The sequence below is a fragment of the Watersipora subatra genome, chromosome 3 (assembly GCF_963576615.1).
Source record: "Watersipora subatra chromosome 3, tzWatSuba1.1, whole genome shotgun sequence".
Classification (NCBI taxonomy): domain Eukaryota; kingdom Metazoa; phylum Bryozoa; class Gymnolaemata; order Cheilostomatida; family Watersiporidae; genus Watersipora; species Watersipora subatra.
In genome coordinates this window covers 14,352,386-14,640,743 of record NC_088710.1, presented here as the reverse complement: position 1 = coordinate 14,640,743, position 288,358 = coordinate 14,352,386, and the positions used below count along the sequence as shown (strand labels likewise).

Genomic DNA, 288,358 nt, shown 5'->3' with positions numbered 1-288,358 from the left:
TACCATACAATTTAACATACACTCTAACATACAATGTAACGTATACTCTAACATACAATGTAACATATACTCTAGCATACAATATAACATATACTCTAACATTCAATGTAACATATACTCTAACATACAATGTAAAAACTGAAATAAATATTTAACTAATTTCCAAGATATGATTTTCAAGGTTTCTTGAAACACTCGAGTTTTTTTAAGTGAAAGTGAAGAGGCGAGTAGAAACTAAAAATATAATGCAAAAATATAAAAATAATAAAAGGCATATAAACGATGTAAGTTTAAGTTTCATCTATTTTAAGTTAAATTAAGTTTAAATGAACTTGGACCTCTGTTCTCGTGTCTCTAAGGTAAAGTAAAATAAAAACCTCTGTTTCGCTGATAACTATTACTCTATTAATTTAGTTTTTACATAATTTATTATTTATATTAAATTTTTTATGTTATTTATAAGCACTTGCGGTATTCATTATTATCAAGAGAGACTGATGCAATAAAGATTGCCAAAGTAGCATACAAATGAGAAATAACCAGGAAAGAGTTACAAGTTTTAACTAGCCACAAGCTGTGCAATTAATACAAATTAATTTTGGCCCACTTCAAGGGTCCAGACCTGTTGTGTCATTCTCAAATAAAACAACCCATTAGCACCATGTTACTAAGCAGTTTTTTTATAAAGAATCACTAACTCTCAAGTAATTTGGAAGTATCAGTTTTTTGTATCGCTAAAATGTACTGTAATCACCCAAGTATAACATTCACTCAAGTATAATACTCCTACCTTAAATAATATAATACTTGTCTAACCCAGGCAGTAAAGATGAAGTTTTAAAGATATGTGGATGAGGAATGATCTGAAAAGAAAGTGACCTAACTGATTTTTTGTGTAGGTGTGTTACAGCTGCATAACGGTTTTGTATATTCGCATTAAAAGTATCCAAAAATATTGCTGAAAAAAGAAAATGGAGAGATGTTGTATTTTTGTGTTCCAACTGAACAATGGTTTTGTATTTTCTTGGTTAGCTTACAACTGAACACGCTTCAGAGTTACTGTTAATTAATTGAATTAACTTTGAATTATTCGACACAACTTTGGTTTAATTATTGCGCCTTATAATCCGAAGTGCATTGTACCGTAAAACCTCTATTTGACCACCACTTTGACATTCTCTGATCTTTATGAACCCATAATAAGAAGTGATTAGTAGAAAAGTGTCCACAAAATGCTAATAATGACTCGGTTACACCATTAACAATTAATGGTGTAACCGGTTTTCATGGTAGCTTTTCATATCGAAGTCTGTTTTCCAACTCCAAAACTTTAGTTATTTTTTTAAAACATTGAAAGCAACACCATAAAAACAATTAACAACTGTATCAGTAGTACCTTGTTTAATGCAATCTTAATACTTCCGCACGAATGAAAAATGGTTTAGCAATTACGATGGACTATGTACTACGATGGACTATGTACTACGATGAACTATGTACTACGATGGACTATGTACTACGATGAACTATGTACTACAATGGACTATGTACTACGATGGACTATGTACTACGATGGACTATGTACTACGATGGACTATGTACTACGATGAACTATGTACTACAATGGACTATGTACTACGATGGACTATGTACTACGATGGACTATGTACTACGATGGACTATGTACTACGATGAACTATGTACTATGATGGACTATGTACTACGATGAACTATGTACTACGATGGACTATGTACTACGATGAACTATGTACTACGATGGACTATGTACTACGATGAACTATGTACTACGATGAACTATGTACTACGATGAACTATGTACTACAATGGACTATGTACTACGATGGACTATGTACTACGATGGACTATGTACTACGATGGACTATGTACTACGATGAACTATGTACTACGATGGACTATGTACTACGATGAACTATGTACTACGATGGACTATGTACTACGATGGACTATGTACTACGATGAACTATGTACTACGATGGACTATGTACTACGATGGACTATGTACTACGATGGACTATGTACTACGATGGACTATGTACTACGATGGACTATGTACTATTATTTTGAGGCTAAAACTTGTGCCTAGCGCGTATAGCATGCAAGATCTACATTTGGCTGAGCGTTCTCATTATTTGCAAAAAAATTACTTCAAATGGTGACAAGCAAAAGTTTTGCTCTGCTAAAAAATAGTTTTGACTCTAATATCGAGTATTTCAGTCACACAGAAGAAAAGTTGAAGTCAGAAGACGCTGTGGAAGATATTGTTAGCTAAAGCGTAAAGCAGGTAAAAGCTAGAAGAATGAAATGAAATGGGTTCAAACGAATGCAACAGTCAGAATGCAACAGGCCTAGCAGATGATACAAATATTGTTGTTTCAAAATGTTAATTTTTGTTTATGCATGTATCAATAATATGGTTTATGTCACTTGTTTTAAAATATGCATTTGTAGCATTTGATAGATTATTATTATACAACTTATAAATTTACAGATTTATAGCGTATTATTTGATAGCATCCTTGCCGTTACCTAAACTCGGCTTTCGATGGATTGACACTTATAACCCCTCCTTTATTGCACATTAAAGACAGTTTGAGCTGCAAACTTTAGCAAACATACCAATAATTGCAATGAGCTTTTATGCAACATTATCAAATGTAGTTATAAAATAAAAATATGCCTTAAATTAAAATAATGAAATAAAAATTAAAGCTCCAACAAATTGCAAAGCGGGACACAGGTTATAACATCACCATAGGTCAATTGCAAGCAATAGATATCAACTGGTAGAGATATTTCTCAACATCATAATGCGTGTTTATTTAGAGATCTACAAAAGATTGGAGGCAAATTATAACAGATTTTACAAGCATTTACACTCGAGCATTTACAAACTGTTACGTGAGAACATTAGATATACCGTAATTGAACCATAAATTATAACCGCTAATTGAACGCCATGACACTATTTTTTAACCCTTCCTTTATAGTGGCGGTCAATTGGAGGTGGCATTCAAATAGAAGCTGGGGTTGTATTTTTCAAATGGCTCATCAGAATTTTGGAAAGAAAAATTTAGCCCTTCTAAGGATGAAGCGAATGTCGCCTATATTTTGGATATTATATATAGTATAATAACCAAAATAAACCATAATGTTTATAATAATATACAACTATAAATATAGGCAGTTATTATATATAATATTATTATATTATAGGCATCTGTTTATATAATATAAATTCTGAAATTCTTTTCAAAATTCTTCTATAAATCTTCCCGAAATTCTGATGAGCCATTTTTCGAATAGCTCATCAGAATTGTGGGAAGATAAATTTAGCCCTTTTATAGACGAAGTGAATGTTGCCTATATTTTGGTTATTATATATAATAACTAAAATATAGACAGTTATTATATATAATAATTGCCTATATTTATAATAATATATAAATATAAATATAGGCAGTTATTATACATGTATATAATATCATTATATTATAGGCGGTTGTTTACATGTATATACTATAAATTATAATAATATATAATATTATACATAATTATGTTATATACTATTATAATAATATAAAATAATCGAAATATGTTGGTTATTATATATAATAACCAAATAATAGTAACTTATATAATATATTTTGCCCTTTTGTTCCGAGAGGGCAAAATATATTAAACCTTTTGGGTGCAATAAATCTGCTAACTTAACTTCAACTTGTCAAAGATCTCTTAATAAATATGCATTGAAAAACTGAGAAGTATCTCTACCAGTTGATATTGTAAAAGTTTTGTGCCACCCTTACTTACTCCACCAGTATAAGACTCGATGCATAGGTTTATACGTGTATTTCTGCTTTGTTCATAAGAGTACAAGAGTAATCAAGCACATGCAATAAACAGGCCCAGAACAGCTCTGCTCTCGAACACAAATGTTCAAGCTTATATAACGGGTAGGCCCCCTTTTGGTCCACTTGATTGGACTTGACTGGATTGGACTCGGCTTGGCTCGGCTTAACTCTCTCCACCTCGGTATTCTGCATGACTGAGCACAGCCCGGCTTGGCTTAGTTCAGCCCTAGGCTCAGCTCTCGGTGGATCCCATTCCACAACAATATCTATTGCTTGCAATTAACCTACGATGATATTACATTATAGCCTGTGTCCTGCTTTGCAATTTGTTGGAGCTTTCAAAATTTATTTTATTCCAAACTTGAAGTCATATTTTTATTTCATATCTATAATTACCAATGTTGCATGTAAGCCTATTTATTGCACTCATTGATATGTTTGCAAAAGTTTGCAAGTAAAACCAGATTTTTATATGCTAGAGAAAAGGAGTTACGAGCGTCAATCAATTGTAAGGTCAGATTACCGCAAATTATATGCTATAAATCTGCAAATTTATAGGTTGTATAATAAGAATCTATCAAACGCTTCAAATATATATTCATAAACAAGTGAAATAAATGAACCATACTTATATTACAAGCAGAAACAAAAATTAACCTTTTTAAAACCAAAATGTTTGCACAGTTTGCTTGGATAACTGCATTCTGATTGTTGCTTTTAATAGAACAAACATCTTCTAGTTGTCCAATACCTTCCAAAATGTCTTCTGAGCTCAATTTTTCTTCTGTACTGCTGAACTAGTCAATATTAGCATCTAAACAACTTTTGGCAGAATCTTTACGCTTGGAATTTAGTACAAATGCAACGCGTAAAAGATTTGCTCGCTACACGTAACCTTTGGTCTAAAATTACTTGTTAATCTACCATTGTAACAGTAAACCGTTTTAATATGCATGTACATGTACTTCGAAGTATCAAAATCGCGTTAAACAAAGAACTACTATTAACCTGAGGCAGTTATCAATTATTTTTATGGTGTTGCTGTCAAATTTTTAACAAAAAAAAGCGAAAAGCTTTGGAGTTGGACAACAAGAGAATTTATTGTAATTGATGTAAATAATTCATAATTAATACGATTTTGTGGACAATTTCCTACTGATAATTTGATATTATGGGTTGATAAAGATCAAAGATAGTCAAAGTGGCGGTCAAATTGAGGTGGCGCTCAAATAGAGGGTAGCTCACTATTTTTAACCTTTCTCTCATAATGGCGGTCAAATAGAGGTGGTGGTCAAATAGAAGTGGTGTTCAAATAGAGGTGGCTATCAATTAGAGGTTTTATGGTAATTTGATTGTGCATTACAAGGCACTTGATTCTGCAAATGAAGATTTCTCATCAATTATAATGCTCCCCCAACTTTTGATGCTGAAATTTCTGATGAAAAAGGGAGTATTACATTTGGTTGATTGCGGTAAATTCATATATAGGTTTGAAAAATAGCTATGACCTCGTTTAGTCTTTTGACCTCATTTTGGAATAATTGCGTGTTATTGTTAAAAAAAATGTTAGCATGAGTTTGTAATGCTTCATTCAATTACTATCTATTGTTGGAGCAGAAATCCTTTACTCGCCATATGTACAGAATATTTCAGTGGCACAGTTGTACATGCACCGATAATGCTTAATCAAACTAATGCAAGACTTGACTTTGAACAACAAACTCTGAAAAACACATCACTAAAATATTTTATTCTTCAAAAAGTTTGCAAACTCTTTGAAGGAGTGATATTATTATAAATGATTTAAAAAGTAGCCCTTTAATGCAATGATCCAATGATTTAGCTTTATTCAACAGAATAAATGAGAAATTAAATTAAGAATTTTGTCACAATCATTCTAAATGAAAGGGTAAAATACTGTTAACTCATTGATCAACTGGCTGTTCAAGACGGGCTGTAGGTGTTTTTGAGCTATAGCTAAATATGAATGTACATTTTAGTTAGTCACAAGAAAATCTGTTCAATGGATGCTCCTATAATGTATATCTCCCATAACGTAAATTCCAGATGACGTAAAACAATTTTGCAAAGTTTTTGCTTTGTACCACGTAAAAAACTTTATATAACTTAAAGTATCAAGTTGGGCAGGTTTTTTAAGCCAATTTGAATGTTAATCTATCTCGCTGCACTTACGAGAGAAAAAATGATGTGCGTGTAGTGTTATATCTATTATATATACAACTTCCATAACATTCTAGTTCGTCATGATAGATCGTTAGATGTGTCGAATAAAAAGGGAATAGGTAGCTGCGCATTTGCTCATAAATCCTTAAAAACGATGAATTGACGCAGATGTTACAGCGTTGGTCTACCAATCTAAATGTCACGTGTTGGAGTATCATCGAAAGTTCCCTTTTATCATAACCTTGATCCCTGATTACAGATAGTCGATGAACAGGTAGTACCGCTTTTTTATAGCAACAATATTCTGTTGCTGTCTTTCTCAGATACGAACAAAAAATTTTTATCAGTTTTATTTTGCAGAAGACTTTGCTGTTTAAAAAAAAGCAAATTGTTGAAAATGAACGTCGAATATGTGAGCTCCCCTTCAACTGACAGTAAAATTATCGCAATCATGGTCTATAAAATCAGTGAGATTGATCAAAAAAAGGAGAAAAGTTGTCGATGCAAACTAATAATACTGCAGTTACGGTACAGCCAACCAATTAATAAATTCAAGTTAAGTTTTTCTTTTTGGTATGGCCAAAGGGGTGAGTTTAGAGAAATCTTGGAACGAACTAAGCAATTTGCATGTATTTTATTGTTCGTATAACCTAAAATTCTCTCTAACGTAAACGTTCCTAAAATGGATTATTTATGTTTTAGGAGCACCTACGGTATTTCAAATGACCTGAAACTTAGTATTTCAGCATAAAAGACTTTGTTTAACAACTTAGTGATAACAGGTTTTACCTGAACGGCCTAAAAGGACCTTTTATGAGTGAGTTTACCAAAAACTTTTAGGTATTTTATGACATTTAAATGAACATTAATTTGTCAGTAACAATGTTTTACAATTAGTCATCAATATTAAAACTGCTTTTTAATCAGTTGAGTTTCAGTAAACTATGAATTATTGAAAATTTTCAAATTTTTAAAATGTTTGTAAACTTTTATAGATATATTAAATAATATTTAAAACATTAAGAATTCAATTTAAACATACAAGAAAAAAATCCCACAAAAAAATCAATGTTCACAGGGAACAAATGAAGTGGAAATGTTTCATCAATTCAAACATTCGTGTTCACATCGTTCTTATAAACGATGCCAATGTACTCGCTCAATGCTTGTCTGTAATTTGGTTGAACTGCGTTCAGAGTAACCTAAACTTTAATGAGCCAACAAGTGATTGCTTTTAAAAGCAACATTCAAATAGATGGAGTGCGACACATACTTGTACTATTAATAAAGTTTTCATTTCTCTTGCCATTATTATCGATTATTATCTGTTTCCTTGCTCCTTCAATGAAACCAGCTCCTTTGATCTTTTCAACATGCTGACAGCTTTTAGCGAGTCTACAAAAAGAGCAATAGCCTATAGCATTAAACTTATTCACTTACACTTGTCGAGCCATTCTGGAAAAATACTAGATGATTGTCTGGCATGAAATGGGAAATAAAACAGTTTTTGCACAGCCAATTTAGCACTAGTTAATAAATTTACCCTACAGGATGAAAAAATTTGATGGATATAAAAATTCGCGATTTCGCGAACAGTCAATTCCGCGAAATATTAAATTCCGCGAAAAATTAGTTCTATTTTTAATCACAAGGGAGAATAACTACTGCCTCAAATTTAAAAACTAGTCGCTTGGCATAAATCATTGAACTTAAAACTCCTGGAATGGCAATCACGTGACTTTTACATTGATAGTGATACGTAATGCATGCGCCATATTGGAGAGCTAATCGTATACTAGTTCCGTTTGTAAACAAACAGTGAAAAATGACAGAAACATACCTGTTGAATAGTTATTTTCCAGCTGGGTGTTAATGAAAACTCCTACACAACGTTTAGCGTGCCCTGATAGAAATAAACCTATTTATAACATGGAGTGGGGTATAATAAATGATAAGTAGATGTATAATAGATTTTCGTGGACCATATTAGCCATACAAACTGTTGTATTACAGATGCATAAACCCAGCAAATGATATATTCAGGCAAAGAACAACTGTTCCATTATATTAAAATTTATATTACATAGCACATGAAGTATATCGATAAAAACAACACATATGCTGCCAAAACAGAAACCGTTTTCAAGATTTAAGTGCTAATAGCTCATGAATGTATGATATGTGTAATACAGTATCTGTAAAAGATGGAATTAACTACTGCAACAACTAAATGGAAATTAAAAACAGTTGTAATAGAGGATAATCAAAATAATGCAAACAAGGAAATGCAGGAATTAGTGTAATCAGATGATTAAACTTAAACATACGCGTTTCAGAAACTGTGTAAAAAGAGATTTGTATACCACTGGATATTGAGCCAAGGTGCATCAGAGTTTTTTAGAACTAAATCTGATTAGAAATAGCAGCACAACCACAGCTACAGATGAATATTACAGTAATTACTTTGTTACTGGCCTTTAAAAAGTACTGCTTTAGTATTTTATGCTGCAAAGATGCACCTTGCAGTTTGAATGTACGATTTTAGCATAATGATGCTGTCAGAGATCATAAAACAACTGAATAAGGTTTTTCATCAATGACGCAGTGTTTGGATATGCCATCTGCTGTGTCCGTAAGGTGTTTCCCAAGGCATAGCACATCACTAGATCCTACACTACTGATAACATACACCACACAATGGAGTGGATCTGGCTTTGCATTAATACGAAAGTATCGATCTGCAACTAGCAGGATCCTGATGAAACTGTCTGATGGACGCACCGATCCTCCATTGTTTTGTAGCCCAAGTAGAGTGTAGAGATGTTGGTACTGGATATTTGACTTATGGTAACCAGCGACTGACGGCCAATGTCACGTAACAGCACTTTAGTTAGCTTTTGCACAATGTAGCCAGCTATATAGACTATACTGTTACCTATAACAGAAATTTGACATCTGAAATCATTGTGAGATCCACAAACTGATCAACTTCTGGAGTAGCCTGTATGTTGAGAATCTCGTTTTGAGTAGTAGCATTACCTGTCTTACCAGCATCTGATTTTGCATCACATTTGCTGATAAGTTTGCGAAGGTAGCCTTAAACTGAGTAACAGTAGGATTATCATTCCAACCACCAAAACAAAAGCATCAATTATAACAAATACATAAAATCAACAAAAAATAATGTCTTATTCACATTAACATAGTACCCTTAAGATACAACAATACCACTAATGAAATAAGCAAAAATAAAACAGGTTAAAATCCTACCATATCGCTATGCAAAATAACTATATGGTTTGTAGTTCCTAAATATTATTATAATAAAAAATTCCAGACTTAAATAATAAAAAACCTTTGTTCTGAAAGAAGAAAAAGTTCACTCACTAGTTTATAAATTTATCTAATCACCGACAACATACAGTCAAACTCGTACACTCAGTAGTGACACCAATGATATACAGCCCCCCCAAGGGGGGCCTGTATGTGGGGGCTGTATATCATTGGTGACACTGATCAACTCTCACTCCCCCAGTGACTCGTGTAGTAGAACTAACTAGTGATGGTACTAACTAGTAGTAGCACAACTAGTAGTAGTCGTAGAATTTGGCAATAGTAATAGAACTAGTAGTAGAAGAGACTCACTTGTGAAATGTCATTCCCTTTCCTTTGAAAGTCCATCCTGTGGTTTTTGCAGTTTATGGAATAGCAATAGCAATGTGCACCTACAGCCTTCTGTCTCATACATAAATTATTAGTAGTAATCTCAGTAATATGTTCCTTTGATTTAGCGGTGTATTAGTGATCTTCCATAGCTGTTAAATCCTAAATTAGATTTCTTTCTCACATTGAACACAATGAAATTAACTCAAACGCTAACTGAACATGGCGTCGGCCAGATTTCCGTACTCGCGAAGAACCTCTGCCATTTCAGGGGTTTTGAGTTCAATGGCATAAATACCAAATGTAGCAGAGTTTCAAAACCTTTTTAAAATAGTCGCCGGGGCTTTAAGTTAACCCCATTGCTAATACATCACATTTCTTTACAAAATTATTCAAGGTGTCACAAGATATGCAGAATGGTGTCATCACAAAAATAGTGGCTAAGCAGTTGTACTAAACGTAGCCAAGTTCCACAACTTTTCAAAAATCATCGCCGGGGTTTTGAGTTAAGCCCATTGCCAATGCATCAAACTTCTTTACAAAATTATTCAAGGTTTTCACAAATTACTAAGCATGTTATCGTCATCGCAAAAATCTCTCCTACAGTCATTTTACATTGAAATCAACTCCATCAACCTCTAATACCAAAGTTGAGGACGATAATGATTCTGACCTGGACCTTATGGTATGTATTTGATTTGCAGTACAGATACGTTTTTCCATAATTAACTGCGTTAGTTAATTCTTTTGTTTAAAAACTGATCACGTTCAGTAAATACTTCAGCTATTGTTTTTGCACTTCTTTTACACATGTTAATATTTTTCTTTTGTGTTTACTGCAGATTGAAAATGAAACAGCACCTACCGGTATTCTGATTACGAAAACTATAGACAAGTAGTAATATTCACCGTGGCAGGAATAATGGCAGAGAAGCAACTAATCAACCTAAACCCCTTCTTCAACAACAACTTCTTGATATCGCTGTGGCAAACTTTATTATATTATATATTTTATTTCATGTATAGATATATTATAACTTATTACAAACTTGAGTGTACAAATAAAATATTTCAAATGCAAATAAAATTTTACAAACGTTGAATGGAGTAAATAAAAACAGTTTCGCCCATATGGCGGTTGTCTGACAATAAAATTAAACTGATACTCTTGGTAAGTAAATACTAGCGTGTAATTGTGCTTTCTGACTAGTTATTTTAGTAATAGCAGCTCTATATCGCTGTCACTGTCTTGAGTAGATGTTAAAGGCGATTCTCTCGCTACTACATGGCTGGTAAGGGAGTTATCATCATAACTCTCCTCGTGGCTTACTATTGGAAAGTTCTGCCGGTTGGCAAAAAATTTGTGCTCGTAAAAGCCCTTTTCTTCCTTTTAAAAACAGATATATTCTCCTCATTAGCAGCTACGGTCACTTCTACCTCAATTTCAAGACCTCCCTGAATGATTGGTGATCTTCTAGGAATGACATCTACCACCTTTGCAGTCATTGTGCCTCCGTGTATGATGAAAAATCTCTCACACTAAAACAAATATCGAATCGGTAGGATGGGAAAAATAAATATTGCGTTTTACCGAAGAACCAAAGTAAAATTCAACTAATTTAGTAAATGGTTTTGAAAAAACTCATTACTTACCACAAGTTGTTGGTTCATCAAAGGCCTCCAAATCGATGAATATTCGTGAAAACCTCTGAATGCAGCAAAAAATTTATAGCTTAGCATGATCGACTCGTAGTTGTAGGCTAAATAGAAACCGAAGCACGCGGTTTGCGCATGTGTAGGGTTAACTCTATTGCTAGCCGCAATAGAGTTAACTTTTCATAGAGAGTGACAGTGTTCTGTCGCAAATAAATTAATCCGCGAATAGCGTGAAAAAGGCAATTTTCGGGAAATTTAACTCCGCGAATAAATTCATCCTGTAGGGTAGTTGCCATTGGCTAAGTTTCTTTACTCAATGAACTTGAGCAACTTAAGATTGTAATTTAAGCTAACACTATAATTAAGAGCTATAATAAGAGCCAGTTATTATAACTAAGCCAGTTTTAGGAAAAGAATTGCATCATGATCTTTAATGCAATCATTATATTTGAGCTAAAGCGAGAAGTCATGAATGATTGGCAGGTGTAATAAATATGTAAACAATTATACCATAGGATGGCCAGTTGTCTGTGTAGTGTAACGGGTAGTATGCCTGTCTACAAAACTGGAGTTTCTGAGTTCAACTCAGTTTTGAGTTCTAAAACTTTATCGTTAACCCTCGACAGACAGACGAACAACGATTTATATATATATACATATAACATTTGATAGATTATATAATACACCATATAGGCCTATATATATATACAATTTATATGTATATATTAGAAGTCAACTTAGCATAATTTAAGTCTCAACTTTGTTTTACTCAAATATTTTTAAGGTTTCACATTGTTTTTTGCTCAAATGTCAGTTTTCAAGAAAAGGTCATTTTAATTTCAACAATAACTTTTGTGTACTTTATACACAGTCCTTCCAATTAAAAACAAAAATATGATGTTTGCATCATTATGGTTTACATTTTTGTTTGGTGTGATTGTAAAAATGTTTTGGTGCTTGCATAGCTGCCTTTAAATTTTAATAGTAGTCCACCATCATCACCACGCCCTATCTGGTTTGGAAGTGTGTTTCCATATCTCACAAGTCTTGGTAAAGGCGCTACTCATAGCTTAAAGAGACAAGAGCTACAAGAAGGCAGTTTATGTGTGGGTAGAAATAGGAACCCCTGGTGCCACGTATGAAATAAGTTTATCCAAACTCTACCATTCAACATGTTCTAATTTTCTAAAGGAGGTGCGAGAAATTCACAGAGCTTCATCTTCACTACTGCTGCCTCCACCAGTACACATATTTTGAACCAGATAGAAGAATTTTTTCACTATGAAGAGTAGGGTGTGTAGCTGAGAGCGAATTGGAATGCACCAGTGTTCTGCAATATTTTTTGTTAATAAGACATAAGCTTACGCAGCTGAGCTGCCATTAGACAGTTTGAACCACTTTTCACAGGATTAAATTTGGGCCAGGAGATATATAAGGCCGAGCGTTAGAAAAGGGAACTTGAAATTCATGAAGTCATGAAATTTCAGCTATATTATGTTCTTCACTTGCTCTGCACTTAGTTAGTTGGTTTTGGTTGTTCACCCATGGAAGCATTATCAACCTTGACTCACCAGAGCCTAAATACTGTAAGATCTTTATTTGAACGTCATGGCACTTTATTGTTCAACCCTTCCTTACAAGTGATGCGTTATTAGAGAAAACTTCAAATAAAAAGGGTGGTCGTCAGAATGTTGAGAAGGTCAACTTAACCCATTCACAGGTGAATCAAATGTCGCCTATATTTTGCAATCTCCTTCAGGTGATGTGACATAAACCCTTTTGGATGCAAAAATTGGCTAACCCACCTCCAACTTGTCATATATATTTAAATAAATATGCACAACAAAGCTGATATTTGTCTTTACCAGTTGATATCTATTGCTTATAGTTAGCCTATGATGATATTATGGACTGCGTTGCAATTTGTTGGGGCGTTAAAGTATTTTTACTTCATTTTAAATTTGAAGACATTTTCATTTTATAACTATATTTAACAAGGTTGCATGGAAGCTGATTGTTTTCACCAATATGTTTGCTACAGTTTGCAGCTAAAGATGGCTTTTTATATGCAATTGAACAACAGTTACGAGAATTGTTGATCTATTGTAAGCTGAGTTCAGTTACCCGCAATCATGCTATCAAACTATATGCTATATATCTGCAAATTTATAAGTTTTACTATAATAGTAGTCTATCCAATGTTAAAAATATATACTAGAAAACAAGTGACATAAACTATAATTATAACACACACAAAAACAAAAATTAACATATTAAAACAAATATTAACATTAAAACCAAAATTTTAGCATCATTTGCTCAGCTAGTTGTGTTATGGTTGTTGCTTCTGTTTAGAGCAATTTCATATTCTTCTGACTGTTCAATACCTTTCAAAATGTCTTCTGACCTCAACCTGTTCTCTGCACAGCTGAGCTAGTCGTTATTAGCGTCCAAACAATTTCTTGGCAGAGCAAAAGTTTTGCGAGATGCCATTTTGAATAGAAACATCTAGCGCAAATAAAGAGAAACCGCTTGTAATCAAAATACTCTCAAAATATTAGCCTCTAAATACGTGGTATCACATTTTCCATAAAAAATACAAAAAACTTTCCCACATTCATCGTAGTATCAAGACCTCGTTAAACAAGGAACTGCTATTAGCCTGATACAGTTACTAATTATTTCTATGGTGTTGCAATCAAAGTTTTTAACGAAAACACTTAAAGACGAGGAGTTGGAAAACGGACTTAGATACGAACAAAACAAAATAACGAATTAATTGTTATTGATGAAATTGAGTCGTTATTAGTATGGTTTTATGGACTCTTTTTTACTGATCACCCGCTATTATGGGTTTGTAAAGATTAAGAATGTATTTAATGTCTTCGATTAACGGGCGGCACTCTTTTTCTCAACTCATCTCCAATGGTGGCAATGAAATAGAGGTGGTGTTTAAATACAGGTTTTACAGTAGGTGGCGCCTGCAGGTCATCGTTTCTCACTAGTGGTCATCCCTAAAAAAGACTACTATCGAGCACAATCTTAATGGGCCCAAACCAGAAACGTGACACCAAGATGTCAACTTTATTTATATACTTGCAGAATTTTCGACATTGCACGGGTATTAAAAACCAACTTATAAACACTGAGAGACAATGTAGTTGCCAGCCACTTGCCATTAGCCTGGCACATTGCCAATTTGTAGCTTGAGTAAGCTTACTCATAAGAGTCGTGAGAGCAAGCATGAAATTACGCTGCGCCGAAACGGAGAGTAGTAGCATATTTTCACTCATATAGCTATATATATATCACTTGTTGCATCTATCCCGTGTGGCTGAATTGGTAAAGTATTTTCCTGGTGAACTGGAAGTTCCGAGATCAAATCTTCTGCAATATGAATTCTCCATTTCAAAACTTTAATATCTATAGCTGGATGTACCAAAGTACAAACAAACAAACTCTGAGGTTTATATACATATATATAGACTAGGTGAATGCCCAGCGTTGTCAAAAAAGTGTTTTGTGGAAATAATTTAGGAGGAAAAATAAAACTATAACGGTGTTTAAATGTAAATGTAAAATTATAGGCAATGAATATATAAGTATATAAGAATATAGTCGGTTTTGCTATGGTTACAATGAAAAATTATTTGGTATATGTTTATATGATTTTAGTTTGTTTCAATGTTGATATCATAAGGCAAAAATATCGTATAGACGCATAAAGTGGTATAGAAACCCATAGTAATTATCTAATGCAATCACTGCCTGTTGAAAATCATCAGAATCATCATTATTGAAAAACAGTAACAAAACAATATGTTAACCTTAGTAACTATAGTTAGCTACAACAACATTAGTGCATTTTGTGGTTATGATCTGCAAGATAATGTAACATTATAATGTACTATGTAGAGAGTTCTTACCTTCAAGACAGAGGTGTAACATAAATGCTGAATCTAACATATATAAATTTAGCTTACCAAAAATATATACTTGAAAGAAGTTTTAGTAGGCATTTTAATAAGCTTTTAAACAAAATTTCATAACTTATAGAGGTTTGTGAACCCGTTTTACCATAACGGATGATGCTGAACTGAAATATAGTCTCCAAATTTTAATTTCAAGTTAAATTATTGATGATATCATTTTGTGGAAAACAAATTAGCCCTAGTACATCGGAGACAAAAAAACATCAGGTTTCATAAAGTTCATAGAGTTCCAATTGATACATCATTTAGTGTGGGAAATCGAGAAAAGGTATACCGTATATCAGGGGTGGGCAAAGTTTTTTCTCAAAGATCCAAATTTCAAAGTTGCAAGATTTTTGGGAGCCGCATAACATGTGTATTACGGTATAACATTTCATACTGATAATACAAGCTTAGTAGATGTATTGTAATTAATTCTATTTATTAGATTACTTTTACAATAGCATTGAATAATGTTGAAGTGAGCCTAAACAGCTTTGTATAACTTAAAGTTTAGTGAGATTTATGGAATTGTTTATGGCTGCTCATTATCTCTTGGTAATCTGGCTCTTTACTGCAGCATGCTATTCTTAGGAGCTGACACAAGTGATCTTGGGTCAAAGTGGATCTCAACTTGCTCTTGATATTATTCATGTATGAAAATGCTGATTCACATATATATGTAGCAGCAAACACAGTGTACCACCATCTTCCTAGTTGAGCAAGCTGTGGATATTCAGCCTTTGTTGAAGCTTTCAAGTAAAAGCCCTCCTCAATTTCATCTATATCTGTACCTTTGAGGTTGCACAACTCTAGTTGCAGAGATGAGGCATTAACACTCTTCAATGGCAACTGAGTAACCCACTTTCCATTAGGCTTTGCCTTCTGAGGTGCTTTTATGAGTTGTATGATGTGTTTCAAAGAGTGAAACTGACTAAATTGATTGTTAAACTTTTGTTGAAGCTTTTCTATAAATTGAGTGTAATCAGCTGTACAAGAGGTCATTTGTTCATCCTCATCTAAAAATGCTTTTAGACTAGGAAAGTGAAGCATATCACCTTACACATCCACTAGGAAACAATTCCAACTTATGGGAGAAGGCTTAAACAGCTGGTAGTGTATCAATGATAGTCTTGTTCTTCCCTTGAAGCTTGAGGTTCAGATCATTCAAAAGGCCACAGATGTCAACAAGGAAGGCGAGGTCACTCATATCTTTAGAAGAGCTCATCATCTCTTGAAACTGTTTTGCAATCAGGCTTGTGCGTGTATTTAAAAATGAAGTTAGCTCCTGACGAATACTCAACAACCTTGACAGAACATTTCCCTTACTTAGCCATCTAATGTTATTTTATGTTAGCAAATCTTCACTAGCGGCATCGCTTATATAAGTTTATGTGTCTGAGAGCTGATCGACTTTTGAGGAAATTGATCATCTTCATAGCCTTACACATTAGTTGTTGAAAGTGATCATTTAGTTTTCCCGCATAAAACAGTTTGGTGGATGATGCATTGGAATGCTAGCATTGATGGCATATTTTTCTTCAATCTAGCTATGAAACCTTGATCTCTTCCAGCCATGGCTGGTGCGCCATCTGTTGTTATAGATATGCATTTGTAGATAGTTGTCTTCATATTATCAAGTCCCTTAACGAGGGCATCATAGATAGCCTGGCCATTGGTTTCTCCTTCTAATTCAACCAAATTAAGAAGCCCCTCCTTACTTTCTTTACAATCAAAGAATATGTAACACAATATGTAATGCACTTGTATGATTTCGGCTTGCAACTGCATGGTAGAATGACATAACCAGTTGTTAGTGTACACACTGTAGCCTACATACCTTACAGAAACTGCTAATTGAACTAAACCCATTATATCAGTAGATTCAACAATAGCGATTAGAAAGTAATCTGCCTGGTCTATGTATGGTTTAGCAAAGTCATACTGAGATAATCATAAACTTTTAATTCTACCAGTAGCAGTTTTCTTCGAAAGTGGTATTGCCTTGACTTTACCAATCACATCACGCTTATCTCGAAAAAGTAGTTCCATAGCCTCAACCATGCATTATTTACAATTTCAGCATGAAAATAGGGAAGTATTGCTTTTGCTGAACTCTTTGACACTCGTAGAGGAGCTTCTGTAGCACGTTTATCAGCAGCTGGGAAAGAAGCTAGCATATTTTCTAAAATTTTTAGTGATTTCTGAAGTTTTTCTAACTGTTGATGTCTAGCTACAGATTCCAGTAGAAATGTAGTAGTAAACTCTCTGTGTTTTGTCTCATGATGTTGTTTGATGTTCGTCTTCTTGTTAGCGGACACCGTTTCCTGGCACAATAGACATTGCAGGTTTGCCATGCCTAAAGATGAATGCATATTCCAGGGTCCACTCACCTTGGAATTATCTTGTAGATTTATTTCTATTTTGTTTACTATGTGAAGTTCTCATTGTAACTCTGGAAATGGTTCGTTTTGTTAAAGATCTCATTGCTACTCCCAGTGCATTAATTGGCTTAATTGCAAATGACATGTTCAACTAAGAGACAGCATCTTATATAAGCCAGCATTATGAAATCATGATGAAATGACTTCCTGATGAACATTTCTAGAATATTCTAATTTTGTTCTCATTAGGTCAGCAACAGACGTTATTACATCGGAAAAGCTACACGTGCATGATGCCATGAACTATGACTCATGATGCATGTGTAGGCTATATATAACGCAGTAATAGTGCACATTTAAATAAGCCTCATATGTCCCAATGCATGTAGTTTTGTACAGTATATTATAAGGATATTTTTATATGCATCAAAAAAATTTGAATTCTTCCAGAGTTGAAAGAGCCGCAACAAAATTTGCAAAGAGCCGCATGCGGCTTTAGAGCCGCACTTTGCCCAGCCCTGCCGTATATGATAAGATCGTAGAATGCTAAGGACTATATAGCTCAGTGGTTAAACATGTGGTTTGAACCTTGGGATTGTAATCTCTTCAAGTTCAAATCCAGCATGAAATGGAATTTAATTCCCAAATTTTAATAGCTATAGCTGGACATACTGAAGTACCGACATACATATACACAAACATACATTTAGACAAACTTTGAGATTTATATACAGTGCACCCTCAGGATACGATTACCCTGATATGCGACTTTTTCACCTTACGAAGTTGAACATGCTGAAATTTTCACCTCACTATACAAATTTTATTTCACCATACGAATTCAAGAAAATTTTTGCCGAGTTTAAATTTGGCAGTCGGTGTGCTTATTACGTACGTCGAAATAACTAAGACACTGAAATGAAGTTCGCCGAAAACATTTTTACAACGTTTAGAAAAGACACGATGACTGACTTCTCTCACGTCAGCTTTCCATGTTAGAAATTTTGTGAAAAGTGCGAAAGCAAGAGCAAATATTCATTTTTAGCGTTATACTCCCTTTTACTATAAACCTTTATTCAGCATACATATATAACTACAAGTATCTATATTTAACTTGTTTGCTTCGGAATCTGAGACCGATAAAAACGTTAGAAGACGAAGGAAAAATGATTTCTATGACAACAAAGTTGGAAGTCATAAATAAATAAGAAGAAGGCGCTCGTATTGTTAATATTGCCAAGGAATATTATTGCAATCAATTAACAATTGGGATTTTTATTATTAAAAATAGGAAATTCGTTGAAGCAAACACAAGAAGGAGCTTAGCACTGACGACTTAAGGAGTTTGTGGCCATGCACGAGATCAGCATTGAAGAGGGGCAACCATTTAGTAGTGGTAAGGAAGATGAAGAGACAGAAAAATCTACATCAGCAAAAAGATTTCAAGTGTATAATTTACTGGTGTGGACTGGTACATAAAAACAATACTGTACACTGCATGTATAATGTATATCATTATTTATCTTCTTTGTGTGGCATGGTTTTCATATTTTATTTATTTCATTTTATGTTTTATTTATTTCATTTTGACTTTGTGTTTTATTTTCTTGTTTAACTATGTCTTTGCAAGCGGGCGTAATTTTTACTACGTAAATACAAATCATATTATTTATGTAACTCATATATAACTAGCTACTCAAGATAGTTGACACATCCACATTACCTTCTAGAACTTGCTAAAGCCCTGCCTTCTAGGGTATAAATATGTACAGACTTCTGTATGTATGGTTACAATGATTCTTGTGTACATTTCATACAAAACAAATTACTGTACAAACTTCTCTGGATCATTTTATAAGCGCTAGCTAGCAATTTTCTGCATTGCACCAGCATTTACAGTGCGCCAGCAAGCATCATCTTCAATAAGTTGTACATTGTGCAAAGTTAGTTTGCTTTCTTAGAGCACTCTCTGCACCAGCAGGAAAGCTGCATCTTCCTGACCATTTTTGCTTTTTAGGACCCCAAAACTGGTAAACTTTTTTGAAAACCAGTAGAAAAATTGGACAGGATTAGACAACTGCTTTTAGCCTGCTAAAAAATTTCCATTTCATTACGTATCAAATTTATTTTCAAGCTTACAATAACATATATAGCATTGATACGTCTTTGCCTCCTTTCTGCTCTATTTGCTACATGTACCAGTTCAAGTCACGTTACTCCAAAGGTAGAGTAAATAAAATTTCATTTTTCTTTTTGATGACCATTAAATGGTCAAGTGTGCACGACGCCGCTTGCGAGAATGGCATGGCTAAGCCTTTCTTGTTGAATTAGGTTGAAAAAGGTTTTAACCAGACACACTAAGTGTCATATTGAAAGCGCAGACAGAGACTGATAAGTGATAACATTTTAGTGACACAAAGTTGAAATTCAGTAAAATAGTTAAAAATACATACTAAAACTTAGCTTTGAATGTGTGTTTAGTAAGCTAAGTTTAAGGTGAATTCAAAATTTATGTTGTACATACGTCTTGAAGGTAAGAACTTCTTACCGTACGTACTGCATCTGGTACGAACATTATAATGTTGCATTCTATTGCAGATCATCACCATTGAAATACACTAAATGCAATACTGTTGCTGTAGGTAACTATAATTACTAAAGTTAACATACTATTTTGTTAGTAATTCTCAATAAGTGCACTTTTTTTTATAAAATTTTGACAATTTTTACCAGGAGATGTTTGCATTGTACAATTACAACGGTCTGTATACCCCTATATACGAATTTTTCACCATACGATGCCAATCCTGGAACAGATCAACATCATATCCTTAGAATGCACTCCATATAAATTGAGAAAAAGATAGAGACACCAAGAAACATTTCTGAGAACATTTATTTATTCGTATTTACCAACTGGTCATCAGCCTGAAACACTGCGTTAGACACATTGATTTCAGCTACTTGCTAATTTGTACCTAAATTAAACCTTGCTATCAGTGATCACACTTGATATATATGTTTCCATATATACATATATGTATATATGGAAACATATATATATATGTTCCTATTATTATATTTCCATATATATATATATATGTTTTGATATATGTTTCCATCATTACCCTACAGGATGAAATTATTCGCGGAGTTAAATTTTGTGAGAATTGTTTTTTCATAAATTATTCGCTTATGAACACATTCAAAAATACATTAATCCGTAAAAGCAGCTAGCAATAGAGTATAACCTTCACATGCCATATACCACGTGTTTAGGTTTCTATTTAGCTAGAAAATTTGTGTCGATCATGCTAAGCTATAAATCTTTGACTGAATCCAGAGGTTTTCATCAATATTCACCGATTTAGAGGCCTTTGGTGAACCAACAACTTGTGATAAGTTATGAGTTTTTCCAACGCAAAAACTGTAGGAGGTATTTTTGCGATGATGACGCTGTGCCAAATTCCAAATAACTGGCGACAACCTTGAATAGTTTTTTAAAGTGTGATGCATTGGCAGTGGGCTTAACTCAAAGCCCCTGCAATGATTTTAAAAAAGTTTGGAACTCAGCTACGTTTACTAACTCTGCCTAGCGGCTAGATTTTAATTTGAGGTAGTAGCTATTCTTCCTTGTGTTAAAAATAAAACCAATTATTCATGGATTTTAACAATTCGCGGAACTGACAGTACGCGAATTCGCAAATTATTAAATCCACCGAATAATTTCATCCTGTAGGGTACTTGTTTTTCAGTCCATATATTAAGGCCCACAACAACGAAAATTCATGTTTGTTAGTGTTCGATGATTTAGTACAACACAGCAAAATGATATTGTTGTTTTTGCTAAGCTTCCGCAGTTGTTCAACAAACGGTAACCAAAAACAAGGATATGGTATAAAGGTAGTACAGCTGTTGGAGTAAATACACATTTTAAACTAGGCAACAATATTTGTGAAAAAATTTGATCATTTACTAATTCAGGATTAAACCTGAGCATTAGCCAGCCTAAAACGTGACAAACAAGCAATCATAATTCAGCTTTTGCAAAGTCATCAGTGACTACAGTCACTCCTTGATTTAGAACAGCCCAATGTGCAAGTTTTTTTTATTTACTCGCCATCACTCGCATCAAGTTTTTCTTTGTCATATGTGATGAAACTTGGAATATGAACAACTGTTTAAGGAAGCTGCCATTATGTTAATGGCATGCACTGCAAACAAGACCAGTGAAATGTCTTATGTTTATTCTGAATCAAGTGTTCTTCTTTACCTGCCGCCATAGTGTAGGTAAGTATTTATGTGCCCCATATTAAAACCAAATACAAAAGAAATGGTGAGAAGCAAAATGGATTCTGTTGACAGAAATGAGGTAAAACAAAGCTGAAAAACATGAGGGTGGTGTTCATGTAAGACAGGGTGTTGTGTTCTGCTTTTGTCAGACAGTACAATTGAAACACTTCCACCGTTAAACGAAAGAAAAAAATGTTAAGTTTATGTTAAAAGTTAGCAAAGCATTATTGTTTTTGGCAAATATGTAGATAATTTTGTTCATTAACATAACAAAGAACTCATTGCTATCATTGCTGTTTTCATTGTAGAAAATGATTAACTGGCACTTTATGTTAAAAAAATGCTTTTCCTAAGCAACATCCAGTCTCTATTAGCCACATTTATCTGACGGTAAGAAAGCTAAATAAATCTTTTTTACAAAATATAACATTTCCTTCCCTTATATCATGCGTTGTTAAAATAACGTATATCCCCGCATATAAGCTGATTCCAGAACATAAAAAGCAATAAAGTAAAACAGTAAAAAGCAAAACAACAATATTAATGGTTAATGGTTACATAACAGTAAGGATTACCACTATCATTAATTTTTTCGTTACCAAATAACTTTTTTATCGAGACAGTTAAGTATCCGGTAAAACCAAATATTTGATGTTATGACGTATAAACTATCATAACGTTTAACTAAATTAATTAGCGTGAAACTTTACATCAGCTGATGCCATAAAGTCCACAAATGGGTTGCAGAATGAGTTTGAAATGTTTTTTTCTGTCGTAATACCACGGTTAAAAAGCTGAACATGTTCCGAGTCAGACGAGTTACAGCTATTACTATATTCTACGGCATTATTATTACTGTCAAGAATAAATACTGTCACTACTACAACAGCTATTGCCCACTACATAATCATCGGAAGTCCATTGATCTACGATTTGTGAAACAACTGTAGCTGCAATGCATCAGAGCATTGCGAATAACAAATAGCTATCAAAAACGTGACTTTCCTATGCAAAACTAAGGAAGCGTGAGATGCAAACATGTTTATCATTGGCTTAATGCAAACAGATGATTATTGCCTCTTGATTAAGCAGAGACACGATTGCAACGATTGCATGGTAGGTTAATTATACAACTACTCGCCAATCAGAAACTTTTTGTACTTGGTCTACAAAACCACTCGACCTTTTGCTTTGATAGGTATTACAATTTATATGCAAATTCTTATTAATTCCCGGATTGCAGGGCTGTTTTTCTAGGGTCGGCTTTTATGCGGGGGCATACGATATTTGTATATAACAATTCATACTAATTTATGGTTTTAATGGAATGTTTTTTCAGGTCTAAAATGCATTAGGCTCTAATTTCATCTCAGTTGTTTTAAATGATAATAATCCGACTGCCACACAAATTGATTGATATATTAGCTCGATCAATTGTAAACTGAATTAAACTTGTACCCTAAGGTTCAACTGTATTTTAATGTGTTTTTAATGTTCAACACGTTTTAAACTTGTCACTTACAAAGTAACTCCGCTAACAGAGGCACCGTCAGAAATCTAATGCTGCAATTGGTCAAACAGTGCAAAGAAGTGTGATCAAGCCAAGCGCTTCCATTTATATCACGCACGCACCCATTACGCCAATTATACACATTTACACCATATCAGTGTGTCTTCAATACAGTTTGGAATAAGCTTTAAAGCATTGGTTCCTGAGACATATCAAGTTCAAGCAATAACATTGACTAGTCAAGATACAGTATGTAAGAGAAGCGTCATAAAAGATATAAAGAGATTGATACACAGAGAAAGTTAAGATGAGAAGGTTAGTGTGTGCCATGCAAGCTGAAATCTCTTGATAGAAGTATAAACATGACGAGATTGGTGAGTGTACCAGCAAGAATAACAAATACTCACTGGATATGAGTTACCCATGCAGATTTTGTGTACTTCTCAAATTCGTGTCTCTCAATTACTATCCCACAGCTGTAACACTTGAACTTATCCTCCACAGTCTGCATGAATCCTGCTTCGCACGCTTTCCAGTTCACCGGTGTTTTTTCAGTAAAAGTGTCATATCGTTCGTCAAAGTACTCCATTTTATCTAAATAAAAATACCAGCAAAAGATCTGAACAAAAACACTTTGGAATGTGCTCACACTACCAAACTTGGCTCCGATTTTAAAGGAGCCAGTATAAGATATTTGCTCTCAATCTGCATGATGAGTAAAGTTGTTAAATACAAGCGTGTGTCAAGGCTCATATGTTTACTATAGACGATACATGCACTGCTACGGAATACTATATACTATGGATGCATGAGCTGTTGTCAGGGTTGGCATTTTTTCCGCGAAAAACTGATTTTCCCAGGGCAGCGGGAAAGCTGGTAAAAACCTGGAACAACTGAGAAATACTGGGAAATATTATAACGCCAGAATTTTTTATCCAAATATTTTACTAAACAATGTTAAATTTGATAAGAATTGAAAATTGGACTATACAATTGGTTGTGTGGCTCTATATTTATGTCACTCAATTGCAATGAAAATCAAATAGTGTTTAAAAGTGGGAAAAATTGGAAAAAATCAACTTCCAAAATACTGGCGAACGTTAAATAATGATGAGCCTTTTACAGTCCAATAATAAAATTTTTTTGACATGTATTGGCTCTTTAAAATTGAAGAGAATGGGTGTTTATCAAATTCCTCTACTGAAAAACCTTTGAACAACGCAGTGTTTATTTAACTTGTTTTTGGACATCGAAGTGGTAAACTTGTAATCTCTTAATTGGAAATGATGAAACTTTTAGACAGTCCGGAGCAACGTTGGTTTTATTATTCTAGGTATCAAAGGCAAGTGAATAAAGTTGAGATAAGTGATGCCAAGTTATTTAACAATAAGTGAGTAAATCTTTATGGAAGTGCATGTAGACGAGTCTGGGTCTCGGAATGCAGAGCGTATGCATATTAATATAAGACCGATGTAATTGATTTATCATCATATAAGCTAAACTTCTTGTGTCGATAGCTACTAAAAATCTTACCAATCAGCATGTCAGGAGGGCGTCCTGTAAATCCTATATAGTGCGATTTTAAAAAACCTCACGAGAATAACAAAGTCTGTGGAGCTAAGTGTAAAATATGTGGTGATAAAGATAGTGCCAAGGCAGATAGACCACAGAGCCATATCAAAAAGCATAAGACTGGAGATGAAGCAAGCTCCACTGCTGCAATTAAACCTTCCAACAAAAACGCAAAGGTAAGTTTTTTCTAATATTATACGTTTTGTTTGAATAATTTTAGTTAAAAGGAAAAGTTTAACAGTGTCATTTACACATATCCTAGCTGTGCTACCCGGCATTGCCTGGGTAATAAAATCAGCTTTTAAACAATAGGAAGTAATGAGAGTTGCCTGTCACTTGCTATTAGTCTGGCACATTGCCAATTGATAATTTGGGTAGGCTTACTAATCCATCGTTATTTTTTTGACGTCATTAAGTTGTTTGCACATGCTCTCGTTCACGAAAAAGCCGCCATTTTTGTAGAAAACGATCATTTTTCTTTTATTTACTAGTATTTTTAGGTGTTGTTTTGATACTGTAATAAAAAAATTGCAAACAAAAGCATCGTTTTCAAATTATCATTACAAAAGCTTCGTGTTTTTGACGATAAAATTGTCTATAAAGATGGCCGACAACGATAAAATGACGTCATGAAAAAACAAAGGATAAGAACTACCAGCTTTTTGTAAAAGCTGTTGTGTATTTTCTCCCGTATAGCGTCATTTATCGTCTCAGTGTCTACCAAGTGTATGTGAAGAGGTGGCGAACTGGGAAAGCGGAGAGTCTGAGATCAAATCTTCTGCGGTACGGATTCTTTATTGCAAGATTTTAATTGCTATTAGTAGAATGACACACCAACACTGAGAAATATATATATATATAGATGTATAGATAAACCTGTTATGGTGGTTGGTAGTGAAATGTTTCTCTGATCTCATAATTTTAATTTTTAAAGCTATGAGTTGTGAGTCCAAGTGATTCTTACAAAATTTTTTAATGCGAACTGTGTGTGCAATTTTTGAAAACTAATATTTTTTACAAGAATTGTTTTTAAATAGTCCGGTGCAAACGTTAACAGCCAGATTTTGTTGTATCAATTATTTTGCTTAGGTTAATAATAATTATTCTTTTCACTAAAAGCGATTGCACATTGTAGTTCCATTAATTCTCAACAATGTGCTTTGCATGGTAAACTTGTTTTCATTTTTATTCAGTAATATAGGCCAGTAATACAGATAATAAGTATTTTTTGATTGCGCTAATTCAATTATTTTATTTATTATTTAGGCATCTACTTTTACTGGTAAGCTGGAGGATATTATTTGCATTTGGAGCAATAAACGAATGCGGCAAACATCACTTGATGATTATGTTGTAAAAACCAATGAAGGAAAAGCGACTGAATTGGACAAGCTCATGGCAAAGGTGTTCAATGGGTGCAATCTGCCATTTTCTGTAGCAGAAAATTCTTTGTGAAAAACATGATCGAGACCATCCGACCTGAATACGTGGTGCCATTTAAAAAAGCTTTGGCAGCTTGCTGCTCGACACTCTACACAAGGAAGTTGACTATAATATTAAAAGCCGTTTGTCAGGAAAAGAGGTAACCCTTTTTCAAGACAGGTGGAGCCATATTCACAACCCTCCAGTCATTGCTACTGCCGTTCACGATAGTGAGAGATCTCATGTTATTCCAAGTGTAGACACCGATAGTAACATTAAAACTGTAGAGTACTGTACTCAACTTGCAAATGACACTATCGCTAACCTGGAAAAGAATTACTCTGGCAAATCTTTTCTTGTCGGTAGCAGTGGCTACCGACAAGGAAAGCAAAATAAAAGCGATGAGGAAAAACTTAGAAAAGGACAAAGGTATCATTACGTATGGCTGTTATAGCCACTATTTAAATCTGCTTGGTCAAGACCTCACAGTTCCAGCAATCATGGCTAACGTGGCCGAAATCAAAAAGTACTTTAGAAATCACCATACACCAAACGCTCTGTTGAATTAGCAATTAGGCGCTATAAAATCGCAGCTGCCGTGTAAAACACGATGGAATAGTCAAATCACATGCCTCAAAATGTACATTCGTAACTGGCCATTTACACCGACAGTGTGCAAAGGAGATAATGATGTGGAAAAGAGAATAACCGACTTGGTGAACAAACAAAATCTGTATCAGCAAGCAAAAGATATGGTTGCCCGTCTAAAGCCAATTAATTAGGCTTTGGACAGGTGCCCTTCTGACAACTGAAATATAGCAGAATCATGGCAATTGTGGCTCAACGTTCTGAAAAACTGTAACAGCGCAGACCACATGACACAAGGAATAAAAAAATCAATGCAATCACGTTTTGCTGATGCTGTCACGCCAGCTCACTTCTCAGCAAACCTGTTAGACCCGCGATACCTCAGTTCTGATCTGGAACAAAGCCAGGAAAAAGAGGCTGAGAATTATCTGAGAGCGAGAATACCAAACGCTGTTCCTACGCTTTATCTGCAATGCAGCTCCATTCATAGAAACATTATTTGACGAAAATATGCGTAAGAGCTTTTCTTCCCTTGTGGTGGAATAGCATGATTCGAAAGTCTAAAAATGAATCTGTGCATGCGTTAGTTGAGTTGGGAAAACAGTTTTCTATATTGCCCGCATCTTCAGCTGCTATAGAGTGTTTAGCACTTTTTCTTTAGTGCAGACCAAGCTGCGCAACAGGCTTGGAGTGGAGAAAGCGTTTAAACTAGTAGCTTGATACCAAAACCTAAAAACTATTTCTTTAGAGTGTGATTCGGCAGAAGACGAGGATTAACTTTTCTTAGACAATCAATTCTTAATACCCTAATCCATTTGTTCAGTTCACCGGTCTCGAACTACTTAGCATTATCTTCTTGTGTTTTCATTTTTCAATTATTTTCTAATTGTTATATTATGCTTACTGCCATGTTTCACACGTATGAATATTGCTTTTTATTCAATATTACTATTTAATATATGTAAGTAAACGAATATTATTTTGTAATCTGGTCTTCTCATTCAATATTTAGTAAATAAACCAACTGTAAAGGTTATACGTATGTGCTTTCTTAGCCTGTGCACTGTTAAAGAGCCATAAAGAAGCTATATGACAGCTAATGCTATAAGTGTATTGTTATTCTTATTCTTTGGCTGGGAAACGACAAAATGTCGTTTATCGGTTTCGAGGGGAAACAAATTTTTTGTGGCTTTCGGTAGACGGTGGCTTTTTGTGGCTTTGTCGCTTTCGGTAGACATTTATAAAGCTGTTGCCTAGTAACAATAAACAAAGGATACAAATGCTAGTAAATTTTAAACATTATCGACAAGATGTTAGTCGATGAATTACAATATGAAACGATTATCTGATGGGTGTTTCTTTGTGCTAAAAGCTAAACAAATTGTGACTCTTTTGAAAAAATGGAAGTCAGAAAAACCAGTCACTATACGGCTCGATGTTCAAAACAACAAAATAAAATTTGTTTTGATTCTGCGATCATTTATGATTTTTTGTCTGATCCGTATGAAAATAATTCAGATGATGGAAGTGATATAAACTCTGCAAACTTTGAATATACAGATAAAAATGATGGTTATGATAGCTCGGACGATGACGATGCTACTGGCGTTGGCTACGCAAAAGGAATGCTTCCAAGCATTTCATACAAAGACAACTGTAAATAGTCATAGTTTTTTGTAGTAGTACATATGTAAATGAATGTTTATGTACAAAATATTTTGTTAATATAAATAAATTTCAATTTGAGCTATGCATGTTCATAGAATACTGATTTTATTGAACTTTCAAAAATAAATTACACGAGTTTCGAGTGTTTTTGCCGGGCTTAAACCCAGGCACAAAGGTTAAGCGTTAATCAACTTATGAAAAAGAGGCTTTTTAGTTTTTCCTGCCTTTTCCCACGTTTGGACAAAAATGAGTTTTTACCGAAGCGGTAAAATTTGGTGTAAACGGCCATGGAAATACTATGCCAACCCTGACTGTTATAGATTACTATAGAGAACACATGAGCTGATCTGGTTTACTACGGAGCACAAATAAGTTGATATGGTTTACTATAGAGAACACATGAACTTATATGGTTTACTATAAAGCACGCATGAGCTGATATGGTATGTTATAGAGCACACACATGTTGATATGGTTCACTATAGAAACCAGTGTGAGTTCACTGAGATTACCTTGTGTGGTCTCAGACTACACAAGGTGATATGGTGTACTATAGAGTATGCATGAGCAGATATGTTGATATGTTGCATATATGTCGTACCATGGAACATGCATGCAGATAATGTAATTTTGGTTGCGCTCTACCAATAAATAATGAAATAAGTTGAAGGTGCCCCAATACGGAGTCACTTGAGCTGCAATCAAAATTAAATAGTTTGTAAGCAAACATTACAGGATCTAATTCGAGGTCCTAAACCCTAACATTAAGCAAATGGTCCTATATGTTCAAGTCTTAGCAAGGGTTTGCTCTATCGATGTATTTTAAAACCAGTGAACTAAAATGTCTCTATAAGGGTAAAACTCTATCTCTCAAAATCACTAAAGACCTTTTCAACAAAAAAAATCAATATAGTTGTCATATAAATGTAAAATTATGCAAATACATCTGTGATTATATTGCCATAATTATATGCATAGACGGTTTGCTGCATGTTAGATAACTTCCTGCATACGCATGTACATATCCATATGCATGTAGTTGACCGCGTACTATTACTACTTAGTACAACTCTTTCAAGTAATCAATGTTAATGGTAAGCCAGTGATGGAGCCTACTTGGTAAACTTTGTATAATGCCATGCATATTTTCTGAGAGCAAAAAATAATTATGATTTTATTACCTCACTCAACATGCAACCGCTTATTGCACAGCAAAAATATGATTATGATTGACTTGACCCTCCTGAAACACTTGATAATGCTTTTTCCTTCCAAATATGAAAGCATGTTTAATTAATTAAGCATTTTAATAATTAAAATTAGTAACAACAAAAATAGCAATTATTAAAACAAACTACTAGAATAAAACTACAATGCTAAAAATATTAATTTCTGAGGATAGCTCATTTCAGTGAAATCTTACTAAGTAACACAGAATAACTTAAAATCATTGCGGACCAGGGTTGCTAGGACGGTAAATATGCTGAGGAAAATACAGTATTTACTGCCTCCCCTTAATAATACACGATAAATGGGGAAAAATATCTAAAGTTGAAATGAAGCAGTAAATTCAAACTATTATGCTTCTTGCAGTCTCTCAATGGTCCAATGCAGCTACGTATTTTCACTAAAACTTAGAGCACTGAATGTATTTTCGCAAGCTTAGATTTATAATTTTTATTATTTATGTTTATTTGCAATAATGGAGATTTTAGAACATTACCTCAAACACGGTGGGCGCCTACTATATGTCTTTAATTTGTTCTGGTGTTGGGATCATAAGGTGAAAATGTCCTATAGAGAGGCATAGGAACTTACAGTGAATATTTAGAGCAAATGATGTAAAAACAGAGAAGTAAGATCTAGCAGATAAGTTGTCAAAACATGAAACACTAGTTATTCTCAGCCTTCAATTACCTATTTTCGAAAAAGGTTTTTGAAGTTCCTTAAAGGGTTTTAAAATCAATCAAACAAAGTATACCTTTACTCGCTTTATCCTTCTCTAGTTGATTAACTGTGTCTGTAGCCTGTTGTAAGAATCCTCTTAAGTGTTGGATCTTCTTATCTACACTTCCAAGATTTTTAACAAGTGGCTTTGAGAATGATCCTACAAACGATTCTTGCGTTAAATTTTCAGAAATTGACTACTTCTACAAGGGCACTTGAACGTTCCTCAATTACACAAAATATCATTGACAAGTCAATGGAGAAATCCACACATGATTGTTAGTTATATTTATGTCAAAACTTATCTGTTGAAACAGAAAAGTAAATAGATGACGAAATGTCATTATTATATAGAGACATGGTAACTGAAGTGTGTTAGTCTGTGTAAGCAGCTGGTAACTCAAAACAACACAAAAGCTATGGCAGTGAATCCAACACGTACTTTTTCAGAAACTCTTCAAACTTATTTATATCAGTTAACTCTCTGAGGTAAACTAGAGAAGGGTTATATAATCGGCACACACTTTTTAGGGGGAAATTTGGAAAATGAGTCACAAATTGTTCATTGTAGTCCCCAAACCCTTCGTAACCAAACCCAAATGCATCAGTTCATAATAATTTAACCCTTTACACACTTTGAGGGTATATTTGTTAGCTTTCAAAAGAGAACAAAATGTGAAACACTTGCATCTGCTCCATAAAAAACTCTTTTTATCCATTAAAATTTTATTAAATTTAGTTTTACATACATATATATATATATATATATATATATATATATATATATATATATATATATATATATATATATATATATATATCTATATATATATATATATATATATATATATACAATTATACGGTTGTGTTCTATAGGTTGGAGACTATTTATTTTATATCATTAATAAAAGAACTTGTGCAATAACACAGTTGAATAAAAAAACTTAAGAGATATTATCTTCACTATAGATATAAACAAGCGCCAGTACCCTTTAACTATAATGCATCTGTGTTTTGCCAAATAAATAGCCGCTTTACGTCAAAGCCAAGAGCTTGCATACACAGTTTTTGTGTATCCAAAACTAGTTTTTTGTTTTACCAACAGCAAAATCTTTGATGAAAATTGAAATATCATGCCTATACTGTTATAGTTGCATGTAACTTTAAAACTGTGTCAGTTAACTGTTATCGCGAGATCAATACCAGTATGGTGGGAATTTTTCATTGCAAGATTTTAATTGCTGTAACTGGACATATCAGCGACAATAAAAAATAAAAAACTTTGAGATTTATATATATATATATATATAAATCTCAAAGTTTTTTATTTTTTATTGTCGCTGATATGTCCAGTTACAGCAATTAAAATCTTGCAATGAAAAATTCCCACCATACTGGTATTGATCTCGCGATAACAGTTAACTGACACAGTTTTAAAGTTACATGCAACTATAACAGTATAGGCATGATATTTCAATTTTCATCAAAGATTTTGCTGTTGGTAAAACAAAAAACTAGTTTTGGATACACAAAAACTGTGTATGCAAGCTCTTGGCTTTGACGTAAAGCGGCTATTTATTTGGCAAAACACAGATGCATTATAGTTAAAGGGTACTGGCGCTTGTTTATATCTATAGTGAAGATAATATCTCTTAAGTTTTTTTATTCAACTGTGTTATTGCACAAGTTCTTTTATTAATGATATAAAATAAATAGTCTCCAACCTATAGAACACAACCGTATAATTGTATATGTATGAGATCTTACATTTCTGAAGGACTCTACTACTGATTCTGCCCTACTCTGAAATTGCTGCTTTCTTATGCATCATAAAAACGACAGAGGCCAGCCAATACAGCTGTTTTGCCAGAAGTTAAGGTTTCTAAAATATGAGTCATAGCGTTTGCTAAACTTTAATTAACAAATAAAAAGCCCAAATAAAAGACTAAAAAGTGTGCCCAACTGAAATCCTGGACAGTAGTTATAAAGATTTGACAAACCAAAACAAGTGTTAGATACATAAATTTAGAAAAAATAGTTAGGCACCTAAATAGTTAGTAAACCCCTCGGCTAGCATACAATCAGTTCCTGCATTTTAATTGCAGACAAAAATAAAGAAAGCAACACAAAAACGGCTATAAAATGTTTATTTATTGTTAAAAATGTCTCTTTAACCCACTGATCCTCCGGATATCGTTTTGGTTCTGTTCCGGTGTCTGGAACTTCTTGTAAGTGTATCGGGTTGTTTTTCAATGTTACTAAGTAGTATATGTAGGCGGTTGCCTAAATTACCTTAATAGTAATATTATCGTCCGATATATAATTGTCATAATGTACCTTCGGCTTTATGATGACATTTGAATTATTTTTAGTTCCTTCTTCATCATGTCTCTTTTTTTGGGTATTGACAGTTGTTTTACTTTTTCCATTATGGTTTCTTGTTGAGGTCAATTCTCTCGACTAAGCCTGAACTACTTCACTCATTCCTAGTAATATCCTTGTGTTTCTTTTTAGTCTCATATCTGTTCAAAGATTGGTTAGGGTTTGTTCAATAGTTGTAGTATCTTCCTCTTCAATATACAAGTGTATATAAGCTTCACGTCGAATGGTGGTTTTGATGTGCCATTCTATCTTGTAAATGTGGTATGGCAAAATTTCAAAGATGGTTTAGGTTTTTAAACAGCGCGGTTCCAATCTAAGATTTTCTATTCCATTTCGGAGGAATGACTGTAATCACACTCAACCTCCTAGCATATATATATATATATATATATATATATATATATATATATATATATATATATATATATATATATATATATATATATATATATATATATATATATATATATATATATATATATAGATTAGGTTCTTCGGTTTTTTCTACGACTATATTCTGCTGATCTCTCTCTGCCTCTTTCATTTGGCCTTGTAGTTCCTGGACGTACTTATGTATTGTTCATTCTTTCTGCCTACTGCTTGGTAATTTGATATCATCTGGCAATCGTACTTCCCTTCCTAACATTAGATAATTGGACATTTATTTTTTAGCCGTATGTGGAGTAGCCCTCACTCCCCTCATGAAGTGAGATAACATCAATTCTGAATTTTTCGACTGTCTGCCAATAAGGAGAGCTCTTAATGCTGCTCCTAGAGCTCGATTCATTCTCTGGACAACCGAGTTTGCTTGAAATCAGTTGGGGTTGGTTCTCATTTTGTGTGTGTTTTACATCCTGCATAACTTCTTTAATACTCCTGCTTCAAATTTTCTCCCTTGATTGCTATGTATCTCCTCAGACATGCCCAAGTAGCCGAACACATTTTTTCTAGTGTCATAGCTACTGTTTTTGCTTCCTATCAACCAGAGATATTGTATCGTTTCATCTGGTGAAGTTGTCTGCCATCACTAGTATCCAGGTATTTTTTCTGGGTGTCTTTGGAAAGGGTCTACATAAATCAATCACCAACACTTGTCATGGTCGGCCAGCATATAAATGTGGTGTTTCTTCTGCAGAATGGTGTATTGCTTTCTTACTTTGCTAACATTTTTTGCAAACAGCCATTTTTCAGCGACTCTGATATCATTGTATATCCGCCTGCACTCTTGGCCAATACTAGCTGATCATTTTTCGTGCAACTGTTTTTCATTCTTAAATATACTTGTAGGTGTTTTCCCGCAATTATTTGTCTTCTGAATGTTCTGTTACCAACTAGTAGTCATACTGTCACGACAGCATTTCTTTTTCAGCTGAAAGTGCTCAATCACCTGCACCGATTTCTTAGTCTCTCCAAAGGCTTCTTTGATGCCAGATGGCTCTTTTAGCTGGTGTCTTTGTTACAACCAAGTGTAGAAAGCCTTGAGGTCGCTGTCCTCCTTCTGTGCTGCTACTAATGTCTGCTTGACTTCAATCGTTCTGATATCTGTTGAGTCCATTCAACAATCTCTACTGAATGCATCAGCATGTCTCTTTAGTAGCTGCTCTACTAACTCATTGTTCCTTTGGCCGACTGTTTACCATTTCCAATATGAGTCTAAATGTTGGCTGTCCATTACCTCATTTCCTTTGCCGATACTGTCCGTATTCTCCTCATCATAAAGTGCTTTTACTACACCTTCTTTTCGTAGCGTTTACATCAATCTGGTAGAGTTCCATGTCAGCTCTACCTCCAATTTTCTTTGAGAAGGTGCCTGTCTGTACGGCGGGCCACTGTGTATTTGCATCTTTAACTCCTTGCTCAGTATTCAACATTTCTACTTTGTCTGCAAGTAAATATCGTTTGAACACTGTTCCTACTTCTAGTTTTATTTCTGTCACCGAAGGATTCACCATTTTTTCATCGATTTCTTTCGGTCTATTTAGCATTGCTGCTACCATTGCTCCTTGCCCTCTTTCTGTTAATTTTACTAATCCTTCCTTGTAAATGGGTTTTGCTGTAAACTCCGCTTCTACAATCCTCTCCGCATAAGCAGGCAGTTCTGTCGGTTCAATAAGGCACACTCCAATCTGAATTTGGTGTCAATCCTGACCGCAGCAGAGTACTCTCTCCAATCACTGGTGTGGTACTTTTCTCTACAGTTGGTATACATTTGTGCTGTGTAAAAAAGTCTAGCCCTAGCAGGATATTCTCTCTCAATTCTGGAACTAGCTGGAACCGCTATGGTATGATCCAGTTTCCAATGGTATCTCCATGTCTCCTATTCAATGCATTGTTACTGTACCTCTCTCTGCAAGTCTTTTGCTATTCGCTGCAAGCCTCATTACATGGTTGCAACTCTCTGCAAGCTCTCCAAAGCATCCCCAATACATCACTGAATGCGACCATCCAGTATCTATTATCATCACACTTTCAGTTTTTCTAAATTTGCCTTTCACATAGAGTGTATTATTACCCACTGAAGCCATTTGTGCTATTACTATTATATTGATGTTGATATAAAACCTAGTAGCCTATTTGGTCAAAATTGTATGAAAAAATTATTAAAACCTAGCTTATAATGTTGCCGGAAACTGGAAGAACTGCTAATGCAAGAAAATTTGGAGCTCTCAGTTAACCTCTGACAAATTGTGATGAGTTATTGTTTCATCCTCAAAAGGATAGAAGAAAATGAATTTATAATCATCTCATGAGGGATGGATGGTATGGCATTTGTGGATAAAAATCGAAATTAAGAAACGTTTAACATATTAAAATATGCATATGCTAACAGTTGAAAGTGAAATAACTCTTAAGTTAATCCTTTCAAGAACAATTGTTTTCCCTTAAAGAATGCCTGTAGAGAGAATTAATGTACAAAAAACAATTCGCAATGCGGCATTCAAAACTCACTTCTACCATGAGTTGAATTCAAAGAAGCAGCATGGTAGTGAGCTTTAATGAACTCATCATAATTACATGTATTAATATTCTGAATTTATATGATTAAAAAAATGTTATATGTTACAACATTCTTATTAGCAGTATTATTACTGATTTTAGTAGTAAGAGTATCAGGATTAACCGCTAAGTCCTTGAGGAGTTCCTGATCAAATAACGATAAAAATACATTATCATGAGGAAGTCATCTTTCCACCGGGCAGACATTGCTAAAAGTGCAATCGCTGAAAGCTATCATTTGTTAGCAGCAGCAAGAATTCTCAAATTGTAAATATTAAAAAAGCTGTCATATATCACTGAGTACAGTATTAGTATAATTGAAAGAGTTGCTGAAGAGAAAGCATAAAAGAGAGCAAATATGTAAAACAACATTTAAAACAAACAGAAAAACTGGCTTTCTAACCAATGGTTTCGAAATAATATAACTTACCAGACTTCAAGGTACTTGGGTCACTTAGCAGATCATTTTTGTTACATTCAAGTAGATCATTGTCCAAGTCTAACAAAATAACACATCAAACGTAATCCAACAGGTTTAAAAGTGTATCAACAAACATAGATGTAAGCAAATATCTAATGTAATAGATTTAATATATATATATATAATAATATAACTGATAGGATATTATATATATCATATTTCAGTGTCTGTCAGCTGTTTGTCCAATTATAGTGATAAAGTTTGAGCAGCAAAAAATCCACATCACACTGGATTTGAACTTGGAACCTATAGGTCAACAGACAGGTGCACTAACCACTACACTAGGCTATCCTTTCTGTACTATAGGATTACTGTTCACATACTTATCCACAAACTGCACAATCACTATGTTTCCATGACGCACAGTGCTTCGGAGTTGCGGCCTCTCCGAATCATGGAAACGGCGTCTTCGCACTGAAATCACTGCGCACTGATCAGTGCGAAGCCAGTGCAAATTCGCAGCAAGGAAACGGCAGTTGCGCAGTGGCTGCGCATAGCTCTCTTGCTGTGTAGGCAGACTCATCGAGGGCCATAAACTAGTGCTAAAGTTATCCCGCTTATCTTGTTTTTTTCTATTCTTCCGATTTTCTTTCACTTAAATTTAATTATGGTCTGCACCCACGAGGATGATAAAGTGATTACATCCCTGGACTTTGTTATCGATGCCAAAACTTTTCGAAAAATAAATGGCAAGTCCTATAGTAACATTTAAATAATATAGTACTAAAAAATACCTATTGAAAATATATTACTTTGTAAAAATTGTGTTAAGGTTTGTAAAACCTTGTGAATGTGTATTGTAAATAAAAGTATTATAACGACAGAAGCATAAAAACACCGTTTCTGACGTTCGATATCCATGATGGATTCCGTGTATCAATCCAGCGATTCGATTAATACAATTTCTTTTCTCTGGCTAATTTGCTGAAAACCCCTGCGCAGCATGGAAACGTACAATCCCCTCAACTTCAGAGGGGGCTGCATCGAAGCACTGCGCATCATGGAAACATAGTAATACTCATGCAGCTCACAACACACTTAGCACACCTGATGGGTATAGCGCTTATTAATGATTATAAGGGAACTTATAATTATATAAACTTATGGCACAGCTCCTAATTACTGGGTTTTAGTGCTTTGAATGAATGGAACTTTGAATGGATTCAAAGTTTTTCTACTCCGAGCATGAAAGCAAACTCTGAACGGATTTGACCACATTTCACTTCGGAAAGTTTTTACAAAGGCATTCAAAGTGAGACTACCATTCGACGTCACAGAAACGCTCACTGATTCAAATCGATAATACCTAGTTAAGCTTTCTCTAGTAGGGGTAAACTGATTCATCATATTTCACACGAGTATATTCTAACTGCTATTGCCAACAGTAGGTTACTCATACAACAATGATGCAATAATTACCTTTTATTTATCTTATTACCTCATTCATAAAATAACTGAATCTACTGATTGTACAGATTCCAACTAAACTGGTGCCGACTTCTTTCTAGGCTCAACTCTTCTAGCATAAATGAAGTTTTTTATACTAGAAACGATAGTCCTTCATGCGACCTTCGAAGTAATAACTGTATAGCAAGTACTAAATTCTGTTGCTGCTTTGTAATATAGAGGAACTGGATGAATGCCCGGCGTTGCACGGGTAATAAAAAAGTCTTTGAGCAGAAATTTTGTTTTTATTTAACATAAACCACATTCACCATTCTAACTTTTTAACTTCATATCATGAGAAAAGTGTTTTAGATGCAGTTAAAATGAATTAAGAGAAAAAATAAAACAACTAAAGGTTTTCAAATCTTTTCAAACAACTTAAATGTTTCAATTTCATATCATGAAATAAGTGTTTTGTTAAAATAAGCTATGAGGAAAATGAAATTTTAAAGGTGTTTAAATGTAAATGTGAAATCATTAGCAAGTAATGGCTAAATATTGTCATTTTGCTACGATTACAATAAAAAAGTATCTGGGATACAACCACATGTGTATATGATTTTAGTTTGTTTCAGTGTTGTCATCATGAGGAGAAACAGTTGTTTAAAGTGGTATACATGTAATAACACATCGCAAATATTTAATGCAAAAACCTTCTGGTGAACCAAAAATCATCAAAATCATCATTATTGAAAAATAGTAACAAAAAAATATGTTAACCTTAGTAACTATAGTTACCTACAATAACTTTAGTGTATTTAGTAGTTATGATGTGAAAAAAGTCACATTACAATGTACTACATGCAAAACGTACTGTGGAGAGTTTTTATCTTCGAGACAAACGTGCAACGTAAATGATGAATCTAACTTAACGAAGTTAGCTTATGTTAACCTTATGTTAAAAAATATGTTAACCTTAGTAACTATGGTTATCTACCATAACTTTAGTGCATTTTGGGGTTATGATGTGGGAAAAAATGTAACATTACAATGTACTAGTAGTACGTACGTACCGTGGAAAGTTTTTATTTTCAAGACAGACGTGTAACATAAATACTGAATCTAACTTAGATGAAGTTAGCATACTAAACACATACTTAAAGGAAGATTCAGCATCTATTTTGGTAAACTTCAAACTTATAACTAAAATTTTACCCCAAATCTGTTTGCGAATCCATTTTTACCATAACGGGTAACGCTGAACTTTCCGGCGTTGTGGGAGGTACTTCGGCAAATAGCATATCAACATTTTTGTTATTTTGTTGTAATCAGTACAAAAATCGCCAAATTAAAATTTCGAGAAAAAGTTTTTGGTGATATCGTATGGAGGAAAACAAATTCGCTCTAATATAGAGAGGACGAAAAAGCATCGTGCTTTACAAAGTTAGGCAAAAATTGTTTTCTAACAGGGGCATCGTAACCAGTGGGCGCAATGTATCAATTAATACGTCATTTAGCATGTGCAATCGAGAAAAGGGTATGCGGTATAAAACAAGAGCAACAGAATTCTAAGGACTGTGTAGCTCAGGGGTTAAAGGCGTATATAAAAGTGTGCAATTGCAATCTCCGTTGTTCAAAACCAGCACGTAGTGAGCTTTTTATTCCAAGACTTCAATAGCTATAACTGGGCAGACAGACATCCGAAATGGTAATGACAAACTTTGTGACTTATATATACAAGATAATATAGATATTAATATCATTAATAATAAAGAAAAGTTTAATGAGGTATCCTGGTTGAGCTAGTGCAACAGGTGTACAAAGCGTGAATTGAAAGGTGATTGTGACCCGGAAGAGAGTCTACTTTACCAAGATTTTTTACGAGTACATCGCTAGTTTTAGAAATATCAATAACGTGCAATTCCAAATAGAGAAAACAGTAGGATGTGAATTCATTAGCAGAAGTTAAATCTGGATCCATTCAAAGCATGGAAACGCAGTGAGTATAGTAAATTATTAGCTTAAGTTACGAACAGAGTTATTCAAATCCATTGGGTAAAAAACTTAGCCAATTGCAACTAAATTTAGCAACTAGAGACACTCCTCAACTTACAAATGAGATATGTTCTGAATGGCCGTTGGTTAAGCGAATATGTTCAGAAGTTGTTTTAGTTCGATATTTCGTACAGAATACATGTTTAACCTTTTGACTGTCAGTATTCCAGCATCCACATGGCTCTGTTTCCAAAAGCTGTTTCCAAGTAACAGCGTAAACCAATAAAATTAATTTTTGCACAGAAGTTGGCCCGAAAATTTCACATACATTTTAATCATTTTCAAATATATTTTCATTATCTACTTCCTTCGTTCCAATAACAATTTTACTAGAATGACATCGCAAAAAAATTGATACGACTTGTTTGTTGGTGTGTCATGGATGATTGTGATACAGACGAAGAATTACATGTATATGATACTAATTACAGTTCTTTTGAGTTATTTTGAATCTTAAAACGATGAATGTGTGCTCGATGGATATGCTATTGCAAAGATTTTTAGAAGTTTTTAAAACTGTACGAATTTTTATGGTTTTAGCGTGAAGTACTGCGAAACAATTTTTTGTATTTGGTGACAATTGGTGTGTTGTTGGACTTTTTACCAGCGTTTTACCAAATATCATTGTATTATGGACATACTTAGACATGTTTAATAAAAGTTTTTAAACTTCATATCATTGAATAAGTTGCCCAGGGATATTGGCAGACATTGACAAGGACGGCCCATCTTTCAAAGGGCTAAGGATTATATAAGTATGTTTAAGGCTTGTGTAAGTAGCCTATATTTGTTTGTACTGCATTTAAAGCACATTAAATAATAATAAAACAATATGTTCTATAAAGATGTGCACAACTGGAGAGAACAACACTGTTTGTATCTACAATTGTTCATAACACGAATGTTTGTAAGTAGGGTAGTGTCTGTAATACTAGATTTTCTGCGCAATATATGTACAAATATATACACATATATCTTCAACTAGCGGAATGATCAGCGTTGCACGGGTATTAATAATCAGCTTGTAAACAGTGAGAAGTAATGCAGTTGCCTGCCACTTGCCTTTGCTTGGCGCATTGCCAATGGCTAATTTGAGTAAGCTTACTAATAAAAGCCATGAGAGCAAGCATAAAATCATGTTGCGTTGTAACGGAGAGCGGTAGCATATTTTCACACACATAGCGACATATATCGCCCAATGAATCTGTCGATCTCGTCTAGCTTAATTGGAATGGTATCTGCGTGGTTAATGGGAGGTTCTGATATTATATCTCAATATATTAATGTGATACCAACTCTTCATTGCAATATTTTAATAGCTATAGCTTGAAAAACCAAAATACACACACACACACAAAATTTGAGAAGATATAAAAATTTTTTAAAGATATATATAGATAATATATATATCTTTAATACATATATATGTATATATATATATTAAAGATATATGTATATATAGTTTTGATATACATATATATATATATATATATATATATATATATATATATATATATATATATATATATATATATATATATATGTATATATATATATATATATATATACAACCAAACATGAACAACTCGCCCTTGGATAGCTCGAACACATGGTTAACTCTAACAGTTTCTTTGGTCTGTTCTCACGTAATGATAAATTGCTTTAGATAACTTGACCTCAACTTTGTTAACTCCAACAGTTTTTGCCCAACGGCTACTGAAACGGTTGTTATCGCTTTAGAAAATCACTTTATTCCAAACCATAGAGGTAAACCTCAACTTTTCGTAATTCATAGGCGTCGTTATTACTACAATCGGCAAAATATTTTTGTCAACGACTTTTCTAAAGGTTTGGTGAAATTTGATTTTTAACCAAACATCCGCTTAGTGATTGCCCTTCGGAAGCAAGGAAAAGTGAGGTAACCTTCGCATAAACTTATAAAAAAATCGGCAAAATTGATTTTGGTTAAAATGCTCAAAAGAAAAAGATGTCTTTTCTTCTGAGCATTTCAGCAATGATCAAGTTTTGCTAATTTTAATCTAAAAAATGTCCTGGCAATAACATCACCTCAAACAACAAACCAATCTCAAGTGATAGAAAAATCTCTATACTTTTTGATAAAAAAGTTTTAAACTTTACATTCGAAGCATTTAATTTGAAACAAGCCATTTTTGCTTTTGATTTATATTATAGTTTGTATATGTACATGTATCTACTAATAACTAAGTAAATACATGGACTTGTGACAGTGCTCTGATAACTTGAACACTCTGATAACTCAAACACTTTCGCTCTGTCCCATGAAGTTCAAGTTATCTATGTTTGACTGTATAATTATTTGTATATATAAATATATATATACATATATAAATATGTATATATATCAAAACATCATTTGTCAGACACAACAAGAATCTATTTAAAGAAACATTTTAGCTCAGTCTAAGTAAATATCATGGGTTTTATTTGTCCTGCGCACATATTTTGAGCAGCTATTTATGAATTAAGGTCAGCGACCGCCAAAAGTCTTAAGATCATTTCTTATAAAAAGGTCACTGATGGTGCTGGAAAGATTATCTATTATTAATGAGCTGTTTAACAGTAGCATTCATATTTCTTTAAATGAGAAACAGGCAATTCGCTTTGACAGCTGCGATTGAGAGTAAAGATTGAGAGACCTTATAATAGCTGAGAGGCTAACTTTACTACTTCGTGAGCTAAATAGAAAGAAATATTTCAATTGAGGTAAAACTATATGAACTAACAACCAAAATGTGTTCAGCGTTTTAAAGGCAATAACATTAAAACTATAATGTCAGTACATGTTGATACAGTACAGTACAGGTGATTACCATTTAAACAATGAATAAGAAGAATAGGAATAAGAAGTTCATAATAAATGAATGAATATATAAGCAATATGTCTGCAATAAATTACAAAATGTGTAAAATGTGACATTGACAATAAAATAATTACCCAAGTCGTCATTTTGGTCACCACAACCCGCCGATCCTCCCTCAGCCATTATTGTCTAAAACAGTGTTTTGAAATATTCAATAAATGCTAAAAGTCAGTATGCATGTGAAATCTGTTGCATGAGCGTATGCTAGTGTGCAAGTCTAAAAGAGTACTGTGTGCATTTACACTTGTGTGTTGTTTTCTCAGTGTTGTGTTTCACGAAAGACCCAAGCTCTAGTACAATAGTTTTCTTTATGACAATATAATTGAACTAAAGATTTTTTGTTTGCCACCACGAGGCAAGCTCACTTGGAGTGACCTAAATTGCAGTGATTCAATAAGCAAACTATGCATAAAAAGCATTCTTTGAGCCACCATTTTACATACTCAATGCAAGCCAGCCTACTAGGCTATTCCATACAAAACAAGAGCAGTGGTGCACACCATTACTATACAGTTTATAAGGCAATTGCTGTTGACGATCATGTACCATCTTTATTAGTAACCTTGGTCAAAAGAAACAGGACAATAATCAGTTGCAGAAGAGGGTTTTACTTAAAAGGATGAAGATCTTGATACAAGTATTGAAACACCCAGATCTGTGGTGAGAGAATCTAGTGTCAGTACACATTTCACACTGAAAGGAAAGAGCAAGATAAAAATATTTTTCACTTTAAACATTTATAATTCTGCATTTTTGAGCCATCAAACCCAAAAAAAAGCTCAATATACTATGTATAGAGCTAGTTATAAAATAAGTAAAACAGATTTCATTAAAATAGGTATTTCTTGCTTGTGTAATTGTCAGGCATTAAGAAGTTTTTCCATGAGTCTGACAATTGTATAAACAAGAACAAAATCACACCACATCCAGTTTACTTATTTTACAAATGCACATAAATATATATAGATATATCTATATATATCTGCACTAAGACCATATTGTGCCCTAAGCTTGTGGCAAACTTCTTCATAGGTATCGCCGCTCATTCCTATGGTAGCAGGGCCTTTTAATGCCATTGTTAGTCGTAGCTATTTTCTTCTTCACCCCACTGATTGTGCTTTGAAACTGCTTAAAAAATGCAAATATTCTTCCACATCACTTGTTCCATTAAATGAAGGGGCCGGAAAAGACTGTCTAGCAACTGTCACAGGTACGTGCTTGATTTCTGCCGTACTAGCATCTAAATCACATTTCTTAGCATTACGCTTATTTCTACGCACCATGTTTAGAACAATGAAGGATTCGAAAGAATTGCTTCAATATTATCCCACCACTGCCACCAGTGAAAAAAACTTTCAGGAGTGGGGTGGAGACAACTCCTATTTCTAACGTAACTATGCTGAACCGAAAGCTACTGACGATACAGTGTAGAAAACTTTCATGAGTGGAGACAACTCTTACTTCTAACATATCTGCACTGAAACAAACGCTGCCGACGATACAGCCTGCTGAACTCAACAGAAAGAAGCTGAAACCAACTTACTTGTTATTTAATTATTGGTTGTAATATTCTCTGAGCTTGCTGATAAGTCTTCTAATAACCGTCAGAAGTGATATCTTGTCCGAGCTTGCTGTCTTTTAATAACGATAAAATAATGATATTGATCCAACGAATAAATGATTTTATTACAGTAATTATATTATAAATTATCTCTTATAATAGCAAAACACGAGCTGACTGTTTCAAACCAAAATCTCACAGTCTGTCTTATTAGCAGACCGGTTTGACATTACGCTCTTATTCAAACTCGCCAATCGCATCGATTGATGTGTAAACTAGTATTGATAGAAAACTAGTCATAGCAGTCCAATAATCTAAACTTTTATGAAATTCTGCATATGCTATGTAGAAAATAACATTACTTTCTTTCTAGTAGGACACATCTTAATAACGAAAAAGACTAAATACAAAATGTTATCACGAGAAAAAGTAACAGCAACAAAAACGGAAAAATATCACTTAAATGACTTTAACAACTAGTGCTTGATTGGAGCAGATAGATTATTCTGATAAACATTTATGAAGATAAATAAATCATTCGAACATGTGAACAGTAAAAGTTAAATTTGTTAAATGTTCATTGCGTACAAATTTTATATTATTCTTTGTTAATGACGTATATCGTCTTTTCTATAGTCTATTTTAAATAAGAGTTTACGGAGTTGCTCTCTCACGGCTCTTTGTAAGATCATCGCCCATTTTATAATTTGCTCACTAAAATAGTGAGCGATTCTTTTAGGTTTACTACAATGTACCATAGGGAGTTCTTACCTTCGAGACAGATGTATAACATAAACATTGAATTAAACTTAAATGATTTTACGGTAGCTTACTAAACATATACTTACAGCCAAGTTTTAGTAGGTATTCTACTAAATTAATTTTCAACTATGAAGTTGAAAATTGCCATTGGCTAAAATTTTATCACATATCTGTTTCTGGTCTCATTTTTGTCATAACTTATAACGAATAACACTAAACTGATATAGAGAGCAAGCAGCATATCTCTTTCAGGCGTTGTGAGAGGGATTTTGACAAAATATCATATTGACATCTTTATGATTTCGATCGCAAAAAGGATATACAGTATATGTTAAGAGAAACAGGTGTGATAAGAACAGCTTAATCTTGCGGGTACGTGCTCTGATTTGCAGCCTTGCGACTTAATTTTCGCGAGTTAAAATCCACTATGAAGGTGATTTTTTGATGCAAAAGCTATCGCTATAACTGAACAGATAAATAGAGATTTATATATAATTACATAGATGAATATTTAACCAAAAGATAGACTTTTCATAAAAGAATAGAAAAGAGTACATGGACAGTCATTGGCTTGAACGAGAATGACTGCTTTATTAAACTGTGGTGTAGGAAATTTCTTGCTATTATTTTTGTGTATGACTGGAAGTGCATATGCATTCCAGTACTAGAGTGTGACTGTATAGGTTACTGCTGTAATTCAAATGATCTCTGCATCTAAGTGTTGAAATTGGTAGAAACGTTCAGTTGCCAATATACTATAAATTCCACTGTCATACAGCCTACGACCAAAGTGGTATTGGAAAAAAGAAAGGGTACTGATAGTTGAGAAATTCAATATTAGCAGTCAAATGGCACTGCTGTGCAATAGGATAACTGCAATGGTAGCTGTAATGTACTGGGTGTGGGTGTTATTATATACAACAAACAGCAATAATGAAAGGAAAAGATTATATGTTTATATCTCTCCCCCTGCAATAGGAGAAATGCAATATTGGCCAATATTAGAAGTAAAATGCACTGATATTATTAGAATAATCAATATTATTAATATAGTAATAATATAAAACCAATGCACAATTTTGTTTACATTTAAAAATGTCATAGTTAGCGATATCAAGAAGTTGTGATATTTATATAGATTTTTAGAAAATCTGTACTACGTAGTCATTGTTCTGTAGTCATCCAAACTTATAATTAAATATCGTAATAATCTCATAAGAATCATTGAAAAAAATATCGTCATTTCCTTTACTTACACTACGTTGGACATCAGTTAGAATATTAAAGTACAGTGCACCCTCGAGATACGATGTTAATCCGTTCCAAGACTGGAATCGTATGGTGAAAAAATCGTATGTTGGGGTATAGAAACCATTGTAATTATACAATGGAAAAATACAAGGTAAAAATGGTCCAAAATTTTATAAAAATGCGGTACATATTGAAAATTAGTAACAAAATAGTATGTCAACTTATGTTTTAGTATTTATTTTGAATTAGTTTACTGAATTTCAACTTATTATCACAAAATTTTACCCTTCAAAAGTTTCTGTCTTCACTTTCATTATAAAATTTAGCGTTTCTGGTTGAAACCTTTTTCAACCAGAATTCAATAAGAAAGGCCGAGCGATGCAGTTATCGAAAGTGGCCTCGCACACACCTGACCATTTAATGGCTACCGAAAAGAAAAATAAAATTTTATTTACTATTATACAGGACGTACATACCTTTGGAGTAACATGACTTTAGCTGGTACATGTAGCGAATAAAGCAAAGAGAAGGTAAAACCGTATCAATGTTAATTATGTTGCTGTCCACTTGAAGGTTAATTTAATACGTAATGAAATGGAATTTTTAGTAGGCAAAAGAAAGCTGTCTAGTCCTGTCCAATTTTTCTTATGATTCAAAAGAAAAATGCTGGTGCAATGCAGAAAACTGCTAGCTAGCTAACGCTTGTAGAAGGATCTAGAGAAGGTGCTACAGTAGTTTTTCTTGTATGAAACGTGCACAAGAATCAATGTAACCATACGTACAAGGTTTGTACGTATTTATACACTAGAGGACAAGGCTTTAACAAGTTTCAGAAAGTAATGTTTAATGCATCAACTATCTTGAGTAGCTAGTTATATGAGTTACATACATACGATGAATTGTATTCATATATGTCATGCAAGTGTCAAGTATTATTGGTACTTTGCCAACAAACATTATGCTTATTAGCTAAAGCTTTATACAAGCTAATATTATATAGTACTGTAGCTATTAATAATGCTTGTAGCTTTTTACAAAGCTTTTCTATGACCAAACATATAAATACTTGGGTTTTCTGTTATCAAATCAGTTGTCTCTGGAGTGTGCAATAAACCACATGTCTCTAATTTAATACTCTATTTGATTGCTTCTGTGCAGAAACATAACAGAAGCTAATTGGCGACAAGGATTTCTCTTTTGAACAGTTACAAAGAGTTTTGTTCAGATTTTATCATTGATAAAATCGATACAAAGAGTTCTAGTTTATTACAAGAGTAACTGTTTAAAATTGCACCACTACAATGGCAGAAGTAGCAGACCTGATCAAGCTAATGCAGAAGCAGCAGGAGGACCAGAGACAGCAGCAAGAGGAATACAGACGTCAGCAAGATGAAAGAATGGAGGAGAATAAGAAACTGATGGAGCTACTACTACAAAACCTACAACGGAAACAAGAAACAGCTGCAACCGCTGTTCCAGCCTTCCCAGATTTTGACCCAACAGCAGAGCTACTAACAGATTACATAGACAGATTCAACACCTTCATTGCAGCAAATTCTATTCATCAAGACAAGATTGCTGGCACTTTTCTCACCAACCAACAGCCTACACTCTACAAGCAGCTTAGTAATATGGCAGCTCAGCTTTCAACACCCGAGCAGATCAACGACCTCAACATGGATGAAATACTGGAATTTCTCAAAGACCAGTATGACCCTAAGCGCTTCATTGTTAGAGAGCGTTACAAGTATTGGAGTGACATGCAGAGGAAACCTGGAGAAACTATTCAAGAGTTAGCTGCCAGAATTCGTCAAGATGCAACTACATGTGCCTTCATAGACATTACAGATCCATTAGATGAGGCTCTCAGAACAAGATTTATCTGCTCTGTAAACAATGAAGCAGTTCTCAAATCTCTCTTCAAGGTCAAGGACAATGAACTCAACTTCAACAAAGCTATACAGGTAGCACAGAAAACAGAAGAAGCAGCTAAAGTTGCCAAAGAGACAGTTTATGGAAACTCGTCTAAAGTCAACAAGGTTGCTCAACAGAAATCAAGATACAAACCACTCCAGAAAAACAACTCTACACCTGACAAGCAGAAGGAAGGAAAGCTATGCTACAGATGTGACCGAACTAACCATACAGCGGATGACTGCAGATTCAAAGCAGCCACCTGCAACTTTTGTTCTAAACAAGGTCACATAGAAAGAGCATGCAAGAAAAAGAAATCATCTGCAGCAGGAAAACCAGTAAAGATGATAGAATGCACATCAACCAAGATGGTGAAACTTGCTGAAAACATCAAACTGGAGGGAGACAACTTCACACTTGAACTGGACACTGGAGCTTGTGACAACTTCATCTGTAAATCAATATGGGAGAAGCTAGGAAAGCCAAACCTAAAACCTACTACAGTTAACTACAAATCAGCCTCAGGACATCTCATAGAGACACTTGGCAGATGTGAGCTAACTGCCCAATTGGATGCACAGAAAGAAGTCAGACTACCATTTGTGATTAGTGCTGTACAAGATCTCAACCTACTAGGAAGAACTGCTATACAGCAACTAGGCATCTCTAATGATGACAAGCTACAACAGAACCTTGTATCAACAATCACAGAGAACCAGCCAGATGGGAGGTTACAAATCAAGTGTAAGGAGATGTGCAAAGAATTTCCAGAAATATTCAAAGACGAGCTAGGATGTCTCAAGAACTTTGAACTAGAGATAAACTTCAAACCTTCAACAAAGCCAGTCTTCTGCCGACCCAGACCAGTTCCTATTGCCTTGACAGAAGAGCTCAACCAAGCATACGAAGCAGGTGTAGCTAAAGGCATATGGGAACCAACTCAATTCAACCAGTATGGAACACCAGTTGTACCTGTACGCAAATCTACAACAGGTCAAGCTGCAGGGAAGATCAGAGTATGTGGAGACTACTCCAAGACTATCAATAATCAGCTAGAAACACATAGGAAACCTATCCCACTACCAGAAGATCTAATCAGAAAACTAGGTGGAGGCTATTGCTACACAAAGATTGATTTAGCAGATGCCTACAATCAAATATTGTTGGCACCAGAAAGTCAACGACGACTAGCACTATCAACACACCGAGGAGTACTACTACAGAAGAGGTTGCCCTTTGGCATAAGCTCAGCACCAGGGTATTTTCAAGAAATCATGGAGCAACTGACACAAGACCTCCCAGGAGTAGCAGTATACCTAGATGATATACTAGTGAGTGGAGCCAATGCAGAGAGCCATCTACAAAACTTACGTCGACTTCTTCAAAGATTAGAAGAAAGAGGGCTCAGATGTAGAAAAGACAAGTGCTGTTTTGCTCAACCGACAGTAGAGTATCTGGGACACAAACTCACTTCAAAGGGAATCACTAAATGAAAGAAGGCAGATGCAGTACAACAGATGCCAGTCCCAACAGACTTAACTCAGCTAAGATCTTTCTTAGGAGCTACACAATTCTACAGCAAGTTCATACCCAATCTGTCACAACTCACAGGACCATTGCATAAACTGACACGCAAAGGAGAGACCTGGAAGTGGGGCACTGAACAAGAAAAGAGCTTCAACAAACTGAAAGATATGCTATCAACTGATAGTGTCTTAGCACACTTCAACCCAGATCTTGACATTGGAATCTCATGTGATGCTTCAGAAACTGGACTGGGAGCTGTACTATTTCATCGTTATCCTGATGGAAGTGAGAGACCAATAGCCAATGTTTCAAAAACACTGACCAGCACACAGAGGAAATATGGACAAATACAAAAAGAAGCTCTCTCAATCATATTTGCTCTAAAGAAGTATCACCAGTACCTGTATGGTCGACGGTTTATCTTGGTAACTGACCACAGACCTCTTTTCACACTTCTAGGACCTACCAAAGGAGTTCCAGCTCTAGCAGCCAACAGACTAGCAAGATGGGCACTGGTACTAAATCAGTATGACTACACCATAGAATACAGATCTACCCAGCATCATCAAAATGCAGATGTCCTCTCAAGACTGCCAGTTGGACCTGATAAAGAGTTTGATGCAAGAGAAGATGAGGATGATGTTGATACAGTATGCACTATTCACACTATTGGACAACAGCTCAACTCTACAGACTACAATGTTCTAGCAAAGGAGACAAAGAAAGACCCAACACGAGCCACAGTAATGCGCTACACAGCAGAAGGATGGCCTGGTAACAAAGAGATGAAGGAGACTCAGCTGTCACTCTTCCACAAGATCTCAGATTCACTTTCTATCACTGAAGGTTGTCTTCTATATGGCAACAGAGTAGTCATTCCTGTCAAGTTACAACAGGAAGTATTAAAGATCCTTCACCTTGGACACTTTGGAATGGAAAGAATGAAGAAGCTAGCTCGAACTGCTGTCTATTGGCCTCGCATTGACTCTGATATAGAGGAGACAAGCCGACAGTGCACTGCCTGTGCGGAACACCAGAAGCTTCCACAGAAGTATCCTATACATCCCTGGATGCTACCTGAGAAGCCATGGAGTCGTCTTCACTTAGATCATGCAGTGAACTTCATGGGCAGCCAATGGCTAGTGATGATAGATGCCTACTCAAAGTATCCATGCATACACAGGACTTCATCTACTTCTACCAGAGCTACCACAGACATCTTAGAGGAGATATTCGCACACTTTGGATACCCTCACGCCATAGTCACTGACAATGCTACCAGCTTCACCTCAGGAGAGTTTCAGCAGTGGTGTCAAGAGAGAAGCATTGTTCACCTCACTGGAGCACCCTACCATCCAGCTACAAATGGCGCAGCTGAAAGACTAGTACAATCCTTCAAACAAGCCATGAAGAAATCGTCACTCCCACCTAAATCTGCACTACAACAGTTCCTGATGCACTATAGAAGGACACCACATCCTACAGGATACTCTCCCAGTCAGCTGCTGAATGGAAGACAGATGAGATGCAAGATTGACACCCTATTGCCATCACCCGCACACATAGCACAGTTTCATCAATCCAGAGAAGTCAACCGATCTGCAGAAAAGACAGTTAGCAAGATACACAGCTACAATCTTGGAGCACCATGCTATGCCTTGTATCATGGACCTAGACGCAACAGACAACCTAGATGGGTTCCAGCCATTGTTACTAAGATATATGGAACTCGTAGTCTCAATGTCAAAGTGGTACCAAAGGGACCTACTTGGAGAAGACATGTTGAACAACTCAGACCAAGATACTCAACAGAAGAAGATCAAGACCCTGGAGATAAACCTGATATAACAGAGGAGACAAAACTGCAACTACCAGCCCCTACAACTGTAACAGAGCAACCTCCGTCTAGAAGAAGACCACGCAACCCTCGTCTACCTGATGGAGATGAGTATAGCAGAGACAAACCCCGAAGGTCTAAGAGAACCAGAAAGAACCTTTGGCTTAGTGAGGAGGTGTCATGCAAGTGCCAAGTATTATTGGTACTTTGCCAACAAACATTATGCTTATTAGCTAAAGCTTTATACAAGCTAATATTATATAGTACTGTAGCTATTAATAATGCTTGTAGCTTTTTACAAAGCTTTTCTATGACCAAACATATAAATACTTGGGTTTTCTGTTATCAAATCAGTTGTCTCTGGAGTGTGCAATAAACCACATGTCTCTAATTTAATACTCTATTTGATTGCTTCTGTGCAGAAACATAACAATATAGGAGATAACAAACCCATCTGCAAAGACACGGTTAAACAATAAAATAAAACATAAAATCAAAAGGAAACAAATAAAATGAATAAAATATGAAAAACATACCACACAAGAGATAAATAATATATATTATACATTTATTGTTTTAATGTACCATTCCACATCAGTAAATTAAACACTTGAAATATTTCTGCCAATGTGGGGGTTTTCTGTATCTTCTACCTCCTCGCCCTTACTATTTGGTTGCTCCTTTTGAATGCTGATCGCGTGCATGGCCTTCTAACTCCTTCAAATCTTCAGTCGTAAACTTCTTCTTGTGCTTGCTTTAATGGAGTTCTTGTTTTAATAATAATTGCAAATGCTGATTGGTTGCGATCATATTCCTTGACAATGTTAATAATACGGGTGCCTTCTTCTTATTTACGACATCCAACTTTGTTGACATAGAAATCCTTTTTCCTTCATTTTGTATCAGTCTCAGATTCCATAGCTAACGAATTAAATGTAGATACTCATAGTTATATACGTATGCTGACTAAAAGTTTATAGTAAAAGATATTATAACGCTACAAATGAATATTTCCTCTGCCTTGAGTATTTTACACGAAATTTTCCCCGTGGAATTCTGACATGAGAGAAGTCGATCATCGTGTCTCTTCTAAACGTTCTGAAAATGCTTTCGGCACACTATGTTTCGGTGTCTTTTTTTATTTCGACGTGCTTTATGAGCACACCGACCGCCAAATTTTAACTCGGGCGAAACTTTTCTCACAATCGTATGGTGAAATAAAATTCGTATAGCAAGGTGAAGATCTCACAATGTTTGACTTCGTAAGGTGAAAAAATCGTATATCAGGGTAATCGTATCTCGAGGGTACACTGTACTCAAGTGTCTAAATTGTCATTTTGAAATCGGCAAAAATGAAACGATTTCAGTACCCCTACATTAATTACAAAAACCGTCGACAATGCCATAGACTGGTGAAATGTACACGTTATTTTTTCGCGAAATGCGCACGATTTAATCGTTCTATTCTCTGTTGCCCGGCGTTTCAATTTCAGGTCTTAACTTTTATTAAACCAAGCTTTTCAAGCGTTTTGTGACGATTTTCGTCCAAATAAATCTGTCTATTTGTGTATAATCTGATCAGATGGGTAAGTTTTTAAATAATTTCGATAATTTACAAAGACTTGGTAACATATTTAAATAGGCCTAAATGTGTTTTGCATCGTTATTATACTTTAACTAATCTATAAAATGATGGTTAAATAATTATTTGTTGATGAAATTTTAATACAAGGGTTCGTCTCATTGTTGATGGATAATTTTCGTAAGTTGTGTGCACATGCATTTATCATAAAAACTCCCAAACTTCGCATTCGCTCGTTTGGTCATGGGATAACCATAAATCTGATCTATTCAATCTAGATAGGATAGTTCTATTGCTAAACACATTTATCAACACATACATAGTATCAATCAGAATTAGTTCATTCTTAAAAAAAGGTTAATAGTGCAAACTAGAGATATATTGTTGGAAGTTTTATATGATAAAGATCAGGTTTACACATTTGTATAAATATACAAAAAAGCAAAAGATCATACATTAATTAAAATGTAAAGAGCAAATCTCTTAAGTATGTTTGTATTTATTCTCATACCATAATTAGAACAAGGGTATATGTTAGCTGAAGAGAGATTTACTAATGAGGGTCTATATATATATGACATCAGAGCCAGTGATCGTATACTAATCCATCAATCAGGGTATGCTAGTGACTCAAAAAGGTGTCGCATTCAATGTTGCTAATAGGTTGGTACTTCTGTGTAATCATATCTAAGGTGGTAAGGAGTTCCAGGCTCTTTCCATCTGATAAGCAACCTGTCAGTCTTCACAAGCAGGTTTTTCACAAAAGGTGAAAAATGGTGTAGTTCCTGTAAACGCCCAAACCAGCTTGTGGGTGTGAAGAGTTGACAAACTAGCAAGATTTAAAATTGTGGATAAATATGAACAAACAAATAGTTGAACATTTAATGACGGATTAATCTCTGCAGCTTTTTTCGAATAATGGCTATCTTATTTAGTTAAATATTTGATACAAACTGTAATACATTATAAAAATCTACCGTGTATAAAATAATTATGTAATCAGATTAATGCAGATGTCAGCAGGTAAGAAGATGCCAAAAAATAAGACCTATGTTTTGAATAAAGCTGCCCTTAGATTGACTATCGGCTAAGGAGGTTCACCTCAGTGGCTTGAGGTTCATTATTACTTTAGAGCGGGTAAGTGCTCGTACCCTGAAAAATTGATATCATTTAGTAATATAAAGCATTAGAATAACTTTAAAAGCATTTTACTACATATCTAACTAAAAAGCAGGTAAAGTTGTAAAACATCAAACATCACACCCAGTCTATATGCGCTTAAACTCATCTGTTAATCTACACGCCGTCTTTCAGTTTGGAATTGTAGCTTTTCCGTCTGCCTTGTCGCCCTTCCGTCGGAAGTGGTTGCCTTTCGAACCAAAAATGCTGTCTAAGTGTCTGTCGCCCTAGCGACTGTTGCCTAACTGTCTATAAACCAAGCGCTTTTGATACCACAAAACAATATTTAAAAAAATATAGCAGACACGCTTACCGATAATGCAAGCCTCCAGCTCAGTCTTTTGTAACTGCGTATATACATATACATAGACTCTTATAATCACAAAAGAAAGAAAGCTAAAATAGATTTTGGTATAAATCATTGTGCGTGATATACAAGATAATACCCTACGGGGGTTGACTTGTCAGCAAAAGGGATTCCTATAATGCAAGCACAATATACAAACCTATACTTTTCCGCTAATTATTGAAACAGAAAAATTCAAACAAAACCTTTTCGGAAAATTCCAACTCAATAGTCTTTATTCATAGATTAAGATTTGATATAATTAGTTTGTTTTAAGGAGTCCGAGGCAATGCTCCATATATGAAAGTCAGAAGGTAATATAATTATACAAACTGGGTCGCAAGGATTAGTGTTACTCTTTAATGATTGGTATTGATTCCATGATATACTCTTTTTAGAAACAGCCATGATGCATAAATAATCATTAAGACTAAAATTGCTAAACAATAACTGAACAAATACACTGCAAAAGCTTAGTTGCGGCTATAGACATTATAACTAGGTTCATGTAATGTAAGATAAACCAAGAAACCAATAATATACATATCTATTAGCTCCTCAGATATGAGTTCATTAATTCATCTCTGTTTACTTGTGCTCAACAAAATAATAGGTAAGATGAGATGCCACTTGCTTGGGTATGCCTGTCTCTAAGCAACTAACAAAGCGCTATGCATAGAGCAATAACACAAGCAATGCTGTCAATAGTGTTGAATAGACACTCTTCAGCACTAGGCTACAGCTGTTTCTTAACAATGCACATACGATTTGATCCCTTTTTTAACGGCACACGCACATCGTAGTACAATACCTTATGAGAATTATTGCCAATGTTTGCTATCATTATCACAAATGTTTTCTATTTTCCTATAAACTATTTCACTCTGTTGTGTTGTTGCAGTAGCTAGGAGGGCACCTTTGCCTATTCTTTCAAATGTTTTATATAACTATAATATAATCTATCAAAACAAAAAATACATTGCATATTTTGTGGATGCATGGGCATGCGTATTTTGCAATATTTCACAATGCTATTGGAACCATGAGACTTTCAGACAACCAGACAAAAATATAAATTTAAACAGGTTTATTAAATATTGCATTAGGTTTTTATAATACTATCTACGTCCAAATTACAGTTCATATAAAAGGGAAAGTTTTTTATTGTATTTTTTAGATTAAACCTTTTGTTCAAGCCACTAGTAAAGTTCTAGCAAAGGAAGAAATGCAAAAAATAAAATATGATTCCATCTCAACATTCATTTAGTTCCAGCCACAGTTTCAGTTGTTATCCACTCAACCATACCAAGAGACATTCCGTCACATTTAAAACTGCAAAATGAGCTGCTTGAAGCATTTAATATATTTACTTCACCATATTTGTTTCAGCTACTCATGTGCCTAATTGCAACCAACTGTATTTTCAGCCTTATTATAGTAGCAAGGGTTGAGTGTGTTTTGTGATTCTAATGGATTTTTAGCTCGGTGAATTGAATGTCTGACAAAGTGTTATAAGATTTATTCATTTTATACAGTAGAGAGTCTGAAATTAGGAAATTTTCTAAATTAGCCAGCAATCAACAAGGTAAAGCTATCATTCTTCATACAGCTTTATTTAGTAATATAGAGCAATATTTGTTATCAAGAGTGGGTTTAAGGCTGCACTTCGAATACATGTGCTTGTAAAGACAGCATTTATATTTCAAATTGCAGAAGGAAGATCTTTGCATAATGAGATAATGTCTCAGACATACTGTTTGATCAAATCATTAAGTAAAGATTTAGTGGCAGCCATAAAAGAAACAACTGTTTAGAAATTGGAGTTGTCTTACTACTGAAAACTTATGATGTGGTTCACTGGATACAACTCCTTGTTTTGCAAATGGTTTATTGGTTGTAAAGCTAGAATATTTGCTTTGTTAACTAATGCAAGAAGTTTGCTGAAAGAACAAGCTGAATGCTTCAGATGATTGATAACAATTAAAGAGGGGAGATAAATCTAAATAGTACATCATATCTAGAACATGTTACAAGGTAATATGCAATTTCACAAATAAAAAAGATTTGTTAAAAAAAGCCAAATTGTTTAACTATTGTTTTAATTACTAGCTTCTTCTTAACACATCTTAGTCTGTATCGGAATGTTGCCTGTTTCGGTATTTGTCTTACATGTTTCTAAATCCTGTATAAACTATGATCAGAATACATGTATTTTCTTTTTACACATACGACAAACATTGTTTATTTTTTTCCGTGACATTATCATACTATATCCACCATCGTATGTTTCAGTTTATGAACTTTCTGTTACTACAACCTTCAATTTACTATCCCGACTTTTCCGCAATACTATTAGATTATCAACTTTTAAAACACTTGTTCAACCCACCGAATAATTCCAAATTTCTGTCTTCTCATTTTTAATTAAACATTTAATAAAAAAACACTTTGCTGATGATTACTAATGGCAATAAAAGTTGTGCATGTTTATTGATTACATTGATATTAATTCAGAGTGATTTCCAAAAATAGTAAATACATGTAGTTTCCAAGTTAAAATTATAGCGTAAAGTTCATGACTTTTACTTATCATTTGGAATTCAGATATCACAAAATCAACCACAATTAAAGTGAAAGTGAGAACTGTTCAGAAAAAAGCTACTCAATAAATACGTAATTTGCTGAAACTCAGATACAAAGCAAGGCAGAAATACCTTTAAAGAAATATTTGCAGTCAAGTATAATTTGATGCTTACATTAGGTGTGTCGTCCTCGTCATTGAGAGCAAAACTATCAATATTATAAATATTGAGTAAAATAAACCAGAGCAGAAAAATGTGATAAAGCGGAGAATGTCAAGAGTCAAGGCTCCAACCCTCGTAGCGGGCATATCAGAAAGTTTGGAGAAGGAAGTGCTACATCAGTCTCGTATCGTCAGCAGTAATTTTTCTCAGGGTTGACATGAATGATGCTAACAAAACCTTTGGTTTTTGGGGACAAATGATATCAGAATGACATCTTATACATCTTAGTTTGTATCTGTAATAAAATTGAACAGTAACCAGCTTTAGAGTGTCCAACTTTGTAAAATCAAATGCAAATGAAGCCTGCTGTTGACCGAATGTCAGCTCAAGCAGGTGATCCTATGTTTACTTATATCAATCATAGACTCAAGTCACATGACTGTAAGTAGCTAATGTATTTAATAGTTAGTATAAGTATTTCATACTGTAGTGTTGTGACAGAGTGCCGTGATCAGAGCAGTAGGGACCGGCTCTTTAGTGACCGTGGTCACCGAGCCTTTCTGCCATTGAAGAAGGCACAGTCACCGATGAGAAAACCTGAACGACCAAGTAAATAATTAAAAGGCTAAACGATAAATTAAGAGAAAATTGGGCGGAGCCTCACGAAAAGCTATTGTATAAAAAAGTTATCGTTCCAGCAGAACAAGCGCAGGCTATCTGCATGATCGGCAATTGTTGCACCGATTTTAATTAATGTATTTACATATATTTGTGCTGAAATATATATTTTCTGGTAACTAAAAATTTGGTGTGTTTATTTGTTGTTTGACTGTATTGTAGAGAGTAAAGGAGCAGGAAGTCTCCTTTACACTAGTGGCAGCAGTGAGATCGAGGATCAAATCTACAAGACTGAGCCTAGAAGCAGGAGCGTCACTGATCACTGGCGGGCCATGTGTTGGAGACAGCATCACCGTCACCTGGTGGTTGGCGAGCACTTGATTGAGTACGTTGTGGTATTCCTTGAGCTTGGTAGGTCAGGTTGCATGAGCAAAGTCACCCCAGTGCTTGGTGAGCTTTCTCCAGTGGGCAAACGAATTTCCCAAGCTCGGTAAGCCGTACTGCGCGAGAAGCGTTGCTCCTGAGCTTTGCAAGCTTTTCCCAGTAAACCCTGGATGGCTGAAACTCGAGAAGTGTAGACTTAGGGACAGACCGGTTGGCCAAGCAGACTGGCCAGACCAACTCGTCTTTGAATGGCTATTGATGCTACCCTGGATTCAGGGTCTGGTCTATCAGTTCAAGGCGTCTCAATACTCGGGATCATTGAATGTCAAGTATTTCATCAGCCCGTTCCAAGAAGTAGCCGGAGCTAATGCCTGAATGAAGCAGGTTGGTTGCCACATCTCCGAGAGGCTCTAAAAAAAGGCGGAGGATGGCGGACAAACCGATGGTGTAGGAGCCAATTTAGGCGTATTTTGAGCCGGGTTTAGCCTTTTATCTAGGCAGGTTCGCAACAAGCTGATCAACCTGAAGCAGGCCGCAGCAACCTTCTTCCAGGAGCATGCCTGCCATTTAGAAAGACTGGTTTGGGTGGCATATGGGGGTTTGCTAGTCCTTGATAGGGTCAACATGGCCGAGGAACTATTCTGCAGCTTGGTCAACCATGCCGGCCTGCAGAGACACCTTCTGGCTATGCCTATGGTTACTCTGAGGAAAAACGCTCGTGCTGGGATGGAGTTCTTGCAAATCAAACCTGCTGGCTAAGGAGCTACCAAAGTCCGGGCCATTAAGGAAGCTCTTGAAGAGTGGGTAGCTGTGATTTAGGGCCATACAGTCGACCAGCTAGCCTGGCACATACAGCAGCTGATGCAGCAGGTGCAGCAGCTGCAGCAGAAAAGGAGACGGACTTAAGAAAAAAAAGCAGAAGCCCCTGCATTGTTGAGGCTGTGGGTCTTTAGGCACATGCACTGGCATTGCCCCAAAAAACCAGCACACTAAAGAAATGGCCACGGGCGGCAATAGCAGTATTGACTACTGGTTGTGCTAAGGCCCCAACCCTTATTCTCTAAGCAGAAGGAAACCAGTCGGCTCAGATGCAAGCTGCCGGTCGCGGAAAGGTAGCCACCATGTACCATGCCGCTGAGCGGGCCGAAGAGCTGACTCGGGAACAGTTGAAGCTCGAAGGCCCAGAACTCCGCAAGCTGAATAAGTTTATCTGTTCTTCAGGCTACGATCTAACGGGGTACTGGAGACTCGGACTTCTCCTTATAGCCAGCTACGATGGTGCCCAGTCTGCCCACTCGCCATCAGAAAAATGACTGTCTGGCAGCCTCACACCTTTGTTTACTCTGAGGTGGGTAGAACGGTCAGCTGACTGCAACTGACCTTGCACTGGCCAGGGATGACAGCCACAGAAAAAAGACTGATCAAGAGCTGTGTGGTCTGTCAGGTGGCGAGACACGGTGGCACCAAAACAGCCGGCAGCAGGCATAGACTCCATGCCGGGTGTCTCTGGCAGATAGTGGCCGTGGACTTGATGGGACCGATGCCTGAAACTCCAAAAGGAAATAAGTAGATCCAGGTACTCACGGACCACTGTACGAAGTGGCAAGATGCCAGAGCCCTTCCGGAAGCCCCAGCTCCAGTGATGACGAGTGCGTTGAATGAACAGTTGTTTTGTCACATGGGTTTACCGAATCCGATATACACCGGCTAGAGAGCGCAGTTTGCGAGTTAACTGATGACAATACTGTGTCAACTCTGGTGAGTCGAAATAACTCACACTACCCCTTATCACTCATAAGCCAACGTTGTTGTCAAGCACAGTAATCGACAGCTGGGCGCCTTTCTGCGGGAACTGTTATTGACTCATGTTCAGAAGGAATGGAACAGGTTGCTCACTTAGCTGATGCGAGCGTATTACAGCATGCCACACTTATCCACTAAAGAAATGACTGACTTGCTGGTGCTCAAATGCAAGTAGCGGCTTCCTGATCAACTAAAGTTTAACTCACCACTCGTCGAAGCCCAGCTGTCACATAAGTACATGTTTGAAGCATTTTAAGAACTGGAGGAAGTACACACAACCCTCTAAGAGGAGAAAATGGCTATCTGATAGGAAGATCAAAAAGAGCCTTCACTGCATGCACTGAGAGATTGGGTCTGGCTTCTGACTTAGACAAGAAAACGAGGAGACAACCCTAAGCTAAAGCCTATCCTATGTTTGTGGGACTTTTTTCAGGTTATAGAAGTCTGGGCAAACTACACTTGTCTGATAGAGTGACAGGGCCAATCCTTGGTGCAGAGTGAGAGCTGGCTGCAGCCCTTCCACGCCTGGCTGGAAAAGCTCGTACAAACAGCAGTCACTATGAAACAACGAAAAGGGTCCAACATGAAGTGGGCAAAGGCCAAACCGAAGGAGGAACAAGCCGAGTTGGAGCTGGCCATGCAGAGAGCAGATGCTTACACCTCTTCTGCTTTCAGTAAGAAGCTGGAAGATTGGCTGCAAAAACTCCAAAGGAAGCAGGAGCACGAGAGGCAGCAGGAGCCAAACAAACATAAAATTCTGGGAGAGCCAGCCTTGCACGAGAGTCCCTAGCCAGTCCAGTTTCTTGCTCGGAGAAAAATGCTCTTGGTGCCGTCATAACCTCCGGCCAGCCTGGAGCACTTGGTCATTGGACCGGTACGAAGTGTGGGTGTGGCTAATAATGGTAATAGCAAATCAGGATGGCCACAGGCGTATTGATACAAGGGTCTTGGTGACCATGGGAGCTGGAGGATTAATGAAACAAGGTCTTTTGTTTCTGCACCTTCTAGTGAACCAATTCTCTCATGGAGGCACAGCAAATTTACTACAGATACCACTCTCCAGCCTATTTGAAACACTTTTGTCAATGCAACTATGGCAAATTCAGGTGAGACTTTCTACTCTTTAGTAGAGATGTTGCACTTGTTGGAGCCTATAAAAACAGGAGAAGAGAAGTTTCTGGCCAGCTGGCTGAGCTCAGAAGAGGAGAGACTGTGTTCATGTGTCACACCACGGGCCCAGCTGCATCAGAGGGCAAAGATGAGCCCCTTGGCAACTCAAAAAAATGCTCTGACTAAGCTGTTTTCTCGATCTAATCTGTTACTAGCAGCGAGGCTAGAGTTGAGACCTGGTTGACACTCTAGCCTCTATCGACCAGACGATAACGGCCCGCATCATGCTTTTTAAACAAATGCCAGTGAACTCACTGGCTGAGATGCCCTTGGAGCTCCACAAGCGCTTCAACTGAGTGGAGGAGATGGAGAAGGTTGAGTTGGCCTAGCCGACTAGAAATTTGTGCATGACTGAAATCGAGTTTGTTCAATCGCCGGCCTCTATGCAGCCACCTCTGCAAAGGCTCCATGTTAAGTTGGCCAAGCTACGGTCCGCGAGGGAACAACCAAGGCCAACAGCCTTACACCTAACTTGAGCTGCCGCAGCTCAACTAGGTCCATCAAAACCTGGAGCACTTGACCTACCTCTCAGGAAAAGACCAATGCAAGCTAGCGCAGTGACACGGCCAAAAGATCCAGGGTCTGCCACCTCGGCAGAGTTAGAGAATTGGACTAAGGGACTAACCTGCCTCCTCAGAGTGCCGTCAGCAGATGAAATCCTATCCAGCCATCAAAAGGAGAGGACTAGACAACTTTTGGAGAATAGCTGCTACTGGCAGCAAATGGCCATGCTAAACGGGAAATGCATCTTTTAAAAAATTATACAAACTATTTTGCTATTGCCAGCATTTATTGAATGGGGAGTTCTATATGCTTAAAACACTAATCATGGCTCACCAGTTCTTTGTCTATAACCTGTTTTGACATGGTATATACAAAGTGTGTAGCAGTAATGTGGTTGTGTTGATCAAATTTATTATCAATAAAATCTACTATATAAACTACATATATGGTCTTTCGTCTTTCCAACGTAAGGCATTACATCTGGAGCATTTTTGGACATTCATCCCATAAAAAATTCGGCCCTATACTGTGTTGCAGGACTGTAGTCAAGTGCTAAGTTTTCTGCTCATACACAGCGTCTGTTGGCAGCTGCTGTAGTTACTGCATCTTGCTTTTGTCGCCATTTCATCTGCTCTGAAAATTCAGCTCACCGAGCAGCCGTTGTGGCTAGTGCATCATGTTCTTGTCGCCGCTGCATCTGATCGGAGGTTTTTGCACGTCTGGCCGCTGTAGCGGCTGCTCTGAGCCATTTGAGTTGCTGCTAGGTCGACTCAGCAGTCTCTGCACTTCTAGCAGCAGTAGCATCTATTCTGGCCTGCTCTTGATGTACCTGTGTTTGTTCAGCGGTTTCTGCTTTTCTAGCAGCTGATATTCTGTTTAGTTGTAGGCGTAGTTGTGTTTGCTCTGCAGTTTCTGCACTTCTAACAGGTGCAGTAGTTATTCTGTTTCGTTGTATGTGTAGCATCTATTCTGGCCTGCTCTTGATGTACCTGTGTTTGTTCAGCGGTTTCTGCTCTTCTAGCAGCTGGTATTCTGTTTAGTTGTAGGCGTAGCTGTGTTTGTTCTGCAGTTTCTTCACTTCTAGCAGCTGCAGGAGCAGTTCTGCTTCATTGTGGGCATAGCTGTGTTTGCTCTGCAGTTTCTGCTTGTTTAGCCGCTGCTTTGCGAATTCGGTCTCTATCTCTACGGCAATCAATCTGTTCTTGCGTTTGGGCAGTAGGAATTTTGGGAGGCATTGTACTGCTTCAAGCGTTTCTAAAAGTGAATGAGATGGTGTGATTTTTGTAATATACGCTGCTCGCTTTTTCGCACCGTCGCTTATCGCAAAGCTCGGAGTGCCCATGCAAGTTCTGTAGTAGCTGTAGTTCTGTGGTACTCGTAGCTGGAAAAAATTAAAAGTAAGTCAGCTGTGGAAGGAAATGAACATGCTTATTATCACGAATGGTTGCAGATTTAATGTTGTAAGTAGTGGAGGTGTGGCAATTCATAGACAATAGAACATTGAATAAGAAGTACTAACCTTTTCGATGTAGACATTTAGTAAGTAAAACGCAGTAGCAGTACCCGAGCAAGTTCTGTCACAGCTTTAGTTCTGTAGTAAATCATAGCTGGAAAAAAAGTAAAAATAACTCGGCTGCAGAAGGAAATGAACATGTTTACTATCACAAACAGTGACAAATCCAACGTTTTCAACTCTTTCACGGGAATAGACTCATTTATGCGTTTTCTATGGTTGACCGCCATAGCCACATTTTTGTGACCTTCCCAGCAATTGCTAGTAACTGAATTTTATTATTCGTTGATAACATAACAAACTATCTTTGAGAATTTTATGGCAGTGAAAGTGTTGTCCTAAGAGTTCTCTATGAAATTAGCCTAAAGTTTAATTTTAAATTTTTGTTTGAGAATTTCCAACATAAAAACGAAGGTTTTTTGTGCATGTTCAATAAATGCGTCCGATTAGAAAACAAATAACCGCTTATGTTGATGACATTATCGCCGATTAAGATTTTTGTAATTGCACCGATAATTAAAATAGCAATAGCAGCACTGACTCTGATGGTGGTGAAAGTAATGGTTTTGTAAGAATAATGGACATTGTAGAGGATCGTTTTAGCTTTGTAGCTTCACATCGCTTTATTAATGCATAAAGTATAGATACAATGAATTTTTTGCATAGCAGTGTTTGTTAACGTGTTTGCAAAATAAAAGGTATAACCAAAACAACCGTTCTAGAATCTAGATGGAGTTTGAAATTAATAAAATATTGTATACATATCATGAAGCAATATCGGCAAAATGGTTGGCAGTAGGCCAATAGCTTAATTTGTACACGGACGCAAGTGAAAGGGTTATGTAGTGGAGGTGTGGCAATTCATAGACAATACAACATTGAACGAGAAGGACTCACCTCTTTGATGTATAAATTTAGTTGGTGAGAACAGCGTTTTTTCTAGTGACCCCAAAAAACAAATGTTCACATGACCTTGTCAGTACACGTTGGCAGTAAATATTAATTACATGTAAAGTATTACTCATTAATTTCTTTTATTTAATGAGTAATACATTTGTATAGCTGTATAGGCACCTTTGTGTAGGCCGCAGAACTCAGGACAATGTTTTTTAACACGACAGCAACTTTGCTGTTTAAAACGGCACAGTACCGTTGGGCACTGTAAAGAGGCGCGCTAACTGGAGATTTTGGTAAATGCGCCCTAGCAGTGAAAGAAAAGCCACAGAATTGCCGCTCCTTAATGTAAGCCGCTTGGCTCAAGTCGTCAGAAAAAAACAGTGGGTAATAGTCCGAAAATACGTTATTTACTACTTATATTAATTTATTTGGTTTCGTGCGACTGAATGGAAAAAGAAAGACCGCTCTATTATTTAATTACTGTTACTACTCATACGTATTAATTCAGTTCGCTTCGTACAACCGAAATTCATACGACAAAAAAAAAAAGCCAGGTCTATAAGGCGGACACACACCACACCACACACACACACGCACGCACGCACGCACACACACACACATACATACATACACACACATACACAGACAATGATTGCCGTTTATATAGTAGATCTTTGAGATTAAACAATTTGTTCAAGCAATTAGTAAAGTTCTAGCAAAGAAAGAAATGCAAAAGATAAAATATGATTCCATCTCAGCATTCACCTAGTTTCAACAACTGTTTCAGTTGTTATATACTATTGTTGACCATAACCGTGCATTTGAACCTGTACAATGAGCTGCTTGAAGTATTCACTATATTTGCTTCACCATATTTGTTTTAGATACTCGTGTACCTAACTGCAACTAACTGTATCTTCAGCCTTATAGTAGTAAGGTTTGAGTGTGTTTTTGTGATTCTAATGGATTTTTGGCTTGGTGAGTTGATTTTCTGACAAAATGTTACAAAATTTATTCATCCAACGACGGAACGAGCGGAGCGAAGTTTGAGAGTTTTTATGATAAATGCATGTGCACACAACTTACGAAAATTATTCATCAACAACGTCGCAAACCTTTGCATCGAAATCTCATCAACAAATTTAACCATTGTTTTGTAGAGTCGTTAAAGTATAATAACGATACAAAACACGTATAAAATATTTAAATACATTACCAAGTCTTTGAAAAGTGTCGACATATTCTTAAAACTTACCCATCTGAATGGATTATTTACAAATAGACAGAATAATTTGGCCGAAAATCATTATTAAAACTTGCTAAGCCTCACTTTTATCAAAATTAAGACCGGCAATTGAAACGCCGAGCGACAGAGAATAGAATCATTAAGTCGTGTGCATTTCACAAAAAAATAACGTGCACATTTCACCTGTTTATGGCATTGTCGAATTGCAGAAGGTTTCTGTAACTAACGTAGAAGTACAGAAATCGTTTCTTTTCTGCCGATTTCAAAGTAACTGACATTTTGGAAACTTTTTAGTACTTTGGTATTCTAACTGATGTCCAAAGCAGTGAAAGTAAAGGAGATGACGATATTTTATTCTAACGATTCTTATGAGATTATTACAATATTTAATTATAAGTTTAGATGACTACTGAATTCTTATAGTCACACTAACAACATCGATGATGGGCAGTATGTTTCTGGTATTATTTTTGCTAAATAGTTTTGTTAGATAGATTTTCTAAAAAAATATATAAATATCACAACTTCTTGATATTGTTAGCTATGACGTTTGGAATTGTAAACAAAATTGTGCATTGGTTTTCTAATATTACTATATTAATAATATTGGTTATTCTAATAATATCAGTGCATTTTACTTCTAATATTGGCCAATATTGTATTTCTCCTATTGCAGGGGAAGAGATATACATGTAAACATATAGTATTTTCCTTTCATTATTGCTGTTTGTTGTATATAATAACACCCAGTACATTACAGCTACCATTGCAGTTATTCTATTGCACTGCAGTGCCATTTGACTGCTAATATTGCATTTCTCAACCATCAGTGCCTTTACTTTTTTCCAATATCACTTTGGTCGTAGGCTGTATGACAGGGGAATTTTAGAGCTTTTTTAAACTAATATGCAATCAACAAGGTAAAGCTATCATCCTTCATACAGCTTTATTTAGTAATATAGAGCAATATTTGTTAACAAGAGTGGGTTTAAGGCTGCACTTCGAATACATGTGCTTGTAAAGACAGAATTTATATTTCAAATTGCAGAAGGAAGGTCTTGCATAATGAGATAATGTCTCAGACATGCTGTTTGATCGAATCATTAAGTAAAGATTTAGCAGCAGCCATAAACGAAAAAATTGTTTAAAAATAGGAGTTGTCTTACTACTGAAAACTTATGATGTGGTTCACTGGATACAACTCCTTGTTTTGCAAATGGTTTATTGGTTGTAAAGCTAGAATAATTACTTTGTTAACTGATGCAAGAAGTTTGTTGAAAAAACAAGCTGAATGCTTCAGATCATTGATAACAATTAAAGAAGGAAGATAAATTTGAATAGTACCTCATATCTAGAACATGTTACCAGGTAAATTGCAATTTTACAAATAAAAAAGATTTGTTAACAAAAAAGCCAAATTGTCTAACTGTTGTTTTAGTTACTAGCTTCTTCTTAACACATCTTAGTCTGTATCTGAATGTTACATGTTTCGGTATTTGTCTTACATGTTTCTAAATCCTGTGTAAACTATGATCAGAATACTTGTATTTGTCCTTCTACACATATGACAAACATTGTTTTTTTCTGTGACATTATCGTACTATATTCACCATCGTATGTTTTAGTTTATGAACTTTCTGTTACTACAACCTTCAATTTACTATCCAGACTTTTCTGCAATACCATTAGATTACCAACTTTTAAAACACGTGTTCAACCCACTGAATAATTCAAAATTTCTGTTTTCTCATTTTCAATTAAACATTTAATAAAAAACATTTTGCTGATGATTACTAATGGCAATAAAAGTTATGCATGTTTATTGATTACATTGATATTAATTCAGAGTGATTTCCACAAATAGTAAGTAGTTTCCAAGTGCTAGTTAAAAATATAGCGTAAAGTTCATGACTTTTACTTATCATTTGAAATTCAGATATCACAAAATCAATCACAATTAATGTGAAATTGTGAATTGTTCAGAGAGTAGCTACTCAATAAATACCTGATTTATTCAAACTCAGATACAAAACAAGGCAGAAATACCACTAAAGAAATATTTGCAGTCAAGTATAATTTGATGCTTACACGAGGTGTGCCGTCCTCATCATCGAGAGCAAAACTATCAGTATTATGAACATTGCCTGGGATAAACCAGAGCAGAAAAATGTGATAAGGCGGAAAGTGTCAAAAGTCAAGGCTCCCACCCTCGAAGCGGGCCATATCTGAAAGTTTGGAGAAGGAAATGCTGCATCAGTCTCGAAGTCGTCAGCAGGAATGTTTTTCATGGTCGACATGAATGATGTTAACAGAGCTTCTGGTTCTGAAAATGAATATTATCAGACAATATTATCTTATACATCTTAGTCTGCATATGTAATAAAATTGAACAGTAACCATCTTTAGAGTGTCCAACTTTGTAAAATCAAATGCAAACAAAGCCTGCTGTTGACGAAATGTCAGCTCAAGCAGGTGATCCTATGTTTACTTATATCAATCATAGACTCAAGTCACATGACTGTATAAGTAGCTAATGTATTTAATAGTAAGTATAAGTATTTAATACTGGAGTGTTGTGGCAGAGTGCCGTGATCAGAGGAGTAGGGACCGGTTCTTTAGTGACCGTGGCCACCGAGCCTCCCTGCCATTGGAGAAGGCTCAGTCACCAATGAGAAAACTCAAATGACCAAGTAAATAATTAAAAGGCTAAACGATAAATTAGGAGAAAAGTGGGCGGAGCCTCACGAAGCTATTGTATTGTATTGTAAAGCTATTGTATAAAAAAAGCGCCATTGTTCAAGCAGAGCAAGCGCAAGCTCTCTGTATGATTGTCAGTTGCTGCACAGACATTTGAATTAATGTACAGTATTTAAATTAATGTACTGTATTTACATATATCTGTGCTGAAATATATATTCTCTGGTAACTAAACACTTGAAGTGTTTATTTGTTGTTTGACTGTCTTGTAGAGAGTAAAGAAGCGGAAAGTTTTCTTTACACTAGTGGCAGCAGTGGGATCGAGAATCAAATCCACAAGACCGAGTCTAGACGCAGGAGCGTCCCTGATCGCTAGCGGGCCATGTGTTGGAAACAACATCACCGTCCCCTAGCGGTTGGTGAGCACTTGTTTGAGTGAGTTGTAGTGAAAGATTTCTTTGAGCTTGGTAGGTCGCGTTGCGCGAACAACGCTGCCCCAGTGTTTGGTGAGCTTTTTCCAGTAAGAAAATTTTTTTTTGCGCTTGATAAGCCGTACTACGTGAACAGAGTTGCTCCTGAATTTGGCAAACTTTCCCAGTGAACCTCGGATGGCTGAAGCTCGAGAAGCGCAGACCACCTTGGGACCGACCAGCTGGCCGAGGACCTTAAACGACTAGTGATGGTACCCAAGGTTCAGACCCTGGTCTATCAGTTCAAGGCGCCTCAATACTCGAGATCAGGGAATGTCGAGTATTTCATCAGCCGGTTCCAAGGAGTAGCTGGAGCTAGTACCTAAACAAAAGAAGCCGGCCTGCCACATCTTTCAGAGGCCCTAAAAAAGGCTGTAGATAGCGGACAAGCCGACAGCGTATGAGTCACTTTTGACGTGCTCTGAGCCAGGTTTGGCCTCTCATCCAGGCAGTTTCGCAAAAAGCTGTGCAACCTGAAGCAGGCCGCACCAACCTCTCTCCTGGAGCACGCTTGCCAAGTAGAGAGACATGGTTGGGTGGCGAGTAGGGGTTTGCTAGGCCATTATTGGGTCAACATAGCCAAAGAACCATTCTGCAGAATGGCCAAACATGACGGCCTGCAGAAACACCTTTTGGCTATTTCTATAGCTACTCTGACAAAAATGCGAGTGACAGGATGGAGTTTTTGCAGATCAAACCTGCTGGCCAAAGAGCTACCGACGTATCGGTCATTGAAGAGGCTTTTGAGGAGTGGGCAGCTGTATATCAGGACCATGCAGTCTGCCAGCTAGCCGGGCACATACAGCAGCTGATAAAGCAAGTGCAGCAGCTGCAACAGAAAAAGAGACGGACATAAGAAAAAAAAGAGCAGAAGCCCTTGCAGTGTTGGGGCTGTGAGGTCTTCGGACACATATGCTGGCATTGCCCCAAGAAACCAGCACACCGAGGAAACGGCTATGGGTAACAATAGTAGTATTGACTGCTAGTTACGCAAATGCCCCAACTCATGTTTTCCCAGCAAAAGCACACGAGTCGGCTTAGACACAAGTTATTGGTCGAAGAAAAGTGGCCACCATGTACCACGCTGCTGAGCAGGCCTTAGAGCTGACTCAGGATCAGCTGAAACTTGAAGGCTCGGACCTCCCCAAACTGCATTAAATGTGTTCATTCTTCAGGCTGCGATCTAACGGGTTATTAGAGGCTCAGACCTCTCCTTATGGCCAGCTACGACTTTGCTCCCTCTAAGGTGAGTAGGACGATCAGCCTACTGCAACTGACCTGGTACTGGCCAGGGATGACAGCTACAAAAAAAAGACTGATCAAGAGCTGTGTTGGCTGTCAGGTGGCAAAACACAGTGCCACCAAAACAGTCGGCAACAGGCATAGACTCCATACCGGGTACCCTGGCAAAAAGGTAGCTGTGGACCTGGTGGAACCGATGCCTGAAACTCCGAAAGAAAATAAGTGGATCCTGGTACTCACGAACCACTGTACGAAGTGGCAGAATTCCAGATACCATTTGGTGGTTCCAGCTCCAGTGATGGCGAGTGCATTGGATGAACAGGCGTTTTGCTACATGGGTTTACCAGAGCAGATGCACACCGACTAGAGAATTAACCGATGACTAAACCATGTCAACTCTGGCGAATCAAAGAAACTCACACTACCCCCTATCACCCGTAAGCCAATGATGTTGTTGAGCACAGTAACCGACAGCTAGGTGGCTTTCTGTAAAAACTGTTACTAGCTCATGTTCAGGAAGAGTGGGACAGAATGCTCCTTCAGCGTATCACATCGTATCACAGACGTATCACATCGTATCGATCGTATCACAACATGTCACACTTATTCACTAGAGGAATGACTGACTTGCTGATGCTCAGATGCGAGTTGTGGCTTCCTGACCAACCAAAGTTCTACCCAACACTTTTCGAAGCCCAGCCTTTACATGAGTACATGGTGAAAACATTGTAAAAGCTGAATGAAGTACACACAATCCTCTGAAAGGAGCAAATGGCTATATAGAAGGATGACCAAAGAGCCTCCACTGTAGACACCGAAAGACTGGATCTGACTTCTGACTTTGAGGAGAAGACGAGTAGACAACCTTAAGCTGAAGCCTAAGTTTGTGAGACCTTTTCAGGTTATAAAGGCCTGGCCAAACCACACTTGTCTGTTAGAGTGACATGGCCAATCCTCGATGCAGAGTGAAAGCTGGCTGCAGCCCTTCCATGCCTGCCCGCAAAAGCTTGGACAAACAGCAGTCACTATGAAGCAACAAAAAGGGCCCAACATAAAATGGGCAAGGGCCATGAGGCAGGAGGAACAAGCCGAGTTGGAGCTGGACAAGCAAAGAGCAGATGCTTTTACCTTTCCTGCTTTCAGTAAGAAGCTGGAAGACCGGCTGCAAAATCTTCAAAGGAAGCAAGAGCATGAGAGGCAGTAGGAGCGGTAAAAGCATGAAATTATGGGAGAACCAACCTTGCACGCAAGCTCTCGCCAGTCCTGTTTCTAGCCCGGAGAAAAAAGCTCCAGGTGCCACTCGGCATAACCTCCGGCTAGCCCAGAGCACTCAGCCATTGGATTGGTACAGAAAGTGGAAGCGGCTAATAATGGTAACAGCAAGTGATACAGGGGCCTTGGTGGGCAAGGGAGATTGGGGGATTAATGAAACAAGGTATTTTGTTTCTGTACCTTCTAGTGAACCAATTCTCTCATGGAAGCATAACCAAATCACTACAGATATCACTCGTCAGCCTATTTGAAACACACCTCTCAATGCAGATATGGCAAGTTCAGGTGGAACTCTCCACTATTTTGCAGAGATTTTGCAAGCCTGTGGAAACACGAGAAAAAGAGTTGCTGGCCGGCTTGCTGCGTTCAGAAGAGGAGACTGCATCCATGTGTCAGACTACGTGCTCAGCTTTATCAGAGGGCACAGCTGAGCTTCTTGGCAAATCAAAAAATGCTCTGACTAAGCTGTTTCCTCAGGCTAATCTGTTACCGGCGGAGAGGCTAAAGTTGAGACACATCTGGTTGACACTTTAGCCTCTATTGGCCAGACAATAACAGCCCGCATCATGCTTTTTAAAAAGATGCTAGTGAGCTCATCGGCTGAGTTGCTTTTGGAGCTCTACAAGTACTTCAACTGGGTAGAAGAGCTAAAGAAGGCTGAATCGGCTGAGTTGGCTAAGCCAGCTAGAATCTCATGCGTAACATAAATTGAGTTCGTTCGATCGCCGGTTTGCACGCAGCCACCTGTGCAGAGGCTATGTGTCAAGTTGGCCAAGCTACGATTCGTGAAAGAAGAACTAAGGCATAAAGCTTTACAGAAAACTCGAGCTGCCGCAGCACAACCAGGCCCGCCAAAACATGGAGCACTTGACTTATCTCCCAGGAAGAGACCAATGCCAGCCAGCACAATGACACTGCCAGAAGATTCTAGGTCTGTCACCTCAGCTTAGCCAGAGAATTGGACTGAGAGATCAACCTGCCTCCTCAGAATACGGTCAGCAGATGAAATCTTATTCAACCATCAAGAGCAAAGAGCCTGACAACTCTTGGAAGATAGCTGCTACTAGCTGTGAATGGCTATGCATACCAGCCAGCTTATACAGACCTGGCGCCACCAAAGAGCCAACAAAGCATTCGCGAAGACTATGGTGGCCAGATTAGATTTCAGTGCCTGACAGCAGCAGCTCTGGTCACAGCTGCTCTCATCTCCCAGCTCTGAGTGGACAGCCTTCTGGGCTTCTGCTGGTAGATTGCATTGCGAAAACGTGCCCTGATCAGAGCTGTAGGGAGTGATTTCTCGGTCATTGTAGTCACATGGTCACCAGACCGAGCCTTCCTGCCATTAGAAAAAGCTCAGGCAACAATGAGCAGATTCGGAAGACTGAGCAAATAATCAAAAGTCCGAGCAATAAATAATTAGAAAAGTGGGCAAAGCCTAACAAAAACGATTGTATAAAAGAAAGAAAAGGCCATCGTTCCAGCAGAACAAGTGCAGGCTCTCTGCATGATTGTCAATTGTTGCACACACACTTGAACTAATGTATTTGCATATATTTGTGCTGAAAAATATATTCTTTGATGATTAAACACGCGGTGTGTTTATTTGTTGCTTGACTGTCTATTGGAGAGTAAAGGAGCAGGCAATTTTTTTTACAGTAGGTGTCTAATAATTGTAAAATATAATTTAGTTTATTAGATAAAAAGAAACTATGTTCGCTTAACTAAACAAGAAGCGATACATATATCTAGGCAAGGTGGGATACTGGTTGCCAGGCAAGGTGATAAGCTGTGTGTCTGTCGCTAAGCAACTAACAAGATGTTAAGCTTAGAGCAATAAAACAAGCAATGCTGTCGATGATAATGAGGTTTAGCTCTCTATGTAAGAAATAAAAGGCATACTTCGAGATATTATCAAATTGGATTACAAAAAATGGGTGAACTTTGAGGAAAAGACACTAAAGAACCTCTCTTAAATTTAGCAGGCATATAAGTATTCACACTCATCCCGTATTGTAATCTCACTTGAAAATAGCTCAAAGAGAAAAGCAATGTGCTGGCGAATAAGATACAATTGTGGAGGTTTTATTGATTGGCTGAATGGTAGCAAGTAAGTATCCCCTATTTGCAGTGTGTGTGATAATAGCATAGGACCACAGCCGATCATTAATAGATTACTGTTTGGTTCGTCTAATGCATTGGGAGTGCTGAGAGATTCTGTTACCAGACTGTCAAAAGACTGTTATATTGAGTGTAGAAAAACTCTGATACTGATCATTGAGAATCTTAGGTACTAGTTTGTTGAGAGATTCTGACACCAGAATGATAATCAATTCTGATACTAGAGTGATGAGAAACTCTGATACTAGAGTGATGAGAAACTCTGATACTAGAGTATTGAGAGACTCTGATACTAGAGTGTTGAGAGACTCTTGTACTAGAGTATTGAGAGACTCTGATACTAGAGTATTGAGAGACTCTGATACTAAAGTGTTGAGAAAGTCTGATATGAGAGTATTGAGAGACTCTGATACTAGAGTGTTGAGAGACTGATACTAGAGTATTGAGAGACTCTGATACTAGAGTATAGAGAAACTCTGATACTAGAGTATTGAGAGACTCTGATACTAGAGGTAGTGAGAGACTCTGATACTAGAGTGTTGAGAGACTCTAATACTAAAGTGTAATTGAGAGACTCTGATACTAGAGTATTGAGAGACTCTGATACTAGAGTGCTGAGGATTGTGCGGGAGCTTAGAGTGTTGAGAAACTTTTATTTTAGAGTGATGAGAGACGTTGATGCTAGAGTGTTTAAAACCCGGATACTAGAATGTTCAGAGACTCCGATAGTAGAGTATTGAGAGACTTTGATACTAGAGTGTTGAAAGACTCTGATACCTGAGAGATATATATAAAGAACAATATTTTTTTCAATAAATAAAACTGGAAGATATAAGCACATTATTTTGGAGCTAATAAATTACATGCAGAACAGTCTCTTTAAATTTTAAAAATTCCTAGCTACTACTATAATGTCATTTTTTGTCTTTGTTTACAGAGACAAGTTTTGTAGAATTCATTTCAAGGAATTAGAACTATTAGCTGAGCATTTTAAGAAGGGAAACCAAAACTACAACAGCAAACAAAAGTTCAAGGCTTAGTTGCGAGGAAAGCGAAGCAATCTCTTAAGTCGGCGTACAACACAATAAACAATTGTAATTCCATCAGAGTGACAGATCTGGGCAATTAAAAATGGAGCAACTAAAGGATGATTATGCTAATAGAGGAGACAACAAACAGTAGCAACAATTTTCTTCATCAAACAACAGTTATACCTAAGTATTGAGTCACATTCAACTGAATATTGTTATTAAATTATTCAGCTGCTAAAACTTCTAGTGGTTTAACTTACCATTTAGTAATCCATAGATGTTAGTGTGTGCCATTTGACATTCATAGATGTTTATAGATGTTTTCGAGGTACATCACTGATTCTGAAAGCTGCAGTAGTAGCTAATTAGCAATGTGTGAATAGATTATATTGTGTGGAATTGTCATAAAATATATACACAGGTGTTGACCTAAAGTTCCAATGAACAATGCTTGAGTCTTGAAGTATTCCTGAAGTAGTTGACAAACGAATGAGTGTTTTTAAACTGAATGCATTTCAGGCACAAAAAGTTTTGAAAGTGACAGCAAATGTTTATATTGCATAGAGGGGTTGTATATGGCTATTTGGTGTCCTTACAACAGTTGAAGGTTCCTGCTCACAAAAAATGGAAACTGCCCTGAAACCAATAACATTAGTAAAGCAAAGGAAAAACAAAAACTGCTTGATGATCCAGCGAACATGACATGGCCAGTTCAAAAAAGAGAAGATCATGATATAATATAGCTTAATATTGACATAATCATTGTAAGTGCTAAACAAATAAGACGAGTGAGTTAACACCAGTGGTAAGGTCCACCAAAGTCAGTCATGGGAAAATAAATCTAAATTTACTTCAACAAATTTAACCAGCGCTGCAGTCATAATACTCATCAACATTAGTGACAGCATTGCTGACCTGAGCGTGGTTTGCGCTTTTTTCTAAAAAGAGCATTTTAAAGGAGCTTTGTGGAATTTCTAAAAAAATAACTTAACAGAAATAATTCAATAGTAAAGATTGAATTTTGTATACATGTAATTGTGTTATGCAGAGTGCTTTGACCAAAACAGTAGCAATATACTTTTTGATCACCACAGTCATAGGGCTAAGGAGCACCAAAGAAGGCCTAGTCACCTTTAGGGGACTAGGGCTACCAAGAAGAAACCGCGAGGAAACCAAGAAGACCGTAAAAGAGAAACCGAGCATAGAACAAAGGAAAAGGGCGGATCCTAATATGAAAGTAAAAGTATAAAAGGAAGTCTGGCTTCTGAATGAAAGAAAAAAGATGAGAAGACAACCCCAAACCACAGGCAAAATTCATAAGGTTTTTCCAAGTGAAAAAGGTTTGGCCAAACAATACATACATAGTAGAACGACAGGGCCAGTCCTTGGTGCAAAATGAAACCAGGCTAAAGCCAATCCATGCCTGTTCTAAAAAGCTTGGACAGGCACCGGCCACCATAGGAGTAAAGAAGAAGGCCCAACATGAATGGAGCAAAAGTTGAAGACAAGAGAAGAAGCCGAGTTGGAGCTGGCAAAGCCAAGGACAGAGGCTTACACTTTCCCTGCATTCAGCAAAGAGCGGGAAGGCTATCTGTAGGAGTTCCGATGGAGCCAAGAACTAGAGAAACGACCGAAACATCAAAAAAGGGAAATTACAGAAGAGCCAGTTAGGTCAGCAAGCCCAGCACTAGTCCGGCTTCCTAGCCCAGAAAAAAGACACTTGGGGTTATTAGGTACAACTCCAGGCCAGCTCAGAACACTCGACCACCTGAGCATTATGGGGAGTATGAGTGGCTAACCATGGTAAAAGCCAATCAGGAGTGCAGCAGGTGTATTGCTGCCAGAGCCCAAGTGAACAGGAATGCTGAAATCACTGATAACATAACACCTTTTGTTTCTGTACTGTCAGAGGAGCCAGTCAGGCACAGCTTTGTTCTTGCAAATAAAACTAGTCAAATTTTTGGAGAGTCTACTATGGAAAGCTCAAGAAAGAGTTTCCCCTCTTTGGCTGAGATGTTGAAGACGTTGGACTCTACCAAAAAGAAGGAGTTGCTGGCAGGTCTGCTAGACTCAGAGGAGGAGCCTGCGCCTGTGTGTCAGAGCACAAGCTCGGCTACCTCCGTGAGAATAGCAGAACTGCCTGGCAACTCAGAGAAGCGCTCTGACCAGACATTTTTCAAGGGCCAGTCTGTTATTGACAGAGAAGCTCGAGTTGAGACACATCTTGTCGACATTTTAGCTAGAGTACAACAGAAGGTTCCGGCATACATCTTGCCATTCAAGAAGAAGCCGGTAAGTCTACCTACCAAAGTGCCGCTGAAATTCCATGAAGGACTTGACCTGGTGGAATAAGTAGAGAGGGCTGAGTTGGTAACTGAGCTGGTTCAGGTCTCATGTGTTACTGAGACTAAGCCCGTTCGGTCACCAATCCCAATGCATCCACCGCTGTGGAAGCTCAGAAATAAGCTGGCAGCGATCCAGATGAAAAAGAAAAAGACAGTGCAAACGGAACGTTGCTGTGGTATCTGGGATTTAGTCGAAGATACACTGAGAGAGCCAGGTACCAGGAGCAGACAACACGTGGTGTAACACTTTTTTGTGTATACCTGTCCCTGCCGCTATCAGCATGTATTGAGAGACCAGCTGATGGCTTACAGGAAGACCCACCAAACTGCCGAGAGTGGCAACTCCGTATACCTGGTTGACCGGGCCCGCTGGCAATCCTTTTTGCATTCCCGAGAAAGGCCGGTCGACCTAGTTGTCATCAGCCCTCACAGTCTACTTTCCTCATTTTGTTGATTGTCGCCATGTTAGAAAATTGGAAGACTCATTCAGTCAATTACTCATATACTAATTTGTTGTCCTAATTGAGACTCTAGATCAGTGTTTCCCAACCTTTTTCTGACCGCAAACCGGTCAACGCTTGACAGTTTTATGGTGGACTGGGTGGTAAAATAATAATAATAATAGTAACAGTAAATGTAGAAACAGAATCAGAATGGGGTTTTCTCACTAAGATCTACATGTATATCAATATGAGGCAAAAAGCGTGAGAACTTGTTTATTAATATGTCATAACTTTTTTTTGTTTTTTTTTGTATACATATTCATGTATATTTACTAATTATTCTATAACAAAAATACAAAAGCTACAACTATATACATTTATTCAGTGCAACCTATGACCTCCCTCGAATATCCTATATAGTATAAGACCAAAAAGAATTAACAAATGTGTTGGTTTTAATTGTTGGTACAAAAAGACCCGAAGGTTGACGGGTATCATATGAGTGTTTTGGTGCGTTATTGTATGTATCTCGTATAACCTCACTAGACTTTACTCAAAAAAACAAAGACACTCTTTTTTCCCTCCTCCCTGCTAATGAAACAATGTCTGTGTCTTCCCGTAGCTTTGAAAAACTAACCTGACTTCTCAATCTAAATATGAATCGCAGTGCTTTGTTTTGCATTTTCTCCAATTTATTTATATCTCCTTTTAGGTATGAATCTCAAACTTGGCATTCATATTCTAGTTCAGGTATTATCAAAGTCTCATAGGCAACCGTTCTTGTTTTTTGTGTCTGCAGTTTTTAACACAGCGCAACATGCCTAATAATTTAGAGCAGGGGTTCCCAACCTTTTTCATTCAGCTCTACCCTTTACACCTTTTCATAAATTTGATTCCCCCGCACTTTTAACTCACATGACTAAAAACAATTGATACAAATAATAATGCCATTTTATTGTACATATCTAAACATATAACAACATACTATTAATTTTTATACAGCGCCCCTACAACACACAACAATTACACATGACCTTAGGCATAGCCATGAATTGGTTTATGACTAGGTTAACTTACTATCCAACCAAAATCTGGATGGATGTGTTCAAATATATCTAGGTTCTGACTAGTAGCTCATTATTAGCAACTAGTGTTATAGATAAAACCAAAATGTTAAATGATGAAACCCATACTCACACGGCAATGCAGGACATAAATTAAAAATTTGACAAATCAGCCATCTCTATGTTCCCCCCTTGTATATTCAAAATTCCCACTAGAGGGGAATTCTTCCCTGGTTGGAAACCCTTGGTCTAGAGGCTTTGTCCACTATGTTATTTATGTGTCTATCCTATTTAAGGTTACAACTAAGTTCAATGCCAAGATATGGAAGTGAATTTACATTTTTAAGCCTCACATTATGTAAGTAAAATTCCTGATGAGAATTTGTTTCTCCCACAGAGAGCACTGGAAATTTTGGAGGAGTTGAAAGACAACTGCCAATCACAGGCCCAAGATTGCAGTTTATTGAGGTCATTTTGTAAAACTAACGAATTTGCTCTAGTATAATTGTACAGCAAAGCTTCATCAGCGAACAATTGACATTCAGTTGTAATTTGCGAAAGCAGGTCATTGATATATAACAAAAAGAGAAGTGAACCCAAGACTGAACATTGAGGCACACCAGACAAAATATCACACCAAGAAGACTCTTCTCAATCGATCACGACTACCTGCACGCGATTTGTGAGAAAGTTCTCAACCCAGTGGACAATCTGTGAATTTATGCCTAGTTTATATAGTTTAAGTATCATCTTTCTATGGTTGACAGAATCAAACGCTTTAGAAAAATCTAAAATGATGACATCTGTCACTAGGTTTTGTTCTCAATTTAAAGCCAAATCATTAAATGTATCTATTAACTGAGTTTCGCATGATCGATCACTTCGAAAGCCATGCTGAGTGTCAACCAGTATGTTTTTAGAGTCAAGATGTAAGTGAAAATGCTTTGCAATGATATGCTCTAGTAATTTGCATGTAATACATGTAAGGGAAAGGGATACAGGCCTGTAATTATTTGGTAACTGTCTATTTCCCTTTTTATAGATCGGCTTTACATGGGCCATCTTCCACACTTTAGGCAAGATCCCAATAGAAAGGGAGTATTTAAAGATTTCTGTTAGGCTATTAGCAATGATATGCGCAAAAGTCATCAGGACAATCCCTGCCAAGTTGTCTGCACCACACGACTTAGAAGGATTGATACCTAGCAGTAATGCAAACACTCCAGTCTGCACCATAATGTTATTTTCATCAGCCTGAAAAGGAGTCAAAGTTATTTGATGGCTCAGCATTATCATCAATAACAAAACCAAACTTGAAAAAAGTATTAAACATGTTAGCTTTTTCAGTTGAAAGCTTTGCTGTGGTGCCATTAGATGTTAGGTCATATATAATATTACAACCACTTTCTCTGTTTTGTCTCATGTATTTATAAAATAATTTGCTGTCTCCCAATAACAAAAGCTTATAAAGTCTTTAGAAAGGTAGGCCTGTGACCTTTTTGCTATAGATTAATCGCTCGCTTGTTCTGTTTTCTTACCATTTTATATTTTTTTGCATTTTAACAAGTTGAATAATTTCTCATTTTTGTATACAAATTCCTTTGCTTTTTCAAAGCCTTTCAAAGTTTATTTGTAAACCAACTTGGCTGGCAGCTAGCTGCTCTTATTTTGGTTGGAACACACTTATCTTTCAATTCTTCTGTACCCCGCAAAAATAAATCATATGTTTTATTGATATCTTCCTTTGCATCAATGCTAGCCCTTACCTCGCCCCAGACATAAAAAACCATTGCTGCCTTGTCCATCCCTACCTTATCATAACAATAAATACAAACATCCCTCAATGCCTCAGCTTGAAAATGCTCAATGTTCAGCTGAATACCCTAGAACGCTTATGTATTCGCCTCATCTAACTTTCGGGTTTTCGCGGAGTCATCCTTTTGCGAAAATTTCATGAGCAAAATTAAACTATCATAACGAACAAGCGAAAACGCGGAATTAAATAGCTTTGTTTATTGATACTGTAGAATGGAGTTTTATAACGACATTTATTTTAACGTTTTTAACGACCACTATAGCATCGTTAAAATATAAACCAACAAAATAATTTGACTGTCAAAATTTATTACGCTATTATTTTGCAAATAATTATGATTATTTTCCCATTAATAATGATTTATAATGATAGGAATTTGATGTCAATGCACACGCATTAGTAGCACATTAGTATCATTATTGTTTGTTGGGACATCAATCAATGCAGTGAGCACCGGACACCTCTTCAATGACTTGTAATGATTCAGAAAATGAGGCAATAGAGAAAGAGTTAGCTCTGATAAATAACACTAATAAAAAAGGAAGAGAAGAAGTTACAATAACTACACACTGTGCTAGTAGCAGTAGTATTACTAGCAGCTGTATTATGTATGTATTTGTATACAACTTGTAATTACTGTAATAAAGATGTTCAACAATTATTAGCAGCAGTTGAGTGTTTGGGAAAATGTGAAAATTAATTCCTATACACAACACCGTTGATCGTTAAAATTAAAACACGTTAATATAAAAACAAGCTAAATTGTGACAAAAACTTAAAAGTTTTAAGTGTAATTAAATTCCATTCTACAGTAGTCCAAGAAACAAATGGCAGCAAACGATCAAATTGTGCAATTGGGGAAAAGAGTATACAACATATGGTAAGAGCGATAGAATTTTAAGAACTGTGTAGTGCAGAGATTAAGAGGGATTAGCAACTTGTGGTTGTAATCTCTGTGAGTTCAAATCCAGCCTGTAGCGAGCTTCTCATTTGAAGATTTTAATAGCTACAACTGAATAAACAGACATCTGACCAGATAACGACAAACTTTTGAGATTTATATAGATAGATTTTTGTCGTAAAATATTTTTCGAAATAGGAAATACCACTGTTCACTTTTGCCTTCAGGTAGCTTGTAATAATACCCATAACTTTTTGATTTTTCTCTGTGTAGACAGATATAACCTGTTAAATGGATAAACTTTAAAAAACAGAAGTTTTTGCTTACCTGTAAAAGTTAGGTGTGGAGTGAAGTGATCGTATAACATTACATGTAGTTTCTATTGAACTAAAAAACTTGTTTTCAAAGGTTAGTTCTCTTGCCTGATTGTACAGAGTTTTATACATCTGCATAGAGCAATAAATCCTCTAGTTTAAAGATGAACACACAACATTTTTCTATCATTTGCGACTGTTTATGATGTTTGAGGTGATTCGAATGCCTGGATGTTTCAAGATTAAAATCGATAAAACCTGATCACGGTAAATACATTCACATGAAAAATACGTGCTACATGTAGTTGCTATCCTTGATATCGGCTATCACGCTAAGTTGCAGTGTTATGAGTCTCCATTCTGTCAGTCTCTTTGCAACTAGAGACATCATAATCACACTTTCGCTTGATCTGAGCATTTTAACCATGATAAAGTTTTGTCGATTTTAATCTTGAAACCTCCTGACAGTCACATCAACTAAACATCAAAAACAATCACAAATGGTGAAAAAATACCAATAATTTTAAATAAAATCTACTAAAATTTTGTACAGGTTTATGTTTAATGGTATTTTATTTCATTGTTACTGCAAAACTTTATGTAATATTGCAGAGACCCAAAACACTTATTGTGTAAATACGGTGTGCTGGTTGCCTTTATCATCTAACAGCCAGCTGTTCTGTGATAAGCTGACCTCAATATAAGATTTTAACTGCTAGAGGCATAAAATCAAGTACTTGTACATTGCATATCATCAACTCAAGTTTGAAGTTTCTCAAACATCATAGTGAAACAGCCGTAGGTAAAAATTAAATATTTAATGTGTGAAGTATTAAAATAAAGAAAAATACATTAAATCAGCTAGTTTACACTTGACATTTCAAATAAGAATAGAAATATTAGCTCACATATCTATGACTACCTTTATCTCACTATCTATCTATCGTCAAGTCTCTACTTCCATTTGAATTTCTCTCAGGTTAAGTAACAATAAAAACCTAATTTTGCTGCCAATTGATTTAGTAAGTTGTTACAGTTAACTATTTACCTTTATTTTTACATAGTTTTATGTAATGCATTTGTTTTTGTTTTATATAGATTTATTAAGGAACTATAATATGTTATTTTGGGCTGTGGAATAACTTGAACTAATTATGGTGTATTTCTAACATAATATTTGCTCCAGCATATGTGTGTATAAAGTAGAATGACAAACGGAAGTGAAGACGATCGTTCTATCATCAGCAGGCGATCATCACAATGGATGAAATCTTCCGACCACCCCGTAATAATGGTGTAACCCCGGAAGAACCCGTTTCCGGATACATACCTGATGACGCATCCTCTCGTTCAGATATCACCCTACTGACCTCCCTCGGGTAGAAGGCGGGTTCGAGTCAGACCAGTACAGCATTCACTCAGCTGGTGAAAATGAAGAGGAGACGACTCGAACATCCCAGGTTACTCGACGCTGTGCCGAGAAAAATGGGAGCACACGGGACAGATGGAGAGATTACGCACATTGAATACACACATTGCTCCAGCATATGTGTGTATAAAGTAGAATGACAAACGGAAGTGAAGGCAATCACTGTCGAGTCCGCCGCAAACACTCGACTAAATTACTATGTACGCAGTGCACCAAAAGTTTACAAACTGAAAACATGAATTAAAGCGCGAGTAACTTTAACTATGCACATCCAACGCTATTTACCGAGACGCATACACTTACCAGCAATATCGGTGTTTATGTTGATTTTACCTAGATAAGTGTTCCTAGACTGACACAGATGAAAGTTGTTGTTGAAAGTTTCTTCTAAATCACGATAAAATATGATATGAATATTAACATTGTTTGTTGCTGTTTAATATCGAGTTTATTATATATTATCATGAACTATCACAATTTATTTTGCTATGTATGAGTAAGGACTCATTCCGCTGTTGAAATAATAATATAATTGTCCCATTAGTCTACCAATCACTGACTACGCCTGATCGCTAATGTTTGTGCCAGTTGCTATTAACGTATGTGACCTGACAGGGGTTAGGTCACAGACGTTTTCCAGGCACTTCTCAAGTCCTTTCATATATGCATAACTTTTTATTGGTATCATGAATCATCAACAAAATAATGTCTTTTGTTACACATCAAAAGAAAAAAAAATTAGAATTATTGAGTGAGTTGAACAAATATGTTTTAAAAGTTTGAAAGTATATAAGAATTTAATCATATAAAACAGTCTCAGAACAAATTTATTTTGCATGTGGAGGTCTGACTGTATTGAGAAAAAATTGTTTGTTTTGACAAACCTGTTCTCATTCATCTTTTAGCCATTATTTTACAGAAAAAATTGCTAAGCATGATGATGAACTTCAAATTACTAAAAGTGCAACAGAAGCTGTTTGATCACAGGCTGCTTTTGTGGAAACGATTGCTCGTCGAGCCGAAGGCACTGCAAACACTGCTGTCAGGTCTGCTTGTAAGGCGGAAAATAATGCTGATTTGGCAAGAAAGATGGCCTGCACAGGTGTGTCTGCAAGCTCAGTTCCTACATTCTATAAATATGTATCACTAGGGGAATGCCCGACGTTGCCCAGGCAATAAAAATCTTTGAACAGAAAATTTATTTGTATCTAACGTATAACAACACTTGCCATTATAATGTTCAATCATACTTCATATCATGAGAAAAGTGTTTGGTATAATTGAAATAAATTAAGAGAGAAAATACAAACAACTGAAAAGGTTTTTAAACTTTGTCAAACAAATGCAACTTTCGAACTTCATGTCATGAGGAAAATGTTTTGCCCAAGCAAAATAAAAAAAGAAAAACAACTATAAAAAGGTGTAAATCAAAATGTGAAATAATTAGCAAGTAATAGCTAAATTACATGTAAGTCTGTATTGCTATGAGTATAATAAAAGATGATTCAGTAATGATACAAATAACACGAATCGAGAAAACAAAATAAAAATCCTGAATATGTTGAATTAATAATAACAATTCTTGCATAGAAGTTTGTGTGAATAAAAAAGGTTACTGTTCCACCAGAAGCTCTCTATCAAAACTTTGAATACGCCGATACTGGTTCCTCTCAACCCCGGTACGAATGTAAAAATGAAATATTGTACTGTCTTTGTCTGACCGAACAGAGGGAGAATGTAGAGGCTTTTCCTATGGAGATAATACAGTTGTCGGCGTGAAAAGAATCGGCCTTGACCGCAATTTAGCAATTGGATCTTACGAAAAACTGAAAATAGAAGATCAAGAAAACACGAGAAAGCATCCTGTTTGATTGAGTAAAACTAATAGAATTCATAGTTTCAAATAATATGTCATTTAATGTGTGCATACGGTATACGGTATACGATAGCGTCTCGGCTGAATATGCCTTGTATAGTGAATTGGTAGAGCGCGTGGACTTGAATCTTGCAGTTGCAATCTCTTTGAGTTCAAATCCGTCAGAATGTGAATTTTTAATTCAAAGATTTTAATAGCTATAGCCGGACATACACACACAAACTTTGGGTCTTTTATATATCGATAATCTCTCCTACTTTGCAGTTTTACTGTATCCTGCGTTTTGTGGCTGTTTGAGTTTCTTCATTTTAATTTAATAATGATAACTTATGTTCATTATTTGGTAGTCATCTTATGTTTGAAAAAGTATAATTAAAAATTCAGTACCATGTACAGCAGTACAGTACATGTATATAATGAGTCAGTACAGTGTACAGCAGTACGGTGCATGTATATAATGAGTCAGTACAGTGTACAGCAGTACTGTGTAACAGTACATGTATATAATGAGTCAGTACAGTGTACAGCAGTACGGTGCATGTATATAATGAGTCAGTACAGTGTACAGCAGTACTGTGTAACAGTACATGTATATAATGAGTCAGTACAGTGTACAGCAGTACGGTGCATGTATATAATGAGTCAGTACAGTGTACAGCAGTACTGTGTAACAGTACATGTATATAATGAGTCAGTACAGTGTACAGCAGTACGGTACATGTATATAATGAGTCAGTACAGTGTACAGCAGTACGGTACATGTATATAATGAGTCAGTACAGTGTACAGCAGTACAGTAGAGGTATATAATGAGTCAGTACAGTGTACATCAGTACGGTACATGTATATAATGAGTTAGAACTGTGTACAGCAGTACAGTACATGTATATAGTGAGTCAGTACAGTGTACAGCAGTGCAGTACATGTATATAATGAGTCAGTACAGTGTACAGCAGTACAGTACATGTATATAATGAGTCAGTACAGTGTACAGCTAGGCCCTAATGATCAGTATGAGGAACCTGTTAAAATGGTTCAGTTAAGACCACTACGCCTACTGTAACACATGTCCATTGTTTTTTGTAAACACACCTGCTACTTTACAAGGTTACAGATAACATTGACACACTTTTGGCGTCAAAATATGAGCCTTTATTTATTTTGTATTATGTACTGTATTCCTTCTTATCGCTCTAGTCTCAGCATGATTGGTTGTATGAAAGAATACCAGCATTGGTGACACACTAATTGAGCACCGTATGAAACATATATACAAAATGGTGCAGTGTTCTATGTAAACATAGCCTGCTGGTGGTGTCGTATTACATACTAGTACGCTAGCAGCCATGTGTGCCTAAGGAAACCGTGAAGTGTAGGCCTACCAATAAAACACATCTGACAGTCGCCTACTATTATTCAGAAGCACCAACAGTTCATGCCGAAAATCATGAGTTTGAATCCCATATGAATCTATTTTCCAAAGTTCCAACCATCAGGAAAAAGGATTCGGGCAGATGGTCACGGCTCTTGTTGCAGTAAAGAATATTTACTGAACGAGCCAGTTATCTGGTTTAAAATTCAAAGTTGAAACTGATTGGTTTAAAATAATTGTCAGTTCGGTATTTTATCTCTGATCAAACGTTGGAAGAATTTTTCAAGAATATTACATTTTATTTCTGGATTTTAGTTTCCATGCATGTTGAGAGAGTTCATCATTGCTTCAATATTGTACTCAACTGGTGATCCAAGTTACAAGCAGCATTTCACTTCATGGCTAGAGACCGGTATGTGTACACTACTCACACCACCTCATTATGGCTAGATACCGGTATGTGTACACTACTCACATCACCTCATTATGGCTAGATACTGGTATGTGTACACTACTCACACCACCTCATTATGGCTAGATACCGGTATATGTACACTACTCACATCACCTCATTATGGCTAGATAGTGGTATATGTACACTTTACTCACACTTTCTCATCATTGTGGCTAGTTTATATGTAATGATAATCTTTTATCACCTAACGAGGTGTTGTTAGAAACATAGGAATGCATAAAAATTGTTCAATTTATTCTCTCAAATTTCAAGCCTTTATTTCATACTAACACTGGCTTGGAGAGCAATTTGACTCAAATTCCATTGATTTTATTCTTTGACAAAAAAGTGACAGTTTTCTTAGTTTCTATTCATTTTTATGTGATTGTTATCACTTAATTCTTTGACGCACATTAGTTTAAGGAAATTTTTTTTTACAATTTCGCATAAAAGAAAACAACTTTGTCCTAGAGATTTACTATCGCAAATTTTTATTGCTGGCATATTCAGTTCAATTCTTTTTAGATATATGGCAGTCACTAACTCCGTGTTTTCTTATATACCAGTAACACCATAGAATGATAACGGTCAAGTTATGAAATTGCTAATGATGAAGTTGTTGCACTTTATATTCTGCTACTCAGTTGAGAATGAGTGCTGTACACGATCCAAGTTTTTTTTTACGAAAAGACAATATTAAATTGCATTTTCTGCAATTTTTTTTTAAAGTACATTAAATAGAGGATATTCCAATCTTCTGGTTGTCAAATTCTTTCAAAAAATTTGTTCCATAATTCTGTGCAATTGTTTAAGCAACTTTATGTGAAGGCTCATAACCATAGGTTAGGAAAATTAATATTACGCTCGCCTTTATTAGCTGTTCTATATCTCTATTACAGACTGGTATGGTAGTACTACGGAGTGTGATGTGCAAATGTGGAAGACTGGTTGGTCTAACGAGATCATAAAACAAAGGAGTAACTTACCTTCATCAGGAGACACTGACACTATATACTAGTACAAATACAGTTTTAGTTAGCTATTGATAAGGTTATAAAACAAAGGAGTAACTTACCTTCATCAGGAGACACTGACACTATATACTAGTACAAATACAGTTTTGGTTAGCTATTGATAAGGTTATAAAACAAAGGAGTAACTTATCTTCATCAGTAGACCCTGACACTATATACTAGTACAAATACAGTTTTTGGATAGCTATTTATAAGGTTAGGTTATTCAAATTTCCAACAGCACCATTACAACACTAAACCTTCTCAATGTTGCTCTCGGGTGTTTTATTAGGAGAATACCTAAACATAGAGTATTAGACTTTTGATGTTCAACTATTCTGTTCATTAAATCAGCCGGTATTTGACCTAACTTCTTACTGCTAATAGAACAGTGCTATGACATCACAATTACTAACCATTCAAAATGAGCTGTTAACCACTTGGACAACTTATCATTGATCAGGATAGATATTCTATGATGCCATCGGGTGAATTATTTATTTTTAAATAATTTTTTTTATATCATTTTGTTATTTAGATGGGTAACAGCTTATGACAACATGAATTATGTTATATTTTAACTGTGAACCAAAGCGTGGAGAGATTTATTCCTTATGTCAATTGGTGCTTACTCGGTTAAAGGCACTATTTGTGCCTATTATCACAAGCCAAATATTTGTGGAAGTTGTCTTCTCTGTTGCTAGTTTTCATTGTAGTGTATCAAATCAACTGTTTGTTATTATGTAATAGGCTTTGTTAATCTAATGAATTCATTGTGTGTTGTTTCTATTGTATAGCATATTTAACCATTTGATGTATGGTAATGTAATATCATACATGTACCAGCTACGATTCATTTGCATTTAGAATATGACTAAATGTCATGTTTCATACGCCTACTTTTATTGCATCAGTCACTGAAAACCAACTTTTTTGCTGTTATGCAATATATGTTTGCAAGAATATCTTTATATTTTTGTGACATACATAATTTTTTAGTGTCATTGTATATATTATGCATTACGTAACGAAGAATAAACTAATAACACACTCTCAAAATCATCCCATTACTGGAGGTCATTAGGTGCTAGGACTGCAAGCCTGTTAGGCTAGCTAGTGCAATAAGTGATGTACAGTTCACAGGCTTCTCAGAAAACTTGTTCAGCCTGTAGAAGCCATGGGATAAAGTCGATAAGAATTCAAGAGTTTAGCAAGTGTTTGTTCATATGCAGACCATCATCAGACTTGATCCTGGCAACTAAAACTACTACAAATTCTGGGTCTTTTGTATTGCATGTGTTGTCTTGCATGTTTTTCAATTATTTAGCATATAGCTATAACAGTTTTATAGGTTGGGATTGTGAAACAAAAATTTATTATTGAATATTACAAAAAAAATATTTGTTGCATCCCTTATTGGTTATTGTGATACGTTGAAAGAAAAATTTTCTTTTCAAATTTTCGTAAATGCCATCATATATGTATTAATAATATAGGCAGCAGAAGTATATCAGCAGCAGAAGTATATAGATAAGCAAAGTAAAAATATATAATCAGCAAGAGTTGTTCTAGAAACTAGTAGTGATAATTATGGTATGTAAGTGTGAAAATGTATAACTATTACTAATACTTACTGTCTCACTTAGTCCTGTCACTTGTACATTTCTATTTAACATGCATAGAAAAACATTGACCAGTAACAAAAATCTGTATAGGAATGAACAAAAGAACAAATTATGATTATGAACAAATGTTCATAATCACAGTGCTTCCGCACTTCTGTTCCACACTTCATTCTTCTTTGATGATGTAATAGCTTGCGCAATTTTATACGGTCATAGAGATACTATAAAACAACTATCTTCGAAGCAGAAAAATAAATGGGCACTGTAGAATGATTGTTAGTCAAGGTTAAAGTATGTTTGTGAAGGTCGATGTAGACGATCCATTGCCTGTTTACAGCGTACTTAGTAGTTGTCTTCGGCTAAAAGAAATGAGAAGTACGTGCAATTTGATTAAAGAACTTACTATGAATATATATATACTAGGTGAATACCCGGCGTTGCCTGGGTAACAAAAATCTTTGCACAGAAAAGTTATTTTTATTTAACATATAAAACAATTACCACTCTAACTTTCAAACTTCATATTATGAGGAAAATGAAATAAAAAATAAAACAACTATAAAAGTGTTTAAATGTAAATGTGAAATAATTAACAAGTAATAGCTAAATTAAGTCTGTTTTGCTACGATTACAATAAAAGATGATTCGGTAATGATACAATTAATACGAAGTGAGAAAACAAAATAAAAAGTCCTGAATATGTTGAATTTTATAATACCAATACATTGCATAGGTGTGTGTGTGTGTGTGCGTGCGTGCGTGCGTGTGTGTGTGTGTGTATAAAAACATTTACTGTTCCAGCAGAAGCTATCCATCAAAACGTTGAATACAATGATAATGGTACCTCTCGATACTGGTAGAAATGTAAAAATGATATACCGTCCTGTCTTTGACTGACCAAACGGAGAGAGAATATAGAGGCTCTTCCTACTCGAGATAATACAATTGTCCGGGTAACAAATATTGACCTTTACCGATTTAACAATCGAACCTTACGAAAAACCAGAAATAGAAGTTCATGGAAAGATAAAAAAGCATCACGTTTCATAAAGTTAATAAAGTTTCAATTATTATGTCATTTAGCGTGTGAAATTGGGAAAAGGTGTATAACATATATGGTAAACTCTTTGAATTGTATGAGCCTTTGTAGACTGGTGATTAGACAATAGGAATACTAACCTGCGGTTGCAATAATTGTGAGTTTAAATCCAGCAAGATGTGAGATTTCAATTTTAAGATTTTAATAGCTATAGCCAAACAGACTACAAGCTTTGAGATTTATTTAGAACTATATATAAATCTCATTGTTTGTCGTTCATTTATCAAACTATAATGATAAAACTTTAGCAATGAAAAATCACCTTTATACTGGATTTGAACTCGTGACATTCAAACTGCAAGTCTACTAACAGCAGTCTACAAAGCTAAACCATTTTTATCATTCCCATTACTCTTACCATATACTGCATGTGAATCTTTTTTGTGATTGCACATCCTGAATGAGCATTTTTATTATTAATTAATATTACCTTTTGCATTTGTCTTTTTTAAAAATAATTTTAAAAGCCATTTCTTTTTACTTTAGCATATTTTTTAAATTTGATTTTCAAATGTGTCATTTCAATTTCAAATGTGTTGCTACAGTCATATTTCCGGTTTTGGTAAATCTGTAAAAAGTACATGCTTTTCACAAGAAAAATTGTATTATCTGGAGTGGAAATCGCCTCTACATTCTCTCTCCGTTCGGCCAGGCAAAATTTCGGACAAAAAAGCCGACATCTCATTTTTACATTTATACCAGTATCGAGAGTTACCAGTATCGTCCATCAAAACATTGATTACAAAGAGTTTCTGCTGCAACAGTAACCTTTTATACACACACTTCCATATACTCATTGTTCATTTTTTCTCTTAATTTATTTCAACTGCACAAAAACACTTTTCTCGTGCTATAAAGTTTAAAATGATAAATGTTGTATTTAATGAATAAAAATAAGTTTTCCGCACGGAGACTTTATTATTCAAATAATGCCAAGCATTCATCTAGTGTATGTATATAGCAGAACATGATACTAATCGAGGACTTATAGAACTTTGTGAATTTGTATAGCCCTTGTGACTGACTGTTATCAGCTGCACTTAGTGTAATAAAGTTTGCTAATATGAGTTAATGCACTTTCATTTCCTTTTACATAGTTATGTAAATAAATACATTGACAAGCAAACCTTCAAACTAAATTCTGCAGATACTAGCAAAACATGAAATGAAAGAAGCAAACCAGCTAGAATGTCTCTACCCTAAAATCATATTTGAAACTAGCAACTTAAAGGTTGACTTGCAACAAAATTCACATTATAGTTATTTGGTATCAAAAGATTCACCGTGTTTTACTCTGCTGTGTTGTAAGTGCAAAATATGTGGAAATGTGATTACAAGCTCTTAAAAGCTCAAAAACAAACAGTTAATCGTGGTCATCACGAAACCGCCATAGATTGGAATCCCTTTCCAAAACGGCTCAAATGGGACGTTGAAGTTGATAACACAGGAAGTGAGATTTAAGAGTAAGCCAAAAGGGTTGAAAAATGAAGAAAGATGGTAGAAGCAACGGTGGCGATGCTTAGTAGAGGTCAAAAGTGTGCATCCGACACACACTTCCTATTGTCAACTATTGTTGTTGATGTTTATAGTACAGTATATGGACCTATCCATAAAATATGGGCTCCGGAGGTTATTTTGGAAACAGAGGATTTGTGCTGAAACGTTTGTATGCTAATCATACACATATTCAAGCATGCATGTTTACAATTTCACAGCATTTGGATCAACGGTTCTCAAACTATAAGCACTTGTTCAAGCAATAATGCGAAGACATGTCAAACTTTCATGATTCTATAAGAGCTTTTTAATAAAGTCTAACTTATATTACATTAATTAAATATTTGTTTAGGGATTATTGTAATATTGAGGTTGGGTAAAATCAGGACAGAAAAGTATTACGGCATCGAAAACTTATGTCTCTGGTTAAATTGATTTATATATAAGATATATTTGTCACGTGATACATGAAAAATATATAGAAGTTGATACAAAGTGAATAAATTATATTATAAAATTCATTATTCATTAATTAAATAAATCTATATACAAGAGAGCTTTTTTATTGCCCTTAATTGAATTGCAATACATAAATACTTAGTCTTACCATGTCATATATACGTTATGACATGATACCCGTAATTTAATGAGTTATATTGATTTAAATCATTTATGACTCTGAATTATGGGATTGCGTCTGTTTCTCATAATTGGTGATGGGATTATCTTAAGGACTCTAATATTGTTAAACTGTGAGAAATAAAATGTTTGATGGATTCTGTCTTCATAAATATAAAAGAGCTAACACTATCATAGGCAGCGTTTATAATGAATTCACACCTTACCTACACTAACAGTTTGACTTATGAGTCAACATGGGCTAGTCAAAGGTTGAGAGCGTTTTTATTTATTACACCATAAGCTGTAAATAGTATTTTGCGTAATATCCGATCTTCGTCACTTTTGGAAAGCCTCTATATTCAAATTCATGAGTGTTATATTTGAGGAAATCAAAAGTTGTGTCTAGAAGTAGAGGAAGTAAAAGCTTGCGGATAGAGAGCTCAGCAGTTAAAAAATCGCTACCCTTTTTCAAACATAAGATAGTTTGAAAGTGAGTTTGAATTTAAGTTAGAGTGGAACTTCTTTCCTGCTTGCCTTAAAAAAGGACCGGTAGATGGGCTGAGAGAGAGCTTGAAAAGAATGGTAAGACGAAAGAAGGCGGTAAAAAATGCAGATTCATTCAATGCTCAATGTTCATTATCCAACACAATCATTATTCTCACCATGCCTGAAGCAATTCGTAATAATAAAACTTCTCTAAACCAAAGATAGAAGAGTGTCTTAGGAGTAAAGGGAAATCAACAAAGTAATCGTGTGCAAAGTAGTGCCTGTCAAGAAAAGCTGCGTGTTAGCTATGTCAGGGTCCTGAGGACAAAACAAATCATAAAATCTACAGATGTGATTTAAATCGAATAAAAATTCAAGTATGGCGATGATGTTGTAGTCATATACCAGACAAAGTGTAATCACTATGTGGGCATCACTATGCGGCCATCATTAAAGCCTGTGACGTGGAAATCAGAGAGTTTGAAATAGTTTCCAAAGAGAGTTAGGAGGCCTACGAGTTTAATTTGTTATAATGAAAAAACACCAGTTCTGGGTAGAGGAGAAACAAATACAGTAGACGTTCCTATAATGCTCTTATAAGGTTAATTCGAGATAGCGTAAAAAATTTATATGAAGTTTTTGCTTCCTACTACATGTACATAAAATTCCATATGATGTAAAGTGCTAAGTCGGGCGAGTTCTAAAATTTGATTTGAACATTAATCTATCTTGCAGCACTTGCAAAAGAAAAAGCGTTACAGCGTATAAGCGTTATACCTACATATTATATACGTATACAACTTTTGCAACTAACTAGTTTGTCGTGAAAGATCATCAGATGTGTCGACAAAATAGAATATAATAGGGTAGCTGCGCATTGTTTATAAATACAAAGGTGATCAATTGGTGCAGGTGTTACAGCGTCGGTCCACCAATTCAAATGTCACGAGTTGGAGTAGAGTCGAAAGTTTTCTTTTACGCTAACCTTGACCCCTGGATACAGATAGACGACGAACCGGTTGTACCACTTTTTTGTAAAATATTTTTTTGTTGCTTTCCAGTAAACGTATAAAATATTTGTTATTTGTTTCACTGAAAAGTACACACAGCTGTTTAGATAAATAAGCAAATCATTGTACATGTAAATGAACATCGAAGTTACGGTACAGCCTATCAAATTCAAAAAGTTAAGTCAAGTTTTTCCGTTTTGTATGGCCAAAGGAGTGAGTTTGGAAAAATCTTGGAACGGATTAGTCAATTTACATGTATTTTACTGTTCGTGTAACAAAAAATCCTTATAACGTGAACGTTTTTGGAACGGATTATTTATGTTGTAGGAGTGCGGTACTGTACTTACTATCCTCCCACAAGTAAAATAAAATTACAGTATGTGTTGTCTGAGTTTGATAAAACTGCAAATCTTTGGACAAATTTTTAGATATGAGTGATTGAGTTGTTCAGAGCTTTTGCAGTTACATTGTACATGTATTTGCATTCTTGTAGAGATATTTTACCAAATAACTTGTTATTTTGTATTACTGTTTCAAATCTTAACTAGCGTTATGTACTTATGCTTGTTGTTATGTATAACAATTAATTTTATAGAATATTATTATGTTATATTTATTCCATATGAATATGCAATTATGCTAAATTAAAACTTTAATTAATAGTGCGATGTGTTTTATAAATTTCAATACGTAAGTCTAATAACCTTATCAAAATCACAGCTTCACATCTTACACACTCTGCTAGTCATATCATACACACAGCCTCAACCATGGACACGTGCTACTCATTTAATAAACCATTAATTTTTTTCATAAAATGCATCTTTGACACCTTGCCTATCTCACGTGTTAAAGTCTAACGGGTAGTACTAGTCACTTCAGAAAGTTTGCACACAAAAAATATGTACAAAAACCAGTCTTTTTGTGAGGCCACACATGTCCTAAATGGGCCTTCACGACCTCAAGATCTGGTCAAATTAAGCAAAAGTGGAACTTTTTGCTCAGCATTTCATGATCTTCTAGGTGGGACAATTCAGAGGTGTATATTTTTAAAATGCAGAAAGTGAATTTAGTAACAATATGTCCAACTGTCGTGTCATAAATTATGGATATGCCCAAATGCAGAGGTAGAAAATGGACACTGATGGGCACTCAGTATCACACTTACATCTTTGCTGTTTGACATGAACACAAATGCGCTTCTGAAGCTTCCTATAGGATGAGTGAATCATTCTTTGCAGTGGTAACACTGAACTTATGTGGAACCTTTACTGACACCTGACCATTTCGTGTAACAACAGCAACATCAGTGCCACAATATCAAGTAAATGCTAGCAAACAATTATCTACCTTTCACTTAGCACTAAAAACTTACCTTGGTGAAGTCCACCGTCACCAGATATGGTCAAATCATTGAGTCCTGCAAAAACAAAATACCCGTTGCACAAAAGATACAAAAACATTAGGTAGGTTTTTATGATTAATTCATGAGCATTGGAACAATATTGACATGCTGTTGCAAGCTGGTAGTGAAGTTGCTTTTTATTGCTAATTACTAGTTGACTTATTTATATAAAATAATATTGAAAAGAACAAATTCAACTAAACTAAATAAAAATTAATTAATTGGAGAGTATAAAAAAGTAGACACTTTCAAGAAAAAAATCTTCAGAATCGAATCCTTATAAACAATATTTTTTGATCTCCTGATCTTTCAAGTGAATAACCTGCAATTCTTATTGTCTCTGTAAAAAGTGAAATTATTTATATACAAGTAGGTTAAATTTCATCACATATGAATATTTCATCACAATGATTAGCTGTGCTTCCCGGCATTGCCCGGGTATTAAAATCAGCTTATAAACAATGAGAAGTAATGAGAGTTGCCTGCCACTTGCTATTAGCCTGGCACAATGCCAATGGAAAGTTTCAGTAAGCTCGCTAATAAGTGTTATGCTTCTAATGACAGTACGCCATTATGTTGCGTCATGGTATTTGCTACCATATAGCGACATATAAAGATTAGCTAACAAATCAATCTCTGTGGCCAAATAGGTATGGTGTGGGACTGGTGAATGGGAGGGTCTGAGATCTAACCTCCTTCGGTACAGATTCTTGATTATAATGATATCTCTAGCTGGACAATCCGAAAACAGACTTGGATAAATAATTTAGAGCTGCACAATGATCGCGTTAATTAAACGATTGACGCGACTAATACAAATGAACGATTAACTGAGTTGGGCCAATTAATCTTCAATTAAAATGCAACCGAGGTGATGATCTTGATGTGGTTCCTTTCCTTTGTACTGTTTAGTCAGACCTGCCAACCCAAGAGTGGGGCAATGCGTGAGATTTGGTTTTGGGGCAATTGATGTATCAATGATAGTATATATAAAATTGTGGAAATTGGGGCAAAAATCTCACGCATTTTCATTTTTTTTGGGTGATTGCGTGAGTCTCACGCTTAATGCGTGAGAGTTGGCAGGTATGTGTTTAGTACCATACGTTAGTAATACTAGCGTAGCAGGTTACTACCATTTAATTTACTAGCAAATAAATATTATGACAAGCAACACTTTCTTGCCAATAAATTAAACCACAATTATTTTGCACTCAACTATGAAAACAAAGTGAGTCGCAAACATAAAACTTGTTTATACAATGCACAAGCGCCGTGCCGATCTAGCTGTAAGCAGCCATGTTGTTAGTTGTTTGAACATGTTTCTAGGTAATAGCAACAAAAGTGATTTCAGTATTATTTAATATCTTACAGTTTATTTTTGTTTATTTTAAAAAAAATTTCAAGTAAATTATACATGGATTTTCTTCTTTTTTTTAAAAATCACAATCATATGTCAGCTTCAGAATATTAGTAATATAAGATTGAGACTTTATTGGAACATGAAATCGGAAAAATTTCTTCCACCCTAGGTAGCGCATTTCTGTAAGTTGTTGGAAGCGTAAACAAGAAAGTGAAGTGCAGTATATGCCAGAAAGAATTTGCTTACCACCACAGCACATCATCATTAAGATATATTTTAACTAATTCTCATCCTACCGCGCAGAAATCATCACCAGCTGTCGCAGACAAGAACTAATACTACTGACTACCGGCACTACTGCCCCCTGTGAGCGGCTATTCTCTAAAGCTGGCAATATTGTATGTAGGAAGAAGGCATCTCTTTATTCAGATAATGTGAATAAACTGTGCTGCCTCAACTCTTGGCTGGCTTAATTATAGACTTTCATAGACAGTTTTCATACTCATAATAATTATTACATTGTAACTTATGTACATTGTACATAACATGTACTACTGCTAACAATTGTTTAAAATATAATTAATCCATATGTAGCTGTATTATTTGTTTTTGAACATGCAGGTTTTAGCTAGATTAATTCTAAGATTAATCGAAGATTAACTGGTTCAGACCAGTTATTAATCGCGATCAATTTTTGTAATCGTTGTGCAGCTCTAAGAAATATATATAGACTATTTGGCCTATGTAAAGTTGAAAGAACTGATGAGTATTAAGGATGAACCCGTAAGCAATTAAGATGAACTTTTGAGTAATTAAGATAAAGCTTTACAATATGTGAGAAAGCAACTCTAATATTTTGAAACTGGTTTTTCCTTAAATAGGCTGTACCAGCTGAGCTATCCGACATTGCTCTGGCAATAAAAAAATCTTTGAATAGAAAATTGATTTGTGGTTAACATATATAACAACATTTGCCATTCTAACTTTTAAACTACATATCATGAGAGAAGAGTTTTGTGTAGTTGAAATAAATTAAGAGAAAATAAAAACAACTGTAAAGGTTTCCAAACTTTATCAAACAACTGTACGTTTCAAACTTCCTATCATGAGGAAATGATTTTGTGCGGGACATGCTCTTTTTTTTGAGGCATTAAACAGTGTGTAACTTCTGAGAATACATGTATTTAACAGATTAATAAAAAAATATGACAGAATATGGTAGTATTTTGTAGTTGGAATTATATGAAAACAATGTTTGCCAAAAATGGCTGAATGAAAAAAAGATATTAATAATAAAGGTTAGAAACTAAATAAGTAATAATAACAGTGTTGGAAAATAAATAGTGTTTAAACTTCAAACACGGTACTCAATTTATGTTTAAAAAAATTCAAGTTGAAATAATAATAAAACAAACTTCAAAAACTTATACTATAAACTTCAAAAGTTATAATATTAATAATAAAGATTGGAAACTAATTAAGTAATAATAACAGTGCTGGAAAATGAATAATGTTTAAACTTCAAACACAATACCTAACTTATGTTTAAAAAAATGCAAGTTGAAATAATAACGATAATGAAACAAACTTTAAAAATGTCACGGTTATAACCTGCAGGCACCACGCTAAAATAATTTGCATGCGCATGAGGTATACGGTATATGAAAGCATCTCTGATCAATGTGCCATTCTAGCTCAGTGGTAAAGTGTCTGGAAAAAAAACTTGTCAATGCATTCGTTGTGAGTTTATATCCATGAAAATGCGGAATTTTAATATCAAGATTTTAATAGCAACAGCCGGAATGATAGACATACAGAAAAACAAACCTGCCTGCATTTGCATTATTTGAAAAAATACTATGTAAGGCATTTGGTAGAAACCTGCTCACAAATGTAAATGCAGTGTGACTAGGCAGTGTATGATATAAAACTCACCTTCTACTACACTGTTAACTGTGGTGGCAGTGTTAAGACCCAGTTCCATTCCTTCATCAGCAGTCTTCCGAACAGCTATTATGTCCCCCTGAGCAGTCGCTATGTTATTTTGATTGGTTTCAATCTCCCGATCATGTCTGTTGACCACACCTTCGAACAAATATGAAATTTTGTTATTAAGAACCACAACAACAGCTTGGAAAATGAATGAGCTGGTCTTACAAAACAGTCTGCAGCTTTCATGTTTATGAGTTAAAACACTTGATGTTTACATTATATGGAATTGCCTATATAATATGATGCAAAAAATTTACATAAATTCTCTACATTAAGTAGAATTTACGTAAAAGCAGGTTTGCGTCATAGCGACCTTGACTGTATTTGTGTTTAGTGGTTGAATTACTTTTGAACATAAAGGTAGAATAGCCAACTACTTATACTTATCATGCTCTACAACATGTAGCACTCTGTGAATATTTAAAGTTAAATGAAAAAGTTCAATTTCTGATATTGAGCTAAAAACATCCCTATATTAAAACCATCAAACTTCCAAAAAAGATTAGTAGAAATGACCTAGAAGCGAGTTCAGCATATGAGCTGAAGGGCATTGTTTTATTAAACCAAGACAAAATACCAAAAGAAAGTAACGTTGGGATTAAAACACAGAAACCAGACATCAAATGTAAAATAACTTAACAATTTTAAGCTTGAAATGACTAAATAAACCCAACAAAATTGAAAAATAGGAAAAGTTAGCTAGACATGTACTAAAAATGTAAAGAACAAGCTAATAGAAATACACAAACCCACTTATGGTTATCACAAAAGAAGTAATACAATGGTTTAAAAACATTCACAACAAGCTACAACAGTCCTTACAAACGAAGAGTAAATTTCTTAGATGTGACATTCGACCAGCAAAATGATAAGTTGGAAGAAAATAGTACATGCAAAGCCTTACAACAACAGAATGATATCTTCCTGTGAGCCTCATTGAAAAATGCAACATAATAGACCTTCTTTGTTTAATGCGGTCTTGATACTTTGGTGCATATGAAAAATGGTTCAGCAATTACTATAAAATCTGTACTATTATTTTCAGTCTAAAACTTGTGCTTAACACACATGAGCAAGAGTGCATGTTGCTAAACGTTATTCTAAATGGCCACACGTATAGGTTTTGCTTTGCTAAAAAACTGTTTATATCCTAATATCGACAAGTTCAGAAGTGCAGAAAAAGAGTTGATGTCAGAAGACACTGGAAAGTATTGAACAGCCAAAAGAAAATATAATGGGACCAAATAAAAGCAACAACCAGAACACAACTGGCCGAGCAAACGAAATAAATATTTTTGTTTCAAAAATGCTAATTTTTGCTGCTGCATGTCTTATAGATATAGCTTTTTTACGTCATGTGTTTTTGAATATATATTGGTAGCATTTGATAGATTATCATTATATAACTTATAAATTTACAGATTTATAACATATTATTTAATAGCATCCTTATGGTTATCTTAACTTGGCTTACAATGGATCGACCCAAATAACTCCTTCTATTGCACATAAAAAGCCAGTTTTGCTGCAGACTGTAGCAAACATATCAATGAGTGCAATGAGCTTTTATTTTACCTTGTTAAATACAGTTATGAAATAAAAACCCACTTTCAAATTTAGAATGAAATAAAAAATTGAAAGCTCCAACAGATTGCACTGAAGGATATAACATCATCGAAGGTTAATTACAAGCAATATAGCTATGAACTGGTAGAGATGTTACTCAACTTTCCAATGCATATTTATTTAGAGATCTACAAGTTGGAGGTAAGTTATAGCAGATTTCTTGCACTCAAAAGAATCGAGGTTGCTTCGTTCGAAAAAGAGTGCAAAATATAATTGTTTTCTCATTTGTAGTAATTGTATCAGTGTTGAACCATTTGTCGTTGTAATCATTGTAATAAATCTGACTTTATCTAGCCATTACTTGCTAATTATTTCACATTTACATACCTTTACAGTTGTTTTAGTTTTTCTCTAAGTTTATTTGAATTGCACCTAACACTTTCACATGATATGAAGTTTGACAGGATTTGTATTTTCATTTTCATATAATGAACTTTGTGTACAACATTCAAATTCTTTGGATATTACACATTGCATAACACTTTGTTGGTTGATATATCTACCGGGGAGCCCCCTTCTAAAGATGGGCAAAGTATATAATTTTTATTATATTTCTAATAATATAATTTATAAATCAATTATATAAATAAAAACTACCAATGAAAAGCACTTGATTGTATATATTTAGACTAACTTAAGTTGCTCAAATTAATTGGGTAAAGAAACTTAGCCAATGGCAACTACACTTACCTGCCACTGTTTATAAGCTGTTTTAAATTTTGAGCAAATGTATAGCACAAGAAGTAAGAAATATTTTTCAACAATTGGTTTTTGCCATGCCTTAAGCTTTCTAATATTTGAATTAGGCATTGGCCCGATATCCATAGAAACAATCAATCACCTTCATTTAAAATGGTAAATGTTGTATATGTTAAATAAAAATAAATCTTTTGTCGAAAAACCTTTTTATAACCCGGACAATGTCATGCATTCGGATAGTACAGTATATCTTTATACACATATATACCTCTTGATGACACTTACTGGTAATTGCGTCATTCCTCTCTTTTTCTTGATTTATGGCTAAACGATTGGCCTGAACACGACGACTCTGATCTAAAATAAATCAAGTAAAAATTTAAACCAAGATTATTTCATTTTGTCTGTCATTCAAAGCAACTACACACTATTACAGAGTACAACCGCAGCTTTCAATAGAAAGCAGAGGAACAATACAAATAAATGCATGATGTCAAAAATATTATACCATTTAATGAGCAGCAACATAAAATGCTAAAGTACATCTCTGGTCAGACACACCGCAATAGGACTGTCTTGTGCAAACTATTTAAATCATTAGATATTTGCACTGCTTTTTTGTCATCATAAAATTGGATTTGTTCTCTACTTTGCTATCAAGGACGTCTACTGACAGTTATTTCAAAGCAGCTGTATTTTTCAGCCTTTCTGTAACTGATCCCTTCCTTATTTCTTACACTGAACAAATTACAATTGCAAATTTATATTCCAGGCTCTTTAAAGTACATAAATTATATCAGTACTGTTCCCGCTTATTCAAGTTCTTCAATATCTTGGCTTTCAAATGAGCCATTTTTTGACATGGTGAGACAGACATTGGTTGGTGTTTATAGGATTTCCCCAGAGCTCTACCACAGAAATGTTCAATGGTATGGGCTTGAAAATTATGACGTCACAATTTACATATTCCGTGTTGTGTGTTCTTACCGCATATTTATCGACTACATGTACGATAATAAGGCTAGTGGCAGGCAAAAGTAGGACAACTCCAGAGAACCAATGAAGATGGCAAAGGAATCAGTGTCATTAGCTCTTCATGGACAGGCTATTTCTAAGATAAATAGCTCAGATTCCAAGCACCATACTTTATTTTCCCGATGATATTATGCACTAGCTCTTTTTTTATTGTGATGTTGAAAGGCACAACTGAGGCTAATTAATTTCAAGCATTGCGTGATCTCGCGAGAGTGCAATTTACATATAGTCCTAGGGCCACACCACTGCTGGTCACAATTTAATCGATGCGATTTCATTACCTTTATCAATGACAGTATATTTATTGAAGCATAATCATATTTAGAAAACAACATGGAAAGCGATACGACTTCTTCAGATAATAATACTACTACTCACCCAAAATCTATTTCCCCAGAGCATTAGTTTGTATTGGCCGGGCGTTAGCACGATCCCCGGGCATTGTTGATTATTTAGAATCCTAGTTTATTATTAGCGCTCTCTGGGTTTATAAGCACCGATTGTCACAGACAAGCGTAGCCTCAATGGCAGCAAAAGGAATCGATGACCTAAGGCTAAATGCTAATGAACCACAACCAAGTGTTTTTTTATTGCAGGACATACTTGTGACACCCTGTTTTTCATAGTTCTATTACTCTTTGTGTATTGAATATAGGCTAATTCGAAAGCCAAGACTCTGAAGTACTGAAATATAATTATGATAAAATTACTGATATAATTGATGTGCAAATGCTGCTAATCATCCAGTTAATATAAAGTGGTGAGGGCCAGCCGGCCTAGGCCAACTCTCAGCTCCACTCTTTCCCATATTGTCGGACTTAAAGCAAGGAAACAAGGGGATCCAGTGTGGAGGGTGTGGGCAGATCCTAATTGCGACATTCAGATATTTGGAGATCAATGCAGAAAACCATACAGAGCATTCAGAGAGAGCAACTAGACAGAGCAATCAGACAGAGCAATCAGACAGAACAATCAGACAGAGCAATCAGACAGAGCAATCAGACAGAGCAATCAGACAGAGAAATCAGGCAGAGAAATCAGACAGAGCAATCAGGCAGAGCAATCAGACAGAGAAATCAGACAGAGCAATCAGACAGAGAAATCAGACAGAGCAATCAGACAGAGAAATCAGACAGAGCAATCAGACAGAGAAATCAGACAGAGAAATCAGACAGAGAAATCAGGCAGAGCAATCAGACAGAGCAATCAGACAGAGAAATCAGACAGAGCAATCAGACAGAGCAATCAGACAGAGCAATCAGACAGAGAAATCAGACAGAGAAATCAGGCAGAGAAATCAGACAGAGCAATCAGACAGAGAAATCAGACAGAGAAATCAGACAGAGCAATCAGGCAGAGAAATCAGACAGAGCAATCAGACAGAGCAATCAGACAGAGAAATCAGACAGAGCAATCAGACAGAGCAATCAGACAGAGCAATCAGACAGAGAAATCAGACAGAGAAATCAGGCAGAGAAATCAGACAGAGCAATCAGACAGAGAAATCAGACAGAGCAATCAGACAGAGCAATCAGACAGAGCAATCAGACAGAGCAACCAGACAGAGCAATCAGACAGAGAAATCAGACAAAGCAATCAGACAGAGCAATCAGACAGAGCAATCAGGCAGAGAAATCAGACAGAGCAATCAGACAGAGCAATCAGACAGAGAAATCAGACAGAGAAATCAGGCAGAGAAATCAGACAGAGAAATCAGACAGAGCAATCAGACAGAGCAATCAGACAGAGCAATCAGACAGAGAAATCAGGCAGAGAAATCAGACAGAGCAATCAGGCAGAGCAATCAGACAGAGAAATCAGACAGAGCAATCAGACAGAGAAATCAGACAGAGCAATCAGACAGAGAAATCAGACAGAGAAATCAGACAGAGCAATCAGACAGAGAAATCAGACAGAGAAATCAGACAGAGAAATCAGGCAGAGCAATCAGACAGAGCAATCAGACAGAGCAATCAGACAGAGCAATCAGACAGAGCAATCAGACAGAGCAATCAGACAGAGCAAACAGACAGAGAAATCAGACAGAGAAATCAGACAGAGAAATCAGACAGAGCAATCAGGCAGAGAAATCAGACAGAGCAATCAGACAGAGCAATCAGACAGAGAAATCAGACAGAGCAATCAGACAGAGCAATCAGACAGAGAAATCAGACAGAGAAATCAGACAGAGAAATCAGGCAGAGAAATCAGACAGAGCAATCAGACAGAGAAATCAGACAGAGCAATCAGACAGAGCAATCAGACAGAGAAATCAGACAGAGCAATCAGACAGAGCAATCAGACAGAGAAATCAGGCAGAGAAATCAGACAGAGCAATCAGACAGAGAAATCAGACAGAGAAATCAGACAGAGCAATCAGACAGAGCAATCAGACAGAGAAATCAGACAGAGAAATCAGGCAGAGAAATCAGACAGAGCAATCAGACAGAGAAATCAGACGGAGCAATCAGACGGAGAAATCAGACAGAGCAATCAGACAGAGAAATCAGACAGAGCAATCAGAGAGAGCAATCAGAGAGAGAAATCAGACAGAGAAATCAGACAGAGCAATCAGACAGAGCAATCAGACAGAGCAATCAGACAGAGCAATCAGACAGAGCAATCAGACAGAGAAATCAGACAGAGAAATCAGACAGAGAAATCAGACAGAGCAATCAGACAGAGAAATCAGGCAGAGAAATCAGACAGAGCAATCAGACAGAGCAATCAGACAGAGCAATCAGACAGAGAAATCAGACAGAGCAATCAGACAGAGAAATCAGACAGAGCAATCAGACAGAGAAATCAGACAGAGCAATCAGACAGAGCAATCAGACAGAGAAATCAGACAGAGCAATCAGACAGAGCAATCAGACAGAGAAATCAGACAGAGAAATCAGGCAGAGAAATCAGACAGAGCAATCAGACAGAGAAATCAGACAGAGCAATCAGACAGAGAAATCAGACAGAGCAATCAGACAGAGAAATCAGACAGAGAAATCAGACAGAGAAATCAGACAGAGAAATCAGACAGAGCAATCAGGCAGAGAAATCAGACAGAGCAATCAGACAGAGCAATCAGACAGAGAAATCAGACAGAGCAATCAGACAGAGCAATCAGACAGAGAAATCAGACAGAGAAATCAGGCAGAGAAATCAGGCAGAGAAATCAGACAGAGAAATCAGACAGAGAAATCAGACAGAGAAATCAGACAGAGCAATCAGACAGAGCAATCAGGCAGAGAAATCAGACAGAGCAATCAGACAGAGCAATCAGACAGAGAAATCAGACAGAGCAATCAGACAGAGAAATCAGACAGAGAAATCAGGCAAAGCAATCAGACAGAGCAATCAGACAGAGAAATCAGGCAGAGAAATCAGACAGAGCAATCAGACAGAGAAATCAGGCAGAGAAATCAGACAGAGCAATCAGGCAGAGCAATCAGACAGAGAAATCAGACAGAGCAATCAGACAGAGAAATCAGACAGAGCAATCAGACAGAGAAATCAGACAGAGCAATCAGACAGAGAAATCAGACAGAGAAATCAGACAGAGAAATCAGGCAGAGCAATCAGACAGAGCAATCAGACAGAGCAATCAGACAGAGCAATCAGACAGAGCAATCAGACAGAGCAATCAGACAGAGCAATCAGACAGAGAAATCAGACAGAGAAATCAGACAGAGAAATCAGGCAGAGCAATCAGACAGAGCAATCAGACAGAGCAATCAGACAGAGCAATCAGACAGAGCAATCAGACAGAGCAATCAGACAGAGCAATCAGACAGAGGAATCAGACAGAGAAATCAGACAGAGCAATCAGGCAGAGAAATCAGACAGAGCAATCAGACAGAGCAATCAGACAGAGAAATCAGACAGAGAAATCAGGCAGAGAAATCAGACAGAGCAATCAGACAGAGAAATCAGACAGAGCAATCAGACAGAGAAATCAGACAGAGCAATCAGACAGAGAAATCAGACAGAGAAATCAGACAGAGAAATCAGACAGAGAAATCAGACAGAGCAATCAGGCAGAGAAATCAGACAGAGCAATCAGACAGAGCAATCAGACAGAGAAATCAGACAGAGCAATCAGACAGAGCAATCAGACAGAGAAATCAGACAGAGAAATCAGGCAGAGAAATCAGGCAGAGAAATCAGACAGAGAAATCAGACAGAGAAATCAGACAGAGAAATCAGACAGAGCAATCAGACAGAGCAATCAGGCAGAGAAATCAGACAGAGCAATCAGACAGAGCAATCAGACAGAGAAATCAGACAGAGCAATCAGACAGAGAAATCAGACAGAGAAATCAGGCAAAGCAATCAGACAGAGCAATCAGACAGAGAAATCAGGCAGAGAAATCAGACAGAGCAATCAGACAGAGAAATCAGGCAGAGAAATCAGACAGAGAAATCAGGCAGAGCAATCAGACAGAGCAATCAGACAGAGAAATCAGACAGAGAAATCAGACAGAGAAATCAGGCAGAGCAATCAGACAGAGCAATCAGACAGAGCAATCAGACAGAGCAATCAGACAGAGCAATCAGACAGAGAAATCAGACAGAGCAATCAGACAGAGAAATCAGACAGAGAAATCAGACAGAGAAATCAGGCAGAGCAATCAGACAGAGCAATCAGACAGAGCAATCAGACAGAGCAATCAGACAGAGCAATCAGACAGAGCAATCAGACAGAGCAATCAGACAGAGGAATCAGACAGAGAAATCAGACAGAGCAATCAGGCAGAGAAATCAGACAGAGCAATCAGACAGAGCAATCAGACAGAGCAATCTGGCAGAGAAATCAGACAGAGCAATCAGACAGAGCAATCAGACAGAGAAATCAGACAGAGCAATCAGACAGAGCAATCAGACAGAGCAATCAGACAGAGAAATCAGACAGAGAAATCAGGCAGAGAAATCAGACAGAGAAATCAGACAGAGCAATCAGACAGAGCAATCAGACAGAGCAATCAGACAGAGAAATCAGGCAGAGAAATCAGACAGAGGAATCAGACAGAGCAATCAGACAGAGCAATCAGACAGAGAAATCAGACAGAGCAATCAGACAGAGAAATCAGACAGAGCAATCAGACAGAGCAATCAGACAGAGCAATCAGGCAGAGCAATCAGACAGAGAAATCAGACAGAGAAATCAGGCAGAGAAATCAGACAGAGAAATCAGACAGAGCAATCAGACAGAGAAATCAGACAGAGAAATCAGACAGAGAAATCAGGCAGAGCAATCAGACAGAGCAATCAGACAGAGCAATCAGACAGAGAAATCAGACAGAGCAATCAGGCAGAGCAATCAGACAGAGCAATCAGACAGAGCAATCAGGCAGAGCAATCAGACAGAGAAATCAGACAGAGCAATCAGACAGAGAAATCAGACAGAGAAATCAGACAGAGAAATCAGACAGAGCAATCAGGCAGAGAAATCAGACAGAGCAATCAGACAGAGCAATCAGGCAGAGAAATCAGACAGAGCAATCAGACAGAGCAATCAGACAGAGCAGTCAGACAGAGAAATCAGGCAGAGCAATCAGACAGAGAAATCAGACAGAGAAATCAGACAGAGCAATCAGACAGAGAAATCAGACAGAGCAATCAGACAGAGGAATTAGACAGAGAAATCAGACAGAGCAATCAGACAGAGCAATCAGACAGAGAAATCAGACAGAGCAATCAGACAGAGCAATCAGACAGAGCAATCAGACAGAGCAATCAGACAGAGAAATCAGACAGAGAAATCAGACAGAGCAATCAGACAGAGAAATCAGACAGAGCAATCAGACAGAGCAATCAGACAGAGAAATCAGACAGAGAAATCAGACAGAGCAATCAGACAGAGCAATCAGACCGAGCAATCAGACAGAGCAATCAGACAGAGAAATCAGACAGAGCAATCAGGCAGAGCAATCAGACAGAGCAATCAGACAGAGCAATCAGGCAGAGCAATCAGACAGAGAAATCAGACAGAGCAATCAGACAGAGAAATCAGACAGAGCAATCAGACAGAGCAATCAGACAGAGAAATCAGACAGAGCAATCAGACAGAGCAATCAGGCAGAGAAATCAGGCAGAGCAATCAGACAGAGCAATAAGACAGAGAAATCAGACAGAGCAATCAGACAGAGCAATCAGACAGAGCAATCAGACAGAGCAATCAGACAGAGAAATCAGACAGAGCAATCAGACAGAGCAATCAGACAGAGAAATCAGACAGAGCAATCAGACAGAGAAATCAGACAGAGCAATCAGACAGAGCAATCAGACAGAGAAATCAGACAGAGAAATCAGGCAGAGCAATCAGGCAGAGCAATCAGACAGAGAAATCAGACAGAGCAATCAGACAGAGCAATCACGCAGAGAAATCAGACAGAGAAATCAGGCAGAGAAATCAGACAGAGCAATCAGACAGAGAAATCAGACAGAGCAATCAGACAGAGCAATCAGACAGAGCAATCAGACAGAGCAACCAGACAGAGCAATCAGACAGAGAAATCAGACAGAGCAATCAGACAAAGCAATCAGACAGAGCAATCAGACAGAGAAATCAGACAGAGAAATCAGGCAGAGAAATCAGACAGAGCAATCAGACAGAGAAATCAGACAGAGCAATCAGACAGAGCAATCGGACAGAGCAATCAGACAGAGCAACCAGACAGAGCAATCAGACGGAGCAATCAGACAGAGAAATCAGACAGAGCAATCAGACAGAGCAATCAGACAGAGCAATCAGGCAGAGAAATCAGACAGAGCAATCAGACAGAGCAATCAGACAGAGAAATCAGGCAGAGAAATCAGACAGAGAAATCAGACAGAGCAATCAGACAGAGCAATCAGACAGAGCAATCAGACAGAGAAATCAGGCAGAGAAATCAGACAGAGCAATCAGGCAGAGCAATCAGACAGAGAAATCAGACAGAGCAATCAGACAGAGAAATCAGACAGAGCAATCAGACAGAGAAATCAGACAGAGCAATCAGACAGAGAAATCAGACAGAGAAATCAGGCAGAGCAATCAGACAGAGCAATCAGACAGAGCAATCAGACAGAGCAATCAGACAGAGCAATCAGACAGAGCAATCAGACAGAGCAATCAGACAGAGAAATCAGACAGAGAAATCAGACAGAGAAATCAGACAGAGCAATCAGGCAGAGAAATCAGACAGAGCAATCAGACAGAGCAATCAGACAGAGAAATCAGACAGAGCAATCAGACAGAGCAATCAGACAGAGCAATCAGACAGAGAAATCAGACAGAGAAATCAGGCAGAGAAATCAGACAGAGCAATCAGACAGAGAAATCAGACAGAGCAATCAGACAGAGCAATCAGACAGAGAAATCAGACAGAGCAATCAGACAGAGCAATCAGACAGAGAAATCAGGCAGAGAAATCAGACAGAGCAATCAGACAGAGAAATCAGACAGAGAAATCAGACAGAGCAATCAGACAGAGCAATCAGACAGAGAAATCAGACAGAGAAATCAGGCGGAGAAATCAGACAGAGCAATCAGACGGAGAAATCAGACGGACCAATCAGACAGAGAAATCAGACAGAGCAATCAGACAGAGAAATCAGACAGAGCAATCAGACAGAGCAATCAGAGAGAGAAATCAGACAGAGAAATCAGACAGAGCAATCAGACAGAGCAATCAGACAGAGCAATCAGACAGAGCAATCAGACAGAGCAATCAGACAGAGAAATCAGACAGAGAAATCAGACAGAGCAATCAGACAGAGCAATCAGACAGAGAAATCAGGCAGAGAAATCAGACAGAGCAATCAGACAGAGCAATCAGACAGAGAAATCAGACAGAGAAATCAGACAGAGCAATCAGACAGAGAAATCAGACAGAGCAATCAGACAGAGAAATCAGACAGAGCAATCAGACAGAGCAATCAGACAGAGAAATCAGACAGAGCAATCAGACAGAGCAATCAGACAGAGAAATCAGACAGAGAAATCAGGCAGAGAAATCAGACAGAGCAATCAGACAGAGAAATCAGACAGAGCAATCAGACAGAGAAATCAGACAGAGCAATCAGACAGAGAAATCAGACAGAGAAATCAGACAGAGAAATCAGACAGAGAAATCAGACAGAGCAATCAGGCAGAGAAATCAGACAGAGCAATCAGACAGAGCAATCAGACAGAGAAATCAGACAGAGAAATCAGACAGAGCAATCAGACAGAGCAATCAGACAGAGAAATCAGACAGAGCAATCAGACAGAGAAATCAGACAGAGAAATCAGACAGAGCAATCAGGCAGAGAAATCAGACAGAGCAATCAGACAGAGCAATCAGGCAGAGAAATCAGACAGAGCAATCAGACAGAGCAATCAGACAGAGCAGTCAGACAGAGAAAGCAGACAGAGAAATCAGACAGAGAAATCAGACAGAGAAATCAGGCAGAGAAATCAGACAGAGCAATCAGACAGAGCAATCAGGCAGAGAAATCAGACAGAACAATCAGACAGAGCAATCAGACAGAGAAATCAGACAGAGCAATCAGACAGAGAAATCAGGCAGAGAAATCAGACAGAGCAATCAGACAGAGAAATCAGACAGAGCAATCAGACAGAGCAATCAGACAGAGAAATCAGACAGAGCAATCAGACAGAGCAATCAGACAGAGAAATCAGGCAGAGAAATCAGACAGAGCAATCAGACAGAGAAATCAGACAGAGAAATCAGACAGAGCAATCAGACAGAGCAATCAGACAGAGAAATCAGACAGAGAAATCAGGCAGAGAAATCAGACAGAGCAATCAGACAGAGAAATCAGACGGAGCAATCAGACGGAGAAATCAGACAGAGCAATCAGACAGAGAAATCAGACAGAGCAATCAGAGAGAGCAATCAGAGAGAGAAATCAGACAGAGAAATCAGACAGAGCAATCAGACAGAGCAATCAGACAGAGCAATCAGACAGAGCAATCAGACAGAGCAATCAGACAGAGAAATCAGACAGAGAAATCAGACAGAGAAATCAGACAGAGCAATCAGACAGAGAAATCAGGCAGAGAAATCAGACAGAGCAATCAGACAGAGAAATCAGACAGAGCAATCAGACAGAGAAATCAGACAGAGCAATCAGACAGAGAAATCAGACAGAGCAATCAGACAGAGAAATCAGACAGAGCAATCAGACAGAGCAATCAGACAGAGAAATCAGACAGAGCAATCAGACAGAGCAATCAGACAGAGAAATCAGACAGAGAAATCAGGCAGAGAAATCAGACAGAGCAATCAGACAGAGAAATCAGACAGAGCAATCAGACAGAGAAATCAGACAGAGCAATCAGACAGAGAAATCAGACAGAGAAATCAGACAGAGAAATCAGACAGAGAAATCAGACAGAGCAATCAGGCAGAGAAATCAGACAGAGCAATCAGACAGAGCAATCAGACAGAGAAATCAGACAGAGCAATCAGACAGAGCAATCAGACAGAGAAATCAGACAGAGAAATCAGGCAGAGAAATCAGGCAGAGAAATCAGACAGAGAAATCAGACAGAGAAATCAGACAGAGAAATCAGACAGAGCAATCAGACAGAGCAATCAGGCAGAGAAATCAGACAGAGCAATCAGACAGAGCAATCAGACAGAGAAATCAGACAGAGCAATCAGACAGAGAAATCAGACAGAGAAATCAGGCAAAGCAATCAGACAGAGCAATCAGACAGAGAAATCAGGCAGAGAAATCAGACAGAGCAATCAGACAGAGAAATCAGGCAGAGAAATCAGACAGAGCAATCAGGCAGAGCAATCAGACAGAGAAATCAGACAGAGCAATCAGACAGAGAAATCAGACAGAGCAATCAGACAGAGAAATCAGACAGAGCAATCAGACAGAGAAATCAGACAGAGAAATCAGACAGAGAAATCAGGCAGAGCAATCAGACAGAGCAATCAGACAGAGCAATCAGACAGAGCAATCAGACAGAGCAATCAGACAGAGAAATCAGACAGAGCAATCAGACAGAGAAATCAGACAGAGAAATCAGACAGAGAAATCAGGCAGAGCAATCAGACAGAGCAATCAGACAGAGCAATCAGACAGAGCAATCAGACAGAGCAATCAGACAGAGCAATCAGACAGAGCAATCAGACAGAGGAATCAGACAGAGAAATCAGACAGAGCAATCAGGCAGAGAAATCAGACAGAGCAATCAGACAGAGCAATCAGACAGAGAAATCAGACAGAGAAATCAGGCAGAGAAATCAGACAGAGCAATCAGACAGAGAAATCAGACAGAGCAATCAGACAGAGAAATCAGACAGAGCAATCAGACAGAGAAATCAGACAGAGAAATCAGACAGAGAAATCAGACAGAGAAATCAGACAGAGCAATCAGGCAGAGAAATCAGACAGAGCAATCAGACAGAGCAATCAGACAGAGAAATCAGACAGAGCAATCAGACAGAGCAATCAGACAGAGAAATCAGACAGAGAAATCAGGCAGAGAAATCAGGCAGAGAAATCAGACAGAGAAATCAGACAGAGAAATCAGACAGAGAAATCAGACAGAGCAATCAGACAGAGCAATCAGGCAGAGAAATCAGACAGAGCAATCAGACAGAGCAATCAGACAGAGAAATCAGACAGAGCAATCAGACAGAGAAATCAGACAGAGAAATCAGGCAAAGCAATCAGACAGAGCAATCAGACAGAGAAATCAGGCAGAGAAATCAGACAGAGCAATCAGACAGAGAAATCAGGCAGAGAAATCAGACAGAGAAATCAGGCAGAGCAATCAGACAGAGCAATCAGACAGAGAAATCAGACAGAGAAATCAGACAGAGAAATCAGGCAGAGCAATCAGACAGAGCAATCAGACAGAGCAATCAGACAGAGCAATCAGACAGAGCAATCAGACAGAGAAATCAGACAGAGCAATCAGACAGAGAAATCAGACAGAGAAATCAGACAGAGAAATCAGGCAGAGCAATCAGACAGAGCAATCAGACAGAGCAATCAGACAGAGCAATCAGACAGAGCAATCAGACAGAGCAATCAGACAGAGCAATCAGACAGAGGAATCAGACAGAGAAATCAGACAGAGCAATCAGGCAGAGAAATCAGACAGAGCAATCAGACAGAGCAATCAGACAGAGCAATCTGGCAGAGAAATCAGACAGAGCAATCAGACAGAGCAATCAGACAGAGAAATCAGACAGAGCAATCAGACAGAGCAATCAGACAGAGCAATCAGACAGAGAAATCAGACAGAGAAATCAGGCAGAGAAATCAGACAGAGAAATCAGACAGAGCAATCAGACAGAGCAATCAGACAGAGCAATCAGACAGAGAAATCAGGCAGAGAAATCAGACAGAGGAATCAGACAGAGCAATCAGACAGAGCAATCAGACAGAGAAATCAGACAGAGCAATCAGACAGAGAAATCAGACAGAGCAATCAGACAGAGCAATCAGACAGAGCAATCAGGCAGAGCAATCAGACAGAGAAATCAGACAGAGAAATCAGGCAGAGAAATCAGACAGAGAAATCAGACAGAGCAATCAGACAGAGAAATCAGACAGAGAAATCAGACAGAGAAATCAGGCAGAGCAATCAGACAGAGCAATCAGACAGAGCAATCAGACAGAGAAATCAGACAGAGCAATCAGGCAGAGCAATCAGACAGAGCAATCAGACAGAGCAATCAGGCAGAGCAATCAGACAGAGAAATCAGACAGAGCAATCAGACAGAGCAATCAGACAGAGAAATCAGACAGAGAAATCAGACAGAGCAATCAGGCAGAGAAATCAGACAGAGCAATCAGACAGAGCAATCAGGCAGAGAAATCAGACAGAGCAATCAGACAGAGCAATCAGACAGAGCAGTCAGACAGAGAAATCAGGCAGAGCAATCAGACAGAGAAATCAGACAGAGAAATCAGACAGAGCAATCAGACAGAGAAATCAGACAGAGCAATCAGACAGAGGAATCAGACAGAGAAATCAGACAGAGCAATCAGACAGAGCAATCAGACAGAGAAATCAGACAGAGCAATCAGACAGAGCAATCAGACAGAGCAATCAGACAGAGCAATCAGACAGAGAAATCAGACAGAGAAATCAGACAGAGCAATCAGACAGAGAAATCAGACAGAGCAATCAGACAGAGCAATCAGACAGAGAAATCAGACAGAGAAATCAGACAGAGCAATCAGACAGAGCAATCAGACCGAGCAATCAGACAGAGCAATCAGACAGAGAAATCAGACAGAGCAATCAGGCAGAGCAATCAGACAGAGCAATCAGACAGAGCAATCAGGCAGAGCAATCAGACAGAGAAATCAGACAGAGCAATCAGACAGAGAAATCAGACAGAGCAATCAGACAGAGCAATCAGACAGAGAAATCAGACAGAGCAATCAGACAGAGCAATCAGGCAGAGAAATCAGGCAGAGCAATCAGACAGAGCAATAAGACAGAGAAATCAGACAGAGCAATCAGACAGAGCAATCAGACAGAGCAATCAGACAGAGCAATCAGACAGAGAAATCAGACAGAGCAATCAGACAGAGCAATCAGACAGAGAAATCAGACAGAGCAATCAGACAGAGAAATCAGACAGAGCAATCAGACAGAGCAATCAGACAGAGAAATCAGACAGAGAAATCAGGCAGAGCAATCAGGCAGAGCAATCAGACAGAGAAATCAGACAGAGCAATCAGACAGAGCAATCACGCAGAGAAATCAGACAGAGAAATCAGGCAGAGAAATCAGACAGAGCAATCAGACAGAGAAATCAGACAGAGCAATCAGACAGAGCAATCAGACAGAGCAATCAGACAGAGCAACCAGACAGAGCAATCAGACAGAGAAATCAGACAGAGCAATCAGACAAAGCAATCAGACAGAGCAATCAGACAGAGAAATCAGACAGAGAAATCAGGCAGAGAAATCAGACAGAGCAATCAGACAGAGAAATCAGACAGAGCAATCAGACAGAGCAATCGGACAGAGCAATCAGACAGAGCAACCAGACAGAGCAATCAGACGGAGCAATCAGACAGAGAAATCAGACAGAGCAATCAGACAGAGCAATCAGACAGAGCAATCAGGCAGAGAAATCAGACAGAGCAATCAGACAGAGCAATCAGACAGAGAAATCAGGCAGAGAAATCAGACAGAGAAATCAGACAGAGCAATCAGACAGAGCAATCAGACAGAGCAATCAGACAGAGAAATCAGGCAGAGAAATCAGACAGAGCAATCAGGCAGAGCAATCAGACAGAGAAATCAGACAGAGCAATCAGACAGAGAAATCAGACAGAGCAATCAGACAGAGAAATCAGACAGAGCAATCAGACAGAGAAATCAGACAGAGAAATCAGGCAGAGCAATCAGACAGAGCAATCAGACAGAGCAATCAGACAGAGCAATCAGACAGAGCAATCAGACAGAGCAATCAGACAGAGCAATCAGACAGAGAAATCAGACAGAGAAATCAGACAGAGAAATCAGACAGAGCAATCAGGCAGAGAAATCAGACAGAGCAATCAGACAGAGCAATCAGACAGAGAAATCAGACAGAGCAATCAGACAGAGCAATCAGACAGAGCAATCAGACAGAGAAATCAGACAGAGAAATCAGGCAGAGAAATCAGACAGAGCAATCAGACAGAGAAATCAGACAGAGCAATCAGACAGAGCAATCAGACAGAGAAATCAGACAGAGCAATCTGACAGAGCAATCAGACAGAGAAATCAGGCAGAGAAATCAGACAGAGCAATCAGACAGAGAAATCAGACAGAGAAATCAGACAGAGCAATCAGACAGAGCAATCAGACAGAGAAATCAGACAGAGAAATCAGGCGGAGAAATCAGACAGAGCAATCAGACGGAGAAATCAGACGGACCAATCAGACAGAGAAATCAGACAGAGCAATCAGACAGAGAAATCAGACAGAGCAATCAGACAGAGCAATCAGAGAGAGAAATCAGACAGAGAAATCAGACAGAGCAATCAGACAGAGCAATCAGACAGAGCAATCAGACAGAGCAATCAGACAGAGCAATCAGACAGAGAAATCAGACAGAGAAATCAGACAGAGAAATCAGACAGAGAAATCAGACAGAGAAATCAGACAGAGCAATCAGGCAGAGAAATCAGACAGAGCAATCAGACAGAGCAATCAGACAGAGAAATCAGACAGAGAAATCAGACAGAGCAATCAGACAGAGCAATCAGACAGAGAAATCAGACAGAGCAATCAGACAGAGAAATCAGACAGAGAAATCAGACAGAGCAATCAGGCAGAGAAATCAGACAGAGCAATCAGACAGAGCAATCAGGCAGAGAAATCAGACAGAGCAATCAGACAGAGCAATCAGACAGAGCAGTCAGACAGAGAAAGCAGACAGAGAAATCAGACAGAGAAATCAGACAGAGAAATCAGGCAGAGAAATCAGACAGAGCAATCAGACAGAGCAATCAGGCAGAGAAATCAGACAGAACAATCAGACAGAGCAATCAGACAGAGAAATCAGACAGAGCAATCAGACAGAGAAATCAGACAGAGAAATCAGGCAGAGCAATCAGACAGAGCAATCAGACAGAGAAATCAGGCAGAGAAATCAGACAGAGCAATCAGACAGAGCAATCAGGCAGAGAAATCAGACAGAGCAATCAGACAGAGAAATCAGACAGAGAAATCAGACAGAGCAATCAGGCAGAGAAATCAGACAGAGCAATCAGACAGAGCAATCAGACAGAGAAATCAGACAGAGAAATCAGGCAGAGAAATCAGGCAGAGAAATCAGACAGAGAAATCAGACAGAGAAATCAGACAGAGAAATCAGACAGAGCAATCAGACAGCGCAATCAGGCAGAGAAATCAGACAGAGCAATCAGACAGAGCAATCAGACAGAGAAATCAGACAGAGCAATCAGACAGAGAAATCAGACAGAGAAATCAGGCAGAGCAATCAGACAGAGCAATCAGACAGAGAAATCAGGCAGAGAAATCAGACAGAGCAATCAGACAGAGAAATCAGACAGAGCAATCAGACAGAGCAATCAGACAGAGAAATCAGACAGAGCAATCAGGCAGAGAAATCAGACAGAGCAATCAGACAGAGCAATCAGACAGAGAAATCAGACAGAGAAATCAGACAGAGCAATCAGGCAGAGAAATCAGACAGAGCAATCAGACAGAGCAATCAGGCAGAGAAATCAGACAGAGCAATCAGACAGAGCAATCAGACAGAGAAATCAGACAGAGAAATCAGGCAGAGAAATCAGACAGAGAAATCAGACAGAGCAATCAGACAGAGCAATCAGACAGAGCAATCAGACAGAGAAATCAGGCAGAGAAATCAGACAGAGCAATCAGGCAGAGCAATCAGACAGAGAAATCAGACAGAGCAATCAGACAGAGAAATCAGACAGAGCAATCAGACAGAGAAATCAGACAGAGCAATCAGACAGAGAAATCAGACAGAGAAATCAGACAGAGAAATCAGGCAGAGCAATCAGACAGAGCAATCAGACAGAGCAATCAGACAGAGCAATCAGACAGAGCAATCAGACAGAGCAATCAGACAGAGCAATAGGACAGAGAAATCAGACAGAGAAATCAGACAGAGCAATCAGGCAGAGAAATCAGACAGAGCAATCAGACAGAGCAATCAGACAGAGAAATCAGACAGAGAAATCAGGCAGAGAAATCAGGCAGAGAAATCAGACGGAGAAATCAGACAGAGAAATCAGACAGAGAAATCAGACAGAGCAATCAGACAGAGCAATCAGGCAGAGAAATCAGACAGAGCAATCAGACAGAGCAATCAGACAGAGAAATCAGACAGAGCAATCAGACAGAGAAATCAGACAGAGAAATCAGACAGAGAAATCAGGCAGAGCAATCAGACAGAGCAATCAGACAGAGAAATCAGACAGAGCAATCAGACAGAGCAATCAGGCAGAAAAATCAGACAGAGCAATCAGACAGAGCAATCAGACAGAGAAATCAGACAGAGAAATCAGACAGAGCAATCAGGCAGAGAAATCAGACAGAGCAATCAGACAGAGCAATCAGACAGAGAAATCAGACAGAGAAATCAGGCAGAGAAATCAGGCAGAGAAATCAGACAGAGAAATCAGACAGAGAAATCAGACAGAGAAATCAGACAGAGCAATCAGACAGAGCAATCAGGCAGAGAAATCAGACAGAGCAATCAGACAGATCAATCAGACAGAGAAATCAGACAGAGCAATCAGACAGAGAAATCAGACAGAGAAATCAGGCAGAGCAATCAGACAGAGCAATCAGACAGAGAAATCAGGCAGAGAAATCAGACAGAGCAATCAGACAGAGAAATCAGACAGAGCAATCAGACAGAGCAATCAGACAGAGAAATCCGACAGAGCAATCAGACAGAGCAATCAGGCAGAGAAATCAGACAGAGCAATCAGACAGAGCAATCAGACAGAGAAATCAGACAGAGAAATCAGACAGAGCAATCAGACAGAGCAATCAGACAGAGCAATCAGACAGAGCAATCGGACAGAGCAATCGGACAGAGCAATCAGACAGAGCAATCAGACAGAGCAATCAGACAGAGCAATCAGACAGAGCAATCAGACAGAGCAATCAGACAGAGAAATCAGGCAGAGAAATCAGACAGAGAAATCAGACAGAGCAATCAGGCAGAGAAATCAGGCAGAGAAAGCAGACAGAGCAATCAGACAGAGCAATCAGACAGAGCAATCAGACAGAGAAATCAGACAGAGGAATCAGACAGAGAAATCAGACAGAGAAATCAGACAGAGAAATCAGACAGAGAAATCAGACAGAGCAATCAGACAGAGAAATCAGACAGAGCAATCAGACAGAGAAATCAGACAGAGCAATCAGACAGAGAAATCAGACAGAGCAATCAAACAGAGAAATCAGACAGAGCAATCAGACAGAGCAATCAGACAGAGCAATCAGACAGAGAAATCAGGCAGAGAAATCAGACAGAGCAATCAGACAGAGAAAGCAGACAGAGAAATCAGACAGAGCAATCAGACAGAGCAATCAGACAGAGAAATCAGACAGAGAAATCAGGCAGAGAAATCAGACAGAGAAATCAGACAGAGCAATCAGACAGAGCAATCAGACAGAGCAATCAGACAGAGAAATCAGGCAGAGAAATCAGACAGAGGAATCAGACAGAGCAATCAGACAGAGCAATCAGACAGAGAAATCAGACAGAGCAATCAGACAGAGAAATCAGACAGAGCAATCAGACAGAGCAATCAGACAGAGCAATCAGGCAGAGCAATCAGACAGAGAAATCAGACAGAGAAATCAGGCAGAGAAATCAGACAGAGAAATCAGACAGAGCAATCAGACAGAGAAATCAGACAGAGAAATCAGACAGAGAAATCAGGCAGAGCAATCAGACAGAGCAATCAGACAGAGCAATCAGACAGAGAAATCAGACAGAGCAATCAGGCAGAGCAATCAGACAGAGCAATCAGACAGAGCAATCAGGCAGAGCAATCAGACAGAGAAATCAGACAGAGCAATCAGACAGAGAAATCAGACAGAGAAATCAGACAGAGCAATCAGACAGAGCAATCAGGCAGAGAAATCAGGCAGAGCAATCAGACAGAGCAATCAGACAGAGAAATCAGACAGAGCAATCAGACAGAGCAATCAGACAGAGCAATCAGACAGAGCAATCAGACAGAGAAATCAGACAGAGCAATCAGACAGAGCAATCAGACAGAGAAATCAGACAGAGCAATCAGACAGAGAAATCAGACAGAGCAATCAGACAGAGCAATCAGACAGAGAAATCAGACAGAGCAATCAGACAGAGCAATCAGACAGAGAAATCAGACAGAGCAATCAGACAGAGAAATCAGACAGAGCAATCAGACAGAGCAATCAGACAGAGAAATCAGACAGAGCAATCAGACAGAGCAATCAGACAGAGAAATCAGACAGAGAAATCAGACAGAGCAATCAGACAGAGAAATCAGACAGAGCAATCAGACAGAGGAATCAGACAGAGAAATCAGACAGAGCAATCAGACAGAGCAATCAGACAGAAAAATCAGACAGAGCAATCAGACAGAGCAATCAGACAGAGCAATCAGACAGAGCAATCAGACAGAGAAATCAGACAGAGAAATCAGACAGAGCAATCAGACAGAGAAATCAGACAGAGCAATCAGACAAAGCAATCAGACAGAGAAATCAGACAGAGAAATCAGACAGAGCAATCAGGCAGAGCAATCAGACAGAGCAATCAGACAGAGCAATCAGACAGAGAAATCAGACAGAGCAATCAGGCAGAGCAATCAGACAGAGCAATCAGACAGAGCAATCAGGCAGAGCAATCAGACAGAGAAATCAGACAGAGCAATCAGACAGAGAAATCAGACAGAGCAATCAGACAGAGCAATCAGACAGAGAAATCAGACAGAGCAATCAGACAGAGCAATCAGGCAGAGAAATCAGGCAGAGCAATCAGACAGAGCAATCAGACAGAGAAATCAGACAGAGCAATCAGACAGAGCAATCAGACAGAGCAATCAGACAGAGCAATCAGACAGAGAAATCAGACAGAGCAATCAGACAGAGCAATCAGACAGAGAAATCAGACAGAGCAATCAGACAGAGAAATCAGACAGAGCAATCAGACAGAGCAATCAGACAGAGAAATCAGACAGAGAAATCAGGCAGAGCAATCAGGCAGAGCAATCAGACAGAGAAATCAGACAGAGCAATCAGACAGAGCAATCACGCAGAGAAATCAGACAGAGAAATCAGGCAGAGAAATCAGACAGAGCAATCAGACAGAGAAATCAGACAGAGCAATCAGACAGAGCAATCAGACAGAGCAATCAGACAGAGCAACCAGACAGAGCAATCAGACAGAGAAATCAGACAGAGCAATCAGACAGAGCAATCAGACAGAGCAATCAGACAGAGAAATCAGACAGAGAAATCAGGCAGAGAAATCAGACAGAGCAATCAGACAGAGAAATCAGACAGAGCAATCAGACAGAGCAATCAGACAGAGCAATCAGACAGAGCAACCAGACAGAGCAATCAGACGGAGCAATCAGACAGAGAAATCAGACAGAGCAATCAGACAGAGCAATCAGACAGAGCAATCAGGCAGAGAAATCAGACAGAGCAATCAGACAGAGCAATCAGACAGAGAAATCAGACAGAGAAATCAGGCAGAGAAATCAGACAGAGAAATCAGACAGAGCAATCAGACAGAGCAATCAGACAGAGCAATCAGACAGAGAAATCAGGCAGAGAAATCAGACAGAGCAATCAGGCAGAGCAATCAGACAGAGAAATCAGACAGAGCAATCAGACAGAGAAATCAGACAGAGCAATCAGACAGAGAAATTAGACAGAGCAATCAGACAGAGAAATCAGACAGAGAAATCAGACAGAGAAATCAGGCAGAGCAATCAGACAGAGAAATCAGACAGAGCAATCAGACAGAGCAATCAGACAGAGCAATCAGACAGAGCAATCAGACAGAGCAATCAGACAGAGAAATCAGACAGAGAAATCAGACAGAGAAATCAGACAGAGCAATCAGGCAGAGAAATCAGACAGAGCAATCAGACAGAGCAATCAGACAGAGAAATCAGACAGAGCAATCAGACAGAGCAATCAGACAGAGCAATCAGACAGAGAAATCAGACAGAGAAATCAGGCAGAGAAATCAGACAGAGCAATCAGACAGAGAAATCAGGCAGAGCAATCAGACAGAGCAATCAGACAGAGAAATCAGACAGAGCAATCAGACAGAGCAATCAGACAGAGAAATCAGGCAGAGAAATCAGACAGAGCAATCAGACAGAGAAATCAGGCAGAGAAATCAGACAGAGCAATCAGACAGAGCAATCAGACAGAGCAATCAGACAGAGAAATCAGACAGAGCAATCAGACAGAGAAATCAGACAGAGCAATCAGACAGAGAAATCAGACAGAGCAATCAGACAGAGCAATCAGACAGAGAAATCAGACAGAGCAATCAGACAGAGCAATCAGACAGAAAAATCAGACAGAGAAATCAGGCAGAGAAATCAGACAGAGCAATCAGACAGAGAAATCAGACAGAGCAATCAGACAGAGAAATCAGACAGAGCAATCAGACAGAGAAATCAGACAGAGAAATCAGACAGAGAAATCAGACAGAGAAATCAGACAGAGCAATCAGGCAGAGAAATTAGACAGAGCAATCAGACAGAGCAATCAGACAGAGAAATCAGACAGAGAAATCAGACAGAGCAATCAGACAGAGCAATCAGACAGAGAAATCAGACAGAGCAATCAGACAGAGAAATCAGACAGAGAAATCAGACAGAGCAATCAGGCAGAGAAATCAGACAGAGCAATCAGACAGAGCAATCAGGCAGAGAAATCAGACAGAGCAATCAGACAGAGCAATCAGACAGAGCAGTCAGACAGAGAAAGCGGACAGAGAAATCAGACAGAGAAATCAGACAGAGAAATCAGGCAGAGAAATCAGACAGAGCAATCAGACAGAGCAATCAGGCAGAGAAATCAGACAGAGCAATCAGAAAGAGCAATCAGACAGAGAAATCAGACAGAGCAATCAGACAGAGCAATCAGACAGAGAAATCAGACAGAGAAATCAGACAGAGCAATCAGGCAGAGAAATCAGACAGAGCAATCAGACAGAGCAATCAGACAGAGAAATCAGACAGATAAATCAGGCAGAGAAATCAGGCAGAGAAATCAGACAGAGAAATCAGACAGAGAAATCAGACAGAGAAATCAGACAGAGCAATCAGACAGCGCAATCAGGCAAAAAAATCAGACAGAGCAATCAGACAGAGCAATCAGACAGAGAAATCAGAGAGAGCAATCAGACAGAGAAATCAGACAGAGAAATCAGGCAGAGCAATCAGACAGAGCAATCAGACAGAGAAATCAGGCAGAGAAATCAGACAGAGCAATCAGACAGAGAAATCAGACAGAGCAATCAGACAGAGCAATCAGACAGAGAAATCAGACAGAGCAATCAGGCAGAGAAATCAGACAGAGCAATCAGACAGAGCAATCAGACAGAGAAATCAGACAGAGAAATCAGACAGAGCAATCAGGCAGAGAAATCAGACAGAGCAATCAGACAGAGCAATCAGGCAGAGAAATCAGACAGAGCAATCAGACAGAACAATCAGACAGAGAAATCAGACAGAGAAATCAGGCAGAGAAATCAGACAGAGAAATCAGACAGAGCAATCAGACAGAGCAATCAGACAGAGCAATCAGACAGAGAAATCAGGCAGAGAAATCAGACAGAGCAATCAGGCAGAGCAATCAGACAGAGAAACCAGACAGAGCAATCAGACAGAGAAATCAGACAGAGCAATCAGACAGAGCAATCAGGCAGAAAAATCAGACAGAGCAATCAGACAGAGCAATCAGACAGAGAAATCAGACAGAGAAATCAGACAGAGCAATCAGGCAGAGAAATCAGACAGAGCAATCAGACAGAGCAATCAGACAGAGAAATCAGACAGAGAAATCAGGCAGAGAAATCAGACAGAGAAATCAGACAGAGAAATCAGACAGAGAAATCAGACAGAGAAATCAGACAGAGCAATCAGACAGAGCAATCAGGCAGAGAAATCAGACAGAGCAATCAGACAGAGCAATCAGACAGAGAAATCAGACAGAGCAATCAGACAGAGAAATCAGACAGAGAAATCAGGCAGAGCAATCAGACAGAGCAATCAGACAGAGAAATCAGGCAGAGAAATCAGACAGAGCAATCAGACAGAGAAATCAGACAGAGCAATCAGACAGAGCAATCAGACAGAGAAATCCGACAGAGCAATCAGACAGAGCAATCAGGCAGAGAAATCAGACAGAGCAATCAGACAGAGCAATCAGACAGAGAAATCAGACAGAGAAATCAGACAGAGCAATCAGACAGAGCAATCAGACAGAGCAATCAGACAGAGCAATCAGACAGAGCAATCAGACAGAGCAATCAGACAGAGCAATCAGACAGAGCAATCAGACAGAGCAATCAGACAGAGCAATCAGACAGAGCAATCAGACAGAGAAATCAGGCAGAGAAATCAGACAGAGAAATCAGACAGAGCAATCAGGCAGAGAAATCAGGCAGAGAAAGCAGACAGAGCAATCAGACAGAGCAATCAGACAGAGCAATCAGACAGAGAAATCAGACAGAGGAATCAGACAGAGAAATCAGACAGAGAAATCAGACAGAGAAATCAGACAGAGAAATCAGACAGAGCAATCAGACAGAGAAATCAGACAGAGCAATCAGACAGAGCAATCAGACAGAGCAATCAGACAGAGAAATCAGACAGAGAAATCAGGCAGAGAAATCAGACAGAGCAATCAGACAGAGAAATCAGACAGAGAAATCAGACAGAGAAATCAGGCAGAGAAATCAGACAGAGAAATCAGACAGAGCAATCAGACACAGCAATCAGACAGAGCAATCAGACAGAGAAATCAGGCAGAGAAATCAGACAGAGGAATCAGACAGAGCAATCAGACAGAGCAATCAGACAGAGAAATCAGACAGAGCAATCAGACAGAGAAATCAGACAGAGCAATCAGACAGAGCAATCAGACAGAGCAATCAGGCAGAGCAATCAGACAGAGAAATCAGACAGAGAAATCAGGCAGAGAAATCAGACAGAAAAATCAGACAGAGCAATCAGACAGAGAAATCAGACAGAGAAATCAGACAGAGAAATCAGGCAGAGCAATCAGACAGAGCAATCAGACAGAGCAATCAGACAGAGAAATCAGACAGAGCAATCAGGCAGAGCAATCAGACAGAGCAATCAGACAGAGCAATCAGGCAGAGCAATCAGACAGAGAAATCAGACAGAGCAATCAGACAGAGAAATCAGACAGAGCAATCAGGCGGAGAAATCAGACAGAGCAATCAGACAGAGAAATCAGACAGAGCAATCAGACAGAGCAATCAGACAGAGAAATCCGACAGAGCAATCAGACAGAGCAATCAGGCAGAGAAATCAGACAGAGCAATCAGACAGAGCAATCAGACAGAGAAATCAGACAGAGAAACCAGACAGAGCAATCAGACAGAGCAATCAGACAGAGCAATCAGACAGAGCAATCAGACAGAGAAATCAGACAGAGCAATCAGACAGAGCAATCAGACAGAGCAATCAGACAAAGCAATCAGACAGAGCAATCAGACAGAGCAATCAGACAGAGAAATCAGGAAGAGAAATCAGACAGAGAAATCAGACAGAGCAATCAGGCAGAGAAATCAGGCAGAGAAAGCAGACAGAGCAATCAGACAGAGCAATCAGACAGAGCAATCAGACAGAGAAATCAGACAGAGAAATCAGACAGAGAAATCAGGCAGAGAAATCAGACAGAGAAATCAGACAGAGCAATCAGACAGAGCAATCAGACAGAGCAATCAGACAGAGAAATCAGGCAGAGAAATCAGACAGAGCAATCAGGCAGAGCAATCAGACAGAGAAATCAGACAGAGCAATCAGACAGAGAAATCAGACAGAGCAATCAGACAGAGAAATTAGACAGAGCAATCAGACAGAGAAATCAGACAGAGAAATCAGACAGAGAAATCAGGCAGAGCAATCAGACAGAGAAAACAGACAGAGCAATCAGACAGAGCAATCAGACAGAGCAATCAGACAGAGCAATCAGACAGAGCAATCAGACAGAGAAATCAGACAGAGAAATCAGACAGAGAAATCAGACAGAGCAATCAGGCAGAGAAATCAGACAGAGCAATCAGACAGAGAAATCAGACAGAGAAATCAGACAGAGCAATCAGACAGAGCAATCAGACAGAGCAATCAGACAGAGAAATCAGACAGAGAAATCAGGCAGAGAAATCAGACAGAGCAATCAGACAGAGAAATCAGGCAGAGCAATCAGACAGAGCAATCAGACAGAGAAATCAGACAGAGCAATCAGACAGAGCAATCAGACAGAGAAATCAGGCAGAGAAATCAGACAGAGCAATCAGACAGAGAAATCAGGCAGAGAAATCAGACAGAGCAATCAGACAGAGCAATCAGACAGAGCAATCAGACAGAGAAATCAGACAGAGCAATCAGACAGAGAAATCAGACAGAGCAATCAGACAGAGAAATCAGACAGAGCAATCAGACAGAGCAATCAGACAGAGAAATCAGACAGAGCAATCAGACAGAGCAATCAGTAAGAGAAATCAGACAGAGAAATCAGGCAGAGAAATCAGACAGAGCAATCAGACAGAGAAATCAGACAGAGCAATCAGACAGAGAAATCAGACAGAGCAATCAGACAGAGAAATCAGACAGAGAAATCAGACAGAGAAATCAGACAGAGAAATCAGACAGAGCAATCAGGCAGAGAAATCAGACAGAGCAATCAGACAGAGCAATCAGACAGAGAAATCAGACAGAGAAATCAGACAGAGCAATCAGACAGAGCAATCAGACAGAGAAATCAGACAGAGCAATCAGACAGAGAAATCAGACAGAGAAATCAGACAGAGCAATCAGGCAGAGAAATCAGACAGAGCAATCAGACAGAGCAATCAGGCAGAGAAATCAGACAGAGCAATCAGACAGAGCAATCAGACAGAGCAGTCAGACAGAGAAAGCAGACAGAGAAATCAGACAGAGAAATCAGACAGAGAAATCAGGCAGAGAAATCAGACAGAGCAATCAGACAGAGCAATCAGGCAGAGAAATCAGACAGAGCAATCAGACAGAGCAATCAGACAGAGAAATCAGACAGAGCAATCAGACAGAGCAATCAGACAGAGAAATCAGACAGAGAAATCAGACAGAGCAATCAGGCAGAGAAATCAGACAGAGCAATCAGACAGAGCAATCAGACAGAGAAATCAGACAGATAAATCAGGCAGAGAAATCAGGCAGAGAAATCAGACAGAGAAATCAGACAGAGAAATCAGACAGAGAAATCAGACAGAGCAATCAGACAGCGCAATCAGGCAAAAAAATCAGACAGAGCAATCAGACAGAGCAATCAGACAGAGAAATCAGAGAGAGCAATCAGACAGAGAAATCAGACAGAGAAATCAGGCAGAGCAATCAGACAGAGCAATCAGACAGAGCAATCAGGCAGAGAAATCAGACAGAGCAATCAGACAGAGAAATCAGACAGAGCAATCAGACAGAGCAATCAGACAGAGAAATCAGACAGAGCAATCAGGCAGAGAAATCAGACAGAGCAATCAGACAGAGCAATCAGACAGAGAAATCAGACAGAGAAATCAGACAGAGCAATCAGGCAGAGAAATCAGACAGAGCAATCAGACAGAGCAATCAGGCAGAGAAATCAGACAGAGCAATCAGACAGAACAATCAGACAGAGAAATCAGACAGAGAAATCAGGCAGAGAAATCAGACAGAGAAATCAGACAGAGCAATCAGACAGAGCAATCAGACAGAGCAATCAGACAGAGAAATCAGGCAGAGAAATCAGACAGAGCAATCAGGCAGAGCAATCAGACAGAGAAACCAGACAGAGCAATCAGACAGAGAAATCAGACAGAGCAATCAGACAGAGCAATCAGGCAGAAAAATCAGACAGAGCAATCAGACAGAGCAATCAGACAGAGAAATCAGACAGAGAAATCAGACAGAGCAATCAGGCAGAGAAATCAGACAGAGCAATCAGACAGAGCAATCAGACAGAGAAATCAGACAGAGAAATCAGGCAGAGAAATCAGGCAGAGAAATCAGACAGAGAAATCAGACAGAGAAATCAGACAGAGAAATCAGACAGAGCAATCAGACAGAGCAATCAGGCAGAGAAATCAGACAGAGCAATCAGACAGAGCAATCAGACAGAGAAATCAGACAGAGCAATCAGACAGAGAAATCAGACAGAGAAATCAGGCAGAGCAATCAGACAGAGCAATCAGACAGAGAAATCAGGCAGAGAAATCAGACAGAGCAATCAGACAGAGAAATCAGACAGAGCAATCAGACAGAGCAATCAGACAGAGAAATCCGACAGAGCAATCAGACAGAGCAATCAGGCAGTGAAATCAGACAGAGCAATCAGACAGAGCAATCAGACAGAGAAATCAGACAGAGAAATCAGACAGAGCAATCAGACAGAGCAATCAGACAGAGCAATCAGACAGAGCAATCAGACAGAGCAATCAGACAGAGCAATCAGACAGAGCAATCAGACAGAGCAATCAGACAGAGCAATCAGACAGAGCAATCAGACAGAGCAATCAGACAGAGAAATCAGGCAGAGAAATCAGACAGAGAAATCAGACAGAGCAATCAGGCAGAGAAATCAGGCAGAGAAAGCAGACAGAGCAATCAGACAGAGCAATCAGACAGAGCAATCAGACAGAGAAATCAGACAGAGGAATCAGACAGGGAAATCAGACAGAGAAATCAGACAGAGAAATCAGACAGAGAAATCAGACAGAGCAATCAGACAGAGAAATCAGACAGAGCAATCAGACAGAGAAATCAGACAGAGCAATCAGACAGAGAAATCAGACAGAGCAATCAAACAGAGAAATCAGACAGAGCAATCAGACAGAGCAATCAGACAGAGCAATCAGACAGAGAAATCAGGCAGAGAAATCAGACAGAGCAATCAGACAGAGAAATCAGACAGAGAAATCAGACAGAGCAATCAGACAGAGCAATCAGACAGAGAAATCAGACAGAGAAATCAGGCAGAGAATTCAGACAGAGAAATCAGACAGAGCAATCAGACAGAGCAATCAGACAGAGCAATCAGACAGAGCAATCAGACAGAGAAATCAGGCAGAGAAATCAGACAGAGCAATCAGACAGAGCAATCAGACAGAGCAATCAGACAGAGAAATCAGACAGAGCAATCAGACAGAGAAATCAGACAGAGCAATCAGACAGAGCAATCAGACAGAGCAATCAGGCAGAGCAATCAGACAGAGAAATCAGACAGAGAAATCAGGCAGAGAAATCAGACAGAAAAATCAGACAGAGCAATCAGACAGAGAAATCAGACAGAGAAATCAGACAGAGAAATCAGGCAGAGCAATCAGACAGAGCAATCAGACAGAGCAATCAGACAGAGAAATCAGACAGAGCAATCAGGCAGAGCAATCAGACAGAGCAATCAGACAGAGCAATCAGGCAGAGCAATCAGACAGAGAAATCAGACAGAGCAATCAGACAGAGAAATCAGACAGAGCAATCAGACAGAGCAATCAGACAGAGAAATCAGACAGAGCAATCAGACAGAGCAATCAGGCAGAGAAGTCAGGCAGAGCAATCAGACAGAGCAATCAGACAGAGAAATCAGACAGAGCAATCAGACAGAGCAATCAGACAGAGCAATCAGACAGAGCAATCAGACAGAGAAATCAGACAGAGCAATCAGACAGAGCAATCAGACAGAGAAATCAGACAGAGCAATCAGACAGAGAAATCAGACAGAGCAATCAGACAGAGCAATCAGACAGAGAAATCAGACAGAGCAATCAGACAGAGCAATCAGACAGAGAAATCAGACAGAGCAATCAGACAGAGAAATCAGACAGAGCAATCAGACAGAGCAATCAGACAGAGAAATCAGTCAGAGCAATCAGACAGAGCAATGAGACAGAGAAATCAGACAGAGAAATCAGACAGAGCAATCAGACAGAGAAATCAGACAGAGCAATCAGACAGAGGAATCAGACAGAGAAATCAGACAGAGCAATCAGACAGAGCAATCAGACAGAAAAATCAGACAGAGCAATCAGACAGAGCAATCAGACAGAGCAATCAGACAGAGCAATCAGACAGAGAAATCAGACAGAGAAATCAGACAGAGCAATCAGACAGAGAAATCAGACAGAGCAATCAGACAGAGCAATCAGACAGAGAAATCAGACAGAGAAATCAGACAGAGCAATCAGACAGAGCAATCAGACAGAGCAATCAGACAGAGCAATCAGACAGAGAAATCAGACAGAGCAATCAGGCAGAGCAATCAGACAGAGCAATCAGACAGAGCAATCAGGCAGAGCAATCAGACAGAGAAATCAGACAGAGCAATCAGACAGAGAAATCAGACAGAGCAATCAGACAGAGCAATCAGACAGAGAAATCAGACAGAGCAATCAGACAGAGCAATCAGGCAGAGAAATCAGGCAGAGCAATCAGACAGAGCAATCAGACAGAGAAATCAGACAGAGCAATCAGACAGAGCAATCAGACAGAGCAATCAGACAGAGCAATCAGACAGAGAAATCAGACAGAGCAATCAGACAGAGCAATCAGACAGAGAAATCAGACAGAGCAATCAGACAGAGAAATCAGACAGAGCAATCAGACAGAGCAATCAGACAGAGAAATCAGACAGAGAAATCAGGCAGAGCAATCAGGCAGAGCAATCAGACAGAGAAATCAGACAGAGCAATCAGACAGAGCAATCACGCAGAGAAATCAGACAGAGAAATCAGGCAGAGAAATCAGACAAAGCAATCAGACAGAGAAATCAGACAGAGCAATCAGACAGAGCAATCAGACAGAGCAATCAGACAGAGCAACCAGACAGAGCAATCAGACAGAGAAATCAGACAGAGCAATCAGACAGAGCAATCAGACAGAGCAATCAGACAGAGAAATCAGACAGAGAAATCAGGCAGAGAAATCAGACAGAGCAATCAGACAGAGAAATCAGACAGAGCAATCAGACAGAGCAATCAGACAGAGCAATCAGACAGAGCAACCAGACAGAGCAATCAGACGGAGCAATCAGACAGAGAAATCAGACAGAGAAATCAGACAGAGCAATCAGACAGAGCAATCAGGCAGAGAAATCAGACAGAGCAATCAGACAGAGCAATCAGACAGAGAAATCAGACAGAGAAATCAGGCAGAGAAATCAGACAGAGAAATCAGACAGAGCAATCAGACAGAGCAATCAGACAGAGCAATCAGACAGAGAAATCAGGCAGAGAAATCAGACAGAGCAATCAGGCAGAGCAATCAGACAGAGCAATCAGGCAGAGAAATCAGACAGAGCAATCAGACAGAGCAATCAGACAGAGAAATCAGACAGAGAAATCAGACAGAGCAATCAGACAGAGCAATCAGACAGAGCAATCAGACAGAGCAATCAGACAGAGCAATCAGACAGAGCAATCAGACAGAGCAATCAGACAGAGCAATCAGACAGAGCAATCAGACAGAGCAATCAGACAGAGCAATCAGACAGAGAAATCAGGAAGAGAAATCAGACAGAGAAATCAGACAGAGCAATCAGGCAGAGAAATCAGGCAGAGAAAGCAGACAGAGCAATCAGACAGAGCAATCAGACAGAGCAATCAGACAGAGCAATCAGACAGAGAAATCAGACAGAGAAATCAGGCAGAGAAATCAGACAGAGCAATCAGACAGAGAAATCAGACAGAGCAATCAGACAGAGCAATCAGACAGAGAAATCAGACAGAGCAATCAGACAGAGCAATCAGACAGAGAAATCAGGCAGAGCAATCAGACAGAGCAATCAGACAGAGAAATCAGGCAGAGAAATCAGACAGAGCAATCAGACAGAGCAATCAGACAGAGCAATCAGACAGAGAAATCAGACAGAGAAATCAGACAGAGAAATCAGACAGAGCAATCAGACAGAGAAATCAGACAGAGCAATCAGACAGAGCAATCAGACAGAGAAATCAGACAGAGCAATCAGACAGAGCAATCAGACAGAGAAATCAGACAGAGAAATCAGGCAGAGAAATCAGACAGAGCAATCAGACAGAGAAATCAGACAGAGCAATCAGACAGAGAAATCAGACAGAGCAATCAGACAGAGAAATCAGACAGAGAAATCAGACAGAGAAATCAGACAGAGAAATCAGACAGAGCAATCAGGCAGAGAAATCAGACAGAGCAATCAGACAGAGCAATCAGACAGAGAAATCAGACAGAGAAATCAGACAGAGCAATCAGACAGAGCAATCAGACAGAGAAATCAGACAGAGCAATCAGACAGAGAAATCAGACAGAGAAATCAGACAGAGCAATCAGGCAGAGAAATCAGACAGAGCAATCAGACAGAGCAATCAGGCAGAGAAATCAGACAGAGCAATCAGACAGAGCAATCAGACAGAGCAGTCAGACAGAGAAAGCAGACAGAGAAATCAGACAGAGAAATCAGACAGAGAAATCAGGCAGAGAAATCAGACAGAGCAATCAGACAGAGCAATCAGGCAGAGAAATCAGACAGAGCAATCAGACAGAGCAACCAGACAGAGAAATCAGACAGAGCAATCAGACAGAGCAATCAGACAGAGAAATCAGACAGAGAAATCAGACAGAGCAATCAGGCAGAGAAATCAGACAGAGCAATCAGACAGAGCAATCAGACAGAGAAATCAGACAGATAAATCAGGCAGAGAAATCAGGCAGAGAAATCAGACAGAGAAATCAGACAGAGAAATCAGACAGAGAAATCAGACAGAGCAATCAGACAGCGCAATCAGGCAAAAAAATCAGACAGAGCAATCAGACAGAGCAATCAGACAGAGAAATCAGAGAGAGCAATCAGACAGAGAAATCAGACAGAGAAATCAGGCAGAGCAATCAGACAGAGCAATCAGACAGAGAAATCAGGCAGAGAAATCAGACAGAGCAATCAGACAGAGAAATCAGACAGAGCAATCAGACAGAGCAATCAGACAGAGAAATCAGACAGAGCAATCAGGCAGAGAAATCAGACAGAGCAATCAGACAGAGCAATCAGACAGAGAAATCAGACAGAGAAATCAGACAGAGCAATCAGGCAGAGAAATCAGACAGAGCAATCAGACAGAGCAATCAGGCAGAGAAATCAGACAGAGCAATCAGACAGAACAATCAGACAGAGAAATCAGACAGAGAAATCAGGCAGAGAAATCAGACAGAGAAATCAGACAGAGCAATCAGACAGAGCAATCAGACAGAGCAATCAGACAGAGAAATCAGGCAGAGAAATCAGACAGAGCAATCAGGCAGAGCAATCAGACAGAGAAACCAGACAGAGCAATCAGACAGAGAAATCAGACAGAGCAATCAGACAGAGAAATCAGACAGAGCAATCAGACAGAGAAATCAGACAGAGAAATCAGACAGAGAAATCAGGCAGAGCAATCAGACAGAGCAATCAGACAGAGCAATCAGACAGAGCAATCAGACAGAGCAATCAGACAGAGCAATCAGACAGAGCAATCAGACAGAGAAATCAGACAGAGAAATCAGACAGAGCAATCAGGCAGAGAAATCAGACAGAGCAAACAGACAGAGCAATCAGACAGAGAAATCAGACAGAGAAATCAGGCAGAGAAATCAGGCAGAGAAATCAGACAGAGAAATCAGACAGAGAAATCAGACAGAGAAATCAGACAGAGCAATCAGACAGAGCAATCAGGCAGAGAAATCAGACAGAGCAATCAGACAGAGCAATCAGACAGAGAAATCAGACAGAGCAATCAGACAGAGAAATCAGACAGAGAAATCAGGCAGAGCAATCAGACAGAGCAATCAGACAGAGAAATCAGGCAGAGAAATCAGACAGAGCAATCAGACAGAGAAATCAGACAGAGCAATCAGACAGAGCAATCAGACAGAGAAATCAGATAGAGCAATCAGGCAGAAAAATCAGACAGAGCAATCAGACAGAGCAATCAGACAGAGAAATCAGACAGAGAAATCAGACAGAGCAATCAGGCAGAGAAATCAGACAGAGCAATCAGACAGAGCAATCAGACAGAGAAATCAGACAGAGAAATCAGGCAGAGAAATCAGGCAGAGAAATCAGACAGAGAAATCAGACAGAGAAATCAGACAGAGAAATCAGACAGAGCAATCAGACAGAGCAATCAGGCAGAGAAATCAGACAGAGCAATCAGACAGAGCAATCAGACAGAGAAATCAGACAGAGCAATCAGACAGAGCAATCAGACAGAGCAATCAGACAGAGCAATCAGACAGAGCAATCAGACAGAGCAATCAGACAGAGCAATCAGACAGAGCAATCAGACAGAGCAATCAGACAGAGCAATCAGACAGAGCAATCAGACAGAGAAATCAGGAAGAGAAATCAGACAGAGAAATCAGACAGAGCAATCAGGCAGAGAAATCAGGCAGAGAAAGCAGACAGAGCAATCAGACAGAGCAATCAGACAGAGCAATCAGACAGAGAAATCAGACAGAGGAATCAGACAGAGAAATCAGACAGAGAAATCAGACAGAGAAATCAGGCAGAGAAATCAGACAGAGCAATCAGACAGAGAAATCAGACAGAGCAATCAGACAGAGAAATCAGACAGAGCAATCAGACAGAGAAATCAGACAGAGCAATCAGACAGAGAAATCAGACAGAGGAATCAGACAGAGAAATCAGACAGAGAAATCAGACAGGGCAATCAGACAGAGCAATCAGACAGAGAAATCAGACAGAGCAATCAGACAGAGAAATCAGACAGAGAAATCAGGCAGAGCAATCAGACAGAGCAATCAGACAGAGAAATCAGGCAGAGAAATCAGACAGAGCAATCAGACAGAGAAATCAGACAGAGCAATCAGACAGAGCAATCAGACAGAGAAATCAGATAGAGCAATCAGGCAGAAAAATCAGACAGAGCAATCAAACAGAGCAATCAGACAGAGAAATCAGACAGAGAAATCAGACAGAGCAATCAGGCAGAGAAATCAGACAGAGCAATCAGACAGAGCAATCAGACAGAGAAATCAGACAGAGAAATCAGGCAGAGAAATCAGGCAGAGAAATCAGACAGAGAAATCAGACAGAGAAATCAGACAGAGAAATCAGACAGAGCAGTCAGACAGAGCAATCAGGCAGAGAAATCAGACAGAGCAATCAGACAGAGCAATCAGACAGAGAAATCAGACAGAGCAATCAGACAGAGAAATCAGACAAAGAAATCAGGCAGAGCAATCAGACAGAGCAATCAGACAGAGAATTCAGGCAGAGAAATCAGACAGAGCAATCAGACAGAGAAATCAGACAGAGCAATCAGACAGAGCAATCAGACAGAGAAATCCGACAGAGCAATCAGATAGAGCAATCAGGCAGAGAAATCAGACAGAGCAATCAGACAGAGCAATCAGACAGAGAAATCAGACAGAGAAATCAGACAGAGCAATCAGACAGAGCAATCAGACAGAGCAATCAGACAGAGCAATCAGACAGAGCAATCAGACAGAGCAATCAGACAGAGCAATCAGACAGAGCAATCAGACAGAGCAATCAGACAGAGCAATCAGACAGAGCAATCAGACAGAGCAATCAGACAGAGAAATCAGGCAGAGTAATCAGACAGAGCAATCAGACAGAGAAATCAGACAGAGCAATCAGACAGAGCAATCAGACAGAGAAATCAGACAGAGCAATCAGGCAGAGCAATCAGACAGAGAAATCAGACAGAGCAATCAGGCAGAGAAATCAGACAGAGCAATCAGACAGAGCAATCAGACAGAGAAATCAAACAGAGAAATCAGACAGAGCAATCAGGCAGAGAAATCAGACAGAGCAATCAGACAGACCAATCAGGCAGTGAAATCAGACAGAGCAATCAGACAGAACAATCAGACAGAGAAATCAGACAGAGAAATCAGGCAGAGAAATCAGACAGAGAAATCAGACAGAGCAATCAGACAGAGCAATCAGACAGAGCAATCAGACAGAGAAATCAGGCAGAGAAATCAGACAGAGCAATCAGGCAGAGCAATCAGACAGAGAAACCAGACAGAGCAATCAGACAGAGAAATCAGACAGAGCAATCAGACAGAGAAATCAGACAGAGCAATCAGACAGAGAAATCAGACAGAGCAATCAGACAGAGCAATCAGACAGAGAAATCAGACAGAGCAATCAGACAGAGCAATCAGACAGAGCAATCAGACAGAGAAATCAGACAGAGAAATCAGGCAGAGAAATCAGACAGAGCAATCAGACAGAGAAATCAGACAGAGCAATCAGACAGAGCAATCAGACAGAGAAATCAGACAGAGCAATCAGACAGAGCAATCAGACAGAGAAATCAGGCAGAGAAATCAGACAGAGCAATCAGACAGAGAAATCAGGCAGAGAAATCAGACAGAGCAATCAGACAGAGCAATCAGACAGAGCAATCAGACAGAGAAATCAGACAGAGCAATCAGACAGAGAAATCAGACAGAGCAATCAGACAGAGAAATCAGACAGAGCAATCAGACAGAGCAATCAGACAGAGAAATCAGACAGAGCAATCAGACAGAGCAATCAGACAGAGAAATCAGACAGAGAAATCAGGCAGAGAAATCAGACAGAGCAATCAGACAGAGAAATCAGACAGAGCAATCAGACAGAGAAATCAGACAGAGCAATCAGACAGAGAAATCAGACAGAGAAATCAGACAGAGAAATCAGACAGAGAAACCAGACAGAGCAATCAGGCAGAGAAATCAGACAGAGCAATCAGACAGAGCAATCAGACAGAGAAATCAGACAGAGAAATCAGACAGAGCAATCAGACAGAGCAATCAGACAGAGAAATCAGACAGAGCAATCAGACAGAGAAATCAGACAGAGAAATCAGACAGAGCAATCAGGCAGAGAAATCAGACAGAGCAATCAGACAGAGCAATCAGGCAGAGAAATCAGACAGAGCAATCAGACAGAGCAATCAGACAGAGCAGTCAGACAGAGAAAGCAGACAGAGAAATCAGACAGAGAAATCAGACAGAGAAATCAGGCAGAGAAATCAGACAGAGCAATCAGACAGAGCAATCAGGCAGAGAAATCAGACAGAGCGATCAGACAGAGCAATCAGACAGAGAAATCAGACAGAGCAATCAGACAGAGCAATCAGACAGAGAAATCAGACAGAGAAATCAGACAGAGCAATCAGGCATAGAAATCAGACAGAGCAATCAGACAGAGCAATCAGACAGAGAAATCAGACAGATAAATCAGGCAGAGAAATCAGGCAGAGAAATCAGACAGAGAAATCAGACAGAGAAATCAGACCGAGAAATCAGACAGAGCAATCAGACAGCGCAATCAGGCAAAAAAATCAGACAGAGCAATCAGACAGAGCAATCAGACAGAGAAATCAGAGAGAGCAATCAGACAGAGAAATCAGACAGAGAAATCAGGCAGAGCAATCAGACAGAGCAATCAGACAGAGAAATCAGGCAGAGAAATCAGACAGAGCAATCAGACAGAGAAATCAGACAGAGCAATCAGACAGAGCAATCAGACAGAGAAATCAGACAGAGCAATCAGGCAGAGAAATCAGACAGAGCAATCAGACAGAGCAATCAGACAGAGAAATCAGACAGAGAAATCAGACAGAGCAATCAGGCAGAGAAATCAGACAGAGCAATCAGACAGAGCAATCAGGCAGAGAAATCAGACAGAGCAATCAGACAGAACAATCAGACAGAGAAATCAGACAGAGAAATCAGGCAGAGAAATCAGACAGAGAAATCAGACAGAGCAATCAGACAGAGCAATCAGACAGAGCAATCAGACAGAGAAATCAGGCAGAGAAATCAGACAGAGCAATCAGGCAGAGCAATCAGACAGAGAAACCAGACAGAGCAATCAGACAGAGAAATCAGACAGAGCAATCAGACAGAGAAATCAGACAGAGCAATCAGACAGAGAAATCAGACAGAGAAATCAGACAGAGAAATCAGGCAGAGCAATCAGACAGAGCAATCAGACAGAGCAATCAGACAGAGCAATCAGACAGAGCAATCAGACAGAGCAATCAGACAGAGCAATCAGACAGAGAAATCAGACAGAGAAATCAGACAGAGCAATCAGGCAGAGAAATCAGACAGAGCAATCAGACAGAGCAATCAGACAGAGAAATCAGACAGAGAAATCAGGCAGAGAAATCAGGCAGAGAAATCAGACAGAGAAATCAGACAGAGAAATCAGACAGAGAAATCAGACAGAGCAATCAGACAGAGCAATCAGGCAGAGAAATCAGACAGAGCAATCAGACAGAGCAATCAGACGGAGAAATCAGACAGAGCAATCAGACAGAGAAATCAGACAGAGAAATCAGGCAGAGCAATCAGACAGAGCAATCAGACAGAGAAATCAGGCAGAGAAATCAGACAGAGCAATCAGACAGAGAAATCAGACAGAGCAATCAGACAGAGCAATCAGACAGAGAAATCAGATAGAGCAATCAGGCAGAAAAATCAGACAGAGCAATCAGACAGAGCAATCAGACAGAGAAATCAGACAGAGAAATCAGACAGAGCAATCAGGCAGAGAAATCAGACAGAGCAATCAGACAGAGCAATCAGACAGAGAAATCAGACAGAGAAATCAGGCAGAGAAATCAGGCAGAGAAATCAGACAGAGAAATCAGACAGAGCAATCAGACAGAGCAATCAGGCAGAGAAATCAGACAGAGCAATCAGACAGAGCAATCAGACAGAGAAATCAGACAGAGCAATCAGACAGAGAAATCAGACAGAGAAATCAGGCAGAGCAATCAGACAGAGCAATCAGACAGAGAAATCAGGCAGAGAAATCAGACAGAGCAATCAGACAGAGAAATCAGACAGAGAAATCAGGCAGAGAAATCAGACAGAGCAATCAGACAGAGCAATCAGACAGAGAAATCAGACAGAGAAATCAGGCAGAAAAATCAGGCAGAGAAATCAGACAGGGAAATCAGACAGAGAAATCAGACAGAGAAATCAGACAGAGCAATCAGACAGAGCAATCAGGCAGAGAAATCAGACAGAGCAATCAGACAGAGCAATCAGACAGAGAAATCAGACAGAGCAATCAGACAGAGAAATCAGACAGAGAAATCAGGCAGAGCAATCAGACAGAGCAATCAGACAGAGAATTCAGGCAGAGAAATCAGACAGAGCAATCAGACAGAGAAATCAGACAGAGCAATCAGACAGAGCAATCAGACAGAGAAATCCGACAGAGCAATCAGACAGAGCAATCAGGCAGAGAAATCAGACAGAGCAATCAGACAGAGCAATCAGACAGAGAAATCAGACAGAGAAATCAGACAGAGCAATCAGACAGAGCAATCAGACAGAGCAATCAGACAGAGCAATCAGACAGAGCAATCAGACAGAGCAATCAGACAGAGCAATCAGACAGAGCAATCAGACAGAGCAATCAGACAGAGCAATCAGACAGAGCAATCAGACAGAGCAATCAGACAGAGAAATCAGGCAGAGAAATCAGACAGAGCAATCAGACAGAGAAATCAGACAGAGCAATCAGACAGAGCAATCAGACAGAGAAATCAGACAGAGCAATCAGGCAGAGCAATCAGACAGAGAAATCAGACAGAGCAATCAGGCAGAGAAATCAGACAGAGCAATCAGACAGAGCAATCAGACAGAGAAATCAAACAGAGAAATCAGACAGAGCAATCAGGCAGAGAAATCAGACAGAGCAATCAGACAGACCAATCAGGCAGAGAAATCAGACAGAGCAATCAGACAGAACAATCAGACAGAGAAATCAGACAGAGAAATCAGGCAGAGAAATCAGACAGAGAAATCAGACAGAGCAATCAGACAGAGCAATCAGACAGAGCAATCAGACAGAGAAATCAGGCAGAGAAATCAGACAGAGCAATCAGGCAGAGCAATCAGACAGAGAAACCAGACAGAGCAATCAGACAGAGAAATCAGACAGAGCAATCAGACAGAGAAATCAGACAGAGCAATCCGACAGAGAAATCAGACAGAGCAATCAGACAGAGAAATCAGACAGAGAAATCAGACAGAGCAATCAGGCAGAGAAATCAGACAGAGCAATCAGACAGAGCAATCAGGCAGAGAAATCAGACAGAGCAATCAGACAGAGCAATCAGACAGAGCAGTCAGACAGAGAAAGCAGACAGAGAAATCAGACAGAGAAATCAGACAGAGAAATCAGGCAGAGAAATCAGACAGAGCAATCAGACAGAGCAATCAGGCAGAGAAATCAGACAGAGCAATCAGACAGAGCAATCAGACAGAGAAATCAGACAGAGCAATCAGACAGAGCAATCAGACAGAGAAATCAGACAGAGAAATCAGACAGAGCAATCAGGCATAGAAATCAGACAGAGCAATCAGACAGAGCAATCAGACAGAGAAATCAGACAGATAAATCAGGCAGAGAAATCAGGCAGAGAAATCAGACAGAGAAATCAGACAGAGAAATCAGACAGAGAAATCAGACAGAGCAATCAGACAGCGCAATCAGGCAAAAAAATCAGACAGAGCAATCAGACAGAGCAATCAGACAGAGAAATCAGAGAGAGCAATCAGACAGAGAAATCAGACAGAGAAATCAGGCAGAGCAATCAGACAGAGCAATCAGACAGAGAAATCAGGCAGAGAAATCAGACAGAGCAATCAGACAGAGAAATCAGACAGAGCAATCAGACAGAGCAATCAGACAGAGAAATCAGACAGAGCAATCAGGCAGAGAAATCAGACAGAGCAATCAGACAGAGCAATCAGACAGAGAAATCAGACAGAGAAATCAGACAGAGCAATCAGGCAGAGAAATCAGACAGAGCAATCAGACAGAGCAATCAGGCAGAGAAATCAGACAGAGCAATCAGACAGAACAATCAGACAGAGAAATCAGACAGAGAAATCAGGCAGAGAAATCAGACAGAGAAATCAGACAGAGCAATCAGACAGAGCAATCAGACAGAGCAATCAGACAGAGAAATCAGGCAGAGAAATCAGACAGAGCAATCAGGCAGAGCAATCAGACAGAGAAACCAGACAGAGCAATCAGACAGAGAAATCAGACAGAGCAATCAGACAGAGAAATCAGACAGAGCAATCAGACAGAGAAATCAGACAGAGAAATCAGACAGAGAAATCAGGCAGAGCAATCAGACAGAGCAATCAGACAGAGCAATCAGACAGAGCAATCAGACAGAGCAATCAGACAGAGCAATCAGACAGAGCAATCAGACAGAGAAATCAGACAGAGAAATCAGACAGAGCAATCAGGCAGAGAAATCAGACAGAGCAATCAGACAGAGCAATCAGACAGAGAAATCAGACAGAGAAATCAGGCAGAGAAATCAGGCAGAGAAATCAGACAGAGAAATCAGACAGAGAAATCAGACAGAGAAATCAGACAGAGCAATCAGACAGAGCAATCAGGCAGAGAAATCAGACAGAGCAATCAGACAGAGCAATCAGACGGAGAAATCAGACAGAGCAATCAGACAGAGAAATCAGACAGAGAAATCAGGCAGAGCAATCAGACAGAGCAATCAGACAGAGAAATCAGGCAGAGAAATCAGACAGAGCAATCAGACAGAGAAATCAGACAGAGCAATCAGACAGAGCAATCAGACAGAGAAATCAGATAGAGCAATCAGGCAGAAAAATCAGACAGAGCAATCAGACAGAGCAATCAGACAGAGAAATCAGACAGAGAAATCAGACAGAGCAATCAGGCAGAGAAATCAGACAGAGCAATCAGACAGAGCAATCAGACAGAGAAATCAGACAGAGAAATCAGGCAGAGAAATCAGGCAGAGAAATCAGACAGAGAAATCAGACAGAGCAATCAGACAGAGCAATCAGGCAGAGAAATCAGACAGAGCAATCAGACAGAACAATCAGACAGAGAAATCAGACAGAGCAATCAGACAGAGAAATCAGACAGAGAAATCAGGCAGAGCAATCAGACAGAGCAATCAGACAGAGAAATCAGGCAGAGAAATCAGACAGAGCAATCAGACAGAGAAATCAGACAGAGCAATCAGACAGAGCAATCAGACAGAGAAATCAGACAGAGCAATCAGACAGAGAAATCAGACAGAGAAATCAGGCAGAGCAATCAGACAGAGCATTCAGACAGAGAAATCAGGCAGAGAAATCAGACAGAACAATCAGACAGAGAAATCAGACAGAGCAATCAGACAGAGCAATCAGACAGAGAAATCCGACAGAGCAATCAGACAGAGCAATCAGGCAGAGAAATCAGACAGAGCAATCAGACAGAGCAATCAGACAGAGAAATCAGACAGAGAAATCAGACAGAGCAATCAGACAGAGCAATCAGACAGAGCAATCAGACAGAGCAATCAGACAGAGCAATCAGACAGAGCAATCAGACAGAGCAATCAGACAGAGCAATCAGACAGAGCAATCAGACAGAGCAATCAGACAGAGCAATCAGACAGAGAAATCAGGAAGAGAAATCAGACAGAGAAATCAGACAGAGCAATCAGGCAGAGAAATCAGGCAGAGAAAGCAGACAGAGCAATCAGACAGAGCAATCAGACAGAGCAATCAGACAGAGAAATCAGACAGAGGAATCAGACAGAGCAATCAGACAGAGCAATCAGACAGAGAAATCAGACGGAGGAATCAGACAGAGAAATCAGACAGAGAAATCAGACAGAGAAATCAGGCAGAGAAATCAGACAGAGCAATCAGACAGAGAAATCAGACAGAGCAATCAGACAGAGAAATCAGACAGAGCAATCAGACAGAGAAATCAGACAGAGCAATCAAACAGAGAAATCAGACAGAGCAATCAGACAGAGCAATCAGACAGAGCAATCAGACAGAGAAATCAGGCAGAGAAATCAGACAGAGCAATCAGACAGAGAAATCAGACAGAGAAATCAGACAGAGCAATCAGACAGAGCAATCAGACAGAGAAATCAGACAGAGAAATCAGGCAGAGAAATCAGACAGAGAAATCAGACAGAGCAATCAGACAGAGCAATCAGACAGAGCAATCAGACAGAGAAATCAGGCAGAGAAATCAGACAGAGCAATCAGACAGAGCAATCAGACAGAGCAATCAGACAGAGAAATCAGACAGAGCAATCAGACAGAGAAATCAGACAGAGCAATCAGACAGAGCAATCAGACAGAGCAATCAGGCAGAGCAATCAGACAGAGAAATCAGACAGAGAAATCAGGCAGAGAAATCAGACAGAGAAATCAGACAGAGCAATCAGACAGAGAAATCAGACAGAGAAATCAGACAGAGCAATCAGACAGAGCAATCAGACAGAGAAATCAGACAGAGCAATCAGACAGAGCAATCAGGCAGAGAAATCAGGCAGAGCAATCAGACAGAGCAATCAGACAGAGAAATCAGACAGAGCAATCAGACAGAGCAATCAGACAGAGCAATCAGACAGAGCAATCAGACAGAGAAATCAGACAGAGCAATCAGACAGAGCAATCAGACAGAGAAATCAGACAGAGCAATCAGACAGAGAAATCAGACAGAGAAATCAGACAGAGCAATCAGACAGAGAAATCAGACAGAGAAATCAGGCAGAGCAATCAGGCAGAGCAATCAGACAGAGAAATCAGACAGAGCAATCAGACAGAGCAATCACGCAGAGAAATCAGACAGAGAAATCAGGCAGAGAAATCAGACAGAGCAATCAGACAGAGAAATCAGACAGAGCAATCAGACAGAGCAATCAGACAGAGCAATCAGACAGAGCAACCAGACAGAGCAATCAGACAGAGAAATCAGACAGAGCAATCAGACAGAGCAATCAGACAGAGCAATCAGACAGAGAAATCAGACAGAGAAATCAGGCAGAGAAATCAGACAGAGCAATCAGACAGAGAAATCAGACAGAGCAATCAGACAGAGCAATCGGACAGAGCAATCAGACAGAGCAACCAGACAGAGCAATCAGACGGAGCAATCAGACAGAGAAATCAGACAGAGCAATCAGACAGAGCAATCAGACAGAGCAATCAGGCAGAGAAATCAGACAGAGCAATCAGACAGAGCAATCAGACAGAGCAATCAGACAGAGCCATCAGACAGAGCAATCAGACAGAGCAATCAGACAGAGCAATCAGACAGAGCAATCAGACAGAGAAATCAGAAAGAGAAATCAGACAGAGAAATCAGACAGAGCAATCAGGCAGAGAAATCAGGCAGAGAAAGCACACAGAGCAATCAGACAGAGCAATCAGACAGAGCAATCAGACAGAGAAATCAGACAGAGGAATCAGACAGAGAAATCAGACAGAGAAATAAGACAGAGAAATCAGGCAGAGAAATCAGACAGAGCAATCAGACAGAGAAATCAGACAGAGCAATCAGACAGAGAAATCAGACAGAGCAATCAGACAGAGAAATCAGACAGAGCAATCAGACAGAGAAATCAGACGGAGGAATCAGACAGAGAAATCAGACAGAGAAATCAGACAGAGAAATCAGGCAGAAAAATCAGACAGAGCAATCAGACAGAGAAATCAGACAGAGCAATCAGACAGAGAAATCAGACAGAGCAATCAGACAGAGAAATCAGACAGAGCAATCAAACAGAGAAATCAGACAGAGCAATCAGACAGAGAAATCAGACAGAGCAATCAGACAGAGAAATCAGGCAGAGAAATCAGACAGAGCAATCGGACAGAGAAATCAGACAGAGAAATCAGACAGAGCAATCAGACAGAGCAATCAGACAGAGAAATCAGACAGAGAAATCAGGCAGAGAAATCAGACAGAGAAATCAGACAGAGCAATCAGACAGAGCAACCAGACAGAGCAATCAGACAGAGAAATCAGGCAGAGAAATCAGACAGAGGAATCAGACAGAGCAATCAGACAGAGCAATCAGACAGAGAAATCAGACAGAGCAATCAGACAGAGAAATCAGACAGAGCAATCAGACAGAGCAATCAGACAGAGCAATCAGGCAGAGCAATCAGACAGAGAAATCAGACAGAGAAATCAGGCAGAGAAATCAGACAGAGAAATCAGACAGAGCAATCAGACAGAGAAATCAGACAGAGAAATCAGACAGAGAAATCAGGCAGAGCAATCAGACAGAGCAATCAGACAGAGCAATCAGACAGAGAAATCAGACAGAGCAATCAGGCAGAGCAATCAGACAGAGCAATCAGACAGAGCAATCAGGCAGAGCAATCAGACAGAGAAATCAGACAGAGCAATCAGACAGAGAAATCAGACAGAGCAATCAGACAGAGCAATCAGACAGAGAAATCAGACAGAGCAATCAGACAGAGCAATCAGGCAGAGAAATCAGGCAGAGCAATCAGACAGAGCAATCAGACAGAGAAATCAGACAGAGCAATCAGACAGAGCAATCAGACAGAGCAATCAGACAGAGCAATCAGACAGAGAAATCAGACAGAGCAATCAGACAGAGCAATCAGACAGAGAAATCAGACAGAGCAATCAGACAGAGAAATCAGACAGAGCAATCAGACAGAGCAATCAGACAGAGAAATCAGACAGAGCAATCAGACAGAGCAATCAGACAGAGAAATCAGACAGAGCAATCAGACAGAGAAATCAGACAGAGCAATCAGACAGAGCAATCAGACAGAGAAATCAGACAGAGCAATCAGACAGAGCAATCAGACAGAGAAATCAGACAGAGCAATCAGACAGAGAAATCAGACAGAGCAATCAGACAGAGCAATCAGACAGAGAAATCAGACAGAGAAATCAGACAGAGAAATCAGGCAGAGAAATCAGACAGAGCAATCAGACAGAGAAATCAGACAGAGAAATCAGACAGAGCAATCAGACAGAGCAATCAGACAGAGAAATCAGACAGAGAAATCAGGCAGAGAAATCAGACAGAGAAATCAGACAGAGCAATCAGACAGAGCAATCAGACAGAGCAATCAGACTGAGAAATCAGGCAGAGAAATCAGACAGAGGAATCAGACAGAGCAATCAGACAGAGCAATCAGACAGAGAAATCAGACAGAGCAATCAGAGAGAGAAATCAGACAGAGCAATCAGACAGAGCAATCAGACAGAGCAATCAGGCAGAGCAATCAGACAGAGAAATCAGACAGAGAAATCAGGCAGAAAAATCAGACAGAGAAATCAGACAGAGCAATCAGACAGAGAAATCAGACAGAGAAATCAGACAGAGAAATCAGGCAGAGCAATCAGACAGAGCAATCAGACAGAGCAATCAGACAGAGAAATCAGACAGAGCAATCAGGCAGAGCAATCAGACAGAGCAATCAGACAGAGCAATCAGGCAGAGCAATCAGACAGAGAAATCAGACAGAGCAATCAGACAGAGAAATCAGACAGAGCAATCAGACAGAGCAATCAGACAGAGAAATCAGACAGAGCAATCAGACAGAGCAATCAGGCAGAGAAATCAGGCAGAGCAATCAGACAGAGCAATCAGACAGAGAAATCAGACAGAGCAATCAGACAGAGCAATCAGACAGAGCAATCAGACAGAGCAATCAGACAGAGAAATCAGACAGAGCAATCAGACAGAGCAATCAGACAGAGAAATCAGACAGAGCAATCAGACAGAGAAATCAGACAGAGCAATCAGACAGAGCAATCAGACAGAGAAATCAGACAGAGCAATCAGACAGAGCAATCAGACAGAGAAATCAGACAGAGCAATCAGACAGAGAAATCAGACAGAGCAATCAGACAGAGCAATCAGACAGAGAAATCAGACAGAGCAATCAGACAGAGCAATCAGACAGAGAAATCAGACAGAGCAATCAGACAGAGAAATCAGACAGAGCAATCAGACAGAGCAATCAGACAGAGAAATCAGACAGAGAAATCAGACAGAGCAATCAGACAGAGAAATCAGACAGAGCAATCAGACAGAGAAATCAGACAGAGAAATCAGACAGAGCAATCAGACAGAGCAATCAGACAGAGAAATCAGACAGAGAAATCAGGCAGAGAAATCAGACAGAGAAATCAGACAGAGCAATCAGACAGAGCAATCAGACAGAGCAATCAGACAGAGAAATCAGGCAGAGAAATCAGACAGAGGAATCAGACAGAGCAATCAGACAGAGCAATCAGACAGAGAAATCAGACAGAGCAATCAGACAGAGAAATCAGACAGAGCAATCAGACAGAGCAATCAGACAGAGCAATCAGGCAGAGCAATCAGACAGAGAAATCAGACAGAGAAATCAGGCAGAAAAATCAGACAGAGAAATCAGGCAGAAAAATCAGACAGAGAAATCAGACAGAGCAATCAGACAGAGAAATCAGACAGAGAAATCAGACAGAGAAATCAGGCAGAGCAATCAGACAGAGCAATCAGACAGAGAAATCAGACAGAGAAATCAGACAGAGCAATCAGGCAGAGCAATCAGACAGAGCAATCAGACAGAGCAATCAGGCAGAGCAATCAGACAGAGAAATCAGACAGAGCAATCAGACAGAGAAATCAGACAGAGCAATCAGACAGAGCAATCAGACAGAGAAATCAGACAGAGCAATCAGACAGAGCAATCAGGCAGAGAAATCAGGCAGAGCAATCAGACAGAGCAATCAGACAGAGAAATCAGACAGAGCAATCAGACAGAGCAATCAGACAGAGCAATCAGACAGAGCAATCAGACAGAGAAATCAGACAGAGCAATCAGACAGAGCAATCAGACAGAGAAATCAGACAGAGCAATCAGACAGAGAAATCAGACAGAGCAATCAGACAGAGCAATCAGACAGAGAAATCAGACAGAGCAATCAGACAGAGCAATCAGACAGAGCAATCAGACAGAGAAATCAGACAGAGCAATCAGACAGAGCAATCAGACAGAGAAATCAGACAGAGCAATCAGACAGAGAAATCAGACAGAGCAATCAGACAGAGCAATCAGACAGAGAAATCAGACAGAGCAATCAGACAGAGCAATCAGACAGAGAAATCAGACAGAGCAATCAGACAGAGAAATCAGACAGAGCAATCAGACAGAGAAATCAGGCAGAGAAATCAGGCAGAGAAAGCACACAGAGCAATCAGACAGAGCAATCAGACAGAGCAATCAGACAGAGAAATCAGACAGAGGAATCAGACAGAGAAATCAGACAGAGAAATCAGACAGAGAAATCAGGCAGAGAAATCAGACAGAGCAATCAGACAGAGAAATCAGACAGAGCAATCAGACAGAGAAATCAGACAGAGCAATCAGACAGAGAAATCAGACAGAGCAATCAGACAGAGAAATCAGACGGAGGAATCAGACAGAGAAATCAGACAGAGAAATCAGACAGAGAAATCAGGCAGAAAAATCAGACAGAGCAATCAGACAGAGAAATCAGACAGAGCAATCAGACAGAGAAATCAGACAGAGCAATCAGACAGAGAAATCAGACAGAGCAATCAAACAGAGAAATCAGACAGAGCAATCAGACAGAGCAATCAGACAGAGCAATCAGACAGAGAAATCAGGCAGAGAAATCAGACAGAGCAATCGGACAGAGAAATCAGACAGAGAAATCAGACAGAGCAATCAGACAGAGCAATCAGACAGAGAAATCAGACAGAGAAATCAGGCAGAGAAATCAGACAGAGAAATCAGACAGAGCAATCAGACAGAGCAACCAGACAGAGCAATCAGACAGAGAAATCAGGCAGAGAAATCAGACAGAGGAATCAGACAGAGCAATCAGACAGAGCAATCAGACAGAGAAATCAGACAGAGCAATCAGACAGAGAAATCAGACAGAGCAATCAGACAGAGCAATCAGACAGAGCAATCAGGCAGAGCAATCAGACAGAGAAATCAGACAGAGAAATCAGGCAGAGAAATCAGACAGAGAAATCAGACAGAGCAATCAGACAGAGAAATCAGACAGAGAAATCAGACAGAGAAATCAGGCAGAGCAATCAGACAGAGCAATCAGACAGAGCAATCAGACAGAGAAATCAGACAGAGCAATCAGGCAGAGCAATCAGACAGAGCAATCAGACAGAGCAATCAGGCAGAGCAATCAGACAGAGAAATCAGACAGAGCAATCAGACAGAGAAATCAGACAGAGCAATCAGACAGAGCAATCAGACAGAGAAATCAGACAGAGCAATCAGACAGAGCAATCAGGCAGAGAAATCAGGCAGAGCAATCAGACAGAGCAATCAGACAGAGAAATCAGACAGAGCAATCAGACAGAGCAATCAGACAGAGCAATCAGACAGAGCAATCAGACAGAGAAATCAGACAGAGCAATCAGACAGAGCAATCAGACAGAGAAATCAGACAGAGCAATCAGACAGAGAAATCAGACAGAGCAATCAGACAGAGCAATCAGACAGAGAAATCAGACAGAGCAATCAGACAGAGCAATCAGACAGAGAAATCAGACAGAGCAATCAGACAGAGAAATCAGACAGAGCAATCAGACAGAGCAATCAGACAGAGAAATCAGACAGAGCAATCAGACAGAGCAATCAGACAGAGAAATCAGACAGAGCAATCAGACAGAGAAATCAGACAGAGCAATCAGACAGAGCAATCAGACAGAGAAATCAGACAGAGAAATCAGACAGAGAAATCAGGCAGAGAAATCAGACAGAGCAATCAGACAGAGAAATCAGACAGAGAAATCAGACAGAGCAATCAGACAGAGCAATCAGACAGAGAAATCAGACAGAGAAATCAGGCAGAGAAATCAGACAGAGAAATCAGACAGAGCAATCAGACAGAGCAATCAGACAGAGCAATCAGACAGAGAAATCAGGCAGAGAAATCAGACAGAGGAATCAGACAGAGCAATCAGACAGAGCAATCAGACAGAGAAATCAGACAGAGCAATCAGACAGAGAAATCAGACAGAGCAATCAGACAGAGCAATCAGACAGAGCAATCAGGCAGAGCAATCAGACAGAGAAATCAGACAGAGAAATCAGGCAGAAAAATCAGACAGAGAAATCAGACAGAGCAATCAGACAGGCAAATCAGACAGAGAAATCAGACAGAGAAATCAGGCAGAGCAATCAGACAGAGCAATCAGACAGAGCAATCAGACAGAGAAATCAGACAGAGCAATCAGGCAGAGCAATCAGACAGAGCAATCAGACAGAGCAATCAGGCAGAGCAATCAGACAGAGAAATCAGACAGAGCAATCAGACAGAGAAATCAGACAGAGCAATCAGACAGAGCAATCAGACAGAGAAATCAGACAGAGCAATCAGACAGAGCAATCAGGCAGAGAAATCAGGCAGAGCAATCAGACAGAGCAATCAGACAGAGAAATCAGACAGAGCAATCAGACAGAGCAATCAGACAGAGCAATCAGACAGAGCAATCAGACAGAGAAATCAGACAGAGCAATCAGACAGAGCAATCAGACAGAGAAATCAGACAGAGCAATCAGACAGAGAAATCAGACAGAGCAATCAGACAGAGCAATCAGACAGAGAAATCAGACAGAGCAATCAGACAGAGCAATCAGACAGAGAAATCAGACAGAGCAATCAGACAGAGAAATCAGACAGAGCAATCAGACAGAGCAATCAGACAGAGAAATCAGACAGAGCAATCAGACAGAGCAATCAGACAGAGAAATCAGACAGAGCAATCAGACAGAGAAATCAGACAGAGCAATCAGACAGAGCAATCAGACAGAGAAATCAGACAGAGAAATCAGACAGAGCAATCAGACAGAGAAATCAGACAGAGCAATCAGACAGAGGAATCAGACAGAGAAATCAGACAGAGCAATCAGACAGAGCAATCAGACAGAGAAATCAGACAGAGCAATCAGACAGAGAAATCAGACAGAGCAATCAGACAGAGCAATCAGACAGAGAAATCAGACAGAGCAATCAGACAGAGAAATCAGACAGAGCAATCGGACAGAGAAATCAGACAGAGCAATCAGACAGAGCAATCAGACCGAGAAATCAGGCAGAGAAATCAGACAGGGAAATCAGACAGAGCAATCAGGCAGAGAAATCAGGCAGAGAAAGCAGACAGAGCAATCAGACAGAGCAATCAGACAGAGCAATCAGACAGAGAAATCAGACAGAGAAATCAGACAGAGCAATCAGACAGAGCAATTAGGCAGAGAAATCAGACAGAGAAATCAGACAGAGCAATCAGACAGAGAAATCAGACAGAGCAATCAGACAGAGCAATCAGACAGAGAAATCAGACAGAGCAATCAGACAGAGCAATCAGGCAGAGAAATCAGGCAGAGCAATCAGACAGAGCAATCAGACAGAGAAATCAGACAGAGCAATCAGACAGAGCAATCAGACAGAGCAATCAGGCAGAGCAATCAGACAGAGAAATCAGACAGAGAAATCAGGCAGAGAAATCAGACAGAGAAATCAGACAGAGCAATCAGACAGAGAAATCAGACAGAGAAATCAGACAGAGAAATCAGGCAGAGCAATCAGACAGAGCAATCAGACAGAGCAATCAGACAGAGAAATCAGACAGAGCAATCAGGCAGAGCAATCAGACAGAGCAATCAGACAGAGCAATCAGGCAGAGCAATCAGACAGAGAAATCAGACAGAGCAATCAGACAGAGAAATCAGACAGAGAAATCAGGCAGAGAAATCAGACAGAGAAATCAGACAGAGCAATCAGACAGAGAAATCAGACAGAGAAATCAGACAGAGAAATCAGGCAGAGCAATCAGACAGAGCAATCAGACAGAGAAATCAGACAGAGCACTCAGACAGAGCAATCAGGCAGAGAAATCAGGCAGAGCAATCAGACAGAGCAATCAGACAGAGAAATCAGACAGAGCAATCAGACAGAGCAATCAGACAGAGCAATCAGACAGAGAAATCAGACAGAGAAATCAGACAGAGAAATCAGGCAGAGCAATCAGACAGAGCAATCAGACAGAGAAATCAGACAGAGCAATCAGACAGAGCAATCAGACAGAGCAATCAGACAGAGAAATCAGACAGAGCAATCAGACAGAGAAATCAGACAGAGCAATCAGACAGAGCAATCAGACAGAGAAATCAGACAGAGCAATCAGACAGAGCAATCAGACAGAGAAATCAGACAGAGCAATCAGACAGAGAAATCAGACAGAGCAATCAGACAGAGCAATCAGACAGAGAAATCAGACAGAGAAATCAGACAGAGAAATCAGGCAGAGAAATCAGACAGAGCAATCAGACAGAGAAATCAGACAGAGAAATCAGACAGAGCAATCAGACAGAGCAATCAGACAGAGAAATCAGACAGAGAAATCAGGCAGAGAAATCAGACAGAGAAATCAGACAGAGCAATCAGACAGAGCAATCAGACAGAGCAATCAGACAGAGAAATCAGGCAGAGAAATCAGACAGAGGAATCAGACAGAGCAATCAGACAGAGCAATCAGACAGAGAAATCAGACAGAGCAATCAGACAGAGAAATCAGACAGAGCAATCAGACAGAGCAATCAGACAGAGCAATCAGGCAGAGCAATCAGACAGAGAAATCAGACAGAGAAATCAGGCAGAAAAATCAGACAGAGAAATCAGACAGAGCAATCAGACAGGCAAATCAGACAGAGAAATCAGACAGAGAAATCAGGCAGAGCAATCAGACAGAGCAATCAGACAGAGCAATCAGACAGAGAAATCAGACAGAGCAATCAGGCAGAGCAATCAGACAGAGCAATCAGACAGAGCAATCAGGCAGAGCAATCAGACAGAGAAATCAGACAGAGCAATCAGACAGAGAAATCAGACAGAGCAATCAGACAGAGCAATCAGACAGAGAAATCAGACAGAGCAATCAGACAGAGCAATCAGGCAGAGAAATCAGGCAGAGCAATCAGACAGAGCAATCAGACAGAGAAATCAGACAGAGCAATCAGACAGAGCAATCAGACAGAGCAATCAGACAGAGCAATCAGACAGAGAAATCAGACAGAGCAATCAGACAGAGCAATCAGACAGAGAAATCAGACAGAGCAATCAGACAGAGAAATCAGACAGAGCAATCAGACAGAGCAATCAGACAGAGAAATCAGACAGAGCAATCAGACAGAGCAATCAGACAGAGAAATCAGACAGAGCAATCAGACAGAGAAATCAGACAGAGCAATCAGACAGAGCAATCAGACAGAGAAATCAGACAGAGCAATCAGACAGAGCAATCAGACAGAGAAATCAGACAGAGCAATCAGACAGAGAAATCAGACAGAGCAATCAGACAGAGCAATCAGACAGAGAAATCAGACAGAGAAATCAGACAGAGCAATCAGACAGAGAAATCAGACAGAGCAATCAGACAGAGGAATCAGACAGAGAAATCAGACAGAGCAATCAGACAGAGCAATCAGACAGAGAAATCAGACAGAGCAATCAGACAGAGAAATCAGACAGAGCAATCAGACAGAGCAATCAGACAGAGAAATCAGACAGAGCAATCAGACAGAGAAATCAGACAGAGCAATCGGACAGAGAAATCAGACAGAGCAATCAGACAGAGCAATCAGACCGAGAAATCAGGCAGAGAAATCAGACAGGGAAATCAGACAGAGCAATCAGGCAGAGAAATCAGGCAGAGAAAGCAGACAGAGCAATCAGACAGAGCAATCAGACAGAGCAATCAGACAGAGAAATCAGACAGAGAAATCAGACAGAGCAATCAGACAGAGCAATTAGGCAGAGAAATCAGACAGAGAAATCAGACAGAGCAATCAGACAGAGAAATCAGACAGAGCAATCAGACAGAGCAATCAGACAGAGAAATCAGACAGAGCAATCAGACAGAGCAATCAGGCAGAGAAATCAGGCAGAGCAATCAGACAGAGCAATCAGACAGAGAAATCAGACAGAGCAATCAGACAGAGCAATCAGACAGAGCAATCAGGCAGAGCAATCAGACAGAGAAATCAGACAGAGAAATCAGGCAGAGAAATCAGACAGAGAAATCAGACAGAGCAATCAGACAGAGAAATCAGACAGAGAAATCAGACAGAGAAATCAGGCAGAGCAATCAGACAGAGCAATCAGACAGAGCAATCAGACAGAGAAATCAGACAGAGCAATCAGGCAGAGCAATCAGACAGAGCAATCAGACAGAGCAATCAGGCAGAGCAATCAGACAGAGAAATCAGACAGAGCAATCAGACAGAGAAATCAGACAGAGAAATCAGGCAGAGAAATCAGACAGAGAAATCAGACAGAGCAATCAGACAGAGAAATCAGACAGAGAAATCAGACAGAGAAATCAGGCAGAGCAATCAGACAGAGCAATCAGACAGAGAAATCAGACAGAGCAATCAGACAGAGCAATCAGGCAGAGAAATCAGGCAGAGCAATCAGACAGAGCAATCAGACAGAGAAATCAGACAGAGCAATCAGACAGAGCAATCAGACAGAGCAATCAGACAGAGCAATCAGACAGAGAAATCAGACAGAGCAATCAGACAGAGCAATCAGACAGAGAAATCAGACAGAGCAATCAGACAGAGAAATCAGACAGAGCAATCAGACAGAGCAATCAGACAGAGAAATCAGACAGAGCAATCAGACAGAGCAATCAGACAGAGAAATCAGACAGAGCAATCAGACAGAGAAATCAGACAGAGCAATCAGACAGAGCAATCAGACAGAGAAATCAGACAGAGCAATCAGACAGAGCAATCAGACAGAGAAATCAGACAGAGCAATCAGACAGAGAAATCAGACAGAGCAATCAGACAGAGCAATCAGACAGCGAAATCAGACAGAGAAATCAGACAGAGCAATCAGACAGAGAAATCAGACAGAGCAATCAGACAGAGGAATCAGACAGAGAAATCAGACAGAGCAATCAGACAGAGCAATCAGACAGAGAAATCAGACAGAGCAATCAGACAGAGCAATCAGACAGAGCAATCAGACAGAGCAATCAGACAGAGAAATTAGACAGAGAAATCAGACAGAGCAATCAGACAGAGAAATCAGACAGAGCAATCAGACAGAGCAATCAGACAGAGAAATCAGACAGAGAAATCAGACAGAGCAATCAGACAGAGCAATCAGACAGAGCAATCAGACAGAGCAATCAGACAGAGAAATCAGACAGAGCAATCAGGCAGAGCAATCAGACAGAGCAATCAGACAGAGCAATCAGACAGAGAAATCAGACAGAGAAATCAGACAGAGCAATCAGACAGAGCAATCAGACAGAGAAATCAGACAGAGAAATCAGGCAGAGAAATCAGACAGAGCAATCAGACAGAGAAAACAGACAGAGCAATCAGACAGAGCAATCAGACAGAGAAATCAGACAGAGCAATCAGACAGAGCAATCAGACAGAGAAATCAGGCAGAGAAATCAGACAGAGCAATCAGACAGAGAAATCAGACAGAGAAATCAGACAGAGCAATCAGACAGAGCAATCAGACAGAGAAATCAGACAGAGAAATCAGGCAGAGAAATCAGACAGAGCAATCAGACGGAGAAACCAGACGGAGCAATCAGACAGAGAAATCAGACAGAGCAATCAGACAGAGAAATCAGACAGAGCAATCAGACAGAGCAATCAGAGAGAGAAATCAGACAGAGAAATCAGACAGAGCAATCAGACAGAGGAATCAGACAGAGCAATCAGACAGAGCAATCAGACAGAGCAATCAGACAGAGAAATCAGACAGAGAAATCAGACAGAGCAATCAGACAGAGCAATCAGACAGAGAAATCAGGCAGAGAAATCAGACAGAGCAATCAGACAGAGCAATCAGACAGAGCAATCAGACAGAGAAATCAGACAGAGCAATCAGACAGAGAAATCAGACAGAGCAATCAGACAGAGAAATCAGACAGAGCAATCAGACAGAGCAATCAGACAGAGAAATCAGACAGAGCAATCAGACAGAGCAATCAGACAGAGAAATCAGACAGAGAAATCAGGCAGAGAAATCAGACAGAGCAATCAGACAGAGAAATCAGACAGAGCAATCAGACAGAGAAATCAGACAGAGCAATCAGACAGAGAAATCAGACAGAGAAATCAGACAGAGAAATCAGACAGAGCAATCAGGCAGAGAAATCAGACAGAGCAATCAGACAGAGCAATCAGACAGAGAAATCAGGCAGAGAAATCAGACAGAGCAATCAGGCAGAGAAATCAGACAGAGCAATCAGACAGAGCAATCAGGCAGAGAAATCAGACAGAGCAATCAGACAGAGCAATCAGACAGAGCAGTCAGACAGAGAAAGCAGACAGAGAAATCAGACAGAGAAATCAGACAGAGAAATCAGGCAGAGAAATCAGACAGAGCAATCAGACAGAGCAATCAGGCAGAGAAATCAGACAGAGCAATCAGACAGAGCAATCAGACAGAGAAATCAGACAGAGCAATCAGACAGAGAAATCAGACAGAGAAATCAGGCAGAGCAATCAGACAGAGCAATCAGACAGAGAAATCAGGCAGAGAAATCAGACAGAGCAATCAGACAGAGCAATCAGGCAGAGAAATCAGACAGAGCAATCAGACAGAGCAATCAGACAGAGAAATCAGACAGAGAAATCAGACAGAGCAATCAGGCAGAGAAATCAGACAGAGCAATCAGACAGAGCAATCAGACAGAGAAATCAGACAGAGAAATCAGGCAGAGAAATCAGGCAGAGAAATCAGACAGAGAAATCAGACAGAGAAATCAGACAGAGAAATCAGACAGAGCAATCAGACAGCGCAATCAGGCAGAGAAATCAGACAGAGCAATCAGACAGAGCAATCAGACAGAGAAATCAGACAGAGCAATCAGACAGAGAAATCAGACAGAGAAATCAGGCAGAGCAATCAGACAGAGCAATCAGGCAGAGAAATCAGGCAGAGAAATCAGACAGAGCATTCAGACAGAGAAATCAGACAGAGCAATCAGACAGAGCAATCAGACAGAGAAATCAGACAGAGCAATCAGGCAGAGAAATCAGACAGAGCAATCAGACAGAGCAATCAGACAGAGAAATCACACAGAGAAATCAGACAGAGCAATCAGGCAGAGAAATCAGACAGAGCAATCAGACAGAGCAATCAGACAGAGAAATCAGACAGAGAAATCAGGCAGAGAAATCAGGCAGAGAAGTCAGACAGAGAAATCAGACAGAGAAATCAGACAGAGAAATCAGACAGAGCAATCAGACAGAGCAATCAGGCAGAGAAATCAGACAGAGCAATCAGACAGAGCAATCAGACAGAGAAATCAGACAGAGCAATCAGACAGAGAAATCAGACAGAGAAATCAGGAAGAGCAATCAGACAGAGCAATCAGACAGAGAAATCAGGCAGAGAAATCAGACAGAGCAATCAGACAGAGAAATCAGACAGAGCAATCAGACAGAGCAATCAGACAGAGAAATCAGACAGAGCAATCAGACAGAGCAATCAGGCAGAGAAATCAGACAGAGCAATCAGACAGAGCAATCAGACAGAGAAATCAGACAGAGAAATCAGACAGAGAAATCAGACAGAGCAATCAGACAGAGCAATCAGACAGAGCAATCAGGCAGAGCAATCAGACAGAGAAATCAGACAGAGAAATCAGGCAGAAAAATCAGACAGAGAAATCAGACAGAGCAATCAGACAGAGAAGTCAGACAGAGAAATCAGACAGAGAAATCAGGCAGAGCAATCAGACAGAGCAATCAGACAGAGCAATCAGACAGAGAAATCAGACAGAGCAATCAGGCAGAGCAATCAGACAGAGCAATCAGACAGAGCAATCAGGCAGAGCAATCAGACAGAGAAATCAGACAGAGCAATCAGACAGAGAAATCAGACAGAGCAATCAGACAGAGCAATCAGACAGAGAAATCAGACAGAGCAATCAGACAGAGCAATCAGGCAGAGAAATCAGGCAGAGCAATCAGACAGAGCAATCAGACAGAGAAATCAGACAGAGCAATCAGACAGAGCAATCAGACAGAGCAATCAGACAGAGCAATCAGACAGAGAAATCAGACAGAGCAATCAGACAGAGCAATCAGACAGAGAAATCAGACAGAGCAATCAGACAGAGAAATCAGACAGAGCAATCAGACAGAGCAATCAGACAGAGAAATCAGACAGAGCAATCAGACAGAGCAATCAGACAGAGAAATCAGACAGAGCAATCAGACAGAGAAATCAGACAGAGCAATCAGACAGAGCAATCAGACAGAGAAATCAGACAGAGCAATCAGACAGAGCAATCAGACAGAGAAATCAGACAGAGCAATCAGACAGAGAAATCAGACAGAGCAATCAGACAGAGCAATCAGACAGAGAAATCAGACAGAGAAATCAGACAGAGCAATCAGACAGAGAAATCAGACAGAGCAATCAGACAGAGGAATCAGACAGAGAAATCAGACAGAGCAATCAGACAGAGCAATCAGACAGAGAAATCAGACAGAGCAATCAGACAGAGAAATCAGACAGAGCAATCAGACAGAGCAATCAGACAGAGAAATCAGACAGAGCAATCAGACAGAGAAATCAGACAGAGCAATCAGACAGAGAAATCAGACAGAGCAATCAGACAGAGCAATCAGACAGAGAAATCAGGCAGAGAAATCAGACAGGGAAATCAGACAGAGCAATCAGGCAGAGAAATCAGGCAGAGAAAGCAGACAGAGCAATCAGACAGAGCAATCAGACAGAGCAATCAGACAGAGAAATCAGACAGAGAAATCAGACAGAGCAATCAGACAGAGCAATTAGGCAGAGAAATCAGACAGAGAAATCAGACAGAGCAATCAGACAGAGAAATCAGACAGAGCAATCAGACAGAGCAATCAGACAGAGAAATCAGACAGAGCAATCAGACAGAGCAATCAGGCAGAGAAATCAGGCAGAGCAATCAGACAGAGCAATCAGACAGAGAAATCAGACAGAGCAATCAGACAGAGCAATCAGACAGACCAATCAGACAGAGCAATCAGACAGAGAAATCAGACAGAGCAATCAGACAGAGCAATCAGACAGAGAAATCAGACAGAGCAATCAGACAGAGAAATCAGACAGAGCAATCAGACAGAGCAATCAGACAGAGAAATCAGACAGAGAAATCAGGCAGAGCAATCAGGCAGTGCAATCAGACGGAGAAATCAGACAGAGCAATCAGACAGAGCAATCAGGCAGAGAAATCAGACAGAGCAATCAGACAGAGAAATCAGGCAGAGAAATCAGACAGAGCAATCAGACAGAGAAATCAGACAGAGCAATCAGACAGAGAAATCAGACAGAGCAATCAGCCAGAGCAATCAGACAGAGAAATCAGACAGAGCAATCAGACAGAGCAATCAGACAGAGCAATCAGGCAGAGAAATCAGACAGAGCAATCAGACAGAGCAATCAGACAGAGCAATCAGACAGAGAAATCAGACAGAGCAATCAGACAGAGAAATCAGACAGAGCAATCAGGCAGAGAAATCAGACAGAGCAATCAGACAGAGAAATCAGACAGAGCAATCAGGCAGAGAAATCAGACAGAGAAATCAGACAGAGAAATCAGACAGAGAAATCAGACAGAGCAATCAGGCAGAGAAATCAGACAGAGCAATCAGACAGAGCAATCAGACAGAGAAATCAGACAGAGAAATCAGGCAGAGCAATCAGACAGAGCAATCAGACAGAGAAATCAGACAGAGAAATCAGACAGAGAAATCAGACAGAGCAATCAGGCAGAGAAATCAGACAGAGCAATCAGACAGAGCAATCAGACAGAGAAATCAGACAGAGAAATCAGGCAGAGAAATCAGACAGAGCAATCAGACAGAGAAATCAGACAGAGCAATCAGACAGAGCAATCAGACAGAGAAATCAGACAGAGCAATCAGACAGAGAAATCAGACAAAGAAATCAGGCAGAGAAATCATACAGAGCAATCAGACAGAGCAATCAGACAGAGAAATCAGACAGAGAAATCAGGCAGAGCAATCAGACAGAGAAATCAGACAGAGAAATCAGGCAGAGAAATCAGACAGAGCAATCAGACAGAGCAATCAGGCAGAGAAATCAGACAGAGCAATCAGACAGAGCAATCAGACAGAGAAATCAGACAGAGCAATCAGACAGAGCAATCAGACAGAGAAATCAGACAGAGAAATCAGGCAGAGAAATCAGACAGAGCAATCAGACAGAGAAATCAGACAGAGCAATCAGACAGAGCAATCAGACAGAGCAATCAGACAGAGAAATCAGGCAGAGAAATCAGACAGAGCAATCAGACAGAGCAATCAGACCGAGAAATCAGACAGAGAAATCAGGCAGAGAAATCAGACAGAGAAATCAGACAGAGCAATCAGACAGAGCAATCAGACAGAGCAATCAGACAGAGAAATCAGACAGAGCAATCAGACAGAGAAATCAGACAGAGCAATAGGACAGAGAAATCAGACAGAGCAATCAGACGGAGAAATCAGACAGAGCAATCAGACAGAGCAATCAGACAGAGAAATCAGGCAGAGAAATCATACAGAGCAATCAGACAGAGCAATCAGACAGAGAAATCAGACAGAGAAATCAGGCAGAGAAATCAGACAGAGAAATCACACAGAGCAATCAGACAGAGCAATCAGACAGAGCAATCAGACAGAGAAATCAGGCAGAGAAATCAGACAGAGAAATCAGACAGAGCAATCAGACAGAGCAATCAGACAGAGAAATCAGGCAGAGAAATCAGACAGGGAAATCAGACAGAGCAATCAGGCAGAGAAATCAGGCAGAGAAAGCAGACAGAGCAATCAGACAGAGCAATCAGACAGAGCAATCAGACAGAGAAATCAGACAGAGAAATCAGACTGAGCAATAAGACAGAGCAATTAGGCAGAGAAATCAGACAGAGAAATCAGACAGAGCAATCAGACAGAGAAATCAGACAGAGCAATCAGACAGAGCAATCAGACAGAGAAATCAGACAGAGCAATCAGACAGAGCAATCAGGCAGAGAAATCAGGCAGAGCAATCAGACAGAGCAATCAGACAGAGAAATCAGACAGAGCAATCAGACAGAGCAATCAGACAGACCAATCAGACAGAGCAATCAGACAGAGAAATCAGACAGAGCAATCAGACAGAGCAATCAGACAGAGAAATCAGACAGAGCAATCAGACAGAGAAATCAGACAGAGCAATCAGACAGAGCAATCAGACAGAGCAATCAGACAGAGAAATCAGGCAGAGAAATCAGACAGAGAAGTCAGACAGAGCAATCAGACAGAGCAATCAGACAGAGCAATCAGACAGAGAAATCAGACAGAGCAATCAGACAAAGCAATCAGACAGAGAAATCAGACAGAGAAATCAGACAGAGCAATCAGGCAGAGCAATCAGACAGAGCAATCAGACAGAGCAATCAGACAGAGAAATCAGACAGAGCAATCAGGCAGAGCAATCAGACAGAGCAATCAGACAGAGCAATCAGGCAGAGCAATCAGACAGAGAAATCAGACAGAGCAATCAGACAGAGAAATCAGACAGAGCAATCAGACAGAGCAATCAGACAGAGAAATCAGACAGAGCAATCAGACAGAGCAATCAGGCAGAGAAATCAGGCAGAGCAATCAGACAGAGCAATCAGACAGAGAAATCAGACAGAGCAATCAGACAGAGCAATCAGACAGAGCAATCAGACAGAGCAATCAGACAGAGAAATCAGACAGAGCAATCAGACAGAGCAATCAGACAGAGAAATCAGACAGAGCAATCAGACAGAGAAATCAGACAGAGCAATCAGACAGAGCAATCAGACAGAGAAATCAGACAGAGAAATCAGGCAGAGCAATCAGGCAGAGCAATCAGACAGAGAAATCAGACAGAGCAATCAGACAGAGCAATCACGCAGAGAAATCAGACAGAGAAATCAGGCAGAGAAATCAGACAGAGCAATCAGACAGAGAAATCAGACAGAGCAATCAGACAGAGCAATCAGACAGAGCAATCAGACAGAGCAACCAGACAGAGCAATCAGACAGAGAAATCAGACAGAGCAATCAGACAGAGCAATCAGACAGAGCAATCAGACAGAGAAATCAGACAGAGAAATCAGGCAGAGAAATCAGACAGAGCAATCAGACAGAGAAATCAGACAGAGCAATCAGACAGAGCAATCAGACAGAGCAATCAGACAGAGCAACCAGACAGAGCAATCAGACGGAGCAATCAGACAGAGAAATCAGACAGAGCAATCAGACAGAGCAATCAGACAGAGCAATCAGGCAGAGAAATCAGACAGAGCAATCAGACAGAGCAATCAGACAGAGAAATCAGACAGAGAAATCAGGCAGAGAAATCAGACAGAGAAATCAGACAGAGCAATCAGACAGAGCAATCAGACAGAGCAATCAGACAGAGAAATCAGGCAGAGAAATCAGACAGAGCAATCAGACAGAGCAATCAGACAGAGAAATCAGACAGAGCAATCAGACAGAGCAATCAGACAGAGCAATCAGACAGAGAAATCAGGCAGAGAAATCAGACAGAGAAATCAGACAGAGCAATCAGACTGATTTCTCTGTCTGATTGTTCTGTCTGATTGCTCTGTCTGATTTCTCTGCCTGATTGCTCTGTCTGATTGCTCTGTCTGATTTCTCTGCCTGATTGCTCTGTCTGATTTCTCTGTCTGATTTCTCTGTCTGATTGCTCTGTCTGATTGCTCTGTCTGATTTCTCTGCCTGATTGCTCTGTCTGATTTCTCTGTCTGATTGCTCTGTCTGATTGCTCTGTCTGATTTCTCTGTCTGATTGCTCTGTCTGATTTCTCTGCCTGATTTCTCTGTCTGATTGCTCTGTCTGATTGCTCTGCCTGATTTCTCTGTCTGATTTCTCTGTCTGATTGCTCTCTCTGATTTCTCTGTCTGATTGCTCTGTCTGATTGCTCTGTCTGATTTTTTTGCCTGATTGCGCTGTCTGATTGCTCTGTCTGATTTCTCTGTCTGATTTCTCTGTCTGATTTCTCTGTCTGATTTCTCTGCCTGATTTCTCTGCCTGATTTATCTGTCTGATTTCTCTGTCTGATTGCTCTGTCTGATTGCTCTGTCTGATTTCTCTGCCTGATTGCTCTGTCTGATTTCTCTGTCTGATTTCTCTGTCTGATTGCTCTGTCTGATTGCTCTGTCTGATTTCTCTGTCTGATTGCTCTTTCTGATTGCTCTGTCTGATTTCTCTGCCTGATTGCTCTGTCTGATTGCTCTGTCTGATTTCTCTGCCTGATTTCTCTGTCTGATTTCTCTGTCTGATTTCTCTGTCCGCTTTCTCTGTCTGACTGCTCTGTCTGATTGCTCTGTCTGATTGCTCTGTCTGATTTCTCTGCCTGATTGCTCTGTCTGATTGCTCTGTCTGATTTCTCTGCCTGATTGCTCTGTCTGATTTCTCTGTCTGATTTCTCTGTCTGATTGCTCTGTCTGATTTCTCTGTCTGATTGCTCTGTCTGATTGCTCTGTCTGATTTCTCTGTCTGATTTCTCTGTCTGATTGCTCTGTCTGATTGCTCTGTCTGATTTCTCTGCCTGATTGCTCTGTCTGATTTCTCTGTCTGATTTCTCTGTCTGATTTCTCTGTCTGATTTCTCTGTCTGATTGCTCTGTCTGATTTCTCTGTCTGATTGCTCTGTCTGATTTCTCTGTCTGATTGCTCTGTCTGATTTCTCTGCCTGATTTCTCTGTCTGATTTTTCTGTCTGATTGCTCTGTCTGATTGCTCTGTCTGATTTCTCTGTCTGATTGCTCTGTCTGATTGCTCTGTCTGATTTCTCTGTCTGATTGCTCTGTCTGATTTCTCTGTCTGATTGCTCTGTCTGATTTCTCTGTCTGATTGCTCTGTCTGATTGCTCTGTCTGATTGCTCTGTCTGATTTCTCTGCCTGATTTCTCTGTCTGATTGCTCTGTCTGATTTCTCTGCCTGATTTCTCTGTCTGATTGCTCTGTCTGATTGCTCTGTCTGATTTCTCTGTCTGATTGCTCTGTCTGATTGCTCTGCCTGATTTCTCTGTCTGATTGCTCTGTCTGATTTCTCTGCCTGATTTCTCTGTCTGATTTCTCTGTCTGATTGCTCTGTCTGATTGCTCTGTCTGATTGCTCTGTCTGATTTCTCTGTCTGATTGCTCTGTCTGATTGCTCTGTCTGATTTCTCTGCCTGATTGCTCTGTCTGATTTCTCTGTCTGATTTCTCTGTCTGATTTCTCTGTCTGATTTCTCTGTCTGATTGCTCTGTCTGATTTCTCTGCCTGATTTCTCTGTCTGATTTCTCTGTCTGATTGCTCTGTCTGATTGCTCTGTCTGATTGCTCTGTCTGATTTCTCTGTCTGATTGCTCTGTCTGATTGCTCTGTCTGATTTCTCTGCCTGATTGCTCTGTCTGATTTCTCTGTCTGATTTCTCTGTCTGATTTCTCTGTCTGATTTCTCTGTCTGATTGCTCTGACAGGCAATCAGACAATCATACAGGCAGAGAAATCATACAGAGCAATCAGACAGAGCAATCAGACAGAGCAATCAGACAGAGAAATCAGGCAGAGAAATCAGACAGGGAAATCAGACAGAGCAATCAGGCAGAGAAATCAGGCAGAGCAATCAGACAGAGCAATCAGACAGAGCAATCAGACAGAGAAATCAGACAGAGCAATCAGACAGAGAAATCAGACAGAGCAATAGGACAGAGAAATCAGACAGAGCAATCAGACGGAGAAATCAGACAGAGCAATCAGACAGAGCAATCAGACAGAGAAATCAGGCAGAGAAATCATACAGAGCAATCAGACAGAGCAATCAGACAGAGAAATCAGACAGAGAAATCAGGCAGAGAAATCAGACAGAGAAATCAGACAGAGCAATCAGACAGAGCAATCAGACAGAGCAATCAGACAGAGAAATCAGGCAGAGAAATCAGACAGAGAAATCAGACAGAGCAATCAGACAGAGCAATCAGACAGAGAAATCAGGCAGAGAAATCAGACAGGGAAATCAGACAGAGCAATCAGGCAGAGAAATCAGGCAGAGAAAGCAGACAGAGCAATCAGACAGAGCAATCAGACAGAGCAATCAGACAGAGAAATCAGACAGAGAAATCAGACAGAGCAATCAGACAGAGCAATTAGGCAGAGAAATCAGACAGAGAAATCAGACAGAGCAATCAGACAGAGAAATCAGACAGAGCAATCAGACAGAGCAATCAGACAGAGAAATCAGACAGAGCAATCAGACAGAGCAATCAGGCAGAGAAATCAGGCAGAGCAATCAGACAGAGCAATCAGACAGAGAAATCAGACAGAGCAATCAGACAGAGCAATCAGACAGACCAATCAGACAGAGCAATCAGACAGAGAAATCAGACAGAGCAATCAGACAGAGCAATCAGACAGAGAAATCAGACAGAGCAATCAGACAGAGAAATCAGACAGAGCAATCAGACAGAGCAATCAGACAGAGAAATCAGACAGAGAAATCAGGCAGAGCAATCAGGCAGTGCAATCAGACGGAGAAATCAGACAGAGCAATCAGACAGAGCAATCAGGCAGAGAAATCAGACAGAGCAATCAGACAGAGAAATCAGGCAGAGAAATCAGACAGAGCAATCAGACAGAGAAATCAGACAGAGCAATCAGACAGAGAAATCAGACAGAGCAATCAGCCAGAGCAATCAGACAGAGAAATCAGACAGAGCAATCAGACAGAGCAATCAGACAGAGCAATCAGGCAGAGAAATCAGACAGAGCAATCAGACAGAGCAATCAGACAGAGCAATCAGACAGAGAAATCAGACAGAGCAATCAGACAGAGAAATCAGACAGAGCAATCAGGCAGAGAAATCAGACAGAGCAATCAGACAGAGCAATCAGACAGAGCAATCAGACAGAGAAATCAGACAGAGAAATCAGACAGAGAAATCAGACAGAGAAATCAGACAGAGAAATCAGACAGAGAAATCAGACAGAGCAATCAGACAGAGCAATCAGACAGAGAAATCAGACAGAGAAATCAGACAGAGCAATCAGACAGAGCAATCAGACAGAGCAATCAGACAGAGCAATCAGACAGAGCAATCAGACAGAGCAATCAGACAGAGAAATCAGACAGAGAAATCAGACAGAGAAATCAGACAGAGCAATCAGGCAGAGAAATCAGACAGAGCAATCAGACAGAGCAATCAGACAGAGAAATCAGACAGAGAAATCAGGCAGAGCAATCAGACAGAGCAATCAGACAGAGAAATCAGACAGAGAAATCAGACAGAGAAATCAGACAGAGCAATCAGGCAGAGAAATCAGACAGAGCAATCAGACAGAGGAATCAGACAGAGCAATCAGACAGAGCAATCAGACAGAGCAATCAGACAGAGAAATCAGACAGAGAAATCAGACAGAGCAATCAGACAGAGCAATCAGACAGAGAAATCAGGCAGAGAAATCAGACAGAGCAATCAGACAGAGCAATCAGACAGAGCAATCAGACAGAGAAATCAGACAGAGCAATCAGACAGAGAAATCAGACAGAGCAATCAGACAGAGAAATCAGACAGAGCAATCAGACAGAGCAATCAGACAGAGAAATCAGACAGAGCAATCAGACAGAGCAATCAGACAGAGAAATCAGACAGAGAAATCAGGCAGAGAAATCAGACAGAGCAATCAGACAGAGAAATCAGACAGAGCAATCAGACAGAGAAATCAGACAGAGCAATCAGACAGAGAAATCAGACAGAGAAATCAGACAGAGAAATCAGACAGAGCAATCAGGCAGAGAAATCAGACAGAGCAATCAGACAGAGCAATCAGACAGAGAAATCAGGCAGAGAAATCAGACAGAGCAATCAGGCAGAGAAATCAGACAGAGCAATCAGACAGAGCAATCAGGCAGAGAAATCAGACAGAGCAATCAGACAGAGCAATCAGACAGAGCAGTCAGACAGAGAAAGCAGACAGAGAAATCAGACAGAGAAATCAGACAGAGAAATCAGGCAGAGAAATCAGACAGAGCAATCAGACAGAGCAATCAGGCAGAGAAATCAGACAGAGCAATCAGACAGAGCAATCAGACAGAGAAATCAGACAGAGCAATCAGACAGAGAAATCAGACAGAGAAATCAGGCAGAGCAATCAGACAGAGCAATCAGACAGAGAAATCAGGCAGAGAAATCAGACAGAGCAATCAGACAGAGCAATCAGGCAGAGAAATCAGACAGAGCAATCAGACAGAGCAATCAGACAGAGAAATCAGACAGAGAAATCAGACAGAGCAATCAGGCAGAGAAATCAGACAGAGCAATCAGACAGAGCAATCAGACAGAGAAATCAGACAGAGAAATCAGGCAGAGAAATCAGGCAGAGAAATCAGACAGAGAAATCAGACAGAGAAATCAGACAGAGAAATCAGACAGAGCAATCAGACAGCGCAATCAGGCAGAGAAATCAGACAGAGCAATCAGACAGAGCAATCAGACAGAGAAATCAGACAGAGCAATCAGACAGAGAAATCAGACAGAGAAATCAGGCAGAGCAATCAGACAGAGCAATCAGGCAGAGAAATCAGGCAGAGAAATCAGACAGAGCATTCAGACAGAGAAATCAGACAGAGCAATCAGACAGAGCAATCAGACAGAGAAATCAGACAGAGCAATCAGGCAGAGAAATCAGACAGAGCAATCAGACAGAGCAATCAGACAGAGAAATCACACAGAAAAATCAGACAGAGCAATCAGGCAGAGAAATCAGACAGAGCAATCAGACAGAGCAATCAGACAGAGAAATCAGACAGAGAAATCAGGCAGAGAAATCAGGCAGAGAAGTCAGACAGAGAAATCAGACAGAGAAATCAGACAGAGAAATCAGACAGAGCAATCAGACAGAGCAATCAGGCAGAGAAATCAGACAGAGCAATCAGACAGAGCAATCAGACAGAGAAATCAGACAGAGCAATCAGACAGAGAAATCAGACAGAGAAATCAGGAAGAGCAATCAGACAGAGCAATCAGACAGAGAAATCAGGCAGAGAAATCAGACAGAGCAATCAGACAGAGAAATCAGACAGAGCAATCAGACAGAGCAATCAGACAGAGAAATCAGACAGAGCAATCAGACAGAGCAATCAGGCAGAGAAATCAGACAGAGCAATCAGACAGAGCAATCAGACAGAGAAATCAGACAGAGAAATCAGACAGAGAAATCAGACAGAGCAATCAGACAGAGCAATCAGACAGAGCAATCAGGCAGAGCAATCAGACAGAGAAATCAGACAGAGAAATCAGGCAGAAAAATCAGACAGAGAAATCAGACAGAGCAATCAGACAGAGAAGTCAGACAGAGAAATCAGACAGAGAAATCAGGCAGAGCAATCAGACAGAGCAATCAGACAGAGCAATCAGACAGAGAAATCAGACAGAGCAATCAGGCAGAGCAATCAGACAGAGCAATCAGACAGAGCAATCAGGCAGAGCAATCAGACAGAGAAATCAGACAGAGCAATCAGACAGAGAAATCAGACAGAGCAATCAGACAGAGCAATCAGACAGAGAAATCAGACAGAGCAATCAGACAGAGCAATCAGGCAGAGAAATCAGGCAGAGCAATCAGACAGAGCAATCAGACAGAGAAATCAGACAGAGCAATCAGACAGAGCAATCAGACAGAGCAATCAGACAGAGCAATCAGACAGAGGAATCAGACAGAGAAATCAGACAGAGCAATCAGACAGAGCAATCAGACAGAGCAATCAGACAGAGAAATCAGACAGAGCAATCAGACAGAGGAATCAGACAGAGAAATCAGACAGAGCAATCAGACAGAGCAATCAGACAGAGAAATCAGACAGAGCAATCAGACAGAGAAATCAGACAGAGCAATCAGACAGAGCAATCAGACAGAGAAATCAGACAGAGCAATCAGACAGAGAAATCAGACAGAGCAATCAGACAGAGAAATCAGACAGAGCAATCAGACAGAGCAATCAGACAGAGAAATCAGGCAGAGAAATCAGACAGGGAAATCAGACAGAGCAATCAGGCAGAGAAATCAGGCAGAGAAAGCAGACAGAGCAATCAGACAGAGCAATCAGACAGAGCAATCAGACAGAGAAATCAGACAGAGAAATCAGACAGAGCAATCAGACAGAGCAATTAGGCAGAGAAATCAGACAGAGAAATCAGACAGAGCAATCAGACAGAGAAATCAGACAGAGCAATCAGACAGAGCAATCAGACAGAGAAATCAGACAGAGCAATCAGACAGAGCAATCAGGCAGAGAAATCAGGCAGAGCAATCAGACAGAGCAATCAGACAGAGAAATCAGACAGAGCAATCAGACAGAGCAATCAGACAGACCAATCAGACAGAGCAATCAGACAGAGAAATCAGACAGAGCAATCAGACAGAGCAATCAGACAGAGAAATCAGACAGAGCAATCAGACAGAGAAATCAGACAGAGCAATCAGACAGAGCAATCAGACAGAGAAATCAGACAGAGAAATCAGGCAGAGCAATCAGGCAGTGCAATCAGACGGAGAAATCAGACAGAGCAATCAGACAGAGCAATCAGGCAGAGAAATCAGACAGAGCAATCAGACAGAGAAATCAGGCAGAGAAATCAGACAGAGCAATCAGACAGAGAAATCAGACAGAGCAATCAGACAGAGAAATCAGACAGAGCAATCAGCCAGAGCAATCAGACAGAGAAATCAGACAGAGCAATCAGACAGAGCAATCAGACAGAGCAATCAGGCAGAGAAATCAGACAGAGCAATCAGACAGAGCAATCAGACAGAGCAATCAGACAGAGAAATCAGACAGAGCAATCAGACAGAGAAATCAGACAGAGCAATCAGGCAGAGAAATCAGACAGAGCAATCAGACAGAGAAATCAGACAGAGCAATCAGGCAGAGAAATCAGACAGAGAAATCAGACAGAGAAATCAGACAGAGAAATCAGACAGAGCAATCAGGCAGAGAAATCAGACAGAGCAATCAGACAGAGCAATCAGACAGAGAAATCAGACAGAGAAATCAGGCAGAGCAATCAGACAGAGCAATCAGACAGAGAAATCAGACAGAGAAATCAGACAGAGAAATCAGACAGAGCAATCAGGCAGAGAAATCAGACAGAGCAATCAGACAGAGCAATCAGACAGAGAAATCAGACAGAGAAATCAGGCAGAGAAATCAGACAGAGCAATCAGACAGAGAAATCAGACAGAGCAATCAGACAGAGCAATCAGACAGAGAAATCAGACAGAGCAATCAGACAGAGAAATCAGACAAAGAAATCAGGCAGAGAAATCATACAGAGCAATCAGACAGAGCAATCAGACAGAGAAATCAGACAGAGAAATCAGGCAGAGCAATCAGACAGAGAAATCAGACAGAGAAATCAGGCAGAGAAATCAGACAGAGCAATCAGACAGAGAAATCAGACAGAGCAATCAGACAGAGCAATCAGGCAGAGCAATCAGACAGAGCAATCAGGCAGAGCAATCAGACAGAGCAATCAGACAGAGAAATCAGACAGAGCAATCAGACAGAGCAATCAGACAGAGCAATCAGGCAGAGAAATCAGACAGAGCAATCAGACAGAGCAATCAGGCAGAGAAATCAGACAGAGCAATCAGGCAGAGCAATCAGACAGAGCAATCAGACAGAGAAATCAGACAGAGCAATCAGACAGAGCAATCAGACAGAGCAATCAGGCAGAGAAATCAGACAGAGCAATCAGACAGAGCAATCAGACAGAGAAATCAGACAGAGCAATCAGACAGAGCAATCAGACAGAGAAATCAGACAGAGAAATCAGGCAGAGAAATCAGACAGAGCAATCAGACAGAGAAACCAGACAGAGCAATCAGACAGAGCAATCAGACAGAGCAATCAGACAGAGAAATCAGGCAGAGAAATCAGACAGAGCAATCAGACAGAGCAATCAGACCGAGAAATCAGACAGAGAAATCAGGCAGAGAAATCAGACAAAGAAATCAGACAGAGCAATCAGACAGAGCAATCAGACAGAGCAATCAGACAGAGAAATCAGACAGAGCAATCAGACAGAGAAATCAGACAGAGCAATAGGACAGAGAAATCAGACAGAGCAATCAGACGGAGAAATCAGACAGAGCAATCAGACAGAGCAATCAGACAGAGAAATCAGGCAGAGAAATCATACAGAGCAATCAGACAGAGCAATCAGACAGAGAAATCAGACAGAGAAATCAGGCAGAGAAATCAGACAGAGAAATCAGACAGAGCAATCAGACAGAGCAATCAGACAGAGCAATCAGACAGAGAAATCAGGCAGAGAAATCAGACAGAGAAATCAGACAGAGCAATCAGACAGAGCAATCAGACAGAGAAATCAGGCAGAGAAATCAGACAGGGAAATCAGACAGAGCAATCAGGCAGAGAAATCAGGCAGAGAAAGCAGACAGAGCAATCAGACAGAGCAATCAGACAGAGCAATCAGACAGAGAAATCAGACAGAGAAATCAGACAGAGCAATCAGACAGAGCAATTAGGCAGAGAAATCAGACAGAGAAATCAGACAGAGCAATCAGACAGAGAAATCAGACAGAGCAATCAGACAGAGCAATCAGACAGAGAAATCAGACAGAGCAATCAGACAGAGCAATCAGGCAGAGAAATCAGGCAGAGCAATCAGACAGAGCAATCAGACAGAGAAATCAGACAGAGCAATCAGACAGAGCAATCAGACAGACCAATCAGACAGAGCAATCAGACAGAGAAATCAGACAGAGCAATCAGACAGAGCAATCAGACAGAGAAATCAGACAGAGCAATCAGACAGAGAAATCAGACAGAGCAATCAGACAGAGCAATCAGACAGAGCAATCAGACAGAGAAATCAGGCAGAGAAATCAGACAGAGCAATCAGACAGAGCAATCAGACCGAGAAATCAGACAGAGAAATCAGGCAGAGAAATCAGACAGAGAAATCAGACAGAGCAATCAGACAGAGCAATCAGACAGAGCAATCAGACAGAGAAATCAGACAGAGCAATCAGACAGAGAAATCAGACAGAGCAATAGGACAGAGAAATCAGACAGAGCAATCAGACGGAGAAATCAGACAGAGCAATCAGACAGAGCAATCAGACAGAGAAATCAGGCAGAGAAATCATACAGAGCAATCAGACAGAGCAATCAGACAGAGAAATCAGACAGAGAAATCAGGCAGAGAAATCAGACAGAGAAATCAGACAGAGCAATCAGACAGAGCAATCAGACAGAGCAATCAGACAGAGAAATCAGGCAGAGAAATCAGACAGAGAAATCAGACAGAGCAATCAGACAGAGCAATCAGACAGAGAAATCAGGCAGAGAAATCAGACAGGGAAATCAGACAGAGCAATCAGGCAGAGAAATCAGGCAGAGAAAGCAGACAGAGCAATCAGACAGAGCAATCAGACAGAGCAATCAGACAGAGAAATCAGACAGAGAAATCAGACAGAGCAATCAGACAGAGCAATTAGGCAGAGAAATCAGACAGAGAAATCAGACAGAGCAATCAGACAGAGAAATCAGACAGAGCAATCAGACAGAGCAATCAGACAGAGAAATCAGACAGAGCAATCAGACAGAGCAATCAGGCAGAGAAATCAGGCAGAGCAATCAGACAGAGCAATCAGACAGAGAAATCAGACAGAGCAATCAGACAGAGCAATCAGACAGACCAATCAGACAGAGCAATCAGACAGAGAAATCAGACAGAGCAATCAGACAGAGCAATCAGACAGAGAAATCAGACAGAGCAATCAGACAGAGAAATCAGACAGAGCAATCAGACAGAGCAATCAGACAGAGAAATCAGACAGAGAAATCAGGCAGAGCAATCAGGCAGTGCAATCAGACGGAGAAATCAGACAGAGCAATCAGACAGAGCAATCAGGCAGAGAAATCAGACAGAGCAATCAGACAGAGAAATCAGGCAGAGAAATCAGACAGAGCAATCAGACAGAGAAATCAGACAGAGCAATCAGACAGAGAAATCAGACAGAGCAATCAGCCAGAGCAATCAGACAGAGAAATCAGACAGAGCAATCAGACAGAGCAATCAGACAGAGCAATCAGGCAGAGAAATCAGACAGAGCAATCAGACAGAGCAATCAGACAGAGCAATCAGACAGAGAAATCAGACAGAGCAATCAGACAGAGAAATCAGACAGAGAAATCAGGCAGAGAAATCAGACAGAGCAATCAGACAGAGCAATCAGACAGAGCAATCAGACAGAGAAATCAGACAGAGAAATCAGACAGAGAAATCAGACAGAGAAATCAGACAGAGAAATCAGACAGAGAAATCAGACAGAGCAATCAGACAGAGCAATCAGACAGAGAAATCAGACAGAGAAATCAGACAGAGCAATCAGACAGAGCAATCAGACAGAGCAATCAGACAGAGCAATCAGACAGAGCAATCAGACAGAGCAATCAGACAGAGCAATCAGACAAAGCAATCAGACAGAGAAATCAGACAGAGCAATCAGACAGAGCAATCAGGCAGAGCAATCAGCCAGAGCAATCAGACAGAGAAATCAGACAGAGCAATCAGACAGAGCAATCAGACAGAGCAATCAGGCAGAGAAATCAGACAGAGCAATCAGACAGAGCAATCAGACAGAGCAATCAGACAGAGAAATCAGACAGAGCAATCAGACAGAGAAATCAGACAGAGCAATCAGGCAGAGAAATCAGACAGAGCAATCAGACAGAGAAATCAGACAGAGCAATCAGGCAGAGAAATCAGACAGAGAAATCAGACAGAGAAATCAGACAGAGAAATCAGACAGAGCAATCAGGCAGAGAAATCAGACAGAGCAATCAGACAGAGCAATCAGACAGAGAAATCAGACAGAGAAATCAGGCAGAGCAATCAGACAGAGCAATCAGACAGAGAAATCAGACAGAGAAATCAGACAGAGAAATCAGACAGAGCAATCAGGCAGAGAAATCAGACAGAGCAATCAGACAGAGCAATCAGACAGAGAAATCAGACAGAGAAATCAGGCAGAGAAATCAGACAGAGCAATCAGACAGAGAAATCAGACAGAGCAATCAGACAGAGCAATCAGACAGAGAAATCAGACAGAGCAATCAGACAGAGAAATCAGACAAAGAAATCAGGCAGAGAAATCATACAGAGCAATCAGACAGAGCAATCAGACAGAGAAATCAGACAGAGAAATCAGGCAGAGCAATCAGACAGAGAAATCAGACAGAGAAATCAGGCAGAGAAATCATACAGAGCAATCAGACAGAGAAATCAGACAGAGAAATCAGACAGAGCAATCAGGCAGAGAAATCAGACAGAGCAATCAGACAGAGCAATCAGACAGAGAAATCAGACAGAGAAATCAGGCAGAGCAATCAGACAGAGCAATCAGACAGAGAAATCAGACAGAGAAATCAGACAGAGAAATCAGACAGAGCAATCAGGCAGAGAAATCAGACAGAGCAATCAGACAGAGCAATCAGACAGAGAAATCAGACAGAGAAATCAGGCAGAGAAATCAGACAGAGCAATCAGACAGAGAAATCAGACAGAGCAATCAGACAGAGCAATCAGACAGAGAAATCAGACAGAGCAATCAGACAGAGAAATCAGACAAAGAAATCAGGCAGAGAAATCATACAGAGCAATCAGACAGAGCAATCAGACAGAGAAATCAGACAGAGAAATCAGGCAGAGCAATCAGACAGAGAAATCAGACAGAGAAATCAGGCAGAGAAATCAGACAGAGCAATCAGACAGAGAAATCAGACAGAGCAATCAGACAGAGCAATCAGGCAGAGCAATCAGACAGAGCAATCAGGCAGAGCAATCAGACAGAGCAATCAGACAGAGAAATCAGACAGAGCAATCAGACAGAGCAATCAGACAGAGCAATCAGGCAGAGAAATCAGACAGAGCAATCAGACAGAGCAATCAGGCAGAGAAATCAGACAGAGCAATCAGGCAGAGCAATCAGACAGAGCAATCAGACAGAGAAATCAGACAGAGCAATCAGACAGAGCAATCAGACAGAGCAATCAGGCAGAGAAATCAGACAGAGCAATCAGACAGAGCAATCAGACAGAGAAATCAGACAGAGCAATCAGACAGAGCAATCAGACAGAGAAATCAGACAGAGAAATCAGGCAGAGAAATCAGACAGAGCAATCAGACAGAGAAACCAGACAGAGCAATCAGACAGAGCAATCAGACAGAGCAATCAGACAGAGAAATCAGGCAGAGAAATCAGACAGAGCAATCAGACAGAGCAATCAGACCGAGAAATCAGACAGAGAAATCAGGCAGAGAAATCAGACAAAGAAATCAGACAGAGCAATCAGACAGAGCAATCAGACAGAGCAATCAGACAGAGAAATCAGACAGAGCAATCAGACAGAGAAATCAGACAGAGCAATAGGACAGAGAAATCAGACAGAGCAATCAGACGGAGAAATCAGACAGAGCAATCAGACAGAGCAATCAGACAGAGAAATCAGGCAGAGAAATCATACAGAGCAATCAGACAGAGCAATCAGACAGAGAAATCAGACAGAGAAATCAGGCAGAGAAATCAGACAGAGAAATCAGACAGAGCAATCAGACAGAGCAATCAGACAGAGCAATCAGACAGAGAAATCAGGCAGAGAAATCAGACAGAGAAATCAGACAGAGCAATCAGACAGAGCAATCAGACAGAGAAATCAGGCAGAGAAATCAGACAGGGAAATCAGACAGAGCAATCAGGCAGAGAAATCAGGCAGAGAAAGCAGACAGAGCAATCAGACAGAGCAATCAGACAGAGCAATCAGACAGAGAAATCAGACAGAGAAATCAGACAGAGCAATCAGACAGAGCAATTAGGCAGAGAAATCAGACAGAGAAATCAGACAGAGCAATCAGACAGAGAAATCAGACAGAGCAATCAGACAGAGCAATCAGACAGAGAAATCAGACAGAGCAATCAGACAGAGCAATCAGGCAGAGAAATCAGGCAGAGCAATCAGACAGAGCAATCAGACAGAGAAATCAGACAGAGCAATCAGACAGAGCAATCAGACAGACCAATCAGACAGAGCAATCAGACAGAGAAATCAGACAGAGCAATCAGACAGAGCAATCAGACAGAGAAATCAGACAGAGCAATCAGACAGAGAAATCAGACAGAGCAATCAGACAGAGCAATCAGACAGAGCAATCAGACAGAGAAATCAGGCAGAGAAATCAGACAGAGCAATCAGACAGAGCAATCAGACCGAGAAATCAGACAGAGAAATCAGGCAGAGAAATCAGACAGAGAAATCAGACAGAGCAATCAGACAGAGCAATCAGACAGAGCAATCAGACAGAGAAATCAGACAGAGCAATCAGACAGAGAAATCAGACAGAGCAATAGGACAGAGAAATCAGACAGAGCAATCAGACGGAGAAATCAGACAGAGCAATCAGACAGAGCAATCAGACAGAGAAATCAGGCAGAGAAATCATACAGAGCAATCAGACAGAGCAATCAGACAGAGAAATCAGACAGAGAAATCAGGCAGAGAAATCAGACAGAGAAATCAGACAGAGCAATCAGACAGAGCAATCAGACAGAGCAATCAGACAGAGAAATCAGGCAGAGAAATCAGACAGAGAAATCAGACAGAGCAATCAGACAGAGCAATCAGACAGAGAAATCAGGCAGAGAAATCAGACAGGGAAATCAGACAGAGCAATCAGGCAGAGAAATCAGGCAGAGAAAGCAGACAGAGCAATCAGACAGAGCAATCAGACAGAGCAATCAGACAGAGAAATCAGACAGAGAAATCAGACAGAGCAATCAGACAGAGCAATTAGGCAGAGAAATCAGACAGAGAAATCAGACAGAGCAATCAGACAGAGAAATCAGACAGAGCAATCAGACAGAGCAATCAGACAGAGAAATCAGACAGAGCAATCAGACAGAGCAATCAGGCAGAGAAATCAGGCAGAGCAATCAGACAGAGCAATCAGACAGAGAAATCAGACAGAGCAATCAGACAGAGCAATCAGACAGACCAATCAGACAGAGCAATCAGACAGAGAAATCAGACAGAGCAATCAGACAGAGCAATCAGACAGAGAAATCAGACAGAGCAATCAGACAGAGAAATCAGACAGAGCAATCAGACAGAGCAATCAGACAGAGAAATCAGACAGAGAAATCAGGCAGAGCAATCAGGCAGTGCAATCAGACGGAGAAATCAGACAGAGCAATCAGACAGAGCAATCAGGCAGAGAAATCAGACAGAGCAATCAGACAGAGAAATCAGGCAGAGAAATCAGACAGAGCAATCAGACAGAGAAATCAGACAGAGCAATCAGACAGAGAAATCAGACAGAGCAATCAGCCAGAGCAATCAGACAGAGAAATCAGACAGAGCAATCAGACAGAGCAATCAGACAGAGCAATCAGGCAGAGAAATCAGACAGAGCAATCAGACAGAGCAATCAGACAGAGCAATCAGACAGAGAAATCAGACAGAGCAATCAGACAGAGAAATCAGACAGAGAAATCAGGCAGAGAAATCAGACAGAGCAATCAGACAGAGCAATCAGACAGAGCAATCAGACAGAGAAATCAGACAGAGAAATCAGACAGAGAAATCAGACAGAGAAATCAGACAGAGAAATCAGACAGAGAAATCAGACAGAGCAATCAGACAGAGCAATCAGACAGAGAAATCAGACAGAGAAATCAGACAGAGCAATCAGACAGAGCAATCAGACAGAGCAATCAGACAGAGCAATCAGACAGAGCAATCAGACAGAGCAATCAGACAGAGCAATCAGACAAAGCAATCAGACAGAGAAATCAGACAGAGCAATCAGACAGAGCAATCAGGCAGAGCAATCAGCCAGAGCAATCAGACAGAGAAATCAGACAGAGCAATCAGACAGAGCAATCAGACAGAGCAATCAGGCAGAGAAATCAGACAGAGCAATCAGACAGAGCAATCAGACAGAGCAATCAGACAGAGAAATCAGACAGAGCAATCAGACAGAGAAATCAGACAGAGCAATCAGGCAGAGAAATCAGACAGAGCAATCAGACAGAGAAATCAGACAGAGCAATCAGGCAGAGAAATCAGACAGAGAAATCAGACAGAGAAATCAGACAGAGAAATCAGACAGAGCAATCAGGCAGAGAAATCAGACAGAGCAATCAGACAGAGCAATCAGACAGAGAAATCAGACAGAGAAATCAGGCAGAGCAATCAGACAGAGCAATCAGACAGAGAAATCAGACAGAGAAATCAGACAGAGAAATCAGACAGAGCAATCAGGCAGAGAAATCAGACAGAGCAATCAGACAGAGCAATCAGACAGAGAAATCAGACAGAGAAATCAGGCAGAGAAATCAGACAGAGCAATCAGACAGAGAAATCAGACAGAGCAATCAGACAGAGCAATCAGACAGAGAAATCAGACAGAGCAATCAGACAGAGAAATCAGACAAAGAAATCAGGCAGAGAAATCATACAGAGCAATCAGACAGAGCAATCAGACAGAGAAATCAGACAGAGAAATCAGGCAGAGCAATCAGACAGAGAAATCAGACAGAGAAATCAGGCAGAGAAATCAGACAGAGCAATCAGACAGAGAAATCAGACAGAGCAATCAGACAGAGCAATCAGGCAGAGCAATCAGACAGAGCAATCAGGCAGAGCAATCAGACAGAGCAATCAGACAGAGAAATCAGACAGAGCAATCAGACAGAGCAATCAGACAGAGCAATCAGGCAGAGAAATCAGACAGAGCAATCAGACAGAGCAATCAGGCAGAGAAATCAGACAGAGCAATCAGGCAGAGCAATCAGACAGAGCAATCAGACAGAGAAATCAGACAGAGCAATCAGACAGAGCAATCAGACAGAGCAATCAGGCAGAGAAATCAGACAGAGCAATCAGACAGAGCAATCAGACAGAGAAATCAGACAGAGCAATCAGACAGAGCAATCAGACAGAGAAATCAGACAGAGAAATCAGGCAGAGAAATCAGACAGAGCAATCAGACAGAGAAATCAGACAGAGCAATCAGACAGAGCAATCAGACAGAGCAATCAGACAGAGAAATCAGGCAGAGAAATCAGACAGAGCAATCAGACAGAGCAATCAGACCGAGAAATCAGACAGAGAAATCAGGCAGAGAAATCAGACAGAGAAATCAGACAGAGCAATCAGACAGAGCAATCAGACAGAGCAATCAGACAGAGAAATCAGACAGAGCAATCAGACAGAGAAATCAGACAGAGCAATAGGACAGAGAAATCAGACAGAGCAATCAGACGGAGAAATCAGACAGAGCAATCAGACAGAGCAATCAGACAGAGAAATCAGGCAGAGAAATCATACAGAGCAATCAGACAGAGCAATCAGACAGAGAAATCAGACAGAGAAATCAGGCAGAGAAATCAGACAGAGAAATCAGACAGAGCAATCAGACAGAGCAATCAGACAGAGCAATCAGACAGAGAAATCAGGCAGAGAAATCAGACAGAGAAATCAGACAGAGCAATCAGACAGAGCAATCAGACAGAGAAATCAGGCAGAGAAATCAGACAGGGAAATCAGACAGAGCAATCAGGCAGAGAAATCAGGCAGAGAAAGCAGACAGAGCAATCAGACAGAGCAATCAGACAGAGCAATCAGACAGAGAAATCAGACAGAGAAATCAGACAGAGCAATCAGACAGAGCAATTAGGCAGAGAAATCAGACAGAGAAATCAGACAGAGCAATCAGACAGAGAAATCAGACAGAGCAATCAGACAGAGCAATCAGACAGAGAAATCAGACAGAGCAATCAGACAGAGCAATCAGGCAGAGAAATCAGGCAGAGCAATCAGACAGAGCAATCAGACAGAGAAATCAGACAGAGCAATCAGACAGAGCAATCAGACAGACCAATCAGACAGAGCAATCAGACAGAGAAATCAGACAGAGCAATCAGACAGAGCAATCAGACAGAGAAATCAGACAGAGCAATCAGACAGAGAAATCAGACAGAGCAATCAGACAGAGCAATCAGACAGAGCAATCAGACAGAGAAATCAGGCAGAGAAATCAGACAGAGCAATCAGACAGAGCAATCAGACCGAGAAATCAGACAGAGAAATCAGGCAGAGAAATCAGACAGAGAAATCAGACAGAGCAATCAGACAGAGCAATCAGACAGAGCAATCAGACAGAGAAATCAGACAGAGCAATCAGACAGAGAAATCAGACAGAGCAATAGGACAGAGAAATCAGACAGAGCAATCAGACGGAGAAATCAGACAGAGCAATCAGACAGAGCAATCAGACAGAGAAATCAGGCAGAGAAATCATACAGAGCAATCAGACAGAGCAATCAGACAGAGAAATCAGACAGAGAAATCAGGCAGAGAAATCAGACAGAGAAATCAGACAGAGCAATCAGACAGAGCAATCAGACAGAGCAATCAGACAGAGAAATCAGGCAGAGAAATCAGACAGAGAAATCAGACAGAGCAATCAGACAGAGCAATCAGACAGAGAAATCAGGCAGAGAAATCAGACAGGGAAATCAGACAGAGCAATCAGGCAGAGAAATCAGGCAGAGAAAGCAGACAGAGCAATCAGACAGAGCAATCAGACAGAGCAATCAGACAGAGAAATCAGACAGAGAAATCAGACAGAGCAATCAGACAGAGCAATTAGGCAGAGAAATCAGACAGAGAAATCAGACAGAGCAATCAGACAGAGAAATCAGACAGAGCAATCAGACAGAGCAATCAGACAGAGAAATCAGACAGAGCAATCAGACAGAGCAATCAGGCAGAGAAATCAGGCAGAGCAATCAGACAGAGCAATCAGACAGAGAAATCAGACAGAGCAATCAGACAGAGCAATCAGACAGACCAATCAGACAGAGCAATCAGACAGAGAAATCAGACAGAGCAATCAGACAGAGCAATCAGACAGAGAAATCAGACAGAGCAATCAGACAGAGAAATCAGACAGAGCAATCAGACAGAGCAATCAGACAGAGAAATCAGACAGAGAAATCAGGCAGAGCAATCAGGCAGTGCAATCAGACGGAGAAATCAGACAGAGCAATCAGACAGAGCAATCAGGCAGAGAAATCAGACAGAGCAATCAGACAGAGAAATCAGGCAGAGAAATCAGACAGAGCAATCAGACAGAGAAATCAGACAGAGCAATCAGACAGAGAAATCAGACAGAGCAATCAGCCAGAGCAATCAGACAGAGAAATCAGACAGAGCAATCAGACAGAGCAATCAGACAGAGCAATCAGGCAGAGAAATCAGACAGAGCAATCAGACAGAGCAATCAGACAGAGCAATCAGACAGAGAAATCAGACAGAGCAATCAGACAGAGAAATCAGACAGAGCAATCAGGCAGAGAAATCAGACAGAGCAATCAGACAGAGCAATCAGACAGAGCAATCAGACAGAGAAATCAGACAGAGAAATCAGACAGAGAAATCAGACAGAGAAATCAGACAGAGAAATCAGACAGAGAAATCAGACAGAGCAATCAGACAGAGCAATCAGACAGAGAAATCAGACAGAGAAATCAGACAGAGCAATCAGACAGAGCAATCAGACAGAGCAATCAGACAGAGCAATCAGACAGAGCAATCAGACAGAGCAATCAGACAGAGAAATCAGACAGAGAAATCAGACAGAGAAATCAGACAGAGCAATCAGGCAGAGAAATCAGACAGAGCAATCAGACAGAGCAATCAGACAGAGAAATCAGACAGAGAAATCAGGCAGAGCAATCAGACAGAGCAATCAGACAGAGAAATCAGACAGAGAAATCAGACAGAGAAATCAGACAGAGCAATCAGGCAGAGAAATCAGACAGAGCAATCAGACAGAGCAATCAGACAGAGAAATCAGACAGAGAAATCAGGCAGAGAAATCAGACAGAGCAATCAGACAGAGAAATCAGACAGAGCAATCAGACAGAGCAATCAGACAGAGAAATCAGACAGAGCAATCAGACAGAGAAATCAGACAAAGAAATCAGGCAGAGAAATCATACAGAGCAATCAGACAGAGCAATCAGACAGAGAAATCAGACAGAGAAATCAGGCAGAGCAATCAGACAGAGAAATCAGACAGAGAAATCAGGCAGAGAAATCAGTCAGAGCAATCAGACAGAGAAATCAGACAGAGCAATCAGACAGAGCAATCAGGCAGAGCAATCAGACAGAGCAATCAGGCAGAGCAATCAGACAGAGCAATCAGACAGAGAAATCAGACAGAGCAATCAGACAGAGCAATCAGACAGAGCAATCAGGCAGAGAAATCAGACAGAGCAATCAGACAGAGCAATCAGGCAGAGAAATCAGACAGAGCAATCAGGCAGAGCAATCAGACAGAGCAATCAGACAGAGAAATCAGACAGAGCAATCAGACAGAGCAATCAGACAGAGCAATCAGGCAGAGAAATCAGACAGAGCAATCAGACAGAGCAATCAGACAGAGAAATCAGACAGAGCAATCAGACAGAGCAATCAGACAGAGAAATCAGACAGAGAAATCAGGCAGAGAAATCAGACAGAGCAATCAGACAGAGAAATCAGACAGAGCAATCAGACAGAGCAATCAGACAGAGCAATCAGACAGAGAAATCAGGCAGAGAAATCAGACAGAGCAATCAGACAGAGCAATCAGACCGAGAAATCAGACAGAGCAATCAGACAGAGAAATCAGACAGAGCAATAGGACAGAGAAATCAGACAGAGCAATCAGACGGAGAAATCAGACAGAGCAATCAGACAGAGCAATCAGACAGAGAAATCAGGCAGAAAAATCATACAGTGCAATCAGACAGAGCAATCAGACAGAGAAATCAGACAGAGAAATCAGGCAGAGAAATCAGACAGAGAAATCAGACAGAGCAATCAGACAGAGCAATCAGACAGAGCAATCAGACAGAGAAATCAGGCAGAGAAATCAGACAGAGCAATCAGACAGAGCAATCAGACAGAGCAATCAGACAGAGCAATCAGACAGAGCAATCAGACAGAGCAATCAGACAGAGCAATCAGACAGAGCAATCAGACAGAGCAATCAGACAGAGCAATCAGACAGAGAAATCAGACAGAGAAATCAGACAGAGAAATCAGACAGAGCAATCAGGCAGAGAAATCAGACAGAGAAATCAGGCAGAAAAATCATACAGTGCAATCAGACAGAGCAATCAGACAGAGAAATCAGACAGAGAAATCAGGCAGAGAAATCAGACAGAGAAATCAGACAGAGCAATCAGACAGAGCAATCAGACAGAGCAATCAGACAGAGAAATCAGGCAGAGAAATCAGACAGAGCAATCAGACAGAGCAATCAGACAGAGCAATCAGACAGAGCAATCAGACAGAGCAATCAGACAGAGCAATCAGACAGAGCAATCAGACAGAGCAATCAGACAGAGCAATCAGACAGAGCAATCAGACAGAGAAATCAGACAGAGAAATCAGACAGAGAAATCAGACAGAGCAATCAGGCAGAGAAATCAGACAGAGCAATCAGACAGAGCAATCAGACAGAGCAATCAGACAGAGCAATCAGACAGAGCAATCAGACAGAGCAATCAGACAGAGCAATCAGACAGAGCAATCAGACAGAGCAATCAGACAGAGCAATCAGACAGAGCAATCAGACAGAGAAATCAGACAGAGAAATCAGGCAGAGAAATCAGACAGAGCAATCAGACAGAGAAATCAGACAGAGAAATCAGACAGAGCAATCAGACAGAGAAATCAGACAGAGCAATCAGACAGAGCAATCAGACAGAGAAATCAGGCAGAGAAATCAGACAGAGCAATCAGACAGAGAAATCAGACAGAGAAATCAGACAGAGCAATCAGACAGAGCAATCAGACAGAGAAATCAGACAGAGAAATCAGGCAGAGAAATCAGACAGAGCAATCAGACAGAGAAATCAGACAGAGCAATCAGGCAGAGAAATCAGGCAGAGCAATCAGACAGAGAAATCAGACAGAGCAATCAGACAGAGAAATCAGACAGAGCAATCAGACAGAGCAATCAGACAGAGCAATCAGACAGAGAAATCAGGCAGAGAAATCAGACAGAGCAATCAGACAGAGAAATCAGACAGAGAAATCAGACAGAGCAATCAGACAGAGCAGTCAGACAGAGAAATCAGACAGAGAAATCAGGCAGAGAAATCAGACAGAGAAATCAGACAGAGCAATCAGACAGAGCAATCAGACAGAGCAATCAGACAGAGAAATCAGGCAGAGAAATCAGACAGAGCAATCAGACAGAGAAATCAGACAGAGCAATCAGACAGAGAAATCAGACAGAGCAATCAGACAGAGCAATCAGACAGAGAAATCAGACAGAGAAATCAGGCAGAGAAATCAGACAGAGAAATCAGACAGAGCAATCAGACAGAGAAATCAGACAGAGAAATCAGGCAGAGCAATCAGACAGAGCAATCAGACAGAGAAATCAGGCAGAGAAATCAGACAGAGCAATCAGACAGAGCAATCAGACAGAGAAATCAGGCAGAGAAATCATACAGAGCAATCAGGCAGAAAAATCAGGCAGAGAAATCAGACAGAGCAATCAGGCAGAAAAATCAGGCAGAGAAATCAGACAGAGCAATCAGACAGAGCAATCAGACAGAGCAATCAGACAGAGAAATCAGGCAGAGAAATCAGACAGAGCAATCAGACAGAGCAATCAGACAGAGAAATCAGACAGAGCAATCAGACAGAGCAATCAGACAGAGAAATCAGACAGAGCAATCAGGCAGAGCAATCAGACAGAGAAATCAGGCAGAGAAATCATACAGAGCAATCAGGCAGAAAAATCAGGCAGAGAAATCATACAGAGCAATCAGGCAGAAAAATCAGGCAGAGAAATCAGACAGAGCAATCAGACAGAGCAATCAGACAGAGCAATCAGACAGAGAAATCAGACAGAGAAATCAGGCAGAGAAATCAGACAGAGCAATCAGACAGAGAAATCAGACAGAGCAATCAGACAGAGCAATCAGACAGAGCAATCAGACAGAGAAATCAGGCAGAGAAATCAGACAGAGCAATCAGACAGAGCAATCAGACCGAGAAATCAGACAGAGAAATCAGGCAGAGAAATCAGACAGAGAAATCAGACAGAGCAATCAGACAGAGCAATCAGACAGCGCAATCAGACAGAGAAATCAGACAGAGCAATCAGACAGAGAAATCAGACAGAGCAATAGGACAGAGAAATCAGACAGAGCAATCAGACAGAGAAATCAGACAGAGCAATCAGACAGAGCAATCAGACAGAGAAATCAGGCAGAGAAATCATACAGAGCAATCAGACAGAGCAATCAGACAGAGAAATCAGACAGAGAAATCAGGCAGAGAAATCAGACAGAGAAATCAGACAGAGCAATCAGACAGAGCAATCAGACAGAGCAATCAGACAGAGAAATCAGGCAGAGAAATCAGACAGAGCAATCAGACAGAGCAATCAGACAGAGCAATCAGACAGAGCAATCAGACAGAGCAATCAGACAGAGCAATCAGACAGAGCAATCAGACAGAGCAATCAGACAGAGCAATCAGACAGAGCAATCAGACAGAGAAATCAGACAGAGAAATCAGACAGAGAAATCAGACAGAGCAATCAGGCAGAGAAATCAGACAGAGCAATCAGACAGAGCAATCAGACAGAGCAATCAGACAGAGCAATCAGACAGAGCAATCAGACAGAGCAATCAGACAGAGCAATCAGACAGAGCAATCAGACAGAGCAATCAGACAGAGCAATCAGACAGAGCAATCAGACAGAGAAATCAGACAGAGAAATCAGGCAGAGAAATCAGACAGAGCAATCAGACAGAGAAATCAGACAGAGCAATCAGACAGAGCAATCAGACAGAGAAATCAGACAGAGCAATCAGACAGAGCAATCAGACAGAGAAATCAGGCAGAGAAATCAGACAGAGCAATCAGACAGAGAAATCAGACAGAGAAATCAGACAGAGCAATCAGACAGAGCAATCAGACAGAGAAATCAGACAGAGAAATCAGGCAGAGAAATCAGACAGAGCAATCAGACAGAGAAATCAGACAGAGCAATCAGACAGAGAAATCAGGCAGAGCAATCAGACAGAGAAATCAGACAGAGCAATCAGACAGAGAAATCAGACAGAGCAATCAGACAGAGCAATCAGACAGAGCAATCAGACAGAGAAATCAGGCAGAGAAATCAGACAGAGCAATCAGACAGAGAAATCAGACAGAGAAATCAGACAGAGCAATCAGACAGAGCAGTCAGACAGAGAAATCAGACAGAGAAATCAGGCAGAGAAATCAGACAGAGAAATCAGACAGAGCAATCAGACAGAGCAATCAGACAGAGCAATCAGACAGAGCAATCAGACAGAGCAATCAGACAGAGCAATCAGACAGAGAAATCAGACAGAGAAATCAGACAGAGAAATCAGACAGAGAAATCAGACAGAGCAATCAGGCAGAGAAATCAGACAGAGCAATCAGACAGAGCAATCAGACAGAGAAATCAGACAGAGAAATCAGGCAGAGCAATCAGACAGAGCAATCAGACAGAGAAATCAGACAGAGAAATCAGACAGAGAAATCAGACAGAGCAATCAGGCAGAGAAATCAGACAGAGCAATCAGACAGAGCAATCAGACAGAGAAATCAGACAGAGAAATCAGGCAGAGAAATCAGACAGAGCAATCAGACAGAGAAATCAGACAGAGCAATCAGACAGAGCAATCAGACAGAGAAATCAGACAGAGCAATCAGACAGAGAAATCAGACAAAGAAATCAGGCAGAGAAATCATACAGAGCAATCAGACAGAGCAATCAGACAGAGAAATCAGACAGAGAAATCAGGCAGAGCAATCAGACAGAGAAATCAGACAGAGAAATCAGGCAGAGAAATCAGACAGAGCAATCAGACAGAGAAATCAGACAGAGCAATCAGACAGAGCAATCAGGCAGAGCAATCAGACAGAGCAATCAGGCAGAGCAATCAGACAGAGCAATCAGACAGAGAAATCAGACAGAGCAATCAGACAGAGCAATCAGACAGAGCAATCAGGCAGAGAAATCAGACAGAGCAATCAGACAGAGCAATCAGGCAGAGAAATCAGACAGAGCAATCAGGCAGAGCAATCAGACAGAGCAATCAGACAGAGAAATCAGACAGAGCAATCAGACAGAGCAATCAGACAGAGCAATCAGGCAGAGAAATCAGACAGAGCAATCAGACAGAGCAATCAGACAGAGAAATCAGACAGAGCAATCAGACAGAGCAATCAGACAGAGAAATCAGACAGAGAAATCAGGCAGAGAAATCAGACAGAGCAATCAGACAGAGAAATCAGACAGAGCAATCAGACAGAGCAATCAGACAGAGCAATCAGACAGAGAAATCAGGCAGAGAAATCAGACAGAGCAATCAGACAGAGCAATCAGACCGAGAAATCAGACAGAGAAATCAGGCAGAGAAATCAGACAGAGAAATCAGACAGAGCAATCAGACAGAGCAATCAGACAGAGCAATCAGACAGAGAAATCAGACAGAGCAATCAGACAGAGAAATCAGACAGAGCAATAGGACAGAGAAATCAGACAGAGCAATCAGACGGAGAAATCAGACAGAGCAATCAGACAGAGCAATCAGACAGAGAAATCAGGCAGAGAAATCATACAGAGCAATCAGACAGAGCAATCAGACAGAGAAATCAGACAGAGAAATCAGGCAGAGAAATCAGACAGAGAAATCAGACAGAGCAATCAGACAGAGCAATCAGACAGAGCAATCAGACAGAGAAATCAGGCAGAGAAATCAGACAGAGAAATCAGACAGAGCAATCAGACAGAGCAATCAGACAGAGAAATCAGGCAGAGAAATCAGACAGGGAAATCAGACAGAGCAATCAGGCAGAGAAATCAGGCAGAGAAAGCAGACAGAGCAATCAGACAGAGCAATCAGACAGAGCAATCAGACAGAGAAATCAGACAGAGAAATCAGACAGAGCAATCAGACAGAGCAATTAGGCTGAGAAATCAGACAGAGAAATCAGACAGAGCAATCAGACAGAGAAATCAGACAGAGCAATCAGACAGAGCAATCAGACAGAGAAATCAGACAGAGCAATCAGACAGAGCAATCAGGCAGAGAAATCAGGCAGAGCAATCAGACAGAGCAATCAGACAGAGAAATCAGACAGAGCAATCAGACAGAGCAATCAGACAGACCAATCAGACAGAGCAATCAGACAGAGAAATCAGACAGAGCAATCAGACAGAGCAATCAGACAGAGAAATCAGACAGAGCAATCAGACAGAGAAATCAGACAGAGCAATCAGACAGAGCAATCAGACAGAGCAATCAGACAGAGAAATCAGGCAGAGAAATTAGACAGAGCAATCAGACAGAGCAATCAGACCGAGAAATCAGACAGAGAAATCAGGCAGAGAAATCAGACAGAGAAATCAGACAGAGCAATCAGACAGAGCAATCAGACAGAGCAATCAGACAGAGAAATCAGACAGAGCAATCAGACAGAGAAATCAGACAGAGCAATAGGACAGAGAAATCAGACAGAGCAATCAGACGGAGAAATCAGACAGAGCAATCAGACAGAGCAATCAGACAGAGAAATCAGGCAGAGAAATCATACAGAGCAATCAGACAGAGCAATCAGACAGAGAAATCAGACAGAGAAATCAGGCAGAGAAATCAGACAGAGAAATCAGACAGAGCAATCAGACAGAGCAATCAGACAGAGCAATCAGACAGAGAAATCAGGCAGAGAAATCAGACAGAGAAATCAGACAGAGCAATCAGACAGAGCAATCAGACAGAGAAATCAGGCAGAGAAATCAGACAGGGAAATCAGACAGAGCAATCAGGCAGAGAAATCAGGCAGAGAAAGCAGACAGAGCAATCAGACAGAGCAATCAGACAGAGCAATCAGACAGAGAAATCAGACAGAGAAATCAGACAGAGCAATCAGACAGAGCAATTAGGCAGAGAAATCAGACAGAGAAATCAGACAGAGCAATCAGACAGAGAAATCAGACAGAGCAATCAGACAGAGCAATCAGACAGAGAAATCAGACAGAGCAATCAGACAGAGCAATCAGGCAGAGAAATCAGGCAGAGCAATCAGACAGAGCAATCAGACAGAGAAATCAGACAGAGCAATCAGACAGAGCAATCAGACAGACCAATCAGACAGAGCAATCAGACAGAGAAATCAGACAGAGCAATCAGACAGAGCAATCAGACAGAGAAATCAGACAGAGCAATCAGACAGAGAAATCAGACAGAGCAATCAGACAGAGCAATCAGACAGAGAAATCAGACAGAGAAATCAGGCAGAGCAATCAGGCAGTGCAATCAGACGGAGAAATCAGACAGAGCAATCAGACAGAGCAATCAGGCAGAGAAATCAGACAGAGCAATCAGACAGAGAAATCAGGCAGAGAAATCAGACAGAGCAATCAGACAGAGAAATCAGACAGAGCAATCAGACAGAGAAATCAGACAGAGCAATCAGCCAGAGCAATCAGACAGAGAAATCAGACAGAGCAATCAGACAGAGCAATCAGACAGAGCAATCAGGCAGAGAAATCAGACAGAGCAATCAGACAGAGCAATCAGACAGAGCAATCAGACAGAGAAATCAGACAGAGCAATCAGACAGAGAAATCAGACAGAGCAATCAGGCAGAGAAATCAGACAGAGCAATCAGACAGAGCAATCAGACAGAGCAATCAGACAGAGAAATCAGACAGAGAAATCAGACAGAGAAATCAGACAGAGAAATCAGACAGAGAAATCAGACAGAGAAATCAGACAGAGCAATCAGACAGAGCAATCAGACAGAGAAATCAGACAGAGAAATCAGACAGAGCAATCAGACAGAGCAATCAGACAGAGCAATCAGACAGAGCAATCAGACAGAGCAATCAGACAGAGCAATCAGACAGAGAAATCAGACAGAGAAATCAGACAGAGAAATCAGACAGAGCAATCAGGCAGAGAAATCAGACAGAGCAATCAGACAGAGCAATCAGACAGAGAAATCAGACAGAGAAATCAGGCAGAGCAATCAGACAGAGCAATCAGACAGAGAAATCAGACAGAGAAATCAGACAGAGAAATCAGACAGAGCAATCAGGCAGAGAAATCAGACAGAGCAATCAGACAGAGCAATCAGACAGAGAAATCAGACAGAGAAATCAGGCAGAGAAATCAGACAGAGCAATCAGACAGAGAAATCAGACAGAGCAATCAGACAGAGCAATCAGACAGAGAAATCAGACAGAGCAATCAGACAGAGAAATCAGACAAAGAAATCAGGCAGAGAAATCATACAGAGCAATCAGACAGAGCAATCAGACAGAGAAATCAGACAGAGAAATCAGGCAGAGCAATCAGACAGAGAAATCAGACAGAGAAATCAGGCAGAGAAATCAGACAGAGCAATCAGACAGAGAAATCAGACAGAGCAATCAGACAGAGCAATCAGGCAGAGCAATCAGACAGAGCAATCAGGCAGAGAAATCAGACAGAGCAATCAGACAGAGAAATCAGACAGAGCAATCAGACAGAGCAATCAGACAGAGCAATCAGGCAGAGAAATCAGACAGAGCAATCAGACAGAGCAATCAGGCAGAGAAATCAGACAGAGCAATCAGGCAGAGCAATCAGACAGAGCAATCAGACAGAGAAATCAGACAGAGCAATCAGACAGAGCAATCAGACAGAGCAATCAGGCAGAGAAATCAGACAGAGCAATCAGACAGAGCAATCAGACAGAGAAATCAGACAGAGCAATCAGACAGAGCAATCAGACAGAGAAATCAGACAGAGAAATCAGGCAGAGAAATCAGACAGAGCAATCAGACAGAGAAATCAGATAGAGCAATCAGACAGAGCAATCAGACAGAGCAATCAGACAGAGAAATCAGGCAGAGAAATCAGACAGAGCAATCAGACAGAGCAATCAGACCGAGAAATCAGACAGAGAAATCAGGCAGAGAAATCAGACAGAGAAATCAGACAGAGCAATCAGACAGAGCAATCAGACAGAGCAATCAGACAGAGAAATCAGACAGAGCAATCAGACAGAGAAATCAGACAGAGCAATAGGACAGAGAAATCAGACAGAGCAATCAGACGGAGAAATCAGACAGAGCAATCAGACAGAGCAATCAGACAGAGAAATCAGGCAGAAAAATCATACAGAGCAATCAGACAGAGCAATCAGACAGAGAAATCAGACAGAGAAATCAGGCAGAGAAATCAGACAGAGAAATCAGACAGAGCAATCAGACAGAGCAATCAGACAGAGCAATCAGACAGAGAAATCAGGCAGAGAAATCAGACAGAGCAATCAGACAGAGCAATCAGACAGAGCAATCAGACAGAGCAATCAGACAGAGCAATCAGACAGAGCAATCAGACAGAGCAATCAGACAGAGCAATCAGACAGAGCAATCAGACAGAGCAATCAGACAGAGAAATCAGACAGAGAAATCAGACAGAGAAATCAGACAGAGCAATCAGGCAGAGAAATCAGACAGAGCAATCAGACAGAGCAATCAGACAGAGCAATCAGACAGAGCAATCAGACAGAGCAATCAGACAGAGCAATCAGACAGAGCAATCAGACAGAGCAATCAGACAGAGCAATCAGACAGAGCAATCAGACAGAGCAATCAGACAGAGAAATCAGACAGAGAAATCAGGCAGAGAAATCAGACAGAGCAATCAGACAGAGAAATCAGACAGAGAAATCAGACAGAGCAATCAGACAGAGAAATCAGACAGAGCAATCAGACAGAGCAATCAGACAGAGAAATCAGGCAGAGAAATCAGACAGAGCAATCAGACAGAGAAATCAGACAGAGAAATCAGACAGAGCAATCAGACAGAGCAATCAGACAGAGAAATCAGACAGAGAAATCAGGCAGAGAAATCAGACAGAGCAATCAGACAGAGAAATCAGACAGAGCAATCAGACAGAGAAATCAGGCAGAGCAATCAGACAGAGAAATCAGACAGAGCAATCAGACAGAGAAATCAGACAGAGCAATCAGACAGAGCAATCAGACAGAGCAATCAGACAGAGAAATCAGGCAGAGAAATCAGACAGAGCAATCAGACAGAGAAATCAGACAGAGAAATCAGACAGAGCAATCAGACAGAGCAGTCAGACAGAGAAATCAGACAGAGAAATCAGGCAGAGAAATCAGACAGAGAAATCAGACAGAGCAATCAGACAGAGCAATCAGACAGAGCAATCAGACAGAGAAATCAGGCAGAGAAATCAGACAGAGCAATCAGACAGAGAAATCAGACAGAGCAATCAGACAGAGAAATCAGACAGAGCAATCAGACAGAGAAATCAGACAGAGCAATCAGACAGAGAAATCAGACAGAGAAATCAGACAGAGAAATCAGACAGAGCAATCAGACAGAGCAATCAGACAGAGAAATCAGACAGAGAAATCAGGCAGAGAAATCAGACAGAGAAATCAGACAGAGCAATCAGACAGAGAAATCAGACAGAGAAATCAGGCAGAGCAATCAGACAGAGCAATCAGACAGAGAAATCAGGCAGAGAAATCAGACAGAGCAATCAGACAGAGCAATCAGACAGAGAAATCAGGCAGAGAAATCATACAGAGCAATCAGGCAGAAAAATCAGGCAGAGAAATCAGACAGAGCAATCAGGCCGAAAAATCAGGCAGAGAAATCAGACAGAGCAATCAGACAGAGCAATCAGACAGAGCAATCAGACAGAGAAATCAGGCAGAGAAATCAGACAGAGCAATCAGACAGAGCAATCAGACAGAGAAATCAGACAGAGCAATCAGACAGAGCAATCAGACAGAGAAATCAGACAGAGCAATCAGGCAGAGCAATCAGACAGAGAAATCAGGCAGAGAAATCATACAGAGCAATCAGGCAGAAAAATCAGGCAGAGAAATCATACAGAGCAATCAGGCAGAAAAATCAGGCAGAGAAATCAGACAGAGCAATCAGACAGAGCAATCAGACAGAGCAATCAGACAGAGAAATCAGACAGAGAAATCAGGCAGAGAAATCAGACAGAGCAATCAGACAGAGAAATCAGACAGAGCAATCAGACAGAGCAATCAGACAGAGCAATCAGACAGAGAAATCAGGCAGAGAAATCAGACAGAGCAATCAGACAGAGCAATCAGACCGAGAAATCAGACAGAGAAATCAGGCAGAGAAATCAGACAGAGAAATCAGACAGAGCAATCAGACAGAGCAATCAGACAGCGCAATCAGACAGAGAAATCAGACAGAGCAATCAGACAGAGAAATCAGACAGAGCAATAGGACAGAGAAATCAGACGGAGCAATCAGACAGAGAAATCAGACAGAGCAATCAGACAGAGCAATCAGACAGAGAAATCAGGCAGAGAAATCATACAGAGCAATCAGACAGAGCAATCAGACAGAGAAATCAGACAGAGAAATCAGGCAGAGAAATCAGACAGAGAAATCAGACAGAGCAATCAGACAGAGCAATCAGACAGAGCAATCAGACAGAGAAATCAGGCAGAGAAATCAGACAGAGCAATCAGACAGAGCAATCAGACAGAGCAATCAGACAGAGCAATCAGACAGAGCAATCAGACAGAGCAATCAGACAGAGCAATCAGACAGAGCAATCAGACAGAGCAATCAGACAGAGCAATCAGACAGAGAAATCAGACAGAGAAATCAGACAGAGAAATCAGACAGAGCAATCAGGCAGAGAAATCAGACAGAGCAATCAGACAGAGCAATCAGACAGAGCAATCAGACAGAGCAATCAGACAGAGCAATCAGACAGAGCAATCAGACAGAGCAATCAGACAGAGCAATCAGACAGAGCAATCAGACAGAGCAATCAGACAGAGCAATCAGACAGAGAAATCAGACAGAGAAATCAGGCAGAGAAATCAGACAGAGCAATCAGACAGAGAAATCAGACAGAGCAATCAGACAGAGCAATCAGACAGAGAAATCAGACAGAGCAATCAGACAGAGCAATCAGACAGAGAAATCAGGCAGAGAAATCAGACAGAGCAATCAGACAGAGAAATCAGACAGAAAAATCAGACAGAGCAATCAGACAGAGCAATCAGACAGAGAAATCAGACAGAGAAATCAGGCAGAGAAATCAGACAGAGCAATCAGACAGAGAAATCAGACAGAGCAATCAGACAGAGAAATCAGGCAGAGCAATCAGACAGAGAAATCAGACAGAGCAATCAGACAGAGAAATCAGACAGAGCAATCAGACAGAGCAATCAGACAGAGCAATCAGACAGAGAAATCAGGCAGAGAAATCAGACAGAGCAATCAGACAGAGAAATCAGACAGAGAAATCAGACAGAGCAATCAGACAGAGCAGTCAGACAGAGAAATCAGACAGAGAAATCAGGCAGAGAAATCAGACAGAGAAATCAGACAGAGCAATCAGACAGAGCAATCAGACAGAGCAATCAGACAGAGAAATCAGGCAGAGAAATCAGACAGATCAATCAGACAGAGAAATCAGACAGAGCAATCAGACAGAGAAATCAGACAGAGCAATCAGACAGAGAAATCAGACAGAGCAATCAGACAGAGAAATCAGACAGAGAAATCAGACAGAGAAATCAGACAGAGCAATCAGACAGAGCAATCAGACAGAGAAATCAGACAGAGAAATCAGGCAGAGAAATCAGACAGAGAAATCAGACAGAGCAATCAGACAGAGAAATCAGACAGAGAAATCAGGCAGAGCAATCAGACAGAGCAATCAGACAGAGAAATCAGGCAGAGAAATCAGACAGAGCAATCAGACAGAGCAATCAGACAGAGAAATCAGGCAGAGAAATCATACAGAGCAATCAGGCAGAAAAATCAGGCAGAGAAATCAGACAGAGCAATCAGGCAGAAAAATCAGGCAGAGAAATCAGACAGAGCAATCAGACAGAGCAATCAGACAGAGCAATCAGACAGAGAAATCAGGCAGAGAAATCAGACAGAGCAATCAGACAGAGCAATCAGACAGAGAAATCAGACAGAGCAATCAGACAGAGCAATCAGACAGAGAAATCAGACAGAGCAATCAGGCAGAGCAATCAGACAGAGAAATCAGGCAGAGAAATCATACAGAGCAATCAGGCAGAAAAATCAGGCAGAGAAATCATACAGAGCAATCAGGCAGAAAAATCAGGCAGAGAAATCAGACAGAGCAATCAGACAGAGCAATCAGACAGAGCAATCAGACAGAGAAATCAGGCAGAGCAATCAGACAGAGCAATCAGACAGAGCAATCAGACAGAGCAATCAGACAGAGCAATCAGGCAGAGCAATCAGACAGAGAAATCAGACAGAGCAATCAGGCAGAGCAATCAGACAGAGAAATCAGACAGAGCAATCAGACAGAGAAATCAGACAGAGAAATCAGACAGAGCAATCAGACAGAGCAATCAGACAGAGCAATCAGACAGAGAAATCAGACAGAGCAATCAGGCAGAGAAATCAGACAGAGCAATCAGACAGAGCAATCAGGCAGAGAAATCAGACAGAGAAATCAGACAGAGCAATCAGACAGAGAAATCAGACAGAGCAATCAGACAGAGAAATCAGACAGAGCAATCAGGCAGAGAAATCAGACAGAGAAATCAGACAGAGAAATCAGACAGAGCAATCAGACAGAAAAATCAGACAGAGCAATCAGACAGAGCAATCAGACAGAGCAATCAGACAGAGCAATCAGACAGAGCAATCAGACAGAGAAAGCAGACAGAGCAATCAGACAGAGCAATCAGGCAGAGAAATCAGACAGAGAAATCAGACAGAGCAATCAGACAGAGCAATCAGACAGAGCAATCAGACAGAGAAATCAGGCAGAGCAATCAGACAGAGCAATCAGACAGAGCAATCAGACAGAGCAATCAGACAGAGCAATCAGACAGAGAAATCAGACAGAGCAATCAGACAGAGCAATCAGACAGAGCAATCAGACAGAGAAATCAGACAGAGCAATCAGACAGAGCAATCAGACAGAGCAATCAGACAGAGAAATCAGACAGAGAAATCAGACAGAGCAATCAGACAGAGCAATCAGACAGAGAAATCAGACAGAGAAATCAGACAGAGCAATCAGACAGAGCAATCAGACAGAGCAATCAGACAGAGAAATCAGGCAGAGAAATCAGACAGAGCAATCAGACAGAGCAATCAGACAGAGCAATCAGACAGAGAAATCAGACAGAGCAATCAGACAGAGCAATCAGACAGAGAAATCAGGCAGAGAAATCAGACAGAGCAATCAGACAGAGCAATCAGACAGAGAAATCAGACAGAGCAATCAGGCAGAGAAATCAGACAGAGCAATCAGACAGAGCAATCAGGCAGAGAAATCAGACAGAGAAATCAGACAGAGCAATCAGACAGAGAAATCAGACAGAGCAATCAGACAGAGAAATCAGACAGAGCAATCAGACAGAGAAATCAGACAGAGAAATCAGACAGAGAAATCAGACAGAGCAATCAGACAGAAAAATCAGACAGAGCAATCAGACAGAGCAATCAGACAGAGCAATCAGACAGAGCAATCAGACAGAGCAATCAGACAGAGAAAGCAGACAGAGCAATCAGACAGAGCAATCAGGCAGAGAAATCAGACAGAGAAATCAGACAGAGCAATCAGACAAAAAAATCAGACAGAGCAATCAGACAGAGCAATCAGACAGAGCAATCAGACAGAGCAATCAGACAGAGAAATCAGACAGAGAAATCAGACAGAGAAATCAGACAGAGCAATCAGACAGAGCAATCAGACAGAGAAATCAGACAGAGAAATCAGACAGAGCAATCAGACAGAGCAATCAGACAGAGCAATCAGACAGAGAAATCAGGCAGAGAAATCAGACAGAGCAATCAGACAGAGCAATCAGACAGAGCAATCAGACAGAGAAATCAGACAGAGCAATCAGACAGAGCAATCAGACAGAGAAATCAGGCAGAGAAATCAGACAGAGCAATCAGACAGAGAAATCAGACAGAGCAATCAGACAGAGAAATCAGACAGAGCAATCAGACAGAGAAATCAGACAGAGAAATCAGACAGAGCAATCAGACAGAGCAATCAGACAGAGAAATCAGACAGAGAAATCAGACAGAGCAATCAGACAGAGCAATCAGACAGAGCAATCAGACAGAGAAATCAGGCAGAGAAAGCAGACAGAGCAATCAGGCAGAGAAATCAGACAGAGCTATCAGGCAGAGCAATCAGACAGAGAAATCAGACAGAGCAATCAGACAGAGAAATCAGGCAGAGAAATCAGACAGAGAAATCAGGCAGAGAAATCAGACAGAGCAATCAGACAGAGAAATCAGACAGAGCAATCAGACAGAGAAATCAGACAGAGCAATCAGACAGAGCAATCAGACAGAGCAATCAGACAGAGCAATCAGACAGAGAAATCAGACAGAGCAATCAGACAGAGCAATCAGACAGAGAAATCAGGCAGAGCAATCAGACAGAGAAATCAGGCAGAGAAATCAGACAGAGCAATCAGACAGAGCAATCAGACAGAGCAATCAGACAGAGAAATCAGGCAGAGAAAGCAGACAGAGCAATCAGGCAGAGAAATCAGACAGAGCAATCAGGCAGAGCAATCAGACAGAGAAATCAGACAGAGAAATCAGACAGAGCAATCAGACAGAGCAATCAGACAGAGCAATCAGACAGAGAAATCAGGCAGAGAAAGCAGACAGAGCAATCAGACAGAGCAATCAGACAGAGAAATCAGGCAGAGCAATCAGACAGAGAAATCAGGCAGAGAAATCAGACAGAGCAATCAGACAGAGAAATCAGGCAGAGCAATCAGACAGAGAAATCAGGCAGAGCAATCAGACAGAGAAATCAGGCAGAGAAATCAGACAGAGCAATCAGACAGAGCAATCAGACAGAGAAATCAGACAGAGCAATCAGACAGAGCAATCAGGCAGAGCAATCAGACAGAGAAATCAGGCAGAGCAATCAGACAGAGAAATCAGACAGAGAAATCAGACAGAGAAATCAGACAGAGAAATCAGGCAGAGAAATCAGACAGAGCAATCAGACAGAGCAATCAGGCAGAGCAATCAGACAGAGAAATCAGGCAGAGCAATCAGACAGAGAAATCAGACAGAGAAATCAGACAGAGAAATCAGACAGAGCAATCAGGCAGAGCAATCAGACAGAGAAATCAGACAGAGAAATCAGACAGAGCAATCAGACAGAGCAATCAGACAGAGCAATCAGACAGAGAAATCAGGCAGAGAAAGCAGACAGAGCAATCAGACAGAGCAATCAGACAGAGAAATCAGGCAGAGCAATCAGACAGAGAAATCAGGCAGAGCAATCAGACAGAGAAATCAGGCAGAGCAATCAGACAGAGAAATCAGACAGAGAAATCAGACAGAGAAATCAGACAGAGCAATCAGGCAGAGAAAGCAGACAGAGCAATCAGGCAGAGAAATCTGACAGAGAAATCAGACAGAGCAATCAGACAGAGAAATCAGGCAGAGAAATCAGACAGAGCAATCAGACAGAGAAATCAGACAGAGCAATCAGACAGAGAAATCAGACAGAGCAATCAGACAGAGAAATCAGACAGAGAAATCAGACAGAGCAATCAGACAGAGCAATCAGACAGAGAAATCAGACAGAGCAATCAGACAGAGCAATCAGACAGAGAAATCAGACAGAGCAATCAGGCAGAGCAATCAGACAGAGAAATCAGGCAGAGAAATCATACAGAGCAATCAGGCAGAGAAATCAGGCAGAGAAATCAGACAGAGCAATCAGGCAGAGCAATCAGACAGAGAAATCAGGCAGAGAAATCATACAGAGCAATCAGACAGAGAAATCAGACAGAGCAATCAGGCAGAGCAATCAGACAGAGAAATCAGGCAGAGAAATCATACAGAGCAATCAGGCAGAGAAATCAGGCAGAGAAATCAGACAGAGCAATCAGGCAGAGCAATCAGACAGAGAAATCAGACAGAGCAATCAGACAGAGAAATCAGGCAGAGAAATCATACAGAGCAATCAGGCAGAGCAATCAGACAGAGAAATCAGACAGAGCAATCAGACAGAGAAATCAGACAGAGCAATCAGACAGAGAAATCAGACAGAGCAATCAGGCAGAGCAATCAGACAGAGAAATCAGGCAGAGAAATCATACAGAGCAATCAGGCAGAGAAATCAGGCAGAGAAATCAGACAGAGCAATCAGGCAGAGCAATCAGACAGAGAAATCAGGCAGAGAAATCATACAGAGCAATCAGACAGAGAAATCAGACAGAGCAATCAGGCAGAGCAATCAGACAGAAAAATCAGGCAGAGAAATCATACAGAGCAATCAGACAGAGAAATCAGACAGAGCAATCAGGCAGAGCAATCAGACAGAGAAATCAGACAGAGCAATCAGACAGAGAAATCAGACAGAGAAATCATACAGAGCAATCAGGCAGGGAAATCAGACAGAGCAATCAGACAGAGCAATCAGACAGAGCAATCAGACAGAGCAATCAGACAGAGCAATCAGACAGAGAAATCAGACAGAGCAATCAGACAGAGCAATCAGACAGAGAAATCAGACAGAGCAATCAGACAGAGCAATCAGACAGAGCAATCAGACAGAGAAATCAGACAGAGCAATCAGACAGAGCAATCAGACAGAGCAATCAGACAGAGAAATCAGACAGAGCAATCAGACAGAGCAATCAGACAGAGAAATCAGGCAGAGCAATCCGACAGAGCAATCAGACAGAGCAATCAGACAGAGCAATCAGACAGAGAAATCAGACAGAGCAATCAGACAGAGCAATCAGACAGAGAAATCAGGCAGAGCAACCAGACAGAGAAATCAGGCAGAGAAATCAGGCAGAGCAATCAGGCAGAGAAATCAGGCAGAGAAATCAGACAGAGCAATCAGGCAGAGCAATCAGACAGAGAAATCAGGCAGAGAAATCATACAGAGCAATCAGACAGAGAAATCAGACAGAGAAATCAGGCAGAGCAATCAGACAGAGCAATCAGACAGAGAAATCAGACAGAGAAATCAGACAGAGAAATCAGACAGAGCAATCAGGCAGAGCAATCAGACAGAGAAATCAGGCAGAGAAATCATACAGAGCAATCAGGCAGAGAAATCAGGCAGAGAAATCAGACAGAGCAATCAGGCAGAGCAATCAGACAGAGAAATCAGGCAGAGCAATCAGACAGAGCAATCAGGCAGAGAAGTCAGACAGAGAAATCAGACAGAGCAATCAGACAGAGCAATCAGACAGAGAAATCAGACAGAGAAATCAGACAGAGCAATCAGACAGAGCAATCAGACAGAGCAATCAGACAGAGCAATCAGACAGAGCAATCAGACAGAGCAATCAGGCAGAGCAATCAGACAGAGAAATCAGACAGAGCGATCAGGCAGAGCAATCAGACAGAGAAATCAGACAGAGCAATCAGACAGAGAAATCAGACAGAGAAATCAGACAGAGCAATCAGACAGAGCAATCAGACAGGGCAATCAGACAGAGAAATCAGACAGAGCAATCAGGCAGAGAAATCAGACAGAGCAATCAGACAGAGCAATCAGGCAGAGAAATCAGACAGAGAAATCAGACAGAGCAATCAGACAGAGAAATCAGACAGAGCAATCAGACAGAGAAATCAGACAGAGCAATCAGGCAGAGAAATCAGACAGAGAAATCAGACAGAGAAATCAGACAGAGCAATCAGACAGAAAAATCAGACAGAGCAATCAGACAGAGCAATCTGACAGAGCAATCAGACAGAGCAATCAGACAGAGCAATCAGACAGAGAAAGCAGACAGAGCAATCAGACAGAGCAATCAGGCAGAGAAATCAGACAGAGAAATCAGACAGAGCAATCAGACAGAGCAATCAGACAGAGCAATCAGACAGAGAAATCAGGCAGAGCAATCAGACAGAGAAATCAGACAGAGCAATCAGACAGAGCAATCAGACAGAGCAATCAGACAGAGAAATCAGACAGAGCAATCAGACAGAGCAATCAGACAGAGCAATCAGACAGAGAAATCAGACAGAGCAATCAGACAGAGCAATCAGACAGAGCAATCAGACAGAGAAATCAGACAGAGAAATCAGACAGAGAAATCAGACAAAGCAATCAGACAGAGCAATCAGACAGAGAAATCAGACAGAGAAATCAGACAGAGCAATCAGACAGAGCAATCAGACAGAGCAATCAGACAGAGAAATCAGGCAGAGAAATCAGACAGAGCAATCAGACAGAGCAATCAGACAGAGCAATCAGACAGAGAAATCAGACAGAGCAATCAGACAGAGCAATCAGACAGAGAAATCAGGCAGAGAAATCAGACAGAGCAATCAGACAGAGCAATCAGACAGAGAAATCAGACAGAGCAATCAGGCAGAGAAATCAGACAGAGCAATCAGACAGAGCAATCAGGCAGAGAAATCAGACAGAGAAATCAGACAGAGCAATCAGACAGAGAAATCAGACAGAGCAATCAGACAGAGAAATCAGACAGAGCAATCAGGCAGAGAAATCAGACAGAGAAATCAGACAGAGAAATCAGACAGAGCAATCAGACAGAAAAATCAGACAGAGCAATCAGACAGAGCAATCAGACAGAGCAATCAGACAGAGCAATCAGACAGAGCAATCAGACAGAGAAAGCAGACAGAGCAATCAGACAGAGCAATCAGGCAGAGAAATCAGACAGAGAAATCAGACAGAGCAATCAGACAGAGAAATCAGACAGAGCAATCAGACAGAGCAATCAGACAGAGAAATCAGACAGAGCAATCAGACAGAGAAATCAGACAGAGAAATCAGACAGAGAAATCAGACAGAGCAATCAGACAGAGCAATCAGACAGAGAAATCAGACAGAGAAATCAGACAGAGCAATCAGACAGAGCAATCAGACAGAGCAATCAGACAGAGAAATCAGGCAGAGAAATCAGACAGAGCAATCAGACAGAGCAATCAGACAGAGCAATCAGACAGAGAAATCAGACAGAGCAATCAGACAGAGCAATCAGACAGAGAAATCAGGCAGAGAAATCAGACAGAGCAATCAGACAGAGAAATCAGACAGAGCAATCAGACAGAGAAATCAGACAGAGCAATCAGACAGAGAAATCAGACAGAGAAATCAGACAGAGCAATCAGACAGAGCAATCAGACAGAGAAATCAGACAGAGAAATCAGACAGAGCAATCAGACAGAGCAATCAGACAGAGCAATCAGACAGAGAAATCAGGCAGAGAAAGCAGACAGAGCAATCAGGCAGAGAAATCAGACAGAGCAATCAGGCAGAGCAATCAGACAGAGAAATCAGACAGAGCAATCAGACAGAGAAATCAGGCAGAGAAATCAGACAGAGAAATCAGGCAGAGAAATCAGACAGAGCAATCAGACAGAGAAATCAGACAGAGCAATCAGACAGAGAAATCAGACAGAGCAATCAGACAGAGCAATCAGACAGAGCAATCAGACAGAGCAATCAGACAGAGAAATCAGACAGAGCAATCAGACAGAGCAATCAGACAGAGAAATCAGGCAGAGCAATCAGACAGAGAAATCAGGCAGAGAAATCAGACAGAGCAATCAGACAGAGAAATCAGGCAGAGCAATCAGACAGAGAAATCAGGCAGAGCAATCAGACAGAGAAATCAGGCAGAGAAATCAGACAGAGCAATCAGACAGAGCAATCAGACAGAGAAATCAGACAGAGCAATCAGACAGAGCAATCAGGCAGAGCAATCAGACAGAGAAATCAGGCAGAGCAATCAGACAGAGAAATCAGACAGAGAAATCAGACAGAGAAATCAGACAGAGAAATCAGGCAGAGAAATCAGACAGAGCAATCAGACAGAGCAATCAGGCAGAGCAATCAGACAGAGAAATCAGGCAGAGCAATCAGACAGAGAAATCAGACAGAGAAATCAGACAGAGAAATCAGACAGAGCAATCAGGCAGAGCAATCAGACAGAGAAATCAGACAGAGAAATCAGACAGAGCAATCAGACAGAGCAATCAGACAGAGCAATCAGACAGAGAAATCAGGCAGAGAAAGCAGACAGAGCAATCAGACAGAGCAATCAGACAGAGAAATCAGGCAGAGCAATCAGACAGAGAAATCAGGCAGAGCAATCAGACAGAGAAATCAGGCAGAGCAATCAGACAGAGAAATCAGACAGAGAAATCAGACAGAGCAATCAGGCAGAGAAATCAGACAGAGAAATCAGACAGAGCAATCAGACAGAGCAATCAGACAGAGAAATCAGACAGAGAAATCAGACAGAGCAATCAGACAGAGCAATCAGACAGAGCAATCAGACAGAGCAATCAGACAGAGCAATCAGACAGAGCAATCAGGCAGAGCAATCAGACAGAGAAATCAGACAGAGCGATCAGGCAGAGCAATCAGACAGAGAAATCAGACAGAGCAATCAGACAGAGAAATCAGACAGAGAAATCAGACAGAGCAATCAGACAGAGCAATCAGACAGAGCAATCAGACAGAGAAATCAGACAGAGCAATCAGGCAGAGAAAGCAGGCAGAGCAATCAGACAGAGAAATCAGGCAGAGAAATCATACAGAGCAATCAGGCAGAGAAATCAGGCAGAGAAATCAGACAGAGCAATCAGGCAGAGCAATCAGACAGAGAAATCAGGCAGAGCAATCAGACAGAGCAATCAGGCAGAGAAATCAGACAGAGAAATCAGACAGAGCAATCAGACAGAGCAATCAGACAGAGAAATCAGACAGAGAAATCAGACAGAGCAATCAGACAGAGCAATCAGACAGAGCAATCAGACAGAGCAATCAGACAGAGCAATCAGACAGAGCAATCAGGCAGAGCAATCAGACAGAGAAATCAGACAGAGAAATCAGACAGAGCAATCAGACAGAGCAATCAGACAGAGCAATCAGACAGAGAAATCAGACAGAGCAATCAGGCAGAGAAAGCAGGCAGAGCAATCAGACAGAGAAATCAGGCAGAGAAATCATACAGAGCAATCAGGCAGAGAAATCAGGCAGAGAAATCAGACAGAGCAATCAGGCAGAGCAATCAGACAGAGAAATCAGGCAGAGCAATCAGACAGAGCAATCAGGCAGAGAAATCAGACAGAGAAATCAGACAGAGCAATCAGACAGAGCAATCAGACAGAGAAATCAGACAGAGAAATCAGACAGAGCAATCAGACAGAGCAATCAGACAGAGCAATCAGACAGAGCAATCAGACAGAGCAATCAGACAGAGCAATCAGGCAGAGCAATCAGACAGAGAAATCAGACAGAGCGATCAGGCAGAGCAATCAGACAGAGAAATCAGACAGAGCAATCAGACAGAGAAATCAGACAGAGAAATCAGACAGAGCAATCAGACAGAGCAATCAGACAGAGCAATCAGACAGAGAAATCAGACAGAGCAATCAGGCAGAGAAATCAGACAGAGCAATCAGACAGAGCAATCAGGCAGAGAAATCAGACAGAGAAATCAGACAGAGCAATCAGACAGAGAAATCAGACAGAGCAATCAGACAGAGAAATCAGACAGAGCAATCAGGCAGAGAAATCAGACAGAGAAATCAGACAGAGAAATCAGACAGAGCAATCAGACAGAAAAATCAGACAGAGCAATCAGACAGAGCAATCTGACAGAGCAATCAGACAGAGCAATCAGACAGAGCAATCAGACAGAGAAAGCAGACAGAGCAATCAGACAGAGCAATCAGGCAGAGAAATCAGACAGAGAAATCAGACAGAGCAATCAGACAGAGCAATCAGACAGAGCAATCAGACAGAGAAATCAGGCAGAGCAATCAGACAGAGAAATCAGACAGAGCAATCAGACAGAGCAATCAGACAGAGCAATCAGACAGAGAAATCAGACAGAGCAATCAGACAGAGCAATCAGACAGAGCAATCAGACAGAGAAATCAGACAGAGCAATCAGACAGAGCAATCAGACAGAGCAATCAGACAGAGAAATCAGACAGAGAAATCAGACAGAGAAATCAGACAAAGCAATCAGACAGAGCAATCAGACAGAGAAATCAGACAGAGAAATCAGACAGAGCAATCAGACAGAGCAATCAGACAGAGCAATCAGACAGAGAAATCAGGCAGAGAAATCAGACAGAGCAATCAGACAGAGCAATCAGACAGAGCAATCAGACAGAGAAATCAGACAGAGCAATCAGACAGAGCAATCAGACAGAGAAATCAGGCAGAGAAATCAGACAGAGCAATCAGACAGAGCAATCAGACAGAGAAATCAGACAGAGCAATCAGGCAGAGAAATCAGACAGAGCAATCAGACAGAGCAATCAGGCAGAGAAATCAGACAGAGAAATCAGACAGAGCAATCAGACAGAGAAATCAGACAGAGCAATCAGACAGAGAAATCAGACAGAGCAATCAGGCAGAGAAATCAGACAGAGAAATCAGACAGAGAAATCAGACAGAGCAATCAGACAGAAAAATCAGACAGAGCAATCAGACAGAGCAATCAGACAGAGCAATCAGACAGAGCAATCAGACAGAGCAATCAGACAGAGAAAGCAGACAGAGCAATCAGACAGAGCAATCAGGCAGAGAAATCAGACAGAGAAATCAGACAGAGCAATCAGACAGAGAAATCAGACAGAGCAATCAGACAGAGCAATCAGACAGAGAAATCAGACAGAGCAATCAGACAGAGAAATCAGACAGAGAAATCAGACAGAGAAATCAGACAGAGCAATCAGACAGAGCAATCAGACAGAGAAATCAGACAGAGAAATCAGACAGAGCAATCAGACAGAGCAATCAGACAGAGCAATCAGACAGAGAAATCAGGCAGAGAAATCAGACAGAGCAATCAGACAGAGCAATCAGACAGAGCAATCAGACAGAGAAATCAGACAGAGCAATCAGACAGAGCAATCAGACAGAGAAATCAGGCAGAGAAATCAGACAGAGCAATCAGACAGAGAAATCAGACAGAGCAATCAGACAGAGAAATCAGACAGAGCAATCAGACAGAGAAATCAGACAGAGAAATCAGACAGAGCAATCAGACAGAGCAATCAGACAGAGAAATCAGACAGAGAAATCAGACAGAGCAATCAGACAGAGCAATCAGACAGAGCAATCAGACAGAGAAATCAGGCAGAGAAAGCAGACAGAGCAATCAGGCAGAGAAATCAGACAGAGCAATCAGGCAGAGCAATCAGACAGAGAAATCAGACAGAGCAATCAGACAGAGAAATCAGGCAGAGAAATCAGACAGAGAAATCAGGCAGAGAAATCAGACAGAGCAATCAGACAGAGAAATCAGACAGAGCAATCAGACAGAGAAATCAGACAGAGCAATCAGACAGAGCAATCAGACAGAGCAATCAGACAGAGCAATCAGACAGAGAAATCAGACAGAGCAATCAGACAGAGCAATCAGACAGAGAAATCAGGCAGAGCAATCAGACAGAGAAATCAGGCAGAGAAATCAGACAGAGCAATCAGACAGAGAAATCAGGCAGAGCAATCAGACAGAGAAATCAGGCAGAGCAATCAGACAGAGAAATCAGGCAGAGAAATCAGACAGAGCAATCAGACAGAGCAATCAGACAGAGAAATCAGACAGAGCAATCAGACAGAGCAATCAGGCAGAGCAATCAGACAGAGAAATCAGGCAGAGCAATCAGACAGAGAAATCAGACAGAGAAATCAGACAGAGAAATCAGACAGAGAAATCAGGCAGAGAAATCAGACAGAGCAATCAGACAGAGCAATCAGGCAGAGCAATCAGACAGAGAAATCAGGCAGAGCAATCAGACAGAGAAATCAGACAGAGAAATCAGACAGAGAAATCAGACAGAGCAATCAGGCAGAGCAATCAGACAGAGAAATCAGACAGAGAAATCAGACAGAGCAATCAGACAGAGCAATCAGACAGAGCAATCAGACAGAGAAATCAGGCAGAGAAAGCAGACAGAGCAATCAGACAGAGCAATCAGACAGAGAAATCAGGCAGAGCAATCAGGCAGAGAAATCAGGCAGAGCAATCAGACAGAGAAATCAGGCAGAGCAATCAGACAGAGAAATCAGACAGAGAAATCAGACAGAGAAATCAGACAGAGAAATCAGGCAGAGAAAGCAGACAGAGCAATCAGGCAGAGAAATCAGACAGAGAAATCAGACAGAGCAATCAGACAGAGAAATCAGGCAGAGAAATCAGACAGAGCAATCAGACAGAGAAATCAGACAGAGCAATCAGACAGAGAAATCAGACAGAGCAATCAGACAGAGAAATCAGACAGAGAAATCAGACAGAGCAATCAGACAGAGCAATCAGACAGAGAAATCAGACAGAGCAATCAGACAGAGCAATCAGACAGAGAAATCAGACAGAGCAATCAGGCAGAGCAATCAGACAGAGAAATCAGGCAGAGAAATCATACAGAGCAATCAGGCAGAGAAATCAGGCAGAGAAATCAGACAGAGCAATCAGGCAGAGCAATCAGACAGAGAAATCAGGCAGAGAAATCATACAGAGCAATCAGACAGAGAAATCAGACAGAGCAATCAGGCAGAGCAATCAGACAGAAAAATCAGGCAGAGAAATCATACAGAGCAATCAGACAGAGAAATCAGACAGAGCAATCAGGCAGAGCAATCAGACAGAGAAATCAGACAGAGCAATCAGACAGAGAAATCAGACAGAGAAATCATACAGAACAATCAGGCAGGGAAATCAGACAGAGCAATCAGACAGAGCAATCAGACAGAGCAATCAGACAGAGCAATCAGACAGAGAAATCAGACAGAGCAATCAGACAGAGCAATCAGACAGAGAAATCAGACAGAGCAATCAGACAGAGCAATCAGGCAGAGCAATCAGACAGAGAAATCAGGCAGAGCAATCAGACAGAGAAATCAGACAGAGCAATCAGACAGAGAAATCAGACAGAGCAATCAGACAGAGAAATCAGACAGAGCAATCAGGCAGAGCAATCAGACAGAGAAATCAGGCAGAGAAATCATACAGAGCAATCAGGCAGAGAAATCAGGCAGAGAAATCAGACAGAGCAATCAGGCAGAGCAATCAGACAGAGAAATCAGGCAGAGAAATCATACAGAGCAATCAGACAGAGAAATCAGACAGAGCAATCAGGCAGAGCAATCAGACAGAAAAATCAGGCAGAGAAATCATACAGAGCAATCAGACAGAGAAATCAGACAGAGCAATCAGGCAGAGCAATCAGACAGAGAAATCAGACAGAGCAATCAGACAGAGAAATCAGACAGAGAAATCATACAGAACAATCAGGCAGGGAAATCAGACAGAGCAATCAGACAGAGCAATCAGACAGAGCAATCAGACAGAGCAATCAGACAGAGCAATCAGACAGAGAAATCAGACAGAGCAATCAGACAGAGCAATCAGACAGAGAAATCAGACAGAGCAATCAGACAGAGCAATCAGGCAGAGCAATCAGACAGAGAAATCAGACAGAGCAATCAGACAGAGCAATCAGACAGAGCAATCAGACAGAGAAATCAGACAGAGCAATCAGACAGAGCAATCAGACAGAGAAATCAGGCAGAGCAATCCGACAGAGCAATCAGACAGAGCAATCAGACAGAGCAATCAGACAGAGAAATCAGACAGAGCAATCAGACAGAGCAATCAGACAGAGAAATCAGGCAGAGCAACCAGACAGGGAAATCAGGCAGAGAAATCAGGCAGAGCAATCAGGCAGAGAAATCAGGCAGAGAAATCAGACAGAGCAATCAGGCAGAGCAATCAGACAGAGAAATCAGGCAGAGAAATCATACAGAGCAATCAGACAGAGAAATCAGACAGAGAAATCAGGCAGAGCAATCAGACAGAGCAATCAGACAGAGAAATCAGACAGAGAAATCAGACAGAGAAATCAGACAGAGCAATCAGGCAAAGCAATCAGACAGAGAAATCAGGCAGAGAAATCATACAGAGCAATCAGGCAGAGAAATCAGGCAGAGAAATCAGACAGAGCAATCAGGCAGAGCAATCAGACAGAGAAATCAGGCAGAGAAATCAGACAGAGAAATCAGGCAGAGAAATCAGACAGAGCAATCAGACAGAGAAATCAGACAGAGCAATCAGACAGAGCAATCAGGCAGAGAAATCAGACAGAGAAATCAGACAGAGAAATCAGACAGAGCAATCAGACAGAGAAATCAGGCAGAGCAATCAGGCAGAGAAATCAGGCAGAGAAATCAGGCAGAGAAATCAGACAGAGCAATCAGGCAGAGAAATCAGACAGAGCAATCAGACAGAGCAATCAGACAGAGCAATCAGACAGAGCAATCAGACAGAGCAATCAAACAGAGCAATCAGACAGAGCAATCAGACAGAGCAATCAGACAGAGCAATCAGACAGAGAAATCAGACAGAGAAATCAGACAGAGCAATCAGGCAGAGAAATCAGGCAGAGAAATCAGACAGAGCAATCAGACAGAGAAATCAGACAGAGCAATCAGACAGAGAAATCAGGCAGAGCAATCAGACAGAGAAATCAGGCAGAGCAATCAGACAGAGCAATCAGACAGAGCAATCAGGCAGAGCAATCAGACAGAGCAATCAGACAGAGAAATCAGGCAGAGAAATCAGACAGAGCAATCAGACAGAGCAATCAGACAGAGAAATCAGACAGAGCAATCAGACAGAGAAATCAGACAGAGAAATCAGACAGAGAAATCAGACAGAGCAATCAGACAGAGCAATCAGACAGAGCAATCAGACAGAGCAATCAGACAGAGAAATCAGACAGAGAAATCAGACAGAGAAATCAGACAGAGAAATCAGACAGAGAAATCAGGCAGAGAAATCAGACAGAGAAATCAGGCAGAGCAATCAGGCAGAGAAATCAGACAGAGAAATCAGACAGAGAAATCAGGCAGAGAAATCAGACAGAGCAATCAGGCAGAGCAATCAGACAGAGAAATCAGGCAGAGAAATCAGACAGAGAAATCAGGCAGAGAAATCAGACAGAGCAATCAGACAGAGAAATCAGACAGAGCAATCAGACAGAGCAATCAGGCAGAGAAATCAGACAGAGAAATCAGACAGAGAAATCAGACAGAGCAATCAGACAGAGAAATCAGGCAGAGCAATCAGGCAGAGAAATCAGGCAGAGAAATCAGGCAGAGAAATCAGACAGAGCAATCAGGCAGAGAAATCAGACAGAGCAATCAGACAGAGCAATCAGACAGAGCAATCAGACAGAGCAATCAGACAGAGCAATCAAACAGAGCAATCAGACAGAGCAATCAGACAGAGCAATCAGACAGAGCAATCAGACAGAGAAATCAGACAGAGAAATCAGACAGAGCAATCAGGCAGAGAAATCAGGCAGAGAAATCAGACAGAGCAATCAGACAGAGAAATCAGACAGAGCAATCAGACAGAGAAATCAGGCAGAGCAATCAGACAGAGAAATCAGGCAGAGCAATCAGACAGAGCAATCAGACAGAGCAATCAGGCAGAGCAATCAGACAGAGCAATCAGACAGAGAAATCAGGCAGAGAAATCAGACAGAGCAATCAGACAGAGCAATCAGACAGAGAAATCAGACAGAGCAATCAGACAGAGAAATCAGACAGAGAAATCAGACAGAGAAATCAGACAGAGCAATCAGACAGAGCAATCAGACAGAGCAATCAGACAGAGCAATCAGACAGAGAAATCAGACAGAGAAATCAGACAGAGAAATCAGACAGAGAAATCAGACAGAGAAATCAGGCAGAGAAATCAGACAGAGAAATCAGGCAGAGAAATCAGACAGAGAAATCAGACAGAGCAATCAGGCAGAGAAATCAGACAGAGAAATCAGACAGAGAAATCAGGCAGAGAAATCAGACAGAGAAATCAGACAGAGCAATCAGGCAGAGAAATCAGACAGAGAAATCAGGCAGAGAAATCAGACAGAGCAATCAGACAGAGAAATCAGACAGAGAAATCAGGCAGAGAAAGCAGACAGAGCAATCAGGCAGAGAAATCAGACAGAGAAATCAGACAGAGAAATCAGACAGAGCAATCAGACAGAGCAATCAGACAGAGCAATCAGACAGAGAAATCAGGCAGAGAAATCAGACAGAGCAATCAGACAGAGAAATCAGACAGAGAAATCAGACAGAGTAATCAGACAGAGCAATCAGACAGAGCAATCAGACAGAGCAATCAGGCAGAGAAAGCAGACAGAGCAATCAGACAGAGCAATCAGACAGAGAAATCAGGCAGAGAAAGCAGACAGAGCAATCAGGCAGAGAAATCAGACAGAGCAATCAGACAGAGAAATCAGACAGAGAAATCAGACAGAGAAATCAGACAGAGCAATCAGACAGAGAAATCAGACAGAGCAATCAGACAGAGAAATCAGACAGAGAAATCCGGCAGAGAAAGCAGACAGAGCAATCAGGCAGAGAAATCAGACAGAGAAATCAGACAGAGAAATCAGACAGAGCAATCAGACAGAGCAATCAGACAGAGCAATCAGACAGAGCAATCAGACAGAGAAATCAGACAGAGCAATCAGGCAGAGCAATCAGACAGAGAAATCAGACAGAGCAATCAGGCAGAGCAATCAGACAGAGAAATCAGACAGAGCAATCAGACAGAGCAATCAGACAGAGAAATCAGACAGAGCAATCAGGCAGAGCAATCAGACAGAGCACTTTGGCACTTTGCTTACATTCTGACTTGTCATATAACATTATATGCATAATATATCTATCTTGAACACAAATTTGCAGTTTCGGGAAAGTGGAAGACCTTTCAAGAGAAGTCTGCCAAGCTTTCTTTACAGCATTTCCACTGGGCACACTATGGTTCCCTATACGGTGCCCTATATGGTTCCCTATATGGTGCCCTATAAGGTACCCTATATGGTGTCCCATAAGGTACCCTATATGGTGCACTATGAGGTGCCCTAAAATATGCCCTATAAGGTGCCCTAAAATATGCCCTATATGGTGCCCTATAAAGTCCCCTATATGATGTCCTATATGATGCCCTACATGATGCGGTTATAACTTATTTACAAATTCAAGTTTTGAGGTGAGAATTCAAAAAGAACACATAAAAGAAAACTTAAGGAAAAAAATTCTACATTTCAAGCTCGATAAGCATTAAAATATTACTACTAAACGAATTCCCAGCGTTGCCCGGGTAATATAAGTCTTGCGCAGAAAATCCATTTTCGTTTAACATATAACAACAGTTACCATTCTAACTTTCAAATTTCATATCATGAAAGAAGTGTTTTGTGCAGTTTAAATAAATTAAGAGAAAAAATAAAACAGCTGTGAAGGTTTTCAAACTTTGTCAAACAACTGTAACTTCATATCATGAGGAAAAGGTTTTGTGCAGGGCAAATAAATTAAGAAACAAAATAAAACAATTCTAAAAGTGTTCAAATGTGACTGTGAAATAATTAGCAAGTAATAGCTAAATTAAGTCGGTTTTGCTACGATTACAATAAAAGATGATTCTGTAGTGATACAATTAATACGAACTGAGGAAACAAAATAAATAAATATTCAATCCTGAAAATGTTGAATTAATAATAACAATTCACGCATAAAAGTGTGTGCATATACAAAAGGTTACTGTTCCAGCAGAAGCAATCCATCAAAACTTTGAATACGACGATAGTGGTACCTTTCGATACTGGTACAAATGTAAAAATGAGATATTGGACAGCCTTTGCCTGATACTTTGTCTGACTGAACGGAGAGACAATGTAGAGGCTATTCCTACTCAAGATAATACAATTGTTTGAGTGAAAAGTATTAACCTTTATCGATTTAGCAATCGTACCTTATGAAAAACAGCAAATAGAAGAGTAATGGCACATTTGTATTTGGAAATTGAAATGGCACATTTAAAAATTACAAATTAAAAAAATAGGCAATGGTAGCAAAAGATCAGTTTTTAAACAATTTCAAAAAATAGCAAATGCCAAAAGTAATATTAGTTAAAAATCAAAAGTACACATTTAGCATGTGCTTACTGTATACGGTATACAGTATGTAAAGAGGGATAGCATGCTAGGGACTGTATAGCTCAGTGGTTAAATGCATGGTTTGAAACTTGGGTTGCAATCTCCGTGAGATCAAATCCAGCACGAAGCGAGCATTTCATTCCAAGATTTTAATACCTATAGCTGGACAAACTGAAGCACACACAAACTTTAAGATTTATTAATCTATATATATATATTATATTTACATATATATTATATAAAATAAATATATATATGTACATCCAACTAGCAAATTTTCACAAAACATTTTCAAGCCTTTCATTTTCGACAACGCAAGGTTTAGCTATCACACAGATGTTGAGGAATCTAATTAGGCTAAACTTTCAACTAATTTAAAAGCGCTGTAATGCATTATATATTGTCTCAAAAATCAAGCAACTAGGAAATTTATTTAACTCGCTATTGAACTGCTCTGAGAACGCTGAGAATGCTGGTATATAGTTATATCCTGGTAACCTTCTAGTAATCTTAAAGCACTGACCTTTGTAAACAATTTATGCCTTTTTGTACATAACGTTAATAACAAAACTGAGAAGCACTGAAAAAGTTGGCCTCAATTCGATTTGTTTCCAAAGCCTCCCCAGTACATCAGATCATAAGATGTTTGGTGCATATACAATGTAAGTGTTTATGAAACCAAAAACTAGAGCTTCATGCAATATATTTAAGTTTTTGATGGCGATTTTGAAAGTAGCGATTTTGAAAAACCAACACCTTTTAAAGAGATAATGCCAATCGCCTAAACAATATAATTGTGTAATGGCAATATATATATCTCATTTAATGATGTGTACCTGACCATTTTCAGAATGAGCGATACCGAAACTAAAACGTACGTTATAGGTTTTCTTTACATAATAAGACTACGATCACAATATATCGAGAATTGCCTATTTACAATATCAAGTCATCTGGTGATGTTTGGATATCCTTAAGCTCTACCAAAACCTGTGTTTATGATTGAAAGCATTGCTCTTTGTAAACTTTCAAAACTATCAATTCCTCACATAGCCTGTATAATCTGAATAGTGTATATTTAAAATCAAACCTGGCTGCATTTGCATTATTCGGAAGAACTCTTTGTAATGCATTTGGTAGAAACCTGCTGTAAATGCAGCATTACTAAGAAGCACATCATATAAAACTCACCTTCTATTGCACTGCTAGCTGTAATGGCAGTGTTACGACCCAGTTCCAGTCCTTCATCAGCTGTCGCCTGAGCAGCGTCGGCAGTACTCTGAGCAGTGTCAGCAGTACTTTGAGCAGTGTCAGCAGTACTCTGAGCAGTGTCAGCAGTACTCTGAGCAACGGCAGCAGTACTCTGAGCAGTGTCAGCAGTAATCTGAGCAACGCCAGCAGTACTCTGAGCAGTGTTAGCAGTACTCTGAGCAGCGGCAGCAGCATTCTGAGCAGTCGCTATACTGTTTTCAAATTCCTGATGAAGCGTGTTGACCTCTCCTTTGAACAAATATTCAATTTTGGTTATGGAAACTACCACACCAGCTTTAGAAGATGAATGAGCTGGGTTTACAAAACAGTCTGCAGCTTCCATATTATGTGTTATAAATTAAAACACTTGACGCTTTACGTTATATGAAATTTCTTACGTAATGATGCAAAAACTTTACATAAATTCTTTACGTTAAGTGGAATTTACATACTTACTATTAACTAATCAACTCGCATTACTTATTAATATCAAATATATATATAATATATGTGTTTAATATTTAGTTTTATATAATACTAGCCAAATGCCTGGTGTTACACAGGTAATAAAATTTTTACTAGAACAACAGCTGTGTTTTAAGCCTGCTTAATAATTATTCCGTTATTCTTAACGATCAACAGTGCTAGGTAATAACCCCAAACGCTTCAAGTGTGGGTACTTTAATCAATGTAATTAATTTTATTACAATCATTCATCACTACGGTCAGTTGAACGATTGCAGTATAGCGGTATAGATCGCTTGTATTCAGACCGGGTGGTATCGAGATGAAATCCTCTGCGAAGCAGAGGATTTCATGGCTAGATTTTAATCGCTTTGACTGAAAACAAGGATGAGCAACAAAAAGGCAAGGACTGAAATATACATATAGATTTATTATCTTTAGAAATGCTAGTTTCATAAATAATAATAAAGAAAAGCACACAATACACTATGTGAAGAGTGAATTATAGTATAACATATAATATGAAGAGTACTAAGCTGTTAGTTAATTGCTATAAATTTGTGTCAGATATAGGTCTGCTCTTATCAGGTGATAACTTCAGAAAGCTTTCTGGAGACCTGAAAGACTCTCAGGTCTTTAGTGTGAGACCTTAGCATCAGTAGACATTACCATCTAATTGGGTAAACCAGCGTGAGGAGAAATTTTTATAGATATTTCACGCTAAATAATTAAAACCTTGACAGCAAGGCTATTATCAAAACTGGTGGTTGTTTGTAACGCAAGTGAACTAGCAAACATGTTGTAATAAGCCAGACATCTGAAATTATCTCTAATTTTGCTTTTCTTGTACATTTATATATATAAATCTCAAAGTCTGTGTATGCGTGTGTAGTTTGGTTGGTCCAGCTATAGCTATGAAAATAGGGGAATGAAGAATCCATACTGCAGAAGATTTAATCATCTCGGAACCTCCTGTTCCCCAGACAAAACGCTAAACCATTGAGTTACACGAGATTAATAGATCATTGGGTGATATAAGTTGATATGTGGGTAAAAATACACATAGCGCTATGGGTTACGCAAGTCATTAAAGCTTGTGCTCACGGCTCTTATTAGTGATTTACTAGCTTACTCAAATTAGCCATTTGCAATGTGCCAAGCTAATGGCAAGTGGCAGGCAATTACATTACCTGCCAGGTTTTATAAGCTGATTTTAATATCGTGCAGCCCAGGTCATTCTGCTAGTCAAGTAATAATTTTAACGGCTGACTAGTCGTTAAAAGTAATAATTTTAACGACTAACACATTCAACTATGAATTTAGTTAATGAAAAAGTTGGAAATTTACATGAAATGCTTAATTAAACAGAAATTTTGCTAACTATTGCAAGGATATTGTATATGTATGAACTCAAGTGACTGTCTTTTCAAATTCAGTAAAACAATTTGTTTGGTCAAGAAAAGTTTAATACAAAAAATTTGCAATGGCACTTTGAAAACAATTCTCAGCATCATATTGACACCTTCCCTCTAATGTAGAAAAACATACAAAAGTTATATAGCAGAAAACATCAAAGAATACTTATATTCATATCAGATAAACCAAAACATGTACCTACATGTAACTCGTATCAGACATTTTAACATATATTTATTATTGAAACTACACAAAGCCACACTATCTTATGTTCAGGATTGTGGTACTTTATAATCATTGTCTATGAAGTCAATCACACTGAAGTTGTTTACCGAGATAATGCCTTGTTAAACCAATTTTCCAAGTACCACATTAATCTATACAGGCAATCAGAACAGCATTCCATTAAATATAAACAAAAGACCTTTTTATAAAGAATTTATGAAAAGCATTACTGACTTAAACCAACTTTACACGTACTAGATATATTACCCGCATAAACTTTTCAACTAAAACCTAGCTCTCAACTGTTAAAAAAGGCCGCTATCAAGTTATAGTAAAAACCAATCTGCAAATCTAAATAGAACTCTAAAGACTGTATAGCTTAGTGGTTAAATGCATGGCTTGAAACTTGCGGTTGCAATCTCCGAGAGTCCAATTCCAGCAGGCGAGCATTTCATTCCACAATTTTTATAGCTATAACTGGAAAACTGAAGTGCTAACACCCAAATTTTGATATTTATATGTATAGATAGTAAGACAATTCTCGAAGGAAGAAAATTCTCTGTAAGCGCCGAATCTTACTGTCTCAAATTTAAACTGGAGGAAGTTTAAATTATGAAATACTAAAAATAAAAGTTTATAGGAGTGCACCAGAGGAGAATATAAAATATAAAGCAAGTAGAATATTACATACCAAATGTGAAACAGTTGTCAACTGATAGGCTGCAGTTTCACAACCCATAAAATATAAGCATTAATATAACTCAAAGTTCATTACAAACGTGGTGCTAATTCCAACTATCACATTTTCCCTAGACATTTTCTAAAGTGTTTCATCTTTGACAACGCAAGGTTTACCCATCACACAGATGCTATGGAACCTAATTAGGCTAAAACTTTTAACTAATTTAAGGGCACTGTAATGCATTTTAGTGTCTCAAAATTCAAGCAACTATCACTAATGCTTGCACATTGTATATTGTTGGAAATTTGTAGCTTTATTGTATGTTGAAAACCAACTCTAAAAATTATAAAGTCAAGTTTGCACGCGTGATAATAAATATTGAATCCATGTTGAACTGCTCTCCAACATGCATGTAGTTAATGGTAAAGCTGAGAATGCTGGTATCTAATTATCTCCTGGCTAACTCCTAGTAATCTTAAAGCACCGACCTTTGTAAACAATTCAACTCTTTTGCTACCACGAGTTACGTATTATGGCTCGGCAAAGCGATTTCATATGGCCACGAGCTGCATCTTGCGGTTTTAACAAGCTTTGCACAAATAATTTCTTATTAGTGAGTAGTCAATGAATTCGCCAATTGTATTTGTACTTAAACAAAAGGAAAGTTTACAGCTCATCATGAGTGTAGTTTCGCGTTGCAAAATGCAATTTTTTATCGCAGTTTCTTATTAGCAATGACCAGCCGTGTCAAACGTGCGACAGCTACAAATGCTTCACTAAATTTAGATCTATGGACTTAATGTGATTTTTATAGAACAATAGTACTACTGAAAATTATTTTTATCTCAGTATTTATTTATTTTTATCAGTAATAATAATATCATAAGCTATATTAATATTGATAGATAGTCCGACTCGGACTTGCTCACAGTCGTAATGAAAACGGCCAAAAGTGTCCGTGCTCATTCTACAACACTTGTGAAATTTTTATGGCATCAACTGACGTAACATCTTAAGTTGATTGATTGATTCAAAAGTTATAACGCTTTACATGCTCTCTTGGCAAATATTAGGTTTTACCGATTATGTAATCATGTCCTGCTAAACAAATTTATTTGGTAGTGAAAGAGTCAACTATTTACAGCCACTAAATTTAGAGTGGAGGGTTTGGCGCTTCCTCCAAGAAGCTTCATAGAAAATAATATTAAGTTTTACTGCAATTAATATGATGATTCCCATAAGGGAGGGCGGCATTGCTACTGTTGTGGTATAAAGGTTGTGTTAGAAAAGGCATCCAGCTAAAAATGATGCTATACGAAATCCACCAGTCTGCACGAAATGAAAACTCCCCAGTTGTAAGAGCTGACCTTTGTAAAGTGTCAGCCGTAAGGGATGCTATAGTGTGTGGAAAATGACTAAACAAACGCTACAAACTTACCTTTGACTATTTTAACCAGATCAGTAAGTTGTTTTCTGATGTCATCCCATTTGGCATTAGACTGGTCTTTTGCTTTAAGAGCTTCTACAACAGAACTCAGACATATTTTAATATTGGAACCAAGGTCAGAATTTTGTTTCTTCTCGGTAGATCCAAGTACAGCCCCATAGACCAAACTGATTTCAGTTTTCACATTTCCTATCCCAATTGCAAATCATTAATACCTAATTATTCCTAAAAACGCTGACTTAGTATAAAGCATCATAAAAAATATTGCCAAGAATCATTGTTTAAGGCAGCCACCTGATATTTAAAGGATTGGCGTAATATATGCTTTCATATGATACGCTTAAAGCATAATAATAATTATTATAACTAGAAATTCCACTGTCATACAGCCCACGATTAAAATGATAATGGAAAAAAGAAAGGGTACTGTTGGTTGTTGAAAAAGTAGTTCTCAGCAAGAATTGACAGAGTATAGTGTAAATGAGACTTGTTTGAAAAAGAAATAGAAATAGAAATGTTCTAGAAATAGCTTGAAAAGCTTGGTTTAATACAATAATAAATCACACCTAATCACACACAAAATCACACCTAATCTACTACTATCTCAAACCTGTTTTACAACGATTAAAAATATTAATTTAAGCTGTAGGCCTAATCTACTGTAATGTATGTAATTCAACAACAATAAGGAAATATGTTTATTATAACTCTGAGATGCAAAATTAGAAGTAAAATGGCAAGCCACTGTGTACTATACACAGTTTGAAAGTTTATTGCATTGAATGTAAAATGGTTTTGATAACGATCTTTAACAGAAAGCAAGTATGAGCATTCACGCGTCTGGAAGTTTTCTGCAAACTGCAGCAAAATAAAAAATTTTCTCGTCACAAAGGGGATTTGTAGTTCGGCCCTAGCTTGTACATAGGTTGTAAAGAATTTCGGCTAACGTTTTAAATAATGAAACCTTCGGTGATTGGACAAAAAAACATAGGCTGTTAAACTGTGTACCACAATTTCGTACTTGTAATTCGGTCCACGCCTCATACGGTCTACGTCTATTACAGAAACCTTCGAATAAATTCGATTACAAGTAAACAATGCCAAAGACTGGTGAAATGAGCACCGTTTTCTCGTGAAATGCGCACTGCTAAATAGTTCTACTATCTGTCGCACGTCTTTATTGGCGTATTGTAGCCCGGTCTTAACTTTTATTAAACCAAGCTTTTCAAGCGTTTTGTGGCGATTTTCGTCCAAATTAATCTGTCTATTTGTGTATAATCCGATCAGATGGGTAAGTTTTAAGATAATGCCGACGGTTTACAAAGACTTGGTAACATACTTAAATAGGCTTAAATGTGTTTTGTATCGTTATTATACTTTAACAACTCTGCAAAACGATGGTTAAATTTGTTGATGAGATTTCAAAATAAGGGTTCATCTCATTGTTGATGAATAATTTTCGTAAGTTGTGTGCACATGCATTTATCGTAAAAACTCTCAAACTTCCCATCCGCTCATTTGGTCGTGGGATAATAAGCAAGATGATATGAATTGAAGCATTGTTATTATTAAATATTGCTCTTTGTAGGCCTAAATACAGAATTATTGCTTAGATAAGCATGACTTGCAGTAAAGAGAAAATAATGAAATTTCTATAGAATAAAACAAGTGAAAAAGGAGCAGCATTATAGCATTATAGAGAAACGTGGACCGGTTTACCAACAGAAGAGAAAAGGTTCCAACACCCAAACCTTTCCCAGTGTCAATATTAACGTTTTAAACCATTCTCATACAACAATGACACAAATGGTAGTAAGCATCATATTGAAATCTCTACTTCACAACTATCACTAACTAATAACAGTGATGATCCAATGACATGGAAGTAGTAGCTATAAACTGATTTGTATTAATTTGGGTAAGTAAGAAGATAATTTCTATAACCTGTAAATTAATTAAATTTTCAAAATGTTATAAACAATTAGCTTCTTGGATACAAGTTACTGGAATATCTTTACTAAAATTATATTGCGTTAACATAGCTACCTTTCAGGACCAAAGTTTTACTTATAATTAACAGACTTGTTATACTCTTATGATCAAGATTTGAAAAACATTCACTTTTTTAAGTGTAAAAAAAGAAGTTACAACATTATATAATTTTATATGTATAACTCTATTTCTCTAGAGCCGAGTGTGTTCCAAGTTTCTCCTCATCACTGCATAATATATTTAATATCCAAATTATTAGCATATATAGCAGCTCTATTTAAATGTCTATCTCACCCTCTAAAATCTTGAGCTCTTCCCTCAAAACTTTATATTCCTCTTTTTTCGCTTTCTTGGATTCTACTGATTCTTCTCTAAGTTGTTCCAAAACCGCCTCTGTAAATAGTTTCTTAACATAAATAATGATCTCAAGTTTCCAATACTGATATATATCACCAAAGCATCTATGCTTAACAATTTAAATGAAATGATAGAGATACAAAGTAATAAGTAAAGGAACTTGCACATTATATTTTTATGATGCAAAAATGGACATATACTCACATTGCCTTCATCCAACTACAGATCTTTTTAAATAGTTACAACTGAATGGACAGTTGTTTAAAAAATGACACCGTAATAATGCGCTTAATACAAAGCTCTATTCTTTTTATGGATTTTCAGCCGGCTCAATGGATACTTGATTTGAGAAAATCCAATGAATAGGTGTAGCAGTTGGTTGAGGCGCAAATGCACTGTTTCAAACGCCGTGTAATATTAGCATGTACATAGAATACATAAAACATACTAGAAGTACATTAAATAGAGAAGCTACTTACTGAGGTTTTTGATTGGTTCGGACAGTTCTTCTAAAATATATAGATTGACAAGAACATTAACATTATAATTGTTTTGAGATCGTAACATTAAACGTACAATAATCTCATAATTGAATGTACTTACCCCTGGCAACTTGCTGTAACATACTATAAATCTGCCTCCTTAGACGATCAGTCTGCTCCTCTGTGATACTGATGTCTAAAATTGCATACTTACCCATTTACCATTTACTATGTGTCTGGGTTTCAGATTTTTTGCTTCAAAATTTTTCTAAATGTCTTAGTGCTATGAACAGAAAACCGCTAGCAGTTGATAAAAAATGTATGCATGTTTGCAAATTTCCACAGCGCAGGCGCACTTGCAAAAATGATGTTAAAATATATTTTGTGCCATCAGTTTAATTAATACCACAGGTCTTTAAAGAAACTGATAACTCACTTCTTTAATTGATTGGTATAGAATGATTTAATTTGATTCCCTACTGAAGGATTTCAATGAAGGAATGTTTGTCTAAGAGAACCAGCAAGTATACTGCATGCATTCAAACAGAAGATATGACAACATTGTTCTAATTATACAGTTGTACCATATTTCTGAGTGAAAGAAATATTGATAGACAGTGATTTTATGAATATTAAATAGATTCTCACAATTTTACTTTAAAATGAAGCTTAGCTTTAGATCCAACTGCAGAAAGCCCTTTCTGTGGTGCTGTAGTAACTCAATTTCATGAGTTGAACTGGCTTCGTGTATTATCAACTAGTTATATGCTAGAGCCTGCTTTGTTGCAGACTACAAAACTGCATTAAGCAAGGACAACCTCTTACCTCTTGTAAAACACATGAAATATTAAGGCTAGATCGTAGTGATCGAAGAGGGTCTTTTAGTATGATATTGTTTCTAATGTACCACAAATAAACCAGTCAATTTGCATTACTATCTTACAAATAAAATAATGCGCTTCAATTTACAAGGAATTTCGCTATACCATCACGGAGCAATTTATCGTAAATTTAATAATGAAATGTAGTCGTACTATACTTGACAGCCCTTTCACAACTAGCCCAAGTCAACAAAATAATGCTAAGATAAAAATTGCTTTAGCAAGAGGAAAGTATAGAGAAAATTGGTTGACCAGGGAATAAACAGCCAAGCTTTATTGGTAATAGGTGAATACATGTAATAATATATGTAATACTATAATACATCTTATACATTACAATATACATAATCTTTACTCTAATAAGAGCAGTGTTCATCCGTTTGTACAAAGCCATGCTAAGAGTGTTAGGAAAAAAGATTGTACAGCATGGCGAAAAAACCCAGATCATCAGCTTCACACGTAAGCGCACTACCACCGGCACCATTCAGTCACCTTGCCAATTGGTGGGATAATTATGCACGTACTGATTATTCATGACGATCTCTAGCAGTGCACAGAACTGGCAAGCACACTAATTATCAATGAACAAGTCTTTGTAGTGTTTAATCTGACTTACCTCCTGTCAGTGAAACATATCCAAGGCTGAACCCAGATCCTAGAATAAAAAACATTCACAGTACGATTTACATAAATGTTTGCTTACAACTCCTGTACATTGTGTTTATGGTGGATGTAACCAGCAAGCCTCATTACCAAGTTGCTGCATGAAGTTGCTATCACATGCGAGTATGACAAAACAAAATAACCTGTCAATAATTCAGGACATGGGTTGCAACAGCATGCAGGACTGGCATGCTTAGATCAACAAAAATCAGAAAAGGGCTTCTATGAAATATAAATTGTATGCTATTGGTTATATTCTATAACCCTGTATCTTAAAATATAAGGACTTGGCATATCTATTCTCAAATCATTCAGTAAACCAGATTTGATGAAGCTACAAAGTACGGTAGCATTGAACGGCTTACTTGAAATTGAACATAATGTACCGCAGTTACTAGTACAGTGTACCCTCAGGATACGATTTTGATCTGTTCCAGGGTTGGCATCGTATGGTGAAAAATTGTATGTAGGAGTATAGAAACCATAGTAATTATATAATTCAAACACTACCGGGCGAAAATCATCAAATTTTATATAAGCGCTGTACATATTAAAAATTAGTAACAAAATAGTATGTTTACATTAGTAACTATGGTTATCTACAATAACTTTCTTGTATTTAGTGGTTATGATCTGTAATAAAATGTAACATTATAATGTACCATGTACAGTATGTACAGTAGGGAGTTCTTACTTTCAAGACAGATGTACGTATAACATAAACTTTGAATTCACCTTAAATAAGTTTAGCTTATTAAACATACACATTTAAAGCTAAGTTTTAGTATGTATTTTTAACTATTTTACTAACTTTCAACTTTTTATCACTAAAACTTTATCACTTATCAGTTTCCGTCTTTACTTTCACTATAACTTTTAGCGAACCTGTTTAACACTTTTTTTAACCAAATTCGGCAAGTAAGCCCAAACAATGTTGTTTTTGTAATGAAGTAGAGTTTTGTTAGCAGGTTAAGAGAAGTTGTCTGACCAATAATCTTCTGCTTGAAGAATTGCCACTTCAACTTTGCTACTGGTTTAAAGGGAAAATATTACTGTTTCACATACGAGAATTGCTGAACTGAGAGAAATCAGCCATCGTGCCTCCTTCAGGCGTTGTGAAAATATTTTCGGCAAACAGCATTTTGGAGTCTTTGTTATTTTGGCATATGTAATAATCAAACCGATTGCCAAATTTGAACTTGGGCGAAAACTTTGTTACATTCATATGGCGATATAAGATTTGTATGGTTAGGTGAAAAAATCATAATGTTCCACTTCTTAAGGTGGAAAAATCATATATCAAGGTAATCGTTTCTTGAATGTGCACTGTATTAAGGCCGTATTGCCAAGAGATGTTTTTCAAGTTTTGGAAATTACTCGGCTCAATTCTCATCAAAAAATCAACAGTTCAATTCCCAATTCCTTTGTATCATCGATTGTGTAAGAATCAATTCAATTTAAAATTCACTGTAAAACACCATAATTCAACTCTCAATTCTTTAGCCATCCTAATTTCAACTATTGGTTCAATTCAACTTTTCCAAATAGACAAACTCAATTCTTTATCAATTTCCACCAAAATTGACTTATGACAGCATATCTAAATAACAATTATCATCTCCTTCACTACAGATTTTATGGCATGTTCGGATTGAATTAACTCATGCTGAAAATCTTTTGCTGATATGCACTCAGTATTTTTGGTGTAAAAACTAGAGTTTCTGCCATAGAATTTTAAAGCTTTTTTAGAACCAGAAAAAATAAAAATATTTGCACAAGAATCAATGCATTTAACCAACAAATGGAAGTTTCAATAATTTTGTAATTTAGCGAAACTAACTGCAAAAAAGACACTATCGTTCTTGCAGTTTGAAAAAAACGCAGGCACTCTTATCTATATATTTCAAAGTCTGTCCGTGGATCTGTCTGTCTGCATTCCGGCTATAGCTATTAAAATCTTAAAAATAAAGAATCTGTACCAAAGAAGAATTGAACTCGGACCCTCTCGCTCACCAGTCCGACACCATACCCATTAGGCTACAGAGATTGATCTTTTCACTAGTCGATATACGTCGCTATATGGGAGCAAATACCCAACAGTTTTGCGTACTACGCAGGGTGATTGAGTAATGTGAAACGAATAGCTCCCATTAGTAAGTGAACTAAAATGTTCCATTGGCGATGTGCCAGGCTAATAGCAAGTGGCAGGCAACTCCCATTACTTCTCATTGTTTCTAAGCTAATTTTTAATACCTGGGCAATGCTGGGAAGCACAGCTAGTATAAAATATAGTCATCAGAAATATTTTCAGTCCAGTGTTCAAGAGTTTTTGCTAGGAGTTTCCCCAGGCAAAAATACGTTTAGGTCGCTGTGTGCCATTTTTCTTTTAATCAATCCTAAACAGGAACAAAAAAAAATGGAAACGCGAAGTTATGCTGTGTGTAAAGGAAAAACAAATTGGTTTGTTGTCTTTTTTGGCAAAACATAAAACTAAATTAGTGCGTAGTACATATTATCAACCAATCAAATATACACAGTGATATCCGGATCTTGCGGAAACGTGCCTGGCTGGCAACATTGAACTGGAATGATATATTTACTTCGGCACGCATCATATAACAGACTAGCTGTCCAACCCGGCATTGCCCGGGTAGTAAAAACAGTCTTTGCACAGAAAACTGATTTGTATTTAACATATAACAAAATTTACCATTCTAACTTGCAAACTACATATCATGAGAGAAGTGTTTTGTGTAGTTAGAATAAATTAAGAGAGAAAACAAAACAACTGTAAAGGTTTTCAAACTTTTTCAAACAACTACAACTTTCAAACTTCATGTCATGAGGAAAAGGTTTTGTGCAGGATAACTGATTTAAAAATAAACAAAACAACTGTAAAGGTTTTCAAACCAATATAAATTTAAAATTTCATATCTTTCAGCGACCTCTATCTTTTGATAACGTATAGTGGAACCTCGGCTCTCGAACATAATCAGTTCCAGAAGGTAATTCAAAAACCGAGTTGTTTGAGATCCGAAACAATTTTTCCCATTTAAATAAAATTATGTAAATTTTAATCCGCCCGAAGGCAAGAAAACAACTTCGGTAAAGTATTTTTTCAACATTTTACACCATAAGCTGTACTTGCTAAGCTTGTACTTGTAGTTGCTATTTTACACCATAAGCTGTACTTGTACCTAGGCATTGCCAGGGTAATAAAGAAGTCTGCACAAAAAATTTATTTGTATTTAACATATATAACAACATTTGCCATTCTAACTTTCAATCTACATATCATGAGAAAAGTGTTTTGCGTAGTTGAAATAAATTAAGAGAGAAAATAAAACAACTGTAAAGGTTTTCAAACTTTTTCAAACAACTACAACTTTCAAACTTCATATCATGAGGAAAATGATCTCTGGCGGTCTAATAAATTAAAAAAAATAAAACAATTGTAAAAGGGATTAGATGTAAATGTAAAATAATTAGCAATTAATAGCTAAATTAAGTCGGTTTTGCAACAATTACAATAAAAGATGATATGGTTATGAAACAATTAATACATACTGAGAAAACAAAATAAAATTCATGAATATGTTGATTTAATAATAGCAATTCTTGCATAAAAGGGTGTGGATATAAAAAGGTTACTGTTCCACCCGAAGCTATCCATCAATTCTTTGAATACGACGATACTAAAAATATGACAGAATATGGTAGTATTTTGTAGTTGAAATTTTATTAGAACGATGTCTGTCAAAAATGGTTGAACAAAAGAATAATATTAATAATAAAGATTGGGAACTAATCAAGTAATAATAACAGTGATAGAAAAATGAATAATGTTTAAACTTCAAACACGATCCTCAAACTATGTTTAAAAGAATGCAAGTTGAAATAATAACGATGATGAAACAAACTTTAAAAAACTTATTTTATAAACTTCAAAAGTTATAAGAAGTTTATAAATGTAATAAGAGAATGTAAATTTATATATCTATACATATATTTCTCAAAGTATGTAAACGTATGTAAATATAAGAGAGCGAGGAATAACTGATACTTGCAATCTTACACGATAAATCTTACAGTAATCTTACAAATGTTTGTTGTAAAATGTGAAATTAATTACGAAAAACTAATCGATTAGGTTTAAAAGGAAAGATGTGTAAGCTAATACATCTAGCTGTTCAACCCAGCATTGCCCGGGTAATAAAAAAGTCTGTAAACAGAAAATTGATTTGTATTTAACATAGGTATAACAACATTTGCCATTCTACCTAAAAACAACTGCAAAGGTTTTCAAACTTTGTCAAACAATTTTTAAACTTCATATCATGAGAAAAATGTCTCGTGTCGTGCAGGTCAAATAAATTTAGAAAATAAAACGACTATAAAAGGGTTTAGATGTAAAAGTGAAATAATTAGCAAGTAATAGCTAGATTGAGTCTGTTTTGCTACGATTACAATATGAGATGATTCGGTAATGATACAATTAATACGAAGTGAGAAAACAAAATAAAAATTCTGAATATGTTGAATTAATAATAACAATTCTTGCATAGAAGTGTGTGTATAAAAAAGTTACTTCTCCACCAACAGCTATCCATCAAAACTCTGAATACGACAATACTGGTACGACGATATGCAATGTAAAAATAAAATATCGTAGTGTCTTTGTCTGATCGAAAGTGAGAGAATCTAGATTCTAGAGGCTATTCCTACTTGAGACAATACAATAGCCCGCATGAAAAGTATTACCCTTTATGGCAATTTAGCAATTGAACCTTAAAAAAACCAGAAATAGAGGTTCACAAAAACGAAAAAAAGGAATCGTGTTTCATAGAGTTAATAAAATTTAATCGCCAAAATCTAATATCGAGAGCGTCTATTGTCGATATCGTTTTGCCGAAAACAAATTAGCCCTAATACAACGAGGACATAAAAGCATCGCGTGTCATGAAGCTAAAAGAAATTCATAGAGTTGTAATTATTACGTCATTTTTGTGTGAAAACTGAAAACGATGAATAAGTTATGTATAAAGGCGCACTAACCGGAGATTCCTATTAATGCGCCCTTGCGGTGAAAGACAAACCACAGAATAGCCACACCTTTATATAAGCCGCATGACTCAAACCATCAGAAAAAGTAGCGGCTAATAGTCCGAAATGTACGGTACTCCATAAGGCGGACACACAGACAACGATTGCCGTTTATATAGTAGATTTTTGGATATCACTGTCTGTGATGGATTTTCCATCAACGCATTACTAATCATAGATGTGGTAATAATGAAGGGAAGCATTGGTGCATTGACTCAATTCTCTATTTTTCCATATTGACAATAGAGAAATTTAATTCGTCTATATGACTGTAAAGAGTCAATTTGATTCAATTTTTACGAGTAAGATGCGATTAAGATAATTTAATTCTACAGTAAGTAAAACATACGAGAGAATCAATTCAACTCAATTGTGATTGAGCCCCAAGGTTTGCTTGGATGCTAATTTGAGTGGTCATCTCTGGTTCTGCCTGGAAATTTGTTTATTTTCTATCAGATGTAGGTTTTCATCACAAATTGTTTTTTTGATAACAATCCATAAATTGATTCATAATCGGGAATTGCATATTTTAAACGAGTGAATCTAAAACTGTTTTTCGAATTACCTTTTGCTGAAATTATTATATCCATTTGATTTTACTGCTTTCCATAAAGTAAGGTTAGCTAAAGGAATTACTAGAGACAAATCGGAACAAATAGGCCTAAATGAAATCCGTTAGTGTTGAACAATACTCACCCAGGTGTGGTTCTGAGGCCTCATGCTTGTCATCATTTGCCTGATCACCAGCTACAAGGATACACAGCCTTCACAAGATATTTCGTAAGATCAACTCTCTATGGTATCTCATTCTATGCATTGTTGAACACCAAGGTAATAACAGTAATAGCCAAGGTCAGTAGCATCGAATGCAAAATAGTTGCTTTTATAAAAGCACCCGTTATGTGAACTTTCTACAAGTTGTACTATTTGCTTTAAAACAATGACTACTTTTACGCAAAATGTTCGATCACTATGTTTCGGTTGACATTTGTTTATGAGCAACATTTTCTTGACCCGAATCAATCTTTAGAATTTACTAAGACAGAGATTTAATTTTTATTGACATTTGCAGACACGATGCCAGCCCTTGCTAAATGCTTTACAGATAGTTTAGTGTGTTAACCTGTTGATGACATTTATGACATGGACAGTATATTTGATGGTAATTCTAAGGAATCAAAAGCTAAAAACATGATCTACTGCATATTGAATTGAATATATACTGTATATTCGACTGCATTGAATATTTTTAAAGTACATTGTTCCCTCACAACGTCATGGTTCAGTCGTCTTGGCAGGGTAAAAATAGGTAAAAAAAGGGTCTTGGCAGGGTACTCCGCAAGGAAAAAAATTTATTAAAAAATTAAATAAATAGTACTCAACAAGTTTAATAGTAAAATATGAGTACACAACTCCTAATGATGCATCCAAAAAGATTAAGGATTATTGCAAATCATCAGAACATATTTTGCTTCTTTCCATAAAGCATTTTTGAATAGAATACAAAGGAACAATGTAAAAGTTCTAGCTTTCAGCTGATCGAATGATGAAAAGATCGAGAAACTTTTTTATGCTTAATTGATCACATTAGCAGCAACACAAATGCAGTCAACATACTGAATGCGTATCATTGGGCAAATAGCGGGCAGAGGAGTATTAATCTAAATTGATTGTCAGCTCAAATTAGAAGAGAAAACTGCACCTAATTTTAAAAATCATAGTTATCTTACCACATGTTTTTAATCAGTAGTCGCTTTAGCTACATAATTCTCCCACATAACAAAACTTTAATATAGCTGTGAAAACAGAATATATGTTCAAATCATAATTGACGATGTAAAGTATAAATGTAATCTACAATATGAAATTGAGATACGAGTGTCCTGACATACAAGAAATTTGAGAATACGAGAAAGTGAATTAAAAAGTAAGTAAAAAAGAAAATTAAAAAAATTAAAATAAACTTAGAATTAAGTTCAGTGTAACGTAAAATTAAAACATATTTTGAAATGCGTAGTAAATTAGTTAGTATGTAGAAGTATGTTAAGTTCATTTAAGTTAAATTTAATGTCTATGTTATGTTACGTAGTGTCACAAAACAGTTAAAAACATTTTTTTCCATAATAATATCCTAGTTTAGGCGTCTCTCAAAGGGTGAGAAAGGATTAATTTGTGTTTGGCCAGTTTTCATTGGTACAATTGATTTGAGATAGTAGTGAATTGACATACAAACTCAGTCCCGAAACGCAATGAGCTTGTACTTCGAAATATTACTGTAAGTAAATAATGCTGCTGTGATTAAATATTACATTAGTGCTGTCTATCTTGCGAAGAAGAGCACTAACATTCTCAGGCATTAGAATGAAAAATTTCACAGTACAATTTGCTCAAATGTTTGCTTGCATCTCTTACACATCAAGTTTTTAGTGAATGTAACCAGAAAGTCTCATTAAATTTCCGACTTCCTTTTTGGATATGATACAAACAAAAATGATTCTTAAAATTGGCTAATACTCACTGTTTCCTTTTGGTCCCTTTAACGACATATTTCTTTCCACAGGCTCTTCGCTAGCACCTGCAATTGTGACATACATTAACAGATAAGTGAATCTTGGTTTATCAGCGGTGTATGCAATAGTAAACCTACAACAACCAATGAACAAATGTCTAGTGGCACTGAATGAGAAATAATGAGTGTAAGACCAAGCTCTCAGGAAGGAGGTTCAAAACCTGATACCTATCATTTTGGTAAGAGCTGAAATGATATCTGAAGAACTCATTACATATATATATATATATATATATATATATATATATATATATATATATATATATATATATATATATATATATATATATATATATATATATATATATATATAGATATATATAAATTTATATATATATATATAAACTGTATATACTTTTTTATAAATATACTAAAAAACTACAAGTTTTGTTAAAACATTTTATTGCTTAAAGTTTCGTACATGAGGCTTGCACTCTTCAGACAACATTTTATCTGAAGAGTGCCAGCCTAACGCACGAAACTTTAAGTAATGAAATGTTTTAACAAAACTTGTAGTTTTTTAGTACACATAGTTTTATATATATACGTATACTCCCCAAATTTCCGGTGTTGCACAGGTATTAAAAACCAGTTTATAAACAGTGGCAGGTAATGTAGTTGCTAAATTGAGTAAGTTAGTACCAGTATTGCTAAACTTACTAATAGGTGCCGTGAGAGCAAGTTTTAGTGACATTGTGCTGAACGCAGAGTCGCTCTGCGTATTTTAACCCGTATAATGACTAATATCGCCCAATGAATCTATTGCATCCCGTGTAGCTTAGTGGGTTAGCTTGTTGCTTTGTGAACAGGAGGTTCCGAGGTTAAATCTTCTGCGACCCGAACGGATTTTCATTGTTAGATTTTAGTCGCTATAGCTGGACAAATGCTGAATGATAAACTTTGAGCTTTATATATGTAGACTAGCCGCATTACCCGCCTACGGGAACAGATTCACGTACAGCTTAAGGTTTATTAAGAGTTGTCTTTCATACTGTAAAACAACTCCAAATATGCAGTCTGCTGAAATTGTTGCCCTGATCAGACTGCATACACATATGCAGTCATACAATGTACATGTCAGTAATTTTAGGGATAACAATGGAAATCTTTAATGTGTTTGACAGCTAGTCTACAATGCATCAGTCTCAAACCACTCAAATTGGAGTTGTCCTATTTTTGTACACAGAACTGATAATGAAACTGACATTGCTAGGCAAACTGAAGTTCTTCAAGCTGGCAGTATTGAGAAACTTTGCATGTTTCAAGAAACTCTACAAAATATTTTGCTATCAGCAGCATTTATTGAATAGAGACTCGTACATGCTTAAAACACTAACCAGGGCTCACCAGTTCTTCATCTATAGCCTGTGTTTTGACATGGTATATACAAACAGTGCAACACTAATGTGGTTGTGTTGATAAAATTTACTATCAGCAAAATTTACATGTATAACACCACAGGCAGTATGATGTCAAGGCAGATACAGCATTAGCACCTTACAATAATAAAACAACGCCAACATGATAGCCTTTTTATGAGCTATAATAAGGAAAACGAATGCATGAAAATATATGCGTGTATATACTGAAAGGTATGTTAGAAAATGCTGCATGTGAATAATATGTAGGTATAGCAAAACATGAAGGACAAAGCATGACATAGCAATAACATAACGTTAATTTAATGCAGGCATAACATAACAATAAGACAGTGTTAATTCAATGCAACACTTGCGGATAGACAACATTTTTTGTTTTTCTGTTGGGTGTATGACCAAACAGTTTTCGGCTTGTGGCTACTCTTGAGCCGGCAATGTACAGCTGACCGAGCAGCTGCTGTAGTTAGTGCATTTTGCTGTTGTCGCCGTTGTGTCTGCTTTGGAAATTCAGCTCGCCGAGCAGCTGCTGTAGTTAGTGCATCTTACTGTTGTCGCCGTTGCATCTGCTTTGGAAATTCAGCTCACCGAGCAGCTGCTGCAGTTAGTGCATCATGTTCTTGTCGCCACTGCATCTGCTCAGTGGTTTCTGCATGTCTGACAGCTGTAACAGCTGCTCTGAGCCGTTTGAGTCGCTGCTGGGTCGGCTCAGCAGTCTCTGCACTTCTAGCAGCTGCAATATCAATTCTGGCCTGCTCTCCACGTAGCTGTGTTTTTTCAGCAGTTTCTGCTCATCTAGCAGCTGCAGTAGCAGTTCTGTTTTGTGGTAGGCGTAGCTGTGTTTGCCCTGCAGTTTCTGCACTTCTAGCAGCTGCAGTAGCTGTTCTGTTTTGTTGTAGGCGTAGCTGTGTTTGCTCTACAATCTCTGCACTTTTAGCAGCTGCAGTAGCTATTCTGGCCTGTTCTAGTCGTAGCCGTGTCTGCTCAGCAGGTCTGCTTGTTAGCTGCTGCTTTGCGAATTCGGTCTCATTCTCTACGGGAATCAATCTGTTCTTGCGTTTTGGAATTCGGCTTTTTGGGAGGCATTGTACTGCTTCAAAAGGTGAGCGTTTTAATTGGTAAAACTTCTGGTTGTTAGGTTATTTGACAGATATTTTCAATTGCCAGCGTTTCTAAAAGTGAATGAGATTGTGTGCTTTTTTGTAATATACTCTGCTCTTTTTCTTCTCACCGTCGCCTATCGCAACCCTCGGAGTACCCGTGCAAGTTCTGTAGTAGCTGTAGTTCTGTAGTACTCATAGCTAAAAAAAGTAAAAGTAATTCAGATGCGAAGGAAATGAACATGTTTACTATCACAAACAGTGGCAAATCCAACGTTTTTAACATTTTCACTGCAGTTAACGCATCTATGCGTTTTCTGTGGTCGACTGCCGTAGACACATTTTTGCGACATTCCCAGCAATTGTGTAGTAACTGAATTTTACTATTCGTTGATAACATAACCGACAATCTTTAGGACTTTTATGGTAGTGACAGTGTTGTTCAAAGATTTCTCTATAAAAATAGCTTAAAATTTAATTTTAAATCTATGTTTGGGAATTTCCAAATTAAAAAATAACATTTTTTGTGTAAGTTATGTAAGTACCTCCCGAGTTAGAAAACAAATAATTACCTATGTTGATGACATTATAGCCGATTCAGATTTAGATTTTACACAGATAATTAAAATAGCAGTAATAGCACTGACTCTGATAGCGGTGAAAGTAATGGTTTTGTAAGAATAAAGAACATTGTAGAGGATGGTTTTAACTTCGAAGCGATCGCAGCTTCACATCGCTTCACATTGCTTTATCCATGCACAAATTATAGATACAATGAATTTTTTGCATAGCAGTGTTTGTTAACATATTGGCAAAAGAAAATATAACCAAAACATTCTAGATAGAGTTTGAAATTAAAAAAATATTGTATACATATAAGCAATATCGGCAAATACATAAGCAATACAAAGGCAGGTACCTAAGCAATATTGGCAAAATGGCTGGCAGTAGGCCGATAGCTAAATTTGTACATGAACGGCAGTGAAAGAGTTAAGTAGTGGAGGTGTGGCAATTCATAGACAACACAACATTGAATGGGAAGTACTTACCTTTTTGAAGTAGAAACTTGGTGGGTAATTTTCAACGCGAAAAGAAATGTCTAGGTGGCCGGAAAAAACAAACATTCACGTGAACTTCCGCTGGCTTCGTACGACCGCGGTGAAATTTATAAACAATATATTTTGCCATAGATATTTTGTCAAAACATGACTGTTTCGGTTTAACAATAGGTGGTCTAAACGGCATCTATGCTGAAGTAGATTTTCCGAAATAGATTTCACCGTATGACCGAATCGAAAAAAAGGAAAGACCGTTCTATAACTTATTTGCCACTCATATTAATTCGGTTTGCCTCATACGACCAAATCGAGGAAAGATCGCTCTATAAGATGAACTAACCACACGCACACGCACACACACACAAATATACAGACAGATTTTTTGCCGTTCATATAGTAGATATATAAACTATATAGTCTTAACACTTTGAAGCCTAACCTTGTATACACAAGCAAGCCCATGATCTTATAACTTACTTTCAATCTACTGTTTAAGTACTGTTAAACACAATTCATTTGAACTCAATTTCATTTAAAGCTCCAATCTAGTAAAACTCAATCGAAAAAAGCACAAGTAAAACAGGAAAAAGCTTTTTTCATGCTCTTTCAAAGTTGTGATGTTTTAGAGATAACTGAAGAGACCTAATGATTGATGTAAACCGAGCCTGATAGAGTTTGTTTTTATGAACAGAAAAAAGAATAGTTTAGTGTGCAGCTCACGTTGCTGAGAGAAGAAGCCTTTTAGTTTCCTTATTAGTTAGCTTACCTAGTCATTATCTTCATTATTAAGGATTTCAACCAGTATTTCATTAGAAACTAATGTTCAGACGGCAGAAGTTTAGCATTTCTTCGTCGGTTAGAAGTGCCCTCTTTATTTTGGCAATTATTTCCAGAAATGACAGCCTAATCAACTTTAAACTTTTGAGCTATGCTGAAAATATATGCCTCATAAAGCGATAAGAGTTTGGTAATGCTACATAAATCAGAAGTACAAAAAGAATTAATACTCCGTTGGCAGCCATTTTTCATTTCTCAGTCTGTTAAAAGTGTCTTCTTTTTTTGGCATGATCTCTAGAAATAATAATTCAGTCAACTTGAAACTTTGGAATTATACTAAACTCCTATACAAAGTCTCTAAAATTTTATAATTTTCCATAAACTGGATGTACATAAAACAAAGCGCAACTATGAATCTGAATTATCTCGGCTTCAAAGTATTAATTCAACTTCCTTATAAAGAAAGTTCATATTAATTAAACTTCAACTATTTAATAATTTCATACTATTAAGAAAACCCATAGTATGTAGTCTAACATACATTTTCATATTGTGGGTCAGATCAGCTAAGCAACTGATGAAACCAGCAATTATAAAAATATGTCGTTGAAAGGGCTGGTAGTAAAAAGAAGCTAAAAAACCTGTTTTCCAATCAAGTCAACATACATATACTTTAACATACAATGTTACATATACCCTAACATACAATGTAACATATACTCTAACATACAATGTAACATATACTCTAACATACAATGTAACATATACTCTAACATACAATGTAACAAATACTCTAACATACAATGTAGCATATACGCTAACATACAATGTAACATATACTCTAACATACAATGTGAAAACTTAAAACAATATTTAACTAATTTCCAAAATAAGAATTTCAAAGATTTTTGAAACTGTAAAGCTTGAAATAAGTAAAACATAAGTAGAAAGAAAAGGCTGGTGAAAAGTAAAAATGAAACGCAAAAAACATGAAAACAATAAAAGGTATGTAAAACATGTAAGTTTAAACTTCATAAAAACCATGTAAGTTTAAACTTCATATAAACCGTGTAAGTTTAAACTTCATATAAACCATGTAAGTTTAAACTTCATATAAACCGTGTAAGTTTAAACTTCATATAAACCATGTAAGTTTAAACTTCATATAAACCATGTAAGTTTAAACTTCATATAAACCATGTAAGTTTAAACTTCATATAAACCATGTAAGTTTAAACTTCATATAAACCGTGTAAGTTTAAACTTCATATAAACCGTGTAAGTTTAAACTTCATATAAACCATGTAAGTTTAAACTTCATATAAACCATGTAAGTTTAAATTTCATATAAACCATGTAAGTTTAAACTTCATATAAACCATGTAAGTTTAAACTTCATATAAACCATGTAAGTTTAAACTTCATATAAACCGTGTAAGTTTAAACTTCATATAAACCGTGTAAGTTTAAACTTCATATAAACAATGTAAGTTTAAACTTCATATAAACCATGTAAGTTGAAACTTCATATAAACCATGTAAGTTTAAACTTCCTATAAACTATGTAAGTTTAAACTTCATATAAACCATGTAAGTTTAAACTTCATATAAACCATGTAAGTTGAAACTTCATATAAACCATGTAAGTTTAACCTTCATATAAACCATGTAAGTTGAAACTTCATATAAACCATGTAAGTTTAAACTTCCTATAAACTATGTAAGTTTAAACTTCATATAAACCATGTAAGTTTAAACTTCATATAAACTGTGTAAGTTTAAACTTCATATAAACCATGTAAGTTTAAACTTCATATAAACCATGTAAGTTTAAACTTCCTATAAACCATGTGAGTTTAAACTTCATATAAACCATGTAAGTTTAAACTTCATGGAAACCATGTAAGTTTAAACTTTATATAAACCATGTAAGTTTAAACTTCATATAAACCATGTAAGTTTAAACTTCATATAAACCGTGTAAGTTTAAACTTCATATAAACCGTGTAAGTTTAAACTTCATATAAACAATGTAAGTTTAAACTTCATATAAACCATGTAAGTTGCAACTTCATATAAACCATGTAAGTTTAAACTTCCTATAAACTATGTAAGTTTAAACTTCATATAAACCATGTAAGTTTAAACTTCATATAAACCATGTAAGTTTAAACTTCATATAAACCATGTAAGTTGAAACTTCATATAAACCATGTAAGTTTAACCTTCATATAAACCATGTAAGTTGAAACTTCATATAAACCATGTAAGTTTAAACTTCCTATAAACTATGTAAGTTTAAACTTCATATAAACCATGTAAGTTTAAACTTCATATAAACTGTGTAAGTTTAAACTTCATATAAACCATGTAAGTTTAAACTTCATATAAACCATGTAAGTTTAAACTTCATATAAACCATGTAAGTTTAAACTTCCTATAAACCATGTGAGTTTAAACTTCATATAAACCATGTAAGTTTAAACTTCATATAAACCATGTAAGTTTAAACTTCATATTAACCATGTAAGTTTAAACTTCATATAAACCATGTAAGTTAAAACTTCATAGAAACCATGTAAGTTTAAACTTCATATAAATCATGTAAGTTTAAACTTCATATAAACCATGTAAGTTTAAACTTCATATAAACTGTGTAAGTTTAAACTTCATATAAACCATGTAAGTTTAAACTTCATATAAACCATGTAAGTTTAAACTTCATATAAACCATGTAAGTTTAAACTTCCTATAAACCATGTGAGTTTAAACTTCATATAAACCATGTAAGTTTAAACTTCATATAAACCATGTAAGTTTAAACTTCATATTAACCATGTAAGTTTAAACTTCATATAAACCATGTAAGTTTAAACTTCATAGAAACCATGTAAGTTTAAACTTCATATAAATCATGTAAGTTTAAACTTCATATAAACCATGTAAGTTTAAACTTCATATAAACCATGTAAGTTTAAACTTCATAGAAACCATGTAAGTTTAAACTTCATATAAATCATGTAAGTTTAAACTTCATATAAACCATGTAAGTTTAAACTTCATATAAACCATGTAAGTTTGAACTTCATATAAACCGTGTAAGTTTAAACTTCATATAAACAATGTAAGTTTAAACTTCATATAAACCGTGTAAGTTTAAACTTCATGGAAACCATATAAGTTTATACTTTATATAAAGCATGTAAGCTTAAACTTCATAAAACCCATGTAATTAAGCTGTAAACTAACGTAAATGTTCCTGAATTGGAGTGTTTCTACATAAAAGAATCTGTTTTAAAACTTGGTGATAACAGATCATCAAGTTTTAAAACAGGTGACCACGTGAAAACAGATCACAGGTCACCTGAACGGCCTGAAAAGACGTTCTATGAGTGAGTTTATGCATAGATTTTTAGGTATTTTATGACATTTACATAAACATTAATTTGTCAGTAGCCCACTTTTACAATTAGTCATCAATAATTGAACTGCCTTTTTAACCAGTTGATTTTCAGTAAACTATGAATTATGGAAAATTTCAAATTACTAAACTTCCTTTAGAAATTTTTAAATTTAAGCTATAGATATATTTAAGAGTCTTTTAAACATTAAAAACTCAATTTAACCTTATAAGAATAAAGATCTCGCAAAAAATCAATGTGAGATGGGAATGTTTCATCAATCAAACATTTTTGTTCACATCTTAAATATAAACGATGCCAATGTATTCACTCAATGCTTGTTAGTACTGTGGTTGAACTACGTTCAGGGTAACTTAAACTTTAATAAATAACCAGGTGATTACTTTTAAGACTAACATTCAAATAGATGGAGTGCGATACATACATGTACGTGTATTATTGATAAAGCAGTCATTATCCTTCTTTCTTTCGTTCTTTTTCCTTGTTTCTTCAATGAAACCAGCTCCTTTTATTTTTTCAACATGTTGACAGCTTTTCGCGATCCTAGAAGTAGAGCAATAGATAGCATGATACCTATTCACTTACACTTGCCCAGCCATTCTGGAAAAATACTAGATAAATGGCTGGCATTGAATGGGTAATAAAAAAGTTTTTACAAACAATTTAGCATTAGTTAATAAATTTAGTTGTGATTGGCTAAGTTTCTTTACCCAAAGAATTTGTGTAACTTAAGCTAGTAACTCAAATTACATTATTAAGAGTTATAATAAGAGCTGTTATTATAGCTAAGCCAGCCGTTAGGAACAAATATTGCGTTATGATCTCTCACGTGATCATTATATTGAAGCTGAAGCATGAAGCCATGAATGATTAAAAGATGTAATAAGTATGTGCACAGTTTATACTATAGTACAGCCAGATGGACATGTAGTTTAATGGATAGCAGACCTGTCTGCAGAACTGCAAGTTCTGAGTTCTGAAACATGATTGCTATAAGATGAACAGATGACAGATGAACAATGATTTATATATATACTAGCTGTGCTACCCGGCTCTGCCCGGGTAATAAAAAAGTCTATGGACAGAAAATTGATTTGTATTTAATGTAAATGTACAAGTATAACAACATTTGCCATTTTAACTTTCAAACTACAGTGTACCCTCGAGATACGATTACCCTGATATACGATTTTTTCACCTTACGAAGTCGAACATTGTGAGATCTTCACCTCGCTATACGAATTTTATTTCACCATACGATTTTGAAAAAAGTTTCGCTCGTGTTAAAATTTGGCGGTTGGTGTGCTCATAACGCACGTCAAAGTAAAAAAGACACCAAAATATAGTTTGCCGAAAACATTTTCAAAACGTTTAGAAGAGACACAATGATTGACTTCTCTCATGGCAGCATTCCGCGTGGAAAATTTCGTGTGAAAGTCACAAGCGAGAGCAAATATTCATTTGTAGCATTATAATATATTTTACTATAAACCTTTAGTCAGCATACGTATACAACTACAAGTATTTATATTATAGATGCCCCGATTCTAATTTCACCAGCCGATTCAGATACCGATTCGATATACCGATTCTTAATGAAAAATAATCCGATTCAGATACCGATTCAGATTCTTTTGTGTTGCATAGATAGTTGTTCATATTTTTAAGCAAGTATAAATATAATGCAAAGAAAATATAAATATTAATGTATTTATTTGTTTGTATTTATGAAAAATGATATACATGTATATATATTCACATACTGACATACCGTGCATCTAATAACAAAACAGTCCATGTTTCTTGAAATATGTTATTATTAATGGTAATTACAGTTAGTGGTACAGTTTTCTCTGTGATAATGAAGTCTCTCTTGTACTGCTGAACGAACTGCTGCGCCTGTACAAGTCTAAAGCAAATAAATGCGTCTTTTAATTACCGTTAGTGATTCAATTATCACAGTGAGACGTCTTTATCTTCTATCACTATCGATATAGCCAGTCGTACTGAAGGACTCGCACGCTACAGATGATGGAGGGCAGGCTAAACACCGATAAGCCACTGAGGTTATTTTATGCAATACAAACGATACATCATATCGTCAGGATCAAGAGAGAGATAACTTTATGCATCAACTGCTCAAATTACTTTCGCAATGCTAGTAAATAGAAACATTACACCACATTCTTGTTGCTCGTTATGGTTCTTTTGTTCGTGATTGGCTGCAACAAATCATATCGCTGTAATTGGGAAATACCGCACTTGGTGATTACGTCCTGACTAAAGCCAAAATATTACGCAGCTGTGTGGATGTATATTAGGCTATAGACATGAAAAATATTGTGTGACAGGCTCGGAAATCATTAGATAAAAGCAAGGAACTTGCAGCTGATGATTTGTTATTAAAGTAGCAGGCTAAAATATAGGTTTCTGCCAAATAGTTGATATGTAAAAAGTATCTGAAGTGTCCGATTTTTTAAGAAAAGATCGGCCGATACCGATTCAGATACTTGATACCCATATTGGCACCGATACCGATTCCGATATTGAAATCGGGTCAACTCTAATTTATATTTCATACATTAGCTATGGAATTGAGACCGATACAAACATTACAAAACGAAGGAAAAATGATTTCTATGTCAACAAAGTTGGACTTCGTAAATAAGAAGCAGGCACACGGATTCTTAACATTGTCAAGGAATATGATCGTAACCAATCAGCATTTGCAATTATTATCAAACCAAGAACTCCATTAAAGCTAGCACGAGAAGGAGCTTACGACTGAAGATTCGAAGGAGTTAGAAGGCCATGCATGCGACCAGCATTCAAAATGAGCAAACATTTAGCAAGGGCGAGGAAGTAGAAGATACAGCAAACCCCACATCGGCAGAAATATTTAAAGTGATTAATTTACTGATGTGGACTGATATATTAAAACAATGCTTGTATAATATTTTATCTCTTGTGTGACATGTTTTCTATATTTTATTCATTTTATTTGTTTCCTTCTGATTTTATGTTTTATCTCCTTGTTTAACCATGTCTTTGCAGGTGGGCTTGTTATCTCCTACGTGAATACAATTCATTGTATGTATGTAGCTCATATAACTAACTACTCAAGATACATGTAGTTGACAAATCCACATTGCTTTTTGAAACTTGTTAAAGCCCTGTCCGTTATGGTATAAATACGTACAAACTTTGTACGTACGGCTACATTGATTCTTGTGCACATGTCATACAAGAAGAAATACTGTAGCACCTTCTCTAGATCCTTCTACAAGAGTTAGCTAGCTAGCAGTTTTTTTTCTTTTAAACTAGAAGAAAAATTGGACAGGACTAGGCAACTTCTTTTAGCCTGCTAAAAATTCCATTTCATTATGTATTAAATTAATCTTCAAGTGTACAGCAACATAATTAGCATTGATACGTTTTGCCTCCTCTCTGCTTTAGTTGCTATACGTACCAGCTAAAGTCAAGTACTCCAAAGGTATGTACGTCCTGTAAATAAAATTTCATTTTTCTTTTTGGTAGCCATTAAATGGTCAGGCGTGTGAGAGGCTGCTTTCGATAACTGCATCGCTCGGCCTTTCTTATTAATTCTGGTTAAAAAAGGTTTTAACCAGACACGCTAAATTTTATAATGAAAGTGAAGACAAAAACTTATGAAGGATAAAACTTTGTGATAAAAAGTTGAAATTCATTAAAATAGTTCAAAATACATACTAAAACTCAGTTTAAAGTGTAAGTTTGGCAAGCCAAACTTATTCGAAGTGAATTCAAAGTTTATGTTATGCATACATTTTGAAAGTAAGAACTTCTTACCGTACGATCTGCATTTGGTAAACAGATTATAATTTTGCATTTTACAGTATTGCAGATTATAATCACTAGGTACACTTAATACAATGCAGCTACTGTATGTAACTATAGTTACTAAAGTTAACAAACTATTTTGTTACTAACTTTCAATATGTACAGCATTTTTATAAAATTTTGGACGATTTTTACCTTCTTTTTTTCAATGTATAATTACAATGGTTTCTATACCCGGACATACGATTTTTTTATCACACGATGCCAGCCTTGGAACAGATTAACATTGTATCTCGAGGGTGCACTGTACATATTATGAGAGAAGTGTAGTTGAAATAAATTAGGAGAGAAAATATAAACAACTTTAAAGGTTTTCAAACTTTGTCAAACAACTGTAACTATCAAACTTCATATTATGAGAAAAAGCTTTTGTGCAGGACAACTAAATTAAAAATAAATAAAGCTGTAAAGGTTTTCAAAGAACTGTAAATTTAAAACTTCATAACTTGAAAGAATTGTTTCGTCAAAATAAATTAGAAGAAAAAATAAAAATGTAAAGGCGTTTAAATGTAAAGTCATTGGCAAGTAATGGCTAAATATAGTCTATTTTGCTACGATTACACACAAAAATTCTTTGGCATACAATTATGATTTCAGTTCGTTTCAGTGTTGGCATGCAAAAATATCATAGGATGTACACATACATAGAGTTTTATAGAAACTCATAGTCATTATCTGATGCAATCACCTCCTGGTAAAAATCATAATCATTAAAAATAGTACCAAAATACTATGTTAACCTTAGTAACTATAGGTACATACAATGACTTTAGTGAATTTAGCAGTTATGATCTGCAACATAACAATTTACATTAACATTAAAATGTACTACGTAGAGAGTTCTTACCTTTGAGACAGCTGTGCAACATAAACGCTAACTTAAATCAATCAAAAATTTTATCAAACAAAAATTTGGGAATCATTTTTATTATAACGGATACCGGATATACCGGATAATGGATAACTTCCCATGGCGAATTCAGCGATGTATATTTTTTGACAACGTATGTAATCAGTACAAAAATCGCAAGTTTTAAGTTCGAGATAAATTATTATCGATATCGTGGGACGGAACAATTTGGTCTTAATCAAAAAAAGCCAAAGAAGCATTGTATTGCCTATACTTAGGTCCTAAAATATTTCTTAACGCAGGCATCGTAACGCGTGGGTGCCATGCTAAAATAATAGCTATAGCTGGACAATCACAATCACAGGCGAATACACGAACACACAAATACGCGAACACACACTAACTTTGAGAAATATATATAGATTAGAGGTCAACTTAGTATAGTTTAAGTCTCAACTTTGTTCCATTCAAGTAATATTTCTAAGGTTTATTCAGAATGTTTTTTGCTAAAATTTCAGTTTAAAAAAAAATCATTTTAATTTCAACAATGACTTTAGTTTAGTGTACTTGGATAAAATAGTGTGCAAGATTATGTTTCATCATTATGGTTTACATTTTCATTTTGCCAAAAATGTTCTGGTGCTTACATATCTCTCTTTAAATTCCAATAGTAGTCCATCATCATCACCATGCCATATCAGGCTTGGTAGTATGTTTCCATTTCTCACAAACCTTGGTAAAAGCACTACTCACGGCTTAAAGAGACAAGAGCTACAAAAAGGCAGTTGATGTGTGGGTACAAATATGAACCCCTGGTACAGAAGAAGCTTATCTGACCTTTACCACACAACATGCTCTAATCTTCTAAAGAAGATGCGAGAAATTCACAAAGTTTCATCTTCACCACTTCTGCTTCTACCAGTATGTGTATCTTTAAAAACAAGTAGAAGAATTTTTTAACTATGGAGAGTAGGAGCGTAACTGATAGCGAATTGGGATGCGACAGTGTTCGGTGAAACTTTTGTCAATTCTCATGACAGTAATAGAGAGTACAGAAGGAAAAGACCATTGCACGTTTTTAATGCTTTTGCCAAGTCACTAAGATGTTAAAGTACATGGAATTTTATGTACCCTTGATAAAGCTGCTCTTTGAATCACTTGCAACCCATTTAAAGTGGTGCACTGAAAGGTTCTGTACCTGTGAGTGATAAGTTATTTTTGCATGACATTTTGCTATTCACAAAGTTCAGAGTTGTAAACATAGACCTATTAACTATACTAGACTGGGCAATCCAATGCATCACGGCTCAGCATTGTGTCCTACTTAAATAGCCACATTCTTCGCGACGTAACGTCAACGCTTTGTTCACTTGCAGCTGGTCAGGCAAGCGAGCCATCATTATTTACATTGAAAAAATGACAGAGACAGCTTTGTTGCTACATGTAATTTGAAATAACTACTAAAGTACACAAGATGTTGGTTTAAAATTTTAGATGCGAAGCTTATACACTATGCATTTCCTACCCTGCAAATATGTAAACATAAAGTGGAATATTTCATATGTAAAGTGCGAGTAAAAATGTATACTGATCTATTCAAAAAATATTGCAAAATTATCAATGTTGCCCTATGCTATGGGCTAACATGTCAGATAGCTAGGTGTACAAACTGATTTCAAATGCATACACACTGGTAAATGGTACACTGATTGCAGTCTGCCATGAATATAAATGTTGGGTCTTAGGTGTTATGCAAACAGCATCAGAAAATAGGTTTATGTTCACTTTGTTGCTGTGTTCACTTTGCCTAGTCCAGGCCATAGTTTTAAGTAGGAAGCCATGGAGAGTGGAGCAACTACCAGCACTGGAAATGATTCGAAGGTAAATTTTACTCCAATTGTTTTCAAGTGTAGTTGTGAGAGGTACCTAGATATTAAGAGCAAGAAATCTTGCGGATTTTTCCGAGATATGCATACAAATTATAGTTTTTTCCAAAATGTTTTCTTAAAGTTCATTGCTGGCACTAATATTTTAAAAGTTGCTTCGCACAAAGAGGTGCCAACCGCGAAGTAGACAAAGTGTTGCCCATTTCATGAAGTTTTTCATCACTATGGCAGGTGGACATAGGTTAGTAAATGAGTATGGTGATGGCTGTGCTATATTTAGAAATGTAGTTAAACCCAACGAAAAGATTTTTACTTTATGATGGTCTCATAAGAATGCAATTATTTACTGATTATTTTGCAGGACAAGAGTAAAAATTTTTGCTGTGCATTTGGTTGTTCTAATACTCTAGCAAGAGACAGTTAACTCAGTTTCCACACCTTTCCATCGGAAGAAAAACACCTAGACATGTAACAAGTGGATAGACGCCGTGAAACGTAAGGACCGGATGCCTTCCAAATACTCTGCGCTCGGCAGTGATCTCCTGCAGACCTCCTGGTCTGATGATGGCTGCCATACTAAAGCCTACTGCTGTACCAAGGGTATTTGATTCTCTGCCAAAATATTTACAACCGACTCAACTAAAGCATAGCTGACTGTTATGCCGACCAACACTATCTAAATCATCTCCACCAGACCGAGATGAGCCAGTCCTGGAACTTTCACTTTGCTATGAAGATCCAACAGCCGCCAAGTAATCTGAAGAGATCATTCCTGACCCTCTACATAAGCATACCTCGTACCTTGGAATAGGGAATTGAATTTTTCAAACATTTCGCGAGGCCAAGTATCTACTACTGTACAAGCTTGGACAGGAGCATATAGAAACACTGCCCTCAAAGATTCGGGTCAAGGGAGGTTTCAACAATAATCCAGATGCCTGTAGCTTCAAATCTGCACTGGAAGCTCAACTAGTGAAAACAGACATCACACCTAGCACGAGTGCTAACTGTCTTGATTGTGATAGCTCAGATGGCTCCTTCTCCCTACTTCTCTCATCTAAACAAAGAAAAATTCATGGAAAAAGTGCTGATAACTTCCATGATTATTTGGAATCAAGCGAACGGCTGGAAATCGATCTGTCAAAATCTGTCTCGGACATAGTGGAGTACATTGGTAGGTAAATACAACCAATTCCTCCAAATTTTCTACAAAACAAGAGATATGGCACACATAGAAGCCTTGCTGCATGTGCTAAACTGCATGACTGCCCATATTGTGGTACATGATTTAAGTATGTACATGTATTTTGGTATTAGCTACTTTCACTTATTGTTAGTGTATAGAACAGATATACAGGTAGCAGAGTGGCTTGAAATAATACTGCAGCAAATTAGTGAGATGTAGGTAAATTTATTTTATGGTTGATACATATACTTTTTATAATAATATTAACATATGATATTTATTTAGCAGGTTATGAGGTACAGAGCTTAAAACTCAACTGCAATGATTGTACCAGCTTTAGAGCCTCCTGTCCAGATTTACGCACCAGGGATGATGCGACGCTAATCAGTGTAAAAGATAGAGGTGGTCTGTTTACACCTCATCCTGTCATCACAAAGATATGTCTAGGCTCAGAACAGATCATATGGCAGTGTGTCAACATACAAGGAATCACTGCAGACATACACAAGCTGGTAGTCACGAAGACTCTTTCATTGGTTTTACAAAGCAATTTGCATCAGGAATTTCCATGCTCAAGTCACAGCGCAGTGTTAGTTAAAACTATCACATCCAGATATGTCAGAATTAGAATTCACCATGAGGCTACAAAGGTAGCAGCTAACAAGAGTAATCTTAGATCAAAGCTCAGCCGACTGGTCGTCTTTAGTCATGTGTAGCCTGTCACAATATGTCTAGAAAAGTGTACCATTTGTCGTTTGTTTTCTACGATTTTTCTGATGCTGTTTGCATAACACCTAAGACCCAACATTTATGTTCATGGCAACTGTGATCAGTGTACCATTTACCAGTGTGTATGCATTTGAAATCAGTTTGTACACCTAGCTATCTGACATGTTAGCCCATAGCATAGGGCAACATTGATAATTTTGCAATATTTTTTGAATAGATCAATATACATTTTTACTGGCACTTTACATATGAAATATTCCACTTTATGTTTACATATTTGCAGGGTAGGAAATGCATAGCTTTGCATCTAAAATTTTAAACCAATATCTTGTGTACTTTAGTAGTTATGTCAAATTACATGTAGCAACAAAGCTGTCTCTGTCATTTTTTCAATGTAAATAATGATGGCTCGCTTGCCTGACCAGCTGCAAGTGAACAAAGCGTTGACGTTACGTTGCGAAGAATGTGGCTATTTATGTAGGACACCGTGGCTTCACATTGCCCAGTCTAGTATAGTTAATAGGTCTATGGTTGTAAATGAGATAGATAATTTTGGCTAACCTTAAAAGTTGACTTGCAACAAAATTCACATTACAGTTATTTGGTATCAAAAGATTTACCATGTCTTACTCTGTTGTGTTGTAGGTGCCAAATATGTGGAAATGTGATTACAAGCCCTTAAAAGCTCAAAAAAGAAAAGCCGCCGTAGATTGGAATCTCTTTATTTCTCTGACGTAGTCATGAAATTTGGTTTTTGTCTTGTCACCTGATGTTTGTACGTGAATTGAAAGGCTAATAAAAAGCTCAATATAAAACTTATCGTAGCACTAGTTTATGATAAACACTTCAAGTTTTACTGAAGACCCCGTATCAAATATAGATGCTCGCTACTTTACAGTTTTGTTTCGGTTTGGTCTAATCGGCAAGTCGTAATCTGATCATTTGACCCAATACTTTGCAAACAATTTCTGCAGCACTTTTCGATTATCACAAGTGACCAACAGGCTAGTCATGATTATCAAACAATGATATGTACTCCTTCAGGCTTAGGCTAAAAAATTAAACAAATTTTTACGGTAAGTTATAAGATACCACTGCCAAAAGTGACGGCGTTACAATGACGATAAAATAGACGCGTAAGAACAATATAGGCCTACATGGTTTTATTGACTGCATGAAGTATATTTGTGAAAATATTTCGACAAATGAGGTTGCGTGAAAGTGTAAACAGAAGCCATATTGTACATCTACGTCCCATTTGAGCCGTTTTGGAAAGAGAATCCAAACTACGGCGGTCTCGAGATGGGGGCGACTAACTGTTCATTTTTGAGCTTTTAAGAGCTTGTAATCACATTTCTACATTCTTTGCTCCTACTACACAGCGGAGTAAGACGTAGTGAATCTTTTGATACCAAATAACTGTAATGTGAATTATGTTGCAAGTCAACCTTTAAGATGGTGGGAAAAAGTAAAATGCTACCTTCTGAAATTTGTCACTAAGACATATGCTGAACTGTCATTAGACAGTTTCAAACACTTTTCATGGGTATAAATTTGGGCCAAAATACAAATAAGGCTGAGTGTTTGAGGGGAGAACTTGGGTTTGGTGAAATCATGATATTTCAGCAATTTCAGCATGATATTTCTTATGTTTTTTACTTGCTCTGCACTTAGTTGGTTTTGATTGTTCACCCTTCAAAGCAATAACCTTGACTTACTGGATCGTAAATACCGTGAAACCTTTATTTGAATGCCATGGTGCTCTATTTTTCAATCCTTCCTTAAGAGTGGTGCTTTATTAGAGATGACGTTAAAATAAAGGGTGGCGTTGTATTTTTCAATCATCTGGTCAGAATGTTGAGAAGATCAATTTAAACCTTTCACAGGGGAATGGAATGTTGCCGATATTTTGTACTCTCCTTCAGGCAGTGCGACATAAACCCTTTTGAATTCAAAAAATTTGCTAACTCACCTCCAACTTATCATAGATCTTAAAATAAATATGCACGAGAAAGCTGATACCGCATAAGCATGTCTCTACCGGGTTGATATCCATTGCTTACAATTAACCCACGATTATATTATAGCCTGCGTTGCATTTTGTTAAAGCTTTAAAGTTTTTTATTTCTTTTTAAGTTTGAAGACATATTTTCATTTTATAGCGATATTTAACAAGGCTGCATAAAAGCTCATTGCACTCATCAACATGTGTGCTAGATTTTGCAGCCAAAACTGGCTTTTTATATGCAATTGAACAGCAGTTACGAGTGTCAATCCCTCGTAAGCTGATTTCAGTTTACCATAATCAGGCTATCAAACGATAAGCTATAAATCTGCAAATTTATAAGTTTTATAATAATAATAATAATAGTCTATTAAATGTTAAAAATATATATTCAAGAACAAGTGACATAAACAAACCATAATTACCATACATGCAAAAACAAAAGTTATAATTTTAAAACAAATATTAACATTAGTCAAACCAAACGATTAGCATCATTTTCTCGGCCAGTTGTGTTTTGATTGCTGCTTTTTTTAAAACCATTTCATATTCTTCTGGGTGTTCAATACCTTCCAAAATGTTTCCTGACCTGAAATTGTCTTCTGCACAGCTGAGCTAGTTGATATTAGCACCCAAAGAGTTAGCAGAGCAAAACTTTTGGGCAATGCCATTTTGAATAGAAACTTCAAGCACAAATAAAGAGAAGCCGCATGTAATCAAAATAGCCTCAAAATACGTAGTAGCATATTGTCCATCGTAAATGCAAAAACTTGTTTTCCATATAGATCGAAGTATCAAGACCTCGTTAAACAAGGAACTACTATTAGACAGATACAGTTACTAATTACATGTATTTCTATAGTGTTGCAATCAAAGCTTTTAATAAAAACACCCAAAGACTCGGAGTTGGAAAATGGACTCTGATACGAACAGAAAAAACAAACAAATTAACTGTTATGGATGAAATCGAGTGGTTATTAGTATTGTTTTGTGGACACTTTTTTACTGATAACTACTGATAGCTATTATGGGCTCGTAAAGATTAAGAATGTCAAATAGTGGCGGGTCATATAGAAGTGGCGTTCAATTAAAGGATGGCACTCTATTTTTCAAACTTTCTCCAATAGTTGCACTCAAATAAAGGTGGCGTTCAAATAAAGGTTGCATTTAAATACAGGTTTTATGGTAGGTGGCGTCTGTGGGTCGGGGTCTCTTGATAATAGTCATCTCTGAAATAGGACTACTAATGAGCACAACCTAAATGAGCTCAAAGCAGATGCGTCACACCAAGATGTCAACTTTATTTATATATACTGTGAAAAAGATAGAAACGCCAAGAGACATTTCTGAGAACATTTATTTATTTGTATTTATTGACTGGTCATCAGCCTGGAACACTGCGTAAGACATATCGATTCAGTATTCAGCTACTTGCTAATTTGTACCTAATTTAAACCTTGCTATCAGTGATCACATTTGATATAGTATGTTTCTATCATTACTTGTTTCTCGGTCTGTATATTAAGGCCCTTAACAACGAATATTCATGTTTGTTAGTCTATGATGATTTAGTACAACACGACAAAATAATATTTGTTTTTTGCTAAGCTTTTGCAGTTGTTCAACAAATAGTAACCAAAAGCAAGAATAGGATATAGTGATGAGACAGCTGTTAGAATACATACCCATTTTAAACTATTGAATAATGCCTTTTAAAAATTTGATCATTTACTAATTCAGGATAAAATCTGAGCATTAGCCATCCTAAAACATGGCACACAAGCAATCATAGTTCAATGTTCAATTTTTACAAAGTTATCAGTGACTACAGCCACTCCTTGATTCATGAACAGCCCAATATGCAAGTTTTTTATGCGCCATGATTTGCGTCAGATTCTTCTTTGTCATATGAGCTGAAACTTGAGATATGAGCCACTGTTTAAGGAAAGCTGCCACTATGTTAATGGTATGCACTGCAAACAAGACCTGGGAAATTTCATATGTTTGTTCTTCGGAATCAAATGTTCTTCTTTACCTTCTGGCGTAGTGCAGTTAAGTATTTATGTGCCCATATCAAGGCCAAATGCAAAAGAAATGGTGAAAAGCAAAATGGATGCTGTTGACAAAAATAAGGTAAGACAAAGCTGAAAAACATAAGTGTGGTGTTTTTGTAAGACAAGGTGTTGTGTTCTGCTTTTGTAAGACAGTACAATCGAATCACTTTTACAGTTTGTACTACCCTTAAATGAAAGAAAAAATGTAAAGTTTATGTTAACAATTGATAAAACACTCTTGTTTTTTGACAAATATGTAGATAATTTTGTTCATTAACTTAGCAAAGAATTCATTACTAACATGGTTGTTTTTATTGTAGAAAAAGATGACTTTGGCATTGAAAGTTATTTTTGAAAATGTTTTTCTTAAGCAACACCCATTCTCTATTGGATGCATTTATCTGACAGTAAGATAAGAAAGCTAAATAAATCTTTTTTTACACAATATAATATTTTCTTTTGTCATGCATTGGTAAAGTATCATATATCCTCGCATATAAACTGATTCTAGAACATACAAAGTAAAACAGTAAAGAGTAAAACAACAATATTAAGGGTTAATGGTTACATAAAAATAAGGGTTATGTAATAATAACACACCACTATCATTAACTCTTTTGCTACAAAATAAACCTTTTATCAAAACAGGTAAATATCCGGTAAAACCAAATAGCCTATTAGACATTTTTACGTGTAAGTTGTCATAAAATTTCACCAAATTAGTTAGCCTGAAATTTAGCATCATCAGATGCCGTAAAGGCTACAAATGAGTTGCAGAATGAGTACAGACACTCAACCACATAATACTGTGGTTGACAAGTTGAGCATGTTTCGAGTCAGACGAGTTACAACTATTACTATAGTTTATGGCATTATTATTAATGTCAGGAATAAATATTGTCACTGCTACTATGGCCCTATAGATGATCATCAAAAGTGCATTGATCAACAACTTGTGAAACAAACGTAACTGTAATGCATCTGAGCACCGCGAAAAAGAAATAGCTATCAAAAATGTGATTTTCAAAAGCGAAACTAAGGTAAGCAAGAGATGCAAACATGTTTTTTATTGGCTCAACGCAAACAGATGATTGTTCCCGTTTGATTAGGCAGAGATACGATAGACTAATTATACAGCCACTCACTAATCAAAAACTTTTTTATACTTAGCTTACAAAAGCCACTCGACCTTTTGCTTTGATAGGTACAAATGGCGTATTACGATTTATATGCGAATTTTTATAAATTCCCTGATTTCAAGGCTGTTTTTTAGAGTAGGCTTATATGTGAGATAGGCTTATATGTGGGGACATATGGCATTTGTATATATAAATGCATATTAATTTATGGTGTTAACAGAATGTTTTTCAGGTCTAAAATGCATTTATTTGATGTCAGTCATTTTTTATGAGATTAAATCGATTGACATGCAAATTGATTGATATATGAGCTTGATCAATCAGTAACACTCAAAAAGTAACACCACTAACAGAGGCGCCGTCAGAATCCTAATGTTGCAATTGGTCAAGCAGTGAAAAGAAGTGTGATCAAGCCAAGCGCTCCCATTTGCATCATACATACAACCATTACATCAATTATAACATTTACATCCTAATGTATCAGTGTGCCATCAATACAGTTTGGAATAAGCTTGAGAAAATTGGTTCCTGAGACACAACAAGTACAAACAATAACTTTGACTAATCAAGATATGCAAGAGAAGCAGCCTAACAGATAACTAATGACAGATATCAAAGAATAGAGATCGATACATAGAGAAAGTTTAAATGAAAAAGCTAAGGGGTGGTCACACGAAAGCTGAAATGAACTAAACAACGCAAAACGACGTCGGTGTCAGTTGTAAACTGTTCAGTCGAAGACATTTCTGGCCGAAACGAACCATTTCGGTCCTGCTCGAAATTTCATGGCCGAATCTCTGCTCTTATTGCCTGGTTAAAATTTTAGCGAGCAAGCGTCACACTTTTCTTTACTCGTGTGAGCAAAGTTAAAAAGAAATGAGACGATCTTTTTATTTTAATCTCTAGGACACTTATGCATTCGCCTCACCTAACTGTCGCGTTTTCGCGGAGTCATCCTCTCGCGAATATTTCATGAGCGAAACTAAACTATCATAACTAACGAGCGAAAACGCGGAATCAAATAGCTTTGTTCATTGATAGTCCAAGAAACAAATGGCAGCAAGCGATCAAATTGCATTATCGATCTCAGCCACACGATTCTACTTGCAGTTTACAATTATAAACTAGTCCCAAATTGAAAAAAATTTTCTTACCGGTGAACCGAACCTGAGGAATCTAATTATGCTTGTTCCACTGCATTTATTTTCACATCACTATATTTTCACACTCATCAGAGCTGTGAAATTAAGTTGCAGCGAAATTTTACTCTGTATGCTACTCACGAAACTAAATACTAGCGAAATATAAGTGTCCTAGGGTAATTAAACAACATGAAGCAATTTATGACAAGGCTCACCTGGACTACATCAAAAATATGGCATCATTTAAAATATTTGGTCCTTCATTTTGAATGAAATGAGAGCGCAAAGCTATATGGAATTCGTTGGTAAATAAGTAAAATAATTAAAAGACATCATCCATTGCCATATGATGATATATTGTAAAAGGAATTTGCCGGGCTTTACTCGGGCACAATGTAGCTTGTGATTGTGTTGCATAAATTTAAGATGTTGCACTTAAGTTTTGCATAAATGTAAGAGGTTTTCTTTTGTGTAGAATAGAAGTAATGTGTCATACTCATCCTGATGAAAAATCGTTGACTGATTTATTTATGTAAAACCACAGTACTAGGATAAATACTGTTTTTGTTTGTTATGTACTCAGCATAGAAAAACATTCATATGTTAACAAAAAATAAAATTTTGTTGATGGTAAGGGTTGGTAAAATCTTTGTATTGAGTGATTTGTTTGGAGCAGCTGAACGATCTTCTAATAAATCTGCTGCGTAATTATAATTAATAATTGTTCCTCAAAGTTTTTTGTTTACAATCGAAATATTTAGCTCAAATACATAAAAACTACCAATGAAACAGTGTCATGTATCCATACATATGGTATCTAGGAAGTGAAGTGACTTCGGATGCCGTGTGACATGTGGCTTAGCCAAACCGAACCGAAACAACATCTGAACCAAACCAAACCCGATTCGGCCATCGTGTGACCACGGCTTTAGTGTGGGCCATGCAAGCTGAAATCTCTTGATAGAAGCATAAATAAGACGAGATTGGTGAGTTTACTAGCAAGGAGGATAAATACTCACTGGATATGAGTTACCCATGCAGAACTATTCTCCTCAAATTCGTGCCTCTCAATTAATTTCTTACAGCTGTAACACTCGAATATATCCTCCGCAGTCTGCAGAAATCCTGCTTCGCAGATCTTCGAGTCTACAGCTGTTTTTTGAGTAAAACTCTTATATCGTTCGTCAAAGTGCTCCATTTTACCTAAATGAAAATACCAACAAAATATCTGAATAAAAACAAACTGGAATACGCTCACACACATGAAACTTGGCTCCCATCAGAGTGTAGAGGAATCGATAAAAGATTTGCTTTCTGCTGTGCATGATGAGTCAAGTTGTTAAATACAAACGTATGTCAGGGCTCATATGTTTACTATAGAGAATACATGCACTGCTATGGAATACTATAGAGCAGGGTTGTGTGCAACAGGCGGCCCGGGGCCACAATCCGGCCCACAGGCTAAGAAATGTGGCCCCTGCATTGCAGTGCTGGTGTTTTAGAGTTATCTTCTCAATAATCTTATTTTACATTCTTTGAACCGGACATCCTATATGCAAAGGTTGAACGAATACTTTATCATATAGTATAGAGGATGCATGAGCTGATATGGACTACTATAGAAGACACATAAACTGATATGGACTACTATAGAGGACAAATAAACTTATATGGTTTACTATAGAGGACACATAAACTGATATGGAGTACTATAGAGGACACATAAGCTGATATGGATTACTATAGAGTACACATAAACTGATATAGATTACTATAGAGGACACATAAACTGATATGGATTACTATAGAGAACACATGAGCTGATATGGTTACTAATAATAGAGGACACATAAACTGATATAGATTACTATAGAGGACACATGAGCTGATATAGATTACTATAGAGGTCACATGAGCTGATATAGATTACTATAGAGGACACATAAACTGATATGGATTACTATAGAGGACACATAAACTTATATGGTTTACTATAGAGAACACATAAACTGATGTGGAGTACTATAGAGTACACATAAACTGATATGGTTTACTATAGATAACACATAAACTGATATAGATTACTATAGAGGACACATAAACTTATATGGTTTACTATAGAGAACCCATAAACTGATATGGAGTACTATAGAGGATACATAAACTGATATGGTTTACTATAGAGTACACATAAACTGATATGGATTACTATAGAGGACACATAAACTGATATAGATTACTAAAGAGAACACATGAGCTGATATGGATTACTATAGAGAACACATGAGCTGATATGGTTACTATAGAGGACACATAAACTGATATAGATTACTATAGAGGACACATTAACTGATATGGATTACTATAGAGTACACATAAACTGATATAGATTCCTATAGAGAACACATAAGCCGATATAGATTCCTATAGAGGACACATAAGCTGATATAGATTCCTATAGAGGACACATAAGTTGATAGACATTACTATAGAGGACACATAGACTGATATAGATTACTATAGAAGACACATAAACTGATATAGATTACTATAGAGGACACATAAGCTGATATAGATTACTATAGAGGACACATGAGCTGATATAGATTACTATAGAGGACACATAAACTGATATAGATTACTATAGAGGACACATAAGCTGATATAGATTACTATAGAGGACACATAAACTGATATGGATTACTATAGAAGACACATAAACTGATATGGATTACTATAGAAGACACATATACTGATATGGAGTACTATAGAGTACAAATAAACTGATATGGAGTACTACAGAGGACACATAAACTGATATGGTTTGCTATAGAGAACACATAAACTGATATAGATTACTAAAGAGAACACATGAGCTGATATGGATTACTATAGAGAACACATGAGCTGATATGGTTACTATAGAGGACACATAAACTGATATAGATTACTATAGAGGACACATTAACTGATATGGATTACTATAGAGTACACATAAACTGATATAGATTCCTATAGAGAACACATAAGCCGATATAGATTCCTATAGAGGACACATAAGCTGATATAGATTCCTATAGAGGACACATAAGTTGATAGACATTACTATAGAGGACACATAGACTGATATAGATTACTATAGAGGACACATAAACTGATATAGATTACTATAGAGGACACATAAGCTGATATAGATTACTATAGAGGACACATGAGCTGATATAGATTACTATAGAGGACACATAAACTGATATAGATTACTATAGAGGACACATAAGCTGATATAGATTACTATAGAGGACACATAAACTGATATGGATTACTATAGAAGACACATAAACTGATATGGATTACTATAGAAGACACATATACTGATATGGAGTACTATAGAGTACAAATAAACTGATATGGAGTACTATAGAGGACACATAAACTGATATGGTTTGCTATAGAGAACACATAAACTGATATAGATTACTATAGAGGACACATAAACTTATATGGTTTACTATAGAGAACACATAAACTGATATGGAGTACTATAGAGGACACATAAACTGATATAGATTACTATAGAGGATGCATGAGCTGATATGGAGTACTATAGAGGACACATAAACTGATATAGATTCCTATAGAGGACACATGAGCTGATATAGTTTGCTATAGAGCCCGCATGAGCCGAAATGCTTAACTACAGAGTACACACAAGTTGATATAGTTCACTATAGAGACCACATGAGGTGATATGGTTGTACAATAGAGCATGCATGAGCCATTATGGTGCACTATGAAGCACACATGCAGATAATTGTGGCTGTGCTATACCAATAAATAATAAAATAAGTTAAAAGTGCCATCAAACAGAGTCACTTGAGCTGCCAACAATTTTGAATTTAAGCAAACATTACAGGTTCTAATTTGAGGTCTGAAACCGTAACATTAAGCAAATGATCCTATATGTTCAAGTCTTGGCAAGGGTTTACTCCACCAATATATTTTAAAAGCTGAATATTAATTTTGAAAGTGTAAAACTTTATCTTTTAAAAGCACTAAAATTCTTTTCAACAATAACAATCTATATAATTGTCGATTATATAAATGTAAAAGTATGCAAACACATCAGAGATTATAACGCCATATTTGTATGTGCTGACGATATGATGCATGTTAGAAACACATCTGCAAACTTTCTGCGTGTGCATGTATATATATACATGTAGTTGATGCGTACTATTACTACCTAGCACAAGTCCTTCAAGTAATCAATGTTAACAGTAAGACAGTGATAGAGCCTAACTTGGTAATCCTCCCATGATGCTATGCATATTTTCTGAGCGTAGAAAATAATTATGGTTTGATTTTACCTCTCAATGTGCAATCGCTTATTGCACAGCAAAAAGATGATTATGATTGATTTGACCTTGAAACACATAATAATGGCTTTTACTCCCAAATATGAAAGCATGTTTGAACATTTTTACTAACTAGACTTTCTCCAGTCATACAGCTCACGACCAAAGTGATATTGGAAAAAAGAAAGGGTACTGCAGGTTGTTGAAAAGTAGTTGTCAGCAGGAATTGACAGAGTATAGTGTAAATGAGAGTTGTTTGAGATGATATAAAATAAATTTGAGGAAGCACGACTCCACAAAGGTGCAACTAACAATATACATGTACTTTGGAATGAAAAGAAAAGATTATATGTTTATATCTCTACCCTGCAATAAGAAAAATGCAATATTAGAAGTAAAATGGCAAGCTGCTGTGTAATATCTACAGTTTGAAAGTTGGTTGTGTTTAATGTAGAATAGTTTTGACAGCGATCTGTAACAGAAAGCAAGCATTAACATTAACGTGTGTCTGGAAGTTTTTTGCAAACTGGAGCAAAATGAAGAAATGTTCTTGTCATAAAGGGGCATTGTAGTTTGGCCCTAGCTTGTACATAAGATGTAAAGAATTTTGGCTAATGTTTTAAATAATTTAATGAAACCTTCGGTAATTGGACAAAAAACATAGGCTGGTAAGCTGTGTAACACATTTTTGTACCTGTAAATCGGTCTACGGTCTATGCCTCAAACAGTCTACAATTATTACAGAAACCTTTGGCGATTAGACAATGCCATAGACTTGTGAAATGCACACCGCTTTCTGGTTCTACTATCTGTTGCACGGCTTTGTGGGCGTTTTGTTGGCCGGTTTTAATTTTGATTAAAAAGGCTTGTCAGCTTTTAATGGCAATTTTAGGCCAAATTAATCTTCCTAGGTATGTATAATCCGATCAGATGGGTAAGTTTTAGGATATTTTCGCCACTTTTCAAAGACTTGGTAACATATTTAAATAGGTTTATATGTGTTTTGTATCAACATTATACTTAAACGACTCCACAGAAAAATGATTAAATTTTTTGATGTGATCACGGTACAAGGGTTTGGGTATGGCCGTTGATGGATACTTTTTTGGAGTTGCATGCACATATGCATTTATCATAAAGCTCCCAAACACTCGCTTCACTCGTGTTTGGTAGTGGGATTATCATAAAGCTCCCAAACACTCGCTTCGCTCGTGTTTGGTCATGGGATTAAAATTAGCAACAACAAAAATAGCAGTTATTAAAATAAACTACCAAAGTAAAACTAAAATGCCAAAGAAATATTAATTTCTGAAGGTGGCCCATTTCAGTCAAATCTGACCAAGTACCACAGAATAACCTAACATCATTGTAGACTAGGGTTGCAAGAATTTTTCCGGGACGGTAAATACCAATGTGAAAAATATGGTATTTACCGTCTGCTCTAAATAACACGCGATAAATTGGAGAAATATCTAAAGTCGAAATGAAGCAGTAAATTCAAACTATTATGCTTCTTACAGTCTCTCCATGGTCCAATGCAGCTACGTATTCTCACTAAAACTTAGAGCACTAAAGGCATTTTAACAAGCCATAGATTTATACTTTTTATTTCTTGTATTTGTATAGTCTCCAAATACATATATATAAATATACATATAAATACATATATATATATATATATACATATATATATATATATATATATATATATATATATATATATATATATATATATGTATATGTATATATGTATACATATATATATATATATATATATATATATATATATATATATATATATATATACATACATGTATATACATATACACATACATATACATATATATGCATATATACATGCATATATACATATATATATAAATACATATATATATATATGTATACATAAAAAAAATTGTTTCCTCACCCCGGATACCCCGTATGGGTGGTAAATTCTGCTCTAACTCGGGTCTCCTACCAGAGACCTGGGAGTTTGAGCACTCGCCTCAAGATCTTAGCTGTTCCCAATAGCGCACTTTTCTGCAACTCACCTGAGTTGATTGTTGTTGGTATTTGGGCAAGCCACATTTTATGCGCCGGTGTTATTGCGCCCAGTGCCCCAATGACTACAGGGATTACAGTTGTTCTTACATTCCAGCATTTTTCAATTTCTTCTCCAAGAGGGAGATATTTCTCTATCTTTTCATTTTTTTTGCTGGCTATATTGTAGTCATTGGGTACTGCTATATCTATTATAGTAGCCCTCTTGTTCTCCTTGTCTACCACCACTATATCTAGTTGGTTTGCTAGGACATGCTTGTCAGTTTGGATGTAGAAGTCTCAGAGGATCTTGGCGCTGTCATTTTCATTCTCCTTACCAGGAGCTTCCCACCAGTGTTGTGGTTTATTAAGGCCATACTCATCACATAGACTTCTATACACAATACCTGCGACATGATTATGCCGCTCAGTGTATGCGTTCCCTGCTAGCTGCCTGCATCCACTGATGATGTGTTGGATGGTCTCAAGTGCATCTTTGCACAGTCTGCATCTAGGATCGTCTCTAGTGTGATAGATTTTCGTTTGGAGTTGCCTTGTTGGGAGCACTTGCTCTTGGGCTGCCATGATTAGCGACTCTGTATTGGCCGTTAGGTTTCCTTTGTTCAGCCACATATATGTCTGGTGAAGATCGCCAACCTTAGATATTTGTTGGTGGTAAGCACCATGAAGAGGTTTCGTGTGCCAGTCAATTTCCTCATCATCAGGGCGTAGGTCCGTTGTAAGAGCAGCCGATTGAAACTCAGCTAACAACTTATCTGAGATGGTCATGGAGGCTGCAAATGCTTTGATGCTTTGCTCTTCCGCTTTCACTGTCTGCTGTACACTTTTGAGTCCCCTACCGCCATCTTTCCTATCAAGATACAATCTAGTAGTATCAGATTTTGGGTGAAGTGCTCCATGCATGGTCAGCAGTTTACGAGTTGCTATATCTGTTTCTTTGATGGCTTCCTCAGTCCACTTTATTATGCCTGCTGGATATCTTATTACTGGCAGTGCATAGGTATTTATTGCCATGATTTGGTTCTTGGCATTGAGCTGGCTCCGTAAGACCTGCCGAAGGCGTTTCTTGTATTCGGTAATGGCTTTGTGACGTACCTCGGCTTCGTGGTTGATGTTGCTTTGCATAATCCCCAAGTACTTGTACACTTCTTCTATATCTTTGATGGTACCATTCGGCATTCTTAAGCCATATGTGAGCATAGAATGGCCTTTCTTAAGAATTAGCCTTCCACATTTCTCAATACCGAAGGTCATTCCGATGTCCCTGCTGTATACTTGAGTGAGGTGTATTAGCGAATCAATGTCCCTTTCTTTGTTAGCGTACAGCTTGATGTCATCCATGTAGAAGAGGTGGTTTATCTTGGTGCCACTCTTAAACTGGTACCCATATTGAGTCTCCTCCAGCATATTGCTTAGAGGGTTTAGGCATATGCAGAAGAGCAGCGGTGATAAGGAGTCACTTTGATAGATGCCTCGCTTAATTTGTACACTCGCCAGCTTTTTGCCATTAGCCTCCAGTTCCGTCTTCCATTTGGTCATTGACATCTTGATGAATGCCACAAGAGCAGGGTAAACATTGTACATACTGAGCCACTCAAGTATCCAACTATGGGGAATTGAGTCATAGGCCTTTTTGTAGTCAATCCAAGCCATGGCAAGATTGGTTTGCCTTCTCCTGCTGTCTTGACAGACCGTCCGATCCACCAGTAACTGATGTTTAGCTCCTCGGGTGTTGCGCCAAATTCCTTTCTGAGCACTGGTCATATAGTGACTCATGTGCTCTTCCAGCTTGTCTGCAACTATTCCTGAGAGAAGTTTCTAGGTGGTGGGCAAGCACGTTATTGGTCGATAGTTTTTGGGAATCGGCCCCTGCTTTGGATCTTTTATCAGAAGTACAGTTTGTCCTTTGGTCAGCCATTCTGGATGGTCACCTTGTTCTATTAGGCATTCCATCTGCTTAGCTATTCTAGTGTGAAGTGATGTCAATTTCTTTAACCAGAAGGCTTGAATCGTGTCATGACCAGGTGCTGCCCAGTTCTTCATACGCTGTACTCTGCACTTGATGTCCTCTTTGCTGATGGTGAGTCCTTGCTGAGCCACAGTGTGTTGATGGTTCTCTTTAAGCCTCTTCAGCCAATTTGCAGTGGTGTTATGAGTAGTCTCTTTCTCCTAGATGTCCTTCCAGAACTTTGAAGTGCTAGATCGGGGAAGCTCAGACATTGGCCTCTGCAGTTCACCTTTGAACTGGGAATGCACTCTAGATGGATTATTGATGAACAGTTTGTTCATTCTCTTGTTCTCCCGCTCTTTGGTGTACCGCTTCAGTCGTGCCGAAAATGCTACTAGCTGCTGTTTGGCAGATTCTAGAGCTTCTATTGTGGCTTCCTTTTTTGGACGCTCCAAACTGTGGTTAGATCTCTCACTGAGCCTACTAACTCTCTTGCGCAAGTCCTTGATCTTATTTTGTAGCCTCAGCTGCCAGGATGAAATGGCTTGAAGCCTTGTTGGCATTGGCTTAATATCCATCTCCTCCAAGATGACGGTTGCTGTACTGTAGATTAAGGCATTAGTTTCACTGATTGATCCAGTTGAGATCGACTCCAGTGCCATGTTAATGTCTTCTAACAGCTTCTTAGGTATGGCCTTGCTAACTCTTTGTAGTGGTACCCTGCTTCCATAATCATTAGCAGCTGACATCTTGTTGATGATATTTTCCACAAGCTCTCTCACCCTTGGATCAAGGTCCAAGTGCATGTCTTCTTCAACCCGTGAGTCAACATATGATTGTGTATGCGTGACAGTGTGTGTTGATACGCACTCCTCATTGGTTGAGGTTACTTGGGTGAACTGATTCCTAATTTCATCTACCTCAAGTTCCGATATGAGGTGCCGCTTGATTATGTTACTCCTCTGAGCTACAAGTTGCTTAGCGGTTAGTGGCAATTCAAGTCAGTGGCGCATGTTTATCCACAGTTGCCGCATCCTTCCCATATAGCCCCACTTTTGAGGTTCACTCATAAAGTAGCACTGCATGAGGTCCGTGTTATCAGTCCGAGTCCATTTCATCCATTTTGAACCAGTAGCCCATTTTTCACTGCCTTGTCCTGGTTCAGCTACAGGCAGCGCGGACCTTGTTTGACCGGGCGACGTCCGAGCTGGCATGGCTTTGGTTTTTGCACTCATCATAGAGGTTGTAGACATTATACAAGCAAGGGTCTTGTCTAAGGACCACCAGAAAAGTGCAGTTGTTGGGGTTGGAACTGAGGACCTAATGATCACGGTCCTGATACCTTACCAACTGCGCTATCTGTCCTATACATACATATATATATATATATATATATATATATATATGAACATATATATATATATATATATATATATATATATATATATATATATATATATATATATATATATATATATATATATATATATATATGAACATATATATATATATACAGTCAAACATGGATAACTCGTCCACGGATAGCTCGAACACATGGTTAATTCGAACAATTCCTTTGGTCCGTTCCCACGTAATGATAAATTGCTACAGATAACTCGAACTCAACACTGTTAATTCGAACTGTTTTTTTGCCCAACGGCTACCGAAACGGTGGTTATCGCTTTAGAAAATCACTTTATTCCAAGCCATAGAGGTAAACTTCATCTTTTCGTAATTCATAAGCGTCGTTATTACCACCATCGGCAAAATATTTATGTCAACGACTTTTCTAAAAGTTTGGTGAAATTTGATTTATACTGCGATACGATGAATAGCACGGGCTAGCCGGGTCACGCGCGCAAGGATTTTTGCCACGCACATACAAAACAAAAATCGCATGTTGTTTTGTATGTGCGTGACGAAAATCCTTGAGTGCGTGACCCGGCTAACCCGTGATGAATAGTTTTCCGACGTTGATTCCGTGTTGAATCAACGTCGGAATGTTGAATGTTTAAAACGTCTTAAAAAATTTTGTAATTAAATGTATACGTTGTCTGAGCTACAAAAAACTATTCATCGTTTGACCTAAACACAGAATACGTGTGTACATTCAATAAGTATCTATTAAAAAGCGTGAGTGATATAGAATGTACCGTAAAACCTCGTCAAACTTCTAATTGAACTGCCTCGGAGTGTTGCTTTTAACGAATCCCAGGTAAAGTAAGGTAATCTGCATAAACTTCAAGAAAAAACGGCAAAATTGATCGTGGGTAAAACCCCAAAAAAAAAAAGTCTTTTCTTTTGAGCATTTCAACAACGATCAAGTTTTGCCAATGTCAATCTGAAAAACGTCCTGGCAATAACATCACCTCAAACAACAAACCAATCTCAAGTGATAGAAAAATCTTTATACTTTTTCATGAAAACGTTTTAAACTTTACATTAGAAGCATTTAATTTGAAACAAGCCATTTGTGCTTTTGATTTATATTATAGTTTGTATATGTACATGTATCTACTAATAAATAAGTAAATATATGGACTTGTGACAGTGCTCTGATAACTTGAACGCTCTGATAATTCGAACACTTTTGCTCGGTCCCTTGAGGTTCGAGTTATCCATGTTTGACTGTATATATATATGGAAATTTTATAAGATAAACTCAAATACAGGGAACGCCTGCCATATGGTGATAAGTAATTCGGGTGTTGGGATCATAAGGCAAAAATGTCGTATGGAAGGGCATAGGAACCACCCATAGTAATTATCTAATGCAAATGATGTAAAAACATGTAAGATCTAGCAAATAAATTGTCAATACATGAAGTACCAGTTATTCTCAGCCTTCTATTACCTATTTTCTAAAAAGGTCTTAAAGCTTCCCATAGAGTTTTAAAATCAATCAAACAAAGTATACCTTTACTCTTTGTATTTTGCTCTAATCGATCTGCTATGCCTGTAGCCCGTTGTAAGAATAATTTTAAGTTTCCGATCTCCTCTTCCATATTTTTAGACTTTTCAATAGGTAGCTTTACTGACGATTCTACAAATGATTCCTGGATTAAACTCTCAGAAATTGACTACATGTACTTTTACAAGGGTACTTGAACATTCCTATATTACACTACATTACTAAAGTACCATTGACGAGTCAATGGTACTTTAGTAATGGCAAGTCGAGTCAATGGGAAGAATTCGCCCATTTTTGTTAGTTATATTTATGTCTGAAATTATCCATTGAAGCAAAAATGCAAATAGATGATGAAATTAATTATACAATAGTATGGCTAATTGAAGTGTGTTAGCCTCTGCAAGCAGCTTATAACTCAGAACAATGTGAACACCACCGTATGTCAGTGAGTCCACCAGGTACTTTTTCAGAAACACTCCAAACTTATTTATTTAAGTTATTTCTCTGAGGTAACCTGTAAGAAAGTTACACGTTTCAAATAATCGGCGCGCGCTTTTTTAGTAAACTTACAGTGCAATTTAAAAAGGGAGTCATATATATATATATATATATATATATATATATATATATATATATATATATATATATATATATACATGTATATGCTCATTGCAGTCTCCAAAACACGATGGTCTGCTCTTATAATTCTTATTTTTAAGCAGTCATATCCTAGCATATCCCTTCAAAATAGTTTAGCTCTTTACACATTTTGAATGTACATTTGATAGCTTTAAAAGGAGAAAAAAGTGAAACACTTGTATTTGTTCCATGAAAAACTCCTTTTATTTATTATTATTTCACTAAATTTAATTTTCCATACATTCTAGATTTTTACATAGAGTTTTTGTATAATCCATCTGCATCTGTCATTACATTAACTATTTATCAGGGACCTATTGCGATCTCAATAAGATTAAACAACATACCATGCATTTTCATACGAATATTTGTTCCAACATATGTTTTGTAAATTATATGTAGGCCTATATGTTTATATGTTATATATGTATATGTTTATATATTAAATATGTATGTTTTGTATGTTATATATGTATATGTTATATATGTATATGTTTGATATGTTATATATGTATATGTTATATGTATGTTTCTATGTTATATATGTATATGTTTATATGTTATATATGTATGTTTTATGTGTTATATATGTATATGTTTTATTTGTTATATGTTTAAACATAAAGCAAATATTAGAATAGCCCAAGTTTTGACTGTATATCAAACATTTCTCGAAATGCTTATGCCCACAGACAGCATACGTAAATGTACTGAAATAATAAAACTATTATGAAGTGCTATGAGAAAGTCGCAATGAAGCTTCAACTTACATGGTTTATATGAAGCTTAAAGGTTGACTTGCAATAAAATTCCCATTACAGTTATTTGATATGAAAAGGTTCACCATGTTTTACTCTGTTGTGTTGTAGGTGCAAAATATATGGGAATGTGATTACAAGCTTTTAAAAGCTAAAAAATGAACAGTTAATCGCAGCCACACGAGACCGCCGTAGTTTGGATTCGCTTTCCAAAACGGCTCAAATGAGACGTAGTTGTTACAGGATGGTTTCTGTTTACACTTTCATGCAATCATAAACTAGTGCTACAATAAGTTTTATATTGAGCTTTTTATTAGCCTTTCAATTCATGTGAGAACATCACGTGACAAGACGATAACCAAACTGTAATGAATACGTCAGATAAATAGATTCCAATCTAAGGTGGCTTTTCGTTTTTGAGCTTTTAAGAGCTTGTAATCACATTTCCTTTGTATTTGGCACCTACAACACAACAGAGTAAGACATGGTGAACCTTCTGATACCAAATATCTGTAATGTGAATTTTGTTGCAAGTCAACCTTTAATGGTTAACTGACAGCGTTTTAAAATTACATGTAGCTTTAACAATATAGTTATGATATTTCAATTTTCCTCAATGATTTTATTGCTACTCAAGTAAAAAACCAGTTTTGGATACACAAACGCTAGATATTAGTGCTTGGCATGAGTACTTCTTGGTCAACGAGTTTAGACTCGTCCCCTTTCGTTTGAGTTTTTTTCGGTATCGGGTAGATGGTAGTGCTTGGCACGAGTATTTATTGGCCAATGGGTTTTTCGGGTATCAGGTTTGTTGATATGGGCTTCATGTTTAAAATTTCCAAACATCAGACATATTTCAAAATTTACAATGCAATTATAATTCTATTCAATTTATTTATTATTTCTTACTAATTTATAACGACTGATATTTGTGCTCGCAGCCTTAACTCTTTGAAGTTGGAACCGCAACTGTTAGTTTTCAGGCATTGCATAGGGTGCGTCAGAATCTCTATCGATCGGAGTTCCGGCATTTCCATGGCTTTGTTTACAAAAGCCATGTGAGTTTCTAAGTAACATCGTAAATCACTTAAATTAATTTTTGCACAAGATATTAGACCAGAAATTTAACTCCCATTTGTAACAGTTTTCAAATATCTTTACCTACTTCCTTCGTCTTAATAACAAATTTTATTTAAACGATATCGCGAAAGAATTGACACGACTCGTTTGTTGGTAGGTAATGAATGATTGTAATGCAAATAAAGAACTTTATAATACTAATTACAATTTTTCAGAATATTTTGAATCATAAAATAACGATGAACATGTGCTCAATGGATATGATGCTATTGTAAATGTTTTTACAAGTTTTTTAAAATCGTACAAACTTTTATAGTTTTAGTCCTAAAAATGGTAAAGCACTGTTTTTTTCTGTTTGATGACATTTGCTGTGGGTTGCCCAACTTTTGTTACTAGTGTTTTACCAAATATCATTGTATTATGAGCACGTTCAGATATATATAATAAAAGTTTAAAAACTCTGGATCGTTGGACAGATTGCCCAGAGTTACTGACACGCAATGACAAATAAGGCCAGTGTTCAAAGGGTTAACAGGCGGGTTATTAAACAGTGTTTAGAGAGCAGGGCGCAATAGACCGAATATTTATCCACTCTACTCGACAGATCCGTGGAGCAAAACCTGAACTCGCAAGTCAAAACCCGAACCCGCAAGATCGAAATGCTCAAAATCATTATTACCTGATACTCGAGAGAAGATAAACCCGTGAGTCCAACGAGTTTTATTACCTGTGCCCAGCACTACTATCTAGATATGCAAGCTCTTGGCTTAGATGTGAAGGGAGTATTTTTTCTGCAAAACATAGCCCTATGAAATACTGATACCAATATCATTGATTGGCCAATGCAAAATCGTATTGGCAGCCATTATAATACTTTTCTCATATCCGATTTGTTGCGTTACACTCTTTTTGTGGTTATTCAACATGGTAGATTCATATGAAAAAGCCCACTAGTTCGAGTTGCAGATTATCACAAGAAAAGTTCTAACGAAGTAAATGTAATCAATATTTATTATCTGACATAGTTACATATAGATTAATTCCAGAAGATCTATTCTTATTATAAATCAATATACAGTCAAACATGGATAACTCGAACTTCACGGGACCGAGCAAAAGTGTTCGAATTATCAGAGTGTTCAAGTTATTAGAGCACTGTCACAAGTCCATGTATTTACTTATTTATTAGTAGATACATGTACATATGCAAACTATAATATAAATCAAAGGCACAAATGGCTTGTTTCAAATTAAATGCTTCTAATGTAAAGTTTAAAACGTTTTTATCAAAAAGTATAGAGATTTTTCTATCACTTGAGATTGGTTTGTTGTTTGAGGTGATGTTATTGCCAGGACATTTTTTAGGTTGACATTGACAAAACTTGATCGTTGTTGAAATGCTCAAAAGAAAAGACATCTTTTTCTTTTGAGCGTTTTAACCACGATCAATTTTGCCGATCTTTCTTGAAGTTTATGCAAAGATTACCTTACTTTAACTGGGATTCGTTAAGAGCAACACTCTGAGGCAGTTCAATTAAAAGTTTGACGAGGTTTTACGGTACATTGTATATCACTCACGCTTTTTGAATGGATACTTATTGAATGTACATACGTATTCTGTGTTTAGGTCAAACGATGAATAGTTTTTTTTAGCTAAGACAACGTATACGTTTAATTACAACCATTTTTAACACGTTTTAAACATTCAACATTCCGACGTTGATTCAACACAGAATCAACGTCGGAAAACTATTCGTCACGGGCTAGCCGGGTCACGCACTCAAGGATTTTTGCCACGCACATACAAAACAACATGCTGTTTTTGTTTTGTATGTGCGTGGCGAAAATCCTTGCGCGCGTGACCCGGCAAGCCCGTGCTATTCATCGTATAGCAGTATAAATCAAATTTGACCAAACCTTTAGAAAAGTCGTTGACAAAAATATTTTGCCGATGGAGGTAATAACAACGCTTATGAATTACGAAAAGATGAGGTTTACCTCTATGGCTTTGAATAAAGTGATTTTCTAAAGCGATAACAACCGTTTCGGTAGCCGTTGGGCAAAAAAAAAACAGTTCGAATTAACAGTGTTGAGTTCGAGTTATCTATAGCAATTTATCATTACGTGGGAACGGACCAAAGAAACCGTTCGAATTAACCATGTGTTCGAACTATCCGTGGACAAGTTATCCATGTTTGACTGTACATGTATATCTTCTTATATACATGAGAAAAACTCTTAATAGCGTTTGTTACAAGCCTCTTTGCTCACTAAATGTTTGCTACTAGTGAGTTGTGATAAAGCTGTGAATTATTGATATATCTTGATAGTAATATCTTGATATGACTCATTGCATTAAGAACAGCTTTTAGAAACACAACAAGGGTATTAATGTTGAAGCTAACTAACTTGGCCTAATTCCAAATGGATGTATGCTAATGTGTCCACTTTATAGGGGCAGCAAGAGCTAACCATACAGATATTCAGCACACCAATTAGTGCCTCATTATTGTGCAGCTGTATACCCTGCTCCGTTGCTACCCATGTACAGCAATTATTTATCTATTGAGAAAGTAATATACTATAGGTTTTACTTTACATTTTATTTGAAATTGGACATACCCACTGCATTTTTGTTGCTGATTAAATTACTGTTAGAATACCAGTATTTAAAAAATGAATGCTATTGGGCTAGAATTGGTAGAAGTTATCCACAAAAATTGTTTCGACCATGTGATCTTGACACAGCATTTTTATAGCCATTGAAAACATTAACAAACAAGTTTAGGCCACTTTTTTAAGTAAAGCATCACGGTGAAGCAAATATCATAGTTAAAGACAACAGGTTTTACACAGAAAGAAGTTTAGTTTATTTTTTATTCTGATTAGCCCCAGTGGTCAGTTTGGGAAAATCTTAAAATGGGTATGTACATGTATTTTACGCTTCGTATAAAGTAAAATCCCTATAATGTAAACGTTCTTAGAGCAGATTAATTACGATGTAAGGGTGTCTACTGTACTACAAGCTGATTTTTACAAACAAATTTCAGTAAAGCAATACCTCATCGAAGTTGATGAGGAACAATGCTGACTGCAAAATGAGAAAAACTGCCAAATATTGTCACTCACTCTACTTATTAGATACAGTATATAAGATAAGCTGTAGACTGTAAGTTATGACTTAACTTCTTAATCTAATAGCTGTATAATAACTGTAACTGTAACTGTGATATTATTGAATTGTATCGATAATCTTTCCCTATTTTCTTATCTCCTCCTCCTTATCCTCTTCCTTTACAACTAGTTTAAAGTTTATGATAAAGATTATTTTGCACTAAGTTAAGGAGAACGCACACCTTCAATGTCAGTGTAAATCAATTTTCTCATGAATTTTCATAGGTCAGCTTTTGTTACAAAGAAAAAATTACAATTGCACATGCATTAAGTAAAAGATTATAATCAATACCCCAGATACACTTATACCTCGTTTTCTCTCCCAAATGCGGTAATAAAAAACAATCCTTTTAAGGCCAGCTATGAGACTCTCGTTACTCAAATTAAATATGAGAACTTACATCAATTTGACACTTTACTTCATTTAGGATTTCTTACGTAAGTAATACAATGCAAAAACTTTACATAAATTTTTTATGTTCAGTGGAATTTATGTAAAGTGAGGTCTATGTTATAAGAGTGTCTACTGTATATCAAAATTTATTAGTCTTCTGTATAGGTGTCTTGTATGGAGACATGACAGGAATAAATCAAGATCATGTATGCATTTCTGTATGTTGAAGGCCAGGGCACAGAGTTGTCTCTAACAGACTTAAGTAACCAACCTTGACTATCCTCTCTCATCTGGCTCTGCTGTTGTTCCAAGTCCTGTATCTTCCCCTTCCTACTCTGTCCTACAATTAGACAAAATATTTACTAGTTACGCTGATAAGGACTAGCCTTTCATGCTCTGGCATTCTCCAATTTTCGTGATTCAAAGCTCTAATAACATTATTTTATAACCAAAAAATTGTATTAAAATTTTCCGCATGCATGCTCTGCTTGTAAGAATAAAGATTTTGAATGAATAATCTTTAAACAATCTAGTTCAAAAACCGAGTGAGTTTAATATAATTATATAGTGTCGCTGCTGTTTCCGGTTAATATTTTGCAAAGATCATGAAACCTTTGGTCCATTTTCATGACTTGAAATTTGGTCCATTTTCATGACTTGAAAATGTTGATCTAAAACCTAGTATTTGATCATAATTACACAAAAATATTATTAAAACGTAACTCATAATGTGATCATCAAGTGCCACTGCAATAAAATTTCGAGCTTCCAACTAACCTCTGACAAATTGTGATGAGTTATTGTTTCATCCTCAAAAGGATAGAAAAAAATGAATTTATACACACCTCATGAGTGTGGTATGGCATTTGTGGATGAAAATCGAAATCAAGAAACATTTAACAAATAGTAAAATATGCATATGCTAATGGCTGAAAGTGAAATAATATATAACATTTATATGTTATTTGTTATTTCACTTTTAATTTATAACAGCATTCTTCAAGAGGAAAACGAGAAAAACATTGTTTTTTCCTTAAACAATGCCTGTAGGGAAAATTAGTGCACAAAATAACAATTCGCAATGCAGCATTCAAAACCCATTGTCTACCATGAGTTAACTTCAATGGAGCAGCATTGAAGTGAACATTGATGAATTTATCATATTGATTAACATTCTGAATGTATGTGATTAAAAACATGTTATACGTAACAGCCCTCTTATTAGCAGTACTATTACTGATTATAATAGTAAGACTATCAGGATCAACTATAAGGTCCTTGAGGAGTTCCTAATCAAATAACAATAAAAATACATTATCGTGAGGAGGTTATATTTCCACCAGGCAGACATTGCTAAAAGTGCAATTGCTGAAAGCTATCATTTGTTAGCAGCAGCAGGATGTCTAAACTTGCTAAATATTAAAAAAGCTGTCATATATCACTGAGTGCAGTATTAGTATTATTGAAAGAGTTGCTGAGAAGAAAGCATAAAGGAGAGCAAATATGTCAAACAACAATTAAAACAAACAAAAAAACCGGCTTTCTAGCTAATGGCTTCAAAATGACATAACTTTCCAGGCTTCAAGGTACTATTGTCACTTAGCAGATCATTTTCGTTACATCCAAGTAGATCCTTGTTCAAGTCTAGCAATATAACACGTCAAACGTAATTTAACAGATTTAAAAGCACATCAAAAAGCATAGATGTAAGCAAATATCTACTGTAATGTAATAGATATAATATATATAGTAATATAATAGATAGGGTATATATAATATTTCAATGTCTGTCGGCTGTTTGTCCACTCGGCTGTCCTTTCTGTACCATAGGATTACTGTTCACATACTTATCCACAAACTGCACTAACTTATGCAGCTCACAACACACTTAGCACGCCTGATGATTATAACGCTTATTAATTATTATAAGCGAGTCGGCTTCAAGACAATTTATGGCACGCCTCCTAATTACTGGGTTTTCATGCTTTGAATGAATGGAACTTTGAATGGTTTCAAAGTTTTTTTACTCCGAAGCATGGAAACAGTGAAATTTGAACGGATTTGACCCAATTTCACTTCGAAAAGTTTTTTCGACATCACTGAAATGCTCACCGTTTTGAATCGATAATACGCAGTTAAGCCCTCTCCAGTGGGCGTGAAAAGATCCAGTGTATTTCACACGAGTATATTCTAACTACTTTTGCCAAGAGTAAGATGCTCATAGGACAATGATGAGATAATTACCTTTTATTTATTTTATTACCTTATTCATTAAATAACTGAGCCTACTGATTGTACAGATTCCAACTGAACTGGTACCAACTTCTTTCCAGGCTCAACTCTTCTAGCATAAATGAAGTTTTTTATACTAGAAACGATTGTCCTTCATGCGACCTTCAAAGTAATAACTGTTTAGCAAGTAGCAAATTCTGTTGCTGTTTTGTAATATAGAGGAACTGGATGAATGCCAGGCGTTGCACGGGTAATAAAAAGGTTTTGAGCAGAAAGTTTGTTTTTATTTAACATAAACCACATTTACCTTTTTAACTTTTTAACTTCATATTATGAAAAAAGTGTTTTAGGTGCAGTTAAAATGAATTAAGAGAAAAAATAAAACAATTCAAAGTTTTCAAATTTTTTCAAACAGCTTTAATTTTTCAATTTCTTATCATGAAAGAAGTGTTTTGTTAAAATAAGCTATGAGAAAAAATGAAATTTTAGAGATGTTTAAATTTAAATGTGAAATCATTAGCAAGTAATGGCTAAATATAGTCTATTTTGCTATGATTACAATAAAAAGTATTTGGTATACAACTACACGCGTATATGATTTTAGTTTGTTTCAATGTTGTCATCATAAGGGGAAAAAGTCGTTTAGAGTGGTATAGAAACCCATAGCAAGTATTTAATGCAAAAACCTTCTGGTGAACCAAAAATCAAAAATCATCAAAATCATCATCATTAAAAATAGTAACAAAACAATATGTTAACTTTAGTAACTATGGTTATCTACCATAACTTTAGTGCATTTTGTGGTTATGATGTGGAAAAAAATGTAACATTACAATGTACTAGTAGTAGTACGTACCGTGGAGAGTTTTTATCTTCGAGACAGACGTGTAACAGAAATACTGAATCTAACTTAAATGAAGTTAGCATACTAAACATATACTTAAAGGAAGATTTAGCATCTATTTTGGTAAACTTCAAACTTTGAACTAAAATTTTATCACTTATTTGTTTGCGAATCCATTCTTACCATAACGGGTAATGCTAAACTTTCCGGCGTTTTGAGAGGTACTTTGGCAAATAGCATATCAACATTTTCTTATTTTGTTGTAATCAGTACAAAAATCGTCAAATTATAATTTTGAGAAAAATTTTTTGTTAATATCTTTTGGAGGAAAACAAATTCGCTCTAATATAGCGAGGACAAAAATGTATCGTGCTTTACAGAGTTGAGCAAAAAATATTTTCTAGCAGGGGCATCGTAAACCCGTAAGTGCAATGTATCAATTAATACGTCATTTAGCGTGTGCAATCGAGAAAAGGGTATGCAGTATAAAACAAGAGCAACAGAATTCTAAGGACTGTGTAGCTCAGGGGTTAAATGCGTATTTAAAATGTGCGGTTGCAATCTTCGTGAGTTCAAATCCAGCGTGTACTGAGCTTTTTATTCCAAGACTTCAATAGTTATAATTGGGCAGACAGACATCCGAAATGGTAATGACAAACTTTGTGACTTATACATACAAGATAATATAGATATTAATATCATTAATAACAAAGAAAATTTTAATCAGGTATCCTGATTGAGCTAGTGCAACAAATGTACAAAGCGTGAATTGAAAAGTGATCGTGACCCGAAAGAGAGTTTACTTTACCAAGTTTTTTTACGAGTACATCGCTAGTTTTGGAAATATCGATAACGTGCAACTCCGAATCGGTGAAACAGTAGGATGCGAATTCATTAGCAGAGGTCAAATCTGGATCCATTCAAAGCATGAAAATTCAGCGAATATAGTAAATTATTAGCTTAAGTTACGAACAGAAGTTACTCAAATCCATTTGGTTAAAAAACAGCCAATTGCAACTAAATTTAGCAACTAGAGACACTTCTCAACTTACAAATGAGATACGTTCTGAACGGCCGCTCGATAAGCTAATTTGTTCAGAACTTGTTTTAGTTCGCTATTTTGTACAGAACATATGTTTAACCTTTTGATTGTCGGTATTCTGGAATCCACATGGCTCTGCTTCTAAAAGCTGTTTCCAAGTAACAGCGTAAACCAATAAAATTAATTTTTGCACAGAAGTTGGCCCGAAAAGTTCACATACATTTTAATCATTTTCAAATATATTTTCATTATCTACTTCCTTCGTTATAATAACAATTTTACTAAGATGACATCGCAGAAAAATTGATACGACTAGTTTGTTGGTATCTCATGAATGATTGTGATACAGACGAAGAATTACATGTCTATGATACTAATTACAGTTCTTTTGAGATATTTTGAGTCTTAAAAAGATGAATGCGTGCTCGATGGATATGCTACTGCAAAGATTTTAGAAGTTTTTAAAACTGTATGAATTTTTATGGTTTTAGCGTGAAGTACTGCAAAACAATTTTTTGTATTTGGTGACAATTGCCGTGTGTTGCACTATTTACTAGTGTTTTACCAAATATCATTGTATTATGAACATATTTAGACATATTTAATAAAAGTTTAAAAACTTCTTATCATTGAATAAGTTGCCCAGGGATATTGGCAGACATTGACAAGGGCGACTCATCTTTCAAAAGGCTAAGGATTATATAAGTAAGTTTAAGGCTTGTGTAAGTATGCCTATATTGGTTTGTACTGCATTTAAAGCACATTAAATAATAATAAAACACTATGCTCTATAAAGATGTGTACAACTGGAGAGAACAACATTGTTTGTATCTACAATTGTTCATAACACTAATGTTTGTAAGTAGGGTAGCATCTGTAATGCTAGATTTTCTGTGCAATATATGTATATATATATCTTTAACTAGCGGAATGCTCAGCCTTGCACGGGTCTTAAAAATCAGCTTGTAAACAGTGAGAGGTAATGTAGTTCCCTGCCGCTTGCCTTTGCTTGGCGCATTGCCAATGGCTAACTTGAGTAAGCTTACTAATAAAAGCCATGAGAGCAAGCATAAAATCATGTTGCGCTGTAACGGAGAGCGGTAGCATATTTTCACACACGTAGCGACATATATCGCCCAATGAATCTGTCGATCTCGTCTAGCTTAATTGGTAAGGTATCTGCGTGGTGAATGGGAAGTTCTAATATTATATCTCAATATATTAATGTGATACCGACTCTTCATTGCAATATTTTAATAGCTATAGCTTGACAAACCAAAATACACACACAGAAAATTCGATAAGATATAAAAAATTTTAAAAGATATATATAGATAATATATATATCTTTAATACATATATATGTATATATATATTAAATATATATGTATATATAGTTTTGATATATATATATAAAAACTATATTTATACACATTAGTAAAAAGAGTGCTCAATGTTAATAGTAAAAACAGAGCTGATATAAAACTATGTGTACTAAAAAACTACAAGTTTAGTTAACACATTTTATTACTTAAAGTTTCGTGCGGTAGGCTTGCACTCTTCAGATAAAATCTTCTATATATATATACATAGAAGATATATATAAGATATATATATATATATATATATATATATATATTTATATATATATATATACAACCAAACATGAACAACTCGCCCTCGGATAGCTCAAACACATGGTTAACTCTAACGGTTTCTTTGGTCCGTCCCCACGTAATGATAAATTGCTTTAGATAACTCCACCTCAACTTTGTTAACTCCAACAGTTTTTGCCCAACGGCTACCGAAACGGTTGTTATCGCTTTAGAAAGTCACTTTATTCCAAGCCATAGAGGTAAACCTCAACTTTTCGTAATTCATAAGCGTCGTTATTATTACAATCGGCAAAATATTTTTGTCAACGACTTTTCTAAAGGTTTGGTGAAATTTGATTTTTACCAAACATCCGCTTAGCGATGGCCCTTCGAAAGCAAATAAAAGTGAGGTAACCTTCGCATAAACTTCAAGAAAAATCGGCAAAATTGATTTTGGTTAAAATGCTCAAAAGAAAAAGATGTCTTTTCTTCTGTGCATTTCAGCCACGATCAAGTTTTGCCAATTTTAATCTAAAAAATGTCCTAGCAATAACATCACCTCAAACAAAAAACCAATCTCAAGTGATAGAAAAATCTCTATACTTTTTGATAAAAAATTTTTAAACTTTACATTCGAAGCATTTAATTTGAAACAAGCCATTTATGCTTTTGATTTATATTATAGTTTGTATATGTACATATATCTACTAATAAATAAATAAATACATGGACTTGTGACAGTGCTCTGATAACTTGAACACTCTGATAACTCGAACACTTTCGCTTGGTCCCATGAAGTTCGAGTTATCCATGTTTGACCGTATATATGTATATATAAAACATGTAGATATATATATACATACATATATAAATATGTATATATATATACATCAAAACATCATTTGCTAAACATGATGTTTTAAATAAACATTTTTAGCCCAGTCTAAGGCAGAGCTGTCTGCGCCTGTATCATTGACTGTTGCATGATTTTCACAGTGACCACTTATGATTAAAGCAGAATACATGTATATACTCTTCACGCTGAGTCTTACATGTATGTTGGTGGAGTAGTAAAGGGCAGCGCACAAAACCTTTACAATACGATAGAAACAAAAACAATCATTCAAGTTGGCCAATACTTACTGTCTCCTTTTGGACCCCTCAACGGCATACTCACTTCATATCCCCCTTCAAAAGGCTCTTTGCTAGCACCTGCAATTGTGAGGTACATTAAAAGATGCATGAATCTTGGTTTATCAGGGTGTATACAATACTAAACCTACAGCTACCAATGAACAAATGTCTAGGAGCGCACGGTTGGAAATACTGAGTGTGAAACCAAGCTCTCAAGAAGGAGGCTCAGAAGGTTTTGTTTGACTGCAAACAAAGCTATTTGTTACTAGACTCAGAGATGTTTGACAAAGTCATAGCAGTCCAACATGCAATAGAAACCACGTCAAAGCATACAATCAGGGTACGGTAAGTGGAGGTTATACTTGACAAATATAGATATTACAAGTTACATGGCAAAGTTGTTACTGTAGTACAAGTTACATGGCATAGTTGTTACTGTAGTACAAGTTACATGGCATAGTTGTTACTGTAGTACAAGTTACATAGCATAGTTGTTATTGTATTACAAGTTACATGGCATAGTTGTTACTGTATTACAAGTTACATGGCATAGCTGTTACTGTATTACAAGTTACATGGCAAAGTTGTCACTGTATTACAAGTTACATGGCATAGTTGTTACTGTATTACAAGTTACATGGCATAGCTGTTACTGTATTACAAGTTACATGGCAAAGTTGTCACTGTAGTACAAGTTACATGGCATAGTTGTTACTGTAGTACAAGTTACATGGCATAGTTGTTACTGTAGTACAAGTTACATAGTCTAGTTGTTACTGTGTTACAGGTTAGCAGTTCTGCATGGTATGTTTGTCATACAAATGAGGTAATAGAAAAAATCCAAAGAAGCAAGCGTGCAGCCTATATGAGTAGTGTTGGATGCACAGCTATAAATGCGTGCTCGTTAACATTCATTTTTTGAGAGCTTTAAGGAAGTTAGCCTTTGGAGGAAGTTGTGTATCAAGCAGTATTAGCAGTCATGGTCCATAAAGCCAGTGAAATTCATCAAAAAAAAAGAAAATGGTCAATGCAAATTAATAATACTACTTCTGGTAGCCAAGTCTTGCGCTTTTTTGTATGACCAAAGGGTGAGTTTGAAAAGATTTTGGAACAGATTAGGCAATTTATATGTATTTTACTGTTTGTATAACGTAAATTCCTTATAGCATAAACGTTCCAGGAACGCATTATTTACAATATAGGAGCGCTTAATGTACCTGAATATCAATGCAAATATTTTATTGGTCAACAATGTGTACCACGCACTAATATAGTATAGCTCTATGGTTTATAAATGCTCATGAATATTGTTCATTTTTTCAGAAAATCTTTAAAGTGAATCACTTTTGTACTCATACAAAAACATTTTTCACGGATTGCCGTGTTAAGCCTGGTTTCCATATGACAGTGCAAGGCGCACAACGTTGTGTGTAGGCCAGTTGTGATATGAAACGTTAACGCACGACGGTCGCGCGACGTGCGTACGCTGATCGGAAAGATCCAACAGAATGGATCCTTGTGATGGGTGCGCGCGATTATGTATCCTACAATACACCGCTAGACCTTTTCAATCTATCCCATAATTCCAACGAAGGGCTTTGTTCCGAAGAAATCGGTTTCCCGTACGAAAGAGTAAGCCTGATTTTCATATGATAGCGTAATTTCGCAACGGAGGTCTGTTTTTCCAAAGAAATATGTCTCTCCTACGAAGAAGTAAGGAAATTATCCACCCTGTCCAATGCAAGCATGGAGCTTACGCGCGATATGGAAACACTGCATCGCGGTCCAAGAAATGCATTGCGCTTGATCACTGGGCCGCGCATGATCATTGCGCTGTCATATCGAAACCAGGCTTTAACGCAGTCATCCAAAACTTTGCCACAATAGGTTTGGGAAGTTAGGTTGTCATATAGAAACCCAATTTATTGCCTATTTTCTGGGTCATCATGATTCACCTTATATAAATGAAGCCAGTCCCTGTTGCACTGACCACAGTAGTTTAGCAGCATATCTATTATATAGCCGTATTATAGCGTAGTGCAATTAGCCAGTAAACAAGGACAAACACCTTGTGAAACTTGGCAGCAATTATTCATTATGTGTATTTATCCTTAAATAATACCTTTTTTTATAGATATCAGGTGTAAACCAGAGATTCATACCTCTTGTATCAACATTTCAACATAAAAACATGTTTTTGTTAATCTACTATATCAGTGGCAAAAAATCTGTCTATATATATGTGCGTGTGCGTGCGTATGTTAATAAACATAAAATACTTTTATGTTTATTATGATATTAATCACCATATATTTGTTTACAGTTTTCATGGTTCAATGGTTTATGGTTTATGGTTTATGATTCAATAAACTATCATTAACCACACAATCAGTTGGACTTCATCCCAATCTCTATATGAGCCAGTATATATAATTTTGCCGAAAACGAACCTGTTCTGTAGTTTTTCCTTTATTCACAAAACAGCATACAATCGTGGTTTCAATTCATTTTATGTCAGGTTTAGGATGAATGAAAAGAAATATTGTAAACAGCAACCTAAACGTATCTCTGCTAGTGAAATTATTCAAAACTGGACTAAAGATATTTTTGACTACTACCTGTTTATATTTAATAATGCGTGTCTGCGTTTTGGTTAAACTGCAACAGCGTGATAAATGCAACAACTGATAGTGTGTTTCTTTTGCAGCCGGTTTCACTAAACTAGAAAAATATTAAACATTTTTGTTGTTTTCGAATGCACTGATTTTTGTTGTGCAGAATCTTTTGCTGATTTTAAAAAGCTTTAAATTCAAGTTATATGCCAGAAACTCTGCATTTACAGCAAAAACACCAAGTGAATGCCAGCAAAAAATGATAGGCAAAACTTAATTTCATTCAAAAAGCAATGAAATTCGAAGTGAAATAGCTGATATGTGCTACACAAACAGTCAATGGACTGAGCTAATGCGTGTAGCTGAATGAGCAATCGTCGTTTATTGTTATTTTGATATAATTATGCTTTGCCATAAGTCAATTTTTTACAAGAATTGATAGATAATTGATTTTGTTTGTTTAGGATAATTGAATTGAATTGAGTCATTGAAGTTGAAATAAACTAAAGAACTAAAAATTGAATTGTGGTGTTGGGAATAAATTGGAAAGTGAATTGATTGTTACACGGATTATGTTGCAAAAATTGGGAACTGAATTGATAATTTTTTGATGAAAATTCAATCGGGTCATTTTCAAGCCTTTTAAACTTATCTCTCAATATGACACTCTACCTAGTTACACACAAGTTTTTGCCTGCCAATGTGACACTATACCTATGTTAGAACAAAAATTTAACTAACCTTCATTATCCTTTTTCTTGTTTGGTAGGTCAACAGCTGCTTTCAATTCCATACCAAGCTCCTCATCCAAATGAAAATCTGTAAATCCCATAGAATACATTAGTTGGCATAAAAGGTTACGAACAGAACTAAATGCAATAAATTATGATATTATCAATTAGAAAACAAGACAGTACAATGTGTGTATCAACAAATGTTAGTTGTTGAAAAATGATTTTTGACACACTTTTTACTTGCCAACATGACACTATACCTAGTTACAAACACACTTTTACCTGTCAATATGACACTATATCTAGTTACACACACTTTTTACCTGTTAATATGACACTACACCTAGTTACACACACACTTTACCTGTCTATAAGACACTATACCTAGTTACACACACACTTTACCTGCCTATAAGACACTATACCTAGTTACACACACACTTTACCTGTCAATATGACACTATATCTACACAGTTACACGAGCACTTTTTACCTGTCAATATGACACTACACCTAGTTACAAACACGCTTTTACCTGTCAATAAGACACTATACCTAGTTACACACACACTTTACCTGCCTATAAGACACTATACCTAGTTACACACACACTTTACCTGCCTATAAGACACTATACCTAGTTACACACACACCTTACCTGTCAATATGACACTATATCTAGTTACACGAGCCCTTTTTACCAGCCTATGTGACACTATACCTAGTTACACGAGCACTTTTCACCTGCCTATGCGACACTATACCTAGTTACACACACACTTTACCTGTCAATATGACACTATATCTAGTTACACGAGCCCTTTTTACCAGCCTATGTGACACTATACCTAGTTACACGAGCACTTTTCACCTGCCTATGCGACACTATACCTAGTTACACACACACTTTACCTGTCAATATGACACTATACCTAGTTACACGAGCAATTTTTACCTGTCAATATGACACTATATCTAGTTACACACACTTTTTACTTGTCAATATGAAACTATATCTAGTTCCACACACACTTTACTCGTCAATATGACACTACTCCTAGTTACATGAGCACTTTTTACCTGTCAATGTAATGCTATATCTAGTTACACACACACTTTTTACCTGTCAATATGACACTATACTTAGTTACACACACACACTTTTTACCTGTCAATATGACACTATACCTAGTTACATGAGCACTTTTTACCTGTCAATGTAATGCTATATCTAGTTACACACACTTTTTACCTGTCAATATGACACTATATCTAGTTACAAACACACTTTTTACCTGTCAATATGACACTATACCTAGTTACATGAGCACTTTTTACCTGCCCATGTGACACTATACCTAGTTACACACACACTTTTTACCTGCCCATGTGACACTATATCTAGTTACACACACTTTTTACCTGCCTATGTGACACTATACCTAGTTACACACACACTTTTTACCTGTCAATATAACACTATATCTAGTTACACACACTTTTTACCTGCCCATGTGACACTATATCTAGTTACAAACACACTTTTTAACTGCCAATATGACACTATATCTAGTTACACACACTTTTTACCTGCCAATATGACACTATATCTAGTTACAAACACACTTTTTACCTGCCCATGTGACACTATATCTAGTTACACACACACTTTTTACCTGCCTATATGACACTATACCTAGTTACACACACACTTTTTACCTGTCAATATGACACTATATCTAGTTACACACACACTTTTTACCTGTCAATATGACACTATACCTAGTTACACACACACTTTTTACCTGTCAATATGACACTATATCTAGTTACACACACACTTTTTACCTGTCAATATGACACTATACCTAGTTACACACACACCTTTTACCTGTCAATGTGAAACTATATCTAGTTACACGAAGACTTTTTACTTGTTAATATGACACTATATCTAGTTACACAAACAGTTTTTACCATTTACACTTTTTTAGCAACGCAAATTAAATCGTTGATAAATTGAGAGCATAAAGGCTTTCACACAGCGTTGAGGTTGAGCCCCAAAACTTCACACCAAGATGCTTCAATGTTTCTGATGGAGTTGAAGTTATTATAAGACTTCCAGAAGTCTTGCAAGGTTATCCCGGGGTCTGAAGCAGTGAAGTCATATTTGGCAGCAAGTATATAACTTGGACACCACGATGAAAATCATCAAAGTGTGGGGAGATGGCTACAGGCATTGCTCAGCACCAGCAAAATCTTTAATAGAATTCCTTTTTCCTGGCAATACAACTTCTCTGCTGGGATGAAATGGGGGAGGAATCAGTTCTTGAAAATGGCAAGCGCTACCCATGCCTTTGCATTTGGCATCCATATAACCAGAAAAGAGCTTTTTGTTACGTTCTTTTAGGCTCAAAGGTTAGCTGCCCAGTAAACTAGCAGCAGCTTCAGTGTGAAGGTCTCATCAGCATTCCTGCCAAGCATGAAGGTTAAGCGGACTTAAAAATGCGGTTGCGTCAAAAAGGTCGCTTTAATGAAATTAAGACCAATAAAAGGCTAAAACATAAGCTATAATTTGATGTCATTTTTGTCTTTGTAGACTAATCTTGTCCAGAGATATATGCATTTGAATGAGGCCATTTTTTAAAAAGCTCAGATTTCAGTGGGTGCTCCATTGGTGACGTAACTAGTGATACACCTGAAAAGAGTCCACGAGCGATAAATATAAGATCGCTTCATTAACCAATCATCAGCACGAAGTTTTTATATGAGTCGTAATAAATGTTGTTACTCGTAAAAGCGTTGTCTGTGATCTCAAATTTAGGGATTTTATTCTATTATTAAATCGCATGGACATCAATATTTACGAAATTAATTAACATCGCTACTCTAATGAATTACTCGATCGACACGTTTTATTGACGAACAACAGAATTGTAAAAATTGCTGTAAAGTTACTGCGAAGGTGACTCCAAGTTTTCTGAGCATCAGGTGTTTAAAGCGTTACAGAGGAAGATAGGAGAATGGAAGTAAATTTATCTTTTACTTTGAGTCTCCTATAGATATACTGTTGTGTATACATTCAGATTATATGTCCCTGTTTGAGGTTATAATGTAATTTCCTGTGCGCGTGTGCGAGATACGTATGTACAGTGAGTTCTTGAAGGCTTCTTTTTAATCTATAGCATCTAGCAATAGATTGATGAATATACTAAAAGTAATAATTTTAGTACTCATTAATACATGTACTAATTAATGGAATTTTAATTTTTTGCTATCACCAATCATCGTTTTATAATTTTTTATCGTTTCACCTAGCTATATTTGCTTCAAATTTTTTTGGCAGTTTTAGCTAGTAGATTAGATTTATGATTTGACTTTAGATGTTCACTTCTCACTTGTAGAAGGTGAGGGAAATAGATTGATCAATGAACACCTTTAACTTCCAGAACCAAAGCTTCGAATCGTTGGCTTGGCACACTTATGCTACATTTATTCAATTTCAAAATTACACTCGCTATCTGTCTAACTCCCAATTTGAAAGCTTTCAGTAGATACACGTAAGAATGACATATATATGAGTGACATGTATTTATTTCATTTGTTTTATTGATTACAGGGGTTTTATGTGGTCCCACCCGCCGAGGCAGCATTTTCAGTCTGAAAACTGCCATAAATGGGACAGAGAGACTTGAATGTGTGCTGCATAAACCATAATGTTTTGTTTGAGTTTGCTACAGTAGATCAATTTGTCTTAATGTATGAGCTGAAACTATGTGAGTTGCCACGACTTGATGGAAATTTTTAATAAAAGCTTTATGCCGATATGAAAATGTTTTTGCTTTTAAAAATTATATAATAAAATAATATTGTTAAAGATAATGCAAAACATGATTTGCAGATCATTGAATACATCATAGCCCCGTTGCCACCTGTGCTGAAATCTTGTCTGATAGATGGATTTATGAAGTGTAACCAGAGCGTATGGACAGGCACTTGTGCATAGCTCGACCATTTGTTTAGTACTTGAATCAACTAATCAAATGTGACCAGTGAATTTCTTTCTACATATTGATACCAATAATGACTCAATAACATTGACAGTTGACTATACAATGTACATGACTTTAAGGGAAGTCGTTGGTTTTGTCACACATTCTTTTCAAAAACGCGGCTTGCTTATTTTATCATTTTGGGCAAGTCTGGGCATGTTTTTTTGGCCTGAGCGTTTTTACCCCAATCAATTTTTTTCGATTTTAATCTTCAAATATCTTGACAATGGAATCGCCTAACGAAACAAACAACATATCAACTGATAAACAAACAGAAATACTTTCTTTTAAAACCAATTCAAATTTGACGCAACCACATCTTTCAGCCGCTTTGTATCCGGACATCGTTTTCTCCTCAATGCTAATGTAGGTCTTCTCTGAGATTTTCCGCCTGAAGAAACCCACTTCATTGACATTAAATACTTTCTTGGCTGAATTGTCCTTTACTTGATGTCCTCCAGCACTTAAGGAAATCGCTTGGCAGCTGCTTTCTTTGCTAATGCTGCATTTCAGGTCACGGCCACATGATATAAATTAGCACTTTTCTTGAAACAGGCAAACCATCTAGGGTTGGCAGCAAACGTTTCTTAGCTCTAACGTTTGCTATGAAACGTTTGCTATGAAACGTTTGCTGCCAACATTTGCTAAGAAATGTTTGCTTTCTTAGCCCAAACCTTTGCCTTAACATCCTCTAAGATTGATTTGGCCTTTTCCTAAATTAGCAGAAGGCTCAGAGGAACATGCTGCCGCTGATTCTTGAGCCAAATGGTAAGAAGTTTCTCCATCTTTTCTAAGGCTTTCCATCTTTTCTTGTTAATGGTTGCAGAAAGATTGCATTGGCACTGCACTTTTAACATGCTCCATGATATGGTTTTTCTGTTTGTAAATCATACTGACAATCGAACGATTTATGCTATATGCGCATGCAACACTCACCATCTTTTCACCAGCATCAAGCTTTTTTACTATTGCCACTTTCGTTTCAAGTGAAACGGCTTGCCTCTTTTTTACACTTCTTCTATTACTATAAGGATTTCGCTTTTCACTAACCATATTGAATAGTGGATGCATGAAATATTAAACGATAAAAATGGCCAAGCTCGCAACACGTTGGAGATGTGTCTGCATACTTCGGCAATCTACGATGACCAGCAGAGGAAAAAGGCGGGCAATACAAAATCCAACTTACGATATCTCTACAAACATTTTTGACATTTTTAACACCGTTCGCATCTACCGGATTTTGTAGCTCAAATGCTCGTAAGTAGGGTGGCGTCTGTATACCTAGTTACACTAGCACCTTTTACCTGTCAATATGGTACTATGTTTAGTTACACACATTTTTTACCTGCCAATGTGACACTATATCTAATTACACACGCTTTTTAGCTGCCAATATGACACTACACCTAGTTACATGAGCACTTTTTACTTGACAATGTGACACAATACCTGCATGGCTACACACACATTTCTGACCTATAAATGTGGCAAAATACCTAGTTACAAACATATCCAACCATCTTTCTGCCAAGCTTCATATTTTGAACCTAACTGATAAATCTAACTTTTACAGTATTCCAGAGAATTGAGAATAGCAAGCAGTAAAAATAATGCAGACTAATCTACAACAGTGATGCATCACATTTAATTGCTCATAATATTTGTAATCTTCAGAACACAACCAAAGAATATAACTGACCATCATCTTTCCCGCCATTTTCATTTGGATTTTGATTTGCAACCAGTTCCTTTTTCAGTTCCTCATCCACTCTCATACCTGTAAATTCCAGGGCATGTATTGATTGGTGTGATTTTTGACAAAACAAACTACATGCACCATTTTATGATATCATCACTAAAACGAGATAAAAAAAATCAAGGGTTACCAGACAAACGAATTAACTGGCCTTTGCTTTGAGTCTTTGAGTTTTCTTGTTTTGTGAAGTCAAAACAAGAAACCACTGAGATTTTATCATTGATGTAAATAATCCTTCATGCTACTAATGTCACACAGACATTCCACAGACGTCACACAAGCCTTGATTTTTGCCACAATATTTAACATAATCTAGCCCAAGGCCACATGTTATATAATTGCATATTCACTTTGCTCTACACCATGTTTAGCTTTCCTTGCTGCAAAAGCTAAAATTACCATCTGTTTTATGTTTGACATTTAATCTGCACTTTTTTCACCCACAAAACTGCTTAAAATTTTTGATTAACAAATAGCAATAGCTAATACTTGTTATTAACTATTGCTGTTTATTAATCAAAAATTTCATTGATTGGTATGATAACCAATCAATGAAATTTCAAGCAACGGTAAAATTTGACTCTCTATATTTTAGGGTCTTATGTAAAACCAGTCATTAATCAATCAAACTACAAGGGAGCCAGCCAGAGGCAAGGTTTGGATACCTACTCATAAAAAATTTTTCGGCCTTGTGATCTCGACACAGCATTTTTATATCCATCAGAATCATGAACAAACAAATTTAGGCCGTTTTTTTAAGTAAAGAAGCACAGTGAAACAAATATCATAGTTATAGACAACAAGTTTTACACAGAAATGAGTTAGTTTGTTTTTTATTCTGAGTACCAACAGTGGTAAGTTTGGGAAAATCCTGAAATGGACATGTACTTGGTACATGTATTTTACACTTCGTGTGAAGTAAAATCCTTGTAACATAAACGCTCTTGGAACAGATTAATTACGTTGTAAAGGAGTCTACTGTACCATAAGTTGATTTTTACAAACAAATTTTAGTGCAACAATACTTCATCGAAGTTGATGAGGAACAGTGCTGACTGTAAAATGAGAAAAACTGCCAAATATTGTAACTCACTCTACTTATTAGATACAGTATACTTGGTAAGCAGTAGTCTGTAAGTTATGACTAACTTCTTAATCTCATGACTGTATAGTAACTGTGATATTATTAGTTTGTATCAACAACCTTTCCTTTTTCTTATCTCCTCCTCCTTATCCTCTTCCTTTACAACTAGTTTAGAGTTTATGATAAAGATGATTTTGCACCAAGTTAAGGAGAACGAACACCTTCAATGTCAATTTAAATCAATTTTCTCATTTATTTTTATAGGACAGATTTTGTTGCAAAGAAAAAAACAAAGTTGCACATGCATTAAGTAAAAATTTATAATAAAAACCCCAGATACACTTATACCGCGTTTTCTCTCCCAAATGCGGCAATAAAAGAAACAATAGTTTTAAGGCCAGCTATGAGACTCTCGTTATCCAAATTGAATTTGAGAACTTACACTGACTTTACTTTATTTGGAATTTCTTACGTAAGTAATACGATGCAAAAACTTTACATAAATTTTTTAAGTTCAGTGGAATTTATGTAAAATGAGGTTTATGTTATAAGAGTGTCTACTGTATATCAAAATTTATTAGTCATCTGCATAGGTGTCTTGTATGAAGACATGACGGGCATAAATCAAGATCATGTATGCATTTTATATTAGAGCCAGTGGTAAGCTGAAGGCCAGGGCACAGAGGTGTCTCTAACAGACACAAGTAACCTACCTTGACTATCCTCTCTCATCTGGCTCTGCTGTTGGTCCATGTCCTGTATCTTCCTAATCTGTCCTACAATTAGACAAAATATTTACTAGTTACGCTGATAAGGACAATCCTTTCATGCTCTGGCATTCTCCAATTTTAGTGATTCAAAGCTCTAATAACAT

The 288,358-nt window shown here is 38.3% G+C and overlaps 1 protein-coding gene across 1 annotated transcript; it reads right to left on the bottom strand.

The window, feature by feature from the left end:
* Positions 1-97,040: 97,040 nt before the first annotated feature.
* LOC137390368 (uncharacterized) lies at positions 97,041-274,392 on the bottom strand. The gene is made up of 14 exons (XM_068076701.1): positions 274,281-274,392; positions 270,668-270,736; positions 254,110-254,279; positions 232,438-232,616; positions 230,423-230,547; positions 228,601-228,651; positions 222,755-222,793; positions 221,379-221,453; positions 221,255-221,284; positions 220,713-220,811; positions 218,418-218,501; positions 214,132-214,440; positions 98,689-98,838; positions 97,041-97,069 (listed from the first exon to the last, which is right to left on the bottom strand). Exons 1-14 carry the CDS (start codon positions 274,390-274,392, stop codon positions 97,041-97,043), a joined length of 1,521 nt encoding a protein of 506 aa, XP_067932802.1.
* Between the last annotated feature and the right edge of the window lie 13,966 nt (positions 274,393-288,358).

Excerpts from the sequence above, each read along its gene's own strand:
- LOC137390368 (XM_068076701.1), bottom strand. The coding sequence starts at position 274,392 with ATGGATCCAGATTTGACCTCTGCTAATGAATTCGCATCCTACTGTTTC. Across the intron at positions 221,454-222,754 it reads ATATGTTTCACTGACAGGAG|ACATCAGTATCACAGAGGAG; the intron begins GTAAGTCAGATT and ends ATGCAATTTTAG. Across the intron at positions 220,812-221,254 it reads CGAACCAATCAAAAACCTCA|AGGCGGTTTTGGAACAACTT; the intron begins GTAAGTAGCTTC and ends AACTATTTACAG.